This window comes from Tursiops truncatus, chromosome 5 (genome assembly GCF_011762595.2).
Source record: "Tursiops truncatus isolate mTurTru1 chromosome 5, mTurTru1.mat.Y, whole genome shotgun sequence".
NCBI classification, from domain to species: Eukaryota; Metazoa; Chordata; class Mammalia; order Artiodactyla; family Delphinidae; genus Tursiops; species Tursiops truncatus.
In genome coordinates, this window is record NC_047038.1 from 93,716,648 (window position 1) to 93,942,275 (window position 225,628).

Genomic DNA, 225,628 nt, shown 5'->3' on the forward strand with positions numbered 1-225,628 from the left:
CTTGCCCAGAGGAAGCTAATCTTAACAATTTACTCTGAATCCTTTCACAACTTTCTTTATCTGTATAGTCAGCTGGCTCCGGAAAGCTGAGTAGCAGTCTCCTGGTAGACAAAAAAAGGGAGCTTTTTTCTAGAAGTGGAGAAACAACATGAGCATGCATTGTCATGGGTATGATTGGCTCCCAGTCCACTACTCTTCTAAATTAAGTAGTTCCTTAAAAAACTAAAAATATAATTATCATATGATCCAGCAATCCCACTCCTGGGCGTATATCTGGAGAAAACTCTACTTCGAAAAGATACATGCACCCCAATGTTCATAGCAGCACTGTTCACAATAGCCAAGACATAGAAACAACCTAAATGTCCATTGACAGATGAAGGGACAAAGAAAATGTGGTACACATATACAATAGAATATTACTCAGCCATAAAAAAGAATGAAATAATGCTATTTGCAGCAGCATGAATGGACCTAGGGATTATCATACTAAGTGAAGTCGGTCAGACAAAGACAAATACCGTATGATATCACTTATATTTGGAATCTAAAATATGGCACAAATGAACTTATTTACAAAATAGAAATAGACGCACAGACTTAGAAAACAAACATATCGTTATCAAAGGGGAAAGGGAAGGGGAGGGATAAATTAGGAGGCTGGAGTTAACATTTACACACTACAATATATAAAATAGATAAACAACAAGGACCTACTCTATAGCACAGGGAACTATATTAAATATTTTGTAATGACCTATAATGGAAAAGAATCTGAAAAAGTGTATATATATATATATATATATGTGTGTGTGTGTGTGTGTGTGTGTGTGTGTGTGTGTATGCAGCTGAATCACTTTGCTGTACACCTGAAACTAACACAACATTGTATACTTCAATTAAAAAATTAATTAAGTATAATTTGGCCTGAGATCACCTTGGTAATCAGGCAAAATATTCCATAGTACTCATTTAAGTGACTTTCAGCAATTCATGGGTCTCACTTCGCTATACAGCAGAAACTAACACAACATTGTAAAGCAACTATACTCCAATAAAAATTAAAAAAAAAAAAAAGAAAGAAATCCATGGGTCAAAACAAACATCCCAGGAGTATGTTATCCAGAAAAAAATGGGGTTGAGGTGTGAATTTGTGTCTACTTACTACTTACTGCTCTTCAGCATTGGTCCCTGCCCTGTGTGCTATGCTCTGGGCAGGCTCAGTGGTCATCTCCACTGACCACAGGCTGGCCGTGCCTCCATCTATAGCATTCTCCCAGCAGGGTTCTCTTCCTACCATTTGCAAGCTTCAGCCTGAACCTAGGAAGGGCCTTGCCTTCATCCCCTCCCTATCTGGAAGATCCCACAATGCTGGCCTTTTATTTATTTTTTTTTTTGCGGTATGCGGGCCTCTCACCGCTCTGGCCTCTCCCGTTGCAGAGCACAGGCTCCAGACGCACAGGCTCAGCGGCCATGGCTCACGGGCCCAGCCACTCCGCAGCATGTGGGATCTTCCCGGACCGGGGCACGAACCCGCGTCCCCCGCATCAGCAGGCGGACTCCCAACCATTGTGCCACCAGGGAAGCCCGCTGGCCTTTTTTGAGGCAAGATGTTGGTGTGCTAGTCTTTTGTTTTTTAGATTCCTTCATAGTTCCCTTTTTATGAAAGGGAAGGCAAAGAGGCAGTAAACAACATCACCCACTGAGAAAACTAGTATTGCAGCGGGCAGAGGGCCCAATGAAGGATGGGAAGCCCAGAAGAGTATGGTTATGGGGGCAGGTGGGGACCTGATTAGAAGTGTCTGTACGGGGGACTTCCCTGGTGGTCCGGTGGGTAAGAATCCACGCTCCCAATGCAGGGGCCCGGGGTTCAATCCCTGATCAGGGAACTAGATCCCACATGCTGCAACTAAGAGTTGGCATGCTGCAACTATGAGTCCTCATGGCACACTGAAAGATCCCGCGTGCTGCAACGAAGACCCAGCGCAGCCAACGTAAATAAATAAATAAAATAAATATTAAGAAAACCACAAAATAAAGTTAAAAATGAAATAAAATTCCTTCATCCATTAAAAAAAAAGAAGTGTCTGTACGGTATTCTAATTTGTATTTGTATAGGCATTGTGGGGAGGGGATGATGGAAGGCTTTAAACAGAGCAGCAGCAGAAATCAGATTCCCCTTTGAAAAAACAGCTCTGGTGCGAGCAGGAACAGTGGGTTGGAGGGGAACAAGCCTGGAGGCAGTGATACCAGTTCGGGACCATGACAATAGTCAAGAAAAAGATGTTGTGGACACAGCATCTTAATCTCCTCAGGTATCTGAGGGAGTGTCCATTCTATTGGCCTACGATTTGGATCATAGGCCAGTCTCCCGTCATAAAAGACAAGAAAAGCCGGAGGCATGCATTTCTAGCCTTCCTAGAAGCTGGAGGTAGGGCTTCGACAATAATTCACCCTGGTAGTGCTGGTTGAAGAGGCGACAACAGTGATCAGGGCAGCAGTGATAATGGCCAACGTTAAGGCATCCAGCGGCTGCTGGTGGCGGCAGCAGCGTCTTAGCTACAGGGGTTCAGTATAATGATGCTTGGCTGTGGTTCTGGTTGCCTGAACTCCCTACGTTCCCGCCCCTTTTCCAAGCCTGAGATCTCTGAGCAATTTTCATTCGATTTTTAAAATAATCCTCTGAGGCGGTAAGGCAGATGTTATGATTCTCATTAAGGGGAGGAAACAAACTCTGAAAAGATAGGGGATTTGTTTAAGAGCGAAAGCTGGTAAGTGGCATACCGAGGCTCGGATCCAAGTCTTTGCGACGGGGCTCAGTGCTCTCTCCCTTATTTACCCCCTTGCTTATCACACTCGGCAGCTCATAATCCATGGCATATGTGGCAAAGCAAAGGGAAGTGCTAGAAGCTATAGCTTACTCATTGCACAGCTTTCTAGAGTTATGTAGAGGTCTTACTAAAAGTTAAGTTATTTAAGATCATCTATAATGGAGTAAAACGCAAAATCCAAGTACATTTAGCAAATTCAAATAAATTTTACTTTTGTAGGAAATGAGCATCTAGATCCCCCAGAAGTACAAAAGCATTCATCTCTGTGGTGTCTACTTTGGTAGGAATGTATGAGAACTTCTGAAATGAAACATCAGCCAATTCTCAGGCTAGTGTTGCAAATAGCTAAATGTCCCCATTTAACTTAGTAACCACCATATTTAACCCCGCATATCTGATCTATGTGTACATGTATAATATCCTTATTCATACATGTTCTTAAAGCCCAGAAGTCCAGAGCATCTTAATAAGTGTGTGATAAAATTTATTTGACTAAAGATTGGTAGAGATGCAAATGCTAACTAAGCTGCTAAAACTACATGAAACACTCTGGTAAATACCCTACTGAAAGAGAGAGAGAAAATGTCTTTTCCATATCTGCATGTTATACTGAAATGAGTATTTGTCATCTGGAGATAATTATGTGCGATGATTTCATAGTGAGGAAACAAATTCATGTTTCAATGAAAGGGTAAGGCAGATATGAATCATAATCATTCTAAATTATAGTTATTAAAATTCTATAAATTCAAAACATTTCAATTCTATGACTCGGGCAATGAGTCTAGTCCGAGCAGCAGTGACCAAATTTTCAGAAGTTCTAATATATATATATATATATATATATATATATATATATATATATATATATATATATGTTACAGCTGACCACAAAATGTTTCTCTAGATTACTATTACCTGTGCCCATTTACCCATTCTACTATTCATTCAGGCACTGCTATGTCTTAAGGCAAGATAAATCCCACATAAATAAGGAATTATAATATGATGTGATATATAGTAATAGAAGTACATTACAAGGCACAGCATAACCATCAAAGAATAAACTGCCTATTGGCTTCACTGAAGGGCTGACTCACCCTCAGGGTTGGGTCCTAGAGGAAGCATATGAGAACAGCAGTGGACAGCATGCTCAGAGGTGAGAAAGGTGAGCAGACGATAGGATTTCAGACAGAGGGAGTGGCATTCGCAGGGGCGTGGAGATATAAAATAGTTTAATGAGTTCAAAGAATTGCAAGTATTTTGTTGTTTATGGAACCTAACATTGAAAAGCAATGTTGGAAACATTGGCAAACAGGGGACAGCTCATATGAAGTAGCTTAAATAATCATGCTCTATGGGCTTTATTTAATGGACATGAGGCAGATGGTCAGAGTTTCCGGTAAGAGCAGAGCAAGAGAGTATTTACCCTTTGGAAAAATGACTTTGGAGGCACTGTGGAGAAGAGCTTGGAGAGGAAAGAGACAAAGGCAGAGAGTCCAGGTGAAAAGTTATAAAGACCTGTGCAAATACAGGTGAAGAAATGAGAAAATATGTGACAGATTTCTATATAACATCAACAGAAATTGATAATAAATTGGATGTGAAGGAAAAAGAGTGGTGAGGACTTAGACACATGGGTTATTATCAAGGCAAGAAACAAAATAGCAAATAGAGAAATAACAGATTTGGTGGATATAAAAAATAAGCTCAGTTTTGGCAAGAATGTGTTCAAGTTGTCTGTGAATTACACAGGTAGACCTACAGGACAGGCAATGGTATACAAGGAAGAGGTCAGGGCTGGTGATACTAATTTAAGTCATTGATCACAAAGGTAGTCATGACAACTATGGGAATGAGATTGCCCAATAGGAAAAAGATGTTCTAAAAAAATATTATGTGTATGCCTGAAGTGTCATTAATGGTTACCACATCTTTGTCAATAACAATTGTTGGAGTGTGTTTTTTCATTCATGCCTAGGAATGTGCACCATGATGTGGTAGAAAGAGTGCAGTACTGGTGAGCAGGAAACTTGGCTCCCAGTCGTGGCTCCCTCAGAAAGTCATTGCATGATGTTGGGCAAGTCACTTAACCATTTCTTTCCTTGGTTTCTTTATCTGTGAGATGAGGCTGAATTCCATGAGCTCTAACACTGTGTAATTCTTTAACCAGCCCTCCAAATCTTGTGATTTTCCCTGATGGGCTCTGATGAAGTTGCCAGTGAGACCTGAAATAACTAAATTATAGACATTGAGGGGGAAATGTGGCCTAGGAAGAGCCACAGACTTTATAATTTTCCCCTGAGTAATGAAAAGCTAACTTTGAAAAAATATTTTTGCTGTAATTTGGGGGCAGTTATTGTAGACTATTATGAAAATGTAGGGCTATTTATTGAAAGGGAATGATATGTGGCCACAGATATTTGGGTTTTGATTGAATGACCTTTTGAGTCCAAGTTTTTCGGAAAATAACTATATAAGATTGTCCCATTTAAAAGCTATCTACTTATAGTTTCATTGCATTAAAGATTGTGTAATAGGTCTGACAATATTTGTCCCTTCTGGCCAATTATGACTGCCTACACGAAATATAGGAATAGAAAACATTTATCATAATTATACTGCATTAAAATTGTATGTTCGTATGATGGCAGGTGATCGGGCAGAAAGAACTTACTGATAGATGGGCTCATAGGTGCTGAGCTGGCACCCAAACTAAATACATGAAAATCTTTCCCTTTGTGTTCCCCAAAATGTAAGGTACAGCGGATTACAAGCACCGAAGAAACATAGATTGTAGTTCAACTAACAAATCAAACATCTGTGAAGATATTCACTAGCTGTGTTGTGCTATGTGGGTGACAGAGTTTCTGTAAAGTTATTTGTGATTTTGATTGAACTGCAGTCTGGCAGTACCCTTATACTAAGCCTCTGAATTATAATTACTCTCGGAATAGTAGAGGATTATCTTGTATGGAGCCTTGTGCATGCTGTGACTTACAGAAATCATGACACCAAAAACCTCAGAACATAGAGCTTTGCATTGTAAGAGGAAAGTTTATTTGGCTTAATCAGAATTGTGAAAATGTTTAAAAATCAAAGTAGAAGAGTAAAGAGTTAACGAAAGAGGGCTTCCCTGGTGGCGCAGTGGTTGAGAGTCCGCCTGCCGATGCAGGGGACACGGGTTCGTGCCCTGGTCCGGGAGGATCCCACATGCTGCGGAGCGGCTGGGCCCGTGAGCTATGGCCGCTGAGCCTGTGCATCCGGAGCCTGTGCTCTGCAACGGGAGAGGCCACAGCGGTGAGAGGCCTGCGTACCGCAAAAAAAAAAAAAAGAGTTAATGAATGAAAATTAATATATTAAACAAACAAAAACCAGTTGAAAAATGGAAGAGAATACAAAACCAATCCCCAAAAGACATGATACCTAGGAATAAACCTAACAAGAAATGTGCAAGACCTATATGAAGGAAACTTTAAAACACTACTGCATGGTTAATCAACTATCCTCCAATATAAAATAAAAGTTAGGGGCTTCCCTGGTGGTGCAGTGGTTGGGAGTCCGCCTGCCGATGCAGGGGACGCGGGTTCGTGCCCCGGTCCGGGGGGATCCCACATGCTGCGGAGCGGCTGGGCCCGTGAGCCATGGCCGCTGAGCCTGCGCGTCCGGAGCCTGTGCTCTGCAACGGGAGAGGCCACAGCAGTGACAGGCCCGCGTACCGCAAAAAAAACAATTAAAACAAAACACTACTGCATGATGTCAGAGAAGACTTTGGACAAATGAAAGACTTCTATTTAGAAAGAGATCCCAGGTCCATTATTAGGTAAAATAAACAAGAAGCAGAACAGTAGGTCAAGAATCTTCCTTTTCATATAAAAAAGGAAAAATAAGAACTTACATTTTAATTTACTTGTATATAAAGAAACTCTGAAAAGAGTCATAAAAATGTACCTATGGAGGATATGGAAAATTAGTGGATAAGAGACAAGAGTGGAAGACAGGATTTTTTTATATCCATTACAGAGCACTTGTTCATTCAATTTTGCAGCTATATAACATTCCATTCTACATTTGTACTATAATTTGTTTTACAGACTTCTGTTGATATTTAAGTTGTTTCCGGTCATTTCCTATTATAATCAATTCTTCAATTCATCATACAAATGATTACTTTTTCAAAAAAATCAAATTTAAAACCATAAACAAAACTTTCAGCTAAAATATCCAGAAAGAAAAAGCAGACCCCTTCCAATGAAAGCTCTGACTTGAATATAAACAGGGAAGGTCAAAATGGCAGGTCTTAGAAGTGGCCAAGTACAGGATGAATAGCTAGGCGTCCTCACTCTCCTTTCCTTCTTCCCCTCCCACCACAGACCACACACCCAAACGACAGCAGCTCTCTAGCTTATGATGAAGCAGCGTCCCTGTGTCATCTGTGCATTGGAAAACCTGCTGTGCCCATGAGAAACAAGCCAAGTGATTTCATCCATGCAAGTTGGCACAGGGCTCAAAAAGTTGTTCTAGTTCATCAGCTGTCATTATTCTCACCGTGTCTCTTGCCATGGTGGCTACCTTACTAGACTGGTAGGTGTGGCAAGGTGATTTATTACAGTATTAACTTGTGTTGGTTCTCTCTTTAGTTTTCCATCCTGCATTTGAAATAGGTAGCTCAGTTTTTGTTCCCTTGTCTCAGAGGTGTTTTGTAGCTGAATGGAAAGCAGGAGCTTCATGAGAAAAGGCAGCTCCTTTATTTGTAAACACATCAACTCACAGAAGAGAGTATAATAGATGTCCTGAATTGAGGAAAGAGGAAGAGAAGTGCCTTTGACAGTGGCAAGAGGAGAAGAGGGTTAACTTGTCCATCCAGGGCAGGGATAGCAGTCTACAGGTTTGTAAAGTACTATCAGCTCCAGGCTCCCAGTCAGGGCCTCAGGAAGGAGGGCTTTCATGGCTTTGGAGCCCCAGGCACCAGGGTCCCAGCCCGGGTCATTTCCTATGTTCAGAGGCCCAGGAGCAGTTTGTCACTGAATTTCAAGGAACCGTTGGACAATAAATATACCAGCAGCAACCCATGATGGACCGGACAATAGAGATGTTTCCTCTTTGAAGCAGTTAGCAATACTTTAAGCTGCAAATAATGAAAAACTCACAATACAGTGGCTTAAACAAGGTGGGTGTTTCTTTTTTCTCTCACAACAAGAAGTTCTGGAAGAAAGTGGATCCTGGAATTGGTTCAGTGGTTCAGTGACATTGGGACCACCAAATCTGCAATTCTCCTGGCCTATTCTTCATGGTTACAAGATGGCTGCTACAATTCCAGATATCACATCCGTATTAACTCAGGAGAAAGAGAGGAAGAGGGAGCCCTAGGATGTTGCATCCATTTTATCAGGAAAGACAAATATATCCTATGCCCCAGCAGAAGTCCCCTTACCTCACATTGGTCAGTACTATCACTTGAATACTTGTCCACCCCTAGCATCAGGAAGGTGGCCCAAGCAGAAGGAGTTTGGAAACATCTGTTGGGTTAGCCAAAACCACACCCAAATCTCTGAGCATTACATAAGCATCCTTGAGTCCTGGGGAGATGAAACCCCAATAATGACAGAGATTCAATTTTCCACCACCCAGAGAATTAGGATGAATTTTAAAGAAACCAATTAAGAAAAAATAAACACATTTTTAAAACAATATCAATAAGAGGTAAAAGGTGATATTTTTTACACATCAGAGTTTGTAGTTGTACATTTATTACCTTTTATGCAGGCACCTGTGATCTTCTCTTTTGATGAGTCATCCTTAAACAAAGTAAAAAGAAAAACCAAAAAACAACCAGTAGTCATAGATGCTTCCTAGCAAGCAGTCACCAAACCTATTCACCATGGACCTGCAAACTCAGCCATGTACATTTGAACACTGGCAATGAATATAAACCTTGCTTATGAGGCACATTTGACTAAAGTTAACATTACTTAAACTTAGTCATAGAGCCTCTAACCTTGGGGGTGCAGGTGGCTGGATATGAACTCTTACCAAATCTCTTAATTGGATAATGCCTATATTTTTAAATGTCAGATACTAGTCTTTCTTTATTAAATGTGGTCAGTTTCACTAAAACCTTAATCTTTTTTGGCAGGTGCCCCATATTTCTAAATTTCTGTTCTGTTCTTGCTCTGTGTCCTTTTGGACTTGATTTTCACTTTTTTTTTTTTTTTCTTTTGCGGTACGCGGGCCTCTCACTGTTGTGGCCTCTCCCGTTGCGGAGCACAGGCTCCGGACGCGCAGGCTCAGCGACCATGGCTCACGGGCCCAGCCACTCCGTGGCATGTGGGATCTTCCCGGACCGGGGCACGAACCTGTTTCACCTGCATCGGCAAGCAGACTCCCAACCACTGCGCCACCAGAGAAGCCCTTTCACTTTGTTTTTAACTGACATTAGGCTAGTGAATTCTGTTGTCTCTTAACCCCGGTTCTGGATCCCTCTCTTCTTTCCCTTCTGCACTGTTTATGTTTTCTCTTCTAGTGCTATTCCAAGGAGTATTTGTGTCCTCATCGGCTGTCTTCTCTCCCCAGAGATAGCATAATGGCACTGGGACCAGGCAAACAAGCTGCTGCTTGTTACAGAGATAGATCATTAACTTCAGATCACTAAATGCAATTCTTCAGCTTATCTCTTGCAAACTTAATATAAGAAAGTCATTTCCCAATGGTAACCACTTGCCAGCTGGAACTTTTACTCATATGATCAGGCTAGATGAAATTGATGGGGACCTTTGAACTCTTCCCAAGGAATTGTCTCTATAATGCGATGGTTTTCTCCATATCACGATCATACTGTTAATATTAACAAGCAGTACTTATAATGGGCTTGGAGTTTCTAAGATGAAAGATGTCACATAAATAGAATGAATCCATCTGGGGAGATAGAATGGGAGTACAAGGAATATCACATACATCATTGAAGGCCTGTGGATTTATTCTCAATGACGTGTAGCTAAGGACAGTGGTCAACATTTGAATGTGGTTTCTCCCATAAGACACAACTTTCCATTTAAAATTTTTAGTTATATCCAGTATTTTGTTGAACATGAACAAGTATATTAGTGACATCATTTAAAATAAATCATTTTATTTGCTTCTCTGGCTTACGGTTAGTTTTGCAGTTAAATCTGGAGGCATTTTAAAATAACCCCTATTGAGGGCAATTCAGCAATAGCTTTAAAAATTATAAATGTATTTGTACAGTTATAAGTTGCCAAATCTACAAAACCATCCAATAGCCAAAGACTGAAAACACCCCAAAAGTTATCAATAAAAAAGACTAGTTAAATAAATTATGGTACATCCATCTGAACACTGTGCAGCTATAAAAAAAAATGAGGAAGTTCTCTATATGCAGATATGGAAAGAGTTCCAAAATATATTGTAAAATAAAGTGTATATATATATATATATATATATATATATATATATATATATTGCTGGTTCAGTTCCAGACCACCACAATAAAGCAAATATTGCAATAAAGTGAGTCATATGAATTTTTTGGTTCCCCAGTGCATATAAAAGTTATTTTTACACTATACTGTCATCTATTAAGTGTGCAATAGCATTATATCTAAAAATACAGTGTACATACTTTAATTAAAAATACTTTATTGCTAAAATAAAGCTAAAGCAATTACAATAGTAACATCAAAGATCACTGAGCACAGATCACCATAACCAATATAATAATAATAGAAAAGTTTGAAATATTGTGATAATAACAAAAATGTAACACAGAGACACAGTGAGCAAATGCTCTTGGAAAAATGGCACCAATAGACTTGCTTGTTGCAGGGTCGCTACAAACCTTCAATTTGTAAAATACACAGTATCTGAAAAGTGTAATAAAGCAAAGTGAAAAAAAATGAAGTATGCCTGTACATAGTATGCTATATAGTGCAGTAAAAGAGTGGAGGGGGGATAAGAATTTTTATTTACAATTACTTGTATCTGCATAAAGTAATTCTTGACTTTTATATGTTTAAAAATATATTAAAAAAAGAGATTGCCTATGGTAGTGTGAGGTTTGGGAATTGGATAGGTGAGAAATAAGAGTAGAAGTGAGGTATTTTACAGTTTTATGTATTCTATATATAATACCATAGGAATGTATTATTCATTCAAAAAGTAAAATCAAGAAAAGAACAAGAAAGTATTTGGATGCTCTGCTCCTGTCTCAGTGTATCTATATTCTTTTAGCCCTCCAGGTATAAGTATCATTATAATGATTTCATGAAGCTTCCCCTGTAGTGGGAATCTTGCCATTCTCTCAACTCCCATGGCACTGTTAGGACAGATCACTCTCCACCATGTGTGATTATCATTTATAGATGTCATTTTCAAGGCTATTCTCTACTTATGTCCTGCCATGCTTACCCCCACCTCTACATGACCTTCACGTTGTCCTTTTCTCGGTTTCTTGAACAGGCTCTGCTCCCTCCCACAGAGAAGCCTCTTCTAATCCCCTTGACTTGGTCAGGTTCCCTTGCTATTCTTTTCTATCCCTGTGCATTCCTTTTCAAAGTACCTGTCTCATTTGTTACTACTTGTCATATCGGTCCTCCCTACCCGAGTCTCGACCAAAAGCTCCATGCAGGACTGGGCTGTATTGTGTCGTTTGCTTCTGTGTCCCTAGTGCTTAATACAGTTCCTAGCAAGGGTTAGCAAATATTTGTTGATTGGAAGTGAATGTTATTCCTCCCTTACCAGACAGTGATTTCCTTATGGGTAAGACATGTCATCTTTCTAAAGCCCACATAATATAAAGGACAGCAGGGTGTAGTGGATAAGAGATGGGGGTTCAAATAAGAGCACTGTTATGCACTCACTCTGGGACCTTAACCTTTTAGCCTCTCTGGGCTTCAGAGTTCTCACCTGTATTAAGTTTTTCATTCATTCTGTCTTTCAATAATATTTACTGATTATCAACATGTGCCAGGCACAGTTCTAGTAACTGTGATACAGTGGTATGCAACACAGAAAAGTGCTGGCTGTCTGCAACACAAATTCTAATTAGGATAGGCAAGGACAGTATGGAGACAGGCACCAAAAACCCATAAAGCAAATAAAGCCAAATTCCAAGTAGTGACAAAGGCTACCATAGAGCAGCTGACGGTGGCTACTTCAGAGCAGCCAGGGAAGGGCTCTCTGAGCACATAATACTGGAACTGAGTTTTCAAGCAGATTAAATGAGATAGTGTCTGTCAATACCTTAAAATAATGTCTGGCATATAATAAACTTCAATAAATGATAACTCTTAGTATTATTAACAACTTGTCAAAAGAATGAACTGAAAATATGTGAAAATATAAACAGATTGTCTTTAGCATATAAAATACTATAATCACAACATTTATATGTGGATTTATATGTACTTATATAGGGTGTGTGTGTGTGTGTGTCAGCAAGATCTTTTATGACTGAAAGAATCTCCTTCTTTGATTCTGAATAGTTAATGCTTCCCCCAACCCCCAGAGCAGTACAGTTTATACCCTGGGAGTGATTTAATTACTCACAGCACCTGACTAACAAGGTACTCGGGGAGAAATCCCAGAAACACAAGTAACATTTGTTCTCATAAATGGATTCAATGTTCTCTAAGGTGCCATGAATCTATGACGTTTTCTTTTTTACAGATGTTCGTTACATCTGAGGTGATGAAAAACAATGGTTACAGGTAAAGGTCTGAGAGAGAGAGAGACTATGCATGTGTCAATACAATCCCACTCCAAACTCTCAAAATAATCGCTGACCATTCACATCTTCCTGAGGTGGAAGTAACATCACCGGAGTGTACTGGCTGGTGTGTATCATGGGGTGGCATTGAGAACCTCCTCTGTGTCAGGCGCTGCTCATTTAATCCCCCCAAAACATAGGAAGTTAGTAGCTATCTTAGGCTGGTTCTCAGAAGCTGACCCTTAGATATGGGAAGTGGAAGGGGCTGGGGGGAGTCAGGGTGTGATTTCTAGGTAAAGTCTACTTGGGCTGGAGGTCACAGGGTATTCAGGGGTATGAAATATGTGCCCACTGGAGTTAGGGAGTGGGTGTGTACATGCTCAGAAACAAAAAGTAAGACCCAGGGAATCTGGGTGGAGCTTTGACAGTGTCCTCTAAGGTATTCATATTCCTAATTTACCTAAGAGGAAATGTGGACATCTATGCACTCAGAGAGGTAAATAATTTGCTCAAGGTCACCTACCGGTTAAGTGGCAGAGCTTGGATACAAATTCAGACAGACTTGACCCCATGATTCATGCTTATTCTCCACTACCAAATGTGCTTCCCCTTCTGACCATCCATCAGCCATATATACAGAAACATATTCTGTATTTATATAAACAGATATCCTTACCCAGCTTCCTGAGGCAGAAGTTTATTAGAAATTACCATGAAACATTATATTTAGGAATCTCTAGAAGACCACCGTCCAACAGAAATAGAATGCAAGCCACAGATACAGTTTAAGATTTGCTAGTGTCCACAATAAAAAAGAAACAAGTGAAATGACATTAATAACATACTTTACTTAGCCCAGTATATTAAAAATATCATTATTTTAATATGTAATCAATGTAAAAAATAGATACTTTACATTCTTTTTTCATACAAATTCTTTTTGTATATTTTACACTAAGCTCATCTCAGTTCAGTTGTGAAATGTCATTCGGAAATACTTGATGTGAATTTAGATTTTATAAAATTTACAGTTGAAAAAAGTAGATTCTCGTAGCCAAGTTTAAAGTATTTAAACGTTTTCCACAACAGAATTGAGTATCACTTTTGAATTGAAATCAATTAAAATTCAATGCTAAAAATATTCAGTTCCTCAGTCACACTAGCCACATTTCAAAGGCTAGTAGTTTCATGTGGCTAGAGGCTATCATATTGAACTGGATGGAAAATTTGTCCTATGAGAAGGTACAAGGTCATGAGTCTGTACACCATCAGGAACGGAAACAAATATTGTGTCTGTCATGCTGCACATAGTAGATACAGTGGTAAACAAAACCCCCATGTCCAGGAAGAGTGAACTACAAGGACTTTGCAACTGGAGTTGCTCAAAAGGAGTGAGAATTAGCCCTGTTAATAGTTTGGGATCAGAGCAACTCAGGAAGAAGATGGTGATCTTTGCTAAACCACCTACATGCAACACTTTATTTTCATCTCCAGAGACCTGATTACCCAGTGTCAGTGCATTTTGTAATCTGGTAATCTTCTCTGTGGACAGAGAAGCTCTGCAACAAACCCAAGAGCCCTGACAGGTGGACATTTTGACCCCATAACCTCACCTGTACATGCCAGATGGTGCTGGAAGCACAGCCAGGTGCAAACACATGAAAGTACTAGAAAGACTCAAATCTTTAAATTTATGTGAAGATTTATGCTCAAAGGAAATTTCCAAAGGCATGTGCAAAAATGTTCATGGTGGCACTATTCTTAAGCTCCAAAAACTGGAAATTATTCAAACGTACAACAGTAGAATGATTTAATAGATAGTAGAATTTTCTGGAGTATTCATGCAATGAGATACCACATAGCAATGAGAATGAAAAACTTACAGTTATATCCAGTAACACTGATGAATCTTTCAAACATACTGAGTTTGTTTGAGCCAGATAGAAAAAAAGAAAAAAATGTAAGATTCCGTTTATACCAAGTTTAAAATTAGGCAAAAGTAATCTATGGTTTTAGAAGTCAGGATAATTATTAAATTTGCTGGAGTGGGGAGGCGGGAGGTTCTGATTAAAAAGTGGCATGAAGGGGGCTACTGGAATACTGGCAAAATTCTGTTTCTTAATTGTAAGCTGGTTATGCAGGTATGTTTGTTTAATGAAAAGACATGGTTGGTACACTTTTCTGTGTATATGTATGCTATAATTTAAATATATATATAATCAATAACTAAATTATTGAAGACCAACAGAGTTTCGTTGCCTACTCTGGAGCTCTAGAGACAAGTTGGGCATGTGTAAGAAAGTCAAAGTTATCATTCCACTCTGTGTTCTACCTTCTTAAAATCACAAATATCTTTCTTGGAGGTAAAGGAAAACCAAGCTGATCATAGGGCCAGGGGAATACAGGAGGATAGAAGGTAACAAAAAAAAGAGAATCTTAGTCCTCGTTGAAGTTCCTCTGCCTGGCATGTCCTTCCCTCACTTCTGCTTAATGAAAACCTAACCTCTTTCAAGTTCCATTTGTGACACCTCCTCCATGAAGGCATCCTTGATTGCCACAAACAAAAAATGATCTCTCTTTCTTCTAAATTTGTAGGGCACTTGTCAGTACTATTCATCATATATTATCATGCATCATAGCAATTTCTAGAAGGAATGCAGTGTAGTGCTTATGAGCTCGTGGGGTGAAGTCAACTAGGCTTCAGGGTCTTCCTCTACCACTTGCTGTGTGAGCTAGAGCAAACTGCCCAATCATCATGCATTTGTTTCCTCAGTTGTAAAATGAAGATGATAAAACTAGAGCCTCCCCAATAGGTTGTTGCGAAGATGAAATGAGATAACGGATGTATAGCTGCTGAAAATCAGTAAGATCTCAGAAAATGTTTATTATTATTATTGAGTATTATCTAATCTAGCGGATAATAGGTTCCTGAAGAATATGGAATATGACTTAGAATATGGAATATGATTTTACAAAGAATAAACTTATTACTCATGAAACCAAGCAGGACCCTGTGGGATCTTCCTGTGGACAGACCTCCACATGTCCCCTGCCTGCCTCTTGTTTGTAGCTTTAGCTTCCTAGTCCTTCCTGAAGTTCCAAAGAGCAAATTGAGTCAGAGAAGTGGGAAAATTCAGAAACAAAGGAAGAGAACCAAGCAAGATGAAATAATAATAGTTTAGCCATAAAACAAACTCAAGGACCTTTTGTTCCTCCTTAAGTGTGATAGATAATATCCTGAGACATATCCTTGTTTTGCAGATACTAAAACCCTCACCAGGAAGACAAAGTTAACTGCATGCTGACCCCAGACTGGTTGGAACCAGAAGGTTGATGACTGAGATTCCTGAAACATCATCCTGTTAACCTCACCACCAGCCAATCAGAAGGATGTACATGAGCTGATATGCACCCTATGACCCTCTCCCTCACCTTGCCTTAGAAAACCCTCTCCTGAAAGCCATCAGGGACTTAGAACATTTTGAGCATGAGCTGCCCGTTCTCCCTGCTTAGCCTCACGTTGGGCGCCTTGCAATAAATGTTATACTTCCCTTCACCACAATCGGTGTCAGTAGATGGGCATTACTGAGTATTGAGTGAGCAGACCCAACCTTGGTTCAGTAACTCACACAGCCCATGTGGGCTTGCCTTACATGCAGTCATGTTCTTTTCTATGTTTCCCATTAGCATAAGCTCCATAAGAACAGGAACTTATTAATGGTAATATCCTTCGCATTGTATAACTCTGGAATTTAGGCTTTATAGATGCTTGGTAATGGGTTGAATCATCATGCCCTTTCTCATGTGTCAATACTCAAAGCAATCAAAGGAGAATGTCCATAAACTCATACCACAAATCTTCCTATCTCAAGGGTGACCAACTCACTCCCGCTTGCCCTTGGCTGTGCCAGTTTGGGCCCTGAAAGGCTCATAATTGAGGAAACCCCTCAATCCCAGACAAACCAGGAAGGTAGATCCCCCTACCTGAATTTGTGCCCATACATTCGGGCCGGTAGTTGTTTTTATGGATGAACAATATCATGATCCTATCTAAAGCCAAGCCCTCGTTCAGGTCGGCATTTCCTCTGCCTGCTCGAGGACTGGGCTCTTGAAATTCTCCTCTCGCCTTCCTGCATCAGCAATCTTTTCCTCTCCACAGAGCCATTCCCATCAGCATACCAACATGCTGTAATTTTTCCTATTAAAAAAAGTGTTAAAAAATTTAAAAACAGTACCACCACCAACAAAAACCTCAAAACTACATCTCCATCAAGCTACTGCCCATTTCTTGGCTCCTGTTTACAACAAAACTTGAATGAATTGTTTATACACAGTGACCAATTCCAATTCCTCCTTTCCCCAAGGTTTCTGTCCCCAACTCTCCATAGATATATGTCTTATCACAGTTTGCCAACGATTTGAAACCTTCCTAGACCATTGAACTGTGAGAAAGAAACTTCTAGTACTGAGCCATTAAATTTTGTCATTTTTTTATTTTACTTTTTTTTTTAAATTGACGTAGAGTTGATAGTGTCATTTTTTGAAACAGAGGAGTTTATCCTAACTTAAGTAATAATAGAGATTAGAACTTCCATACATATCTTTGGTTTAATATATCTTTGTGTATATCTTCGGTTTAATATATCTTTGGTTTAATATATCTCCTCTGCCCTTCTCACTTGTATATCCAGCTGTCTACTCTGCAACCAACTGAATGCATAGTAAGCATCTCATACTTCATGAGTCAAAACTAGACTTGTAATTTTCCAACCCTAAGCACTCTCCCCCTCTTAGAAAATAACCCTCCGTTCTTCTTGCTCAGGCTCCAAACCATGAAGGCATCCCTGACACCTCTTCTTCTCTCCTATTCCACCTCCAGTCCACCAGGAAAGGCCATCATCATCTCTTGCCAGATGACTGCAATAGCTTCCTAACCTGTCTCACTGCTTCCTCCCTGGCCCTGACCCCTCTCAACACAGGAAGCAGAATAATCCTCTAAAAATATAGGGTCAGCGTTAGTCACTCTTCTGCTCAAAGCTTCCCCAAGAGACTTCTCAGCTCATTCAGAATAAAATCCAGGGTCCCCAGCTGGACCTGCAAAGCCAAACGATCTTGTTCGGTTCCCTGTCTGATCTCATCTCCCACCACTGTGTTCTCCATTCCTCTGGCCCACTCACTGGCCGCCTTGCTTTTCCCAAACACCACAGCCATTCCAGCCTCCTGGCTGGCCATGAACTTGCTGCTTCTCCTGTCCAGAAGGCTAGTCCCCCAAATAATGGCATGATTCACTCCCACACTTTCTCAGTCTCCCCTCAAATTTTATATTATTTTTTCATCATTTTTATTTTTTAGGCCACAACGTGCACATGTGAGATCTTAATTCCCCGACCAGGGGTCGAACCCGGGCCCCCTGCATTGGAAGCACAGAGTCTTAACCACTGGACTGCCGGGGAAGTCCCTCTCCTCAAATTTTAAACTCTTTCCTTTGCCTGTTAAATCATTCATTTACCAATTTAAGAAATATTTTCCATGCGATAGACACTGTGCTGGGAAGGTGAAGTTGAACATGACATGACCTCTGCCCTTAAGAAACTGCTAAATCAGACTAGAGACTGGGCTTTCCAGGAAGGTTTCCTAGAGGAGGTGGCCCTTAAGATGAATCTTGCAGGAAAAATAGGAGTTGGTGGAGGAAAAGGTGATCAGGCAAGTAAATGCCTTTCAGGGAGGGAGTGTAGCAATTGTTAGCGTGTGTGGGTTTGACATATGCCATATTCAGAGGCTACAGGATCAGCCAGCCTTACCTGTCCCAGAGTCTGGTCATGTGCTATTATGCGAGCATTAGAGATAGCTCAGTTAACTGCAGAGGACGGGAAAGAGAGAAGAAGACCAATACGACCAGCTACTAGGGTGGCCAAGAGCAACGACCAGACACGGGGACTGCAGAGGACTGCCAATGACAAGAGGGGATGTTCAGACGAGCAGTTAGAATGAGCAGAGAGAGGGAGGGATGGCCCAGCATATGGGCAGAATCGAAGAATAGGGATGCCTGCGGCAAGCAACGTTCCAAGATAGTAATAGTGGTGAGAGTCCTTTAAGCTGATGGCTCTCAATGGACCAGTCTCCTGCTATTCATGTCCTCCTCAGCCTCTCCCCTTGAATCTGGACTTGACCTGTGACTCACTGTTAAAGTCTCAACAGGTCTCAACCAGGGGAGATTTTGTTCTCCAGGGGACATCTAACAATGTTTGGAGACAATTTTGTTTGTCACCGGTTAGGGGAATTGGAGGTGCTACTAGCATCTAGTGGGTAGAGGCCAGGGAAGTGTTAAAGGACCAACAATGCACAGTACAGTCCCCACGACAAAGAATTCTCTGGCCCCAAATGTCAATGGTGCCAAGGTTGAAAATCCAATAGAATGCAAGCTAAGTCTTAAGACTTTATGCCTTAAGGACTTAAAGGCTTCCACTTTTGCACCTTTGGAAGCAGGGTAGTCAGCCTTCTTACATGGGCAGCTCAGAAACTCCACCGAGAGACCACGTGAGAGGCCACATGGAGAGGAAGCAGTCCTAACACTGAATGGAGAGCCGACAGCAAGAACCAAGGTCCCAGATATATGACCCCAGGCAAGCTCTTCCAGCCAGCCTCTGACCATCTGAGGAATGTTTGCTAAGATGCCAGACACGTGAGCCAAGATGCTACCGTGGATGTTCCAGCACCAGCAGACATCACAGGGAACAGAGACGAGTTGTCCCCTCCAAGCCCTGCCCAAACTACAGAATCATGAGCAAATAAATAAAATGTCGATTTAAATCACTAGGTTTGGGGAGAGTTTGTTACACAGCAATAGACGGATGAAACAGCCAACATAATAGGTACTGTGCTAAACGCATTCTGACTACAGCCCTATAAGATGAGACTTGTTATTATCGATACCGCTTTAACTAGGAGGACACCTAAGCACACAGGCATATGTAAGCTAAGTACCCACCCCAAGGTTAACACAACTAGGAGGTAAAAGAGTTGGGCTTTGAACCCAGGTAGCCTGACTCCACAGGCTATATCTTAACTGTCATGTCATACAGCGGGTCTGGTCATTCATTCATTCACTTCTTCAACAAAGACTCATAAAGAACCTACCCTGTGCCAGGCACTACTCTATGCACATAAAATACAACAGAGACCAAAAGAGAAACATGCTGGTCTCACGGAAATTACTTCTAGTAAAGTCTGAGCAGCCACAGAAGTATTGCTTTCAGGTCGTAAGACATTGATTTCTTTCTCGGCTGTCAGGCATCTATTCTAGCACCCCCCATTGCCACTGGAGGACTACCCTTCTTTCTGGATACAGTCTGTTAGGACTGTTACTCAAGGTGGCCAGCCCTTCCCTCACCAAGCGAGGCCACATGTTCCTGTCCTGGCATTTGAATCTTCAGAAAAGTAGCAAAAAGATTGAAACTAGTTGGAACTCATTCATTCCAGGCGTGGCTCTGAGACAGAACTACTGAGAAGCTCTTGGTCCTAGACCTCCAAATCTGCCCTGCGTCCTACCCATTTATGAGCCTTGTTCTAGAAACATCTTGCTGTTCTGTGAGCCATCTGATAACTTCCTAATAAATTCCTATGTTGAGTTAGGCAGAGGCTGGTCCTGATGCTTGTGGTTACAGGACTCTAATTACAAGCCTGGAGTCCAAGAGAAGGTCTCTGGGCCCAGCGGGGAGACTGGTAGGAATAAATAGTAATGATGTTCCCCAATAATCTCCATTAACTTTATCTCTGGTTTCTAGATATGGGCAACTGAGGCTTCCTCCATTTTATGTAAAGTGTTAAGCAAAAACAGTTTCAAGCCTCCTTCTTCAAATCAGATTGCTGTACTGAGACCTTTCTGCGTAGAAATTCTGAAAACACCATTGGAAATAGTTTTTAAGGCAAAGATTCACAGGATACTGGTTAATAGAGCTGTAATAAAGACACAAGACTATTTATAAGTACAACTGGCAGGATTAAGCCTGAGCTCAGAACCAGCGCAGCAGCACATGCCCAAGAAAAAGGAGAGTCCAAGCCCTTATCCCAGACGCCCTAAATCGAATCTCTGGCGTGGGCACTAGGAATTGTCATTTTTGTATCAATGATTCTGTCAACGATTCTGAGGCTTGCTAAGATTTGATAACCACATTGCTCTATGCTGGGCTAGAGCCCCTTAGATTAGTGCTCGTCAAACTTTCACAGGCAGACATGTGGTCTTGCTAAAATGCAGATTCTGATTCAGAAGGTTTGGGGTGGAGCCTGAGATTCTGCGTTTCTAACAGGTGGGCAGATGATGCCCTTGCTGCTCAGATGGGTCATAGTCTAGGTGGGGCAAGGCCTGAAGCTGGGAGGCAAAAGGCACAGACTCAGGAAAGAAGCTGAGAAGTAGACATCCTGGCAGCTTATTCCTTAGCAAACTGACATAAGGGGATCACAGAGCCTGCAAAACCGACTACTAGGTTCTTAGCCCCCGCAGGGCTGCCAATCTGGCTTAACCTGAGCAGCCCCTAAAGCAGCTAGGAGACTCAATCCGTTAATTCAGTCCCTAAACAGCTACTTGGCCTGACTCTTTCTCTCTGATTCCTTGTTCAGCATTACAAGATGAAACAAAAACAGAGATGTGATTCCAAAGTTCGATCTCATGTAATTGGGTGCTTTGTTCTTAGTTAGAGTGCAAAGTACTCCTTTTGCAGGCCACTGCATCTGGGTAAATAATAGTTGCATGTTTACTGTTCTAATAAATACTACTTCTCATTATGATAATAAAAGTGCCTACGCAGCCGACATAGACAGTTTCTAAATGATGGATGAGACAGAATCAAATTATTCTGAAGAGCCTGTGAATATTTAATTACTAGACATGGCCCTTCCCTTTGTTTCACTGATACACTCAACAGCAATCATGGCCCAGGTATTATGCTGAGCATTGACATTGTTATAAGGATTATGTGGTCCCAAAGGCCTGGCCCAAAACTCAGAAATTCAGCCTCTGTATCTTGTTTGATGAAACTCACAGGATCCACTCCATTGTTGGATTTATTTATTAAATGGAAAACTATGTGCAAATCCCTGCTCCACGTCCTCTGGAGGAAACCCAGAAATGAAGGTAGCGTTCCGAATGGTAGGGAATAAACAACAGGTGGTCTGGGCTTTGTTCGAAATGTGAGTCACACTAAAAATGAGTGTGGGGTTTTTTCTTTTAAGAGTCATTTCCACTCTAGATTTCGAAGTGTGATGCTCCACAACATGGGTATTTAGTAGCCACCACAGCAGCTGTCTATTAAGGCAAAGCTCTATGGAACTGATATTTTTTTTAAGTGCGAGTAGCATTTGCAGGGCTGAGCAGAGGATCTGAGAAAGGTACTTCTCTTAAAGTCTTTTCTCCCCTATGGACAGAAGGTCATCAAATCAAAAGTTTGAAAACTTCTGGTTTATACTAGAATTATTTCTCAAATAGCAATTTCAAGACAGATGAATAATATTAAAATCATTTAAAAGTAGGTATTAAGCACCCACATGCAAATTCTTTATGACAGGGCTATGCTGTTGAAGGAAACTCCTGGAAATGATTAGGGAGAGAACGTGAGACCGTAGGATGAAGTCCAGAGTGAGGGCAAGCAGAGAAAGCAGGACCATCGTGGGAAGGGCCGAAGGGAAGGATATGTTGACACAAGCTCTAGTTAAGAAGTGTGGTGTAGAGCTTCCCTCGTGGCGCAGTGGTTGAGAGTCCGCCTGCCGATGCAGGGGACACGGGTTCGTGCCCCGGTCCGGGAAGATCCCACATGCCGCGGAGCGGCTGGGCCCGTGAGCCATGGCCGCTGAGCCTGTGCGTCTGGAGCCTGTGCTCCGCAACGGGAGAGGCCACAACAGTGAGAGGCCCCTGTACCGCAAAAATAAATAAATAAAAATTAACAAAGAAGTGTGGTGTAGAATGAGAGGTACAGAAATGGATCACCAGCACCTCGAAAGACTGGAGAAGAAAGTAAAGGCATCACAAGGAGTGTCACCTTATTGGAGAGGCCTTCCGTGACCAATGTGCCCAAAATAAATACTCTCATCTTTATGCATCATTTTCCAACCATTCACACTGCTGTATCTTTTTCCCATGATACTTATTACTACATAACATTGTTTTATGTGCTATGAATATATATTGGTTTGTCTTCTGTTTTCAGTGGCAATGTAAGCCCCCATGATGCCAGGAACCTGGTCTTTTTCACTGCTATATCCCTAAACCTAGAGCAGTGCCTGGCAGTGGCAAGTACTCAACAAAATATGTGTTAAACGAACTAAATGAATGAAAGCAATAAAGGGAGTTGAGGAGGGGAAAAGGCAGAATGCTAGTACAAGTTTTAGAATAGAGATGCAGTGAATCAAGGATGGCAGGGGGAGAGAAAATAAAAGTAGAACAGTTTATTGAAAATTTTAAGATAATAAGATATAGGAGGTCCTAAACGCACCCAAACTCCAGTCTAAGCAGTCTAGAAGCATTGTAAAATAGCTGTGAGCTTTAGAATCGAAGCATCAAATAATTCTCAAGGAGAAAAACTGAGCCCTTGATTCTGGGTAAAATGGCTCATGGACAGCAAAGACCCTCCAACTGCTCCCATCCCAGCAACTTGACTTGCCCCAGGGGTTCAACAAACCCTCCTGGAAAGTCACACTGGAAGGATCATCAGATGTCACTTAGGTGCTGTTCAAGAAAAGAGGAAAGCACAGTTAGTAAGGGGGAGAAATTTTAAAAATCTAGTAACTAGTCAGAAAAGAGAACTCGACTAGCCATCCTCCTGTTCCCCGCAGACAGTGTCTCATTGTTGGGATTATGTTTACTTGAGAAAACACAAAGCCTCAGCTGTGAGTTTGTGGTTGTGCACGCCTAGTACTTATTTTACCAAATGTCTTTGTGCCCGGCAGGAGTGATGCTGAAGGGGCTGGTTCAGGCAAAGGACAAAGGAGCATCTTGTAACTCCACCAAGAAGAGAATGCATTCCAATGCACCTTCTCCATCAGAGCCTTGCATTAATTTGTTCTTGCCTTGTGTGTACTGATTCCCAGCTCTTAATCATCCTCAGACCAACAGGATATACACACAGCAGAATATCTATTCTGTGAAAACAAAATTCAAACACAGGTTGATCTGATAGTGGGGTTTACCTCTGAAGAGTGAAGGGGAAAAGTGAGGGACACTTTATTATTTTATGAAGTCTCAAAAAGTGGTGACATTTGTTGCTTCTTTCCTTGCTTTATTTGTTCCACTTGATATTTTTGAAACTGTAATTTTATTAAGTAAAAAGGGATACATTATGAGTACTTATTTTACTTTCTTTTTTTCCATTTGACATTCCTAATATACATATATTTTTAAGCAAATTAGGTTGTAGGAGAAGATTGTATTAAGAAAAGTTGATGGCCATTCAATTTTAAATGGTTTGAAAATATAACTACTACCACCTCACACCAGTCAGAAAGGCCATCATCAAAAAGTCTACAAATAGGGCTTCCCTGGTGGCGCAGTGGTTGAGAGTCTGCCTGCTAATGCAGGGGACATGGGTTCGAGCCCTGGTCTGGGAGGATCCCACATGCCACGGAGCAACTAGGCCCGTGAGCCACAAGTACTGAGCCTGAACGTCTGGAGCTTGTGCTCCGCAACAAGAGAGGCCGCGACAGTGAGAGGCCCGCGCACCGCGATGAAGAGTGGCCCCTGCTTGCCACAACTAGAGAAAGCCCTCGCACAGAAACGAAGACCCAACACAGCAAAAATAAATTAATTAATTAATAAACTCCTACCCCCAACATCTCTTAAAAAAAAAAAGTCTACAAATAGGGAATTCCCTGATGGTCCCATGGTTAGGACTCAGCGCTTTCACTGCTGGGGCCCAGGCGCAGCCAAAAAAAAAAAAAGTCAATAATAATAAATGCTGAAGAGGGTGTGGAGAAAAGGGAACCCTCCTACACTGTTGGTGGGAAAGTAAATTGGTGCAGCCACTATGGGGGACAGTATGGAGGTTCCCTAAAAATAGAGCTACCATATAATCCTGTGATCCCACTCCTGGACATACAAAACTCTAATTTGAAAAGATACATGCACCCCAATGTTCTTAGCAGCACTATTCACAGTAGCCAAGACATGGAAGCAACGTAAAAGTCCATGGACAGATGAATGGATAAAGATGTAGTATATATAATGTATACAATGGAATACTACTCAGCAGTAAATAAAGAATATAATAATGTCATTTGCAGCGACATGGATGGACCTAGAGATTATCACACTAAGTGAAGTAAGTCAGACAGACAAAGACAAATATCATGATAACACTTACATGTGGAATCTAAAAAATATGATACAAATGAACTTATTTAGAAAACACAGACAGACTCACTGACATAGAAAACAAACTTATGGTTACCAAAGGGGAGGGGAGGGACAAATTAGGAGTTTGAGATGAACATATATGCACTGCTCTATATAAAATAGATAATACCAAGGACCTACTGTATAGCACAGGGAACTATATGCATATCTTGAAATAACCTATAATGGAAGAGAATGTAAAGAAAGAACATATATATATATACACATACATACATATATATATAAATAATTGAATCACTTTGCTGTATACCTGAAACTAACAAACACAACGTTGTAAATCAACTATATTTCAATAAAAATTTTTTAAAAAATACTAAGAACATTGAAGGTATTTGTTTCAAAAAGCAAAGCTGATGTCATGCCTCCTAGTCCCTTTCTAATTTAAGGACCTCGGGAACACAGAGTTTAGTTGATTTTACTCTTTTTTTTTCCATTGCACACTATTTCCACAAGTCCTTGCTAGGCTCCTCTCTAATGAAAAAAATTTTAATGTTTTTCTCCTTTATCCCCCCATTTTCAATCACACTTCTCTTCCTCCTAATATACCTACCCTAGAATATTTAACTGTATAGCACAGGGAACTGTATTCAGTATCTTATATACTTATTTTGAGCTTCTTTCACTCAACATCATGTCTGAGAAAGTCATCTATGTTGTTGTGTGTATTAGTAATTCATTCCTTTTTATTGCTGTATGGTATTCTATTATATGAATATTCTACAATTATCTGTCTATTCTCCTGTTGATGGACTTCTGGGTTGTTTCCAGTTTTTAGTTATTATGAATAAAACTGCTATGAATATTCTTGTTTGTGTTTTTTAAAAATCAAATGCCCTTATTTCTCTTGGGTGTATACTTAAGAGAGCAATTGCTGGCTTATAGAACAGATGTATATTTAGAGTTCATAGATATCGCCAGTTTTCTAAAATGGTTATGCCAGCTTACACTCCCACTAGCAATGCATGAGAGTTCCAGTTGCTCTATATCCTTGCCAACTGTTTGTCATTCTATGGATAGTAGGTGTATAGCGGCATCTCATTGTGGTTTTAATTTGCATTTCCCTGTTAACTAAGAATGTCAAGTGGCTTTTAATATCCTTGTTAGCCATTTGGATATCCGCATATGTAAAGTGCCTTTTAAAATCTTTGCTTATGTTTTTTAATTAGGTGGTTTGTCTTTTTCTCATTGAATTTTAGGAGCTTTTAACACGTTCTTGTTAGGAATCCTTTGTCACATACATGTAATTGGGAATAAATTCTCACAGCCTGGCTTCTCTTTTCATGCTGTTAATGGTGTCTTTTAACACCAAGTCCTTTTCAGGAATTAGGTAATAAATATATTTTATATGACACATATAAAGGAGAGAGTTTATCTTATTAGGTTATCAACATGTACAGGGTAATAAAATTTATGTCAATAACATCAAATAAAATCTATTTTAAATGACCATTTTATTCATTCAAACATACATTTCAATATTCATCCCGAGTTAATTATGTACAAGGCACTGTGTCTTGGGAACACACATGCCTGAGACTCTTCTTGCCCTCAAGGAACTCCATGAGGTTGGCAGAGGATAAACTGCAATAGTGGAATGAGAGAAATGATAATAGATATGTGTACATTTCCATGAGATCAGGCTAGAGTGAATGAATGTACTATAAGGGAGCCCAGTGGGAGGGACATTTACCCAGAGCCTTTAATGAAGAGGAAGGAGAAAAACTTTCTGGAAGGGGTATGGAAGGCATGGAGGAGGGGTCAAATGCAAATACTCTGCTCTCGCTAAAGCACTTATTTCTAATATGTGGTTTTCAGACCACCTGAACCAGGTTGACCTGGAGTACTTGTGAAAATTGCAGATTATTTACTGCCTTTTACCCTAGAACTTCTTAATTCAAACCTTTGGATGTAGGACTTGATAATCTGCATTTTAAACACACCCCTTGAGTGGTTGTGGTCTTTTTTACACCCTTATTTTTGAGAACCACTGAACTAGAATGTAGGGGAACCAATATGACACAAGACATGGTGCCTAGAACCAAGTTATGAAGAGCCTTTCCTTGAAGTTCATGCTGAAAAGTTTAGATTAAATCCAAGTGGACAATATAAGGACATTAAAGGAGTTTTTAAAGAGAAGAAATTTAAAAAATCAAGATGAATGATGTTGATAAATTGAGTTCTTTCTACTCCAAGGAGACGGAGAAAATCATCATCAAGGAAATCTGTGTGACCTATCTGATAGTATTTGAACCATGCCTTGACTAAAAGTCAAAGGAGAAAGGAACACTTGTATTTCTTTTTCTAGATCAGGGATCGGCAAATTTATTCTGTAAAAGGCCAGACAGTAAACATTTTATACTTTGCAAGCCACATATTTTCTGTTATACCTACTCAACTCTGCTCTTAGCAGGAAAGCAGCCAAGCAGCCATAGAAAATACATACATGAATGGGCATGACTTGAGTCCCCACAAAACATTATTTACAAAATCAGGCAAGCAAGATTTGGCCCATGAGAATTAGTAGTTTGCCTTCTTTAGTTCTAAATACCTTCACTCGATCTAGTTAAAGGCTTAACATCAAGAAGTTTGACTCGTGGCTCTCTTCTCCCCCAAAATCATGTGCAATACCTGTCGTTTTAAATAAATATAAATCTAAAACAAATCACGATGAAAAAAATTAGCAAACGCTAGATTGTCATATATTTTACAAGAAAGTGCCCTAAATGCTGAAAATGTAATGAGAAATAAGGGGGAGAAGCAGGAAGACGGTTTTAGTCTAGATTAAATAAAAAAATTGAGACTTTACAACCAAATGTAATGCTTGAAGCTTGATAGGATTCTGGATCAAAAAAGGAAAAAAAAATCTGTAAAGAATATATATATATGACACCTGGGGAAGTTTGAATATGATCTACATATTAGATGGTATTAAATCAATGTTACATTTCTTAGATCAGATAATGATATTGCAGATATGTAGAGAATGTCTTTGTTCGTAGAGATACAGGCTTATATTTAGGGGTTAGCGTGTTGTGAAAATGGTTCAACAAAAACAGAGAGAGAGGGCTTCCCTGGTGGCGCAGTGGTTGCGAGTCCGCCTGCCGATGCAGGGAACACGGGTTCTGCACCGGTCCGGGAAGATTCCACATGCCGCGTGAGCGGCTGGGCCCATGAGCCATGGCCGCTGAGCCTGCGCGTCCGGAGCCTGTGCTCCGCAACGGGAGAGGCCACAACAGTGAGAGGCCCGCGTACCGCAAAAAAAAGAAACAAAAACAAAAAACAGAGAGAATATGGCAAAATCTTACCAATTGTTAAAGCTAGGTAAAGGGTATATAAATTTCACTGTACTATTATTTCAACTTTTCTGTGGCTTTGGCTTTTTCAAAAAATATAATTGGAGGAAATAAATATTGCAGAGTTCAATATCCAGTACGCTAGTTTCTCCTTTGGAAATGCGAAAGAGGACTGGGCCGCTTCAGAAAAAGTTAATTCCGTATTAGAATTCTATCATAAAGTAATGAAGTCCTCGTAGACACGCTCATTTTCAGGCCTGGAGGTGTCATTTAGAACTTTTGGCTCTGCCTCTCCGCAGACCCACCGCAACCCCATCCGCCGTTGTTTTCTCTTTTTCTTCCCCCAAGTTGCCTGAAGGAGGGATGTGAAAAAAAAATCCACATTCCACAAGTATATGACATGCCATAAAACTGTGGACTGTGGCCATGCTCAGAGCTCTGCCCCACATCCTTTCTGGCGAGGGTGTCCCATATTGTGGCCCCGACATTGTCGCTGTTGACATGTTGAGTCCCTTCTGTGTGGAGTGTGGGAAGTCGATCAGAAGGGGGTGACAGAGGCAGAGCTGCCAAGGGGACAGAATCATCTGTTTACACAGTTCTCTTCTGTCTCCGGTTTTGAGTCCTCGGCTCTTTTATCGCCCTCTGCTTTCTGGCACAGCCCCGACTCCTCTGGGGGTCATTTCCGGAGTGGAACCCTTGCTCTGTCACTGCGCCTTTCTGTTTCTGTTTCCTTCCCCTTCCCCTGGGCAGTTACAGATCCTTGTGCTTGAAAATCGCTCGAAGGGGGACGGGGTGGTAGGCAGTTGCAAATAACTAAATTTAAATCGTACCAAACATAGCTCTGATTTAGGCTGCAGTATAAATTTATCCTGAAAAAATATATATATATGTATAATATGAAAGGAAAGACAAGTAAGAGTGCTGTTTAAAAAGAACAGAGCTAACAATAACAACCACAAAAGCATCGTACATGTGAAAAAGCATGAGATTTGCTGTTAGGTAGACCTGGACCTGAATCTCTGCAATGCCACTGACTGGCAAATTACTTAACTTCTCTGAACCCCAATTTCCTTATGTCTAAAATGGAACAAGTAACACCTACTTCTTATTAGGATAAAATGTTGCAATATATTCTTTCTTCTTGGCTAAGAAGCTTCTAGATATCTGAACACTGATCTAGTATAACTGCTGGTTCCGCCTAAAGTAATCCTTTATATTCCACAAGGATGATTGAGTACACAGCCAACCTGGGAGAAAGGGGGCAGTTGGATACCTGCCCCCAGGGCAAAGTGGAAAGCCCTTCTTTGAAGTCTTTGCAATTCAAACGCATCCAGATATTATCAGTGTTTCTCAAACCTTTAATGTGAACACAATCACCTGGGGCTCAGGTTAAAATGCAGATTTTTATTCCAAAATCTGGAGTGGGGCCTGAGTTCTGAACTTTTATCACGCTCCCGGAATGCAGCTGCTGCCCTTCCCCAAACCACACGATGATGAGAAGACCCCAGGGTCTGTACTGAATAGGAGATCTCCCAGACTGGGAACTCCTAGGACTTCTTAGCCTCCTTTAATCCATCTTCATTCTCATTTTCATTCTGGGGCAGCAACTCATTTTAATGCCCATATTTTTAGTTTTCTTTCTATTAAATGTGATGTTCCTTCCACCATGTTTTAACGAAGTAAAACTCCTTTTCCAAAATAACTAAAACAGAGTGTGAGCTGCCAGTTGAAGCCTCACTAAGGAATTAAATAAACCATGAGCATCTCCACAAGCATGAAGGAATGAGTTTTGCTGTGGAAAGTTGGGAATGAGAAAGGAAACTTGGCAAACAGCTGCTCAGTGTGCAACCTTGACCCCCGGGGCCCCAAGGGTGGGCAGGAGACCTACAGTCTCTTGCAACTGTGAAAGTGAAAAAAAGGGGAAAGCAAAGCTTTAGAGAGGCGAACCCGTGAACCTGTGCTTTTAGGCTTCTTTCTTCACTTCCCTCTCCAGCCTACAAGTCAGTGCATGCATAGCCCTCCCTCCTGTGGGAGCGACTGGGAGCCCAGGACTTGCCCAGCAGGTTCTGGCCCGTTCAAGACCTCCCTTGGTGAGTCCTGGTGGCTCGCAGGGCCCAGAGATTTTTAAACAGCTTGACTTAGCATATGTTTAATGTCAGTGAGTTGTTAATGTGAAAGAGTTGGCTAAATTTCTCCTCTACAATCACCAAAAGAAGTTTTGAGGTTTTAAAAAAAAATCAACCAAAGCAACAAACACTTACGGAGAGTCCATTAAAAGCTAAGAATTAGGTTAAGGACTGTGGAAAATCAAGTTTAATGAGACACTCCACTGTCTTAAGGAGTTTTCATATTATTAAAGGAGATAGACAAGCATTTTAAAAGCCACAAGACATGAATAAATGCTGTAACAGTGAAACGAGTAAGAAGGTACAGCTAATCAGAGATGGAGTCCAGTAAAGTATAGTCTGTTTTTGCCCAGTGAGTGCCACAGGGCTTGTTACGTAAATGCACAACTATTCAGTATAAATGAACAGATGAGTGTGAATAAGTGAATGCAGAACAAGACCTTAATCTCTTAGAAAACTAAACCAGTTTTTTTCCTGTTTCTTTTCTTTTTCTGAACTATCATCTGCTAGCCTCACATGGCATGCAGCCCTCACACTGCGTTCCATCCTCTCCTCTGACAGCAGTTAGGCTTAGAGTACAAATCACCCCTCACTCTGCCTTTAATGGGCTTTGGGGGTGGGGTGCTACTTGTATATTGGTAGCTATATCTGTCAGTCATTTCCCCCGGCTATTAGCAGGTATCCTGAGAGCAGTCCTATAACCCTCGAAACAACTGTTGCCAATTTTCTCATTGAAGAAAACAGGACAAGGAGGAAGAAACAGGAGACAGCATGGGGAAGGTGAACTGACAGTAAAGGACTGAGCTTTTCTGGAAGGACAGTTACCCAGCAACCTGCAGGTGGTCAGTCATGCCTCAGAGCCATGTGGGGCTGAATGAGACCAAAGGCCTGTGCCCTGTTCAAGTGGGAAGGTGCCCTGTTGATTGTGTTTTATTGTGACACTATGTGTGATTAATAACCATCTTTGAGGAAAATTTGCAGAAGACTTTGAAATGGGCAAATTTAAAAAAAAGATTTAGATTTCCAGGTGTCCTTTTAATGCAATACTAGGTGTTGTCGCGTAAGCCCACCTTTCAGGGTTTATCTCATTCTGTAGGGTCTATGCCTTTCATTGTCTTTGAGCTATTTTACAACTCTGTAAGTTGTAGACAACTGACAGCAATGCCAATAATTCCTGTTCATAGAAATGCAACTTTATCAAGGTGAATGTGCTGTTAGTTCCACCATATGGAAGAGGCCAGTTTTGCCTCTATTGGCAAATTTATTTCAGTGCTCCTATTTGCCTGTATATGTATCTGTTCTCTGAAGTCTCCTTTGAACTGGTGTTTACATCTTACTGGTTTCCTCATTAATTGAGTTAAGTAAAATATTTGACACACATCCATTTTATATTTGTATGAAAGTCATGATAACAAGGCATCAGATATTCATACCTCAATGGCAATGGAGAAAATAGATCAGATGCAAGTTTGTAATTATGAAAGATAGTATTTTGTGTACAAAATGAGTATTAAAACTTTATCCACTGGAGCTGATAACTTTAAATACAGCATGTTCAAGTGTGGTAGTTCTAAGAGAATAATTTGACACCTTTACATCTTCTTTTTCTCATTGGTTATCAATGGGAACTCTTTGCAATATCATTGGTGTAGGGGAGGAAAAACTTTTCCTCTACCTTCTTATTGTAAGAGCCTGTGGCCTGCAAACTAAATTGACAAAAGCTAGATTAACCAGAGAAAAGGTTAATTCTGCATGTACACATGGGTTCTACAGAATGAAAAAGTGAAAACCAAAAGAAATGGTTAGGTGAGCAGAAACAGACTCGAAGACTAAGAAAACAAACTTATGATTACCAAAGAGGAAAGGTGTGGGGGACGGATAAATTAGGAGTTTGAGATTAACATGTACACACGACTATATAAAAAATAGATAATCAACAAGGACCTACAGTATAGCACAGGGAACTCTACTCAGTATTCTGTAATAACCTATAAGAGAAAAGAATCTGAAAAAAAATAGACATATGTATACGTATAACTGAATCACTTTGCTGTGCATCTGAAACTAACACAACACTGTAAATAAATTATATGCCAATACAAAATAAAAATTAAAAAAAAAGAAAAAGAAGAAATAGTTAGGCCTGGAAAGTTATATACCATATTAATAAAGGGTGTTAAGTTGTGGAGGACCGGTCAACACAAAGTAAAGGAGTTTGGGCTTCTAGGCATGGTAAATTATGGGAAGGTAAATATACGGGGGAGAAAACGAATGGAAGTTAAGGGTTATTTTAGTAAACTTTGTTTATGCAGACTCATCTCAGTTCAGACGTTTTATCTCCTGTGATAAGTGTTGTTTTCCTCCTCCTGGTGCTGGAGAGGGGAGAGGGCCCACCTTCACAAAGGGAATTTAATGCCTTGCTTTAAGTCACAAAGGGGGAGGGCGGAGAGTTCCTGCTGTGTCTATTTCTTAATTGTCATCAGCTCAAAATTATCCTTATGCTAAAGTGGCATATTTTGGCGTGGCGTATTCTGATCCCCCTTCATTGACACAAATTTAATTGCTTTATTTATGCCTGCTCCCTGATGTTGCTACAATATGTACATTATTTCTCCTGACGTAATCACTGAAGATCCCCTTTAAAGCTTTCAGAGCCAGGTCTGCACTTCTGCATGGCTGATCTGCCTTACATTATTTTCTCATCACAACTAGTTCCCAAGACTTCTTACCATTAGGGATCCACGAAAGAGAATCTAGATTGGATTGGAACTGTTGCTTTAGCCAAAATAATTAAAGTTATAACCAGTTCAATCTCCAGAGGATTTTGAGAATGATGTAACAACCAACCCTATTTCATTTTCGAAGTATATAGAGCAGTTCTAACATGTAGGTGCTTCACTACTCTTCTAGACTGCACCTTCACGTACTAATATGGAGTGACATATGATATATTAAATGAAAAAAAGCAAAGTGCAGAACAAGGTGTACAATATGCTACCTTTTGTGTAAAAAACGGAGAAAGATCAGAATCTATATTAGAATTTGCTTGTATAGAAAAGATGGGAACAAAACTGGGTATTTTGGAGGCAAAGATAGAAGGGAGATTTTTAGACTATATACCAGTTTATGCTTTATGCTTTTTGAACCTTGTGAGTGTATTATTTATTTTTTTAAAATTAACCATTTTTCAAAAAAATTTTAAGTATAATGTAGCTCATTAGGCTTTTCTTAAGTTCCAGTTTCAACAACATGTTAAAAAATAAAATAAATAGTGAAATAAAATGTGAACTGTAAGATTATGTGTGTATATATTTGCCTGTGCTCTATGTGCCCGAATGATCCATCAGAACAGACTGTGTGCTCCAAACAGATGACCCCTGGCACACCGTGAACACAGTCACTACCGATCAATAACGATATTATGCATAGCCTTTAATTTGCAAGCAAAAGAGGTTTAAAGAATGAGAGATTTGACATATACACACTACTATATATAAAATAGATAACTAATAAGGACCTACTGTATAGCACAGGGAACTCTACTCAATGCTCTATAATGGCCTATATGGGAAAAGAATCTAAAAAAGAGCAGATATATGTGTATGTATAACTGTTTCACTTTCTGTGCAGCAGAAACTAACACAACATTGTAAATCAACTCTACTCCAATAAAAATGTTTTAAAAATTAAAAAAAAAAAACGAATGAGGGAATTTGTGTTAGGAAAAAAAAAAAGAAAAATTGCAAACATAAGACTAACACCTGACATTCTTCTTCCCTGCTCCCCCATTCTAAATCTCCAAAAGAAAGACCTCAGTTTCCAGGGTACTCAAGCATTTTAGTTACAATTGCAGCTACAATTAAACTATGTTTTAAGATGCTTGGGAGCTTATCAAGTCTTTGGTCTGTATTGGAAGTGCATGGGTCAAATTATTTACACGGGGTTACATAAAGTCTTACAAAAAAGGATACCTCCCACTTTGTAATATTACTGAAATCTTCATTTCACACAGGGCTGGTTAGCACCCATAAAGGAAAGGCCCTAAGCATGGAGCTTCTGCTGACTCTAGGGTCCCTCTCCCACATCAATCCAAACAAAAGCAACGCAAATAGAAAATAAATATCAGAAAAGCTGGCAAGTGTTTTATTTTTCCCAAAGTGACCACTCTAGTGCATGTTAAAAATATAAAATGTCTCAAAGCCTTTTCTCTTCTATATTTTGAGGGGGGCGTGCCCTGTTTTGTGAATACCTTCAAGCATGGGCTTCCGTTGCCTGCTGGGTAATCCAACAATAGATTTGCTCTACATCGTTACAGTCAAAACAGTGTTTTCCAGATGTTAAAAGCAGATAAATTTGAATCTTAGCTCCACTATTTACTAATTACACAACCTTGGGCAAGTCAGTTGGCTTTTTTGAATCTCAAGTTCCTCATCTTTTGAAACGTTCAAAATAATACCCACCTCTCAGGCATCTGTGAGAAGTAAGAATAGTTAACACCTATGCTTGCTGTACACCAAGCCCTGCTCTGAGCACTTTAAGTATCACAAGTCATTTAATCATCAAAAAGACTTTAGGAGCTATGTACTCGTGTCAAACCTCAGAGGCCTGAGGGACATTGAATAATTCCCCAAAGTCACACACCTGGCAAGTGTCTGAGCCAGGATTTATACCAAGGCAAGTCTAGATCCAGAATTTATGCTCTTAACCACCACAGAATACTGATAGTGCTTCTGTGATGTGCTGACAGACTAAAGTAATAGTGGATTATATAAGAGAGAATTTCTTTTCTTTCTCAAGCAACAGTCTGTGTATCAGCATTCAAGTCAAGCACCCAGGCTCCTTCTATATTTGTGTTCTTCTGCCTCGACGGAATTGCCTTCATCCATCTGGTCCAGGATGACTCATCATTATACACACATTCCACTCAGTCAGAGGGCTGAAGGGGACAGGCAGGTATGCGTCTTCCCTGCAACAGCATCCCTCTGAAGTTGCACATCTCACCTTAGCAAACTTCCTGTTGCCTAGTATGTGGGCATACAGACACATCTAACTGCAAAAGAGCCTACAAACATAGCTTTCATTCTGAAACAGAGAGGGAGAGGGAAGGTGGTAGAGAGGGAGAGGAAGTAAATGGAGCAAAATGTTTAAAACTTAGACAATCTGGATAAAGGGTGTATGGGTGTTATCTATACTATTCTTGCAATTTTTCTTTTTTAAAACTGAACTGAAAAGTTCAGTTTTAAAGTTTTTAAAAAGTCTATTTATGACAGAGAAAAAAGGCTATATCTACTACTTAGTCAGAACTTAAATTCCAGGCCCTATGCTAAGTACTTGTGGCAAAAACTGCAGTTTTTCCAATCTATTCTTCTTTTCTTCAGAAAGTAATATAACCCTGATCTGGACGGGCGTGTGTGTGTGTGTGTGTGTGTGTGTGTGTGTGTGTGTGTGTGGCGGGGGGTGGGGGTGGGGGCGGGGTGGGGGCGGGGGGGGATTGGCGTATGGGCAAATCCTGCCACCTGTTTTTTAAATGATGTATTTTGGAGTACAGCCACTTGTTTATATATACATTTTTATGGCTGCTTTTGTGCTACAATGACAGTTAAATAATCTGGCCACAAGGCAGAAAATATTGGCTGTCGGGCCCTTTACAGAAACAGTTTGCTGACTTTTGCTCTAAACCAGTTGGCTTCAAACTTTAATGAGGGGGCTTCCCTCGTGGCACAATGGTTGAGAGTCCGCCTGCCGATGCAGGGGACGCGGGTTCGTGCCCCGGTCCGGGAAGATCCCACATGCCACGGAGTGGCTGGGCCCGTGAGCCATGGCCGCTGAGCCTGCGCGTCCGGAGCCTGTGCTAAAACTTTAATGAGGATTAGAAACACACACATGCATATACATTCAACAGGTATCTTTTCTGAGCCATTTATATCATACTCATTTACCCCTTAATATTTGAGTGTATTTCCCAAGAACATTTCTTGCATAACCACAGTACAGTAATCAAATGCAGGAAATTTAAAATAAATACAATACTTTTTCCAACCAACAGTCTACATTCTAATTTTGTTAATTGTCCCCATAGTGTCCTTTACAGCAAGGGTCCCCAACACCCTTGCCGCGGACCGGTAGCGGTCCCGCCTTTGAGGAACCGGGCCGCACAGCAGGAGGTGAGCGGCGGGCAAGGGAGCGAAGCTTCTCACCGCTTTCCATCGTTTCCCATTGCTTCCCATCGCTCGCATCAACCACCCCGTCCGTGGAAAAATTGTCTTCCACGAAACCGGTCCCTGGTGCCAAAAAGGTTGGGGACCTCTGCTTTACAGCATTTTTCCCCCCTTCCACTGCAGGATCTGATTCAGAATCACATACTGCAGTTTTAAATCTTTTTGGTGAGTTGTTTTTCATGTCTTTCCCCGATTTTCAATAGGCGTAAATTTTTTTCAAAATTCAAAAATTCTTTATTAGAGATATTAACCCTTCATTTCTGATATCCACTGCAAAAATTTTCTTATAATTTGCCATTTGATTTTTGACTCTGCTTATGGTATATTTCTGCCCATGCAACCATGCAAAAGTGTTTCTGTTTTTTAAATGTAATGAAACATCTTTTTGCATCTGGATTTTGAGTCATAGTTAGAAGCTTTTTCCTACACTGAAGTTGAAGGTGGAATTCACCTATGTTTTCTTCCAGTACCTGTATAATTTCAATTTTTACATTTTGATCTCTGATTCATTTGGAGTTCGTTTTCAGGTGAAGTGTGAGGAATGAATCTAATTTCATCTTTTTCCAAATGGCTACCCAGTTGTTTCAACAGCACTTATTAAAAGTCCATCTTTGCCCCAGGGATTTGAGATCCCATAGTTATCATATATGATAACATTCCACATGTAGTTGGGTCTATTTCTGGACTTTTCATTCTATTTCATTGGTCTGTTTGATTACGCATGTGCCGGTATCACACGGTTTTAATTATAGAGGCCTTGCAGTGTAATTCAATAGCAGGCACGCGAGTCCCTCCTTGTAGCTCTTTACTTTGCCATGTTTTCCTAAATATTCCAAAATGTTTATTTTTCCATATGAACTTTATTTCAAATCAACTTGTCTAGCTCCAGAAAAAAAGTGTTGGTGTTTTTGTTGGGATAACATTAAAATTCCGGATTAGGCACAAAACTGATATTTTGAGACTAGAGTAAGGGACTTTTTCCATTTATTTCAATTTTCTTTTGTGTCTTTCAAGAGTGTTTTATGGCTTTCTTTGTATGGGTGTTCAACATTTTTTGTAAAGTCTATTCTAAATATTTTATCTTTTTTGGGTGCCTCTGTAAATAGGCATTAAGAAATTTGAGGTTTAGGAGATTTAAATGTAACATGTTAATTTTATATCCTGTTACCTTACTGAATTACTTCATTGTTATCTAAGTTTTACAATTAATTATCTAGGGCAACACTGTCCAATTGAAATATAATGTAGTCATTCATATAATTTAAAATTTTCTAGTAGCTAAAGTAAAAATTGTTAAAAGAAACAGGTGAAATAAATGTTAAAAATATGCTGTATTTAACTCAAGATATCAAAAATTTAGAACATGTAATCAAGAGTAAAAATAAAATATTTAAAAAATTTTTATATAGGGTCTTCAAAATCCAGTGTGTATTTTATTTATTTACAGAATATTTCAACCTAGACCTTAAACTTTTATCAGAAATATTTTGTGAATTTAGATTTCATAAATTTTACAGTTGGAAGAGTATATTCACATACCCAAATTATTCCAAACATACTTAAAAGTTTTCTTGTGACTGAAGCAAGTACCAAAAAGATCATTTTCTTTTAATATTTGTGTCCACATTGACAAAACTTGTTCTTCTTTAGAAAAACTGACATGACTTTGTAGCAAAAGCATCTATCTGTTAAATAAATTCACTAATTCTTGTGTCAATTCTGTATTACTAACATCAAATTTTAAAAGGTATTTCATAAATTGAAATTCAGCCTTGAAGTGAGGAATTAAAATCTCCCAGGGGTAACTCTCAGCAAATGGGGATAAGAATCTGGATAAATACTCCAGCACACCGTTGTTCAGGTGGGCAATTCTGAAAGCCATTCTGTAGGCTTCGCAGGAGATTACGTGGACCTATCCTCAGGGGTGACCTTGATAATGCACCCTTGCGTCAGCTTTCCCTCCTTCCCCAGCTTATCCCCTCCTGTGTTCACTCTGGCTCCCTGGGACTAGCTTCTCCAAAAGCAGCCTGTACCTAAGTCTTTATCTCAGGCTCTTTTTTTTAAAAGGAAATTCAAGAAAAGACAGAGATCTACCAAGTTTGGAGCATGGGCATGTGTAAATGGTGGAATGCTTGCGGAAAAACAAATTAGAAATATCTGGTGAGTCCTTAAAATATTAATCTGGATTTTGATTGAAAGGTGAGACCTAGAAATATAGATTTAAATGTATTCGTTATTAAATTAAGTAAGGAGAAAGGCAATGTTAAAAACTGTAGTCTGTACTGTGGCTATGTAAGAGAATATTCTTATCTTTAGGCATATACAACTTATTCTTAAAAGTTCAGAAAAATATGTATATGCATATATATGTATCTCCTTATATACATATATGTATACATATATGAAAAGAGAGAGAGAGAGAGGGAAAGAGAGAGAATCTGGGGAAAGAGAGAGAATCTGGGTAAAGAGTATATGTGTGTTCCTTGTACTATTCATGGAGCTTTTCTGTAATAAAATTATTTCCAAATAAAAAGTTAAAAAAAAACTACTATAGAGTTTCTTTTCAAAAGCAGCAAACTTCAGTCATATAGCTTCAGGGTCAGCAGCCTTTTATCTTTTTACCACCTACCTATAAAAAAATTTCCTGAAATGCTGACAAGCTAATATTGTCAAAGGCTCCACATTTGGGTTCACTAAGAAAAACAAGGAAACATTCACTCGGAAATGATTATAAACAGTCACACTTTCCCCCACTTGAAAACAAAAGGTAACGTTGGCTATTGCCTTTAAAAACTTGGCTGGCCCTTTCCTTACTGTGATGACCTGGTTTGCAGAGGCACTGAGAAAATTCATTAAAAAATGGTAAAACAGCTGAGATGTTGGATTTGAAGGTCATGTGCTGATGTAATTTCTTCCCTGGATTTCTTGGAAACTTTGCTCAGGAAATCTCTTGCTGAGTTAGTAAATAAAGACAATACAGATATAATGGGGAGAAGGTCTGTTAATGAACCAACAGCACACTGGCCAGCAACTTGAACAAATGCCTGTGAGGCAGCTCTAACATGTCAAGGCTGAAGAACTTTTACAACTGATAGCACACAATTCCTTCACTTGCCAGAGTTTACTATTTGGCAGAGCTCACAACCGTCATCTGTTCTAACTGCTCATCTGCAGTTTTCTGCAGTCTCTAATGGTACCTGTCAGGTCATCATCCGGTCTATGCCTAAATATGTCCATTATGCTTGAAACCGCACTATTATTCTTTCTCCATGTATAAACAATGATGTTCATGGCATTATTTTTAATAGTAATTAACAAATTAGGAAGACCTTAATGTCAGTCAGTAGAAAAACTCATAATTCATTGAAATTCTGAGTATTATTAAAAAGGATCAGTTGGATTTATAGATACTTATTTGGAAGAAAAAAGTTTACAATATATCACTAAGCAAAAAAAAAAAAAGAGAGATTGTAAAATAGTTTACATAACATCATTCTGATTTTTTTACAAAAAGTTATAAACTTTATCTCCATCTGCCCAAAAAAGTCTGGAAAAATAAATTCCAAACAATTCCAAACCATTAACAATGGTTTCCTGTAGGGAGGATGGTGGAAACAACTTACTCCTACTTCTTGTGTTTCATTGTGGTGAGAGTTTCCCTTACACTTCTGACCTCTTGATTCTTGTTCCTATTCCACTCCTTGGAGGTGTGTGGGCAATATGATGGGATACGCTTATTCTCTCTGACTCTTATTTCCAGGTAAGGAGTAGGCATTAGAGAAATATCACTCCTGGGTGAAGGAGTAGATTGGCAGGTTTGAAGAAGAGCGTTGTCTCTTTCCCTCTGGAATCCGACTCTAGCAGAAACCACCCTTCTGCTCTTTCATCCCATGCTGTAAGTTATGGGGATGGACCCCCCTTAGGTGAGGAGGCCGTGGTTGTAACGGGTTCCCAATAATTCACTGACTTGGGGCAGATAAGTGCTATCCTGGGGTTTGGTATTAGCAAGCCCACTGCTGCCTTCTATCTAGACTGTAGATTATACAGTAGATCTAGCAGTAGCAAATCTGATGTTTTGCTATCTGCCTGATTCCTTATTTCTCATTGGTTCTAAACTTGGATGAGTCATAAGTATCATTCATTGGAAACCCTCAAATGCGAAAACACTATTTTCTTTTTCTTTTTTATGCTTATATATTGTCTGATTTTTTTGTAATGGTGAGCATGTATCAATACTACATAGAGAGATATTGATACCTCTAGATATAGAGGTATAAGATCATAAAATCTATATCCTCAGTTTTTACCTAATATCAGTATTCTTGTTTCCTCTCTGATTTGTATTGTCCTTCATACTTCAGTCGCTTAAAGCAACCACATTGCCTTCCAAGCTTAGGAGGGGTGCTTTTCCTTGATCTACTCTCTACTCCCTTGGTCACTGGACACTAATTCTCTTGTTCCATACATACTTTCCCCTATGATAGAAACCATCTAATTTGGCTTCTCTCAAGAAGATCATTGCCTCTCTATTCCATTAAGTCATTCCTATTCAGACTAGGGAAAAAGCTTTTCCTATTTTTCTAGACCCCCCAGAATAATTTTGCTCTGGTGACAGACTAAGAATGGTCTCCCAAGTATTTATGGAATGTCTCCTTCATTTTCCATATCAAGGACTTCAAATATATAAAATACTATGTCCTCTCAAATCTTTATTTTTCCAGGCAAAATATTTCCACTTTTTTCAGCTATACATCACATGACATGGTTTTGATTCCCTCTAATGTATTGGCCACTCTCCTCTAAATGGCCCCCAGTTTGCTGATAAGCCTCCTAAAAGGCGTTAAGGAATGATACCCACAGAGGAATATAGTTCTCTGGGTGTGATCTGAGCAGTGCTGAACAGAAAAGGGTCACAACCGACTTGTTACAAGGAAGGTACACTCTTAGCACAGTGGGAAGACTGGTGGTATACTTATTGTATGTGCGATATTGGTGATCATGTCAGAGGATCCACTCATATTGGGCTTACTGTAATATGAAACACATAAATCACGTTCAGCCATGCTGTTGGTAAAATAGATTCATTCCTCTCAACATACAAACATCTCACGTCACTTCCACACTAAATTATAAACGCCCCCATGTTTTCTACAGTGATCATCTCTTCACAACAAAATATCCTTCCTCCTTTACTGTCTATCACTGCTCAATCCAGGTGATTCTGATCTGAGTACTTTGAAGTTACTCTTATAAATAATGCTAATAAGAAAAATCCAATAGTCTCTTTTCAGGCCCAGTCCTGCCCTCTAGAATGTTGACATTGTTGGCCACTCCCTCATTCTTGGGTTCTAGATTCTACTGCCTTCCAACTCCCATAGCACTTTCAAGTTTCCCTTCCCATTTCAAACAGTTTCTCTTCAGGCTGTCCCACCCATATCTCTGTTATTATCCCACTTAAAACACATCAATGCCTCCTTATAGCAGTTGTTCACAAGCCATTTATATATTGGAACCATCTGGGGAGCTTTTAAACATAGCTAAGTCCAGGCCCCATCCCAGACAAATTGAATCAGAATTAATATAGAGACTCCTGGATTTAAAAACCGTCAGAGATGGCCCCTACTTTTTGGTCCAGCATCACCTCTCATCCCTTACCTAATGATCTAACCATATTAAATAGATTTCTTCAACATGGGCTGTTTTCTCTTTCTAGGTTGTGCACTGTCAGTTTAACTGTCACCTCCTCTGTGAAGCCTTCCCTAGGTCTACATCAACTACACACTATTTTTTCCTTACTATTTAATTCCTTTGACTTGATAGTGAGACAGGGTTTAGGTTGAGTCAAGTTGGTAAAGCTGTAGGTATGCCCAAATCAAGGAGCCAAGAGTAGGGAGGGGTAGAAGGTAGAGTATGAAGAAGGGGTGGTACTCATATCCCTTTCAAAACCTTCACACGCATGTACATAGACACACACACACAGACATACACACACACAGTGAATGAAAGTGGGGTCCTCTTCAAAGACCTTAGATTGCAAAGAAGTGAAAAGAAAGCATTTGGGGAAGAGATAAAGGATGTAGGAGGATTGTTTTATAATTAAAGGATCAAAAGAAAGTAGGATGTAGTCGGCTGGGGATAATAGTGAGGGAGAAGCGATTGTCTTTTGGCAAAGGGCCTTGGGTGACTGGAATGAGAAGTTTGGGGCAGACATGAGGGAGCTTGTGGGATTTACATAGCTGGTGGGGTGAGGGGTGTGTGGTCAGCAGCTGTGGGCAGCTGTCTGCAGCTTCTCAGAACCAGTTTTTGATTCTGAACTAGGATTGATGTAAAGGTCATTGGTCCGTTGTTTGTGGTCAAACTTCTTTCTAGTTTTGAATACTTGTTCTTCTGATTGTTTCAAAAGTTGCCGTCCTGTGATTTCCCTCTTAAACTATCTTAGTATCTTGAAATAGAGAATAATATTGATTGCCTACCCAACACCATTTCCCATTTACTCTTTAAATAACTTCTTTCCCATACAGCTATGTGCTTTAAAGAAACATGATTCCATTCCCACCTCCTTATTATGATTAGTCTAAAGTTTAGAGCAATCTGTGCATGGCGTTTCCCAGGCAACTGTAATTGGTTTGGGGGATGTACCTAACCCCAAATCTAATTGGTTAGGGGATAGGGTTTCTCTTCTTCTGGACACACAGAAGAACTTTTGTAGTCCAGTGACCACTGACAGCCATCTTCCAACAAAGAGAAAAACAAAGGGATAAACCCGCTCCTGAAGACAGCAAAGCAGAGGGATGCAAAGAATCTAAAGCTTTGATGATATCACTGAGCCACTGAATCAGCCAAACTTGGATCCTGCCCTGCCTCTGGACTCTTTGTTATATGAGAAAATAAATGTTATCAGTTAAGCCATTTCTGGTGATGATTTCTGTTATTGTAGCCAAAAGCATCTTAACCTTCATCTGGATATAATTTAAAAAGATTAAATGCCTTAAACTCACATAAATTAAATGATTATCTCCTCAAAATTTCTTCAACCTTCTTGAATCTTGGCCTTAGTTCTCTCTTTCCAATATTGGTTCTAGAACTCTGCATTCAAATATCACTGAGATGCACATACTGCTGCTACCACTCAGCTCATAGACCTTCCAGGAAAGCGAGGGAGGACTGAGATGAGAGCTCCTTCCCCTTCCCAAGGCTTGGAAAGGAGTCAGATTGATTTTAACTTACCTAGTACAGGAAGCAAGTTGTTAAAGCTTTTTAAAATTATTATTATAAAATAACATATGCATCTGAGATAGCTCTAGAATGGAATTCCCAAATGATAGGACTGTATGATTTGAAAGAGGAAGAAAAAGTTAATGTGTCATCTGGTGTGTGAATATTTTATTGTCATTGAAAAAAGTTGTAAGCCCATTCATCACACTTGGTTTGCTACTCTATATCCTTTGCTTGTTCTTCAGAGGAAAACAGAATAGTTTTTGTAGCTACAAGAGGCACATCTCTCAGTTCCTGAAAGTTTTGTAGAACAGCAGCAGGAAAGAATTATTTCCAATGATCTCACAATTGACACAAAGTTGTAATTTCATTTCTCTTCAAGAAGGCGGTCTTTCAGATATTGAAATTAGAAGGCTTTTTAAAAAATGATAATACAGTAGAGACAAATTGACACTTTGATGATGATTTTTTGTCTTTCCTGTCACTATTGGCAACACAAGTCACTACTAAGGTGACTTCCAAAAACACTTAACAACTGTAAAAATTACAAATTAATCAAATGAATTAAAACTTAGGAAAGAGAAAGTCCAAGCGATCCTTCTAATTAGGGAATATAGACCAAAAGTAGAATATTTCACAGTCAAATTTAGTATACAAACAATCAAGGAAACATATATTTTGAATTATTTGCATGTCTGCATTAAAAGTTTAAAATATCTTAAAAGTTTAAAATATCTTAAGTGAAAATGATAAAAATACATTCAGAAACTATGGCTTGTGGAATCATTACTTCTCCCTCTTCATAGCAAGAAGACTCTACAATAAGATTAGGCTGTCCCCATCTCCCTGTGTAAATTAAACCTCCCATAATCACTCTCTATCCAATTAACGTTTTATTTTCTTTAGAGCACTTATCGCTCTCCGAAATGTTCTTCTCTATTTGTTGTCTAATTCCACTAGAATGTAAACTCCGCAAAAGCAGAAACCTCATCTAGTGTATTGCTCCTGTGTTCTCAGCAAGGCACTTAGAACATCTAATGCCTTTTAGGGGCTTGGTAAATATCTGTTGCATACATAAATTATGGATAAATAAATCTTGGTGAAAATATGTTTTAATTTACAGGGGAAAAGAAAAGACTCTGTACAGTATATCCTAACTAATTCAATTAATTAAGAAAATTTTCCCCGAGAAGTATTAATAATGTGACATTGTTAACAGATAGGCATGGGCATTTAGAAGCTAGTTATGAAAAAAGAATGCAAATATGTACAGATCCTTTTTAATACAAAAAATATTTACGGAATGATTTGAATTATTTTAAACGTTTCTAAATTTAAATCTTCCCAAGTTGAAAGGTGTTTTACTAAGAAGGACAAATGCCATCTCGAGAATATTTATGATCAGAGATTTCTGACCCAGCCTGAGACCCGGGGCAACAATCACCAAAAGTAATTCTTCTAATTGCCCTAACTAACTAACTACTCTTTCACATGTAGCCAAAATCTCCAAAGATGGTGAAAACTTGCCAAACACAAACTATACTCATTTGTTCAGATTGCTATGACACAGCACCATAAACTGGCTAGCTTATAAACAACAAACATTTATTTTTCACGATTCTGGGAGGATTGGTGAGAGCCCACTTACGACATGGCTGCCCTTCTGCTGTAAACTCACAGCGTGGAAGGGGCGAGAGATCTCTCTGTGGCCTCCCAGATGAGATAAAGGTACCGAACCCATTTATGAGGGCTCTGATCTCATGACATAAGCACCTCTGAAAGACCCGCATCTCCTAATACCCTCACCTTGGTGGCGAGGATTTCAACATATGCATTTTGGGGAGACACAAACATTTGGACCATAGCACAGACAGACAAAAATGGCAGAGCCAAGAGTTGAAATTTCAGGTGTCTAACTTCAAAGCCTGTGCTTTTTTCAATATATAATATTTTCCAGTAAATCAGAGTTTGATGACATGTCAGACATGAAAATGAGATAGAGAGAAGGAACAGTTTAGAATCGTTTGGCATTTACAAAATACCTGCTTTTCATGATCTTAAAATTTTTGTGGTTAATCAAAAAGTGAAGGTCACATTAATAAGGTACTAGATGCGGTCAGACAAAAGTCAGTATCAGGTAATACATACAAACAGCATGTATGACGTTCCATCCAGGGAAGACCATTTCTATCATCATCACCATCAATTATTGAAGAACCTACTGGATGACAAAGCAGGTGTTATACTAAGGAATTAACCCAAGCATTTGAAACAGTAAATTTGATACTCCAAAGATCTTATTTCTTGAGTTAACTACAATTAACTGGAAAGCTCAAATGTGTTGACAGTATGTTAGTGTGAAACAATTAAGATATGCATCTTTGTCAAGCAAATTTCCTCCTCACTTCCATGCATTGGAAGCCAAATGCATGATTAGTACAGATTTGTTCAAAGGATATAAAGTGGCAAAAATGCTGAACTAGTAACTGTATATATTGAAATTAAATGACAAATACTTGCTCTTTCACCTTGAATATTTACAGTAATATTTTGTTTCCTCTATGAGAGTCTTACTGCATGTAATAGAAAAGAAAATAAAAATGTCTTGAAATACAAGAGAATCTGATAAGGTCATTTGTAACATTTCTGAAAAGCTTTGAAATGCGGTCTTTAAAAAAATGCAAGTTTTAAAAAATGTCATCTATCAACATTTATTTCAGATTTATTCCAGCACAGATCAATACCTGATATAACTAAAGCATTGTTTTTCTCAATGCAAATGAAAAAAGAAAAAAAAAAAAAGGAGCTTCAGTTAAAACAAGCCACATAGACCCAAATTTGAGATTCTCATAATTTTTGTCAAGTTCTACTAGAAAGTCTAAAAGTTTTGTTTGGACTTCTAGCTGGACTGGGAGTATAGAGAACTTTGCATTTAGGCACAATATTCCTAGTTACCTTTTTGCCCAAAGCTAAGGTTATCACTTTCGTAATGAGTATTAATACTTCCTGTAAAGCAATCTGCTTTACCACCTGTTGTTGAAAATATTCCATTTTCTTTCACAGTTGCTAGAAGATTCCTCTGCTTACATTTTGATTTCACACAGCTTCTGTGAGCCTTTCATTAGAAAGAAATCAATTCTGTAGCTCAATTAATAGAAAATGTTTGTTTATATTCTAAACAATCTGATCAGGAGTGGTTGAAAGGAGAGCTAAGTGATTCAAAAGAGGGAAATAGAATATGCAGTTTCGAAGCAACCACTGGCCGAAAGCCAAATATATTCCAGGGCTGCTCAGTGACCAGCAAGACACAAATTGATCTTGGTTGTAGTCATAGAGGGCAGGCAGGTGCTTTTGACCCCAAACAGTTGCATTTCTTGGCCTCCTCTGTTCTGGCAGTGTCATCTGTAAGGCCAGGTAGCAGAAGAGCCTGTAGGACTAAACTCTTTGCTGTAACTGACTTGATTCATCTGGTGGGGGAAGCCGGCCCTTTGCTGGATTTCAGCAAACAATTGCTGTGGCACCATCTTTTATAAGCATAACACTCAAGAGAAAATACATATTAAATTTCGAAAGGCTGTTCTTGGGTCTCTAATCTCCATACTTTTCTTTGAAGATCATGCTTTCCATGAATATAATGGAGCATCATGAGAAGTTAAATAATATAAATATTGAATTATAAATTCTTATTAGGAAATGAAATGATGTGACTAAATTTTTAGTTTTGGAGAAATATTTTCTGTTTTAACTGAAAAATAAAAAGTGTACATTTAGGAAAGAGGTATAGAATAGACCCCATCTCAAAATTCATACCAATTTTTAGGAGACACAGAGAAATTAAAACCCACGGCTAAGCCTACATAATTACAAATGCCCATTTAATCACATGAATTCAGCCAACAAAGTAAATTCCATAAAAATCAATAAAAGTCTCTTTAGTTTTCTTTTCAGTCACATAGATGAGATAAACAGTTGACTAGTTGAGGATATTTTTAAATGGCCTTTTAAATAAATATCTGTTGTTCTTTTATTTAATCACAAAAGTAATACATGCTTATTATGGAAATTTTATAAAATATGAAAAGATCCAAAGTACAAAATAAAATTATCCATAAAGCTATTGTTCAAGTATAATCATCATTATGTTTTTATTGTATGTCTTTTGGATTTTTCTATGCATAAATTATATGTATGTTTACAAAAATATCGGGTTAAAATTGTATGCATCATTTTGTGACTTGTTTTCCCCCTCAATATTATACACAGTTTTCCTTTATTCTACTACATTTAATCTCTTATGACTGATATGTAAATTGTTGTCAGTGTTTTGTTAATATAAATACAGCTGCAATAAATGTCTTTGCAAATAAATTTGTATATCTACTTTCCATTATCTCATTAGGGAAATATTAGCACTGGAATTCTAAGATAAACACTTAGCCTTGTAGAAACATTGAAATAAATTATACTCTTACAAATGTGATAATAAGGCTAGTTTGACGATGCCCTAGCTAACACTGGGTGTTATCAACCACCTGTCTTCATATGTAGACAGAGCATAATCTAACAAGTGCAGGAGATGGACAAGTAGATATATTTCCTTGTAAATGGTCCAGAGATTTCCCCTGAGTTTCCTTTATGCTCAATTATAATAAGAGTCAGAACCAAGTCTTCAAAAGCAGGACAAAGGGACTAAATTGACAAGAATTTGGGCCACCATGTCCATAACTTTCCTGTTGACTCATTTGTTCCTGCACACTCATGTGCCTTAGCTCTGAGGCTGCCTTTGTTTCAAGTTACTCAGTAAATCACAAAAGTCAAATCAGCAACAAAAGAAGTGAGTTGGAACACAGTACAGTGGTTGGCGCTTTTATCCCTGCAAGTTCAATGTTTTATTAAAGTATATTTGTCTATTTAACCATGAGACTAAAAAGCTGTGATTTGTTCCATCTTTTGTTACCCACAACAAAATCAGTATATTGAAAACAAACAAAACCAAATTAGTTTCCTAAGAAAATTCCAAAGGAATTACACTATCACAGGCATCAACAGTGTTTTCTATAAAGGACCAGATAGTAAATATTTTAGGCCTTGCCAGCCATATGGTCTCTGGCACAATTATTCAACTCTGCCCTTGTAGTATGAAAACAGTAATAGACAATATGTAAGCAGATGAGCGTGTTCCAATAAAACTTTATTTACAAAAATAGGCAGCTGGCTGGATTGGACCCTGAGGCTGTACCCTCAGGCAGACCCTCAGTCTGCCAACCCCTGCTCCATCTTACTATTTGATTGTAAAGAAAAAATACACCAAGGAATGTTTGTATAATTATCTTCCTGAAATGAAATCATTGTTTATATGAAGTGAAATCATTCTTTGCATTAAGATATAATTTTTATTAAACATCTGTTAAGTGTGAGGGATCACATGAGCCCCTGACATTCTAAGAAAGGGCCATAGAAGGGACAAGTCAAAGAAAAGGGCTGAAGGTGAAAGGGTCTCCACAGGGTGCCCTTTGCCTCACCCAAATAAAACTTAATACTGAAACTCTTCTAAAGTATCTTAGAGCTTATAAATCTTCATAGTTAGGAACAATGCTAGACCCCAAAGCAAAAACAGAGCTCTGCTCGGTGAAAAGGGACAGCTGTACCATCACCAGTGAAGAGCGACCATTATCATCTTGATCACTGAGTATTAGTATTGGCAGGTTTGTTGCACATTATCGATTATTTTGGTGCTTATTTGGAGATAATTTTCAAACATTAGCTATCATGGCTAGTAAGAGCAAATAACAAAGGAGTGACGGAACGGCTTGAAAGTGCTTGCGAGAGGCCTGAGATGACAAAAGAAATGTTCAAATGTAAAGTCAGAACTAATACACAGTTCTTTTATAAAACCACTTAATATAGCTGTCAGATTGTATACACTTTTATAGTGTCATTTGGCTCTATGAATAAAAGGACTTATGTATCAATGAGCTAACATGCTCAAAAGTTCAGAAGAGACTTTGTATTCTTTTCCTTCATGACACAAACCTTTCTGCCAAAGAATTTTGGCTTCTGTTGCAGATTAATTATGGCCACAAATCCTTTGACACTTTTACTGAGAGCTGGGCTCTATACTCTCTCAGATTCTCTGACTAAAAGAGTACAATGAAAGCCCCCTTTCTCAGTTTTCAGGCCTAGGTCTCAGGAGCCTACCATTTTCATTTTCTGTTTCTTGTAACACTACACTTGGAACCATGAATGGCTGAGTAAGAAGTCCAGTTACCCTGCTGGAGAGTAGGAAATCCAACTATCTTGGGACACAGAGAGGCCCCAAGACCACATGAAGAGGAATAGGGGCCCAGCTGAGCCCAGCCCTGCAGCCATCCCATCAAGGCATCAGCCATGTAGGCAAAGCCATCTTGGATGCTCAGGACCAATTCAGTGGCCAGAATGTTAGCAGAAGAATCACCCAGCTAAATCCTTTCCAAATTCCTGACTCACAAAATTGTGAGATATAATAAACGTTTTGTTGTTTTAATCCACTAAGTTTTGGTGTACTTTGTAATGCAGCAATAGGTAACTTGAGTAGCATACACGAATGACAAACAACAAGAGATACTTATATGCATCCTAGCAATTAATTACTTTGCGTTTCTCTCTTTTATTTTCCGGTTACTTTCAATAAAATACACATCCCCGGTTTTGCACCTCTGGGTGTCGTCATCTGAAAGTTCTGTTTCACTTCCTAAACAATGACCTTCACCAAGAAATATCTAAGATCACTGTTGACACATAATTACCAATAAAAAAATTACTTTTTAAAAATTTAAAATCTGGGGAGATTGGTTCAAGATGGTGGAGTAGAAGGACGTGCTCTCACTCCCTCTTGCAAGAACACTGGAATCACAGCTAACTGCTGAACAATCATTGACAGGAAGACACTGGAACTCACCAAAAAAGATACCCCATATCCAAAGACAAAGGAGAAGCCACAATGAGATGGTAGGAGGGGCGCAATGAAAATAAAATCAAATCCCATAACTGTTGGGTGGGAGACCCACAAACTGGAGAACACTTATACCACAGAAGTCCACCCACTGGAGTGAAGGTTCTGAGCCCCACATCAGGCTTCCCAACCTGGGGGTCCAGCAATGGGAGGAGGAATTCCTAGAGAATCAGATTTTGAAGGCTAGCGGGATTTGATTGCAGGACTTTGACAGGACTGGGGGAAACAGAGACTCCACTCTTGGATGGGCACACACAAAGTAATGTGCGCATCAGGACCCAGGGGAAGGAGCAGTGACCCCATAGAGACTGAACCAGACCTATTTGCTAGTGTTGGGGGGTCTCCTGCAGAGGCGGGGGGTGGCTCTGTCTCACCATGAGGACAAGGACACTGGCAGCAGAAGTTCTGGGAAGTACTCCTTGGCATGAGCCCTCCCAGAGTCCACCATTAGCCCCACCAAACAGCCCAGGTAGGCTCTAGTGTTGGGTTGACTCAGGCCAAACAACCAACAGGGCGGGGACACAGCCCCACCCATCAGCAGGCAAGCAGATTAAAGTTTTACTGAGCTCTGCCCACAAGAGCAAAACCAAGGTCTACCCACCACCAGTCCCTCCCATCAGGAAACTGGAACAAGCCTCTTAGATAACCTCACCCACCAGAAGGCAGACAGCAGAAGCAAGAAGAACTGCAATCCTGCAGCCTGTGGAACAAAAACCACATTCACAGAAACATAGACAAGATGAAGAGGCAGAGGGCCATGTACCAGATGAAGGAACAAGATAAAACCCCAGAAAAACAACTAAATGAAGTGGAGATAGGCAACCCTCCAGAAAAAGATTCAGAATAATTATAGTGAAGATGATACAGGAGCTCAGAAAAAGAATGGACGCAAAGGTCGAGAAGTTGCAAGAAATGTTTCACAAAGATCTAGAAGAATTAAAGAACAAACAAACAGAGATGAACAATACAATAATTGAAATGAAAAATGCACTAGACGGAATCAATAGCAGAAGAACTGAGGCAGTACAACGGATAAGTGGCCTGGAAGACAGAATGGTGGAATTCACTGCTGCAGAACAGAATAAAGAAAAAAGAATGAAAAGAAATGAAGGCAGTCGAAGAGACCTCTGGGACAACATTAAACAAAACAACATTTGCATTATAGGGGTCCCAGAAGGAGAAGAGAGATAGAAAGGACCTGAGAAAATATTTGAAGAGATTATAGTCGAAAACTTCCCTAATATGGGAAAGGAAATAGCCACCCAAGACCAGGAAGTGCAGAGTCCCATACAGGATAAACCCAAGGAGAAACATGCCTAGACACATAGTAATCAAATTGGTAAAAATTAAAGACGAAGAGAATTATTGAAAGCAGCAAGGGAAAAACGACAAATAACATACAAGGGAACTCTCATAAGGTTAACAGCTGATTTCTCAGCAGAAACTCTACAAGCCAGAATGGAGTGGCATGATATACTTATCGTGTTGTAAGGGAAAATCCTATAACCAAGATTACTCTACCCAGCAAGGATCTCATTCAGATTGGATGGAGAAATCAAAAGCTTTGCAGACAAGCAAAAGCTAAGAGAATTCAGCACCACAAAACCAGCTCTGCAACAAATGCTAAAGGAACTTCTCTAAGTCGGAAACACAAGAGAAGAAAAGGACTTACAAAAACAAACCCAAAACAATTAATAAAATGGTAATAGGAACATACATATAGATAATTACCTTAAACGTGAATGGATTAAATGCTCCAAACAAAAGGCACACGCTTGCTGAATGGATACAAAAACAAGACCCATATATATGCTGTCTACAAGAGACCCACTTCAGACCTAGGGACACATACAGACTGAAAGTGAGGGGATGGAAAAATATATTCCATGCAAATGGAAATCAAAAGAAAGCTGGAGTAGCAATTCTCATATCAGATAAAATAGACTTTAAAATAAAGAATGTTACAAGAGACAAGGAAGGACACTACATAATGATCAAGGGATCAATCCAAGAAGAAGACATAACAATTATAAATATATATGCACCCAACATAGGAGCAACTCAGTACATAAGGCAACTGCTAACAGCTATAAAATAGGAAATTGACAGTAACACAATAATAGTGGGGGACTTTAACACCTCACTTACACCAATGAACAGATCATCCAAACAGAAAATTAATAAGGAAACACAAGCTTTAAATGACACAATAGATCAAACAGATTTAATTGATGTTTATAGGACATTCCATCCAAAAACAGCAGATTACACTTCTCAAGTGCACACAGAACATTCTCTAGGATAGATCACATCTTGGATCACAAATCAAGCCTCAGTAAATTTAAGAAAATTGAAATCATATCAAGCATCTTTTCTGACCACAATGCTATGAGATAAGAAATCAATTACAGGGAAAAGAACGTAAAAAAAAACAAACACATGGAGGCTAAACAATATGTTACTAAATAACCAAGAGATACCTGAAGAAATCAAAGAGGAAATCAAAAAATACCTAGAGACAAATGACAATGAAAACATGACAATCCAAAACCTATGAGATGCAGCAAAAGCAGTTCTAAGAGGGAAGTTTATAGTTATACAAGCCTACCTCAAGAAACAAGAAAAATCTCAAATAAACAATCTAGCCTTACACCTAAAGGAACTAGAGAAAGGAGAACAAACAAAACCCAAAGTTAGCAGAAGGAAAGAAATCATAAAGATCAGAGCAGAAATAAATGAAATAGAAACAAAGGAAATGATAGCAAAGATCAATAAAACTAAAGGCTGATTCTTTGAGAAGATAAACAAAATTGATAAACCACTAGCAAGACTCATCAAGAAAAAGAGGGAGAGGACTCAAAATAAATAAAATTAGAAATGAAAAAGGAGAAGTTACAACAGACACTGCAGAAATACAAAGCATCCTAAGAGACTTCTACGAGCAACTCTATGCCAGTAAACTGGACAACCTGGAAGAAATGGACAAATTCTTAGAAAGGTATAACCTCCCAAGACTGAATCAGGAGGAAATAGAAAATATGAACAGACCAATCACATGTAATGAAATTGAAACTGTGATTAAAAATCTTCAAAGAAACAAAAGTCCAGGACCAGATGGCTTCATAGGTGAATTCTATCAAACATTTAGAGAAGAGCTAACACCCATCCTTCTCAAACTCTTCCAAAAAATTGCAGACGAAGGAACACTCCCAAACTCATTCTATGAGGCCACCATCACCCTGATACCAAAACCAGACAAAGATACTACAAAAAAAGAAAATTACAGACCAATATCACTGATGAATATAGATGCAAAAATCCTCAACAAAATACTAGCAAGCAGAAGCCAACAACACATTAAAAGGATCATACACCATGATCAAGTAGGATTCATCCCAGGAATGCAAGAATTCTTCAATATATGCAAATCAATCAATGTGATACACCATATTAACAAATTGAAGAATAAAAACCATGTGATCATCTCAATAGATGCAGAAAAAGCTTTTGACAAAATTCAACACCATTTATGATAAAAACTCTCCAGAAAGTGGTCATAGAGGGAACCGACCTCAAAATAATAACGGCCATTTATGACAAACCCACAGCAAACATCATTCTCAATGGTGAAAAACTGAAAGCATTTCCTCTAAGATCAGGAAATAGACAAGGATGTCCACTCTCACCACTATTATTCAACATAGTTTTGGAAGTCCTAGCCACGGCAATCAGAGAAGAAAAAGAAATAAAAGGAATACAAATTAGAAATGAAGAAGTAAAACTGTCACCGTTTGCAGATGACATGTTACTACACATAGAGAATCCTAAAGATGCCACCAGAAAACTACTAGAGTTAATCAATGAATTTGGTAAGGTTGCAGGATACAAAATTGATGCCCAGAAATCTCTTGCATTCCTATACACCAATGATGAAAAATCTGACAGAGAAATTAAGGAAACACTCCCATTTATCACTGCAACAAAAAGAATAAAATACCTAGGAATAAACCTACCTAGGGAAAAAAAAAAACCTGTATGCAGAAAACTATAAGACACTGATGAAAGAAATTAAAGATGATACCAACAGATAGAGAGATATACCATGTTCTTGGATTGGAAGAATCAATATTGTGAAAATGACTCTACTACCCAAAGCAATCTACAAATTCAATGCAATCCCTATCAAATTACCAATGGCATTTTTTACAGAACTAGAACAAAAAATCTTAAAATTTCTATGGAGACACAAAAGACACAGAATAGCCAAAGCCGTCTTGAGGGAAAAAAACAGAGCTGGAAGAATCAGGCTCCCTGACTTCAGACTATACTACAAAGCTACAGTAATCAAGACAATATGGTACTGGCAGAAAAACAGAAATGTAGATCAATGGAACAAGGTAGAAAGCCCAGAGATAAACCCACGCACATATGGTCAACTATTCTATGAGAAAGGAGGCAAGGATATACAGTGGAGAAAAGACAGTCTCTTCAATAAGTAGTGCTGGGAAAACTGGACAGCTACATGTTAAAGAATGAAATTAGAACACTCCCTAACACCATACACAAAAATAAACTCAAAATGGATTAAAGACCTAAATATAAGGCCAGACACTATCAAACTCTTAGAGGAAAACATAGGCAGGACACTCTATGACATAAATCACAGAAAGATCCTCTTTGACCCACCTCCTAGAGAAATAGAAATAAAAACAAAAATAAACAAATGGGACCTAATGAAACTTAAAAGCTTTTGCACAGCAAAGGAAAACATAAGCAAGACAAAAAGACAACCCTCAGAATGGGAGAAAATATTTGCAAACGAATCAAAGGACAAAGGATTAATCTCCAAAATATATAAACAGCTCATGCAGCGTAATATTATAAAAACAAATAACCCAATCCAAAAATGGGCAGAAGACCTAAATAGACATTTCTCCAAAGAAGACATAGAGAAGGCCAAGAAGCACATGAAAAGCTGCTCAACATCACTAATTATTAGAGAAATGCAAATCAAAACTACAATGAGGTATCACCTCACACCAGTCAGAATGGGCATCCTCAGAAAATCTACAAGCAACGAATGCTGGAGAGGGTGTGGAGAAAAGGGAACCCTCTTGCACTGTTGGTGGGAATATAAATTGATACATCCACTGTGGAGAACAGAATGGAGGTTCCTTAAAAAACTAAAAATAGAACTACCATATGACCCAGCAATCCCACTACTGGGCATATACCCAGAGAGGACCATAATTCAAAAAGACACATGCACCTCAGTGTTCATTGCAGCACTATTTACAATAGCCAGGTCATGGAAGCAACCTAAATGCCTGACTGATGAATGGGTAAAGAAGATGTGGTACATATACACAATGAAATATTACTCAGCCATAAAAAGGAATGAAATTGGTCATTTGTAGAGACGTGGATGGATCCAGAGACTGTCATACAGAGTGAAGTAAGTTAGAAAGAGAAAAACAAATATTGTATATTAATGCATATATGTGGAACCTAGAAAAATGGTACAGATGAACTGGTTTGCAGGGTAGAAATTGAGACGTAGATGTAGTGTCTTTCCCCCCTTGGTGTCCACAGATGTATGGACACCAAGGGTGGAAAGCGGCGGGGGGATGGGTGTGGTAGTGGGATGAATTGGGAGATTGGGATTGACATGTACACACTGATGTGTATAAAATGGATGACTAATAAGAACCTGCTGTATTAAAAAAATAAATAAAATTAAATTAAAAAAAATTTAAATCTGCCACAGAACCAGTGTGATTTGGCAGACAGATCTTAAAAATAAGCAATGGAGCAAACAGTTTAATATAGTAATTAATTTCATAGCCAAACCCAACTTAATCACCATAGCCAATGATTTCCAATCCTAGTTTTAAAGCATGCCAGCATCATTAATAGATTCAAACAATCACACAATTCTCTTTAATATCTCAAAAAAAATCATTTTCTTTCATTCCCTTTAGAATAAAAATATAAAACATGTCAAACAGCAGGAATCTGGGTAAAGGGTAAATGGTATGATTCATGCATAAATAAACTTCTTCAGAATGTAGAATATGTGCCATAAGAATATGTAAATACTTGTTTATATAAGATTTTTGTATCCCCATTTGGTATTGCCATCTATATAATTCTACAGCAACATTCTATTCTCTTAGGTAAAGAGTCAGGAAGTTTGTTGCATCTCTGTAACCACCTCTCTTATGGTCTCACAAGATGTACCAGTTAACTCATGGGAAAAAAAAAATTTTTTTATCATGAAGAGAAAGGATAGTTTATGAATGAGAATTCTTTTCTATAGAAATTACTTTCTAACATAGGCTGATGTGGTACGGTATTTCTCAAAGAGGTATATAGGATTTGAACACCTCATGATATTAACATGTATTAATTGAATTAAAAAGTGCCTTTGCAAATAAGGTCAGGAAAATTTAGGAAGGAAATTGTTAAACACGTTTCCTTTTCAGAATTTTCTGGGAAACTTTAATGTACTAAGCTCTATGAACCTCTAAGGGATCCCATGGTGTGCTGAATCAAACATAGATGACTGTGGCATCCTTTTTTGGAAAAGCATTTTGGGGAATGAGTGTGGACTGAAACACACTTTGGGAAATACTGGCAGAGTGGAAAGATCTGGAACTTGGAGCCCAAAGGCCTCGGTTATAATCTTGATCTTCTATTTACTGGCTGAGCAAGTCATTTACCCACTATTAGTGTCAATCTCATCTTATGTAAAAGGATCATTATGCATGCACTTACTGGTACTCCACAGAGTTCTTATGGGAAATAAATGAGAAATTTTAAGTAAAACTTACTAATTCAATGCCTGCCAAAGAGCAGGCCCTCCTGATCAAATGCTGGAGGATGATTGTCTTTGTATGACAACATCTTTAGGTTTTTTAAGGTACTGGTGAGAATTCTGGTGCTGATTTCTTATCAAGTTCAAACATTTACCCTACTTGGATGAGCCTAGATCCAGTTCTCCAAAAATGAACCCCTGCAGCCTCACAACATCTCATGGCAATGACCACAGAACATGATATATTGTCTGCTGAACTGAAGGTCAACTTGGTTTTGTTGTCAAACCCATCTGACAGATAGACAACTAAACTCAGAGATTCTAAGTTAATTTCTCAAGAAAATATAAAATGGAGATGAAACCTATCTTACAGCAGAGGGCTAGTATCAGAAATTCAGAACATGGTTCATCTCTTTGACCCTTTGTTTCCTCACTTACAAATAAAAACAATAATTGCCCCATAGGATTATTTTGAGAAATTTGATATTATGTATGGTAAGTACATTGTGTGGTATAGGATATAATATACAGTTAATAAACTGGCATCAAAAAGATTTTTCATAGAATTATATAATATTGAAATTAAAAGATCTCTTATAGACCACCTAATCCAATTCCTTCCTTTCTAGAATTTAAAAAAAAAAAAAGCTCAGAGGGATGAAGGAATTTAGCCAAGGTCATACTGTTCTTAATGGCAATGCCAGGCAGGAAGTAATAGCTTTCTCCAAATATTCAAAGAAGGAGAATAGATTGGTCCTGTATGACCCCAGGGGATAAAATCGTGTGAAAGCCAGTGCAACATGAAGAAGACATGTCTAAAAATCTCTGTTCCCCTGTTGAAATGGGTTGCCTCGGGCTGTGCTTCCCCCCTATTATGTACTGAAGCTAGCTCTAGGAAGATGAATCAGGCCAGATGTACAGTGATCACTCTCTGGGGTGTATGCATTGGAGATTAATCATATGCATTGTGGCTTGGCCACAATCGTGACTTGGCACATGGTTGACACATTACCTAAGATGGGCCCAGTCCTATGACAGAGCCAGCTCTGGAACTTCTACTTTACAAGAATATAGGAGCCACAATCTCATTGGAAGAAAGGACTCAAAGCTGTAATTTCTCAGCACTTTGCATAAGACTGAGACTATACCAAGTATCCATATCAAAGAGTAGGGTTTCAAGGAGATTAGAGGGAGACTAAATTCCTTTAACCCAGTTGGCATTGCCACTGGGTATATATAGAAGTCTGGTTCGACTCTGCTGGATGATTAACCACAATTTTAGAATCTGTAATTTTCTGTTATCTGTACCAACAGCCTTTTTATGTGGATAATTGAAAATTGGCTGCAATTATGAAATCTGACCACTCAAGACAAACTCGTTGAGCATCACTCTTGAGAAATAATGTGGATTGAGATATTCCACCCACTAGACAACCCAAGTAATGTTTGCTCATGATGAAAGAATGTGCTGTCAATCACAGTACCCCAAACCAAAAACAACAACAAAGAAAGTCCTCTCTTAGAAGCAATCTGAGTGAAACAGGACTGATAGCAGCAACAAAGGAGAAGTGAGAGGTGATTTGAGGAAGTAAGATAAAGTTCAAGTAAAGGCTGGGATATTTCAGTGGAACCTATTAAAAGGGGAACTCCAAGATATGCCTTGCATTTGCTCAGATCTGGACCTGAGTTTGCATATTTTATGATTTCAGAGTGTGTTCTGAATAAAACAGCAAATATACTTAGTATGAGTGATTAATGAGGCCAGCAGTAAAGTGGGCACATCCTGTTACAGTGCACATAATAATACAAAGCTAACATTAACCAAGCGCTTACCGTGGGCAGGCACTGTGCTAAAACGTTTCACATGAGTTAACTTGTTCAGTCCTCCTAACAGTCTTGTGATGTCAGTACTATTCTTAACCCATTTTCAGGAAACTGAAATTTAGAGAGATTAACTACTTTCCACAGCTGACAAGTGTCTAACCTCAGGTTTGAATCAATGTCTTCTGACCCCAGACCCATACTCTTCACTATTGTACTATAGTGCACTGTAGGCTATACTGTCATTTACCCCTATGACATCTGAAATGAAATCCAGTCTTGTTGCATTAGAGCTGCTGCTTTTGTTCCTGAAGAAGCCCATCATTTACCACCTCGAGTGGCCAGCCTTTGGGGAATGATGTGCCTCATTCATGTCAATCCTTGGAAAAAACCTACCCCAAATAAGTTCTTTTCGCATCAAGGTCATCAGAGATCAAAGATCTACTAAGGATGATAAGCTTGATCAGGAGAAGTGGCATAAATTGAAATATAATCAGGAAAACTTTCTGACCATTATTTCACTTACATTGATAGTTAAGGAGTGGCCCACAGGTGTTGCTGAGGAATCCACTCAAAGGCCCAGCCTATCTGTGGCAGCTCTAACTTTCCTCAACATAAAGAAGGTTGGGTACAAGACCAGCCATATACATGTATAAAGCAGGTGAACTTTCAGGATGCTGAAAAGGGCGCCTGCACCTACATTGTTTTCCTCCAGAATTGCCAACTGGTCTGAAATTCTCACCACTACTATCACTGATTTGGATAAAGCCCCCTGTCTTAGAACATAAATATGTTCTTGAAAAGGTGAATACATTTATACATCAGCATTCACTATAGACCAACCAGTGAGCTGTAGTGATAGGAAAGAGAACTGGGCTTCAAGGGAATGAGACCACGGTAGGTAAATTTTGATGAATAAGACAATTGGAAAGTCACCACGGTGGTTTCCAAACACAGGTCTGCAGATAGAAGTTGGTCCACGGTGAAGTTTTCATTAATTTATGGTGAAACATGAGCAACAAGGACAATGTAGTAACTTTTTAAATTAAAATTGTAAATTCTGAGATGATGTTCTTTTTGGATGGTACTATGTCGTTTCTTTTATAAAGTGATAGTGATAGTAGACGAAGGTTGTGTTGTTTTCCTTAATGTCTTTACTTAGCAAAATAAAAAGCTAGCAACTTTTCGTTCATCTTTAATGTGTACATGCACATGTGCTAAGTACTTCACATTCGATATTTTATTTATCTTCACAATGACCATATGAAGAATATCCTGTGATAATCCCTATTTTATGGATGAGGAATCTCAGGCCTGGAGGATAAATAACTTACCCAATGTAATATAGCTACTGAGTGGCAGAACTGTGATGTATCCTCCTTACTCTTCCAATTTAGGGTAGGGATATTGAGGCCTTTATGGGAGGTATGGGTGCTAAAAACAGAGAGAGAAATGTTAGAGGAACTGAAGTACAGAAGATAAATTTCACCTACTTAATTTTACCATAGGCTCCCTAGAACTTTGCTTCCAAAAATATTTCCCCTTATAGTCAACATTTATAAACTAACATCATAAAATCCTACAGGGCTAAGCAAAAAGAGCCTTAAGGTTTAACTTCTTATTTTTAATAAATGAGGAAACTTAGAGGTAGTGTCTGACTTAAAACTCTAAATACTTGCATTGCACTAGCACTCAGAAGTGTTTATTTAAAGCAAAAGATATAACATAGCTGTTATTGCTACATGTAGAAAGAGAAAATAAACAAAAGAAAATGCAGCCTGATCAAATCAGCAAGGTATCTGAATGTGATAAACTCTAGCTCAGCCAACTCAATCATCCATCCCAAATGAAGCGCAGTAAATAGGAAAAAAAGACTCCAAAATACAGCTAATTTCAACTCAGTGCTTTGTACATAGTAAGCACTCAGCAGACAGTCAAGTACTAAAAAGACTGAATGAGTCCCTGATTTTATATTACTCTTCATAACATGGGCAACATGCATCTTTTCTTGTTCTAGAAATGAACATTGAAGACCTGTGAAGACGCTTAACCATGAAATAACTCTTACAAGGCTACGTTTTAATCAACTAAGTCTTGCCACTGACTAGATGTGAAATGAAAATGTGCAAATATGTTAATATAGACATACATAATGCATGCAGTGATTAACTCTTAAGAATGAGTATCATTCATTTGGCATTTTTCCAAACTCTCAACATTTGAAAACATTTTACATTACTGTGCCTTTTTGCCACCAGGGAGCCCAGCTAAGTCCAGAATCCTGCTAACTTCAGGGAGGGAGGTGGAATTCTTAACAACCACAATAACCTTGGCAGGCAGCTCTCTTATGCATGCTCTGGAGCACACTACCAAGAATTAGAATAAAGAATAAAGGATATGCTCAGCATTTCCAAGTACTTATGTACCCCTAATTGGCATCTCCTGTTGACTATGGGACAAATGAGTGAGGAGTCATTTAAATTACTTTTTTGGAGGGTGAGGGTAACTGAAACAGAATAGTGTTTTGTGGACTCAGCCCTAAGCTTCAGGAATCCCATTATAACTCATATCTCTAAGCCAAATTGCTAAAGAAGTCCATGTAATGCTTTTGAAAGGCAGGCATTGAGGTGGGGACCCCTCGTCTACCCTGTAGATCAAGATACAACCTATTACAGTGGGAACTCAGGTACCACACTAAGGCACTTCCCACCATGGCTTGGGTTTGTATGAGAAACATGATCAAATGGAATTTGATTCCTGAAAATGTATAGAGACAGGTAATTTTCAAGATGCCTCTTCACTAGGGATGAAACTAGGACTTGGAATTGTGGGTGATGACCAGCATAGTTCACAGGCTCCTCTGAATATGGGGCCAAGGGATTCCTCACTTAAACCCCTGTCCCACATTTCACTCATCCCCTCAAATGGTTGAGGCATTTGGCATCATATTTATTTTTATTGGATTTTTTTTCCTCTTGAAAACTTCTAAGCCAAGATCTAATTACATAATCTCATGATACGTCTATCATATAGGGATATCAAGGCTAACACTGTTGGACTGTATGCTAATCAATAAAAACTAGATCTATTTTAAATAAATAAAAAAATAAAGACCTTGTCTTAATTCTCTCTTTGGCCTCCAGTGCACAGTACATGCTTATTCCATAGTGGACATTTCATAAACGTTTACTGCATTGAAAAGAATTCCTATGGTGAGGAATTTTTACCTTGGTCTTTGTTTGGCTGGATGTAATCATTTCTTGGTATTTTGTCATTTGAAATGTTTTGAACCAGTGAGTAGTAATACTGAGTAGCAACATAATAACAACTGATTTATTTAACTTTTAAGCCAGGAAAATTTGCCCACTCAGGGAGCAAAATTCAGTCATACAATCTACCGAGTATTTGCTTACTTTAATGTCAAATTTCAGCTTCTCTTGAAGTATTCATCAAGGGTGATCATCTGAAACTATTCTGAAACTATCGATTCTATAACTTTTGCCCTTTGATAACAATTGACAATTTGTCAATTAAATTTGTCAATTTAATAACAATTTGATACCAATTGATAACCTTGATAACTCAACTTCCCTGTTATCAATGCCTATTCCCTAGAAATAGGTAGAAGGTTTGTGAGCTACCAGTTAGATATTACTATATACATGCAATTACTATTACTCTCAATGGCAATGATTCAACATGCAAAAGTGTTGAAATAAGTTGTATATTGCAAGCAATAAATGACTCACTTTTAAAAGTGATATACTTTAAACATATTCAAATCTAAGACTATCCCAATAACATATATTCTCACTCATTCTCACTGCCATTTGAGTTGCTTTTCGTTAGTGAGAGAGAACAAGGTGGAATTATAGCCAGGTACCAGGAACTACACATAGCACACAAGGTCTCACTGGTCACTGGTTCACTTATGGGAGTGTGTGACACACGTGAATGCCATCAGCCACATGCATCACAGTGGAGAAAAAATTTGCAAATTCTTGTTCTATAGCCATAGTCTTTTTACGAACCCGTGTCCCCTGCATTGGCAGGTGGACTCTCAACCACTGCACCACCAGGGGAGCCTGCTATAGCCATAGTCTTTTACTGAGAATTAAAATTACCTTTGGAAAATTTACATTTACACATGTTACAGTGTGATTGTTCACCGTTATAAATAAGACAAGAGCTTCCCTGATGAAACTATTTAATAATGCACCTAACTACCTACATTCCTTAGTCTCCTTTTCTGCCTTTATTTTCCTCCATAGGATTTATCTCCATCTGATATACTATATATTTCAATTATCTGTTTCTACCTTCTTTCTAGAATATAAACACTCCTTGAGGACAGGGAGTTTTGTCTTGTTTTCTACTGCTTCTTCCACCTCTAGAATAGTCCATGAAATATAATTGACACTCAGTAAATATTTGTTGCTTTCATTAAAAGAAAATTTGGGAGTTTCCCTGGTGGCACAGTGGTTAAGAATCCACCTGCCAAAACAGGGGACACGGGTTCAATCCCTGGTCCTGGAAGATCCCACATGCCACGGAGCAATTAAGCCCCTGAGCCACAATTACTGAAGCCCGTGCACCTAGAGCCTGTGCTCCACAACAAGAGAAGCCACTGCAATGAGAAGTCCGTGCACCGCAACGAAGACCCAACGCAGCCAAAAATAAATAAATAAATTTAAATGTTTTTTTAAAAAAAAACAAAAAAGGAAATTCAGATGATGAATAAAGTAAAAACAGCCCTAACAGTCTAAAACACAATAGTTAGTCCAAAAGTAAAAGTAGAGCAGTGATGGAAGAGAAACCATCGAATATAGCGGTTCTTTTCTCTGCCTGACAAATTAGAGAAAGATACAACATTTTTCAAAGGCTTGAATAATATATAAATTCCAAGAGCTTGTGAAGAAAGGAATACTTCTCAAATCAACATCTTTTAAAGGAAAACTAACATTAATTGTCAGATTAGACAGTAATATTAGTAAACAATAGAATAGTAATTCTACTAAATGAAAGTAATAAAACATTCATCTGAACTATAGTGCTAAGAAGGATGAAACTAAGATGAATTCATTTTTATTTATCAGTTAGAAGGTAAAGGATTATAAAGTCTCATTTTATTTCACTAAAGAAAACCGTAAACTTGAATAATTCTAATGCTAAACATGAATTGGCTAATATGATATATTTGTTTATTTTTAATTAAACTATTTTGTGTAAGTGTGAATTCACATGCAATGGTAAGAAATAATACTGAGAGATCCCATATGGTAACATCTTACAAAACTATAGTACAATATCACTTACTGACATTGATACAGTCAATACATAAAACATTTTCATCACCACAAGGAATCCTCAGTAGCCGTATCTACTTCCATTCTGCCCCCAACCCTCCCCAACTCCTGGGAATCACTAGTACATTCTACATTTCTATAATTTTGTCATTTCAATACTGTTACACACACACACACATTTCTTTTTCCGGCCATGCTGTGTGGCTTGTAGGATCTCAGTTCCCCAACCAGGGCTTGAACCCAGACCGCGGCAGTGAAAGCCCGGAATCCTAACCACTAGGTTACCAAGTAACTCCCAATAATGTTACATAAATGGAATAATTTGTTCTAAGTTCACAGTATGTAATTTTGGGTATCGGCTTTTATTTTCACTCAGCATAATTCTCTGAAGGTTCATATAGGTTGTTGAGTGTATCAGTAGTACCTTCCTTTTTATTTATTTTTTTTAACATCTTTATTGGAGTATAATTGCTTCACAATGGTCTTCCTTTTTATTAAATAATATTCCATGCCATAGATGTACCATAATTTGTTTAACCTTTCACATGTTAAAGGACATCTTTAACATCTAGTTGTTTCCAGTTTTGGATATTATGTATAAAGCTGCTACAGATATTCATGTACAGGTTTTCATATGAACTTAAGTCTTCAATTCTCTGGGATAATTGCTCAGGAGTGCAAATGCTGGGTTGTATAGTAGCTGCATGTTTAGTTTTTAAAGAAATTGCCATACTGTTTTTCAGAGTGGCTATACCATTTCACATTCCCACCAGTAATGTATGAGTAATTTATTTTCCATGCATTCTTGCCACCATTTGGTGTTGTCACTATTTTTTAATTGTAGTCATTCTGATAGGTATGTATTGATATCTCATTGTGGTTTAAAATGTGCACTTCCCTGATGGCTCATAAAATTGTATATCTTTTCATGTGTATGCATTTTTACCATGAAATGTCTGTTTCTATCTTTTGCCCATTTTCCAATTAGACTGTTTTGTTTTTCACTATTGAATTTGTAAAGTTCTTTATGTATTCTAGATACTAGTTCTTTATCACATATGTGGTTTACAAATATTTTCTTCCAGTCTGGAGCTTATATTTTCATACTCTTAACAGGGCTTTCCACAAGCAAAAGTTTTTAATTTTGACAAAATCTGACTCATCAATTTTTCTTTGCTTGATCACGCTTTTGGTGTCAAATCTAAGATCTCTGTGTAGCCCTACATTCCAATTATTTTCTCCTACTTTTTTTCTAAAAGTTTTAGAGTTTTAAGTTTTACATTTGACTACAAGACCATTTTGAGTTAATTGTTGTATATTATGTGAGATTTACCTCCCTGTATGTTCCTTTACTATCCCTTGTTTACAATATAAATGTCTTCAATATTTCCTATGTAAAACCACAACAGACAGTGTTATAACTTTTGGCTTCCACCAACAATCTTAATTTAGAACCAAGAGGAGGAAAAAAAGCCTATTGTATTTACCTATATTTTTGTTTATCATGTTCTTCTGATGTTCTAAGTTTTCTTTTTTATCATTCCCTTTCTGTTTAGAGAACTTCCTTTAATTATTCTGATAGAGTTCGTTTGTTGATGACAAATTCTCTTAGTTTTCCTTCATCTGAGAATTTCTTGATTTCTCCTTAACTCCTGAAGGGCAATTTTTTGCTGGATATAGGATTCTGGACTGACAGTTCTTTTCTTTCAGCACTTGAAAGGTCTTATGCTACTTTCTTCTGGGCTCTTATTGTTTCTGATGAGAAATTTGCTGTCATTTGAATTATTTTTCCCTGTAGGTAAAATGTCATTTTCTCTGGCTGCCTTCAAAATTTTTTTGTTATTAGAAGTTTAATTTTACTGTGCTGTGGTGTGGGTTTCTTTGGGTTTATTTAGTTTGGGGTTTGCCAAGCTTCCGGAATCTATAGATTTCCAAATTTGGGAAGTTTTCATTAATTATTTCTTCAAGTCCTTTTTCAGTCTCACTTTCTCCTCTCCTAACGACACAAATGTTATCTTTTGTTTTGGTCCCACCAGTCCCTGAGACTCTGATCTTTTTTTTTTTAATTTAATTTTCCTGTGCTGTTCAGATTAGTAATTTCACTGTTCTATCTTCCAGATCACTAATTCTCTCCTCTGTACCTTACATTCTCCTGTTGAGCCCACCTACTGAGCTTTTTATTTTGGTTATCGTATTTTCCCACAATTTTCTAAAATTACCAATTGGTTCTTCTTTATATCTTCTATATAATTTCTGAGGCTTTGTACATTTTTTTGTTTGTTTCAAGTGTGTTTCTTTAAATTGCTCATTGATTGCTTTTTATCATGGTTGCTTCAAAATCTCTGACAGATAATTTTAACATCTGTGTCATCTTAGTGTTGGCATCTTTTGTCTTTTTTTTTCATATGAGTTTGAGATGCACTTATTCAACTGAGGTTCATTCATTGTGGAACCTCTGAAAGAACAATATCAGTTTCAGTGCTTCCCACTTCTTGGTGTGACAAATAATTTTTAAAAATGAAACCTGAATATTTTTGTATTCTGGAGCTTATTTAAATCTTCTGTGCTCAATAATAGCCACATGTGTCATAGTGGCTATTATATTGGATACAGAACATCTTGAACATCTCAGAACGTCTACTGGACAAGGGTGAACTAGACACTGAACAAAATGGCTCATGATACTACTAAATGTTGATGTAAAATACAGGGGAAGGAAGAAAAATATGAGGAAGATGGGTGAATAAATGACCCTATGAATTACAGGGATAGAAAAGATGTGGATTTATTCACAAGGCAAATCTGCAAAATGGACACCAAACTACTACCATACCATGGACTGAATTTTTAGTGATTCTAGCTGCATGGGTCTGTTCCTAAAAAAAAAAAAAAGGAATTCCCTTTTTCTATGAGTTGATGTAATTTGGAACAATAAAAGCTAATTGACGTGACAGCTGAGATTAGTGTGTATTTACCCTGACATTGCATGTTATGTTACATTGAGATATATCTGACTTTAGCAAATGTTGGACATATTCATTCAACATCATTTTATTTGATAGAGGAGATACAGCTACATTATAGAATTCAGTTTTTTTAAACAATAAATGAAATGATATAGAGATGGCTTTGGCAAGAGAGTACAATTTCAGGGCAGCAAAGCCCAAATAAAGATAAAATATATACAAATAAATGTAAAATGGCTAAAAATCATAAAGATTTCAGAACTAGAGCTTCTTGTTATTTAATTTATTCAACAACTATTTATAAAATGTATGTTATTACAGTTCAAGCATCAGTTTCTCAGCTGAGAAACTGAGCTACAGAGAAGTTGGCTTCATTACTTAATGGGAAAGTAAGGAAAAGAAACCTAGGCCATTTCATACTACATCTAGTTTCTTTCCTATTTATATCATATGGCCATCAAATGTCTTTCATAGTCATACCAGCCACACTGGAGAGTTTTGAAAAAAATATCTTGTACTTTCTGCCTCCATGATTAACTTATAATTTTCCCTCATTAATTCACTCCGCATATATTTACCAAGTGCCTACAATGAGCCAGGAAATTCTAGGCACCAAAGTTCATCAGTGAACCAAACAAAGATCTGTGTTTGAACACTTACATTCTAGTGGAGGTAAATAAATAATAAATTAGAAGATGAATATTATGAAAAAAAGAAAAAGTACTACAGGTTAAAGCGGGGTGAGATGGGAGGTATGAGGCAGATTAAGTCACTCTTGCAGGATCTATTATAACCATCTGATGGATCTCAGCTCTTCTCCAATATTCATCTCAAGTGCCACCTCCTCTATGAGGCCCTCCTTAATACCTTACTTAAAATTTATCTTTCCGCTCTGTTCCTTTAGCACTTCCTATCTCTATTCCAGCACTTAGCATTCTGCCTTGTGTAAGATATGAATGTATCTGTCTTTTCATTAGACTGTAATTCCTGAATAAAGAGAATGTGCCTTATTAATCATATTATCCCTTAAAGAGTCACACATGATGGTTGGCTTAATAAGCATTTGTTGAATAATGAAGTCTAAATTGAATGAACTGACAAAGACCTGGAATGTTTATAAAAGGTAATCCTGATATTAGAATTCAGGAATATAAATTCAGCATGCAGATTTTAGGGCCAGTTCTCTATCCATTCTAATCTTGTTCTGTTCTGCCCATACCTATGTGGCTAGAGAGATAGTATTTAGTTTTGTTGGAGACAGTCTTTATTTTCTGCTCTTGCTGATTTCTAGTAAAAAATACCACATATTCACAAATACCATTTGATTCACTTAACAAATCAAGCAAAATAGTGGCATCATGAGGAACTTAAATTTGTCTTCAGAGCTGTCATGCATTATCCACACAGCCTATTAAATTAACTGTTACACACCAGAATTTAGGCAACTTAACCAACACTATGACCCTTATATAATATCACACTTTTACCTGAGAAAGTAAGATTTATGTGAAATTGTCAATCTTAATTTCTCTTTTGCCAGTGAATAAAAAACACAGAAATCATCAAGCTATATTCTTCTCTATTTCTTTCATGAAATGTACTGCTTTACATGCTCAAGAACCAGTAGGACTTGTTGGTCAAGAAATGTATTTCTTACAACATAGTAGCATATTATCTTGAAAGTGCTGTTATAAACAATATTTACTACATTCACAGGTACTGAATAAAGCATAGCTATGAAACTGATTTTGGTTATACATTCTGTAGGTATTCTAATTGGTAGATATGAATAAAAGACTTCCCCTAAGCAATCATATAACTAAAAGTACACAAAGTTTTCGCATCTTAATTCTTTAAAAAAAATCAGTTTTAGAATTTAAAGATTTAGTTAGTGCATAATTATAAAGTATTTATAAATTCTTAGTAATTCCGATATATTGAATTGGTTGAATTAGTGATTAGTGTTGCTTTTTTGAATAGAGATGTGACGACATGAAATATTAATGAAGGTTCTACTGGAATTGCTAATGATGGATTCTTCTTTTGAAGAAGAACTTAAAACAATTCTCTTTGAAATAAGGGAATGTGTTTGTATTTTTGATATTTTTATTAAACTGAAACATTGATGTTTCCCTTAAAGGTACTTATTTTTATCCAAGATGCACATACAGTATACATTTCAATTAAATTTTATCCCTGTTGTGCAGGGCATTTACTATAAAGGATAATCATTAGAGTTCTCATTAGAGAAACAGGGATTGATTATACATTATGATTATTATAGGAAAGTTGATGGGTCATAAGTGAGAAAGGTAACAATGGTGAGTGGACAAGAAAATGTGCAGGCCAGAAGCAGAAGAAATGTAAAAAACGTACAGGATGAGCATGAACACAAGAAACCATGTCTATACCTGCTAAATTCAATGTTTGTTTGGCTTAAAGTTTGGATCTTAAGTCTTATTTCTATTTTCCCATGTGAGTAGTAAAAGGCTGCATGCATGTGTATGTATATATAGGCCTGCAATAAGTGCCTATTTAATTAGTTTATTTACACAGGGACAGCCAAGTTGCTAAAGTAACTCTTTGTCTTTGAGACTGTGTGTAAATGCTATCAGAACAAGTGATAAATTCAACAAAATTAAAATTGTTATGTAAAATTATTTCAGACAATTTTAATTGTTTAATTTTTTAAGGTTTTGATCATCTATTTGTTGTCATATCAATACTAAAAAGCTCAAAGTTTAAGTGGGCCAAATCTACAGTTGGTTAATCCTCTCTGGTAAAAATATGAGCATTATTATCTCTTATAAAAACTATTTTGCTTAAAATGTATTGTTAGACACATTTTCAAAGACCAAGTGTATTTATGTATTTGTGCAAAATTTGAATTTCGTATCTGTCAATACTGAATGAACATTTTAGTGCAAAGCTGCCTAAACACACACACACACATCAAATTTATAAGTTTAGAGTTTATAAAAATGTGCTTGTTTATAAAAAGGATATAACATGGGGACTCAACAAACGGTATTTCATTTAGATAAAAATGGCAAGAATTTTAATAAAATGTTAACAATGTATAAATTTCTTTTAGCTTTCCTTTTTTTTTTCACTCCTGAATTAAAGTTCTTACTCAGGAGTGCTAATTCCTCTTGCATCTTGTATATGTTCTGACTTGCTACTAGTTTATCAGTAAGCATTAGCTGGGTGTTGTCATGGTAAATGGGAAAAATGTTTTTAATCTGTCCCCATAAGTAGGTGCAGTGCTGTCAGCAGATAAGAGAGAGAACAGAAACAAGGTATCTGTTGAAGTATGAAAAATTAAAAGTTTAAAAAAAGCATACTTATGTTTAAGAATCATTTCCTTGAATATTATATTTAGAGCAACATGTAAATTATGTAATTGAATAAGGTCAACAAACAGCAACTTACAAATATTATAATTTAAGAAGTGGGTACATAAGTATAATTTTCATGTTAGCTTGAAATATGCACTAAGGTGGTGTTTGATCATCGCCATGATGAAAATAAATGATAAAAATCGCTATTATATAATATCTGGTCACATTTCATTAAGATTTTTCTGAGGAAAGATCTATAATAGGAAGCTCTCTTTTACTTTTAAACAAAAGTACATTCAAATTTATCTTTGTTTACCTAGACTCTGATCAATTGTAACTCTCCCCTCATAGCATCTGTCTTTTATTCCTTTCTGTGAATCCAAAATGCCATTAAAAAGCACATTTCAAAATATCAGTTCAAAGTAGCATTTATTTTCCAGGTACTTTGTTTAATTCCATAAGTATTTAACACCTATAATGTGCCCAATATTGGGCTATGTATGCAATGGAATTACTTTAAAATGATAACTATACATTGTGTATTTTGTTTCACAGTTAAGACTTATATACACTCAGCAATTAAAGGACACAATATGCTAGGCTTTGCATGCAGACAAGTGCTACAATGGTTCAGAGAAATGATGGATTACTATGAAGTGGGGAACTTGGGAAAAAACTTTCTGGAGGAGGTAAGTTGGGAAAGCTGTATATGTCTAAAATGGATGACAAGGAGGGACAGACAGTGCTCAGAGTCAGGGAAATAGCAAGTGCAAAAAGACAAAGGTGAGATTTTAGCCAGTGGAAAAGAAATCAGCCTCTTGGGGCAGATTTGTTTGTTTCAAGTGGCAGGAACCAGGCTTTCATTATAGCCTCAGGCTTTGCTTTCAGATTTACTTAAGGTTTCAGAGTTTTTACCTCTCATATGCATTTGTCTTACTGATGATATTACTTATGGCACTCTCTTGCTTAAGCTATCCTGATTTTACCCTTTTAAGTTTTCCATTCCAGAAGCAGAATTTCCTTTCTTATAGTTCCATAAACTGAGCAGTTTCCCACTTGTTGTTTTTGTTTTGTTTTCAACTACCGGCATTTCTTCTCTTTAAGACTGTCTGCAAAGATCCAGCAAGCCACCTAAGTTTAAGTTGGTCAATGTACCTGAGTTCCACAAATGTTTATTAAGCAATTATTAGGGACCAGGCATGTACGGAGATGAAGAAGCCATGGTTCCTACCCTCCTGAAACTTTCAGCCAGGTAAAGGCTGTTTCTTGCCCCAAGTCTGCCTATATTGTCCTATACTACAATTTGCAGTTTAAAGTCTGCCAAAATAGAAAAACATAAAATAAATGATAAATGCTAAGAAGCCTAAAACTCACTCCAAAGAAGAATCAATAGGTTATACCTGTGAAGCACCTGTGATGAAAGCACCTGTGATGAAACTACAGTAGAGTAGTTTGGGTCCTAGCTCTGTCACATTTAGTACAACTTTGAACAAGATGATATAGAGAAAGGAAAGGGGACATTTCTTCATTGCCTACTGTGTGCTGGCAGTGTGATTGGTATTGGTTGTTCATTATTTAATACTCATAGATCACATCACCTTCCAGCTCCCACTTCAAAAAACAACAGCAAAAAAATTCAACACCACCACAGAAAAACAAAATTTAAAAAACATATTCTTGGGAGTTCCTCGGCGGTCTACTGGTTAGGATTCAGCGCTTTCACTGATGTGGCCTGGGTTCAATCCCTGATCTGGGAACCAAGATTCCCCCAAGCTGCACAGCATGGCCAAAGCCCTCCCCAACAAAAAAAAAACAAACCCATATTCTTCCTATTTTTAAGACAAATGAAAGTCCGGTGTAGAAAAGCTATGAAGCTTGGGATTTCAGACACACCTGAGATTTGAGCCTGGTCTCAACCCCCAACTCTACCACTTACTAGATTTTTGGCAAAGTTATTCACTTATTTATTCAATATTCACTATATGTCAAGCATGTTGCTTGGCCCTGGGTTTTAAGAAAACGATGTGGCACAGTCCCTTTCCTTAAACCTCTTAAACTGCAGTCGAGGGAGACAGGCATGGAATGAAGCCCTTGTAATTAAGTGATAGGTGTAGTTCTGGAAGTTGTACAGAGTGGCATGGGGGGCAAATGAGTCCATTCTACCTGGCATTGGCAGATGGGAGAGGACAGGAAAGGTTTCCTGGCGGACGTGGCCCTGGAGTCCCACACAGGCACCCACTGATTCAGATGACTGTGGGAAAGAACAAGACATTCTACCTTGCGTGAGCAGTGGGGCCTGAAACAGCTTGGTAAGGAATGAAAATGGTTCAGGGTGGCTGGAGTGAGAGAGCTGTAAGTCAGAAGTAGTAATACCTACTTCCCTTGTAGAGGATTAAATATATACAGTGTTAAGCACAATGCCTGAGACATACTAGGTGCTCAAACAATGTTCCTGTTCCTCCTTCAGTTTCCCCAGTAATTATATTGCCTTCCAGCTTGAAATTCCATGACTTTATCACACCGTATGGGTTCTTGTTGTATATTGGTTCATACACTATTTAGCACATCATACAGTTTCAATAAATAGTCTCTACCACAGTTGGCAGAAGTCTGGATAAAACAAGATGTGAATTTTAATAAGGGACTGAAGGAAAAGCTGACTTTAGCTTCAACACTTTCTTTCTCTCTGTCCCTCTACAGTAACTTGAATAGAGTTTTGCTTGAGTATGTGTGAATATTGTGTAAGTAGAGAGATTCAGCGTCAGTTCAACACATGGGAACAGGATTCAATATCTTTCCATGGGAACTGCTCACCCGCTTCCAAACCCAGAAGAGCTGCTTTTCTGTTCCCAGAAGTTGTGACGATCATAACGTCAACCACACTGTCAGGAGATTTGAAGGCAACGTATCATCATTGCATAACCTTAGAGCTCATCATTTCTGGCCAGAGCTTACAGTCAACTCTATCTCCACTTTCAATCTTTCTTCCCTGCCTCTATTATATGGTTGTGTACATGTCTCCCCCACCCCACAAGAGTATAAACTCTGAAATCTTGTCTTATTCAACTTTGCATCTCCTAGTTACCCGCCCCCATCCACAGTGCTTTATCCATTGCAGACATTCAGCAAATATTTGTTAAATTTTAAATATACCTGGCTAATCAGAAATTAATCTCACTTATCACAGTAGGGTTCCCTGAACCCTAGCAGCACATTCACATTTGGTGAGTAATGTGACCAGAGAGCATAGGAAGGTACCTTTTCACCTTAAACTGCAGCAATCATATTGTTTATTGTGTGTTTTCAAGGAAAGTCTCCATGGTGTAGTGGGGTAAGAGCATGAGCTATAAAGTTATACTACCTGGTTTTGAAACCTGCTACAAGTCACAAGACAGACCTTGGGTATGTAACCTATCTCTCTGTGAATCAGTATTCTCATCTGCAAAGTGAGAGTAATGGTCTAAAATGTTATTTCATAGTTGTGGTCACGAAGATTTACTGAGTTAATAGCACTGGTACATTGCTATTTTTGAAGAGCACTGGTACATTGCAAGTGCCCAATAAGAATTAGTTCTTATTTTACGCTCTGCTAAGTTTTATATGAATGTAACTGGGAGCAGGGAGTAGCTCGGCCATAGCAGGGAGATGCAAAGGCTAACAAGAAGAGGGAGGGCAGGAACATATCCAGGGATGTGACGGTAATCCCCTTCTAGGAAACATGCTTCTTGAGGCAGGAAGATATTCCTGTCATGAGGTGTGAGGCTAAGGTGCTGTATACCTGGTGGACTCTCCCCCCACCACCAATTCAGCAGGGTAAGGGATCAAAGTACGTCTCTTGGTGGTGAAGTTGCCTACCTCTTGCAGTCTTTTTTTTTTTTTATATCAAAAGTAGTTTACTAGTTAAACATTGTTTATTATAATATAGCAATATAGACCATGGGTTAAGAATGTGGAGGCAAAAAAAGATCTAATCATGGTTTTGACCTTTATTATCTGATTGATCTTGGGCAGGATCCTTAATTTCTCTATGCTTCTATTTCTTTTTTTTTTTTAACATCTTTATTGGAGCATGATTGCTTTACAATGTTGTGTTAGTTTCTGTTGCATAACAAAGTGAATAAGCTATACATATACATATATCCCCATATCCCCTCCCTCTTGCATCTCCCTCCCACCCTCCCTATCCCACCCCTCTAGGTGGTCACAAAGCACCCAGCTGATCTCCCTGTGCTATGCAGCTGCTTCCCACTAGCTATTCTACATTTGGTAGTGTATATGTGTCAATGCTACTCTCTCACTTCATCCCAGCTTACCCTTCCCCCTCCCTGTGTCCTCAAGTCCATTTTCTACGTCTGCGTCTTTATTCCTGTCCTGCCCCTAGGTTCATCAGAACATTTTTTTTTTAAGATATATATGTGTTAGCATACGGTATTTGTTTTTCTCTTTCTGACTTCACTCAGTATGACAGTCTCTAGGTCCATCCACCTCACTACAAATAACTCAATTTCATTTCTTTTTATGGCTGAGTAATATTCCATTGTATATATGTGCCACATCTTCTTTATCCATTCATCTGTTGATGGACACTTAGGTTGCTTCCATGTCCTGGCTATTATAAGTAGAGCTGCAATGAACATTGTGGTACATGACTATTTTGAATTATGGTTTTCTCAGGGTATGTGCCCAGTAGTGGGATTGCTGGGTCATATGGTAGTTCTATTTTTTGTTTTTTAAGGAACCTCCATACTGTTCTCCATAGTGGTTGTATCAATTTACATTCCCACCAACAGTGCAAGAGGGTTCCCTTTTCTCCATACCCTCTCCAGCATTTATTGTTTGTAGATTTTTTAATGATGGCCATTCGTACAGTCTTTTTTTTTTTTTTAAAGATGTTGGGGGTAGGAGTTTATTAATTAATTTTTGCTGTGTTGGGTCTTCGTTTCTATGTGAGGGCTTTCTCTAGTTGTGGCAAGCGGGGGCCACTCTTCATCGCGGTGCGCAGGCCTCTCACTATCGCGGCCTCTCTTGTTGCGGAGCACAGGCTCCAGACGCGCAGGCTCAGTACTTGTGGCTCACGGGCCTAGTTGCTCCGCGGCATGTGGGATCCTCCCAGACCAGGGCTCGAACCCGTGTCCCCTGCATTAGCAGGCAGATTCTCAACCACTGCGCCACCAGGGAAGTCCCTTGCAGTCTTTTTTTAAAAGCATGGTCAAGTTACAGGAAAAATTCTATCACAGAAAAGTATTTTAAGTCAAATGAGTCATTTCTCTTATTAAGAGTATTTTTGAGCATCTTGGCATTTTAAACTATACTATCAGATTGATTTTTCTTTGATGTATATACATTTTTTACAGGCATAGTAATGATGTTGAGTAGTCTTAACAGAGGATTTAAATATCAGTGATGTTTTTTTAAAAAAACGCTTTTTAAATGGATATATATATATTCTTTTAATGGACTTCAGGACTTTTACTTTTTTGGAAAGCAAAGATATGGGCATTTAACTAGGTATAATGTAATTCTGTTAGGCAGGGAGGATATTTTTTCCTTCTAGTAAAACATATTGAGGCTAATAATGATTGAAGACACATCATCAAAGGAAAACATTGACTCCTGAGGAAAAGTGATCAATCAGGCATTGGAAGAGATGATTTATAAAGGTAATTATGGCACTGGAATAAGCTTTTGGGATAAGCATACTTTGATCCATGTCAGTCATTCTTACTTCACATATGTCTTTGAGAGCCACCTTAGTGCAAAAAAGATGAGGGTCAAAGTAACAAGAAGGTTTATAGCTTTCCAGTGGAAGACAAAAATACAACAATAATCCTCCCTCCTCCTCACCATTGTCAAATTCCTTCCTGTTTGAGGATCTCAGAATCATTTAGTTGGCTACAATGATCTGCTGACTTTATCAGTATATTGTAACATGAAACCTTGTAAACTGAAACAACCTGCTTTAAATAAAAGTATTATGTGGCTAGTTTCCAACTATTTTAATCACAGTACAGCTGTAAACATTAAAAGATTGACATTTATATTGAAAAAAAAACCCCTGAAATGTAATTTTAACTTTTTATCTCTATTAAACTATTCTATATCTGTGTTCTTACTGTAAGTCACCTCAATGACAGTGTTTAAGATAATCAGAATGTACATTATCCATACTTTTTCTTCTAGAGATTTTAATTTCCAACAGGAAACCAAAGTGAAATGAGTGCAAAACTAAAAGACTAGAATTCTCAATAGTTTTTCCACTGATTAGTATCTCATTTTCTGCCTACAAATCGGTTTATGGACACAATTTTGAAAGTTGCTAGGAGGACACAATCTGACAGTTAATATCAACATCTTTTGATAGTGTTTGTAAATGCTTGGCATTCTTCTTATTAGTAATACAATGTTTCTGCATTCTTATTAGTAACATGTTTGTCATAGAATATTGTGGATTTAACATTCTGAGAAGATCAAACAATATTCAAATTTTTGTTATATGCTTGATGAAAAATTAAAGAACACATTGCTTAGTGTTACCCATAATTTTTGAGAGAGGATCTATGCCTTAAATTAATTATCAACTTCCATATATCAGAAGTCAGGTTATTTGGGTACACAGAAGTTTTTTTTTTTTTAAACCACAGCAATTGTGGTAAATTGGCTCCCAGGAGACTTCATTTACTCTTGTGTTGTCATCAGATGAATATGTATTAGGCCTCAACTTTGTATGTTAGGCTGATTTGCAGTTTAGATTGTATGAAATGGCTAAATTTCTCAGTTATTTGGCTTGAAAAAATATAATTCAAATATTGTAGGAATGAGACTCCACAGTGAATCCCCACAGTAAGGAGAATGGTCCGCTTATTTCTGAATGGAAATCCCCAATTGTCACACCACATCAATGATCTGGCATATCTGACTTCCATTGAGCTGGACTTTTAAAGGTCAGGTCTCTGGACGAAGAATTTTAGCTTAGCGGGTTATGCAGCAAAGATGCCCAAATCCAGAGCACTGTTTTAATGTTGTCAGAAATAGGTTCTCTTGAAATAGCAGAGGGGAAGAAAAAAATGTAAGATTTTAAGCGCAAAGTCTTTTGCCTAAGCACATTTTCTAACGTTTCTGCCCGTATCTCATTAAAAAGCTGGATAAAGAAACAGGGATGGGGATAGAACCACATCATCTACTTTCATAGAAGGTTCAGACTGGAGTCCCGCAGGCACAATTTATTTGGCCTACATTTAAAAAATCTGGAAATGCCATATTAGAAAAAAATCCAGATTTTTGGCTTCTTTTAAGAAACGGAACCTTTGGCCACAGTGGGCCTGTATTCATACGAGGTGTGTGGGGGGAAAGCAGGCTGGATTTGAGAATCGGCTGCTTTCTGTACACATGCTCAATGATTTCCCATTCCCTGCCACCCCGAACGTCTTAACACCACGTTCACTTTGCCTGCCTCACCCCGCAGGCGTTGAGACTCCTGCAGTTTATGAAATGGATGCAAACGGGTCTTTTTTCTTTTTTTTTTTTAAATGGGCAAATCTCTTTGTTAAAGGAGGAAGGGGGAACCAATGGCTGGTTTTGCTTCCAAAGTCCTAAATCTGCCGTTTTTCAACCATCTGATCCTAACCTACTTTTCCCGGATGGCCCAAAGTATGAAACTAAGTATCAAAGGATGGCCCTTGTAGTCACAGTTCTATCACAAGCCAGCCATGTGACCTTGGGCGAGTCCGTTAAGCTCTCTTAGCCAAAGGTGATGAAAAGTCTCTAAACGGGCTTAATACCTGCTCTGAATACTTCACAGGGCTATTGCACAGCACACACGAGATTCTGAAAGTACTCCTAAATCATTTATAAACCGCAAAACGCTCCCTAGCACAAGCGTCTGTTAGAGTGCGATACCACGGCTTTAGAAGTTGGGTTCCTGGAATCCGCTCCAGTTCCGCGCTGCTCCCACCTCCCACGCTCGGGGTGGGCGGGCGGAAGAAGATTCTCAGGGGAGAAGCTCTGGAGAACCAGCTTAGAAATGCAGCGAGAAGTCCGTTAGCGGGGGTAAAGTTGTTGGCATTTTTAAGCCCCCAGAGTAACATACCAACTCCTGGCCGAGATGACAGACACCGCGCAGAGCCAGCGCGAAAACCGGTCCCCGGGCCACCTCCCTGCTCGAAGCCAGGACCCCAGGAGCCAGGCCTGAACCCTCCCGGCCAGGACCCCAGACCCGGGATTCCGGACCTCGTTCTCGTCCCCAACCCCCCCATCTCCTCCCCATCCCCCCTCCACGTGACAAGAGCCGGAACCGTCACTTCCGGCGGCGCAGGCCACGCGCCTGCGCGGGGCGCCTGGCCTCAGTGAACGGTCGGCAGGGGCGCCGCGCCGCCAACGGCCTCGAGTGGCGGGCGGCGCGGGTTCGACTGGGGCGGCAGCGGTGCCGCGGGATGCTGTCCAGAGAGTGTGCGGCCTGAGCGGACCAGCCCACTCCGCGGAGGGGCCGGTCGCCCCGCCCCCTTCGCCATCTCCCTCCATTGCGCCCTCCTCCGGGGCTCGCAGTCCGTCCTGGTGCGGCTGCTAGGGCGCCCGGGACACTGGCGGAGGCGGCCGCGTCGCCCTCGCACTCGGGCCCGCCCCCTCGCGCCCCGCCCTGTCCCCGCCCTCCTCGCCGCCCTCTGCGGGAGCCCGGCAGCTGCAGCGGAGCCGCGGAGCGGGCGGCGGGGCCGGGGCTGTGCGCTCGGCGCGCGCGGAATGTGAGGCTCGGCAGGCCGTAGCGCTCTCGGACGCTCGGACGAGCGAGGGGCGGCGACCCCTCGCGGACGCCCGGCCGCGTGCCGGACCGGGCACCTCACCCTCTCGCTCGCCCTTGCGCGCGCCCCGCGCCCTCCAGCGCGCCGGCGGGACCATGAAGAAGTTCTCTCGAATGCCCAAGTCGGAGGGCGGCGGCGGCGGCGGTGGAGCGGCGGGTGGCGGGGCCGGCGGGGCCGGGGCCGGCTCTGGTAGCTCGTCCATGGGGGTCCGGGTGTTTGCGGTCGGCCGTTACCAGGTCACCCTGGAGGAGTCACTGGCCGAAGGTACGGGCGCCCGGGGAGGCTCGGGCCGGCAGGTGAGGGAGGGCTGGGGTGTGGCGGTAGCTTCTCCAGGTCCTCGCCCGCTTGTCTCCTCGCCTTCCCGGCTCACTCTAACCCCTTCTGCCTCCTCTGCTGGGCCAGCGGGGGCTTTTAGAGTAGCTCGGGCTCTCGCTCGTAAGTCGGCTTTTCTCGCCGCCGGCAACTCTGACCTGTGCACAGTTCTTTCAGTACGAGTTTGTCATTTTCAGTGCTTCTTGACGCAAAGAAATAAATAGGAACCGTCTTAGCGAGTGCTGCGGTGTCATGATTAGACCAGTGACTCATTAAAGGGTCAGATCGAGCAGGATTGGGGCTCTTACCCGCTGTGGCTCAGGGGGGTGTCAAGCGTTGGCCTCACCACTCGCGACGCAGGGCACAGGACTCTGCAGCCCCGAGTGTTCAGCCTGGGTTTGCTGCTGCTCAGTCATCAGTTGAAAAACAATTTATTTCTGTGCGTGCGCGTGATGGAGGTGATACTTTGCCCCAAATTCAGTGAGTAGGTTGCTTTGGGGGAGCAGGTAAACTTGAAGTCCACTTATCTTTGTTTTTTAGAATCTTCTCTATCATGCAGGGTGCTAGTCACACCCTTTCGGTGTGTCTTGTTTGATAAGACTTTAAAAGACGATATGAAAGCAGGTTAACTTTCACTTGAGAAGTTTTGTGTTCGATCCTTCATTATCTTTATCAGACTATGTCAACAGTTGAGAGTCTGCTTACAAAAAAGTTTGCTCCATTGAAAAAAAAATCCTACACTTTTAGTTTTGTATTTCTTGTATAATTGGCTTGTAAGAAATACTCTTGTTTCATTGCATACTTCACTGACTTTTGAGTTTTTAACTGCAGAATGATATTACAAAAATACTTAAAAATTTCTCAAGAAATAATTTGTTGATAATTTGCCCTTCTAAGTTTCAAGATTAAGAGAGAAGAAATCAAAGACAGTAGTTTTGGTTCTCTGAGGGTCAGTTGATGTGGTTTGGAGACAGTAGACTGAGATTCCACTTGTGTTTTTTGAAATGCCATGAACAGTAGCAAATTAGTACAAAAGAAAAACCTGAAGATTTTTGTCTATACAATATTCTAAAGAGAAAGAAATCTTGAATTATTCAGGATGGATGTCATTGTTTTGCAAGCCATTGCCCCCAATAATGAGCCTAGCTGAACCTTAGGTGGGAGGAGGATCTTTAGCTTGTCAAATAATGAATGTATGTATGGTAATTGGTGTTGATAGACGGATTTACCATGCTGTAAAAGTTCCTAGTTCTTTATTATACGTTAACTTCAAGTGTTTGAGTCGTAGATTAAGCTATAGGTTTTAAGAAGACATGGCTGTTAACTCACATGCTGTACTTCTGTTTTTGAATTGTTGTAATAACTGCAGGGTGGCTTGAATAATATTACTCACTTCATTTCACTAAATCCCAGATGGGTGTTTTACTTAATAAGAAATCATTGACATTTCATCAAGTTAGACTTTGGTAGCTTCTACCGCTGCTCCATGCATGTCCTGTCATTACCCTGAGCAAACCATTTTCAATAAAAAAGAAGTAATTTTGGAAGATGCAAATACAAATGAATTTCAAAAGGGGAGTGCTCAAGCACACACACACACACAAATTAAAAAAATGTTTCAGTCCCTAATGTCACTGTTAGAGTGTTCCACTTACCTTTGCCATAAATTTGTCATTTCTCTTGGAAAAATCCGTAATCAAGTGCTAGGAGGAAGCAAGCGTTGAACAAACTCTTTTGGAAGATGGCGCTTCCCCAACCCAACACCCCAGAGGGAAGGCTGAGGCCTAGGCTTTGTTCCTTGTGTATTTCTTCTATTTCAGCACGCACACAACCGAAATTATCTATATTCGGTTTACTTTTTGATCCTGGCAACATATTGTTATTTCATATGCTTAATATCATCTCTTCTTTCCAAATAAGTAATGCTACAATTTAGATCAGATGTTTAAGCACAAACGTGGTTTACATTCAAGAATGATCATTCAGTAATTTACAGATACATTTGCCCAATTGTAAGATTAGGGCAAGTGCTTGTGAAAAGGCGTTACTGTAGAGTTTAGAGTACCTGCATTGGGGAGAGGTGTACCATTGAGTGGGAAAAGGGTAGAAGCAAAGACAGATCAAAAAACAAACTTAGTTGATTTTACATTTTTGTTTTGTGTCAGTGTTGTTTAAATAGAGGCAAGACCCTGTAGATGCTGTGTCCTGAGGTGTTTTTGCCATGCTACTGCAAATACAGGCAGCTTGCTCAGAATGACCTCTGCAGTGTCTTTGAGTCTTCAATAAACCTGGTGTGAGTGCTGCCGCCCCCCCTCTTCAAATACATACTTGATTCTCATTATTCACAGTAGTCACGTTCTATAAAGTCGCTGTGACCAGTGATTTAGCAAGTACTGAATCATTGTTCCTAGGGGAAATAGTGTCAGGGTACCGCAAGCCTGTGTTTACAGCATTTTTGTCAACCAGTCACTGTATAACCTTGTTTTATGTGTGTTTCTGTTTAAAGACACCTTGTTTAATATATATTGTTGACTTGTTAACATTGAACTAATGGTCAACAGTACTGTAACTCATGCCTAAATGAAGCTTAGTGAATATACAGATTTTCTCTGTAAGGGATATCATAGCCTTCTTGCACTAAGAAACGCTAGATGGACAACACTTTGGCTCTATGCTTGGGGGCTATTTTAAACAACAAAATCACCAATAAAAAACACAAAAATGAGAAAAACATGACACTACATAGACCTTGAAAAGGGCCCTTGTTTATAGCAGTGAGAGCTGAAACAAGGCAGAGCAATACCTTGTTGATTCCAGCTGGCTTACTCAAAATTTTCACCACTATGCGCATGTCTGCAAATAACTATGAAAGTGCCATTGTATTGATATTGGGATATTTTATTGATTTCGGGGATACAAATAAATTTTAGCAAGTAAGCAACTTCACAAATATGAACTCTCCAAATAATGAGGATCATCTGTATATGTATGTATGTATAGGTATGTGTATGTATGTATATATTTACATGCACATACATGTTTTATATATTATATATATTTAAAAAACCCACATCCTCAGGAGTATACTTACGTTGTATGTTATAACTAAACTATTGGTGTAGTTTCCTTTCTGAAATATACACTTTGTATCATAATCTCTTTCTAGTTAAGTATATAGATGTTTGAAAATGCTGACAACTTGCACCTTTTTAGTTCTTGCTCAAAGTTGAGAGGATATCACAATGGGCCATTTTTATGGTTTTCCTCGAAAACAATTTAGTTTCAGGAGTGGAATTTCAGCATCGGGCTGTAGAAATGAGGTAGAGCTATACGTGAATTTTAGCTTGAAACAGTGTCAAATTGTCAAGCACATATAATTCAATGTAACCGTCCAAGTTTTTACTAAAACGTAGGACTGCTTTTGGATCATATACCTCTGTATACCTTCAGTGCTAGTCAGAAGAATTTAATATTGATTGATAATGGGAAGAGTGGGTTGTCAAGTAGGAGAGTTTTTCCCCTAAGTGTCTTTGGTGAAAAGTGGACTTATGGGGAGCGTAGAGAGCAGGACACCATCCAAAATTTGTTAACATAGTCTAATCATGAGGTTATGGGACTGGATAGGAGTGGTATTTAAAAAAATTTTTTTTTTTTTTGCGGTACGCGGACCTCTTACCGCTGTGGCCTCTCCCGCTGCGAAACACAGGCTCCGGAAGCGCAGGCTCAGCGGCCATGGCGCACGGGCCCAGCCGCTCCGCGGCACGTGGGATCCTCCCGGACCGGGGCACGAACCCGCGTCCCCTGCATCGGCAGGTGGACTCTCAACCACTGCGCCGCCAGGGAAGCCCAGGAGTGGTATTTTGAATATGATTGGATGCATAGGACTTTCTGACATGGGCATGGGGGTTGTTGGCACTGTCAGTAATTGGAGGCCAGGAATTTACTAGAGTTCTGTAAAAGTAGCTCAGTAGCTCTCAGAGTTAACTGCTTAGAGTAGGGTGAATTTGGGCTAGGTGTCAATTCTTATTGTTAATTTTACAGGAAGGTAGTAAGGTACATCTGACCTTGCAGGATAAATCAGTAAGAATCTTTAAGCATGGTATCTCATTTGCAGGAATTATCTGTGGCTACCCAGTAACATGGAAGTAAAAGTTCTTGAGAGATAACAAAGCAGAGTGGAGGATTTAGTAAAGATATCAGCAACTGTTACTATTCCCTAACTATTAAATGCCTTTTTTTTTTAAATGCCAGGCTCTGTACTAGGTGCTATTTATACAGCAGAGAACAAAACAGGTGTTTCTCTGGCATTATGGAACTTACAGTCTAGTGTAGAAGATAAATATTAAACAGAATTAATCAGGTTAGTGTAGTTAACAATTTTGATAATTGTCATGAGAAGAAAGCATAGGGTTTCATGAGAGAATAACTGATTCAATTTGTATTGGAGGATGAAGGAAGGCTTGTTTTTTTTTTGACATTTTAGCAGAACTCTGAAGTATGACGAGAGTTAAGTAAAGGCAGAGGTATGAAGGTGGCGTGGTATGGAGTATGTCATGAAGAGAGAAATTCCTATGTGGGGAAGAGTTTCAGGAAGTGAATTGTGTCCAGAGCTATGGACTATCATGAATGAACCACATGGAAGAAGGACCCAAGGTGGTTTTGGAGAGGACCAGGATCCAGGTCTTTGTATGCCATGTTGGGGATTTTAGATTTTGTCTGAAAATGCAATGGGAAGCTACTGAAGGATTTAAATTAGGGCCGTGACATGCTCTGATTTGTATTTTCGTAAGATCATGGTGTTTGCTCTATAGAGACTGTTTAAGAGGTATACAAATTAGGTTAGTTAAGATGATGGCAGTGGGGATGGAGCCTAATGTTACTAATGCTTGAATGGGAAGACCTGGTTGTGGATTGGATGGAGGTGGGTGTTGTAGGAAGTGTGAAGAATGACTTGCTTATGTACTTCTTGGATGAAGGAGGTGCTATTTATTGAGATGGGGAAGAGTAGAGAAGGAACAGGTTTGGGGGTGTTGGGAGGATATCCAGTAATTCCAGACATGTTTAGTTGAGATATCTGAGAGGGGAAGTACATGTCAAGTGAGAAGTTGAATATATTGTCCAATACTCAGCAAAGGTGTTTGGACTTAGAGACACGTACTTCTGATTGGTGAGCATTTGGCTGTTATTTTAAGCCCGGGAGAGGATTGCTGTAGGGAGAGGGTGTAGAATGAGAAGGGGAAGGCTCTCATGAAGGACACCTGTGGAACATTGGTCTCAGACATTAGAGTTTACCAGAATCATTTATTTGGAGGGCTTGCTAGGGCTTGGCAAAACACAGATTGCAGAGCCTGACCTCCAAAGTTTGATTTTGTATTTCTGGGCGGAGCCCGTAATTTGCATTTTTACCAACTTGCTCATCAATGCAGATACTGCTGCTCCAGGAACAGTGCCTTGAGAACCCGCGATTTAGAGTAGGCAAAGACTGAAAAGACTAAAAAGGAGCTGCCAGAGAGGCAAAGGAATACCAGGAGAATCCGATGCCTTGAAACTCAGGAGTGAAGGGGAGGGAGGGAACAGTTGTGTTGCTGAGAAGTCATCTTACTTGGTCACTTTTTTTTTTTTTTGCGGTACACGGGCCTCTCACTGTTGTGGCCTCTCCCGTTGCAGAGCACAGGCTCCGGACGCGCAGGCTCAGCGGCCATGGCTCATGGGCCCAGCCGCTCCACGGCATGTGGGATCTTCCTGGACCGGGGCACGAACCCTTGTCCCCTGCATTGGCAGGCGGACTCTCAACGACTGCGCCACCAGGGAAGCCCCGGTCACATTTTTTTTGGTCAGGCATTCATGATTGTCCATGCTCAGTCGTTCACCTACCTTCTGAATCTTAGCTGTGGTTATTTCCTAGTAATGCTTTTTGCTCCAGCCACAGTGTGCTCCTCTCCTCCTTGCTCTGTGATTGAATCTTCTGTTTGCCTTTCACTCTGCTTGTGACTGTCTAATCCTAGCTTCCTAACTGCTGGCTATGATCACTCCCTTCTTCCTGTGGACATTTGTAGCTGTTTGCTTTTTTTCCCCTTATCACATTTAATCTTTTGTCTTGAGATACAATTATGTAAGCACTTGGAAACACTAGGGTGGTTAATTATTGTTCCTGTCTCAAGGCCCCTAGCAGATAGTAAAATTCTTGAGGCTGAAAGGACTCTGTATTAATTGCTTTTTGTGTCATAAAAATTGCCTCACTGTATGATGGACATTCAGATACTTTTCAAAGGAAATGATTTTTGACTTTTTTTTTTAACCAGAATTCTTTAATAGGATTTAAGACCTAATTTGCAAATTAAGAAGCACCAGTGGAGGGCTCTTTAGTTCTTGTCCCCTCAAAGGTCTTCTGCTTACGTCTGGGGACGCTGAATTTTCTACTTTGGTGAAGACAAAGTTTCAAGACAAAGTTTGTTTAAGGCAAAGTGTTGTTTAAATTAGCTTTCTTGAAACAACAAAGAAAGAATAATGTGGCTGCCCCCTTAAGTCATCTTTCTCTATTGACATTATATTTTTCTTTATTTAGCAAAGGTGGTGAGTTAAAAGAAAATTATTTTTACGTGCAGTTGTGAAATTGTTTTATATTCTACAGTTGATTTTGACAGCCTTTTTTGGATGGAGAGCTTTTTGAGGACAGGGTTTTATTTATTTATCTCTGTATCCTTACTTCCTGTCCAGGAATTTTTTGTTGTTGTTGAATTAAACTATCAGGAAACGTTGTTTCCTTTTCTGTAATGCGTAGTTAATACCTATTATGAAGATCAATAGGTAATGTGTGATATTGACAAGATAATTTGTGACAGTACCTAACAGTGCATGCCAAATCTCTCAATCAATATGGGTTAGTTTTAGGTTCAGACTTAGTTACAAGCTTTCAGTGAAATCTGATTCTGGCATTGTAGTAACATGCTTTTAGATTAGGTATTACATTTATCCTGAATTAAGTTTCACATTTGTGTTTGTAAAAAATCTGAATCATTTTGATTAGATAATTATTATATGGCATTCAGCCACATGTAATTTTTATGTTTCAATCAGCTGTATAGAATTTTGACCTTGATAGCAGCATATGCTTTCACAATAATATGAAAGTAATTTGCAGCAAAGGATATTACGTAGAATCTTATTAACAGATGCTTCTCTTTTGGGTTGTTTATGTTATCATTGTAGAGATAGCGCCTAAGATGTAAATTTGATTGTCTGCTGATATGTTTTCTCTAGAGGTGGCAGTTTTTTTTTTTTTTTTTTGCGATACGAGAGCCTCTCACTGCTGTGGCCGCTCCCGTTGCGGAGCACAGGCTCCGGACGCCCAAGCTCAGCGGCCATGGCTCACGGGCCCAGCCGCTCCGCGGCATGTGGGATCTTCCCGGACCGGGGCACGAACCCATGTCCCCTGCATCAGCAGGCGGACTCTCAACCACTGCGCCACCAGGGAAGCCCGAGGTGGCAGTTTTATTCAAGGACAAGATACTGACACTAAAATAATTCCCAATTTTCAACACTTCAAAAGTATGTAGTGGAAACTATACATTTATCTCCAATAAAGGGGCTAAATTGCACTGGTATGTCAAATTTCTTTGCTTTTAGCTGTGGTCAACCATGTGTGGTTAGTGCTGAGCAAATTGGAAAGGTTGTCTTTGGTTATTTTAAAAATAATGGAAATAAATTAATACTTGTTAGTATCTTTCCATTATGGAGTCTGCAGGAGGGATAAAAAGAAAATTGATGTTGTTAGTACTAAGGAACTAATCTTGTGTATTGTCTGGGGTTCTCTTTCACCCCTTATCTCCTTTTTTTTTTTTTCGTTTTGGTCAAAGCTTAAAGTAGAACATACACATTTATTAGAACACGTTTGGTAGCTATCAAAATGATTAAAACCTTGATCTGGAATTCTGACATTAAGAGTCTGAATGGCAATTTCAGTGCTGCATAAGGTTTCATCAGCAAAGGCTTGAGACTGCTCATTCCCTGATTTTTTATCCTGCATCCATCTGGTGAACCATTTATGTACCCACAAGCCACTATTTTTAGGGGACTCAGTTGGGACACTGAGTGGTTAATGACTGAGCCATTTTAAATAGTTGGGCACTTAGTTAATTTGGAGATTCTCTGTCTGTGTGTATCATCTTTACAAATGAGCTCAGTCAGCACATTTATGCTAAGTTTCAAAACTCTGGAGGAAAGTGGTTGTTGGGCCTTTCCACAGAGGGATTTTGTTTTTGGAATTTTGGGTTTGTCTTAGAATTCCAGTAACATTAAGGGCATAGTTTGGGACGTAACCTTTGGAGAGGCACTTTGCAATGGATATTATTTTAAAATGTGAAAAAATTGTCGCTACTAGTTTTCCTATTTTAACATTATATTAAATTTTGAAATGATGCCTTCTTGGAGGAAACTATTAAAAAAAAAAAGGCAAAACTTGGAGTCGGGCCAGCTGCTAATCCCAGTTAATGCCACTAACTCACATTGTGACATTTTTTTTAACTTTTTTGCATTTACTTTATTTTTTAATTAAATTTTTTTTTATTATTATTTTTTTTATGTTTTTTGGCTGCATTGGGTCTTTGTTGCTGTGTGTGGACTTCCTCTAGTTGCGGCGAGCGGGGGCTACTTTTGTTGTGCACAGGCTTCTCATTGTGGTGGCTTCTGGCTTCTCTTGTTGCCGAGCTCTAGGTGTGCAGGCTTCAGTAGTTGAGGGTGCGTGGGCTCAGTAGTTGTGGTGCATGGGCTTAGTTGCTCTGCTGCATGTGGGATCTTTTTTTTTTTTTTTTGTAGTATTGTGAACATTTACATATAATTAAAGTTCTTCAAAATCAGAATTTTTCAGAATCATCAATATACCATAGTCTACCGTTCCAATACAATTTTTTGTTGAACTTATTTCCAGTTTTTGACATTATAAATAGAAAGTAAAGAACATCCCTGTGCAAAAAGCATTGTCCACACATTGTGACATTTTGACCTCAGTTTCCTCAAGGAAAAAAAATGAAGTGGGTAAAGATGAACCTGTAACATCTTTTTCCATTTTAGCATTCTTTGATTCTGTCTATATAACTGAATTTTACTGCTCCTGCTGATAAGAGAGGAGCATGAGAAAGAAGGGATAATGATGAACAGTTTTAGGATTGAGACTGTAATGAAAGGATTGTGTTTGATTATCATGCATTTGAGTTTTTGGGCAAACTTCAATATAGGGTAGCAATTTATTTTTTATTCCACGGTATAAAATTATTTCTTAATCATTGGGAAAAAGTCTTTAATAAGAAGTTGCCTTATGTGGTAGCCTTAAGATAGGGGATGGGCGCTCAAATAAAATTGTGTGGCATTTCAGAGTACTATTTAATTTCAAAGGACGTACGGCCATAGTTGCTGCTTTTGTCATTTTAGTAACTTGTGTTCTCCAGGTGACTCATTTATAATATATGTATTTTAGGGTATCTGGAAGTAAAGAAACTTTCTTGTTTTTCAAGTTTTTATTTGTAAAGAATATATGAGGAAGGGTATGGTTATACTTTATCTGAGTGAGTTTACGGATAGAAAATTTAACCATGATATGTGTGAGGAACGTTACTTTTGTTTGTAGTGCCGTCAGCTCTAGTTTGGGTCCCTAATACTTCTTAAAGAAGTATGTTCTTGGGCTTCCCTGGTGGCGCAGTGGTTGAGAGTCCGCCTGCCGATGCAGGGGGCACGGGTTCGTGCCCCGGTCCGGGAAGATCCCACATGCTGTGGAGCTGCTGTGCCCGTGAGCCACGGCCGCTGAGCCTGCGCTTCCGGAGCCTGTGCTCCGCAACGGGAGAAAATAAACATAACATTGTAAATCAACTATTCTTCAATAAAATAAATGTTTAAAAAAACAAACAAACAAACAAAAAAAAGAAGTAAGTTCTTATGTGGACTATCCCTCCCTTTTTAGGCTCTTTACTCACCAAATCAACACTTGTATTCCTTCAAATTTATTCTCTCTGAAGTGGACTTCTGATTATGTCACCCTCTTATTTGCCTAACCAAGTGAAATGCAGACTCATTACTCTGGGATTCAAGGTCCTCTGTAATGTGACCCCCAAGCCCCTCTCCAGCCTTAATCTCTCACTCCAACCCTAGGTGTATATCACTATTGCATATGTACTTGATATCTTCTGCACTTCTCTGATGCTTTCTCATGCCTGTTTTTCAGCTTATGTTGTTACATTTGCTTAGAATGCAGACACCTGCCTCCCCAATCCTGTTGAAATCGGATCTTGCAGAATACATTTAAAATACAGTTAGTTATTTGCAATCTTTATTTTTCCATGAAACCCTGTTCGCAACCAAATGAGTGTAATTATGCCTTCCTTTGGTGCCCTGTGTAGCAACTCTTGCTCATATTGCACTTATTTTACACAGCTTTGTTCTATTTCAAGAAAATGTCTAATAAAAAGTTTCCTCTACTGCAAGATTAAAAGCTCCTTTAAGGTTTGGCTTATGTTCATCTTATATCTCTTGCAGTGCTGTACTCATGATAGGTATTCAGTACATTTGTAAGAGATTGAGTTTTTGAACTGAACAGCAGTCAGAAGGCCAGTAAAAATTTACTGTAGGGCTTCCCTGGTGGCGCAGTGGTTGAGAGTCCACCTGCTGATGCAGGGGACATGGGTTCGTGCCCTGGTCCGGGAAGATCCCACGTGCCGCGGAGTGGCTGGGCCCGTGAGCCGTGGCCGCTGAGCCTGCGCGTCTGGAGCCTGTGCTCCGCAACGGGAGAGGCCACAACAGTGAGAGGCCCGCGTAATGCAAAAAAAAAAAAAAAAAAAAAAAAATTTACTGTAAAACAATTGACATATTTGTCAATTGGATTTGACATATCCTGCTGTTCAGTTGATATTTAGGAGCAGATTGGCCCTGTTTTTCAAGTTGTGTCCCTTTATAGAAATTAAAATAAGTAGATATGTTTGATGATAATGTAGGTACAGTATTATCTAGATGGATGAAAAAAATACAACCAGATTTATTTTTGGATTTCTAGCTTGTTTTATTTTTGTTATGATTACAGGAACAGTACATCTTTGTTTTGTGCGTACTGCATTGCTCTTTTTATTAGGTATGACTCTCAGAAATATTCCAGCCTAAGTTCCCTTGACCCATGGCATCTTTAAGAAAGCTACTACTGTGGGACAGAGAGAGCAAGCTGAAGAGGCCTAAAGTATGTGCTCTGAGTAGCTAATCTTAAGAAAGTAATAATGTTGGAAATGATCAAGTGGCTATGGCTTTCTCTTGAGTGGCTGATAAGTACCAAGGTTTAATGTGACAGCCAGAATCTAAGAGAATGAGAGATTAGCAAGAAGGGAGGGGTCTCATCTCCTTAATGCTCTGTGTGAAGGAACATATGATCATTACTTTGGGAAACCCCTCTGACTAGTCTGTGATATCAGAAGTGATCATTTTCTAGGTAGAGAAACACTGAATTTTTTTTTTTTAGATTAGGAAATTTGTAGCCTTTAGTGTAACAGATCAGAGGGTAGCATGCTACCAAGTCTTTATGCTTTTCTTAGTAACTAATCATTATCACCCTCAGCATTCTTCTATTTCTTCTTTGGTTTCCTGGAAGAGAGGTTTTCAGCACACTCCTTTGCTTGCCTAATTGCTGTATTTACTTATTTTCCTTAATTTTTTTGTGGTTGGGCCATTGTTCAGGCTGGCTGGAGCTTTTTACATACTTAAGTATTGTCTTTTGAATGAGATGGTCAGTGGTTAGTCTAAATTTTAATATTCATTCTGGAATCATTAAGATATTAGTACGAAAATGACTTACACATAATACAGTAAAATATTTTACTTAATGAGTGTTGTCAGGACTATTTTTCTAGGGAGTGGGATTATGCATCACTGGTCATGATCCACTTCTTCATTCTCTGGCCTGCATAACAGAGTCTTTCCTACTGAATGTTAATGGCCTATCTATTCTTTGTGTACAAAAAAATGATGCCACTGAGTCATGATCAGTAGGACGTGTGTTTTGAGTTACTTTTCCAGAAGTAGGATGAGTATGTGCTTAGCTGTGCTTAGGCTTTTTTTTTAAAAAAAATTAATTATTTGATTTATGGCTGCGTTGGGTCTTCATTCTGTGCACGGGCTTTGGTTGCAGCGAGCGGGGGCTACTCTCCATTGTGGTGCACGGGCTTCTCATTGGGTGGCCTCTCTTGTTACGGAGTGTGAGCTCTAGGCATGGAGGCTTCAGTAGTTGTGGCATGCGGGCTCAGTAGTTGTGGCTTGCAGGCTCTAGAGCACAGGCCCAGTAGTTGTGGTGCATGGGCTTAGTTGCTCTGTGGCATGTGGGATCTTCTTGGACCAGGGCTCGATCCCATGTCCCCTGCATTGGCAGGCGGATCCTTAGCCACTGTGCCACCAGGGAAGTCCCTGTGCTTAGGCTTTTAATAGTCTCTTTTGTGATCAATGACAGAAGTTTGTAAGATAGTTAACTAGTGTTGTACTGCAGTAATATAGACCTAAAGAGGTTTTTGTTTGTTTGTTTACCAACTAGCCTAGTTCAAATCCTAGTGAAGAGTTAACCAGATTGTTAAATCTTTGTTAATTTTTCATCTTTTAGCAAAATATTATTTTTACAATTCTAAGGATCTCGATCCAAATTGATAGTTATATATTTTTAAAACCCGGTGAACTAGCTGTTACTGGTTTATGTTTTTCAGCTCACTGAAGTGGGAATTTAAGAAATGTTGCAAATACATGGATTGAACAAACATGTGTTTGTCATTTTGCGCATAGTATCCTGTCTGTAAGGAATGTTAGAAGTGAGTTTGCAAGGTGCTATATGAATCCATCATGTTCAAAGTTGGATGTAACCATTTTGTTGTCCTATAAATTTCTAGCATGAGAAACTCCTATTTACAGAGTTAAGGTTCAAATTTGTTCTCACTTTAGAATAGTGGCTGTCTTTCTTAATAAAGGCTACGTGTATTTTAAAAGGTTATGGTGGGCCATTATGTGTATTCTGGGACTTCCCTGGTGGCGCAGTGGTTGAGAGTCCGCCTGCTGATGCAGGGGACACGGGTTTGTGCCCCGGTCCGGGAGGATCCCACGTGCTGTGGAGCGGCTGGGCCCGTGAGCCATGGCTGCTGAGCCTGTGCGTCCGAAGCCTGTGCTCCGCAACGGGAGAGGCCACAACAGTGAGAGGGCCGCGTACCGCAAAAAAAACCCATAAAAAACCTGAGGTCAATTCTATTGAGTTTTGCTTTTTGGAGGACTAAATAAAGGGATAGGGATGGTGGGTGGTGTACAAGAATCTGAGTTAAGGCAAAGACCTTCTCAGCTTCCTTCAGAGAGGATCCCCAGTAGTCTATTAACTGGAGTTGGTGTTGCTGGACTAGCAGTCTTTCTTTTTAAATGCTGCTGCGCCGTTATATCTCCCGTAATTGTAGCAATTATCCAATTTCAGTGCCCTTATTTAACTATGAAAAAATAGAGTAAGGGATGAACCAAAGTTACACTGTTAGTGCTGGTTGTGGAGGGCAGAATTTAGGTCTCAGGACTTTAATTTAGCACTTTTTCTACCATGTGCCCTCCTTAATTGGCTCTTGCGCACATTCAAGCATTGGCCTTTGAGTGGAGTGGGACTTCAAGCAGGCTTAAGGGTCCAGGGGACTTTTAATATTCTGGAAGCAGCTGGAGTATTAATGGGTACCTGAGGAGTCTGAGGTGGACTCAAACATTTTTGAGTTAAAGTTTTTCCACTGTGCTCCTTGCTGAGGCCATCAAACTATGTGTTGCAGTTGTTTAAGATGTCAGGATTAATATGAAAAGGTTTAAAATTGCAACTTCCCCCAAATTAGTTTGTTGTCTCAGTCTAGAAAGATTCAGTCCTAAGTGAAATAATGTGTTTGTGAACTGTGAAGTAAGTAACATAAAATCACATTATTTTAGCTTCTTCATTTGAATCTAGCGTAGCAGTATCTGGGAACTCCTGGTAGGGAGGAAAGTGAAGAGAAGAGAAATAGCTGACTTCTTATCCCCTACTTCCTTCTGTTCCTAGTTCAAGGTTATGGGAACTTTAAAGCTTAGCGTATGATGTGCTGTAATATCAAATCCCCTTTTGTATTTCATTTAACCAGTTTGTGTTACATTTATTCAAAATAAAAAGACACCGGTTCTTTCAAGTTTTGTTTTAGATCATAGCACATATGCATCTGACTTAAGCCTGGAGTACTACACTTCTGAGTTTTTGCAGGAAATAAATTCATGTGACACCATAAAATTTTTCTTAAAAATGACACAACATTACTTCTGTGATATGTGTGGCATATTTTTATACACATGCAAGTGAAAAGTTAGAATGGAATGGTCCTTGATCTATGATTTAAAAATACCAAAAGAAAATTTCTTAATATTTTTTATTAAACTATGGGACTATCACCATCATTATCAAGAAGCATTTATTTAATGTCTATTTTTCTAAGTAGAGAGTTTTTTTTTAAATTGAGATATAGTTGACATATAAGATTATATTAGTTTCAGATATACAACATAATAAGTCCATATTTATATATACTGTGAAATGATCACCACAGTAAGTCTAGTTAACATCACTACACATAGTTACAGAATTTTTTTCTTCTGATGAGACCTTTCAAGATCTACTCTCTTGGCAACTTTCAAATATACATATAGTATTATTAACTGTAGTCACATTATATCCCCAGGACTTAGAGCTTTTTTATAAGCCAAAGTATAACCCCTCCCACCCCCCATCTACCTCTAGTATCTGTCTCTCCTTTACTTCCAACTTTAGAGACTACACCCCCTGATTATCTTTTCCCTCCTCTTTTTTTCTCCATTAGTTATCTGATTTTTCTTCTGTGTTCTACTTGTTCCTTATTACTTACTGTATCTATTCAGCATATCAACCTGTTTTTCTCATCTTAAAAGACAAACAAAAATGAAAATAAAGCTTTTTTTGTGGTCTTTTCATGTCTCTTTCTTTCTGTCATTGACTTTTCTGAAAAAATAGGCTTCAGTAATGGTTCTCAAAGTGTGGTTTGTGGGCACCAGGGGGAGTGATCCCTCAGACCCTTTGAGGGGGTCTATCAGGTCAAAATTATTTTTGTGGTACTTCTAAGACGTAATTGCCTTTTACACTGTACTGGCATTTGCACTGATGGTTCAAAAGCAGTGGTGGGGGTTAAAGCTGCTTTAAGACAAATCTACGCAGTTGGCACCAAAATGTATTAGTAGTCATTGTATTCTTCACTGTCACATGCACTCATTTTTTTTTGTTGTTGTTGTTTTAAAGCCAGTTTTTCTTAACGTCCTTGATGAAGCAGTAAAAAGTCTTTTCTCAATCTTGGCTCTTGAGTCCATGTCTTTTTTTTCCCCCTGCTTGTGGTAAAATACACATAACATAAAATTTACCATTTTAACCATTTTTAAGTTTACAGTTCAGTGGCATTAAGTACATTCACATTGTTATGCCACCATCACCACTATCCATCTCCAGAACTTCTTCATCTTCCCAAATTGAAACTCAGTATCCATTAATCACTAACTCCTCATTCCTCCTTTTCCCCAGCCCCTGGTAACCACTATTCTACTTTCTGTCCCTCTGAATTTGACTATTCTAAGTACCTCATATAATTGGAATCTTACAATATTTGTGCATTTGTGATTGGCTTATTTCATTTAGTATAATGTCTTCAAGATTCATCCATGTTGTAGCATGTATCAGAATTTCTTTTTTAAGTCTGAATAATAGTCCTTTGTATGTATATATTGCATTTTGTTTAGTCATCCATCGGTGGACACATTTCGGTTGTTTTTGGCTATTGTGAATAATGCTGCTATGAATGTAAGTGTACAAATATCTACTCAAGTCCTTTCTTTCATTTCTTTTTGGTATGTACCCAGAAGCAGAATTGCTGGATTAGTATGTGAAAAATTCTATGTTTAATTTTTTGAGGAAATGCCATACTGTTTTCATTGTGGCTACACCATTTTAAATTCCCACTAGCAGTGTACAAGGGTTCCGATTTCTCCTCATCCTCACCAACACTTGCTATTTTCTTTTTTAAATTTTATAATGGCCATCCAAATGGATGTGAAGTGGTGTATCATTGCAGTTTTGATTTGCATTTTCCTAAAGATAAGTGATGTTGAACATCTTTTCATGTGGTTATTACTGGTCATTCGTAAGTACGCATCTTTTTTTTTTTTTTTTTTTTGGCAGTACGCGGGCCTTTCACTGTCGTGGCCTCTCCCGTTGCGGAGCACAGGCTCCGGACGCTCAGGCTCAGCAGCCATGGCTCACGGGCCCAGCCGCTCCGGGGCATGTGGGATCTGCCCGGACCGGGGCACGAACCCGCGTCCCCTGCATCGGCAGGCGGACTCTCAACCACTGTGCCACCAGGGAAGCCCAGTACGCATCTTTTTAATATGTGAAAAAATGGGAAGTATACATAAAGCACTTGCTGTATAATGAAGTATAGTGGTGTAATTGAGAAAAGCACTTAGGTGATTGAGTTGTGTCCTGAACCTGCTGCTTTTTTCATGGAAGACTCTGTTTATTTGCAAGAATGACTGACAAACTATGGTTATTTATTTAGATTTGGGTATTTGGCAGACATTTTCTCAATTAAGTGAGCCTGTCACTACAAGGAAAACAACTGTTTTTAATGATAGAGTTTGAGCTTTCAAAAGAAAATTAGAATTTTGGAAAACTTATATCTGCCATTGTGAACTTGACAGCTTCCCGTCACTTAAAGGCTTTTCTGAGGAGATAGGTGATAATATTAACAAATATGATTTTTAAAAAAGGGTAATGGGAAATTTGGTGAACTGTTATTTTCCAAATACATGATGTTACAAATACAAGATCGACCACTGGCTTCTAATGTAACAGTGCAAAAAATTCAGTGATGTGGTTTTAGATACCACGTTGCAGTGACCTTTAAGAAACCACTAACTGTTATGTTTTGCTACAATAGCAGAGAAGAATATCCATAGTTATTGTAAAAGACTATCTTAATAGTCTTTTATCTTTTCCTCTTCATGTATGTGTGAGGCTAGATTTTCTTCATATGCTTCATTCAGCCAAAACCACATCACGGAAGATCTACCGCAGAAGCAGGTATGAGAATCCAGCAGTCTTCTATCAAGGCAAATATTAAAGAGCTTTGCCAAAATGTAAAGCATTGCCATTCTCCTTTCTAAATTTTTGTTTCGAAAAATACAGCTATTTTTAACAAAATGTCATGTATATTGATGTGTAATATTTTTATTATTATTTTAAATGAATTAATAAACATTAAAAAATTCTGTTTTAATTTCTAATCTGGTAAATGCAAATTGGTATAACTCACATAAACGAAAGCTGTCTGGGGTCTTCCATAATTTTTAAGACTGCAAAGGGATACTGAGCCCAGAGGGCTTGAGAATTGTTGGGTATACACTGTATGGTCTAGCAAAACTGTGTAATACAGTAGCCACGAGCCACATGTGACTGATACTTGAAATACGCCTAGTCTGAATTAAAATGTACCATAAATGTAAAATACACATGGGATTTCAGAGCCTGAATGTGGGAAAAAAAAGAATGCAAAAGATCTCATTAATTTTATGTTGATTGCATGTTGAAATAATCGTATTTTGGGTATTTTTGGTTAAATAAAATGTATCACTAAAATTCACTGGTTTTTACCTTTTTAATGAATGTAGCTACTAGAAAATTTAAAATTACATATGTGGCTCTCGCTATATTGGACATACATTGGACAGTACTGGTCTTTAATGATGTACAGTTCAATGTGTGGACCCTACACTTTGCAGTTGGGGTTCTTTACCTGGGGTTCACAGACATCCATGTGCGTTTTTCTTAGGAGAGGGCTTATGACTCTCATCATATTCTCAAATGGACATGTGACCAAAGAAAAGTTAGAAATGTGTTGTAGAATGTGTAGACAACTTGCTGAGTTACTGCTTGTAGTTACTTGGGCACTGCTTGTGGCTTGGATCTGGGGGAATCTCTTTCTCACACTTTGAATGGCTGGGTGAAACCTGTGGTGCTTGGGTTTTGGTGAGATGTAGTTTTGGCTGCTCAAGTTTGAACCTTGAATGAATGGTCCCACAGAAATTTTTTTTTTTTTAGCGAGACACTAGGTATTATATAGTACTATTAGTACTAGACTGCAGGTAGACCTGAGAAGTTAATTATCACATGTAGGAGTGTTGCTGTGGGAAAAATAGTTTGAAACTCAAAGAGTAGTCTTAGGAGCTGTCAGAACACAGTCCACTGCTAAGTCAGGGATTTCATACATTTGATGCTTGGAATCTGACCAAATGAGTGAATTTCTTAACTTGATCATTCATAGAGGTTGAAAATAAGATATTAAGCATGTGTTAAAGTGACAGTACATTCCAAAGATGAAGTTATGGGATGCTTGCAAACCATTAATCGCTAATCATAGGATTATATAAACAAGCCGCTGAATTGGAGGATATGTGAATTAAGTGGTTGCATGTTTAGTTTGAGTTAGGTCCATGATGCTGTTATGTAACAGATTCTTGGCTTATGTTGTTCTCATCAAGAAAGTCTTCCTGAAACAGTGAAATTTCAGGGCCTGCTTCAGTGAAAAGAGAATGCTGGATTGAGCGTATTCTAAACATAATTATTTCATTACAACTCTTTGTACGTTAGTTATATTGCCCATAGCATTCATCACAATATCCCATAATAACTTATTTTTGTCTTTCTCTCTCTGTAGACTTGTAAAATCATGTTTTCCAGAGGCTAGCCCAGCCACATACTAAAATTTGTTGAAAAAAAGAACATAGGAAGAACCCCCGTCTCATGGTTAGTTGATTGCAATTTGGGTGAGATGCATGAATATGGTAATTGGGTGAAGAGAGAGTTGAAGGTAGGCTAAGAAAGCAGATGATGGTTGTAGAAAGCAGATGATGGGTTGTAGAATTGTAGAATTTAACTACAATTAAATACTTAATTGTAGTATTAAGATGTTGAGGGAAACTGGGAAAAGTTGAAGGTGTAGGTTTTTTGTACTTAAGAGTTGTAAGGCCAAGGAGTCCCAAGGAGAGGTTAGCATAATGCTGAATTTGGGAAGAAAACACACATTTAACCACAATACATAAGAATTGGCTAAAATTTGATGCTTTTGAAGCCTGATATTCTGGTGAGCAGGAAGTTGTGAAATCAGTGAGAGAGGATTGAGACTTAATACCCAGGCTTCGGATTTGTGAATGGAGGAGTTTTGAGATGTAAGAAAGGGAGAAAACAGTAAGAGTAGTAGAAAACTAAGTTTATATGTAGTCTTTTTAAGTTCTACAAAGCAAAACAAAAAAACATTAATTCTAAAATCTGACTTTTCTGCTGTAGGAGCGAAAATAAGGATAAGGAAGGGGAAAAGATGTGACTAGAAATAACAGAAAGGGAAGTCAAAGATAGTGACTTCATTACAGTCTTACAAATGGGAGTTGTGATGAGGTGTCCTAGGGACTGGTGACAGAGCAGGGACGTTCGAGAGGAATATTCCTCTTTACTAGAATAGCTGGTTCATTTTAAATGTATTAATTTTTTAAAAGTAAGTTTGGGGAGTCATTCTCTAATATACTGCTTCTCAAACTCTAAAGTATGTGAATCACTTGGGGATCTATTAAAATACAGCTACTGACTCAGCACATCTGGGGTGGGGCCTGAGGTTCTGCATTACCAGCAAGCTTTTAGGTGATGCCAGTGCTGTTATTTCCACAGGTCACATTCTCCTTTAGCCAGTCTCCTAGGAGAGAGAGAAAAAATACCCTCCGAAGTGTTCAGAGCAGTTCATGATGAACGTCTGCTTTGTTGATGGCCTTCAGATTGATCATTAGTAGATAGCAGGACTAATGTAAGAGTTCTTAAACTTTACTTGGGGTGCTTATTGAACAGATTCCTGGACTTAAATCCCAGAGATTTAATCCTAGGTTTAGAGAACTGTCCAGAAAACTTCAGGTTTCATAAAGCACTCTGTATAATTCATCAGTGTTGGCATTTTGATTGGCATTACACAAAAACTGCATATTAATTTAGGATTTAGCATATTGACAGTATTGAGTATTCCTTTCCAGGAACATAGCATGTCTCTCCATTTTATTGAAGTCATATATGTGAGAATTACTAGAAATCTTGTAAGATTTTGGTTGAAAAACAAAGAAAAAAGGGACATAGTACCTGTTGGGTGCATGTGAGAAACTTGCCTAAACTGTTTCAAAGTCTCTCTCATCTTTATTATGAAGGTCCTTTAAGGTCAAAGGGGACAGTGCATTAAGTAATTTACAGTTTATGGGAAAAATTTTTAGAAATATTGAAATTTTTAGAAATATATATATATATACTCACTAGGGGAGGAAATAACTGGTTTTCTTTCTTTCCTTAGCTTTCTTTCTATACCATTTCTATAAATTATTTCACTCTGAAAAGAATTTGTTCTTAGAAAAGCTGTGATCGTGTACTTTCAAAGGTGTGACTTTCTAACAGTTGTCTCTGAACAGATTACTTCAGGTAGGCAGTATTTTTAGGGAAGTTGCAGTGGTTATCTGGAATCCTTTACTCAAGAGTTTCACTTTAGTCATTGTTAACCAAATGTACACATAATTACTATTATGCTCTGTCAAATAAAGTATATTCTAATGTAAACCTGCATGTCTTAGAGATCTGCAAGCTAAATGAGAGAACTAAAGTCTGGGTATCAGTGCTTTTAAGACAAAACTTGTTTTGATTTTTTAATGCTACTTGTTCTGTCTGAAATTTTAAATATCTTTATAGACCGTTCTAACAGATGAAAGTATCAATGATAAACATTATCAAATTACTACATATTGACATATTTTAATAGAGACTTCTAGTTGTCTAGAGAACTTTCTCCTGCGTTGCCAAATTTACTGTGTTCACCAGTTCTTAAGTGGACAGGACAACAGCACCCTTTCCATTTTTACAGAGAAGGAATGTGAGGCCAACAAAGGTCAGGTACCCTTAGAAGCCTGTTCATAGGGGATATATATAGGGCCAGAATTTGGAAAAAGTTATGCTTGCTGCATATGCCAGTAGAAGTAGTAAAAAATAACTTCTTTTGGATTGCATATTTCTTTGAGAATCTAATGAAAGTTATATAGATACTTTCCTCAGGAAAATTTACATACATACAAATCCTGCACAAGATTTCAGAGAGTGTATAGATAGGCAAATTACCGTGTAACATATTTCTTGATTTTCTGTGATTTTTACAATTTAAAAATGATATTCAAACTTTTGTGTTTTAGTAGCTTAGATAATAGTGGCTATAGGTACTTAAAATATACATGAAAATAATGGGAAGTAAAAGCATATAGAGAATTTATGTTTCTAACCTATACACAGATACTTAATTTTGGGGAGGAAATTCTGCTGCTGATTCAGATATGTGTGTGTGTGTGTGTGTGTGTGTGTGTGTGTGTGTTTGTATTTAAAGAGTTTTATGTACAATTTTTCTCTCAGTATGATTGGCTTTTCTATTAAATTTACATAAAATGTTTGTAAGGCTGTGTCTATTTTTTTAAAAAATTTATTTATTTTTGGCTGTGTTGGGTCTTGGTTGCTGCACACGGGCTTTCTCTAGTTGCGGCGAGCGGGGGCTACTCTTCGTTGTTCGTGGGCTTCTTATTGCGGTGGCTTCTCTTGTTGCGTAGCACGGGCTGTAGGTGCGTGGGCTTCAGTAGTTGTGGCACGTTGGTTCAGTAGTTGTGACTTGCAGGCTCTAGAGCGCAGGCTCAGTAGTTGTGGCGCACGGGCTTAGTTCCTCCACAACATGCGGGATCCTCCCGAACCAGGGCTCGAACCTGTGTCCCCTGCATTGGCAGGGGATTCTTAACCACTGTGCCACCAGGGAGGTGAAGTCCCTGTGTTTAGTCTTATCTCTGACTCTCAGAGAGTTTGACCAAATTCTTCCTTACTGATGTGCTGCGGTCATACTAGTATGCATAGATGGGTTGTAGGTGTGCCGAGATGGTTCCCCTTCAGCCCTGAAAGTGGCCCTGTTGTGGTTGGAGGTCCCTGCTGGTCAACTCAGGCCAAAATCAGACTGTCATTTACATCATTTACCCAGGGGGCTGGCCGAGTGGTTGGACAGCACTTAGTTGGGTAATAATACTGGATGGTTTTCTGTTAGTAGGATAAATGCAGATTTAGACATTGGAATATTAAGCCCAGGGGATGATAGAGGCTGGTGAGAAAAAATATGCTGTACTCTGCCTGACAGGCCTAATTAATCAGGAAATAGATTCAAGCTGTCTTTAAAAAGGAGGAATTAAACAAACTATTCTTTCAGTTTGAGTCTTGTGTTAGTAACATCAAGATAAACCAATTTGAAACTTGTAGAGTGGACTTACACAGAATGTTTAAATATGTATCTGTTTTCTGTGCCAAGGTTTTGCTATCAGGCCTTGAAGTAATAGATACCGGCTCTCTGCTGATACTTTGGCTCTGTGTGGCGATTTTTCTCAGTAGTCCCCTCCTCCCTTTCTGAAGTAATTACAGAAGGCACTGTGTTTACTTGGCACACTTGAGATTGTTAGACAAAGTGCTTGCATAAGCATCAACATGTTAGGGCTAGTGTAGTGATAAAGGATAGTGCCAGGAGGAGTTAACATATCCTGTTCAGTACACTCTATATCTTCTGTGACTTAAAAAAAATGTTTATCTTACTTGTATTGAATGAGGTGGAATTACCGTGCCTCCTAACTTCCTCATGCACATTCAGCAACAGTTTTTTGTGGTTTTAGTTTGCTAACCATAGACTGTAATGTATGATTTTAATTCTACTTTAATGAACCAAATTCTGGAATGTAGTTATGGGTGCAGGTTGTTTAATGTCAAGTTAGCTTAATTTAATTTCTAGGTGTCGAAAAAAATGGGTTTTCCTACTCCTCTGATCATTTCATGTTAATGTTTTAAATTGGAAAGGCTTGAACTACAGCTGTCTTCAGAACTTTGATATAGAGCTATTTTTATTTAATAAAAATATAATTTGTATTATAAAGTAAATATCTAAAATAAAAAATGGAAACAATTCATTTGCTAATGGACTTTAGATTGAATTGCCTTGCTTATATGTAAGAAATATCTAATACATACTAAAACTATAAACAAGATTTTGGAGGATGAATATATTTTAAAAACTTTGTAGACCTTTCATTGTATTTCAAAAGTTTTTAAAAAAGAATTTTCTTTTAGTATTTTTTTTCTAGTAGCAGTTGTCCAAAATATGTTAAGATGGAGTTAGAACATTCCATAGTGCTCAGCGAGCTCGTTTTCCTTTGCCTGGTGTTGATGTTTTATCTGTCCTTTATTCCCCCACAGTCTCTCTATGTGATGAATGTATTCACAAACATAAATTCCCCAAATCTCTATCTCTGTAGTACACACCTCCTTGCCTCTGTTGTAGACATGATATCAAACTATTAAAATATAAAATATCTGAACTTTTCACCAAATCAACTTCTCTGTCTTCATTGGAAGGGAAGGCCAGTCAGTCACCCAAGTGAGAAACTAGAGATGAGTCTGTCATCTCCTTTCTATGAATACAATACCTTTTATTATCTTTTGCCTGGACTCTTAAAGTAGCTGTGTGGGTGTGTGTATTAATATCTCACTAACCTCTTATTAATGGTCTTCCTGTATCCTTTTGAGACCTTCTTCTTCATACTGAAATACCTTTCTAATTTGTCTCCTGCTTCTGCCCTTGACTCCTCTTCAGTCTCTTCAAACAGTGCTTGCTAATTATTATCTTTTTTAAAAATTATTTTTTTGCTTTTTTTTGACTGATTAGGTTCTCTTTCCTTTATTTAATTTTTTCCCCTCTATTAATTGGAAGTTTTATATATATATATATATTCCCCCTGTTTTTTAGTGGTTGTTTAACACAAGACTAAAGTTAGTATCTATTTACTGCACAAATATGAGAACCATAGAATGCTCTAACTCCTATATAACATCACCATTCTCTCCTCCTGATTTGTGATATTATTGTCCAGGATTTTGCATCTCTCTTCACTTTTCTTCAATCTACAAATTAGACATTACACTTATTGTTTTATTAGTCAGTGTTTAATAGTTATCCTCTTTCTTGTATGTCAGGCTTTCCATCTAGGCTCAGCTGCCTTTACTCTGAAACATTCTTCCTTTAAAGTTCCTTTAATAAAGGTCATTTTGTTAGCCTGAAAAGTTTTTATTTCATCCTCATTCTAAAAAGACTTTTGCTTGATACAGAATTCTAGGCAGATAGTTATTTTCTTTCAGCATTTTGGAGATATCATTTCATTGCCTTGCTTTTATCGTTGAGAGGTTGGTAGTCACTCTAATTGCCTTTGTGGGTAATCTGCATTTTCTCACCGGTGGCTTTGATGTTTTCTCTTTGGTGCTGTATTCTTTTACTGTGATGGTATAGGTATGGTTTTCTGTTATTTTATTTTAGTATTTTTGGGTTTTCTGAATCTGCTGATTCGTGTCTTTCATCACTTATGGAGAATTCTCAACCATATCCTTTCTAATAATGCCTCTTAGGTGACAGACGTATATTGAATCTTTTCACCATATCCTCCGAGTCTCATAACCTCTCTTTCCCATAACCTCTCTTTGACCCTTTGTGCTACATTTTAGTATATATCAGCACTCTGTTGCATTTGGATATATCTTCCAGTTTTCCTCCTTCAGGTGTGCTTCATCTACTGTTTACCGTTTTCAGTTACTGTAATTTTCATATTAGAAATTCAATTTGTACAGTGTTATAAAATTGCCTGGCCAATTTTTTTGTCTCTGTCAATTTTGATAACTTCTTAATCCCTTTTTATACTTTCAGTTTCCTATTTTGTTTCTTTAAATATGTGGAACATAGTTATTTTATATTCTGTGTTTGGTAATTCCAGTATTTTTTAATCTTTTCAAGTCTCATTTTGTAGTTTGATTGTTCCTTCTAACTTTTGTTCATGGTGGCTGGTTTCTTGAGTGCTCAGTGATTTCCTTCTTTTAAAAAATATTTGTTGTGTGCTCATATTCCATAGAATCTCAGCGGTTGGAGTTTTTTGAGGTCTGAGTGCCTTCCTCTAGAGAAAATGTGAGTTTATCTCTACTAGACTTCTGGGTATACCCACCTGAGCTACTTTAAGTTGTTGGCTTAGAATTTTTTTGCTTGGAAAGTCTCAGGAGACTCTCCCACTTCATTCAGAGCTGAGGCTAAGGTCGAGGCATATAGCTCTTTAGCATCATTAGCAGGGTGGATTGGTTTCTATTTTACATTGAGGGTGAAGTGCTTTGTGGATCTAGGCTTTATGTGGTGGTCCCATTGTGGCCTTCTGCCTTTCTCAGTGTTGGCCTTTGGCTCCAATGCAGCTTATGGATTCATGCTTTCTTCTTGTTCCCTTTTGTTTCAAGGAATTCTCTTGATCTGCCTCCATGATTATTATATCCAGCATTTTAAGGACTACTGTACTAGGAAGGTAGTCTACCATGAATCTGTAGTCTCCCTCCCATGTTGCTAGAAACAAAAATTGTAATTTAAATTTTAATATGGTCAAATTTATTAGTTTTCATCTTTTTGAGTTTTTAAAATATCTAATGTAAGAAATTCTTCCCTACTTCAAAGACATACATACCTTTTCCTTTTAAAACTTTTAGTGTTTAATTTTTTAATATTTATATCTTTAAGTCATCAAATTTATGTTTGATGTGTTATGGGATAAAGATCTAATTGACTAATTTATCCTTTTCCCAGTGATATATATGCAGTGTTTCTGATGTCATTTATCAATTTTTAAAATAACTTTCATATATAAGTTGATTTGTTTCTGAGTTTTCTCTGTTATTCTGTGGTTCTTATGCCATTATATAATCTCATCAGAGTTTATAATCTTGAAAATTGGTAAAGTGACTAACCCCATTCCTTTATCTTATTTCTTTAAAAAATTGTTAGCTATTCTTATTAATTCTCTGTACTTCCATGTGAGCCTTAGAATCAGCATATCCAATTCCATGAAAAACTTAAGAAAAACTTAAGATATTAAGATTTTTATATAAATGACATTGAGTTTATCAAATAATCTATGAGAAATTGGAAACTTTGTAACATGGAGCCTTCTTTTTCATAAATATATAGATATAGAAAACTCCACTTATTTAAGTTTTCTTTGTCTTTTATTAATGTTTTATAATTTACCTTGTACATCTCTCATATATCTTCTGTTTGATTTATTCCTTGGTGCTTTTGTTGATGATATTGTTGCTATCATAAATGATATATTTATATTTTTTCCATTTTTCTCTTGGTTGCTCCTGTATAGGAATACAATTACTAGAGAATTACTTTCTAATGCAAATCTGATGAATATAAACCTTTGCTTAAAATTCTTCTATGGTTTCTTTATCTTACGCAGGACAGGGTTCACGCATCTTAGCACAATGATCTTAGCAGTGATCTTCCATGGTTAGAATTATTTCTGACTCTTTACCATGCCTCATCTCCCATAACTTCATAGTTTGGGACCTGTGCTTCAGCTATAAGGAGCTAATTGTAATTCCTTGGACATACTCTGATTTTTAAAATCTTTATTGAGATATAATTTACATGTCATAGAATTCAATTTAAAGTGTACAATTTAATGATTTTTAGTATATTTTAGTATACAGATCTTCCTCGACTTACAACAAGGCTGTGTCCCAGTAAATCCGTTGTAAGTTGAATATATCATAAGTTGAAAGCGCATTTAATACCCTAACCTACCAAACATCGTAGCTTAGCCTACCTTACCTTAAACATGCTCAGAACATTTATATTACATCTGCCCACTTACAGTTGGGCAGAAACATCTAACACAAAACCTATTTTATAATAAAGTGTTGAATGTCTCATGTAATTTATTGAATACTGTACAGAAAGTGAGAAACAGAATGGTTGGAAGTGTTTCAGTTGTTCACTTTCGTGATCATTGGGCTGACTGGGAGCTATGACTCGCTGCTGTTGCCCAACATCACAAAAGAATGTCCTACTGTATAACCTTAGCTCGGGAAAAGATCAAAGTTCAATATCTGAAGTATGGTTTTTACTGAATGCCTATTGCTTTTGCACCATCATAAAGTCATAAGTTGAACCATAGTAAGTCGGGGACTGTCTGCATTTAGCGTATTTGAACTACCACCACTGTCTAATTCTATAGACCGTTTTCATCAATCCAAAAGAAGCCCTGTACTCATTAGCAATCACTTCCCACTTTTCTTTTCTTGCCCCAAACCCTTGCAGTCAGCAGTCTGTTTCCTTTCTTTATGGATTTGCCTATTCTGGGCATTTCATGTAAATGGAATAATATGTGGCCTTTATGTCTGACTTCTCTCACTTAGTATATTTTCAAATTTCATCTGTGTTTTAGCATGTATCCTATGTCATTCATTTTTATGATTGAGTCATATTACATTATTTGGGTAATACTACATTTTATCTGTCCATCAGTTGATGGACGTATGGGTTGTTTCCACTTTTTGGCTATCATAAATAATGCTGTTATGAACATTTGTGTACAAGTTTTTTGTGAATGTTCTTCTGGGTGTATTTTCAGAAATAGAGTTACTGGGTCATACAGTAACTCCATGTTTAATTTCTTGAGGGACTGCCAAAGTTTTCCACAGTGGCTGTACCATTTTATATTCTCTTGAAATTTATGAGGGTTTCCAGTTTCTCTACATCCTCACCAATACATTGTCTGTCTTTTTGATTATAGCCATCCTAGTGGGTATGAAGAGGTATCTCATTATGGTTTTGATTTGCATTTCCCTAATGATTAATGATGCTGGACATCTTTTCATGTGTTTATTGGTCATTTATATATATTCTTTGGAGAAATTTCAATTAAAGTCTTTTGCTCTAGATTCTGGATACTTGATTTTTATCAGATAAATGATTTCTAAATATCTTTTCCTGTTCTTTGGATTATCTTTTCACTTTTTTTAGGGTTTCAAATTGAATATTTTAAACAGTGCAGCTGTCTTTGTCTTTTTACTTTCTTAATAGCATTCTTTGAAGCACAAAAGTTTAAAATTTTGGTAAATTCCAATTTTCTTTTTCTTTGGTTTATTGTACTTTTGGTGTCATGTGTTAAAAAAGCCATTGCCTAATGCAAGGTCATGATGATTTACACCTATATTTTCTTCTGAGTTATATAATTTTAGCTCTATGTTTAGGTCTTTCATCCATTTTGAGTTAACTTTTTTTTTTTTTTCGGTATGCGGGCCTCTCACTGCTGTGGCCTCTCCCGTTGCGGAGCACAGTCTCCGGACGCGCAGGCTCAGCGGCCATGGCTCACGGGCCCAGCCGCTCTGCGGCATGTGGGATCCTCCTGGACCAGGGCACGAACCTGTGTCCCCTGCATCGGCAGGTGGACTCTCAACCACTGCGCCACCAGAGAAGCCCTTGAGTTAACTTTTGTATATGGTGTGAGGTAGAGGCCCATCCAACTTCATTCATTTACATGTGAATATCCAGTTGTCCTAGCACCATTTGTTGAAAAGACTTCTTTTCTCATTGTGTTGTCATTCTTGTTGGATATCAATTGACCATAAATGTATGCGCTTATTTTGGACTCTCAATTCTGTTCCATTGATCTATATGTCTGTCCTTATATTGATTGCTCTAGCTTTGTAGGTAGTTTGAAATTGGAAAGTGTGAGTCCTCCAACTTTTTTCTTTTCAAGATTGTTTTGTTATTTTGAGTCCCTTGAGTTTCTATATAAATTTTAGGATCAGCTTGTCTAGTTCTGCAAAAAAAAAAAAAAAAAAAAAAAAAGAAATAAAAAAGGATTTGATAGAGATATTGGGAGTTTATTTATTTTTTTAAAGTGGGTATTTGGGGAGTACTTGGGGAATATTACTGTCTTAACAGTTCATTCTTCCAATCCATGAATGAGGGATGCTTTTATACTTACTTAGATCTTTAATTTCTTTCAGTGATGTTTTGGAGTTTTCAGTATACAAGTCCTTCATCTCTTTTGTTATATTTATGACTTTTTTTTAAGATTATTGATGCTTTTATCAATATAATTGTTTTCTTAATTTCTTTCGCAGATTGTTCATTGCTGGTGTATAGAAATACAATTGATTTTACAATAATGATCTTGTATTGTGTTACCTGCTGAACTTGTTTATTAGCTCCTTTTTGTGTGGATTTTTCAGGCTTTTCTATGTACAAGATTGTCATTTACAAATAGATATTTTTACTTCTTTTCAATTTGAATGTTCTTTTATTTATTTTTCTTAGCTAAATTACCCTTCGTAGACTCTCCTGCACAGTACCAAATAGAAGTGGAAAGAGCAGACATTCTTGTCTTGTTGCTGATTGCATGGGGAAAGTTTTCAGTCTTTCACCATTGAGTATGATGTTTTGGTACATGCCCTTTATCACACTGAGAAAGTTCCCTTCTATTCCTGGTTTGTTGAGCACTGTTACCATGAAAGTGGTGGATTTTTTCAAACGTTTTTCTGTTTTTATCGAGATGATCATGTGCTTTTTTATTCTATTAATATGTTTTATTATGTGATTGATTTTTATATGTTAAACCAACCTTGTGCACTCCTGGGGTAAATCCCACTTGGTCACAATGTATAATCTTTTTTTTTTTTTAAATATGTTCCTGGATTTGGTTTGCTATTATTTTGTTGAGAATTTTCACATTTGTAGTATAAGGGACATTGGCCTATAATTTCTCGCAATGTGATTGGTTTAATAGAATGCATTAAAAAGTGTTCCCTCCTCTTGCTTTTTAGAAGAGTTTGTGAAGGATTGGTGTTAATTCATCTTTAAACATTTGATACAATTCACTAGTGAAGTCATTTGGTCTTGGGCTTTTTTGGTTGGACATGTTTTGATTACTAATGCAATATCTTTACTTGCTATAGGTTTATTTAAATCTTCTATTTCTTCTTGAGTCAGTTTGGTAATTTGTATCTTTATAGAAATGTATTGATTTCATCTAGGTTATCTAATTTGCTGACATAAAATTGTTTCCCTTATAATTCTTTTTATTTATGTGATGTTGATAGTAGTATCTCTTCTTTATTCTTTTTTGTTTTTATTATTTTTTATTGGAGTATGGTAGCCTTACAGTGTGTTAATTTCTGCTGTATAGCAAAGTGAATCAGCTATATGTATACATATATCCCCTCTTTTTTGGGTTTCTTTGCCATTTAGGTCACCATAAAGCATTGAGTAGAGTTCCCTGTGCTATACAGTAGGTTCTCATAGTTATCTATTTTGTACATAGTAGCGTATATATGTCAATTCCAATGCTCCAACTCATCCTCGCCCCCCCCCCCGCCCCCATAGCCATACATCTGTGTCTCTATTTCTGCTTTGCAGATAGGTTCATCTGTACCATTTTTCTAGATTCCACATATAAGCGATATATGATATTTGTTTTTCTCTTTCTGACTTACTTCACTCTGTATGACAGTCTCTCGGTCCATCCACATCTCTGCAGATGACACAGTTTCATTCCATTTTATGGCTGAGTAATATTCCATTGTATATATGTACCACATTTTCTTTATCCATTCTTCTGTTGATGTACACTTAGGTTGCTTCCATGTCTGGCTGTTGTAAATAGTGTTGCAGTGAACATTGGGGTGCATGTCTCTTTATGAATTATGGTTTTCCCTGGTTATGTGTCCAGTAGTGGGATTGCTGGGTCATAAGATATTCTATTTTTAGTTTTTTAAGGAACCTCCATACTGTTCTATATAGTGGCTGTATTAGTTTACATTCCCACCAACAGTGCAAGAGGGTTCCCTTTTCTCCACACCCTCTCCAGCATTTATTGTTTGCAGATTTTTTTGATGATGGCCATTCTGACCAGTGTGAGGTGATACCTCATTGCAGTTTTGATTTCCATTTCTCTAATAATTAGTGATGTTGAGCATCTTTTCATGTGTTTGTTGGCCATCTGTATGTCTTTGCAAAAATGTCTATATAGGTCTTTTGCCCATTTTTGGATTGGGTTGTTCGTTTTTTTGATATTGAACTGCATGAGCTGTTTGTATATTTTGGAGATTAATCCCTTGTCAGTTGCTTCATTTGCAAATATTTTCTCCCATTCTGAGGGTTGTCTTTTTGTCTTGTTTATGGTTTCCTTTGCTGTGCAAAAGCTTTTAAGTTTCATTAGGTCCTATTCGTTTATTTTTATTTTCATTACTTTAGGAGGTGAGTCAAAAAAGATATTGCTGTGATTTATGTCAAAGAGTGTTCTACCTGTGTTTTCCTCCAAGAGTTTTCTCTGGCCTTACATTTAGGTCTTTAATCCATTTTGAGTTTATTTTTGTGTATGCTGTTAGGGAGTGTTCTAATTTCATTCTTTTACATGTAGCTGTCCAGTTTTCCCAGCACCACTTATCGCAGAGACTGTCTTTTCTCCATTGTATATTCTTGTCTCCTTTGTCATAGATTATGTGATCATAGGTGCATGGGTTTATCTCTGGGCTTTCTATCCTGTTCCAGTGATCTATATTCCTGTTTTTCTGCCAGTACCATATTGTCTTGATTACTGTAGCTTTGTAGTATAGTCTGAAGTCAGGGAGCCTGATTTCTCCAGCTCCGTTTTTCTTTCTTTTTTCTTCATTCTTAAAGAAAAAAAATTTGGTTTTGTTGATTTCCTCTATTAGTTTTTCTATTCTCTAGTTAATTTATTTTTACTCTAACTTTTATTATTTCCTTCTTTTTGGTTTGAGTATAACATGTCCACCTTTTCTAGATTTTAACCTGGGGAGTTAGGTTATTGATTTGAGATCTCTCATACTTTTTCAATGCAGTTGTTTACAGCTATAAGTTCTCCTCCAAGAATTACTTTAACTGCATTTCCTAAGTTTTGGTATGCTGTTTTTTTTCATTTTCATTCATCTTGAAGTATTTTCTCATTTCCCTTGTGATTCCTTCTTTGGTCCATTGGTTATTTATAAGTGAAATTTCTCAAATTTATTTTTGTATTTGATTTCCAGTTTTATTCCATTATGGTTGAAGAACATACTTGGTATGATTTCAATCTTTTAAAATGTATTAATTTTTTTTAATGCTCTAGAATATTTTCTATTCTGTAGAGTGTTCCATATGTACTTGGTAAATGTGCTTTCTGCTATTGCTGAGGGGAGTGTTCCATAAATGTCTTCTAGGTCCAGTTGGTGAATAGTGTTCAAGTCTTATTTTCTTGTTGACCTTCTGCCTACTTATTCTGTCCATTTTTGAATGTGGGATTTTTAATTCTCCAACTACTATCGTTTAAACATCTATTTCTTTCTTCATTTCTGTCAGATTTTGCTTCATGTGTTTTGGGGTTTCGTTTTAAAGTATATATATGTTTATAATTATTATATTTTTCTGATAAATTGACCCTTTTCTTGTTACAAAATGCCCTTCCTTGTCTCTGGTAACTATTTTTGTTTTAAAGCCTAATTTACCTAATGTTAGTATAACTATTCTGGTTCATTGTTTGGTTACAAACATTTGTATGGGGCTTCCCTGGTGGCGCAGTGGTTGAGAGTCTGCCTGCCGATGCAGGGGACACGGGTTTGTGCCCCGGTCCGGGAGGATCCCACATGCCGCAGAGCGGCTGGGCCCGTGAGCCATGGCCGCTGAGCCTGCGCGTCCGGAGCCTGTTGCTCCGCAACGGGAGAGGCCACAGCAGTGAGAGGCCCGCGTACTGCAAACAAAACAAAACAAAAAACAAAACAAAAAAACATTTGTATGGCATATATGTTACCATTCTTTCACTTTCAGCCTGTTTGTGTCTTTGAATCCAAAGTTGTTTTTTTTTTTAAAGTAATTTCTGACTGTTTATTGATAGCCTCTACTTGTAGACATGATTTTTGTACGTTTCTTTAGTTCTCTAGACATGGTTTTCATTAGTCCCTTCAATGTATTTGTAATAGCTGACTTAAAGTATTTATCTAGTATGTCCAACATCTGGATTTCCTCAGAGGTGGTTTCTCTTGACTGCTTTTTTTCCTCTTCTATATGGACCATAATTTTCTGTTTCTTTTCATGGCTGATAGATTTTTGTTGAAAACTGGGCATTTCAAATAACATTATATGGCAATTCTGGAAATCAGATTCCTCCACTCCTCAGGATTTATTGTTGTTGTTTTTTGTTTAGTGACTTTTCTGGAGTGATTCTGTAAAGTCTGAAATTTTTTTTTTTTAATGCCCCTGAAGTCTCTGCTTAGTTAGGTTAGTGGTCAGCTAGTGATAAGACATAGTTTGTTAAACACCTGAAATCAGTAAGTCTTCCAGCTTTTGCCAAGGGGCTTTATGTGTGTGTTGACAGGAATTCAGTTCTCCAACGCAGTTTACAACTGTGCTTATCCTGCCTTTCCTTCTTTTGCAGAACCTCAATGTCAGCCAGAGATGAGAGGCTAGGGCCTTCTCAGTTCTGCCCTGGGCATGCCATTTTACTCTGTATGTGTGTGTGGCCTTCTCAGTTCCCAGGACTGTGTCATAGCTTTTTTTTTTTTTGCGGTACGTGGGCCTCTCACTGTTGTGGCCTCTCCCGTTGGGGAGCACAGGCTCCGGATGCGCAGGCTCAGCAGCCATGGCTCACGGGCGCAGCCATTCCGCGGCATGTGGGATCTTCCCGGACCGGGGCACGAACCCGTGTCCCCTGCCTCAGAAGGCGGACTCTCAACCACTGCGCCACCAGGGAAGCCTTGTGTCATAGCTTTTCAAAGCTCCCTATAGATATCTTGTTTCCTATTTTTCTATGTAAATTATTTTGGTTAACTTCTTGTTATCCCCACCTTGTGTCACTGCCTAAGACAGCTGCAGTGTTACAGAATTGTTGCTGATTGTGTTCACCAAACACTTTAGTGATAGAGCTTTTTGCAGTGTGAGTTATGAGTTGGGTTAAATAAAGACAAACCCTGAGAATGGAGCTTTTCCAGGGAGCTTTCTGACAGATCTAATAGTGATGAGTCTTGGGCTTTTTGGTAAGTCTGAACCTGTTTTATTTCTTCCATTGTCTGCAGAGCTGCAGTTACTGTGGTTGTGAGCTTTATCTTTTCAAGACTACTGTGGAGCTGGGAGAGAACGATAATAGGACAAGTTAAGATGTCACAAAGCTCACTGTTTTTACTGAGATTGTTATTTTTCTTGAATAAAAGCTCCTTGAATTATTGCAAGTCTTTGTGTAATTTCCAGAGTTGTGAAAATAGAGGTTTTGACAATTTTTGCCAGTGTTCTTATTGCTTTTATGGAGGAACAGATTTTTGAAGGTCCTTAATTTTCTATTTTGGAAGTGTCCCACCTCTGATACTTTTACACTTGTTTTTTCCCCCATGCTTTACTTTACCTATTTGGGAACTACTATACATCTTCAACATTCAGCTCATATATTACTTCTTTAGTGACAGCCTTTCTGATTTTTCTCCATATACTACAACTTTTTTTGTTTTCATATGCTTTGAATATAGCTCTTTTATTCCACTTGTTATGATACTTTGTTTATCCATATTTCCTTTAAGATAGTGGGATATTTGAGACTGCTTTTAATCTCTAGTTCCTGAGAGTTGAAGAATCCCTGGAGATTATCTATAACTGTCAACATAATTTTACAAATGAGACAGGCCTAGAGAGAGTAAAATAGTAAATACTTGACTAAGTATGTTTCTAAAATCCACTTTCTGCTAATCATGTAGTACATAATCATTATGCACTTAATTATTAATATTATATAGAATTATAAAGCTGTGGTTATGTATTGCTATATATTTGCAGGTGAAAAACAAGTCTATTTTATTAGAATTTCATATATACATGTGAAATAAGATCAGGAGATGACAGATATAAAGCTAGTTAATTTTAAACACAATAGGAACTTTTTCCTTTTTGAACTTTATAAAAATAGTTTAAAAAATTGGCATATATGTATATAAGCAGTTTGATCTTTTTGAAAAAAATTACAAATAAATGAGTGTTTTTGCCAAGTAATCTCTATCAAGAAGCTTAATTTTTTCCATTGATAAAGGAATTTTTTTATAACATGTTTTAGAAGTCATTTAAGAAATTTTAGGACCATTTTATAAATTACACAGGTTAATTTATTGACCTTTCATGTACTGGCTTCCACATACTGTTTTTTTTCCCCCAAAACGTTGAAACCCATCAAAACCTTTATCTCAATTTAGTTGACTTGGTTAGGGACAACTTGTAATGCTTTTGAAATTCTGTCAGTCTCAAGAAGTGGGAAATTTCCCAAATTGTAGTTATCGAAAACAATTTATGATGGTCTCTGAAGTCTGTCTCAAACAGAAGTGTTAGAGAACTGTGTTAAATTTTAGCAATGATGTGGAAAATCAATGTCAGTAACTTTGGTGACAATATTTATATTTTGAGTCTCTGGGCATATAATGTCTATACATGTAAATATATAATTTCTTTTGCATAAGCTGGATCCTAAAGTGACATTTTAAGTATTATAGGGAACAATCTATATATATTAGCCCACTTTATCTTATTGTTACCTAATATCCAAAACATAGGAGTATCATAATTCTGAATTATTGATTTTTGTTTGTAAGCTTCTACCTTGGAAACATTTTATATGGTTCTCAGTTAATGAGAAATACATGATATTTGTATTCCTAAAGAAATAATCTTACAAATGAGGGCTAGCCTCTAAGACTTGATCCAGCTACTAATGTATGTGATGCCCGTCTAGGACTCTCTTAACTGCAAACAAAAGTTTGCAGTTGAATGCATCTCAGCTTAGTGTACTGAAAAAAGAATTGTATTAGTTGAAAGACAAGAGACTCTGTGTCCTGAATGAAGCTGTACCTGAAGTCAACTGAGATTGCTCTGTATATACAGTCGTCCTTTGGTATCCACAGGGGATTGTTTCCAGGACCCCTTGGGGACACCAAAATCTGAGGATGCTCAAGTCCCTTATATAAAATGAGGTAACATTTGCATATAACCTACGTACATCTTGTATACTTTGTCATCTCTAGATTACTTATACAATGTGAATGCTATGTGAATAGTTGTAAATACAATGTAAATGCTATGTAAATAGTTGCCAGCATGTGGCAAATTCAAGTTTTGCCTTTTGGAACTTTCTGGAATTTTTTTTGGAAGGGGGGAAATGCTTTCAGTCCGTGGTTGGTTGAATCTGCAAATGTGGAAGCCATGGATATGGAGGGCCCACTGTAGTCTATTATATGTTTAAAATTATATTAGCGTTTTTTAAAGCGTTTTTAATGCTTGCACAAAATGCCATCCTATGTGACATATTTACATAATTATTTGCATGTTGCTGGAAGTATAGGTTTCTGTATCTTCACTAGTAATTTCTTTATGGTAGAATTCTCTAAAATAAAATGAGAAGAAGAATATGGATATTTTAAGGCTCTTGATATATGATATGTAATCTTAAAGTATGGTTATGGTGGAAATATTTTACTAATTTCCACATCCACCAAGAGCATATAAAAATTGTTGATTTTAGAACATCCTTGATGACAAGTATAATGAGGCTTTACTTTTAAATAATCATTCTTTTTTCTGGGAAATTTTTTTTAGGATTCAGGCACACAACTACCCTCCTCATGGCTATAACTAATGATAGATGTATTAAAAATTCAGGTATAAATAAGCATAGCTCTTAAATATATCTCTTTCACTTTGATCACTTTTCTGGACTTTATACTTGGAAATCTAATTGCCATTTCCACATCTCCAACTGAATGTCCAACAGGCATCTCTAACTCAGCATGTCCCAAACTGTGCACTTGATATTCTGTTCCAAACTCTCCCTGTTGTCTGTCAAGAACTGTTAAGATTTTGGGATTTACCCTACTTGTTAAGCTGAGGAGTTAGCCTGCCATAGTTTCATAGATGGTGGCAGAAAACATGAGACAAAGGATTTTATTACAGTAATAGCTATAGCCAGAGTATCAGTGTTTGCTCCACTTCCCAGAGTCTCAGTTCCCAAAGGGCAACGTGAAAGGGCCAGGTGATGCCTGTACATGTAGTGGATTGTACTGTATTACAGGAGAGGAACCCTGAGTTTACGGAACCACAGTGTTTTATAATGGGCATTAAGTTTGCTCCAGGGGAGATGGGGGCAGATGTTATCTTTATTATGCTGGGCCGTAAACGAAACTTCCCTTTGCTCTTGAGGGATACACTGGCTCTGTCTTCTAAGGCTGTTCACTATGCAGACAGTCCTGAAAAGATAGTCCACAACGAAGGCAGTCAGTGCCCTGCTTGCAAGATGGACAGAAATGCGAGAGACCCATGTTAAATTGTTTTCCAGCACAGTCTTCTCCATCTCAGTTAATGGTGACTTCATCCTTCCGGTGTCTCAGACCAAAACCCTTGAAGTCATTTTTAGCTCCCATTTTTCTCACATGCAGTGTTGTCAAGAAATCCTGTCAGCTCTCTCTAAAAAATATATCTAGAATGTTTTAATTTCTCACTATTCCTACTGCCCTGGTCAAAACCACTGTCATCTTTCAACAGAATTATTGCAGTAGCCTACTAACTGACTTCCCTACCTCTAATGTTACCTGCCTTCACTCTGTTCCCCACACAGTGGACAGAGTGGTCATATTAAAATATGAATCCAGTTATGTCCCTCCTGCTCAGAACCATCCATTGGCTTTCCGTTTTACTTAGAGCAAAAGGCAAAGTCCTTACCCTTATCCATACGTAAGAGCCTGTCTGATCTGGCTCCCTTTTAACCATTTGCCCTCTTTTTGTATTATACTCTCCTTTGCTCATTCTGCTCCAGGCTTTCTGGTCCCTTTGCTATTCTTCAGACATATCAGCAGGCTCCTGCCTTAGGGCCTTTGCACACCCTCTTTTATCTACCTGGAATGCACTTGCCCTCACTCCCTCACTTTCCATCTTTACTCAGAGTCACCTCAGGCCTTCCCTAGGCATCTAGCATCCAGATTAAGCATTTCAACCTCATCCCTACACCCAACACAATTTTCCAGTCTACGATCCACCCCCACTTTAATTTTTTTCTCCTCAGAATGTATCATTATCTTCTGTATAGTGCATATTTTACTTGTATATCTTGTTTCAATCTTTCTAGGATGTAAGCTCACAAAGGGCAAGGGTTTCTCTGAATTCCATATAGTTAGTTTTGTTTCTAGCACCTAGAACAGTGCTTGGCACCTTGTGAACAGTTAATATATGTTGTCGAATGAATGAATGAATGATTTACGTGGTAAAGAAGTGAAATTCTGTTTTCCGAATTTGTATTGTGTGTTAAAATTATAGTCAGGGAGGGGATATGGGGATATATGTATACATATAGCTGATTCACTTTGTTATACAGCAGAAACTAACACAACATTGTAAAGCAATTATACTCCAATAAAGATGTTAAAAAAAATGGGGAAAAAAATAGAGTCAGCACCAAGGGAAAATGGTGAATCAGAGGTTAATTGCATTTTATTCACGGAAGATCAAAGTAGTAAGTAGTTTGTGAATTAAAGTACTACCAGCAGAACCAGTTTATTAATGTTAAGTCATTCACTCAATAAATATTTGAATGCCAGGCAAGGTGGTAGGCATTGATGATACTGGGATAAGTGAGGTGTTACATAGTCTCTGTTCTTATAGAGCTTACAACCCAGTTGAAGGGAGAGGCATTGAATAAGTATAATAGGTGCAAATACTGTGGTGGATAAATTTTTGGAAGTTCCTGTTGTAGGGTTGCAAACTCAGATGCCTACACAGGCCAGGCAGGTAATGTAAAAGAGTAAAGTGGGCCAGTGAATCACTGAAACTTCAAGAATAGAGGGAGCTGGGATGAACTGCAGAGCACATGCCCTGTGTAAAGGGGATGGCAGCTGACAGCTCCATCTGATTGATGTCATATAGGAATGAGGACCCTCTCTTTCCTTATTTCCAAGTTTTTCAAGAGAAACTGAAAAATCTAGATTGTCATCTGAAATATACCGATCTTCTGAGGCACTGTGCAGTCCAAATCAAACACGGTCTTGACCTACGAGCCTCTTCTGTATAAGGAATACTGCTTATAAAGTAAGGTTCTATCAAGAAGAAAACTCTGGGGGGTTGGGGGGGCATTGTTTTATCTTGATTATCCCAATTTTCTTTTGTTCTTTCTAAGATTTTATGTTATTCCCAGATCCTACATAGACTTTTCTTCTGGCATAACAAAGACAGGTGTGGATATAAAAATCAGTAGAATGTGAGATTTATGAGGAAAAAAAAAACCCTCTGGCTTCATCTTATCAGTGTTGTGTAATTGGACTAGCTGCTTACCTTCTTTCTCAGTGTTTAGTTTATTCCTCATCTGTAGAATGGGAATAACAGTTAAATTGCCTCATAATGTTATGAGAACTAAATAAGGTAATGTGCTTAGCAATGCTTTATGTATTGTCAGGGTTGTATGAATGTTGTGCTCTTGCCTTTTCACTTTTCAACTCCCTCTCCTTTTGTTCTCCACCCAATCAAATGTAACTGATTTATTCTTTCATTGCCTTGTAGTAGATAGAACAAACAGATAAAATAATTTTGGCATGAATTTAAGTTAGTAATTCTTTTTAGGGATATTTTCACTTTTAAAAAAGAAACTTCTGGAGTCATTGCCTTAACCTAGAGTAACGAAACTCTGCTGTATCACAGGCCAGTGGTCATTGGCTCAAATCCTACAGCCAAATAAGTGCCTGTTCCACTTAACTTGAAGATAGTTTCAAGTGACATTGTTTTCATTGGCAATGGTTGGAACCAGAAGTTGCTGAACAGCTTAGTATTTCTTCTATCTTGTTGACTAGCATGATGTCTGATGATATACACAATACAGAAAAACCATGTGTAATTTTATCCGTTCCTCTCATTTCCTTCCATTCCCTAGGGAAATAAACTTGATAGAAGTAAACACTACTAAAGCCCAGTCTTTCATAAACATGAAGTGCTTGTGTGTGTTGGGATATTGGAGCATAAGGTATCTAAGATACCATAAACTTTTTCTGTGGTAAGAGACTTATGGTGCCTTTGGGGAAGTTGTGAGTCTGGATAATCAGCAACATTGTTGTTCTTGTAAAATAATAATTCTCCGTGGTGCTGGTGGGGTTGTTGAATGGCAAGGGAGAGAAGAGTTATCTGGGGAAAAACATCCTAGGTCTTTTGTTCTTTTCTTACAACTTTATTATGAAAAATTTCAAAATATACAGAAAATTTGAAGGAGCAGTACAGTGAATAACCATATGTTCATCATCTAGATTCAACTATTAATAACATTTTACCACTTTTTTCTTAATACATTTAAATAAAAACACATGGATAATTTTGAGTCAGGACTGTGCATTAGAAGAATTATTGTTCATTTTCCTAGGTGGGACAGAGGTACTGTAGTTATATAGGTTAATGTATGCATTTTAAGAATGTATATGTGTTTAAATAGTCATGAATACTAATGAGTAAAATGACATGAATCTACAACTTAGTTTAAAATAATTCACTACCAACAAAAACATGTTTTATGGTTTTTTCAAAAGTAGAATTTAATAAAGAGTTATGTACTGAATTTGATTGTAATGTCATTTAAAATCTAGAATAACCCTACCCCCCTCATTAAAAAAAATTCAATTTATTTAAACTAAAAAAAAAAAAAGAAAGAAAAAGAACAAAAGCAGTTCACCCATTTCTTTCTATCCCCCACCCTTCACTTCTGGCAACCACCAATCTATTCTGCATATGAGCTTAGTTTTTTAAAATATTTATTTTAAAAATACTTTAAGATTCTACATAAAAGAGAGATCATATGGTATTTGTCTTTCTCTGTCTGACTTATTTCACTTAGCATCATGTCCTCGAGGTCCATCCATGTTGTTGCAAATGGCAAGATTTCCTTCTTGTTTTATGGCTGAATAATATTCCTGTGTGTGTGTGTCTGTGTGTGTGTGTATGTATGGCACAGTTTTAAAATCTTTTCATCCATCAATGGCCACTTACGTTGTTTCTATATCTTGGCTATTGTAAATAATGCTACAGTGAACATGGGGGTGCATATATCTTTTCAAATTACTGTTTTTATTTTCTGCTAGTAAGTACCCAGAACTGGAATTGCTGGATCAAATGGTAGTTCTATTTTTTTGTTTGTTTGGTTTTTGTTTTTACGGTACGCGGGCCCCTCACTGCTGTGGCCTCTTCCATTGCAGAGCACAGGCTCCGGACGCACAGGCTCAGCGGCCACGGCTCACGGGCCCAGCCGCTCCACGGCATATGGGATCTTCCCAGACTGGGGCACGAGCCCGTGTCCCCTGCATCGGCAGGCGGGCTTTTAACCACTGCGCCACCAGGGAAGCCCGGTAGTTCTATTTTTAATTTTTTAAGGAACCTCCATACTGTTTTCCATAGTGGCTGCCCCCAATTTTTATTCACACCAACAGTGCACAAGGGTTCCCTTTTATCTGCAACTTCTCCAACATTTGCTATTTTTAGTCTTTTTGATAATAGATGTTCTAACAAGTGTGAGCTGATATCTCATTGTGGTTTTTATTTTCATTTCCCTTAAAATTAATGATGTAGAGCATCTTTACATGCACCTGTTGGCCGTATGTGTGTCTTCATTAGAAAAATGTCTATTCAGATCTTCTGCCCATTTTAATATCAGATTTTTTTTTAAAAAAACTATTGAATTGTATGAGTTCTCTATTTTGGACATTAGCTTCTTATCAGATATATGATTTGCAAATATTTTCTCCTGTTCAGTAGGTTGCCTTTTCATTTCGTTGTTAGTTTCCTTTTTTGTGAGAACTTTTTAGTTTGACGTAGTCCCACTTGTTTAGTTTTGCTTTTGTTGTTTTTGCTTTTGGTGTCAGGTTCAAAAAAATCATTGTCAAGACCTATGTCAGGGAGCTTACTGCCTATGTTTTCTTCTAGGAATTTTATGGTTTCAGGTCTTACATTCAAGTCTTTAATCCAGTTTGAGTTAATTTTTGTGTATGGTGTAAGATAGTGGTCCAGTTTCATTCTTTTGCATGTGACTGTTCAATTTTCCCAACACCATTTGTTGAAGAGACTGTCTTTTCCCCATTGTATATTCTTGTTTCCTTTGTCATAAATTAATTGACCATACATATCTGGGCTCTCTATTCCATTGCTCCATTCGTCTTTTCATGCCAGTACCATACTGTTTTAGTTACCATAGCTTTGTAATATAGTTTGAAATCAGGGAGTGTGATGCTTACAGCTTTGTTCTTCTTTCTCAAGACTGCTTTGGCTATGTGGGGTCTTTTATGGTTCCATACAAATTTTGGAATTTTTGGTTCTACTTTTGTGAAAACTGCCATTGGAATCGATAGAGATTGCATTGAACCTGTAGATTGCTTTGGGTAGTATGAACATTTAAACTATATTAATTTTTCCAGTCTAGGAGCATGGATTACCTTTTCAGCAATTTGTGTCTTCTTCAATTACTTTCATTAATGTCTTGTAGTTTTCAATATGGGTCCTTCTCCTTCTTGGCTAAGTTTGTTCCTAGGTATTTTATTCTTTTTGTAAATGGGATTGTTCCCTTAATTTCTCAATTAATTAATTAATTCATTATTAGTATATAGAAATGCAGCATATTTTTTGTGTATTGATTTTATATCCTACAACTTTACTGAATTCATTTATTCTAACAGTTTTTGAATGGAGTCTTTAGGGTTTTCTATATATATATCATTTGTGAATAGTGACAGTTTTACTTCTTACTTTCCAATTTGTATGCCTATTATTTATTTTTTCTTGCCTAATTGTTCTATCTAGGACTTCCATAAGATGTTATGAAAAGACGTGAACAAAGTTTTTGGCCAACCCAATATTTTGCTGAATAAGTGTGGTGAGAGTGGGTATCCTTGTCTTATTCCTGATCTTCATGGAAGAGCTTTCAGCTTTTCATTTTTGAGTGCAGTGTTAACTGTGGGCTTATATGTCATATATGGCCTTTATTAGGTTGAGGTACGTTGCCTCTGTACCTGCTTTGTTGAGAGTTTCTACCATAAATGGATGTTAAAGTTTGTCAACTTTTTTTCTTCATCTACTGAAATGATCATATGATTTTTATCCTTCATGTTGTTATGGTATATCACATCGACTGTTGTGGATGTTGAACCATCCTTACATCCCTGGAATAAATCCTACTTGATCATGGTGTATAATCCTTTTAATGTATTGTTGAATTCAGTTTGCTAGTGTTTTGTTGGTTATTTTGCATCTGTGTTCATCAGGGATATTGGCCTGTAATTTTCTTGTGATACCCTTGTCTGGCTTTGGTATCAGGGTAATGCTGGCCTTATAAAATGAGTTTGGAAGAATTACCTCCTGTATTTTTTGAAGATTTTGAGAAGGATTTCTATTAACTTTTCTTTGAATGTTTGGTAGAATTCACCAGTGAAGCCATCTCATCTTGGACTTTTGTTTGTGGGGAGGTTTTTGATTACTGATTCAGTCTCCTTATTAGTAGTAATCAGTCTGTTCAGATTGTCTATTTTTTTTCTTTCTTCTTATTTATTTATTTTTGGCTATTTAGATGCTATTTTTAAAAAAATTTATTTTATATTGGAGCATAGTTGATTATCTATTTCATCATGATTCAGTCTTAGTAGGATTTGTATTTCTAGGAATTTATCCATTTCTCCTAGGTTGTTCAATTTGTTAGTAGTCTCTTACGATCCTTTGTGTTTCTGTGGTATCAGTTGTAAGATCTTCTCTTTCGTTTCTGATTTTATTTATTTGAGTCCTCTATCTTTTTTTCTTGGTGAGTCTTTCTAAAAGTTTGCCAATTTTATTTATCTTTTCAAAGAATCAGCTCTATGTGTCATTGATATTTTCTAGTGTCTTTTTAGTCTCTATTTCATTTATTTCTTCTCTAATCTTTGTTATTTCCTTCCTTCTACTAAATTTGGGCTTTGTTTGTTCTTTTTCTAGTTCCTTGAGGTGTAAAATTAGGTTGTTTATTTGAGACTTTTCCTGTTTCCTGAGGCAGGCATTTATCCCTATGAACTTTCCTCTTAGAAGTGTTTTTGCTGCATCCCATATATTTCGGTATGTTACATTTCATTTTCATTTGTCTCAAGGTTTTAATTTCTCTGTTGATTTCTCTTTAAGCCATTGGTTGCTCAGTAGCGTGTTCTTTAATCTCCATATTATTTGTGAATTTTTCAGTTTCCTTTGTGTAATTTCTAGTTTCATACTATTGTGTTCGGCAAAGATGCTTCCTGTGATTCCAGTCTTCTTAAATTTTTTTAGACTTGTTTTGTGGCCTAACATACGATCTGTCTCGGAAAATGTTCCATGTGCACTTGAGAAGAATGTGTATTCTGTCGCTTTTGGGTGAAATGTTCTGTACATATTTGTTAAGTCCATCTGGTCTATGTGTTATTTAAAGCTGATGTTTTCTTATTGATTTTCTGTCTGGGCATCTATCCATTAATGTAAGTAGGGTATAAAAGTCCCGTACTATTATTGTATTACTGTCTATTTCTCCTTTTAGGTCTGTTAATATTTGCTTTATATATTTAGGTTCTTCTATGTTGGGTGCATAAATGTTTACAAATGTAATATCTTCTTGTTGGATTGATCTCTTTATCATGTAACACCCATCTTTGTCTCTTTTTACAGTCTTTGTTTTGAAGTCTGTTTTGTCTAATATAAGTATAGCTACTCCAGCATTCTTTTGGTTTCCATTTACGTGGAATATTTTTTTAATCCCTTCACTTTCATTCTGGGTGTCCTTACATCTAAAGTGAGTCTTTTGTAGACAGTGTATAGATTAGTCTTTTAAAAAATTTATTCAGCCACTCTGTGTTTTTCGATTGGAGAATTTAGTCCATTTATATTTAAAGTAATTACAGTTAGGTATGTGATTATTGCCATTTTACTAATTTTTTTCTGCATGGTTTTGTTGTTTTCTTTCCTGTGTTCTTCTCTGGCTTCTTTTGTGGTTTGATGGTTTTCTTTAATGGTATGCTTATATTTCTCTTTATCTTTTGTATATTTACTACAGGTGTACCTTGTTTTATTGTGCTTTGTTTTATTGCACTTCCCTTTGTTGCACTTCACAGATATTGCATGTTTTACAAATGAAAGGTTTGTGGCAACTCTGAATTGAGCAAGTCTGTCAACACCATTTTTCCAACAGCATTTGCTCACTTGGTGTCTCTGTGTCACATCTTGGTAATTCTTGCAGTATTTTAAACTTTTTCATCATTATTATATTTTTCTTGGTGATTTGTGATCAGTGATCTTTGCTGTTATTGCTATGACTCTCTGAAGGTTCAGATGATAGTATATTTTTGCAATAAAGTATTTTTTAATTAAGGTATGCACATTTTTAAGACATAATGCTATTGTACCATTAATAGACTACAGTTTAGTGTAAACATAACTTTTTATATAATGGGAAGCCAGAAAAATTGTGTGACTAGGTTTATTGCCATATGCTTTATTGCAGTGGTCTGGAACTGAACCTACAATATCTCTGAGGTGTGCCTATATAGGTTTTTGCTTTGTGGTTACCGTGAGTCTTACATATAACAACTTGTATCTATAATAGTCTCTTTTAAGTTGAAAATTTCTCTAGTTTGATCCCATTGTAAAGCTCAACATTATTACTCCCTCCCGTCTACACTTTATATTATTGATATCACAATTTACCTTTTTTTATCTTGTGTATCCCTTAACAAATTATTGTAATCATAGTTATTTTTACTACTTTTGTCTTTGAACCTTCATACTATTTTATAGAAATATAAAACTCTGGCCTGCAAAGTTTCTCCTGAAAAATCTGCTTATAGGCTTATGGGAGTTCCCTTGTATGTAACAAGTTGTTTTTCTCTTGATGCTTTTAATGTTATTTCCTTGTCTTTATCTTTTGACATTTTAATTATAATGTGTCTCGATGTGGGTTTCTTTGGGTTCCTCTTATTTGGAACTCTGGACTTGCTGGAATTGGATGTCTCTTTCCTTCTCAGGTTAAGGAAACTTTCAGCCATTATTTCTTTAAATAAGATTTCTGCTCCTTTCTCTCTCTCTCCTCCTTCTGGGACCCTTATATTGTGAATGTTAGTTCATTTGATGTTGTCCCATAAGCCCCTTAAGCTATCTCTACTCATTTTCATTCTTTTTTCTTTCTGCTGCTCTGATTGGTTGAGTTCCACTGCCTTGTCTTTGAGTTGACTGATTCTTCTACTTCATCCAGTCTGCTGTTGAATCCCTCTAGTGTATTTTTTCGTTCAGTTATTTATTCTTCAGCTCTCTGACTTCTAGTTGTTATTTTTTTTATATTTTTAATCTCTTTTTTGAAGTTCTTACTGTTCATTTATTCTCAATTTGGTGAGCATCTTTATGATCATTACTCTTTATTAGGTAAATTACTTATCTCTCATTCATTAGGGATTTTTATTTTTTTTTCTGAGTTTTTATCTTGTTCTTTCATTTGGAACATATTCCTCTGTTTCTTCATTTTGCTTGACTCTCTGTGTTGGTTTCCATACAGTAGATGAAACAACCACCTCTCACAGTTTTGAAGGAGTGACCCCGTGTAAGAGATGAATCTTGTCATTCAGCCCTGCCTCAGCTTTTGGATGTCTCTTAAACATCTGTGCTTGCCCAAGCAGCCTATTACATTTTTAATACCTCTCAGTAGTTGTGGATGTGCCAAGACTTGTCATTATCCCAAAGGGACCACTTACTTTCAAATAGTTTATCAACAAAAATCATGTTTTACAGTTTCTTTCAAAACTAGTAATTAATCAAGGATTATGTATTACATTTTATTGTAATGTAGCCCTGCTCCCCTCATTTTTGTACTCCACATATGGAACACTGTACAAGAAAGCTAGCCAGAGTTAATCTCTCAGACCTTGAGTGTTTCTTTGTGTTATCATTTTCCATATTCTCCTAGCCCCTGTTTTCTGTAAACTGCAATTTAAGCCATAAGTTTTATTAGGTTAAAAGTTTTTAACAAAGGTACTTCACAGGTGATGCTATTTAATTACTTCATATTCCATCACATCAGGAAGCATATAATGTCAATATTAATGCCAAATTAGTGACCCCCAAATTTCTCCCACGAAAAGGAATGTTTTTCGTTTTGATACTTTGACACCATGCAACTATCCTATTTCTCATAAACCTTTCATCTAGGATTTTGTCATACAATGATGATCCTTGCTGAATCAGTTTCTTAATATCATATTTCTCAACTTTGAGACTTTTCTCCCAGTTCACTGACAGTCTCTATCATTTTGGGGAGTGAGTAGAGTCCTTCATGTTGGGCAAGAAAACGGGTTGAGAACCTCAGTTACAGGAAACATTTAATGGTATCTAATTTTATGTAACTTTTTCCAAGTTGGCTTTTCAGTTCTTTGGAAAGAAAATACTGATTAGGAACTGAGGGACATTCAGAATGCAAATTATGCCTGATGAAATTGATTTCTTGTAGTGATTGGGAAACTTTTTTGCTTATAGTCAGGTTATGTCAAAGAAATTAGTGTATGTTAGGTTTAACAAGGCAAACCTTGTTAAAAAAATACCTTTTTTTTTCTTTCCTCAGAGCAGTTTGGTTAATTCAAAAGTGACTTAACAGTTATGTTCTAAACACATTGATTATTTATTTTCCACTTAATATTGTGTGAGACCCTCATCAAGTTGCTTAACAACTAGTGGAAGAGACAGATTGATAAACAGGATCAAATATGCTATATGGTATGGAACAGAAAGCTGTGAGAATTTTAAAGAGGTGCTGTGCATACAATTAGGAAGCCTAATTGTATGAACAAATACTTATTAAGGACCCAATTTGTAGTGACCTTTTGGATCACTACAAATCCATTTTGAATTATGGTTACATTAAATGTTTCTTGACTGTTGTTTGATGACATACTTCTCATCTTCCTAAGTGGAAGATAAAATACATCCTTAAGTACAACTACTAGATAAGTGGTTGCATTCCAACAACAATTCTTTGACAGCAACTGGATGTCTGTCAATTCAGTTCAATTCTGACAGTACCTAGAGTAGGTGCAGACCCCACAAGTGGGCCCAGTCCTACAAGATTGCCCCCATTTCAGATGACAGGGAACCACTTCTGATGGACTCGGTTGACTGCATATTTGGGTGTTCCCATGACACCCTCTTCAGGTTTGATAATTTGGTAGAACTACTCACAGAACTTAGGGAAGTGCTGTAGTTATGACTACTATTTTATTATAAAGGATACAAATGAAAAACCCAGATGAACAGGTATAGGATGAGGTCTAGAAGTTTCTCTAGTGCAGGAGCTTTTGTTCCAATGGAGTCAGGATACACCACTCTCCTAGTATGTTAGTATGTTCACCAGCCATGAAGCTCTCTGTACCTTGTTACTTGTAGTTTTTATTGAAGTAGCTTAACATAGGTATGGTTGATTAAATCATTGGTCATGTGATTGAACTCAATCTCTAACCACTCTTTTCTCCTCAGAGATTGGGAGATGGGATAGGAAAAAGTCTGAAAAGTTTCAACCCTCTAATCATACACAGTAGTTGGTTTTTCTGGGACCAGCCTACAATCTGAAGCTATCTAGGGACATCACCAGTAATCACCTCTTTAACATAGCAAAGACCAAATCTGTCATCAATTCTTTTATTTTCATGGGATTTTGAGAACATTTGGAATGTTTTATAGTATTCTTGTAATCCAATATTTGGAAGTATAAATTTAGTATTAATTTAGCAGCCGTGCCTGGAACTGGGCTTGAATTGAACAATATGTTGAATTGGACATAGAAATATATAATAAGTGGAATTTGTGGTTACTGCCATAAATTCTTTTGATTTATGTATAAAATGAGTTAAAAATTGAAGTATGTGATAATATAGTCAAAACTCTATATAGAGGTGCTTGAGGGAGTGAGGAGCATGAATGGGTTCGTCCTGAAAGCCTTCTGTGAAGAATGTGTGTTGGAGAATTTGGTGGATATGGGTTGGTGGCAAGCAGATAATGGTCCTCTCTTGGATTACTATAATGTCTCAACTAGTTACCTCCCACTAAATGCATTCTTCAAACAGAAATAATATTAGCTAACTAATACTTAATCAGAAAATTTTGGAAAATATAGTATTTGGAGAAATATAAAGAAATTATTCCATTTCATTCTCAGAGCAGGCACTGCTGACGACCAGTACGGTGTTTACCATGTTTAGGTGTAAATCATAGTTGATGAACACATCATCTCTCTATGTAGAAAACTTAACATTTTGCCAGATCTATGTCTGATATAGGATTGGTGAAATTATCAAACTTTAATTTTTAGAAACAGGGGTTTTATGAACAAAACTTAGTTAACATTTTTCCCCTAATTTTCCTAATTCATAGGGATGAAATTACTTTGTTATATGTATGGTTGAGAATGGATGTATAGTAGGGGTCCCCAGTGCCCAGGCTGCAGACTGCTACTGGTCCGAGGCCTTTTAGGAACTGAGCTGCACAGCAGGAGGTGAGCAGTGGGTGAGGGCACAAAGCTTCCCATCTCTCCCCATCTCTCGCATTACTGCCTGAACCCCCCCACCCCCCACCAGCCCCGTCCATGGAAAGGTTGTCTTCCATGAAACCAGTCCCTGGTGTCAAAAAGGTTGGGGACCGCTGATGTATAGAATCCATGTTTCCTTCAGGAATTTTTTTACTGTGGTTCAGTGTGTACTTAACTAGGTTGTACATCAGAACCATCTGGGGGACTCCCACTGCCGCCTCAGTTAATACTCAGTTTATATTATTATATATTCATAAGAACATATACAAAAGTAGAATAATGAGTAAGGGATGGTTTAGCAAAATGTATGTATTTGGCCTGACTTGAGACCTTCTGATTCAGACTTGTCAGAACCTGGAAACTATTCAAGATAAACACACACACACCAGCTCACCAGGCAATTCTGATGCATAGTTATGCTTGGGAATCATTGCTCTAGGGGAATCTCTAAAATATCTCAAAACAAATGCTATATAAATGGTTTATCTTGACCTGTACCCATACTACTTCTGTATCTAGATATATTCTAAGTTTTAGCATTGTCTTTAATTTTTTAATCAAATAAAATTTGAGCAGTTTAAGTAGCACTTTATTAATGCTACTAATTCGTTAATGTTTGCATATGAAATTAATGTTAAATGAGCATCTTTTAAACAAATGCCCTGAATTGTTAGAGCTTTTACTTAAAGTACCTTTCCCAAACATCATCTTTTTCTCTCCTGGTAACAGCCTTGTGAGTGTTTGATTTGATTTCCCCTACATTATATACATGGAAATCCAGATCTATAAGGTGGGAGTTGTACAGTTCCTTATACGTGCAGTTAGAGGATATGGAGACTCCGGAATGAATCTGTACTGATTCTGGACTGTCATCCTAGGAGCTCTTTTCCCCTGTTGTTTATCCCCAATAGTTTACTTTTCCTTTGAGCATTTTGCACTGAACTGGAGTGCTAGTGCCTTATCATTGCTGAGATTGCTGTGTTAGAAGGACTAACAAATTGATAAAAGTGACATTTTTAAAAAAATTTGATCTTGAAACTTCACTGAATTTATTACTTCTAAATAATAGAAGTGTGTGTGTGTGTGTGTGTGTGTGTGTGTGTGTAGGTGCGCGTGTGTATGTGGAGTCTTTAGTGCTTTTTTTGTTTTTGGAATTTTTGAATTTTATTTTTCTATACAGCAGGTTCTTATTAGTAATCAATTTTACACACATCAGTGTGTACATGTCAATCCCAATCTCCCAGTTCATCACACCACCACCCCCAACCCCGCCGCCTTCCCCCTTTGATGTCCATATGTTTGTTCTCTACATCTGTGTCTCAATTTTTGCCCTGCAAACTGGTTCATCTGTACCATTTTTCTAGGTTCCACATATATGTGTTAATATACGATATATTTTTTTCTCTTTCTGACTTACTTCACTCCGTATGACAGTCTCTAGATCCATCCACGCCTCTACAAATGACCCAATACCGTTCCTTTTTATGGCTGAGTAATATTCCATTGTATATATGTACCACATCTTCTTTATCCATTCTTCTGTCAATGGGCATTTAGGTTGCTTCCATGACCTGGCCATGGTAAATAGAGCTGCAATGAACACTGGGGTGCATCTGTCTTTTTGAATTATGGTTTTCTCTGGGTATATGCCCAGTAGTGGGATTGCTGGGTCATATGGTAGTTCTATTTTTCGTGTTTTAAGGGACCTCCATACTGTTCTCCATAGTAGATGTATCAATTTACATTCCCACCAACAGTGCAAGAGGGTTCCCTTTTCTCCACACCCTCTCCAGCATTTGTTGTTTGTAGATTTTCTGATGATGCCCATTCTAATTGGTGTGAGGTGATACCTCATTGTAGTTTTGATTTGCATTTCTCTAATAATTAGTGATGTTGAGCAGCTTTTCATGTGCTTCTTGGCCATCTGTATATTGTCTTTGGAGAAATGTCTATTTAGGTTTTCTGCCCAGTTTTGGATTGGGTCTTTTGTTTTTATAATATTGAGCTGCATGAGCTGTTTATATATTTTGGAGATTAATCCTTTGTCCTTTGATTTGTTTGCAAATATTTTCTCCCATTCTGAGGGTTGTCTTTTTTTTTTTTTGCGGCACGTGGGCCTCTCACTGCCGTGGCCTCTCCCGCTGCGGAGCACAGGCTGTGAACGTGCAGGCTCAGCAGCCATGGCTCACGGGCCCAGCTGCTCCGCGGCACGTGGGATTACCCCAGAACGGGGCATGAATCCGCGTCCCCTGCATCGGCAGGTGGACTCCCAACCACTGCACCACCAGGGAAGCCCTGTCTTTTCGTCTTGTTTATGGTTTCCTTTGCTGTGTAAAAGCTTTTAAGTTTCACTAGGTCCCATTTGTTTATTTTTGTTTTTATTTCCATTACTCTAGGAGGTGGGTCACAAAAGATCTTGCTGTGATTTATGTCATAGAGTGTTCTGCCTATGTTTTCCTCTAAGAGTTTTATAGTATCTGGTCTTACATTTAGGTCTTTAATCCATTTTGAGTTTATTTTTGTGTATGCTGTTAGGGAGTGTTCTAATTTCATTCTTTTACATGTAGCTGTCTAGTTTTCCCAGCACCACTTATTGAAGAGACTGTCTTTTCTCCATTGTATATCCTTGCCTCCTTTGTCATAGATTAGTTGGCCATAGATCCCACTAGATCTATGTGTGTTTCTCCTTGGATTTATCCTGTATGGGACTCTTTGTGCTTCCTGGACTTGGGTGGCTATTTCCTTTCCCATGTTAGGGAAGTTTTCAAGTATAATCTCTTCAAATATTTTATCAGGTCTTTTCTCTCTCTCTTCTCCTTCTGGGGCCCCTGTAATGTGAATGTTGTTGCATTTAATGTTGTCCCAGAGGTCTCTTAGGTTGTCTTCATTTCTTTTCATTCTTTTTTCTTTATTCTGTTCTGCAGCACTGAATTCCACATTCTGTCTTCCAGGTCACTTATCCGTTCTTCTGCCTCAGTTATTCTGCTATTGATTCCTTCTAGTGTATTTTTCATTTCAATTATTGTATTGTTCATCTCTGTTTGTTTGTTCTTTAATTCTTCTAGATCTTTGTGAAACATTTCTTGCCATCTTGTCGACTTCTGCCTCCATCCTTTTTCTGAGGCCCTGCATCATCTTCACTATCACTATTCTGAATTCTTTTCCTGGAAGGTTGCCTATCTGCACTTCATTTAGTTGTTTTTCTGGGGTTGTATCTTGTTCCTTCATCTGGTACATAGCCCTCAGCCCTTTCATCTTGTCTACCTCTTTGTGATGTTGGTTTTTGTTCCACAGGCTGCAGGATTGTAGTTCTTGCTTCTGCTGTCTTCTTGCTTCTGTAGTTTTTCCTGCTTCTATTTTTCTTGCTTCTGCTGTCTTCCCTCTGGTGAATGAGGGTATCGGTAATTTTTTTTGTTTTAAAATTATAATTAAGCTACAAAATATCCTATGCTAAAATGAGTTTTAAAAACTTAAGGTGGAAATCTTTGTTTGTATGTGACAGAAGTAATTGTCCTTTAGAATACCTGGCTATTTGTTTCATATATGATGCTTTCTGGGGTACAGTTAACACATTGTGGCATAAATAATGAGGACATTTATAATCTCACGTGAGAGGTCTGGAAGGCTTGTGTAATTCAGTTGCCAAAGTAATTCAGTGTTTTGGGTCATTTTCTCTCTCATTCTTTTTTCCGTCATGACCACATATGGTTGCCATAGGTCTAAAGAGTATATTCTTATACAACAAAATCCAAAAGCCGGAAGGAAGAGCAGAGCCTCATCATATGAATCTTTTTTTTGTTTTGTTTTGTTTTTTCTGGTTGGAAAATCTTTCCTGCAACCCTCAGCATACTTTTCCTTATGTCCCATATAGCCAAAATTGGTTACATATTCAATCCTAAATCAGCTGCTGACAAGAGGAAATGAGATTCCCATTATTGCCTTAGAACAGTGTTGGTTGATCCCCTGGAACTTTAAGAGGGACCCACCCATCTGATCCCGTTGATGTCTCATATTAAATCACGTCAGTGTTTTGTCATCACTAAGACGGAGAGGCTGATGGGTAGGCAATCACTAGTATTTGCCAAACTATAGTGATATAGTTAAGTTGTTAACATTTTCCACGTCCTATATAAGAAATATTCCCACTCAAATGATATTTGTATATTTTAACTTGAGAAGCATGTTATCCTGTATGTGCTACTTCATGATTGGCATAGGAAGCCAATGATTGGGCTGTTAATTTAGTACAATGTGTTAGTTGTTTACTGTTCTTATTTTTGTCTTGTGTACAATCAGTTTATTTCCCTGTGAGATTAAGCTCCTCAGTGCTGTTACATGATTTTGGCAGGAGCTTCAAATTCTTCTTATTTAGTAGATTCTTGTTCTTCTAGGTGGATTCTCCACAGTTTTCCTGGTGCGGACTCACGGTGGACTCCGCTATGCATTGAAGCGAATGTATGTCAATAACGCGACAGACCTCAACATTTGTAAAAGGGAAATTACAATTATGGTAAGTGAAAGAGTAATTTCCTTTGAAAAATTTGGTGTATCTTCTTTCAGTTTTTCACATAACATTAACCAACCTGTAGGCAAGCTGCTTATTGGCTTGGGCACATCTAGATAACCTTTGAAGTGTACTCTTTATAGCCATACTTAGGGCTAAATAGAAACAACTCCTACCTTTCCTCCCTTCCCTATTACAGTTCAACAGGCAAGCTTCTCTGCTTTCTTTTTTCCTTTTTAAAATAAATTTAAATTATGGAATATTTTGAGAATAGAAGAATGTAGAAAATTAGTGAACACCAGTTTACCCCCTACCCAACTTAAGAATTAAAGGCTTACAGATACAGTTGAAGCCTTCTGTGTATTCCTCTGTAATGTTATCCTTATACTGTTATCCTCATCCAAAAGGAAACCCCTATCCTGAATTTGGTGCTTACGCTTCCCCTGGGTATTTAATACATTCACTTATATGTGTTAGTATTCACAGACCACAGTTAATTTTGCTTTTCATTTTTAAAATCATGCCGTAAAGTTGATTTGTGTGTGTGTGTGTGTGTGAACTCTGTAGTATTGGTAAGGTATGCTTCAGCAAGGAAAAAATTCTTCTTTAATATTAGGAAAAGTGAAAAATATTTTAATACGCCATTAAAGAAAATTTCAGTTACTCAGTTAACTAGATTAAACATTTCGAGAAAATTACAGAATAAAAATTTCCTTTTTTTCTAGAGTTGCTTATTGTCAGTGCTCTGGGTGGTTTCTTATTCTTGTTCTCCCCTCTTTCTCCTGGTCTTCTCTTCTTTTATTCTCTTCCTCTTCCTCCTCCTCATCTACTGTTTATCAAGTGCTAATATATATATTTAACATTTTTGTTTTATTTAGGTGAAATTCACATACTACACATTTTATAATTCACATTGTAAAATGAACAATTCAGTGGTTTTTAGTACATTCACAGTATTGTGCACAGACTGCCTCTACCTTGTTTTAAAACCTTTTCATCACTCCAAAAGGAAACCCCTGCCCATGAAGCAGTTGCTCCCCATTCCACTCTTGTTCCAGGCCCTGGCAACCACCCGTCTATGTTATGTCTCGATAGATTTACCTATTCTGGATATTTCATATACATGGGATCAAGCAATATATGACCTTTTGTGTCTGGCTTCTTTCACTTACCATATTTTTAAGGTTCATCCACATTGTAGTACTTATCAGTACTTCATTCCTTTTTATGAGTGAATAATATTCCATTATATATACTGTATATGTATCAAAATTTGTTTATGTGTTCATCTATTGATAGACTTTTTTAAAAAACCATGGATAGACATTTGGGCTATTTCTACCTTTTGGCTATTGTGAGTAGTGTTGCTATGAATATGTGTACATATGTATTGTTTATTTTCAGTTCTTTGGGGTATGTATCTAAGAGTGGAATTGCTGGGTCATATGGTAATTCCACATTTAACTTTTTAAGGAACCATTAATTCCACAGCAGTTGAACCATTTTCTGTTCACACCGGCAGTGTTAGGAGGGTTCTAGTTTATCTACTTCCTTGAAAACACTTGTTACTGTCAAGCTTCCCCAGCTGCTAAGAGGGAGATTTTCTTATTTTGTATCAACATCTTTATCAACACACATATTTTGATCCTTTTTGTTTGAAGATAGACACATTTATACAGTATGACTTATCAGAATTCTGCTTTTATTATCCCTATTCCTTAGCTAGACTAGAGTTGATTAGGCTTTGAGACTTGCTGTTTTTCAGGTAAGGCTGTTAGTCAAAAGGGTGAAAAGATTTACTCCAAGATAATAGGGAATCTTAGACTAAGTTTTCTAACTTAAGCCCAGATATGGTATTGTACTGTAATTCTTCCTTTCAATAGATTTTGTATAATTTTGAGATATATAAAACATAGCATCAACCTCAGCAAAACTCAGATCCTATGCTTTTAAATAAACTATTTTGGGGAGGTGAGCAGTTGTCTTCAAACTGTTTTTTGATGACTAATCCTTCACTATTTATGTTTATTTATGAATTATTCACATGTTCAGCTGCTGTTAGCTAATATCTCAAATTATATTACACACTTAAAACTAGGTTTATTTTAATGATAGTGGATGTAAATTATTTTAAACAGTATTCTTGATAAGAGTTTTTAATTTACAGACAGACCTTATTTAGATCATTATGATTTTTAACCTTATAAATGTTGATGATTGTCAACCTTATAAATGTTAATGATTGTCTTGTACTAGGAGCAAAAGTGTCAGATTTGCCATTTTCTTCTTAGTTTCTTGTACTTGTAATATTAGTGTTATCTTTATGGTTTCTTTACAGAAATCCTTTTTAGCTACTTGTTTATTTTTTTAGGTTATTTAGTTAAAAGTACATACATTCATAAATTCAATTGACTAGGTGGACATAAATTGCAATATGTTGCAGACAAAACAAACAAGCGCGAGTGTAATTGTTCATAAATATTAGAGCTTAATTTCTTTATCTTTTTAAGATAAAAATAAGTAAAAGTTCTGGTATTTTATTCTTGAGTCCCAAAGGACTATCTTGTACACTCACTTCTGGAAACTTTTTTTTTTTTAATTTATTTATTTTTGGCTGCGTTGGGTCTTTGTTACTGTGTGAGGGCTTTTCTCTAGTTGCGGAGAGCGGCGGCTACTCTTCGTTGCAGTGCGCAGGCTTCTCATTGCGGCTGCTTCTCTTGTTGTGGAGCATGGGCTCTAGGCACGTGGGCTTCAGTAGTTATGGCACTTGGGCTCAGTAGTTGTGGCTTGCGGGCTCTAGAGATCAGGCTCAGTGGTTGTGGCACATGGGCTTTGTTGCTCTGCGATGTGTGGGATCTTCTTGGACCAGGGCTCGAACCCATGTCCCCGCATTGGCAGGCAGGTTGTTAACAGCTGTGCCACCAGGGAAGCCCTGGAAACTGTTACTTTTGAATGAACCATCTCTTTCTTCCCCATTGAATTGAAAATAAGTATTCATTAACTATTTGCTTGTTAGGAAATGACAGTCACATATAAATAAACTTTCCATTGAAACTGTAGAAACCTTTTTGAAATGTGTTGGATTCCATACTTACACCTAAATCTTACTTTTTGAAATTCTTTAACTATATTAATTTAGACTTCAAATCATTGTTAATGATAGACCTTTAAAATATGTTTGCCAGTTTTTAAAATTTTGTTTATTTTTTACAGAAAGAGCTGTCTGGTCACAAAAATATCGTGGGTTATTTGGACTGTACTGTTAATTCAGTTAGTGATAATGTATGGGAAGTGCTTATCTTAATGGAATATTGTCGAGGTAAGTATTTTTCTGTGGTTGTTTTTTGCTAAAAAAATTTGCCTATAAAAATGGGTTAGTAGGTGTCTTGGTTTCTCTTAGGGCAGCTGTCATCTAATTCTGGGCATTCATTGCAATCTCAGCTTTAATTATTTGCCTAAATAAGGAATGCTGTTAAAAAGTATTTAAAACCTACTCATAGTTGATGCAATGATGATGTGAGCATATGTTAATGGACAATTAGAAAAGTGCTGTTGGGTTTTAAACAGAAAATCTAAAACGTAAAGAACAGTCACCTTTCCTGATGCCTATACATTTCTTTTATAATCCAACCAAGAAGAGCATACTGTGTCCATATTAGTGTTGCAAGATTTTTTTCCAGCATGCTACCATGTTATCTTTGAACATATTAAATATAATAAATTTCAAGGATGCATTTTGATCTATAATTTTTATAAACTTATATTATGTGGTCTTTTGAAAACATCAGAAGATAGAAAACCACATTTTATTTGGATATAATGTGGTGTTTTCAAAGAAATATTTACTTGTATAGTATGCCTAAATTATTATAATAATAATTTTTAGTCCCTGAAAAGTTTTTTGTTTTTTTTTTTTTTTACTTTAATGGGTGTAATGGGGGCAATTAATCCATTTCCTGCAAACTTGCTTTCCCCCCTCCCTCATCAGACTGTATCTGACAGTTTGGATTCTAGGGAGCCCTGGTTTATATATAAATTCTCTTAAGACAGTTATGATTGTTAATTATGGTACCAGGAACTCTTGTCACTTCCTGAAGGTTGGAGGAGAAGGAGGTTGGTGATGATAATGGAGAAAACGTGGTCTCATTTACTCCAGTCTTGTAAGAAGGGGGACGGACAGAGGAAAATGAAATGAATCAATATTATAATATCTATTGTGATATGTTTGTAACTTATTTCCATATATAATGTAAAAAATTAGATATTTTCTTGATTGTTTTTCCTTATTTATATCTCATCTTCTCTACTGTAAAGCATTTGTGATCTCTTTAAGGAGACGATATTGATTTTCTTTACCCTACTTTCCTGAATTCTAGCATTTAAGGTGCCAATTCTTAGCTGTATGAGAGTTGACTAATAGCCCTTCGCTACTTGTAACTTTTCAAAAGTAATTGAATTGAGCATAATCATAACCCTGGATGAGTTTCATTGTCATCCAGAAGACACTTTAAAAGGGGAACTACATGAGCTTCAGTTTTTAGGCAAGTGAGTATTTGGGAGCCAATGGTGCAGTCTACTGCAGATAAAATTAAGTATCTTGTTAAAAAAAAGTCATATCAAAATTTAAATGGGATGGTATAGCATTTTTTTTTTTTTTTTTTTTTTGTGGTACGCGGGCCTCTCACTGCCGTGGCCTCTCCCGTTGTGGAGCACAGGCTCCGGACGCGCAGGCCCAGTGGCCCTGGCTCATGGGACCAGCCGCTCTGCGGCATGCAGGAGGATCCTTCTGGACCGGGGCATGAACCTGTGTCCCCTACATCGACAGGCGGACTCTCAACCACTGCGCCACCAGGGAAGCCCAGTATAGCATTTTAAATTAAGTATAATTGTAATCTCAGAGAGATGAAGATTGTTGAGGCTAGAAAAATGTTGACTTTTTAAATTTTAATAATGAAATCGGGCAGCATATAAAACTTCTTGTTTAGGAGATGATAACTGTGAAAAATATGTAAAGATTCGGGAGTTACATGCACCTTATCTTAAAAGACCTTCAGTATACATTGTTTCCTTTCTGAATCTGATTTTAAAATTTTTCATTAGAATAATTTTACTTTAATTTTCAGAAGACTTTGATTTTGAATAATGAAATTTTGTTTGTCTCTGCATTTGAAATGCAGCTCAAATAGAGCTTTTTAGCCTTTTTGGGGGACTGGATTTTGTGTTTCAAGCCCAAAGATCTCTGAAGGGAAGAAAGAAGATCGACTTTTGTTTAAAATTTATTCTACTCATTACAACATTGAAAGTGTGGAAAAGATAGAATGAGTTCAAGGTTATGATTTCTTATCTGTGAAAAGATATTTTAAGAATGTGAATGAACACCAAGAAAGCACTTTTCTTACTGTTTAATTTTTGGATAACATGAGTCAGGGCATCTGACAAACGAGGATGGAGGAAATTGCTGCCTAGTCAGGTGCCTCAATCTTATATGAGACACTTTGAACAAATTACAACCAAATGGACCTGAGTTTTCTGAAAGTTGAGGATTGATAGGCAAAATAATTTTTTTTCCCCCTGCTTTAAAGTTCTAAGAAAAAACACCTATTTCAGAAAATATATGAGAATGCTGTTTAGACAGTAATAATAGAAGGAACAGGTGTGTATGCACCTTCTTACAGATTACACAGTAGCAGACATTCATTTATTCAGACTTGTTACAGGAAAGTTTCAAGTTAACATAAGCTTGCCTTTTTAAATTTCCAAACTTGATTTCTGTTAGAATGCTGTGAATGAATCATGTATTTACTTGCATTGTTAAAATATAATAATAGTAAACTTTCTCTTAGTAATTAAGAATTGTCATTATTAGATTATCAATTATTGTAGTACATTGTAATATTTAATAATTCTCTCGTGGCTCATTGTTGTGGCTATTTGATTTTAGTAAGTTACTCTGCCCACTATCTCTTAACCTGGTTTAGAGCCTTAGCCCCTTAACCTATCTCTCTTTTTCCACTCTTGTGATTCCTCTATCCCCCAATCAAGGAGATCTTCTAAAAGGTCAGATCAGGAAGTTTCCTTGGTTCTCAAGATAAAAATCTCAAGATAAAATCTTGATTTGTTTGTCTTGTCAGCATCATCTGACTTTACTCTCTTCTCTGCTTTCTAGACCATACCCACAGTGGTTCTCTTTTAGTTATTCAAAATCATTAAGCTCTTTCCCAAACTAGAGGCCTTTGTATATGTCACTTGCTATCACTAGTGTGTTCTCCCAGATCTCTACCAGGTTAATTCCTGATTAACCTTCAGTCTCAACATAAATAATCACTTCCTTAGGCCTTCTCTGGCACTCTCTTCTCCCCATCCTCCTTCACTAATTTAAATTTGGGTTTTTCTCATATTATCCTTATTGTACGTAATTATGATAAATATTTGTGTGATTGTTTATCTCTGCCTTTAGACTATAAATTCCATGATAATAGAGACTTTATCTTTGTTCACCACTGTTTACCCGTGCTAACCGTTTCTTCAAATCTGTGATGCCATCAGTTACAAGGTACACTCTGAATTTGGAGATGTTAAAATATGGCCAATAGCATTAGCAGAACGTCACTTATTTTACGATGTTTTCACTTCAGAGATGTAAAATGTGAAAAAAAATGTATGTCATTAAATCAACACAATATGGTATAATAAGCATCCTTACATGAAAATTACAAAAAAAGCCAATTCTCCATTACCTGAGACCATAGACATTTCTTAATCTCTTTGTTTGTGGTAGTCTTCATTTATTAAAAATATGTCTTCTCAAAATTACTTTTTTGGTTAGCTGGGCAGGTAGTGAATCAGATGAATAAGAAGCTGCAGACAGGTTTTACAGAACCAGAAGTGTTACAGATATTCTGTGATACCTGTGAAGCTGTTGCAAGGTTGCATCAGTGTAAGACTCCAATAATTCACCGGGATCTGAAGGTATGAACTTTAGTCTACGTATGGATTAATGCCTTTTAAACTTTGGAGTTAAAAATGTTCTTGGATTGTCTTCATATAAACCAGTTTTTATTACTAGCACTGAGATTGGTCTCTCTGTCCCCAGCTACATTCCCTGAGGCCATAAAAGACTGACTATAGAATTGAAATTGTGCTTTTCATGACCCTGAGGGTTGCTAGCACTACTGTAGAGGTAGATTTTGTGCTCCCTACTTTGCTTCTGTTTTACAGAGCAGGCTTCTTTAAAAGGTTTCATATGAACAAAAATATGAACATCACTGACACAGGTTAGATATCCCTCCACACTATTCTTCCCAGTTCAGCACTCCTCCTATTTCTTATAATTCATTTTAAGCATCAGGGTGTTTTCCAGAGATATTGGAGGTGACCGTAAATGGGTCTCTTTACTCATTTATTTATAATTTACTGTAGTTTTAGATAATTTACTATAATTTGGTGGTGATTGCCACTCAAAGGTCACTTTGTCTTACATTTTCATGGAATCTGACCTCTTGTATATGGTACCCACTTGTTAAATTGGAAAAAGTGCCCAAAGGGGATTGAACATTCCTGGTATCATATTGCTTGAGCTATCATTACACATATTGTTTAGAAGCATAGGGGTCCTCTTTGATACCTACAAACACTAAGATTACAAAAATTCCTCTTCCTGAAATGCTTTATGCCCAGATATCCCATGGCTAATCTTTCCCCCACTTCAAATCTGCTCAGATTCACTTTCTCAGTGAGTCCTGTCCTTGCACCACCTTATTTATAATTACAACCTAACCTTGCCATACTCTACTTGTTCTGCCTTTTATTATCACTTGTCACTTTCTCGGATACTATAAAATTTGCTTATGTATTATGTCTGTTGGTTATTTTCTGTCCTCTCCCACTACACTGTAAGCTTCCTGTGGGCAGGGATTTTTCTCTTTCGTACTGATGTATCCAAGCATTTAGAACAGTGCCTGGCACATAGCAGGGTCTCAATAAATATTTAATGAATGAATGAATCCCAATTCTGATTATACAATTCTGATTATACTTATTATACTTATATACTTTGTATACTTATACAAAGTATACAAAGTATACAAAGTATACTTTGTATACTTACTATACAAAATTTATGAAAAGTGATAATAAAATGCTCTTAAGATACAAGAGAATAGAAGATGTCACTTAGAATATAGGTTGTTAACCATGAAAGCATCATCCAGGGAAACCTGTGCTGAAAGGATACAAGTCAAGGCAAGATTGAAATACTTGACTACAGACCTCTGTCCCTTAAGTTTGATAACCAGTATAGTTCATTTCAGTTCTCTTGAATATGCAGCTTTTACATTTTCCCCAATAATTTGGTCTGACTTTTTTGCACTGTTATAGCTCATTAACTTCTTAAATGTAAAGGTGATGTTTTCAGCTGAGTCCTCTTGATTTTAAAACAAAAAAGACATTGAACTGCATAATTTTATATAGACCATATTTCATATACTTAGTTCTTTTTACATGTGTAAATTTATGCAATCCTGTTTGTTTTAAGTAAGTTTCTTTTTTTTAAGTAGATTTCTTATATAAATATTTTGTGCAAATATTGAATACTTTTAAAAGTAGAGTAAAATGAAATATAGAAGAAAAATTGTAAAGAAACTGTAATGTGAGTATTTTGGTAGAGTGGAGAGAAATTAAATTACTCATTTAAAACTGTATCATAAAAATAAAAAATATTGTGTAAAAATGTTAATAATAGTATCATTTATTGTGTGCTTACCTTATTTCAGTCACTATTCTAAGCCCTTTACATGTTTTAATTCTTTCAGTTTTTACAACAGTCCCCTGTAATAGATATTATTATTTTCCCCATTTTATAGATAAGGAGACTAAAGCACAAGAGTGGTTAAGCAAGTTGTCCAAGGGTACATATGCTAATAAGTAGCAGAGCTGGGCTGTGAACCCACATTCTCCTGTTTTAGAAACTGTGCGCATAATTTCATTTAAGTTACTACAACTCTGATCTCTAAGTTAAGGCATAAAGTAAAATCTGTGTTTTTCAGTGTAGTATTTTAGATAAAAATGGAATTAGGAGTCAATCAAAGGTAGAATTGTAATGTTTTTTGTTACCTTTCTATAGGTAAGCTAAGTGTCAGAAAAGGAGAAAAATGGAGGCATAGTATAGACTCTGACTGCTACTAGTTCTTCTCTTCCATAGAAGCAGTTTTTGAGAGGACTTAGGGTTCCTTGGCCCTTAGCAGAAATCATCCTGGGATGGGAGAAGCACTTTTCTGTTCTTAGTGAGAGAAGCAGTAGATAAAGTAAAGTATATTTTTGTTCTGAATCATTTGTCCTTGCTCACAATTTGAGGTATCCTCTCTCTCTCTCTCTCTCTTTCTTTCACTCTCTGTCTCTCTCTGTCTCTGTCTCTCTGTCTCTGTCTCTGTCTCTCTCTATATATTATATATCAGTGTTTAACTGTGTAAAAACATTGTTATAAAAATATAATTTTCACCTTGAAAATACTGTTAATTGCTTTTCTTTTCTGAAGGTGGAAAATATTTTGTTGAATGATGGTGGAAACTATGTACTTTGTGACTTTGGCAGTGCCACAAATAAATTTCTTAATCCTCAGAAAGATGGAGTTAATATAGTAGAAGAAGAAATTAAAAAGTAAGTGTTATCTTTATTGTGTTTTGTCTCATGGGAATTTTAGTTAACTTGAGTCTGTGACCAGCTCTGCTAATATAAATTTTAGGTATTCCATTAATAGATTTCTTGAAGATATTTCTGAGCCATAGACATTGATTAGTTTATGTCTCATCTAGTTCAATAGGAAATACATTTTATGATGGAAACAAAAGTTTCATCTGCATTGTAAACAAATTTATCAAGAAGTTTGTTAAATAAGCTATAGTAATTAGTGGAATCATTAAAGGGGGTTTGAAGTTATTGCTGAATTCAGTTAAACATCTTTGTTTTTATTGATACTGAGGATTTGTGCTTGTTAGGAAAAAATTAAGTTATTTGAAAACATTAAACTTTTACTTCATATTTAATGTTAAGAAGATTGACCTAGTAATGCATTGAAAACTATGTGGAAAACTTGTTACTTTATAATATTGTATTGGAAAACTTTCTGGTAGAAATGTAACTCGTATCTGCCTTACGTTTTCTTAATCTTGTACTTTCCATGGTTGCTAGAGTACTATTAGAAGGACCTTTCCCTGACTTCTGTTTTCTAGTTTTAGAAAATAGTACTGCTTGTAAATCTTAGGTTATCTTAATAAAATGATACAGAATGCAGAAAGATCTGTCAGAATAGAAATTTCTAAGTAGCTGCCTTTTCTAAGTTGCTTTTCTTCACTTCCTTACAAATTCTCAGTTGTTTAAGGCTGCCTGGGAGCTTTCGTTTGAACTGCAACATATATTTTGAGATAGCTCAAGTAGAGCTGATCTTACTCTGGACCATTTGTATAAAACTATGGTTTTCTAGACTTACATATTTCTACTCAGGAAACAGCCTATGATGATTATGTTAGATTCCATAAAAACAAACTCCTTAGTAAACATATAAATGTCCTGAAGAAACAGAACAATGAATTATTGAATTAGCTTCTTGTGGATATATGCATATACATATAATTTTAAAAGATTGGGTTGTGATGTATAATGACAGCTGCAGAATTCTGCTCAAGCATCTTTGACTTGCTGGAAGTTTCATTTCTTGCTGTTAAGATCTGAAGTATAGTTAAGGTTCAGCAGAATTGTACACTAGTGATGAATGTAATAAGCTCATGGGTTCTTGTGCTTTGTGGCTCAGTTGAGTTAATGATCTAACCATTTATTCAGTTAACAGGTAATTATTCAGGGCCTACAATGTAGTGGACACTGTTGTTGGTATACAGTATAGCAGTGAACAAAAAAAAAAAAAGTCCCGTCCTCATGTAGTTTATATTCTGGTTTCTTAGATCACTCCTCTGTAGTAGTATCATCAGAATGTATCACCCAGTCAGGGTAATTTGGAAAAAGTAACATGGTAGAATATTGAGCTTTAAGATAATTCATGTAAAATAAAACATAAAAACACTGAAAATGAATCTTAAATTATGCCATACTATAGGAATTCCTTTGATATTCTAATAATTTCTGCACTACTTTATTCTGTTCATTGAGTACTACTTTATTCTGTTCATAATGGATTTGGAGTTTTTATACTGGTAAATATTTATTCACAGTATCTTAATTCCAGATTGCTTATGCTGACAGTTTTAGAACTGTACTTAATTAGTATAAGTAATGATAGTTAATTATGGCAACGAGATTACTCTTAAAACAACAATTATAAAAACAAACCTAAAGGAGATTTACTACCATGTGCAAGGAATTATGTTAGAGTCCATAAAAACAAGCTGCTTAATAAACATAGAAATTAATTTTTTGAGAGGGTGGAAGCTTTACTTTTAAATTAATAGACTAAAATATTTTGATAAGGATATTTTCATAGTCAAATTGTATTATTTCCTATAAGAAATTCAAGGAAAACTATATTTCCCATACATCACCTTTATTTAAAATTTTTCTATTAAAAATTGTTTTTATCATTATAGATGCAATTGCACTTGTTGAATAAAAATGTGTATAGATGCTTTGTATTGTTTAATCCTTGATGGACTTTTAATGAGCTTTTAAAATAGTATTATTTCTTGATAATGTTATCGAACCTAAAAGTTTTTCGTAGTATTTTATGTAGAAACAATGTAGTATCTGTCTTTTTTTTTATATCTCCACTCCATTTTACTTATTTACTGCCAGGTATACAACTCTGTCATACAGAGCCCCTGAAATGATCAACCTTTATGGAGGGAAACCTATCACCACCAAGGCTGATATCTGGGTAAGGCCAAGAAAGGCTGACATTTTCACTAACCAAATTAACAAAATCTGATTATTTTCCCCCTGTCCTCCGCAAGGTATTTCCTAATAAGTAGCAGAGAGTGGTGGACAGTAAAGCTTCTTCTTCAGAAGAAAAATATTAGCACATATTACCTTCTTGATCCTGAGATGGAAAGCTTAGGTATAAAAAGGCAAATAAAGGATTTCCATATAATGTAACTTTTTATCACAGTATTTTTTAGAATTTAAATTATATGTGACTGTTAACAATTTTTTTTGATTTGAGTGCAATTTTGGTTGATCACAGTATGGAAAAGCTAGACCTAATTCTTACGTAATATTGTTGATAATTTTCTGGAGTATTTTAGGATCTTTTTAGTGGAAACTAACGAGTAAAACTTTTTAAAAATTATAAACATACCATTGACTAACCTGTATATATTTAGGTTCTTTATCATTTAGCATCTATATCTGGATTGAATTATTGAGATATATCATGTTTCTATAGAGTTGAACTTTATGTTAGAGTGCCCGCACTTCTTTAGAACTTATTTCAGAAGTAAAATATGTTTGGGCTATATTTAATAAACTAGCAGGAAATTCTATTTTAGATGTGAACTCATTTAAATTTATCACGTATTTAGCCACATCTACCACTAGTGGCTATGTTAGGGATGGAGGAAAAATACTCCTTTGGAAGTAGTTCTAGAATTTCCAAGAAAAGTCATATTTACTTTGTTTTAAAACGTAATGTTTAGAAAGTAGTCGAGTGTAACGTGTGAACCCAAATGAATATCTTCTTGGTGCCCCTCTCCTGGCCTTCTCTTATAGGGGTTGGGATACCAGATATTTTTGCAAGATAATAATAAAAAAAAGAGTATCTATGATTGGTTTTCCTTTGTCTACATAATATACACTCTTTGACCGGTGGTTCTTAAATCTCGTGGTAGTTGACTTTTTAACCATATACATAATTTAATCAAACCATGAATAGGTTTGATTTAGGTAATTTGATACTGCTTACAGATCACCAGCTTGTGTGACTCAAATTCCGTTGCTCTTCTCAGCGTTAACATTTGACTCATTAAATGGTTTATAGTAAATGGCTTGCAGTATAATGTAGAAAGCAAATTCAGCTGGATCTTAATTTATAAAATGAAAGTATTAATTAGAGGAGGTGATTGTGGAAGTCTTTCCTGGCCTAATTTTGTGACTGATGTTGAAATCCACATTACCTAAAAGCGTATTTCAACAGCAGAGGAAACAACAGACATTATAGCTTGACTGCTGTTTTGAAATCATCAAGGGTTGATTAAAAAAAAAAAAAAGTCTCTAAGAACTTGATTGCAGCCCAATATCTTAACAAAAAGGAGGGAATCTTTTTTTGTTGTTTTCATTTTTCACCAGGCTTCGAATGCATGCCAGGCAGCATACTAAATTGTCAGTGATAAGTTTAAAATTTATACCATTTACAGGTTAGTATATGGGACAGTATTTCTATAATGGATAACTTGGTATAGCTGTGGGATGACAAATAGATACTCAAAGATAAAAAAAAAGCCAGAAAAGTAATCAGAAAACAGAATCTGTGTTTATATGCTTGACAGAGTTTTAATTTCCGTGATGCCATTTTAATGCTTGTCTTAGCTCAGATGAAATGCTACACGTCTTAGGTGTGAATTCAAGAATATCCAGAAAAAAAATATTGCTGATTCAGAGGGTTATGATATTGAGGTTAAAGTATTCATTTAGCATATATATTTTGGGAAAAAAATTTTTGTTTTGAAGTTTTCATTGTAGGTTATTTTTATCCTGAGAACTAGGATGCTGATTTTATTGACCAGTAGGAAATTCAGTGACAGATGCTTCATGTTACCTTTTAACGAGGAAAATTAAAGACGGTGATACTCAGCCTTCAAAATAAGGTCATTCGTTCCCTCCTGTTTCTTCAACAGTTCTCATTGTATCAAATGGATAAAGAGGGAAATGCCTTTGGTGTGAAAAAAAATTAGGACACCTCACTGTGCTCACACTCTGTAAAGCAAGAGTGTTTTAGATTTATGTTTTTTAAGTACACTGGCATTGCTATCTAAAACTGTTATCTGGGAACTCCCACAACAAAAGATACGTTATTAAAGGTTTGATTGACAAGATAAAACTGGCTAAAATGCAGATCTTGTTGGCCTAACTATCATTTGGGCAGAAGAAATGTGTAATTTAATGCAGATATTACACAATAAATAATATACTTTTTAGTGCTTTTAAGGAAGGCTTACGCTCAATCTGTTGCATAAAAGCTGAAAATATCTTCCTTATAGAAAAAAAGCATTGTAAATTTTTTTAAAGCCACATTGAACTGGTTATTTCTATTCAGAATCTTAATACTTTTGTTAGTCATATGGTAAATAATCTAGTAATGTTTTTGTACTAATATATTGAAATTTCTAGAGTATTTAAACTTTTTTCATTGGAAGACTGTTATAGTATTGAAAATAATGTGTTGTAAGTTAATATTGTTGAACTCAGAAAGGTATTTCTGTATACTGTGATCTTCATAGTAGTTATAAAGCTAGTGTATTTGTTAATTGGGTTTGCTAAGTTGCTGCGTGGAGAAAATCCAACGAAGGAAAGCTGATTTGCTAATTTTTAGATAGGCCAAATTTCAGTCATTGCTGATGTAATTGTATAGTTACTACTGGGTAATTTTATGTAATCAATTTAGAATTAGAATCACCCCTTACACTCATAAGGCTTATAGGTGACACTCCCTGTGACAGCATAATGATTTATTGAGCAGAAAATCACATTTTATTACTGTGTCTCAGGTGTGAGCTGTTGGCAGTTTAGCTAAAAATTTCCTGTGCTACTTTTCCAGATGCAATTTGTGTTTTAGGGTGTTTTGTCTTCATTGTCAGCAAGTAGATTTATTGGTGCTATGATGTCTGTGAATCCATGCAAGTGAAGCAGACAGAGCCCTTCCTTTTTGAATTTTATATAGATTACCCAGGTGCAAATATGACTAGCTTAATATAGAATTAAAGTTGTAGGATTATATATAGAAGTAGAGAACGAATTTTTATATTATGTGCTCAGTGAATAATATATTATGAAATAATGACGTGCTCAGTGAAATCAGTGAAAATCAGGGAATAATCAGTATTGATGGTTGTATGCTAAGTTTAACTGTGCTGGTTAACTCGTACTTGGAATTTTAAAACAGATATTATAGTGAATTTTTAAAGAATTCTGCTCGGAGGAGCCTTGTGCTTACATCGTTGGTTGTTATATGCTAGTTATGTAGTAGCATATGTGTATTATGTATATGTATATGTAATATATGTTATGTATTATGTATACATAAATATATGTATATGTAATATATGTTATGTATTATGTATACAAAAATATATGTGTATGTAATATATGTTATGTATTATGTATACATAAATATATATTTTCCTTGTGAAAGAAATAAAAGTGTAATTTTTCTCCTGAAGGGAACCAGCCACTTATAATTTTAGTTATATCATTCATGATCTAGAGTTCCATGATAACATTAATTCAGCCAGTTAGCCACAGATGTGATAGAAAAATATGGTAATGATGCAGTTAAATGCCTTTTTAAAAATTAAGTGCATTAATTTGTTTAAGTTGTAATTTGTGAAAAGATTGATCCAGTATAGAAACATTAGGCTTTTATTTTTTTTAATAACATATTTAGTTCTTGGTTTGTGGCTACTTTTTTTTTGTCTTGTGGTTAAGTTGATACTTGAGCTCTGATGATATTCATGCTTCTTTGTTTTACAGGCCCTGGGATGTTTGCTGTATAAACTTTGTTTCTTCACTCTTCCTTTTGGTGAGAGTCAGGTTGCTATCTGTGATGGCAGCTTCACCATCCCAGACAATTCCCGTTACTCCCATAACATACATTGTTTAATAAGTAAGTACTTGGAAAATTTATTAAAAAAATTATAAGATAACCGTACTTAGGGCCTGCTGTTTCCATTCCTTTACCTAAACCTAGTCTTTTAATTTCATGTATTATAATTTTATGAAACTATAGTCAAGAAATACATTGAAAAAGATGTTTATAAGACTTCTATAGGAATGAAAGCAGATTAATTAATGATTAGTACATGGATATTTTTAAGCTCTAGATAAGGTTTTATAAAACATAGAGATTATATAATTAAGGAAACTGGAATTTCTGGAAAAACTTACAGCGTAACATTTAATTATTCAGTCTGAACTTTTGAAATCCAAATATCCAGACCTGTTGCTTCTTTAGATCACAGTATTGCCAATCTTAGATAGTAGTTTATTTGGCCACTCTTTTTAATATTCCTTATTGATTATAAAATTAGAAAGCAACCTAAGTGTATGTCAGAAGGAGAAATCCTGTGGGCCTTTGATTCCAAAAGAATACCTCAGTTTTCATTACAGCCTCTTTTAAGAATTTTTTCTTCCTTTTTGACAGGTACTGTAATTTAATATTTTATATACGCACATGGTACAATTTTCTGAAAAAGATGATTTGGGGGAGGAGGAGGATCATCAGATATAAAATATGTTAGGAAGTTGCAGTATTTAAACAGCACTGCCCTGCACTGTTTCGATTAAAGTGTTTCTAGCATTTCTACTCTGTTTTTTTCCATTTTAAACATCCTCTGTCATAGCCTCCAGCCACTGAGATCAGTGCAGTAGAAAAGAGGGTCAATGTAAATATATTTGAGGTTGTGTATAATAAAGATAGCAGTTCAACTCAGTGGGGAAAAACAGATGGAAATACAAAACTTTATTATCCACTTGTGGATGAAAAATCAGACTGGATCTCTACTTCAAACATTATGCTAAAATTTCAGATAAATCAAAGACTTAAATGCAAAAAATAAAACATAAATGTACTTGAAGAAAATAGGTCTGAATTTATTTATAACACTGGAGTAGATAATGTGTAAACTAGGCTTTTAATCTCAGGAAATAGAAAAGATGAATCCATTGACATATAAATTTAAACCATTAAAAATTCCCCCAAACCATGAACCCAAGCATAAAGTCAAATGGTAAACTGGAAAAAAAATTTATTACACACTTGACAATTGGCTAACTTTTGTAATTTATGTTACACATTTGACAATTGGCTAACTCATGTAACTCAAAAAGAAAAGGGCAAACACTCCAGAAGAAAAATAATCAAAAGAAAATGGAGGATAGGGAGGGTGGGAGGGAGGGAGACACAAGAGGGAAGAGACATGGGAACATATGTATATGTATAACTGATTCACTTTGTTATAAAGCAGAAACTAACACACCATTGTAAAGCAATTATACTCCAATAAAGATGTAAAAAAAAAAAAAGAACCTTACATTCTAGAGCAAGGGTCAGCAAACTTTTTCTGTAAAAGGCCAGACAGTCAGTAAATAGCTAAGCTTTGCAGACCATAGAGTCTCTGTTACAATGACTCAACTCTGCTGTTTTACTGAAAGCAGTCACAGACAATATGTAAATGAATGAGTGTGGTCATGTTCCAATGAAACTTTAATTACAAGAACAGGCAGCAGGAAGAGTGTAGGGTCTAATAGGCCATCAAAAGGACCATGGCTTTAATTATGAGATGAGGGGGCCACTGAGCTCTTTGGGTAGAAGAGTAACATTATTTTTGTGAAAAAGCATCATTATTAAAAAGGATCATTTCAGCTACTATGTGAAGAGTAGTCAGTAGAGGGGTAAGGAGGCAAGAAGATGGGAAAGGTATAAGCTCAGCGAGACGTTCAGAAGTTACTCCAAGAAAACAAGAGTGAGATGAATTTGTCTTGCACCAGGATAGTAGCAGTGATGGGGGCAAGATGTCGTCTAATTCTGATTATATTTACAAGATATAGTCATCATGATTTGCTAGTGGATTGGATGGGAGGGTGAAAGAGGAAGAGAGGCAAGGATGACTCCAAGGTTTTATGACCTGAGTGAGGAGAAGAATGGAGGTGCCTTTACCGTGATTGGGAAATACATGTGGGACGAGCCAGTTTTGGAAGGAAAATCAGTTTAGTTTTGGACATATTAAGCTCAAGGTGACCATTATATACTAAAGTGGAGATATTAAACAGGCTATCAGTTATATGACTCTGGAGTTCAGGAAAGAAGTTGTGGTTGATATAAATTTAGGTCTTAAGTTAGATAGTACTTAAAACCATGAGACAGGAAGAGGTCACCTTAAGTGCACGTATATAAACAAAAGAAGTTTATAATACAAACCCTGAGTTACTCCAATATTTGGAGGAACCAACAAAGGACACTCAGAAGTAGCAGAAAGAGAGGAAGAAAACCTAAAGAGAGTGGTATCCCCAAAACTAAGTGAAACCAGGCTTTAAGAACAACTGCTTCAAATACTAACAATAGGTCAAGTAAAACGAGGACTGAAAGCTGACCACTGGATCAACAACAGAGAAGTCATCAGTGACTCTTAACAAGAACTGTTTCAATGAAGTGCTGGGGACCAAAGTCTAAGTGGAATGAGTTCAAAAGAGAATATAAATTTCAGAGTCGAGTCATTAAGTATGCACGACTCTTTCCTATAGGAGGATGTGGTGCCAAAGGAGTTTGTTTGTTTAGATGGGAGATTTTATAGCATGTTTGTTTGCTGATAGGAACTTACTGTATTCCAAAATGACTAACTATATAGTTACACTATGGATTAAAATCACAGCCCTGAACTATCACACAATGTTATCCTGAGAAAGATAAAAAAAAAAAAAAGAAAAGAAAACGGAGCCTAAAAGGATATCTAGCTTTACTTTGCAAACTTATTTAAAGCATGATCTTTTTGTTTCTTTAATGTGGATTTGCTCATACATGTTGGAAATCAGAGAATTATGTCAGTTGAACACAAAAATTACATTGCTTCACGTGGAATGCTTTTCCTAGGCGAGGGGAGGCAGGGCAGCGGTGGGGGAGCTGGCGTTATAACTTGTAGGGGAAGGAAGTCGCCCTGAGCTTGGCTGCTGGACTGCCAGCTTGTAGACTTTCCACTACAACTGGAGAACATTAATAAGAATGCTTGTACCTGAGGTTTTCTTCCCAGAGAGGTCTACCTCTCAGCTTTTGTGTGACTCTCTACCAATGGATGGCCTCCTGACTAGCACACTCGCTGGCTCGGAACTGCACTTTTATCTTATTGGTTGAGAACCTCCTAGTCTTATTTTGATGTGTTTTTATGTCCTCGTGGCAGCCTTCAGCCAAATTAAGCTACCTGCCTGGTCAGCCCAAGTTACCTTCCCAGATACCAGTTAATGTTTTTGTCAGTGTTCTGGTGACAGAGCTGTATAGTTTTTTTTTTTCAGTGGTTTGTCCCAGCTCTCTTTTCCTCATTAGCCCTGTTATTTTTAGCCTGCCATTTTGCAGAATGTGAATTTTTTTTAGAGCGCAAACATACTTTAGAGTATATTTGAATAAACTTCATACCCATAAGCTGCTCTGTCTTATCCAGTTGCTTTCTTCCTTCATTGTCCAAAAATTAGGGCATCAAAAGCATGGAAAAAACTCATTAATTGGAATGCTCAAAAAATAGATTGAGGAATTTACTTTGGCAGTTGAGTGTTCTGGCTAATTGAAGTTTAACCTTTTGTTGAAGCCCTTGTTGTAAATCATTGTATCTGTGGCACTGTTTTGTTGTTAAGTATAATGCTTTAATCACAACTGGACTGAGGATTCTATTGAGGATCTTGCAGTGTCTTCGCAACTCAGTATTCTCATTGGACAAAACTGTATGAGAGGCTGGACAGTATATACCCTGATTCATGATTTAATTTGCTTATAGTGATGAAATCTTATTTTTTTTTGATAGCTACAAGAAATTTCTGGTTTATTTGCACAGCTATAAATGAGAGATTTTCAACATTTCATTCAGAATGCAACAGTGTAGATTCTAAGAGATCCAGTCGTTTCCAATCTTCCCTCTTGCCACAGCCAGTTTATATCTCAGGTTTACAAGTCCTGCTTAAACTTCAGACACAGGCTCCAGTACACTAACTCTGCAACCTAGGATTAGGTTCTCATTTGAGTAGACTGATAAATCACATACCAGCTACAGCTCCTACAGCCTGTAGGGATGGGATGGGATTCTGTTTCACATGTGAGGCTTCTTTCTATTTGAGATCTTATTTTCTTGTGTTAGGTTTGTTTGTTTTCCTTCTCTATGTATGTGTGTATGGGTATGTGTGTTTGTGTATAGTAGGAAGGTAGAAAAGCTAAACACTGCAGATAATTTTAGGATCTAATTGGACTCTAGTTCATTGATGCTTTACTGGGCATCATATGCTTGCTTTATTTTTCAATAAATGTACAGATTTTAGTTTTTATCAGTGTTAGTATAAATTTGGCCATGTATTAATTTCTTTGAACTGGTTTCTCAGAGCTAGGCAGAAATAAAAAAACAAGGTTGAATAAAATAAAAGCACTCAAGTAAATGTTGGTATTTTATCTCCCATCAAAGGGCTTTTGTGGACTTTACTTTTTAAATATTGTCTTGAGTAGTAAAAGCTTAATAACAAAGTAGGGATTTTTTAAAACCCGAACATACTTATCTATAATGCAGTGGTTTTTAGAAAACATTTAGATTCTTTGCAATTTTATTTTATTTATTTATTTATTTTGCGGTATATGGGCCTCTCACTGTTGTGGCCTCTCCTGCTGCGGAGCACAGCCACTCCCCGGCATGTGGGATCCTCCCGGACCGGGGCACGAACCCATGTCCCCTGCATCGGCAGGCGGACTCCCAACCACTGCGCCACCAGGGAAGCCCTGCAATTTTATTTTTTACGTTTTTCACATGTGACCATGCCTGTTTCTCACTATCCTATTTAGGTTCCTCTGTCTGCTTTTATAATAAACTAATTGGTGATTTACATTGCTTTCAAGTAAATTCTACCTTCAGAAACAAGAAACTACCTAGCTGTGCTCATAGTTTTTGAAAGTGAAGCTTTTTATTGCCAACTGTCTATTCATACAATGTAGTTGCCCCACATTTATTTATAAGATAAAACATTTAAAAAATATATCTTCTTAGTATGAATAGATTTACTAATGCTGTTTACATCTATTTTATATGATTCAAGATTTTTGAAAATGAAATAGCCATGCTTAATCTTTGTTAAAACTGTATGGTTTGTGGTTATATAAGTATTTGAATATACTTTTGATTATCACCAGTTTGGTCAAGGGTAGTTATTATTATATAGTAATATTTAATATATTAATGATAATAATTGTTAATTATATTAACTACTGTCCACAAAGCTCAGTTTATTAACTTTCTGCAGACTTTACTTCTTAAAAGTAGCAATTATTTAGAATTTTCCTTCTTAGCTTCTGTTAACTTTTCCAGTAGACAAGTAATGGAGATGGATTGCAGGCGGCAATGAGGAGAGAATCACTTTGCATTTTTGGATCTAAGAGTTGAAAAGAACTTAGAGAATATTTAGAGGAGAATGAGAAGCATAACTAACGGGATTACTGAATAGTTTTGATGAGTGAACAGAAGGCTGGTTGCTTCACCTTTCTTTTAGCTTCTGTTATGGTAGTTAAGGAAGTACATTGTGGAGATTAAGAGCAATTCGGCCTCCGGAGCCAAATGGCCTAGGCTTGCATCTGCTCTGTCACCTATTTGGTACAGGATACGGGGCAGCTCCATTTATTTCAGTTTGATTTCTAAAATGAGCATATTAAATGACCTACCTCTTAAGGTTATTGTGAAAATTAAATGAATTATGAGAAGTGCTTCTTAGTATGTGTGAGTACTCAGAAAGAGATGGCCTTTAATACTACTATCATTATTACTACTATAGCTCCCACTACCACTACTACTGACGTCATTATAATTCTTCCTGAGCTAACCTAATTTTTGATTTTCTGGGTGAGGGTCAGGGCATCTGCTGTCAGATACTAAGTAGGATGTACTTTCCCTGCAGAGATTTCTTTGGATGCTTTGAAGCCAAACTTGGTTTTTCAGGTTAAGGTTGGATATCAAACGTTTACCATAATTTATCATATATTCCAGAATATACTGTTAAATGTAACTACTAAGATTAATTTTCTTAACTCTTAACTTTGTGCATGAAATAGTGATATATAATATATAATGAACCAGTCTGTTCTCTGTATCTGTCTTTTTTTTTTTTTTAAGTGAGATCATATGGTATTTGTTGTCTGTCTGACCAATTTCACTTAGCATAATGCCCTCACGTTCATTCATGTTGTTGCAGATGGCAAGATTTCCTTCTCTTTTTTTAGTGACTGAGTAATATTTCCATGGTGTGTGTGTGTGTGTGTGTGTGTGTGTGTGTGTGTATGCCTCTCATTTTCTTTATCCATTCATCCATTGATGGATACTTAGGTTGCTTCCATATCTTGGCTTTTGTAAATAATGCTGCAGTGAACACGGGGGAGCAGATATCTTTTTGAGTTAGTGTTTTTGTTTCCTTCAGATACATACTCAGAAGGAGAATTGATGGATTATATGGTACTCTATTTTCAACTTTTTGAAAGACCTCTGTACTGTTTACCACAGTAGCTGTACCAATTTACATTCCCACCAGCATTGCACAAGGGTTCCCTTTTTTCCACATTCTACCAACACTTGTTATTTCTTGTTGTTTTGATAATAAATACATTTATTTTAATACCTGTTTTCTGTGGGAAACCAGGAACTTGCTTATTTAGATACACTTAAAATTCATTATGGAAGTTAAAAAATACATATAAATATAGGCAGAACAGTGCAGTGGTTTATCATGTACCTGCCACCCAGCTTCAGTGATTATCAACTCATGGCCAATCTTGCTTCATTTATGCTCTTCACCCACTGTCTTCCTATATATTTTTTTGTTGAAAAAAATCTCAGACATTTTAATGTACCTTTGAAAAGAAATCAGAGATTAAGATAGGGTTTCCTTGAAGGTTTTCAGTCATTGGCTCTGGGTTACCATTTGGGGAGATGTAAAGAGAGGGCTGTGATCAATAACTTTTAGGAACAGCTACCAGGGCTATCCCAAATATACTATCCTGGCATATTTATAGTGCCATTAGTCTTTACATTATGATTGAACACATTTATTTAATTAGCTGCTAAATTTGGTTTCATTTCAACAGTCCATAGAATAAGGTTTGTAGAACATCTTTGCCTAACATGTAAGTTTCTATAATACTTTCCATAGGTCAACAGACAAAAATAACAAGTTAATGCTTGAAGTATTTATGATTGCAAAATTAGAGTGGGTATTTCTCTTTTCAGGTAAATTACTATAAGTGTAATAGCTGGAAGTCTGTGGGAGAGAAAAAGTGTCTTGTGGAAGGAAAAAATATTAACAAATTTTAAGCAGGAACATTCTTTTGAGACCTCTGTCCAAAGTATTTTCCTGTTAAATTTGTTGAGCTGTTAGATTAGAGATGCTGGTTTAACTTTTACTTAGGACCCAGTATGGATCCATCATTTTAGGTAACTTGAATGGAAACTACTTCATTTAATTTTTGGTGTGCGTCCTCGATGTAACCGTAGGGTTAACTTGGCCACTGCTGTGCTGCAGCAGCCACTGCTCCTTTAGCTGCTCTTTTTGCTAGAATATGCATGGATGGTGTACTTTCCTTTGCAAAATTAGAATAAGCATAATTAATTCAGTTGCCTTCGGCAAGTGATTTTTATCAGATAGTCTGATACATCAGTTGGAAATACTGTGGTGGTTTAGTCATATAGTACCTTCAGTGCTGAGACTGTTTTGTGTTCTTAGGTTGAGTTAGTGATATTTGTGTCAATAGAAAGAGTCACACAAGTAAGAGGAGCAGAGAAATATCCTTACATTTCTATTATGGCTTACTTTTTAAAGGTCGATTTTATATTTACAGTAGAATCAAGGTTAATGGGAATGGTCTTGTGCTGACTCACATGATCATATTAAGTTGGGTAAACAAGGGTGTATTCTAGCTTCTCTGTCTTTTTTAAAAAACTTAATTACTAGGGGGCTTCCCTGGTGGCGCAGTGGTTGAGAGTCCGCCTGCCGATGCAGGGGACACGGGTTCGTGCCCCGGTCCGGGAAGATCCCACATGCTGCGGAGCAGCTGGGCCCGTGAGCCATGGCCGCTGAGCCTGCGCGTCTGGAGCCTGTGCTCCGCAACGGGAGAGGCCACAACAGTGAGAGGCCCGCGTACCGCAAAAAAACAAAAGCAAAAACAAAACTTAATTACTTGATTCACTTTTGGATGAATTAGACACATGTATTCCTTAATCCACTCCTTCTCCTCAGGAGCATATTTCTATAGATGAAATGGTTTTATTGTCATGAAGTAGGAGTTAATAAAACACTAGACTTGAGGTTTAATTATTGTGAGAGAAAATGACTTTGGATCAACTACTTAAAAATTGAAATTGTCATTTTTGGTAGATATGCTCCAGTGTTTAGCTGGATTAGAACTGAAACCTCTACACTCCAGATTACATCATTCAGTAATCTAGGAGTACATTTTGCAATCCATTCTTTTGGAGAGTTTGAAAAATTACATTATTAAGTGCTTTAACAGTGCCTTATTGAGATTTTTTTCTTTTTTTTTAAATGGCTGATAACCTTCAATATAAAAATATTCAGAGATAAAAATGTAACCATGGTCTACTGTGGGTTTCAGCCTCTTTATACTTTGAATTTAGAACCAAATTAGAGATGGGGCACAGGATCTCATTAGATAAAATGACAAAGCAGATTGCAGAAGGGACTCTGAAGCCAAATGGGCCTATTAATGCATATACAACCCCCAAATATACTCTCACAGAGTCATAGACAATGTTGGAAAACCATGGACTGCTTCCACAGAAGTAGGCCACTTGGCAAAACATGGTTCTGTAGAGAACATACATGTCCTGAGAATAAACTGTTGAAAGAAAGAGCAACAGAGATGGACACGTGTAGGTGCCTATTTCTTTTCTTCTAGTCTAAATTAGACAAATCACTGTCTTTCCCTTGGCGAGGACTGTATTATACTAATAGAGAGAGGTCACTAGCACAGTGGTTTTCAAACCGCTTGATGGTGATCCATGGTAAAAAATACATTTTACATATACATACACATAAAACAAGTTTCTTGAAACATTGCTTATACTTACAGTAATGCACTCTAATGTTTTCTATTCTACTTTACTAAAACAAATGCTAGTCATGACCTTTTAGGCTGATTTTATGTCACATAAATGGTATCAGTACAGTTCGGCAAGCAGAAGTGCCTCCAGAAGATGTATTCCCACATGGAAACATGAGCCAGGGGAGTTAGAGGTCCTTTTGTTTGCTTATGAGATGTTATCAGTTCTACCCACATTGGTAAAAGTCTGTTTAAATTTATCCCCATATCATGTACTGTTGTTACTTTTAAAACATGTAATATCTGTTGGTATCAAGATAAAATATAACTTTGGAGGATGAAATAAACCTTGTAGATTTTTCAGATCTTTTCTGGATTTGAATGAAGTTGAATATGCATTAATAAATATTAGACTTAAATGTTCTGAGTTATTTCTAACAATGGTGATACAATAGTAAAATATCAATTTTGTAAGTGATATCTGTTAGCCTTTTTAAATAAATAAAATCAAGTGATATGCAGAATATAATAAAACCGAGTCCAGAATCTCCCAAATAAATTTTTGTATGTGCTTAGTGTCACTTGCCAAACAACCATGTTTTTAGCAAATAAATTTATCATGCTGTTGGAGATGTATTACACATTGTTTGTTCAAATATTACTTAAGTTTGAAAGGTAGATTTAATTCATTTTGATTTATAATTTTAATTTAGCTGTTTATATACCTTGATATCTCTGTACATAATTTTGTTAGTACATTTTAGAATATTATCTAATTAACGCTGTAAATTTTACATTGCAGATAGGTTTAAAAATTATTTGAATAAGATGAGAACTTAGAGTTAATCAATGAAGCAGCGTTAGAATATGAAGACTGCTTTAACAAAATATGGATTTTTTACATATGTAATTGAGTATAAATGTCAGCCTTCTTGTGAAATTGTAAATTAACAAGTAGTTCAAGAAATTGACAAGTGGTAGTGGTCATTTTGGTTAGAAAAAAGGTCAGGCCTTCCAAGCAATGCTGTAGGGTTGGTGTGAAATCTGTTCATAATAGAACCACGAAATTATGCTTGTACTTCTGAACATGATGTGGATAGCATGTTGAAATACAGAACTATGATGAATATTGCTATCATCAGCGTGGGAAGAAAGCATGTTTTAGGAAAATTATAGTGCCAACCCTCTACTACTTTGTTAAACAGACTATAATGCATACAAATTCAGTCTTCTCTTAAATGATTTAGGAGCACTTAAAAATTAGTAGAGGTATTTTAGATAATAGTGAAAATAAGGACCCCTACTACAGCCCTGGAACTTTTTTGGATAATTCCCCAGTGTTCACTAAACTTACTTTTTCTTTTGCGTTAGGGTCCCAGAAAAATACTCATATTTGTCGTTCATACTTTCAGTACAGAACTGTTCTAGGACTGGTTTGTCTTTAGTTTGGGATATTGTATAAAATAGCAATTCTAATGTTTTCTATATACGTTAACAAAGTTTGGTGGAATCATCACTGCTCTTAGAATGGAAATATATATATATTTATTTTATCCTTTTAATGTACCCCTAATTGCTTCCGTGTTCAATGAAACGTCTTAACATTTTGATCTATTCTTGCAGGGTTCATGCTTGAACCAGATCCAGAACGTAGACCCGATATATTTCAAGTGTCATATTTTGCATTTAAATTTGCCAAAAAGGATTGTCCAGTCTCCAACATCAATGTAAGTAGTTTTGCAAGTAGGATATGAATTTAAAACACATTTTATCTGTGTGGATATATATACTTTCAGAGTTACTTGTTTCAAGACAAGTGGTCTCATGGTATGTTTGTGATTAGTATTTTTGATACAAAGCTACAGTTGCCAAACTATGTACTGTGGTGCTCTGGGGAGCTACAGTGGATTGAGGGCACTGCAGGATGTTTTGCATGTTTGAGGGAAACACAGTGACCTCTGTCTGATACAGCACAAACTACTATTATTAAGTTGTTTGGGCCTAACTGTTGAAAAAACAGGACTCTTAGATTTTTGGGGAGCAGGGTGGGGCCGGGTGTCATGAAAAATTACTGAGACACTAAGCACCCTAAAGTTTGGTTACCTTTGGCATAAAGAGCATAGGCGTTGTAAATGCAGAGAACTGGGTTCAATTCTGTCTTTATCAGTGACTGATTTTGTATATTTTGGGGAGTTACTTAATAGTTTGTTACTTTTTCTGTAAAACAGGGATAGTAATTATGAGGATTAGAAATAATAAATGTAAAACCCAGTGTCTAGTGCAGGGAAGCTGAGTTGGTAATAGCTATTACCATGCAAAGGCTTTGAATTGTATCTGGTGTCTGCATACTTAACTACATCAGATTAACGGTATATGGCGAGTCTGCTAATTTTAATAAAAGTCTAGAATCATCAGTGATTTTTAAGCTGTTCTCAACATTGTGAAGATCATTCTGGCCTGACTTGTTTTATAGGCTTCCTTTGTGTATAACTTAATCCACCCCACTGAGAAAAAAGAAGGAATTTGGTACCTTTTCCTTTTTGTTTTTTGAAGTTTTTACTATGTCAATATAATATATTCTTGGTTGAAGCTGAAAGTCATTACTAACATTCTTGTAATGAAAGTAGCTTTATTTGACATTTGCCTGGATTTTTAGCTTTTCACTCAGCAAACATTTATTGAGTACTTACTATAAGCCAAACATTATAGAGGATAAACAAATGAGTGAAGCCTCTCCTCTTGTTTTCTAGACTTGACAAGCAGTGTCATGAAAATTACCTGCAGTATGTAAAACAACACGGTGTTCATGTGCTTGGTGTTTTGCTTCTTCTTCCAAAGAGTGTGAAATAGTCATTGATTTACAAGTGTAATATAATCCTTTATACCCAAGATTTACCCATTTGTAAAGTGGATATAATGATGTTGTTCTGTTTATTTTCCAAGGGTTTCTGTGGAACACAAATATGAAAGTGACATTTGTTTAACATGCACTGATATTTGCAAATATATGTGAACAATTTTGTGGAACACAAATATGAAAATGACATTTGTATAACATGCACTGATATTTGCAAATATATGTGAACAATTTATAGATATCTGAGGTGAAGAGATTGTCTCACAGACAACACTTTTAAAATTTAAGAGTGTATCTGTAGTGTTTAAGTAAAGCTTTCTGCAATTGAAATAAAAACTAAAATGAAAAGTTTTATTTTTTCTTCCAAGAATTCTCCTATTCCTTCAGCTCTTCCTGAACCGATGACTGCTAGTGAAGCAGCTTCTAGGAAAAGCCAAATAAAAGCCAGGTAGGCAAAACTATGCTGAAATTTGAAAAGGCATTTAAGAAAAAAGAGGACAGTTCTTGTTTTTAATCCTAGCAAGTGTCATTCATTAAATATCATCTTCACCCACAAAAAGTGTCGTATTCCTTATTGGAAGTACAGAATAAGCTTTCTTATATAACAGGGTTTGACAGCAGTTGCACTTGAACTGCTACCTCTCAGCAATCACGAAGTGATTGTGTAACTGCTGATGTTACACTGGGTCCTTTTACAGGGGGAAGTTGTCATTTCGTCACATGGCAACTAATTTATGAGATTTTATGTTTTACTTAATAGCTAGTATGATTTTGTTTAATTTACTGAAAGAAAAAATAGCTATGTATATTTTATAATGAGTGGTTATAATGGTAATACTTTTAAGACTGATAAAGAAATATAATGTTTTAAATAATTTTTTTTTTTTTTTTTGCGGTACGCGGGCCTCTCACTGTTGTGGCCTCTCCCGTTGCGGAGCACAGGCTCCGGACGCGCAGGCCCAGCGGCTATGGCTCACGGGCCCACCCAGCCGCTCCGCGGCATGTGGGATCTTCCTGGACCGGGGCACGAACCCGTGTCCCCTGCATCGGCAGGCGGACTCTCAACCACTGCGCCACCAGGGAAGCCCTTAAATAATTTTTATAGTTCTTTACTACATTAATGTTTGATACGAATTACATAGGTTAAGACCTAAATCTGACTAATGATTGAATTAATGACTGATTTTTTTTTATTTTTCTCGTGCTTTCTTTTTTGAGTTTAAAAGTTAATAAGCAGGACTGTATTTTACATTATCAGACAGGCGTAATATTACATTTGGGGAGATTTCTTGGCCACAGTTTTTTGTATTGTATTTTACTTATGCAAAGTATTTTATTTGACATAAAATACATAAAAAATATTTGTCACGCACTTGTTACATTCAAGATACAGATACTGAGACCACAAAGAAAAAGCAGCAGTGTTTATTTCCAAGGAGCTCTGATCCAAATGAAGATAGACGGGTGAACAGTCACACCTTGATAGATATCGGGCAGCTCTGAGGGTGGAGGAAGGGAAAGAAGACAGGAGCACAGGAAGAATCCGGTGGGAGTTGCTGGACTCTTTTCTTGAAGGATGAATAGTCTAGTCACTTGGAATGATGGGCAGTGAAACCATAGCAGGCAAACATTGCCGATGAGGACAGCCTTTGTGAAACTACAAGGCTGGGGCATAATAAGGGCACATGTACAGGAGTGGTGGGAAATGAAGATGAGGAGGGGGTAGGTAAATATCAGTCATGAGCAACTTTATATGTCATGCTGAGAAATTTGGATTTTGGCCTTTAGACCGGTGAGTTTTCAACTTTGCAGTCAGTTCTACTATTTGGAACTTGGTTGTCAGGTGTGTTATAAATAATCTGTTATTTGTAAATTATTGAAATATCACTTGAGAATGACTTAGTTTTTTTAAAAAAATATGGCATCACTCTAAAAACATTATCTTCATTCACTTAAATTTAAAATACTCTTTTGAGTAAGAGACGAAGGAGTAATGTGATGTCTAACTTGCAGGAATCCAGCATGACTGACTGTCTTACCCATGACATAGCTGTAGTTAGCAACTGCTGTTATAGTTGAGTGGTCATTATGAATTATTGTAGGACTTGTCAGTTGAATTTTATTGTTACTTATATTTTAAAATAATTATTTTGTTAATGATTAAATCTTTAAGAAAGTAGATACAAATTTTTTAAAAAGCATGAGTCAGCTGAACAGTAATGCTTTGAATATCTTTTCACCATGACACGTTACAGCTATACAATTATAAGGAAATGAAATAGTTAATGAAACAGTTAACTAAAATTCACAGTGCTAGTCATAGTATGTTAAATCTATACATTATGTATATTAAAATAAATAGGGTTTATTGGTGCTTATTGGTCAATAATATGTTTATTTTTTATTGATAGTATCAGTAAAGAAGTTGAAAAATTCTAAATGTTAAAAAGTTGTAAATCATTTTTTTTTTCCATGTAAAAGGCATATTTCCAGAGAGGGGAGGAGGGGGAATCTTTAAATAGCCAGTATCATTATTTACATGTTTTAAAGCTTTTATGGATATTATCTGCCTGCCCTGCCTTCAGTCAGTGGCACTTTTTGTTTCACTTCTTAAAACCCCCCATCCACCTCCCCAAAATTTGCATCTGCTCTTGGGACTGTTACACATGTGAAACTTATATGATTTATATCTTAAAGATGGAAGGGTTGAGAATCACTGCCCTGGCAGATGGAAACACTGAGGGATTTTAAGAGAAGAGAGTGTATTTTAGGAAGATTGTTCAGGCTAGTCAGCAGAAAAGAAAAGAAAGGAAGCAAAAAACCAGCTCTTTGTCTGCTACAATAGTGCAAAGGAAGCTGCAGTAGCAGTGTTGATGTCAGTAATTACTCGTTCTTTCATTTTAGTTAAGTTTGTATTTTCACTTTGCTGAATCTGTCCAGGCATTCTCCTCCCATTTCTTCATAGACCGCTTACTTTCTTTTACTGTCTGATGAAATCACATTTATGTTTAACCTCCAGTTCTCACCTGCGCCTTCTCTAGCCAAGTTAGGTTAAAGGTAAAATTACTCCTCCATGAAACTCTTGACAGTATTAGCTTAGCGCTGGTTACTTTTTCTGTCTTATATTTTATTATATTTTCATGAACATGTGCCATATTTTCCTAGGTAGGCTGTAAATTCTTTGAAGACTGAGCCCTATTAGCTGGATATCAGTAATTGTATAATAGATATTGGTACATTAGTGAAATAAGTTAGGAAACACTAGACTAAACAAAGTCTGCAGAACTTTTAATATGCTTTTTAGAGGTTTGCCCTGCTCGTGTGTTGTGAATCCTTTATGGAGCTATTTAGAACAGGAACAAGGCAGGGTGAGGTCTGGCCTATATACTACCCACTTAATGAAGAATGGGTAGGCAAATAGAAAGATTGTATACAATATTTCCCCCAAATTACTTAAGTTTAGGGAGTACAGCATTGGTTTTAGTGCCATATCCATAATTTGAACTCAATAAATAATTAGATTAAATGAGATATAATTGGTTACATGTATACATGATCTTTTTATAGCCTTTTAGTTCTATTTTCGTATGACTTGTACCATCCCCATCCCGTGTAAAACATAAATGTTATTTTTAGAAAACAGCACACATACAGTGCATTTCTATGATTTTCCAAAATCTTTTGATTCAATTTCACATCCTTTCTTTCTGAGAAAGATAGTTGTTGAGAGGGCTCCCTCTTGTGGTATCTCCAGATAGAGGAAAGAACTGTAGAGTCCTGTGCAGTTATGATAGACTGGACTTCCTCTAAATGCCGCAGATGTGTACTTGATAAATCATAAGTATGCAAAACTTTTAAGCGTCAGATCATTTTGAAAATGTGCTAAGGGAACTTGATAAAGAGATTTTATTGCAATCCTTTTGAAAAGTGAGCATAGACCCTATTAAGAAGTATTCGAGTTTTTTGTTCTGAATTTATAGAAAGCAGAGTTGATAAATACGTAAGTTAAAGATTTTTCCTGGCTATTTTTGAAAGAGAAAAGCAAATGTCTGTGTCTTCTTGAATTATATTTAGTGTCTCTTGCTTTCAAAACTGCTTTCCACTTGACCACTCACATTTGTGGCCTGAACTAAGTCCTAGTGGGAAAACCTTTATATAATTTCCATTCAGTGTTTTAAGTAAAGCAAAGTTAAAGATTTAAGATGCTGAATGTGAGCTGATAGCTCCACCAGTTAAAAGTTTTGGCTTCTTTTGTTTTGCATGCCTTAGGCCCTATTCTTTTTTTTTTTCTTAAGCCAAGAGTCCAAGCTAAAGGAGCCTGTTGTTTGTTGTTTCTTATTTTTGTTTCTCTGACTGGTTTAGAGAGTTGGCTCTGTTTTGTCCAAAACCTTATTGAGAAGACTTCTGTTTGCTTCCTTTATTTTATCTCCTTAAGAGCGATTCTATACTCCTTTTTTGCCAGCTCCGGTGGCAGACTATAAGTGGTAGCAATCTGGCTTGAGGAAATTGGTTAGGTTTATTTTATTTACTCCCTTATCTTCATTAAACATTTAGTACTTGAAAATGAGACTTAGGAAGAAGCCAAGAGGACGAACATGACCATCAGTAATAATAAATATGCATCTGTTGAAATAGATCCTTTATAGAACAAATAGTAAGTTAGAAATGATCCCAGTATTTGGAATGACATGTGTTCTTCTGTTGTAGAATAACAGATACCATTGGACCAACAGAAACCTCAATTGCACCAAGACAGAGACCAAAGGCGAATTCTACTACTGCCACTCCTAGTGTGCTGACCATTCAAAGTTCAGCAATACCTGTTAAAGTCCCAGCTCCTGGTGAATTCAGTAACCACAGACCAAAAGGTGATACAGCTCTGCCAACCTCGTCCCCTTTTTAGTTAATTTACATAAACCTTTTATGGCTCGATTTCCTAGAAATGTAAATTATTGGCAGACTTACTGTTGTGAAGCAGATATGTCACATAGTGCTTTAAGAAACATAAAGCTACTAATGTCTAATAAACCCACCTAATTGTTTTCCTAATGTTGTCAGCAAAAGTAAGGTACGGGTAGTATAAAAGTATGGTATGAAAAGCTCACAACCTGCTTATCTCTAGAGTCATCGACTAGTAGGGTTCGAGGTTGATACTAAAGTTCAAGAGTATAGAAAATTCTATATTGTATTGGAAAGGAGGAATTTGAAACTCTAGGCTTACAAAGCTTTAATGTTAAAGTGTTTTCAACTAGTATGTTTTAAATTAGGATACTCTAATGGTTAAAAGCCTACATGTTGAGTCTTAAGAACCTGGATTTGAGTCCTATTTCTCCTATTTTTTAGTAATATGTGTTATGAAAATACTAGTACCTATCTTATGGGACTGTTGTGAAGACTAAATGACTGCATACTATAATGCCTGCCACATAATATGTCCTTAAGAAATGTTCACTATTAACTACTGTTACTACTATTAGGTAAAGTATATGCTCAAGGAAGACATTTATGTTATCTGATGTAACATAAGCCTGTGGTGATCAGGCATACCCGATGGAGGAATAGGGAAAGGGAAAAGGGAACAAAAGGGGAATTTGAAGTCTTTTATGTCCAATTCCCATTTTACCATTTCTTAGACTCACTGTTCTCTTCTGTAAAATGGGAAAACAGCCATTCTGCCTATTATAAAGAGTAAATAACAAGGTGTATGGTATCTAGGAAAATTCTGTTTCATGGTAAGCATTCAGTGTTTGGGTTGGAGATGCTATTCGGTTTTATTTTATTTTTTGCGGTACACGGGCCTCTCACTGTTGTGGCCTCTCCCGTTGCGGAGCACAGGCTCCGGACGCGCAGGCTCAGCGGCCATGGCTCACGGGCCCAGCCGCTCTGCGGCATGTGGGATCTTCCCGGACCGGGGCACGAACCCGCGTCCCCTGCATCGGCAGGCGGACTCTCAACCACTGCGCCACCAGGGAAGCCCTGTACATCTCTTAACATTGCTTTTCTCATTAAATCTTATATAAAAAGTACGGAATCTAAAAAAAAAAAAGTCATGAAGAACCTAGGGGCAAGATGGGAATAAAGACGCAGACCTACTAGAGAATGGACTTGAGGGTATGGGGAGGGCGAAGGGTAAGCTGTGACAAAGTGAGAGAGTGGCATGGACATATATACACTACCAAACGTAAAATAGATAGCTAGTGGGAAGCAGCCGCATAGCACAGGGAGATCAGCTCGGTGCTTTGTGACCACCTAGAGGGGTGGGATAGGGAGGGTGGGAGGGAGGGAGACGCAAGAGGAAGGAGATATGGGGATACATGTATATGTAGAGCTGATTCCCTTTGTTATAAAGCAGGAACTAACATACCATTGTAAAGCAATTATACTCCAATAAAGATGTTAAAAAAAAAAAGTAACACATGAATAAAATTTTAAAATATATTCATACAATACAATAGCATTCAGAACAATGTAGAAGTCCCCATTCTTTTTCTTTCCAGAGTAAACTAGCAGCAGTTAGGTATACACCCTCCTAGTCCTTTTTTATGTTCTTGCATGCATATACACAGATATAAATAATTCACGTTGGGTTAAACACAAATGGATTCGTACTATACATAGTTCTCTACAACTTGATTTTTTTTAAACCTAATATACTTTGGAGAGCTTTGCATATCAGTGCATATAGATCTACCATGTAGTTTTTAATAGGTATGTGATATTCCATCATATGAATGTACGATAGTTTATAAAACTTTTTTGGTTATTTCCAATGTTTGCTATTATTAATAGCGTTGTGGTAAACATCTATATAATGAACACTTGATTTCCATGTCAGCATTCTTCTGAGGAAGCTATTAAAGTACACTCATTTAAAATTATTCAGATACTGCCAAATTACCATCCAAAGAAGACTTCAGAAATTTATGCTACAACACCAACGAGGTGTGAGTGTCCTTTCACCTTGTCTTTACCAACACTTGATAGTATTGGTTTTTTAAAAATGTTTCCCTATTGACAGGTGAAACATTTTTGATTTTATTTTAATATTCCTGATTAACGGTACTGTTTCACGTTTACTGACCATTTGTTTTCTTCTGTGAATTGTCTTTTGCAATTTTCCATGAGATTGTTTGTTTTTTATTTACTTTTTATTGCTCTGAAGATTTTATCTTTATGTATTCTGAATATTCTTTGCCAAATATATTGTAAATATTTTCTTCCAGTTTATCATTTGTCTTTAACTCATGAACTTACTGAACTTCTCTGAGCCTTCATTTCATCATTTGCAAAATGGGGAATAATAGTATGAGGATTTAATGATGTACTCGGAAGCATGGTTTTCATGTAGGATTGTAGTGTTGTTTTTTGGGAGTTCTCCGGTGCTCTGTGGGCTTGGCTTGAGAAACAAGGAGCTCTATTCAGCTTGATAACACTAAAGAGAAGTCACAGTTTGTGAGGTGAGAGGTGAGTTCCATGAGTTATTGCATGATGCTCATTGGCTTGTGGTTGCGCTTCACCTGCAGCTGAAAGTGTTCTCCAGTTAGACATCAGGGCCTTAAAAGATGAATGTATAGCTCAGGAGCTGAACTTTTTAATACTCTTCCAACTGGAAATAAATACACTTAAAAGGCTAATCGTGGTTATGTCTGTGTGGCGGAATTATGGTTTTAATTTTCTTCCTGTACTTTTATAAACATTTTCAAGAATAATTAAAATGAACATGCCATTTTTTTGTAATTGGAAGAATTAGAAATAGTTATAAAACGATTTTCGTAGAGGTGTTGAATTTAAGGCCTGTGGAGTGTTTTTTTTTTTAACATTTTTATTGGAGTATAATTGCTTTACAATGGTATGTTAGTTTCTGCTTTATAACAAAGTGAATCAGTTATACATATACATATATCCCCATATCTCCTCCCTCTTGCATCTCCCTCCCTCCCACCCTCCCTATCCCACCCCTCTAGGTGGTCACAAAGCACCGAGCTGATCTCCCTGTGCTATGCGGCTGCTTTCCACTAGCTAACTATTTTACATTTGGTAGTGTATATATGTCCATATATACACTACCACTCTCTCACTTTGTCCCAGCTTACCCTTCCCCCTCCCCGTATCCTCAAGTCCATTCTCTAGTAGGTCTGTGTCTTTATTCCCATCTTGCCCCTAGGTTCTTCATGACCATTTTTTTTTTTTTTTTAGATTCCATATGTATGTGTTAGCATACGGTATTTTTTTTTCTCTTTCTGACTTACTTCACTCTGTATGACAGACTCTAGGTCCATCCACCTCACTACAAATAACTCAATTTCGTGTCTTTTTATGGCTGAGTAATATTCCATTGTATATATGTGCCACATCTTCTTTCTCCATTCATCTGTCGATGGACACTTAGGTTGCTTCCATGTCCTGGCTATTGTAAATAGAGCTGCAGTGAACATTGTGGTACATGACTCTTTTTGAATTATAGTTTTTTCAGGGTATATGCCCAGTAGTGGGATTGCTGGGTCGTATGGTAGTTCTATTTTTAGTTTTTTAAGGAACCTCCATACTGTTCTCCACAGTGGCTGTATCAATTTACATTCCCACCAACAGTGTATGAAGGTTCCCTTTTCTCCACACACTCTCCAGCATTTATTGTTTGTAGATCTGATGATGGCCATTCTGACTGGTGTGAGGTGATATCTCATATTGTAGTTTTGATTTGCATTTCTCTAATGATTAATGATGTTGAGCATTCTTTCATGTGTTTATTGGCAATCTGTATATCTTCTTTGGAGAAATGTCTATTTAGGTCTTCTGCCTGTTTTTGGATTGGATTTTTCGTTTTTTTGATATTGAGCTGCATGAGCTGCTTGTAAATTTTGGAGATTAATCCTTTGTCAGTTGCTTCATTTCCAAATATTTTCTCCCATTCTGAGGGTTGTCTTTTCTTCTTGTTTATGGTTTCCTTTGCTGTGCAAAAGTTTTTAAGTTTCATTAGGTCCATTTGTTTATTTTTGTTTTTATTTCCATTTCTCTAGGAGGTGGGTCAAAAAGGATTGTGCTGTGATTTATGTCATAGAGTGTTCTGCCTATGTTTTCCTCTAAGAGTTTGATAGTTTCTGGCCTTACATTTAGGTCTATGAATCCATTTTGAGTTTATTTTTGTGTATGGTGTTAGGGAGTGTTCTAATTTCATTCTTTTACATGTAGCTGTCCAGTTTTCCCAGCACCACTTATTGAAGAGACTGTCTTTTCTGCACTGTATATTCTTAAGGCCTGTGGAGGTTTGAAGACATTAACATTGATGAAAAAGAATCCTTCTCTCTCTCTTCTTGCACTCTCCGTCCTTTTCTCCCCTTAGGGTTAAAGAGTCATATTTGAATTTATGGTAACTTGTTGGAAGAGAATATAGAAATTATAGTATATTGAATTTCCTCTTTTTGAAGTTGTCTGTCTCATCCTTTTTCGGTTATTTCAAAAGTTTATTCATAGGATTTTCCTATGGTAAAATTTATAAAGCTTATAAAAAAATGCCTGTTTAGGAGACAGTGTTAGTAGATTCACTACAGCAGCATTTATTGAACATCTGTTATGTAAAAAGTTCTTTGGGGCACTAAAAGAAATAATAAATAAGTCTTCACCCCATCCTTCAGTTAGGAAATAACCATGTAAACAATTAATATGTGCAAGGCAAAAAGAAACTTTATAAACTGAGTGGAAGCACTAAAGGAAGGAAGAAGGAAGAGAGATTTGAGATAAACTTTAAAGGTAAGAAGAGTTGCAGTGGGTGGAAAGTGGCATTTTAGACAGAGAATCATGTCAGCAAAGATGCAGACTCGTGATGGTGCATGATACAGTTGAGAAATGTGGAGCATTTCAAATTGGCATGGTTGGTGTGTTCATGGAGAGATGAAGTGTGAAAGATTAAGTGTTTCTGAGATGTTGACTTGTTCACGAGTGGTAACTGACAAAATTAACTTTCATGGGTACTTTTATTATAGTAAATAATCCCTTTAGACTATACGCACATGGAAGTTTCTATAAGATGAGGATATGAATGCCTTGGTTAATGATTATTGGAATGCGTGTTTTGAAATGCAGCCATTTTATTGAAGTCATGAGTATGTTAATGTAAGTTTTCGGAAACCTCTTATAGGAGCGCTGAGACCTGGAAATGGCCCTGAGATTTTACTGGGTCAGGGGCCCACTCAGCAGCCTCCACAGCAGCATCGAGTACTTCAGCAGTTACAGCAGGGAGACTGGAGATTGCAGCAGCTTCATCTGCAGCATCGTCATCCTCAGCAGCAACAGCAGCTACTTCAGGATGCTTATATGCAGCAGGTGATTCTTTCGTTACTTGAGATACAGAAGTACTGTTGTGGAATTCATGCCGCTCTTGAATAGCAGTGAATTCCCTTTTGTATCATGGGTACTTTGAACTGTAGATTGGAGTAAACATTTTGCTCAGTTTCCTGATTATTAAAAGAATATGTAGTTTGGACTTCTGTAGTGGTGCAGTGGTTAAAAGTCAGCCTGCCAATGCAGGGGACACGGGTTCGAGTCCTGGTCCGGGAAGATCCCACATGCCAGGGAGCAACTAAGCCCGTGTGCCACAACTACTGAGCCCACATGCCACAGCTACTGAAGCCTGCATGCCTAGAGCTTACGCTCCACAACAAGAGAAGCCACTGCAGTGAGAAGCCTGAGCACCACAACGAAGAGCAGCCCCCACTCGACGCAGCTAGAGAAAGCCTTCTCACAGCAGTGAAGACCCAACGCAGCCAAAAATAAATAAATAAAAAATTTAAAAAAAAGAATATATATTTTATTTGCATTCTGTGAGATACTCAAGAATACTCCTGTTGTAATAGGTTGTATCGTGGCTTTTTGAAGCAAACGATGTTCACCCAGTCATGTGGCATTGCAAATAAGTACTGCAATTTATGATGAATATTATCTTTTTCAGGTTACATTTTGAGTTCATATATATAGCCTAATAATGTTATTGTTGGAAAGGTGATACTAAGACTTTCAGAAGTAATATTGTCTTGGGTTTTTGTTATTTTTTCTTTTTTTGCCTTTGTTGGGTGTGTGTGTGTGTGTGTGTGTGTGTGTAGGGTTGGCATTTACAGTTGGAAGGGACATAGAAAAATATGACCTGAAGTTCTAGTCTGTCCTTTGCCTCATCAGAACCTGCGCATCTCTAGTTAGCACTAAACTATTTTAAATTTAATGACTGTCATCATCATCCTTCCATCATTTTCTGAACTATTTTTGAGCCAGTTTATATGTATGCTACTTCTCATGGGTGTACCCCGTCCTCTGGTCTTGACTGATAGACCCAGAGTGGAGGATAGTTAAATAGGGGTGCCATTGGATGGCCAGAAGATATCATTGAAGGGGAGACAGAGGATCTTGGGAATTTACTGTAATGGTTCCTGGACACAAGTCACTTCAGGGGTCTTCATTAGCTGGTAAACGTGTTTAGGTTTAGGTTTCTTCCAGACATCCTTAAACTGTGCTGGAGATGGTTTTAGTTGAATCTGTTATGTTTCATTGATAATTTTGAAACCAATTCCAATAAGCTGATTTAAGTTATAGTCACTTACTGACTATAGGTATCTTACATTAGTGTTTGGACTATTGAGTACCCAAGTCATTGTTATGGTAAGATCAATACCTAAAAAAAAAGGTTCTCGCACAAAAAAGGCATGAGTAATACTGATGAGTTTGTTTTTCCAATTGTAGTATCAACATGCAGTGCAACAGCAACAGATACTTCAACAACAGTTTTTAATGCATTCAGTATATCAGCCGCAACCTTCTGCATCACAGTATCCTACAATGGTAAGCGTTACGTAATTTCTAGAGATTTCTCTCTGAGTATACATTCCAATGTTGGAATTCACAGTACGAATTGTATTATTCAGAATTTAATAATTCAGAATCAACTCCTTAGTTTATTAACATGTATTTTATCAAAGCCAGATATGTATTCTCAAGCAGCTTTACATTGGGCTGAACGTGGATCTGGCACATCTTATCTGATAGTATAAGGAGATGATTGGTTACCCAGGATCTCTTGTCATATGTCTCTCTCATTTGGCAAATGTCTGTTGAAGAAAAGAAAAGAAAAGAAACCCAAAGGAAAGTTGCATTTGCTTCAGAGAATAGTTTGACCTGTTTTTACAGCAACTGCTATACCAAGTGACTTTAAACTACCATATCATTTTTTATTAAACTATTTAAAGGAGAATTTTTGAATCCTGCCAGGTGACGCTAACTTTCCAGTTCCTTTTTTTTTTAATTGAGGTATAATTGACATAAGATTATATTCGTTTACCTGAAACTGTCTACCTGAGATAACGTAATATTTCGATATTTGGATATATTACAAAATGATCACCACAGTAAGTCCAGTTAAACAACTTCTTAAATAGATTTATTTCTGTTTTGGTTTTTTGGCCGCCAGGCATGTGGGATCTTAGTTCCCCCAGGGATCGAACCCGCTCTCCCTGCCCTGGAAGGCAAAGTCTTAACCACTGGACCACCAGGGGAGTCCTTTAGATTTATTTCACCTTGTAGTTTTCTAGTAGCGAGCCGCTCCTTCAGATAAAAATTGTTTTTCATGTTTCTGATTTTGTTGCCAGTGTGAAAAGGAAAGAGCATAGTAAATAGGGGCAATGCTAACAGTGCTTTAGTGACCTTGAGCATTGTTTTGTATAACGGCATTTTTTGTTTCAGATGCAGCAGTATCAGCAGGCTTTCTTGCAGCAGCAAATGCTAGCTCAACATCAGCAGTCTCAACAACAGGCATCACCAGAATATCTCACTTCCCCTCAAGAGTTCTCACCAGCCTTAGTGTCCTACACTTCATCACTTCCAGCTCAGGTTGGAACCATAATGGACTCCTCTTATAGTGCCAATAGGCAAGTATTTTTCCATTGAATACAAAGGAAATTATTGTGGCAGTGGGTGTTATCATGGAGTAGAGTCACTAAGTGGCTCCTGAATTAATTTAGAGCCCATCTTAGAGTTCCCTTTGTTCTCTTACTAGTCCTCTCTCCTGACCCCTTTGCATCTCCATCCTTCTTTCCATTTCCATCAGTTAATTCTGCTAACGGCTATTTGCAAATAAGGCTTAGCAACATCCAGCAGCATTTAAGGCTAAGAAAATTATTAGCTTATATGTTAAGACATTCTTTGTTTGACAAACTTAGTAGTTTAAAACGATGATAAACATTTATTATCTCACACACTTTCTTTGGATCAGGAATTTAGGAGTAGCTTACCTGTATGGTTATGACCAGGGAAGGGTCTCTCATGAGGTTACAGTTAAGATGTTGGCTGGGGCTGCAGTCCACTGAAGGCTTGCCTGGTACTGGTGGATCTGTTTGTAAGGTCACTCACATGGCTTTGGGCAGGAGGCCTCAGTTTTTTGTCACATGGATCTCTCTAAAAGGCTGCTTGAGTATTCTCTTTGGCAAAATCAAAGACTGTTTTGAACAAGGAATTGTTTATTCTGGTTTCTTTCAGAACACGTGGTCCAAAAGAGAGGGCAAGGAGGAACCTTTGATGCCTTTTATGATCTAGTCTCAGAAGTCACACGTTGGCACTTCCACCATATTTCATTTGTTATCTGAGTCACTAGATCTAGCCCACATTCAAGGGCAGGGGAATTTGGTTCCACCCTTTGAAGGGAGGAGTGTCAAAGAACTTGCAGACGTATTTTAACACGTGTTTGAAGTGTAGGTTAAGGTGACACCCTCCCTTGAGTTACAGTCTACGAAGAAGCATCCATAAATTCATTCCAGCAACAGGAGGAAGATGATTCAGATCGGGAATTCTAAAGTTGTAAAAGGATCATTGACAGGCAGGAGGGGCATGCCCATTTCTCTTTGAGTTTTAACCTCTCTTATCTGTGTTGCTAGAACTTGGAAAGTCCTTGAAGGTAGTTTTGGAATTAGAGATGGGATTCCTTCATACAGAGGCAGTTGATGCATTCCTAGAGTGGGTTCTAAACTGAATTACATTTATTATTAAGATACCTAAGTTATATTTACTAGAAAGACTATCTACTAGTTGGCCAATTCTAGCTTTCAGTGAGTGTTCAAACGTTCCATTCTTGGCTCAACTATACTGAAGGGGCTTGGGCTAGGGGATTAAATGGGCAACTTTTGCCCTTTCTTCCCTTTCAAGATCTGTGTGGTGGCAATGGAAGTGAGCTCCCAAGGGGAAGGTGAATTTAAGGGGATGAGTCAAGGCTTGCAAAATTGAGATACTTCTTTAGAAGCACATAGAGATTCTCCCTCCACTACTGGTGTTAGAAGGTCTGGATCTGAATTGTTAAATGAACTTGACAACTTTGTTATACTGCCTCGTGCCTATGCTGTATTTCCAGGCTGGGTTGAGGGAGAGGTACCCAGGTATTCTTAGGTTAAGAAGGCTTTAAACTCTCATCTTCTATTAAAAGCCAAGAGGCCTATTGGATAAATTTCATAGAACCAGTAGTCCTAGGCTCCAGACTATAGATTTTTTTGTTGTTGTTTGTTTGTTTGTTTGTTTTTGCGGTATGCGGGCCTCTCACTGTTGTGGCCTCTCCCGTTGCGGAGCACAGGCTCCGGACGCGCAGGCTCAGCGGCCATGGCTCACGGGCCCAGCCGCTCTGCGGCATGTGGGATCTTCCCGGACCGGGGCACGAACCCGTGTCCCCTGCATCCGCAGGCGGACTCTCAACCACTGCGCCACCAGGGAAGACTATAGATATTTTAAACACCACGAATAATTTATTATATAGAAAATAACCCTCCTCTAGTTTTAGGCAATTCATAAAGCAATTCTAGCAGCTCACCTTTTGTTGGTAGCTATGTAGAGAATGTCTTTGTCAAAAGGAAAATTATTGTGATGTCTCTCAGCATAAACAGGACATAAAATCACCTTATTCAGTAGTGATTTTAGAGTGATACTGTTTGATATGGGAACTGATTTTCACTTTAAGGTTTATTCACTATGATAAATAATAGTTAATATTTAATGAGTGCTTATTTATTTATTTATGTTCTCTCTGCTTTACATGTATTAAATCATTTAATCTTCCCAGTAACCCTATGAGGTGGATACTGCTACTCTTGTTTCACAGATAAGGAAGTTGAGACCTAGAGAAGTTAAGGAACTTGCCCAAGGGTACACAGCTAGTGACCTTTATGGAGGTGATTCAAATCCCATGTGGTCTCCTTTCCAATCCATGCCCTTACTGCCACCTCCATCATAATAAAATCATCTGCTTTTCCAAGTGTTTATAAAGTATGAACTAGGAAACTTTAAAATTTTCAATTATAATGTATTTTTTTCCTCTCTTAATTTTTACTCTAGGTCAGTTGCTGATAAAGAGGCAGTTGCAAATATTACAAATCAGAAGAACATCAGTAACCCACCTGATATGTCAGGGTGGAATCCTTTTGGAGAGGATAATTTCTCCAAGTTAACAGAAGAGGAACTGTTGGACAGAGAATTTGACCTTCTAAGATCAAGTAAGGGACACTTGAAGGCTTATTTTGCTTCACAGTAAAATAACAGCTCTATAATTATTCAGCAAGGCCAAAGACTGTTTTGGGATGGTAAAGAGAAAATTCTTTTTGTGCATTTGAGGGCAAAATTCAGGCCATCTTCTTTTACATATACTATCAAACTATATTGTGTGCTTTAGAAATCAATTGCTTGATAGTAGCTGTTAAACCCAAGATTGCTGATAATATGCTAATTCCGAGCACTTAAATACTGCATATCTTTGAATGTTAATTCAGAAATCTCCAAAAAATGGAAAATTAATGCTCAAATAAAAAGGGAGAGATTAGTATCTTGCCTTACTAATCATTTTGCAGCTCTGTTTTCTTGCACACTCAGTAGAAGATATTGTGGGTCTGAGATGCCCTTTGAAAGTGCCTGAAAGAAAACATGGCTACTACATTATGTTAATGTTTTGTAATGTCCCTTTAATGAGTGGTGACATAAACGGGCTGCCTTGTTGTCCTGGTATGGCAAAAGTGAAATAAATTCTTTTCCATTTTAAATCAGATATCTCAATGTTTTTACTTGCAGTCATTGCCTTATCTTAAACTACCTAATATATATGTCAAGTCTCGCTATACATATTTTAGAAGTTATTTTTTGGAAAAGGTATGTATGGAGTATTTTGGGGAGGTTGCAAAACAGTAGCAAAAAGCTCACTCCTGGAGAGTCTATAGATAATTGTCAGGTTTCTGAGTCTTGGGCGTGTGTGTGTGCATGTGTGTGTCCAGTGTGTTTCCCCATTTTGCATGTGAAAAGAGGGTCTTGATGGTCCCTAGGTATAGTTCCTAGTTTCTATTTTATTTTAGGTAACTGGCCTTATGAGAACATTAATTAGATGAAGTACTTTGTTCCAAATTGGTATATATTTTATATAAAGTTTGTAAATGCCCTGAATTCATGTAAGAATAGTTGTTTGGAATTTAAATTGGTATTTTACATATTGGTTATATGATTATGAAAAATTAAATTGATTAAATGCAGATATAAAAATGAGTTCTGAGCCTTTAATAAAGGTTTGTTGACTTTGGTAAAACCAATCTTACATTTTTTTTTTTATTAAAAAAATTTGTTTTAAACTACAACATTTTTGTTTGGCATTTTTCCTACAATTTATGTTGAGTGGTCCCCAAAGCAAGATATTTAAAAAAGGAAGTAAAATATCTCTTTCCTTTAGGGAGGTGATAGGGAGATACAGGGGGTAACCAATCATTGTAATTTACAGAATTATTTTTAAAGCAAAAGGGAAAATTAAGATATTCATTTTAATGTATTCTGACCAGGATAGTAACTAAGGTTTGCTAAATCAGTGTTTTCTACTCTTTGGGTGAACATTCCCCTCCCCACTGTTTTTAAAAAATAAATCAATTTATGGAATGGGTAAAGTATTCACATTTTTTTGTGCCTTATAAAAATGTTATTCTAAGCTCCCTAGAATTTGTAGTGACACCCAAGTGTTAGTTACTTTGCATAGGCAAGAATGGCATACAAATATTCATGTATACCTAACTTCATAAAAATTGGATTTAGCATGTAAAACTCTTAACCAGCTATTTGCTTTCAAACTTTAAAGTCTGATTACATGTGTAATTTGTGTATGTGTTTGTATACACATGTGTATGCCAAGAGAGTTCAGACTTCATTGCAGCATTAGATATGGAAAGATACTAAGTTCCAGATGTCAGTGCAGGAGGAACTTTATCTGGAGGTCAGACATGGAGCAACTCAGCCATTCGGGAAACTGCCTAGATGGTCCCCGAGCTATTGAAATCACTGTCACAAGGACAGTGTACTGAAATTGGCACATAGCACCAGAAAACGTGAATTCTGATACCTGGCCAAGTCATTTAACTAGGTTTACCTCTGTAAAGTCACCTAACTGCTGTTTCACTTACTTATTTATAAACTGGGTATAATGATGCTTGCTTCATAGGGTTGTCAAGAAGATTAAATAATGTCTTTAAAGAGTCTGGGCACTCCATAAATGTCACCTCTGCTTTTCTCACCTTCTGTATAAGTCTTTGGGCTCTGACTCCTGAGGTTATTGCTCTATAACCAGCATTTAAAAATTATATCTAAACTGTCAGGTTTCTCAGCTGGCAATTAAAAAAACCAAATAGACGGGGCTTTGTGGGCAAACACATCAACAGCAGAAGTGATGTATGACAGCATGGAAAGAGATGGAAAAATGTCTGGTTTTCCCTTAATAATTGATAGTTATAGTAATGGGGTTCAAAAAAGCTGAAATGTCTTTAATAAAGTTTATAAAGAAATCAATAAAGTATAGAATATAGTTTAGAAAGATTTCCTCCCAGATTTGACTTTATTGTAATATTGAGTCATCTTAGCACCCGTTTCACTCACAACCAATAAGGTATCTAATATTTGATCTACTTGATAAGGGTTTAAATTACACCGATGGGCAAAAGACCTCTTCTAGAACCTCAAGAGTTTCAGTAGACTAACGGTGTAATGAAAATTGATTGTTGGTCATTACTGGTTGGTTCCTCTGTCCCTATCAACTTTTTCCAAAATGAATAAATTATCAGTGTGTTTGGAATATCAAATTTATCTTTTTTCTCAGCACAGATATTTATCAACAATTTTTCAAAGTCCTTTCTGAGATTTTTTATATTTGGCTTATGAAAGCTTTCCAGAGAGAAGCTGAATACTTTTATGTATGGTCCTTAAAAATATAGGCATTGCCCATGTAATGATTGTTCAGAATAAAACATTGCCATTTGAGGTTTTAGTTTTTAAATGGTATGTGGTTATTTATTTAAAAAAAAAAGCAAAAAGATGTGCTGTCTAGGAAATATTTTACTTGTGTGTATTTTCCAGAAGGTAATTTAAAAATTATATTTTGAAATACTAAAATTCCAAGATACCAGTAACTGGTGATAAAAAAACCGGTTTTTTAGTGATCTTTAAGAGAACAGTTGAATCCAGCTGGCAAAGGGATTTAACATATAAAACATAAATCAAATTCTTCTTGCTTTTGCTTTCAGTGTAACAATATTTATGGTTTGGAATTTTTTACCTGTTCCTATTTAAGACTAAAACATTAAATCGAAATTAAGTGTTATTAATAAAGCTAGTCTCAGTATTTTTTACAGTTTAAGCTTGTATTTTTCATGGTCTTTTGTATCAAAGCATCCAGATTAGTACGTAAACTTCAGAAATCTAATTGTCATAATATTTAATACATTAAACACGAATTAGAATACAGGTTTTTGCATTGGGAAAATTTTTAAGTTGCATTTGTTTGAATAGTTGTGTAGCTCTACATGTTAATTAAAAGTAATACTTGATGGAATATTGTTTTCTTGTTGATAGTGGATTTATTGTTTATTTCTGTTTAAAATTGCATCAAAATAACTAAAAGGAAGAAACTAAAGACTGTGGCTGCTTTGCATATTCTACTGAATGTGTTGGGTGTTTTTTTCTGAAGCCACAGTATGAAATAGATATAAACATCTGTATATATAGTTAGTTTGTTGTAAAACAGTAACTCTCACCATTTTAAGCTGATTCAGACCTATCACTGTTCCTTTAGGGCAGAATAACAGAACTTTTCAGGTATATTAGAACAATGTCAAAAGTATCAGATGAAGACTGTACTTTTAAACCTTATTCTTTAACCTTTTGGCTATTCAAGCCATTATCCATATAAGCTGCTGAATTAACTTTTTAGAGTATATTAATTTTCTGATGATAGTATGAAATACAGTTTGATTTTAGGATTTTAAAATCCTGTATTTTTGCCATCTGTATCCATTATAATTCTTGAAAAGATACTGTCTTTATTCAGCACACAATTCTTTTGGGAAGGCAGGAAGAGGTAAGTTTCTTATATTGGACAAATCAAGCTCAAGTTTTGCTCTAATGAAAAGAAAACCAGTTCTTTGAAAATGGAGCTTAAATACATTTTAGGGGTGACTATGTATTTGAAACTCTACATACCATTTTGTTAGTTTTTATTTATAGGTAATTGATAATTAAAAAAATTAATATGTATGTTTATCTTTTATTTTGTGCCCTGGGACCCAGATTATCATGTAAACTTTAGAAATCTAAATGTTTTTTAAAAAATCTTCCATGGAAGAATTGATCCTGTGTTTTTTGGAACAATGAGAGCATGATTCATTTTATAGTGAGTTTATTCTGCTTCCTGTTGTGAAATAATTGGATAAATGAACTTTGTATGGAACAGTATCTTCATATTTTAACTCATGGGGACCCCATGTATAAAAAATATTTGTTTACCCCTACATGATAGTATTTGTACTCTTGTCATAACTACATGGTGCTGTTTATACATTTACCATGAATTTACCATAGATAGATGGAGATAATACATCACTGCGTGAGGATTCAAAGAACTTTAGTGGTAACTTTGCATTTTTATATGCTGGGAACCATTGGAACAGTAGTGGTTTATAAACCTGGAGAATATGTTAATATGTAGATTCCCAAGCTTCTACTCTCATAATCTGATTCATTAGGTCTGTGATAGGACCCAGGTTTTATACAGGAGTATAAATACATTTTGTACGGGAGTCCTGGCAATTATGATGCAGATGGTTTAGGAAGGAAATCTGGTCCTGATTTTGACCTAAGTACCTATAAACTATATACTTACATGCAAATATATATATATATATATATATATATATATAAGTATAATTTTATCAGGGCCTGATAAAATTGGTAACCCACAGGTATCCTCTGTGATTCAGTGAATCTTAGGCCTCTCCTTAAAGTTTGATTGTGGCTTCCCACCACAATAAATTAAAGACACCCTTGGTTATATAAGGTGTTCTCCAGCCTTATTTTTTCAGAAAGTTGCTATGAAAGTAACTTCTTTACAAGAAAATATGTTGGACAAGAAAATATGAAAAAGCTTTTTTTCATAGTACAATCAGCATTTGTTACTGATTTCCTGAATTAAGTATGCAGTGAACACCTTGAAAAAGAACATCTAAAATAAATTTTCATTGTTATCCATTTCTGTATTGGATTTGAAAATAACCTCTTAAGTTTTGGAAATTTTATTTGTGCATAAATCAGTTGTCAGATGTGTTGCCTTAAAATATTAACTAGTGCTTCAAACAAAATTTTAAGTAAAAATTTAAACAACCTAAAATTTCGTGTGGATATTGCAGAATTAGTTTTAGCCATAAAAGCTCATAAATGTGTCATAAAGGTGTTTAAAGAATCAGTTGTCCATAGCAATAATTGAGTATTTTCAGGATATTGTAGACTCTAGGGCCTTGCCTTCTCAAGCTTGTGCTCCCTGGACCAGCAGTATCATGTCATCTGGAAGCCTGTTGAACTGCAGAATTTCAGGATCCATTGCAGAACCATCCAGTCAGAATCTGCATTTTAACAACTCCCAGGTGATTAGAATGCACATTAAATTTGAGAAGCACTGTCCTAGGAGATTGCTGCTTTAACTTGGGGCTTTTTGTTTCACTCTGCAGTTACGAGTCATTTTTAAAGAATTCTAATTCTATTTGGATTCTCCCTCCCCATCCTGCCATCCCTTAGGACTCAAATGAAACTAGCATAGTTTACCCGTAGAATTCCTTAAACATGAAAAGTATAGTCCTGGGAATGTTTAAAATATCTGTAAGGGCAAAATGGGTCCCTAATAGCATATATTTGATTACCAAGAATCAGAGGATAGGCATTTTATAAAAATCCAGAAGTTCTCAACTGATAAAGTACCTGCGATGTGCAGAGTTTAAGAGCAGGGAAAAATAATCACTACTAGGGAATTAGGATATATTAAATCTTCTTCAGACATACCAGACCTGCTCCCACCCTCGAGCCTTTGCTCTAGTGCTTCCTCTGCCTGTTGTGTTCTTCCCCAGGTATCTACTCCTGCCTCCTTGGAGTCTTTTCTCACCTGGTACCTGTTAGAATCACTCTATTTCACTCTGTTTATTACTGCAACCTGTGTCTGCACCCTTAATTCCTTTTACCCTGCTCTACATTTTTCTCTCTAGCTTTAACAGTCTCTATTTCTCATGCTTGTTGCTTATCAGTCATTTTTCCATGCCAGCATATAAACTCCATGAGGGCAGGAGTCCTCGTTTTGTTTGCTATTGCATGCCCATTGTCTAGAACAGTGCCTGGCACATGCTAGATGCTCAACTATTTGTTGAATGAAAAAATGAATTCTGTTGTTAAGACTTTTAATTTAGTAGAGAAATATCTATATCTTTGCATTTGTATGTATGAGAATGGTTTAACCAAGTAATATGAGAAATGAACAATAATATAAAATGAAGTAACATATAGTGAATTACTTTTTATTGCTATTGAGAAATAGGATTTACCTATTTTATGAATGAATGACCATTTGCAATATTTTTTCCATATGTGCTTTCAGAGAAAGTTTGCCAAATATGTCTCTGTTTAATAATCTGGGTTTAACTTCAGATCCAATATGTCACAAGTTAAAGACAACTGGTATTTAAACAAACCAAATTAAGTTATTAGGTTAATTGTATTTAGTGAAATCTAGCACTGTGATTACATTGTTAAACTTGCCTTTGTAGCAACAAATATGTATTAAACTCAGGACTACCCACTAATACTTAAACAGATGAACTTTGAATCTCATATTTTTCAAGAAGGCTTTGTTTAATTTTCACTTTTATTTATACTGTATGCCACTTTTAAATTTAAAGATCGTTTTGTTTTTATATTATTTTTTGTTTTGTTTCATCTTATTTTTGCAGACAGGCTCGAGGAGAGAGCATCCTCAGATAAGAATGTAGAGCCACTTTCTGCTCCACATAACCATCCTCCAGAAGATCCTTTTGGTTCTGTTCCTTTCATTTCTCACTCAGGCAAGTTACATATGTAACATCATGACTATCAATAAAAAATACACACAAGAACAATAAGAGTAACAAGGGCAAAAACCCTTATTATAAAGCCAAAGTAGGAATCAGGTTTTAGTTACAGCAAATAGAACAGAAAATTATTTTAACCTTTAGCCATCCTAGTTTTCCTAATGTTCTTTCCATTGGGTTATTCAATTTGTGCCTTTTGCAAACACAGAAAAATGCTGATTTGCGTAGTAGAACCATAACTGGTTCTGTCTACCTCGACTGTTGGATAGTATTGAAAAATTTCATGCATGAAAATATCTCTCACTTTTACATACTTAAAATACATTTATAGACATTTTTATTCTTAGCTTTTGCTTAAAAATCCTGTTTTCCTAGTTTATACATGCTCTCTTGTAGCTGTGTTTAAAAAGTATTAGTGACTTTGTTACAACTTGTGACAAAGTACCTATTTTCTTCTTACTCCTTGCTTTGATTTCAATCCAGAATTTAATTATTCACCATTTAAGAATATTTGTGATAATATTTTCAAAGTAATTACCTAGTTAATGCTGTCGACTATACTAGGATGGAATAGGATCCCACTTTGGCATAAATGGATTTTTGAGTTTGTATAGTTAGAGTGGAAAAACTGAGTTTAATCTTAGAAAAGGGAAATGCATTGGAAGAAATTATGCTTTACTAGAAGGTAAAGGTTTTGTTTAATATATTCAAGGTAATTGTCAGCTATGTTCTTTGGTTCTGTTTCATTTATTTCTCACTCAGGCAAGTAAAATATGTGACATCATCACTACCATTTAAAAGAACTTCATACAAGAGAGAACAATAACAAAAGAAAAGCATTGTGAATGTAAAGCCAAAATAAGAAATAGGTGTTCAGGATTTCTGATAATACACTGAAGCAATGTTATAGCCTTTCAACATTCAGATTTGGTTATCAAGAACAATACAGTAACTAAGAGTGTTTCTATATACTTTGATGTTCCATATTTTTACTCTTTGCCGTTTATTGAATAAGCAATCCATATTTTTGTCATTTTCTGTTAGCTTCCTTCAGATTATCTTTTTCATGAATGATATGAAATCATTAACTGGGGAAGACAATTTAGTGTGTCAGTTTACTTAATATGTATAGATGCACTCCCTCACACCACCAGTACCCTAGGTCAAAAACTGTTACTGTTTTTTTGTTTTTTTTTTAAATAATAGCTCAAATGGTCTTTATAAATTCTCAAGAACATGGTACTCACTGACTTCAGATAGTGATCTGTTTGTGGCAGAAAGCAGTTTCAGTACTAGCTCTTTTTCATACTCTAGAAGGAATTACATAATCCCCTTCAGGTTTGTACATATCTATGCAACTTCTTGTCTGTTCTTTAATAGCTTCTGAAAGAACCCTGGGGAAATGAATAGGAGAATCAGGAACTAGAGTAAGCCTCAGTGATTTGCCCTTTCCTTGGGCACCCTTATTTTGGGGTTGGTCTAGGATTTCTGTAGTTAGAAATAATGCTCACAGATTTGAGCTTGATTGCTGCTGTTGCTATTTTGTTTTTCTTTTTTCCTTTGGGTATTTAACTTCTCTATTAGATTTTAAGCTTGCTGAGGGTTGAAAACATGAATTTTCTGTCTTTGAATCCTTCCCGGTAGCCAACCCAGTAAGTACCTATTAATATTCATTGGCTGTATGAAAAAATTATGACTATTCCTAAAAATTCATACTCCTTGGTGTTAGGACAATGACCATTAAAAATTCCCTTTGATATAAATGCTACTGCTCCAAAAAATATTTTTAGATTTAGTGTTAATAAGAACATTGGAATAGTTTGGTTATGAAAAATTGAGTACATAGACTAGAATAAAGGAGGGAATGGTCATAAGAGAAATGTGCCTCCAGAGAGAAGGCAGTCACTTTGCTATATTAGCTTTGTTAATTTATTTTTACCAGATTCAAAATACATAATCAAAATTTAAAAATCTGAAAATAACTTACTGCCACTGACCTATTCATCATCAAGATTAGAAATACTTTGTTATAAATAATTTTTAGGTAACAGTAAAGTATTTGAAGGCATTCATTTTCCTCTAAGAGTAAAATAATTGAATCTCTGAAGCAAAAACTTTCCTCATAAGCTGTATGAAGAAATTGGAAAAAGAAAAAGGAATTCTACCCATTGAAAATATATTCCACGTGGCACTGTGAGCATCTGGAGATCTATAGGACTAGGACAGAAGAAAGGCAAGAAACTACTTCTAAGTATTGTGTGTGCGCAATACAGGGTGATATGTATATGTGATAAGCCATCTTACTTGAATCTGAGAGTTGACAATTCTGGCGCAATTTAATTTTAGGTAAACCATATAGAGAGTGCTAGTTGAGAATAAAATGAATTCAGTCATGAGGCAGAACGCTATAAGAATTGTAGTGGCAAAGTGAATTTAAGAGACACACTGTCTTAAATCTAGTGTTCCTTACACTGGTTTTATTAGGAATTGTGTTCTTTTTATTTGGAAAGAAAAATTGCTGTTAAAACTTTTAATCTTAACTTTGAAATTATAATGAATTAGTTTTTACTTTGCTTTTCTTCAGTTTATCATAATTTTATAAAATTATTTTTAAACTACATTTTTAAGTTAAAATAACATGTGTATCTACTTTAAAAAGTTGGATTTAACAAGGTTTATAATGAAAAACAGTCACTTCTCTGCTTGCTCCCTCCCTATACCCTTTCCCTGTTCAGACTCCCTGGAGATAATTTTTCACTTCTGGCATTGTAATATGTCATGCTTATTCTTCTATTTCTTACTTTTTGTTTCAATTTTAGATGATGTGTATAGACTTCGTGTTTTGGAAAATGATGATTTAGATTAATTACACTGTTAGCACCCAGCCCCAATCACATGCACGTGTCCTTTCGCTAATTTCCAGTACAGTTTTGACACTGTTGTTGGTTGTCCATGTTGTTCAATGTGTACATTTTACGCATATGTAAGTATTTGTCACTGAGGTCCAGTATGCCATTTTTACATTTCCTTCTATAAGGTTTTATTTTTCCTGGAGTTAATTATAATGATGTTTATAAAAATGACTGTGTTTTGTTCCCTGGTTTTTTCTGTACCCTGTCATTGATTCATCTCCATTTGGAAACGTACATTTCCTCCCAATTTAAGGTGGCTGTCATTTTCATTTTTACTTGATTATGTCTCTGGCGGAGCTCCGCAGCCTGAGTCGGTTGCTTCCTGTGCCTGCCACGCACTTATCATCCTAGTATTTTCCTTTGCCCGTCGATCGTCCTGGGAATTCTTGGATCTCTTCTCTTCCTCTTTCTTGGTTAGTAGAGCAACTCCTCTACAAATTTCTTGAGAAAATATATATGCACGGGAGGAAAACTTTTAAACTTTGCTGCCTTTTTTGCCTAACCTGACACTTGACTGATAATTTGGCTGGGTAAATAATTCTTTGTTGGACATAATTTTTCCTTGTGAATCTTCAAGGTACTGCTTCATTGTATTCTAGCTTCAAAAAAAGGGATAGGGGGCTTTTACTAGAGGAATGGCTGCACTCTATGCCCCTAACCCTAGGTCCCATAGCCTCTACTATTTAGAGGCGAAAATACCTGTTTCTTCTCCTTGTTAGCTGCACGTATGGCAGATCCGGTACAGTCAGCAGCCCTAGTTTGTCTGTATGGATGCCTGTTGGTTGCCTTGGCTTATGATTATCACTTTTGGGCTTCTTAAGAAACTTAGCTGAAGGTAACATTTTGGTAGACCATGTCTTCAAATGAATCAAATCTAGCTTTCCTCCTTCTTAGCTTTAAACATTTCTTTATGGGCAAGATTAAATTTTGTAATTATTCTTTTACCCAGAAATCAAATAATTATATCAAGAATCTGTTTGGTGCTGTATAGAAAGGGAATATCTTATTCCATAAGCTGATATCTTAATTATAATGGAGTTATATATACCTTTTATGTCAGGTTACTAAGCTGATATTAGTAGTGTGGTGTGTCATAAAGAACATTGACTTTAGAATGATAAAGCCCTGGGTATGAATCTTAGTTCTGTCCCAGATTAACCATGTGATACCGGGTGTTGCCTAATTTCTTAGAGGGTTTCTGTATCTTAAATTGGGGATAATATTAGCTAGTTGATGAGATTGTTGAAAGGATTAAATGAGAGCATGTTATACAACACACGAACATCCTCAGTGTTGGTCGCTATTGTGGCTCTCGTAGGTAGTGTTATTAAATAGTAGTTTTACTACTTACCACTAAATTCCAAAATCTTAGTGTTAAATAAGTTTTGAAGCTGCCATCTAGCTTGTAGTAGTACAGAGTTCCAGTAATAATAAGCTAACTACCGAATTACATCTTTTAATGAAGTGTAGAACCTGTCTGTGAAGCTGTTCCCCACCAAGAACTGTTTTAACAGTGCCGTTTCTATTTTTATTAAAGCATTAACTCCCACTGTTCAGTACAGTGTACACACAAACATCCTGTTAAAAGCATGGTGCTTGTTCCCAGTCCTGAAACGCACCCAGCCTTCCTTCTCCCCGAGGCATCGTGTTGCAGTTAGTTGAATTACAGCGTGGACAACCTAATTTTAATAAACACTCTCAAATTCTGAAACATATAATATTTGAAGAATTTCATCACTGAAGTTTTAGATTTCTTGTATTGCATTTCATCTTTAATTAGGTTTGGTGAACTTCCCTTACTCTCCCCAACCCCAGACCTACCTCATGGGTCTCATTATCTCACAGGGAGTTAAATTGAATTTAGGGTTGGGAAGGTCACATCATATATAACGAATACTTGTTGGAACATAAATTATTACAGATTGTCAGTCCAATTGCTGGGTCATTTTATAAGCCATGATGAGTGTACTGTTTATAACTTTAGATTCTAGTAATTCTTGAAGATCAAGAATTTTCCTCTTCCAGAATGTCAGTAATAATGGTTACCTTACTGAATTGAATAGTTACCTTATTGAACTGAATGGTTACCTTATTGAATCCTACTGTACACGTACAGTGGAAACAGTCTCAGAGCAGGATCAGTGACTGGCTTAAGGTAAGATAGTTTATAAGCAGGAATCCAGCTCTGTCTGATGCTAAACTCTGTTCTATAAACAGTTGCAAAACAAAAGTGTTAAATGACTTGCTTTACCAGTGTTCAGTGGACGTTCTGTGTGAATTGTTCCACTTGTACATGTGTTTTTGATGTATCTGTGGGACAACGTGAGCTTCACGTCCAACTCCTCCGTCACCTTGATTCTTCAAGTATCAAGGGACTTGTTTTGAATGAAAACCTACAATAATATGAGTGACGTGATAGAAATGTCAGTTTTATGACATTTTTAATCAGAGTGGCAAATACTGCCTTGTCGCTTGGCCTGTCTTGAGAGAAATCGTACAGATTTTGATAAAACCTTCTAATCCAGTAATCCTTGGGTCTGGCATGGTAAATTGCTGAGAAATGATGGCAGGCAGTATGCTTCCAATTCAAAGTGAGCTTTAAAGTCTTACGTCCCCTCCCTTATACCCCAAACGATGAGACAACAGAAGGCACGTAATTACAATAGCAGTTTCAAGCCATTCATCCTCTATAATCCGATAGCAAGGAAAAGAACATCAAAACAAAATTTTCTTGAAACTGGAAGCTTCTTATGTGATTAAAAGTGTACCACCTGTTTTATAACTAAAAGAACTGTCCTCTAAAAGATGGAAACCTGATTAGAAGAATGGTAATATGAATAGTATGATGCAGATATGCCCCTCTCCCCACATTGTTTCGGATGTATTCTAAATATTTTGTGTTTTTTGGTATAGTTTATAAAGGTTCATTTATGTGGTTTAAGAACACATTTGCAGTATTTATTTAAAATAGTGTGGCGTTACCCAGGATCTCATTCTTTTCACAAAGTATTTGTTTAAAAGAATACTAAGTATATGAAAGTCTCTGAAAATTGATGATAAATTTTAGCTTTTGAGTTTGGAGTCATCTTTTGGACTGTGTAAAACTATGATGTCTTTGAACTTTTAGCATCTAGAAATAGCTTTTTATGAAAACCCGAGCTTGGAATAGATGAATTCTTGTTCTTAGGTTCTTCATTTGGTGGATTCATGTTCTTAAATTCATTTGGTTAGATAAGCTTGTTCTTCAGAACCTCCCAGTTGGTTGTACCTCTGTCAGTCATTTTCCAGATCACTAGAATCAGGATTAGTACATGGGTTTCACAACTGTTAAAGTGAATGATAAGTTTCTTGAAGTCAGGAATTGTCGTATCTTTGTATGCCCCGTACAGTACCTTGATGAATGAATTCATTATCAAAGTATACTTCGGTAAAATCTAATATAAACTTTCTCTCTCTCACACACCCTAATAGTTAATGAGCTTTCACTAGATAAGATGAATTTTATTAATGTTCAGCTCTATCAGGTAAGTTCCATGATTGTCCTTATTTTACAGATGAGGAAACTGAGGCTTTTTTGGATGTTGATCTTCTGCGGATTTTGTAAAGTTCTGTATGCTTTCATTTGTTGATAAAGCCTTATAGTATTTCCAGAACTTAACCCTACAGGGTTAAAGTATTTATCGTACCGTTCAACAAAACACTGTTTACTGAAATAGAAACAATACTGTGCTCATTCTATTAGTTTTTCGTTTTTTTGTTTTAGTTTTTAAAAATTTTCAGGCATAGCTTTTGTAAATTTTCAGGCAGGATACAAAACGAACACACGACAAGTCTGTGGTATTTTGCAGGGGGTTGGTGCTAAGCTATACTGAATGTTTGCTGGTGATGATATTCTACTGGTAGTTTAATTGTAGAATTTACAGATGAGAGTTGTAAAACTAGTGTCATCAGCAAAGAAGTCACTATGGCCTTAAACTTGGACAAGTCATTCAGCTTTTCCCTAGTTTCAAATTATTTATGTATATAAAGAGATTGGACTAGGTCTTTAAAAATCTCTTCTTGTTGTTTGCTTTCAAGATATAGTTGAAACTATGAAACAGGATTAAAGTCACTGAAAGAAAGAAATGAGAAGAGAAACCAGAAAGCCAGGGGATGAGCATTGGTTGGTAACACTGCGTATTTTGAAGTGGTAGGAAGTCATCATGATAGTGCTCTGCCATGGAAAGCAAGGGGAACATTTTTGAAGATGTGGTTTAATAAGACTGAAGGGGAAAGATCGTAGCAAACCTTACAGGACATTTTCACCCTAATGTTGTATGGGAGCCTAAATGGTGGGGAGTTAAGAGAGAATGTATGAAAACCCCTTGGCACTGCATTTCACTCAGGACAATATTAGTTACTATCTTCTCTGGTTCATTTCTCAGTACCATTAGAAATGTATAGTAGGTACTCCACAAATAATCATGAAATGATGGTATAATACATTGGCAATAGCAATAATATAGCCCTTGACTGAGTACCTACAATGTGCCAGCACTGTTACAAGCACTTTACCTGAATTCTCACTTTAATCCCCGCTGCATTTCTCTGAGGCAGATATAATTGCCGTGTCCCTACTTTACAGCCGAGGAAACTGAGACACTAAGTAATACCTGACTCCAAATGAGAACACAGGTCATCAAAGGACACTTTGATGAAGTAAGGGAAGTATACTATATATTTTGATATAGACAGTTACCAAGTGGTTAATTTGGTATTTCACTTATTTAGTAAATGCTTGTTATTTTATGGATGGTACTGAATAATTGAAGCACTACTTTGTTAGCTTTGAACTACTATCTTGAAATTCTATATCTGAGGTATATTAAGCCATAAAGCAGTGAGAATATGCAGAATTTATGTGTGTAAATAAGTACTAGTTCTCGAGAGAGGAATTTATATGCCACACGAGAATTTAAGACTTCATAACATCATTGCTGTTCTTAATAGTTTACCCAAATCTGCATTGTCTAACTTAGTCACTCACCTTATTCTCAGGGTTTGGCTCTGATTCGATTTTGGCTATTTCCTGCAATCAAACCCAACCTCAAAAGATGAGGATTACTCAAAAAGCTGAAATTTTTACAGTTTGTAGTTCCAAGGCACAAAACAGAAATAAAAATATCCTGACAAGAAGCCATCAAAGTATCATTCTACTGTATTTAGTTTAAGGAAAGAAGAATGCCCTACTTAGAGCCAAAAATAAAGATTGGTCAATATATGAAATTTTACAGGGTTTTACCAATATCATTTAATGGAGAAAAATGCAACTGAGGTATGATCCTGGGCACATTCTAGACATTTGTTTATGCTTTAAATACATGTTCCTGGTGCTTACTGTAAATATTACAGCTCCCCTTCTGCCTACCTGAAAACCAGCCATTTTTATGTTAATAACACAAATCTCAGTAGATATAGGGATTATTAGGATTTGGGATATATTGAATTATAAGGCAACATATTTAGGCTATACTTTTGGGAAATTAACTTAAGCAGTGAAATAATCCTGATTTAAATTTCGTGGTAAACCAAATGTGTAATATTTGCTCTAACGGTTTGGAAGAAGCAGTCTAGCACCAAGAGCAAACAGTAGGAATATCTGAATTTTTTTTTAATGACAGAAATATGTTTAGCCAAAGAAATAGGTTTTAAAAGTTGATGGCACTCAGCTATGAAGTCACATTTTAAAGCACTGTACATTGTACAGTTGGTAACCAACTTTCTAACTTGTAATACTTATTTTGACAGTCTTGTGCCTTTGGAACAGGACTAAAAGTCTTAGAATATATTGAAATAATTAAAAAAAATTTTTATTGGAGTATAGTTGATTTACAATGTTGTGTTAGTTACTGCTGTACAGCAAAGTGAATAGCTGTACATATACATATATCCACTCTTTATTAGATTCTCTTCCCATATAGGTCATTATGGAGTATTGAGTAGGGTTCCTTGTGCTATACAGTAGGTCCTTATTAGTTATCTGTTTTATATATAGTAGTATATGTTGACCCCAATCTCTCATTTATCCCTCCCCCCCTTTAATTTCCATTTCTTTCTCAGTTTTTTACAGCTTCATAGTGAAGAGAGGAAAATTAAGTGGATGGCTGTTGTCGCAGAAAGTGAGACTGTATCTAGGATGGTTGTAACTTGCAGCTTTGGAGCATAACTTTTCCCCAGCAGGAGGTGCTACAGAGAGATAACCACTTGTACTTCAGACTGTGCTTCATGGTGCTTCATATTTGAGCTGCTCTTAGTATGCTGGCAGAGAGGCCCATTGCTGCTCTTGATTCTATGTTAGGTTATGAAGGAGTGGAAGGATGGAGAAGTAGAGAAACATTTAAGCAGGGTCAGGGTGGGTAGGTTCTGAGAATATGGGAGAAAAAAGGAATTTGGATAAATATTTTTGATTGCTTGTTTTAGTTTTATGAAGGGGCGGCAATAAAAGAAATAAAACCAGTCTGTATACACCAACCAGAAATTTCCCCAGTTGCCCACAACCATTGGGTCCAGAAAGTAGGTAGGAAGTTGGAGTATGATGTATGAGATAATTGAGTTTGGCCTTGCTCTGGAGATGAGGACAGTTAACTTTACCAAGTGCTTTTGAGTCAGGCACTACTTTAAGTCCTTTCTTTACAACAGTCCTACAAAGTAGAACCTGTTATTATCATATTATTCTCTCATAATACTATATATTCCCTCACGTATGAGGGAGCAGAGTAGAGAGAGGATTTAGCTGTGGTCTTGGTAGAGATTGTTACTAGGTTAACTTGATTAGCTCTGTATTGATTTTGCATAAGGAAGGAATAACAGTAAATCGATAAATTATGATTAGAAAAGGGGTTTTCTTTCTCCTCTCAAAGAAAAAGTGCATGATCATGGTTCTGTTTAAAATACTGAAAAACTAGAAACAACCTAGATGTAAAACAACCTAGAGGTGAATACTTAAATGCTATACATACAATGTTTTATTATGTTTCTATCAGAATTACTAAATGGACTATGTTGATACCTGTAAAAGATGCGTTAAAAATGGTAAGTGAAACCCTACAAATTTATATCCACACTGACAATTTAAAAAGCAGATCTGTATAGCACCTTACAACAAAGAAATACATATCTGTATTAATACAACTTTGAGAAGCTGACAAAAGGCAGACAGAGCAGGGAGTAGAAAGTGACAGATGTGTTCTGGAAAGCAATGTTGACCATTTGGGTAAAGGAGACAGTTAATTTAGAAGACGAGGATTAATATAAGAATACCAAGAGAAGGTCAAGTGAAGGACTCTTGTCCTATGTTAAATGTTCCAGAAGATTTCTAGGAACAGAACTCTGTGCCCTAGAAATGGAACATTTTCCAGGGAAATTGTCGAGCGGCATTTTCCCTAAGTGCTTTTTGCAAAATTGTTTATAAAGGTTAATAGGTGTTACATGTAACAAATAAAAGTGTTTGTAGCGAAGCAAATTTGGGAAACCCTAGGCTTCATTCAGTCAGATTCTTCTGTGTACAATGTGTCAGCACCTTTAGTACGATGAGCATTTTCCAGGTGAGTGGTGGTGGTGAGGGGTACATTGTAAAGTGCAGCATTTCATAAACTCATGCGCCTGAGACCACAGAACTGTTTGGTTCTTGTTACGGGAATAGGCGTCCTGCAGAAGACACTTTAGGAAGCATACTGGAATGTTCCTGGAGGCGTCCATGAGCAGGCAGGAGGGGTGCCCATGTGGCTCTCTGTGGGTGGGTAAGTGCCTGAAGAGGTACTAAGTTAACGTGTATCTTAGAGGGACTGTCCTAAAGTCAGGGGTGATTGCAAGTCTTTGCCATCGCATTTTTTGCTTTTGGATAAAAATTCATGAAAATAAATGCTCTGCCTAATCTAAAAGTAATCTTTGTTTTTAATATCAGAAGTATGCTGTATGGAGAAGTCAAATGAAAATCTGCATTTGATTTGATTTTAATCTGTTAGGATTTAAGATAAGCTTATTATGAATATGTAAAGATACAGCATATAACTCTTGGCTGGTTTCAGGGAACTGGCAGATGAATAATGGATGAAGATTATATTTGTATTTAAGTATAACTGATAGAAATCTCCACATCTTCTCTCCCCCTCGCTCCTCAGCCCCACTAGATTTCCTCCCCACTCCCCGCTTCACGGTTGTCAACAACCTGCATGAGCTGACCGGAGCCAGTGGCCATTTCCGTCGTCAGTTCATTGGACTTCTTTGCATCACCCTGCGCAGTTGTCTACTCCCTCCCCCGGAAACACTCTCCTCTCTTGGCTTCGGCAACATTACACTCACCTGCATTTGGTCTTCCTCTCTGGCACTTCCCTGTTTGCTTTGCAGGTTCCTCTGTTGACTTCTAAATGGTTTATACCTGAGGGCTCAGTGGTGGATCCCCTTTTCCTCAGAGAGACGCTGAAGGGTTTTCAGCAGTAGCCACATGATTAGTGTGTCAGAAGGGTTATTCTGGTGACAGTGTAAAGGAGCAGTTTGAGGGATATGGTACTGGAGGCAGACAGGCAAGTTTAGAGGCTAAGGAGTTGCTGGATGAAGATGAGGGGATGGGATAGACAGCTGGCAGAGGGAGAGGAGGGACCCGATTCCAGAGTTTAAAAACACTATTTGGTGGGAAGAGGGAATATGATTTATAGATTTCTGCTAGTTTTCAGAACTTGGTAGGTAGATGGAAGTGTTGTTCACTAATTTAGAGGGACTGGTGAGGACACATTTTAAGAGAAAAGATGATCTCTTGAAATTACTGAGTTTGAAGTAATGGTAGGAGATACATATTTATGATAAGTATTAGATGAATAGGATATATGAGTATTCATGGTAAGAATCAGAGGTCCACTCATTACTGTGTAAATGCTGATTAACATACAAGTAGTTAGGACCCAGGGCAGGACATGCAGAGGGAGAAAGACAGCCAAGGATAGAACCCTGGGGAGCATACATGTGTAGGGAGATGTTTGTGAAAGAGAAGTCTCTACAAATATGACCAAGAGGGAATAGAGAGGTGGGAAAGACAACAGTGCTGACTTTCAAAGAGAAGGAAATAACTCAGAGGTGTCCTGTGCCATGGAGACCACTTTGTTAATAACGCAAAAGAAATGGTCCTTCCGTCATAAGGTATAATTAGTTTCCATGACTAAAGACTATACTTCCAACCCTAGCTAATTGTTTTGAAAATATCTGATCTTAGAGGGGAAGGGATAAATGGATATGTGGTTGGATCAATTCAAATTGTTTCCTACCTCTGGAAAATCAATTCAGTACACCAGTGTATTGGGAGGGCTGTATGTTTTCATGTAAACTAACATACTGTTTATCTTTACTGTATATCATACAGTGAAATTGTAGAGCACTGTATTTGATACAGTTTTATTACCTATCATACAGTGAACATACTGATAGTTAAGATTTTTATTAAAGTAGCATGCTTTTAATATCATGTCTATTAGTACAGGTATGACAGTTTACGGAAGATGTGGCATCTAGGGAAGGCAGCTATCCTTGGTACCGTCTCAGTTCAGTAGCTGGTCCTTAGTTTTGATCAGGCTCTGGGGATGCACTCATGTTAACCCAACTCATAAGATACTTGTTTACAAAAAAACACCAGAATGCCAATTTAAAAATTACACAGCAAAACATAACTAAGCAGATAAGCTATTCATGCTTGCTGATCTCTGTGGGAAAACTTCATAACAGAGTTGAAATATAAGCAGAAGGCTGTTGGGCAAACATGGGGTCTGAGCAGGGCAACTGACTGGATAATCTTATTTTGAAGGTGGAAGAAGAAAATGTGCTTGTTTACTGTATTCAGAGTCCTATTCTGGGTACTGTAAGTAAGACTTAGCTGTCAGTGAGCACCTATGGTGAGTAGGTGGTGTGTAGGGTAGAGAGACAAGTAAGTCTGTCTGCACTGAAGGACCTAACCATCGACTATGAGGCCAGGTGCATCCCCGCCCCCCTCAAGCCTAATGATAAAGAACTGCCGTTACATCTTCCTCTAAGGGAACTGCCATGAGTGATCTGTAATGCTTTGTGTTAGTACATAATGTTTACTGCAAATGGTTTTTGAAATGCATTGGAATGATATAATACTTTTTCTTTGAATTTGCAGGTTCTCCTGGAAAGAAAGTTGAACATTCATCCATGAATCAAGAAAATAGCACTGAAAACCCTATCAAGAATACAAAAGCAAGCCCAGTATCTAAAGACCACCGGACTGGAAAGAAAACCTCAGAGAATTCATCAGTACACGGTCAACTGCAAAAGGGGAACGATGAATCTGAGAGTGATTTTGAATCAGATCCCCCTTCTCCTAAGAGCAGCGAAGAGGAAGAGCAAGAGGATGAAGAAGTTCTTCAGGGAGAACAAGGAGATTTTAACGATGACGATACTGAGCCGGAAAATCTGGGTCACAGGCCTCTGCTTATGGATTCTGAAGATGAGGAAGAAGAAGAGAAACACAGCTCCGATTCGGATTACGAGCAGGCCAAAGCCAAGTATAGCGACGCCAGCGCGGTCTACAGAGACACATCTGGCAGCGGAGCGATCCAGGATCCTAGTGCAGCAGTCCTCACGCCCACCCAGTTACCCTCGGACGTCGGGGCGGGGACTCCCAGACCGGAGTTTGATGTCTTTGGCGCCGTCCCCTTCTTTGCTGCACGTGCTCAACAGCCCCGCCAAGGGGAGCCGGAGAAGGACCCCTCCCCCGAGAGCCGGCTTCCCGCCGTGGGGCTGGAGCCCGAGGAGTTCGATGTCTTCACCAAGGCGCCCTTCAGCAAGAAGGTGCCCGTGCCCGACGCGCCTGCGCTCCGCGCTCGTCCGCAGTGTGTGGATATATTTGGCTCCACTCCGTTCCAGCCCTTGCCCACATCAGCAAGTAAAAGCGACAGCAACGAGGACCTTTTTGGGCTGGTGCCCTTTGAGGAGATAACCGGCAGTCAGCAGCAAAAAGTCAAGCAGCGCAGCTTGCAGAAACTGTCCTCCCGCCAGAGGCGCACGAAGCAGGAGGCGGCCAAGAGTAACGGGAAGCGGCACCACGGCACGCCCACCGGTGCCAAAAAGCCGGCCAAACCCGCCTACCGCACCCCAGAGAGGGCCCGCAGGCACAAGAGGGTGGGCCGCCGGGACTCCCAGAGCAGCAATGAATTTCTGACCATCTCGGACTCCAAGGAGAACATCAGCGTTGCCCTGACCGACGGGAAGGACAGAGGGCACGTCCTGCAAGCCGATGAGGGTCTGTTGGACCCCTTTGGGGCCAAGCCGTTCCACCCTCCGGACCTGCCGTGGCACCCCCCGCATCAGGGCCTGAGCGACATCCGTGCCGACCACAACCCTGTCCTGCCCGGGCGGCCCAGGCCGAATTCACTCCACGGGTCGTTCCCCGGGGCAGATGCGTTGAAAATGGATGATTTTGGTGCCGTGCCCTTTACAGAACTCGTGGTGCAAAGCGTCACCTCACATCAGTCCCAACAGGCCCAGCCAGTCGAATTGGACCCATTCGGTGCTGCTCCGTTTCCTTCTAAACAGTAGATAACTTCTGACTCTTGTTATTAACTCCTGTTTCAAAGAAAAAAGTATGAATAGTTTTATGAATTTGAAAGAAAATTTATTTGTATAGCTCTTTATATCATTCATTCTTACAGGTCAATCAGAATAGGTGATTTTTAAATAAACCAAATAGAAAAAGGAAGTATCTGCACAGGGTAGCAACTCCACGTCTCTTCCACGCAGGAGCAAAGGGAGTGAAATGGCAAGCTCTAACCTGGGGTTTCAGCTGCAGACGTGAAGGCACAGAAATCCAGGGAAAGCGTGTGGGCCCTTTCCCGTCGTGTAGTCCCTTCTGAAAAGGGACTGGAAAGCTGCAGCTTTATTTTTATAACAGAATGTCACTTTTGTGTGTGTATCCGAGGCTCATTCCAGAATCCAGCATTTAAAACTAAGGTTGTTTGTACATACACAAGTTGCATTTGTGGATTTTTTTTTTTTAAGGTCTCTTCTAATTTCCACATTGGGGGAAAAAAATCCACTTCTCATAAAGAATGAGAAAGTTATTATCTGGAGAGTGCAGAGATTTTAGTCCTTACACCTTTCTCTACAAAGCGGAGCCAGAGGTCACTGACTGTTGTGCCTAAAACTGTTTCATTTAAAAAAACAAGTGCCATTAATATGGAATATCTATGTAGACACCTTGAACAAAAACTAAGGATAGATATCTGACAGGTGGAAAAATGTAGAGAAAAAAATGATACAAAGAAAAAACCACTCTACTTCAGGAACACTTTATGTTCTGGTGTTGAATGGCTTCTTGCTCAAAACTTATCATGTCCCTAGTAAAGCAGATTATTGGAAAAACTGGGAATGAGGACAAGGGTCATATAGAAATTTTATTTTAGGGAAAAATATGTAGCTAAAACCCTGAGTTTTTGAGACGTTTACAATGTAAAATCATGTTGCATTTAATAATGTGCTTTATTGAATTACCACCTTCGCCAACTATTCCCCAAGTCGTGAGCAGCAATTTCTGAGTTAGGTCTGGAGGGTGGAGTAGTTTTAATAAAGTGCACAGAACAGCGAAACCCACAAAGCCTTACCGGCAGGACTTGCGCATCCTGCCGCAAATACCTCTGCACTAGTAACACGAGATCTGAGAGTGGCTGTGAGGTGTCAGATGACCAGGGGCTAGCATCTCCACTCTGCTAGTTAGCTGATTGTGTCTTTAGTGAAAAGAACCCAGCTACCAAATTGCCTTTTTTTTTAACATCACAAATCCTAATTAGAAACTTGAGGTTTTATAGAAGTTGTTTAATAAGATAGAAATCACGTCTATGAATTAATGTGAATAGAGTATGTGTGCTTCCTGTGTCTCCAACTATTTTAAGTTATAATTAACTGTCCTTCCCTATCAAATTAACATTTAGAGGTTTCTAGAACCATTAAAGCTATTTACAAAAAAAGGGTGAAAACTCTTTTCAACTGGCACTCACTCTCCTCGATTGCTCTATTTTAAGTTAACTCTCTTTGAGCCCAATTAAAATGTATTTTATGAGTAATCTTAATAGAATCTCTTAATTATAGTGCCCCAGTTGGGTTGAGCTATTTGCCTGTTTTTTCACAGTTCTAAATTTGGGAAGAAGCAAAGTATATGTAACTAAACCATCTATTTTTTTTATTGCTTCTCTCTTTTTTATGTTTTAAATCAGATACAACTTTTGTGGACAAAGGGGGAAGCAGTATGTGAATCAGAGTGAAGCAGAGGCAGACCAAGCATGACATTCATTACTGCTTAAAAGCTGTACTTTTAGAGCCCAAGTGCACCAGTTACTTGTCCTTGTGCCAAAGGCAAATATTATGTTTGCACCTTTTTTTTTTTTTCTGATTCTCAGGTTGATTAATACTGCTAATGCAAATGCTCAAGTAGATGTGCTTGAAAACTTTACAAAGTAGATTCAAGTGATACTTTCTTTTAAAAGTGAAGAGTTGATGATTACACATAGTAAATTCATGAACTACAGTAGGTTTGTATCAAACAGAATCTGTTTTTTAATGAAATCTGTTGGTTGATGTATACACAGTATGCTTCTTTGACTATTTTAGTCCTTAGCCTTGGTCTCTGCTAGACCTCATGAGTTTCTTAATTTAGAAGGGGTAGAGATGAACTAGTATGGTTTCCTTGGGATGTAAACATGAAATACCTAGAGTCTGTCTGATACCAAGGCCTTGCTTACAGTTGTTTTTCAATACACTGAATAATTTTAAATGATTTAGATACTGATAGACACTTTGGCTTATAATGCTGGATAAATCCTAAGGAAACACTTTGACACTGTTTAAAATATTTACCTTCTTATGTTTATTATATCACAGCCCAGTGACTTTTCTCTTGAGATTATAGCTCAGAAGAGACATTTAGGACTTAATAGGGGACCCAATGGGAGAGAAATGGGGAGATTCCTTTGTGTTGAAGTAGAGGCATTTTCCCAAGGAGTACAGGATTAGGGTTGCTTTCCATTTCCCATCATGTTTTCCCACTACTGTTAGGATGTAAGTCACTCCACACAGCTGATGCCCAGGTAATTCCCTTATGAGAATTATGAGAATAAAGCTCACAAGACGTGTGAAAGAGCTTAACACATACTTGGTACACAGCACTCAGTAAAAGTTTGGCTCTATTGTGGGATGGTCCAATTCTTGCTTAAGGAAGGAAAGTTGAAAAGAAATCATGTTCCTATTAATCAGTTGTCTTCTGTGCTTCTTTAGCATGTAAAGTAGTCATAACTCTAAACCTGTAATACTTGAACATCACTAAGGGAAGTAAAATATTATGAAGCTAGCAAAAGTCTGAGGCCAAAGTTATTTCTGTCCTAACAGCTTTAATAATGCTTATTGATTTTGAATCATCTTTTTAAAAGTGGACCATTTGCTTATTTTAATATTATCACTTCAGCAAAATGTTAGTGTTAAAAAGATCAGTTTTTATGGCACTGAGGAATGTATCTGCTAAGACACAAAAGTTGCTTGGTATAGATATTAGGCAGAGGAGGAGAGGTTTAACTGACTAGAATGTTTATTCAAAAGTATACATCGGGAAAGTGTGATTCTTCCACTGACGCGCCCCATCCCTGTGTGTGTGTGTGTGTGTGTGTGTGTGTGTGTGTGTACGTGGACACAGTTACGACATTATTTGGAATTGTAGATAGAAGCAGCTTTTGATTCTACCCTGTTTATTGTTTGACAGTGATAGACTGCTGTCCTCATCTTGCTGGTGGGAAATACTAAGGTGGAGCCCCTCCTCTACTCTGGTGTTCATCAGGCAGAGTAGTCTTCCTACTATCCAGCCTCTCTGCTTGGTTTATTTTAGGTTGTGGTACTTCATATCAGCATTGCTAGAAGGTACACGTGTATTAGTATCACTAGTTCTGAGGAGTTTGGGTACATTTGTTTTAATATATATAGAATGTGCAGTAAACATTTTCTTCCTTTTTTTTTTCTTTTTTTTTTTAGCAAAATTACGCATCATTTTAGGTCCAATGTTGAGCTGACAGATCTACTGTGAGAATAACATAATGATAGTTTATTTGAAAACTTTTATACACAGTGCTGTTTATATATTAGGGTAAATATATAGACGCACACATGCTTGTACATGTTACACCTCTCTACTGTGGAGTTAATGTGAATTTTTAAATTTTAAATGGAATTGCAACCACAATCATTACTAAAGGAACATTCACTCCTGGTGAGGGTTTACAAAAGCCACTAAAAGAATAAGGTAGACAGATGAAAATGCAAACGGCCATCATTTGGGGTTATTTTTATTTAAAAATTTATTGTACTACTTTTAAAAGAGAATTGTTTTTATTCCTATGCTCTTTTTGTGATTGAAAAGTCATCTAATAGTAAGCAGAATAGTAATAGTAAGCTACTTTTTAATTGCTGGCAAACAGCTTTAAGTGCACTTTCTTTGATTACACTTCCATTTTTTGTTAAACTTGAATTTTCTGAAGCCTTTTATGTACCACTAAGCAAATAACTTTAACTTTTAATAAACCTGATTTACATCTTTATTATATTTCTAATTGTTGAAAACATACTTTCTAAAGTAAGTTAACTTCAGTCCTCCCATACAGCTGGAAAACTGTTATGAGACAGAATCAGTTGCTTTTTTTTTTTTCTTCCTATATCTAATTAAGCACTAACTGATTTTAGTACTATATTGCCTTTACATTGCTTATTCTTATTGACTGAATCCTGTCCCTCATTCACTTCGTTTTGTTTGAAATTTAAAGTTATTTTCTTACTGTATTTATCATACCTACTGTTTTAATAATCTGCTTTCTTTAAATGCAATAAATCCCAAATGGATTGCATATTCTTTATAATCAGTGACTTCAGAGTTTTTCATTATTTGTCATCTTATTAAAAGTTTTGGATGCAAACTTCTAGTCAGTTCTTTCATTTACACCACAGACATTAAGCACCTATTATGCAGCAGCTAATGGAATAGAAAAATGAGTAAGATTAGATCTCTCTTCTAAGGGGCTCACAGTTTTGGATTTAAGTAAGCAAACACATTTTGACCCAGCAGTTATACTAAAAAAACAATAACACAACTTGTTCAGGGATTACAATTACTGATACTTACAATGATGAAGGTATGGCAAAAACATAAGACTTTGAAGTACCTTTTGAATGTTTGGCATAGTTTTTGCATTACATATAATTTATTTTTTAAACTCTTTCTTTAAAAACTGGTGACATTTTAACTTGTTAAAAAATATTTAGTTTTAAATAAAATACTGTAGTCCTTGATTATGTCAGGAAAGAGGCTTTGGCATGTTAAAGAGAAAACTGTTTATTGGATTGATGGACTAAGTTTGGCGTCAAGATTGCAATATTATCTTATGTATTATTCCACAAACTGGAGTTTTAGATTGGTGGCTTGTGGAAAGATTCAACTTATTTGTTTGTTAGAAATGAACTTTTTTTTTTTCGGAAGTGGTAACATTTACCTAAAGTTATGTGGAAAAATAAGGGCTTTGTTTCTTTTTAATAAATGGTACAAAGGAGCAAAATATCGGATGATAAAGGTTATCTAAAAAGAACAGTGTGGGATGTGCCACTGTTCAGATTCAGTTATAGTTAACTTCTTTCTTTCGAGAAGAATATATGCTGCAGTTAGAGCTGTTTATTTTGCGTAAGCACATCCCTTTTTAAGGAAGTCCAGCTCCAGCATCATATGTAAGATGCAGATAATATTCTCCTGTTGAAAGCATGAGCTTTTGAAGTTCTATTTGTTGCACATTTAAAAAGATGATTGATAGTTCACTTTTGCTTTAGATAGTTGGCAGTACTGAATTTACACGTGTGTTCTGCAGTGTTTTTGATCCCGGGTTTGCGGAGCATGACTAGACCTCGGTGGCTATCATTCCTGTCCTCTTAAGGATGGCCGTTTCACTGTTCATAAGAGACCCCCCACTGTTGCTACCTCTCCTTTCTAAAAATGTTTTCTCAAAGGTAGTTTCAGTTTTGGATCATTCTCCCGCTATCCTACTAAGGAATTACGGTACAGAATTTCAGGGGATGTTAGTACCCAATAGCATCCGTAGCTCTTTTCAGTGTAAACACAGTTGTTATTGTGAAAATGCATGTAAAAGAAAGACACTTCTGCCCCTCCCCTAACAGCTGAGCTGATTCTTCACTGCACACGCTTCGGCAGGGGTAAAATTACCCGGAACGATGATTACAAGTGAATACAGACCTACTCAGCTCAGCAGGAATCCAGAAATGCAGGCTTTGCCCCTTGATATTTAATGCAGGGCAAAGGATATCTCTAGGTAGGTACCTGCCAAATGGAGAGTTGTACAGCTTTATGCCAGTCAATCACAATCTTCAAATCGGTTACTCTGTCCAGGCGGGATGCCTTTAAGATGTGACACACATTCCCTGAAGCTTCATTCCTGATTCTAAAATATGATTGTGAAGCTGTTATGTATTATAAAGAATGACAAGCAGCACTTAACATATTTAGTAAACCCAGTTTATTTACATAATACATATTTTGCCATGCAGCTCATGAACCGCACTCAGTGTAACAAGAAAGACAAGCACTGTCTTGCTATTTGAAAGTGGTTTTATATAGAAAGATAATTCTCTTAGATGAATTAACTACAACCTTACAAATCACTACAGACAATTTAAAACAGCCATGAATAATTTTAAAATGTAAATCTGTAGGTAAAGAGCTTTTATAGTTTACACACTGGTAAAATTAAAACCTGTCTTTTTTAGTACTGTAGCTGAATAGTGTACTTTTAATCTTATTTTAATAAATCTACAAAACAAAAATAAATATACATTATTACAAGGCTCAGATTCATAGGCAATTTTTAAATATTCTTTAATGTTAACAACGTCTTAAAAATTTTGCCAGTAGTGATGTGCACACAGTAGGTGGTCAATAAATGCTGATATACAGAAGTGTTTATAGTTGACAGCAATCCACATTCATTCATTCATTCCCTAATAAGTACATTATAGTAAAGATAAAAAGAACTTTCTTACAATATTTAATATTTTCATAAAAAGATGAAATGTTTACATGGTATAATTTAGTTCTCCTTTACAGTCAGACCTGTATGCTTTTCAAATTCAAGAACAGTCTTAAAGTATGGTCTTTTTATCGATTAATTCAGATGGCAAGTATTAAATAATTCATACACTATAACAAAAAATAAGACTATTTCTAAAAATGAAAAGAAAATGAAATTTAAAGTTCAATATGTTTTTATTTGGAGAAGATTTTATAATAAAAAAATGGCACCAGACCTAAAATAACTAGACTTCTCCTTCTTTTTTATATTAATTATAACTACGCAGTATATTCTGTTTGACCAAAATGACAAAATATCTGTTTAAAAGCAATAATACCATGTAAGCCAATAAGGGATGCTTTAGGGAAAATATATCCTATTATCATTTCACCAAAATCTTCTTTCACTTAACATATGAATCAAATTTCTGGCCCTATGAGGTAAAATGGCCATTTTCAAAGTGGCGTTCCATCATAATAAGGGGTATGATGTGGTGTGCCCTTAGCCTACTGGGGGAGAATTCTCCTTGCTGAGATACTAGAATGGGGAATTCATATTCCAAAAACACTACACTGAAAAGAAATACAAAATTTTACAGATGCATAAACTGAGGCACATTAACTTAACATTCCAAATATCAGATGTATAAATGACATTTTGGGAATAAGCTTCACCATCAGTCAACACCTCCTGATACTTAGAAATTCCAATGTTCTGAAGATACACCAGTATTTAAAGCAGTTCATGTCCACCCATTAAGAAACTTGGGTAATATTTTATATTCCAATAAACAACATGTTTTTATGAATCACTGCTTTATGGGATTTAACTTATGCATATGAAAAGACCAGAGAACAGGAGTGCTATGTTGTATGATGGGGCAGCGAGATCTATTTTTTAAGTATATACAATGCAGTTTCAGGCCCAAATATTAGATAGTGTATATCAATACTGTGAGTTATCAGTGCAATACTAACACATGCATAAACAGAGACAGACCAGAGCACAGGTGAATAATCATGTCATCAACTGGGGCATCTGCATGACTTTGTTCTAAGGCTTAAGGTTCATTTCAGGGTCAAGAACTGGGCCATCTGGATTCTATGCCCTTGAAAGTAGCACCCATGTACCTGGGAACCCCTATCACCAGGAACTTTAAGACTGCAAACTCAAGAGAAGTGAAAAGTCTTCTGTTATAGGAATTTTGGAACCCCAAATCTACCGTCTACTGCCAAGAGCTCAATTATTATATGGATTAAATAATATTTGAAATTGAAAAGCTTAAATGGCTAATAACTTGGTTATTAGACCACAGAATTTGTTGCCTGGTCATGTAATCGGTTCTTAACATGACTTTTACCTGATGGGAAATGACGATGCAAGTTCTTTTCCCTTTCTCAACGCCTCTCTCAACTTAAAGGAGAAGGTGTTTAAAGTTTTTGTTCTAGCAAACTAAAAAATCCAATGTTCCTAGGGAGAAGAGAACCTACAGCTGAAGGAAATACTATCTTAAGTGCCGGTTTCTCACAAACCATCCATTGACAGGCTAGTGATTACTCAAAGTCAATATCAGCTTGTGACAGGCTATCGCAAACCTTGCCTTGATTAGGCACTTAAACTTGATGATCTAGTCTAAGTATCTCCTATTAAAGGAATCACACAAGAGGACTCCATTTTATAATGGAGGTGAGCCCTTCCTAAGGAAGTTAAGCTGGTGTTCAGTAAAAGGAGTACTATTTCTACACTGGCTTCACATTCATTGTCATTCAGATGTTTGTTATGAATGCCAACTAATTTTCACTTTCTGTACAAGCATTAAATTAGTAGTCTTAAGGGCCCATAAAACAGTTACTCTTACAGATCCCCAAGTATATTTTTCCATTTTTATAAAGTATTACTCATGATATATCAAACCAGAGGGAAAAGGAAAAACTAATGGGAATCTTAGAAATAGTGGGGTATACAACTCCCCGTTATATATTGCTTAATAACTGAATACACCAGGTGGCCATACCTGAATTCACAAATGTGAAACATAGTCAGGACAAGGCTTGCTATGTCTGTACTGCATGACATATACTGTTGACTGATGCCACCAATATAACATCACTACTGCAAGGACATGCCATATTTGGTGGCTTGATCCGAGGTAGTTTAGTTGTCCTGGAAGGGAAGGTAGAGAGAAAAGAATATTGACTGTAATTATTTTGATATTAAAATAAAAATATATTTCCATCTCTGGCCCTGGAAATATGACTGAGCAGCAAAAAGATTTTGGCAGTCTCAGAGTATCTGGAGACCGACTGGAGATTAATTCAGACTGAAATGTTTTCTAAAAAAATGTTAATTCATATTTGAGTCTGACTGTAAGGTTTTAAATTCATTAAGTATACTGGTGAACTTTAGAAATACTATTCCAAATGTCTTTTCAAAATCAAGATGTGGTTAATTTTAGGAATTTGACCTTTTGTCTCCCATGTCTCACCTTATATACCTGGGGAAGAAAAGACATTACATGAGGGAAGCAAAGGATATTAGTGCTACAAATCATGGAGTTTATTAGGTATGAAGCAGATACACGGTTGTGTTTGGGTATAAGTCTACTTGAAGCACTTTTTATTTTAAGCAGGTGTGTAAGGAGAAAGCTCAGACCTGAATCTTGTGCTATCAGACTACTGGAACAATTTGCAAAACGTAATTAGTAATGAGTTAATTAACTAAGGCTGATTAGTTCATATACAACTTAGGAAAATTACTTCATTTCTCTTTGTGGTTACACAAGTTTAAATTCCAAGGAGATTAAATAACTAACATGTGGGAAGCATCTTGGAAAACAACAAAATAAATAACAAAATACAGAGCCATAGACATTTAAATGTAAATAATTTTTTCTTACTCATGGTGCTTCTATGGTCATGTAATGTACTGGGTTGGCCAAAAGGTTCGTTCGGGTTTTTCGTAATATTTTACGGGAAAACTCGAACGAACTTTTTGGCCAACCCTATAAATATTCTCTAACCTTCTCTGTCTTCTCTTACCAAGAATAATAATCAGTATAGTAAGTAGATTTTAAAGTATAAGTCAACAGGATCTTTTCTGTGGAGGTTCTTAGCCACTTTTTGGTGCCATGGAACACTTTGACAGCCTAGTGAAGCTCACAGACTCATTTTTAAAAGCACAAAACACTGAGGATTATAAATAAAACTGATTAGTTTGTAATACAAGTATTACAGATTCACTGAATTCTGTCCATGGACATCTTGGGGATCCCAGACCCCTTAAATACCACTGTGATGTTTATATACTAAAAAAAAAATTAACCTGAGCTGAAAGTAAGTTCTTAGGTTTAAATTTTTTGATTTCACAGTATTTACCCACCATCTCACCACCACTACAACATGTTTCTCTTTAGAGCCAGGTAATAAATGAGGACTGGCCAGACAAGGAATGTTTCATTTTTTATGATCTCTGTATCTCTGCTCAAATGTACCTGTACTTGCACACATTCAGCTACATGGGGCATGTTTTATGTCAAGCTCATCTTGAGAAAAGTTAAGTTACATAACGTTTGACCTTTTATAGATGCCCTATGTTAGACAACTGGGAACTTTAAAAAAAATTTTTTTATAAATTTATTTATTTATTTTTGGCTGCATTGGGTCTTCGTTGCTGCACGCGGGCTTCCTCTAGTTGCAGTGAGCGGGGGCTACTCTTCGCTGTGGTGCGCCAGCTTCTCATTGCGGTGGCTTCTCTTGTTGCGGAGCACAGGCTCTAGGCGCACAGGCTTCAGTAGCTGTAGTTGTGGCGCACGGGCTTAGTTGCTCCGTGGCATGTGGGATCTTCCTGGACCAGGGCTCGAATCTGTGTCCCCTGCATTGGCAGGCGGATTCTCAACCACCGCGCCACCAGGGAAGTCCCCAAGTAGGAACTTCTGATCTGAATATTTTAAGGCCTAAAAACACTATGGCCATAATCACAGAGTGCAGACAACTTTCATTGGTTAATTTTCTACATCTATGATGAATAAATTAATAATAAAATAATTATTAATAAAGTGATACAAAAATGTATTTTACCAAAACTGTTTTTTCTGAGGAGAATTCTGACCCTGCCTGGCAGATGGGTGGTCTTCAGTTCAAGGACATGTCCTAGTTATGTTCCCAAATCCTAATGTTTATATTCAGGTTCTTCGTTGTAGTCCGTCCTTATTTAAAATTCAGTGGAGAAAAGTCAAGTGCAGAGAGGAATGCCTGAGGTTCTGCAGTCTATTCATTCTCTAGTTCGGGGTTTCTCATCCTTTCTTCTTCCCCAACACACATGACGAGCTGCACAATCCTATCTTTGATTCACTGTGGAAGAGGTTCTTAACCCAGGAAGAAGGGAAGACAATTTGCAATTTGAATTTAAACTGCTCCCCTACTTCTAGCCCCCAAACCGAAAGACCACTGCCTTATGTCTCTTGTTATTCTTGACTTGAGCCAAAGGTCACCTGGACTTGCATCATTCTGTCCCTTCCTAAGCCACATATTTCATTTATGAAACTGGGGTTGAGGGGCATCGTAATAACAATTGCTAAGATTTACTGAGTGCTCACTACTCTCGAGGAACCGTGCTAAATGTTTCATGTGCACTTTCTCATCTAATCCGCACAATGACCCCAAGAGAGAAATGTATTATCTTCATGTTTCAGAAGAGAAAACCGGGCTGAGAAAGCTTATGTGACTTATTTAGCTCATGCAGCTAGAAAGTGGCTGACGGGGGATTTGAACCCAAGCAGTCTGACTCCAGAGCTGAAGCTCCTAAACAAGCAAATACATGTTGTGGAGAACATTATTCACTCTACCCAGTGTCCTCTTAGTTATTTTCTATCAGAAGACGTTTTCCTCTGGACTGAAGAAGCAGGGAAATCTGTCCTTCTCTTAAGTTCCTGGATTGTGTGTATCTTGGGGACATGAAGACCCTTAACTTAGATTACTTTCCTCTTACCACTGGGTGCCAGGAAGCTGAAAGCCAGACTGATGGGCTTTCTTTTATAGAAACTTACGATAGATACATTATGAAGTAATCCTAAACCTGGCTTCTTTTCATTATCCTGTTATTTTCCTTTGCCTCTTGTTTGTTTTATGGATCTCGCACGTATATTGATAAATTAATTTTTAAGCATAAGCTGGTATACAAAGAAGTAAATGGTAATTGCTAACTAGTGCTCCACAAAAAAGCAGTGGCTGGGAGTGCGTAATTGTGAAATGGTGGTGACCCTATCTACTGGACTCAACTCATATTGTGACGGTGAAAGACAAAGTTTGTGAAAGCCATTAGAAAGTTCAAGTTTTAGATAACATTTGAGAAGAGACGAGCCATTCTATAATCAATAATATTGGGGAAAAAAATCTAAGTTTTGATGCTCTGAAACATATACCTCCACTACATATTTAGAATAAAGTTAGACAACCATTATACAAGTGATACGTACCTGGAAAATACCTTTCTGGAACTTTGGAAATGTAGAATAGGAAAGCAAGAAGAGCAATCACATACATCACAATTACACGGGGTGCAAAGTCCTAAAAAGCAAAACATATTTTTTCACAGATCTTGCCTACTGTGATTGAATTCTCAATTTCTTATAAATCTAATTCATAGAATTAGACAACACACAGGAGTAGAATTCATAGGTGGGATTTAAGTGTGTTAAATCTGAATTGCTTTTGCAGACAGTCTCCAATGAGAAAAAGCTTGCTCTCAATACTTCAGGAAGCAGTCCAGAGGACTGGAACACAGAGACAGCCCTAAAGGTCAGGGCACCAGGGCAGCTAAAGCTTCAACATAGTTTAGGTCCTAAGGGCGTCCAACTCCATCTACAACATAGGGTGGAATACATATGGGAATGGAGTTGCCAGCTGAATAAGGAGAGACTAAACAGGGATTTGTGGCTGGAAAAGAGCCAAGAGGCTTGGCCCAACAGTGAAATCTGTTCCACATCCCAGATAAATGGCTCTCTTGAATACTACTCTACAAAGCAGTCCATCTCACAGCTCTCTTGGAAAGCTTTTCCTTGCTCTAAGAAAATCAGCCAGCTCTAATTTATACATGCTGTTCCTAATTCTGGTTATAAACCTAATTTACCAAGAAGCCATTTAAGAAATAAAGACAAATTATTTCTCTTCCCTCTAACAGATATTTGAGAATCGTCATGGGCCCCCTCCCCTAAATCCTATACCCTCAGACTAATCAACCTCAGATTTTGCAAACATTCTAGAACACAGCTTCACCCTGCCTCCCACGATTAGCTCTTTGGAACTTTTCATCTTTGGTTATGTGCCTCTCTTTCCAAATTTTTTTTGCTGAACACAGGATTGTTCCCTTTTTTTTTTTTTCCCCTTTTCTGAATTTCTTCAAAATCTACTGGCTTAATGGGTCTGGTTCTCTTTCTTTGTCACGATAAGCATAAAAGGATGTGTTTCCCTCATCCCAGAATTTCACTCACTTCTATGTCAGTAATTAGTTATTCATTTGTGGTTAGGATTAAATCTAGAGTGGCACTTCCCCATTCTATTTTCTGGGCATCGAAACTGTCAGAAAAACAATGTTTTCACAGATATCGGAATCACTGAAGTTATTCCTCACTACTATCTCACCTTTCTCCCAATTTCCTAATCTTATAAAGAAAGCATCACCGTCATCCTCAAGTTGGCAAGATAGCCAGATCATATCACTCAATTCACTACACCACAGACTTCCTTTCTTTTTAGTTTTATATGCAGATGCTTTCCACCATGCTGTTGCCAACAGTACGTAAGCCTACTTTTAGTCCCTCTCTTGTAAAAAAAAATATATAATTCCTTTGAATAAAACCTGCATTTAAATCCCTATATTCCAAAGGTCCCATTGCAACAAGTGTATGCGATTTCTTCTAGATTTCTTGGCACAATTAGTTATGTTAAAAATTCTCAAGTTTACTCTCTAGCACACACTTAAGGCATTTTTATATAAATCTCTAAGAACTTAAGTCTTACTTCTAATTCCCTTCTCAAGCATGCTGAGGAATTCTCACTGAGGTTCTTCCTAATGTACTCCAACTGTTCCCCCCATAATAACTAACTGTCTTTTATTTTTCAGTATATTTTCCTTGCTGGGTGGAATATGCTCCCATGGCTCTAGCTACCAAGACAGTAATGACTGTCAAATCTCCATCACTAGTCTCGAACTCCAAGCTAAATCCAGACCCTATCTCCACCTTTACATCCCACGGGAACCTCAAACTCAGGTCCAAGAAGAAATCCTTCCCAACTCCTTTTCCTCCACAAACAACAAACAAATCAACTGCTCCTACTGGCATTATCCCTGCCTCAGATGACAAAGCTGCAAACCTGGGAGTCCTCCTCTACAGTAAGGACTTGGATATTTACAACCTATGGGTAACAGAAAGAGAATTAAGAATGCATCATCTCATAGAAATACATCTCAGAAGAAAATAGTTAGACTTCTATCACTACAAGGTATGTTTATTTATTTATATAGATGTGAAAAATTATTGCATCATTATGCAATTAGAAATGTGCCCTCAAATGACAAAGGTCCACCTTCTTGGCCTGATTACATTACTTTACTGAAAGGAATAAAACTGAAAGGACAAAAAAAAAAAAAAGGGAAAAATATTGACCACACTCAACCTACCTGCACAATAGGAGCACCGATTCCTCCATTGAGCCAAACCCAGTGAAGAGTAGGGATCACTCCATATCCCGAAACAGAACAAAAGATGATAGAACGGAGCCTCTGCCACTGCTGTGTGAGGTAATTGGGATGAATCTGAGCAAAGAACACCGCCAGGATCATAGCAAGCACTGTGATCAAGTACACCTGACGCCAGTACTAGAATGAAAGGAAATCACATTTTAATTGTTATTAACAATAAGGGAAGGAAAAGAGTAATTTTCAGTTTGGGCTTCTACATTATACATTCCAAATTCTATTTATTTGGTATTTTCATTTCCAAACGTGATTGCCTTCCTTCCTTAAAACAATGCATGTTGCGTACGACTGCTAGGTTTCTTAGGATGATAAACCAGACCCCAAAGTGAGCTGGTGAAGAACACATTTATTCACACAAAAGCATCTCCTGAGTACCTATTATAGGCCGAGGCAATTTGAGTCTTGTGGAAACAAAGATGACTATGACAGGGGCTCTCTCAGTGGGTGAGCTCATAGGCTATGAGAGGGGCAGACATATAAACAAATGATTATAATCTAATGATAAGTACTGTAACATAGCTGTGAAGAGAATGTTGTAGAACTACAGAAGAGGGAGCAATTGATACCTGGATTAGCTAAAAAATGCTTCACAGAGGAAATGACATCTCAGCTGGGGCTTGAGGAATACATAAGATTTTCATGAGAAGAGGGAGCTCTCAAGGAAAAGGAACAGCACACAGAGCAAGGAAGTTTTACAAAGGGAGGCTGAAAGGCAGATGTACTGTCAGGCTAAGTATTTGTACTTTATCATGCGGGCACTGAGGAAATAGCAGAGTCCTTGAAGAATGAGATGACATGGTTGTTTTTCCAACTGACTTATTAGAATAACTCTGACATCAGTGAAAAATAGAGATGACAGGAAGCCAGCTAGCCGATATTATTATAGAATAATTGATTCAAGGAGAAAATAGGAGCATGGACTTTTGTTGAACAAGGTAGATGTTAGCACCAGATTCAGGAGACATCTTTGAAATAAACTAGTCTTAGTGGTTGACTGGATGCGTGAGAGGGCAGTAGAGGATGGCTCAACTGTTTCTAGTATGAAAGGCCATGCAAATGGCTTGTACTAATAAGCAAATGAACAAAGATGATCCAGAGTGTGTGTGTGTGTGTGTGTGTGTGTGTGTGTGTGTGTGTGTGTGTGTGTGTGTGTGTGTGTGTGTGTGTGTGTGTGTGTTGGGGGGAGAAAATGGGGAAGCATGAAAGAATGTTCATTTGAAAATATATCAAGTTTGAAGGACTTATAGAATATTTAGGTATCTAAATGAGCAGTTGAAAAGCTGCTCTTGATGCTCAAAAGTTAGCATCACCTAGGACAGAGTTCTTAACCTGGGCTCCAAGGACTTCTCTGGGACCATTACACTTCTTGCAATTCACACGTCAAAATGACTGGTCAGTCTGTGCCCAAACGCACATTATCCGGGATGGAGGGTCCATAGTTTTCAATCTCATTCTCAAAGCAGTCTGTGTTCCTTAAAAGGTAAAGAGCCACTATAGCAACTGAATATTTGGAAATGATAAGATACCAGAGGGAAGAAAACTTTTCCTTTTAAATGATCATGGACTGTATTAGCTCTAACAGTCTTTTTTTTCTCTTTAATCTACCTTGGACTTCTAGCTCTTCTGAAAAGAGATTTACAAAAAGTGTCCCACTAGTCTCTTTGATGATCGGATATATTTGGGAAGAGGTAAACAAAAAACAGGTTTCAGAGAAATACATAAGAAGCAAAACAATTCTAATATTACATGACTGTACTCACAAGCCTTTTTTTTTTAAAGATACAAATAGTTTCATGCAAAATGAATAAGTTGTGAAAGGTGAGTAGATATGAATAGTTTACTATTAAAACCAAATCAATTTACAAGGTAAATGGCATGTACACTTAATTTTAAGCTTATGTTCCAACGTAATCAGGCCTAAAAAGCAAATGGCTCACGTATAAGTGGCTACAATTAATAATGTTCTTACATTCAAACCAAATTATGATTTTTCGCTTTGCTAGTTTTACACTCCAGCAGTGTTGACAGTTTTCTATTATTGCGTAGCAACAAAGGTCCTACATAAGAATTCCCAACAGTCAGAGGACCCCTGCGCTGCAGCCAATCCTCCTAGAAAGTGAAGGCTGGGGATATGGCTTGGACCACCTGCTCCATGGGGAGGGCTCGGGCATGACAGGCTCTAGTCCTGTGACTAGTAGGCACACTGCACCTGGGAGAGCGGCTCAGTCTTGGCTCTGAAAGGGAAGGAACTAAAAGGATAAACAGAAAACAAAAAAAACGTATGGTAGGAGAGCAGGAGGAAAAGAGAGTAGGGTCAATGGGGACTTTCTGAATGGGAGGCCTTGAGATGTACTGAGCCCTCAGGAAGATTCAGTTTGCCTTCTTGGCTGGGACATGAGGAGAGGAGGTAGTTTGGTTGGCCAACATATTTAGATCAGTTGCTGTATAATTTGATCACAGTGTTTCAAATGCTGCTTTGCACAAGGCAAAACTGACTTTTGTAACTTTAGGGTCAGAAAGAAGAGTTGATCTAGAACTCACAATAGACACGTGTTTGTTAAAGACACTCACAACCCATCTGGCCTGTCTCTAGACCTGCCTCCAAACATAAGACTAAGGAAAGGAAAACATATTTCTTATATAAGAATATGGGTCAACACACTCGCAGATATACCTTTTGTTTTTTTCTCACTGAGAGAGGAGTAAAGGATAAGAAGGGAAAATGGAAAGCAGCAGCTAACTTCATAATTTTAACAAGTGCTAACTTTACCTTCAACTCTATAAACACAAAAATAAAAGATATATAATGAACATCTGAGGAACCATGTAGCTATATGGGTTTAGTGGGGAAACATTAATAATTTAATGTTTACGTTAAGTTTCAGAAAATAACAACATATATATATTATTTTCCATTCCTTTCCAGGTTAGTGAAGGGAATAGGAACTGATAATAGATGTTAGAAATCACAGGGCCCTTTTGAAAAAGGAGATTATGCCTCCACCAGACTTTCGTTTCTTCTATAAGTTAGTTAACTATGTGCTTATTCAGAAGTTCAAGGGAACCATGGCAAGAACACCCAAGACCTATATAAGAAACATAGAATGTAAAATGTTTTAAGTTACTTACGTTATTACAATAAAATGCATAAAATACGCCAGAGACATAGCAGCCCAGTATTCCAATAGAAATTCCTGCATAATCTAATGCCATCCATCTACGACAGGTTTTTTCTGATCGATGGCAGGAAAAAAGATGATAGCCCACAGAGCAAAGCATACAGACCTATGGAAAATAAAACAAATCTTAGCAAAGTGAAACAAACAAACAAAAAAACAAAAGCAACTCATGCATGATGTTCATGGAAGTGGTCAGGTCAAGTTCAGGCTTTTCAGCCAAAGAGACCTGGACATGGACCCTAGCTTTGTGCCTGACTATATGTCATTTCCCTAAGCCTCAGTTCCTCATGGGTAAAATGGGGACAACAATCATAAAGAAAGAAATCTATAATGGTAACTACTTTATAACATAAAAAATTTAATGAACAGTGCAGTAGAAGGAAATCTACTGAGGCTTATTTTGATCTATGAATAAGTTTCCTTTCAAAAACTACTTACTACAGAATACATGTCCTTAAAGAAAAATAAACCAAAGAATATGGAATTGTATGAAAGAATATACAATTGTATGAAAGAATATGGAATTGTATGACGTAAAAAAAAATAAATCCCTCCCAGTCAATCTATTCTCCAGTGGGAGCCACTGATAACATCTTTTTTGTGTCCTTTCAGATATTTTCAATAAACATATCAGACACCTATGATATAGAAGTCCACACGAACAAGAACACCATATATACTTCTTAATCAAACGGAATCATACAGCCTGTTCTGCTATTTGTTTTTTTCACTTAAGACATTTTATGTCTGTATGAGACTTCATTGTATAGAGTTTACTTCTAAGTTAAACATAGCTTTGCTGCGTTCAAGGAAAAATAATTATGACTTATGCTGATTTTATACGTTATCAGATTGAGAGCAAACCTAATGTAATTCTATCAGTTGCTCTGAAGATCGATCAGGTTTCTACAGCTGAACTCCCTCTAGCCATTAAATACCTACTGCGTGTCATACAGTGGGGATACAAAGATGAAACCTCTACTCTCAAAGAGATTTTTCAGAAACAAGTGAACAAATGGTGATATAGGAAGTCCTATAGGAAAAGTCGGTGCAGAGCACAGTTAGAAAATAGAGGAGGGAGAGTACCAGGTCTGTGGGTGCATGTGTGTACTTGTGGGTGGGAGTGGTGGGCAGAAAAGAGCTACATATTTCATAGAAGGGTTGCCACCAGACCTGCACCTTAAGTTGACCTGGCATTCATCAAGGACATAAATAAAGGTGTGCACAGGTTTACTGGAGGGCCCATAGGAAAAGCAGCATACTGAGAAACACAGCATCATTAAGGAATGCTATGTGGCCTTCTTCATGATATGATTATGACAGAGCCTATACATCAAGGAGTTTTAACTTCAGTATTATGGGCTCTGTGGGATACTTCTGAAAATTTTAAGTGCACCCTTACAGAAAGGCTGAGATGAGAGGTTACAGGCGTAGCCCTAGGAAGCAATGACTAGAGCCTACACTAAGCCAGGGACAGTGGGGGTAGGGAAAATGGGCCAGATAAATGGTCATCTAGCTATTCTGTAGTGTGACCATTAAACCAACCTAAGCCCCCATAGCCTCAGTATAAATATTCAAAACAAGGTTCCTAGCCACAATCTCATTTCTTCATCCACTATCTAAAATCCTTAACAGTCTGTGGCTTTGGCTACTACAAGTCAGAGTTTATTGACCCAATTAAACATAACTCTAAGAAGCTTGGTTATTTGTTTTATCTGATTATCCCTGAGATAAAACACAGTAAATTCAGAGAACATGAAGGTGTGTATTCTCACTGACAGGGAAAGATCTCATTATCACAGTGCTGAGTGACACAAAACAGCAAGCACAGAGATGACCACAGCTCAGAAGGAGGTAGATAGGAAAGGAAGGCAGGCAGGTGTGAAGCAGCTGTGATACACAAACATCTGGAGGAATCTGAACCCAAATGTCAAATGTGGAAGTGGAATTTCAAATGACTTTTACTTTCCTCCAAATACTTTTGTGTTTGCTTGAATTTCTACATGAGTACATGTTATAGTAATAATAACAACAATAAAGCTAATTTCATTGTGAAAACGTAAATAAAAGTGGAAAGAGAAAAACTACAGTATCAAGAGGAAAGTAAAATATACGGTATTCATAGAGAACATCTGAGTTTTAGAAAAGTTAACCTAGACTTAGTATGTTGTTTTAAAAGGGACATGTTGTTAGAGCTGCTTAAAAAACTGACTGAAAAATTATCTGACATTGAGTATGTCTCCGTTTTCTGGAAAGTTTCCTTCTGTGGAGTATCTCACTCCATCCAGGTGGACAGGTAATTACAGCATGACATCCTACATCTAAGCTCCTTGCCATGATAACCAAATGCCTCGGGATCTGGCTCCTGCCTATCTCTCCAGCCTTACCTTTCTCCATTTTCCTAGGGTTTAACCACAAAAACCAGCACCTACAGGTCCAGAAAGTGCTAAGCTGTCTCTTGCTTCTGGGCCTTTAGGCACTCTTTTTTCTGCTTCATTGCCCTGCCTCACTCTCCCTTCTGCTCACCTATCTGGGTGACTTGATCTTTATGACAGGCTGGTTTTGTTCAGCACTGTATTCCCGATGCCTAGCTTAGTGCCTGGATATAGATAAGAGGTATTAGAAAGATATTTCTTGAACTGAATGTTAATGAACTGAATCTAGGGAAAGGTGTTCTCAGATTCTATTCTTCTCTAAGATAGAAAGACTTCAAAGCCCCTAAAATTACATTCTACTATTCAGAATGTACTCTATTAAAAAAATCTGGTTGGTAGTAAGCACTGAGCACGTAAAAAGGGTAGAAGTAAAAAGAGTAAAAATGTTATATCTTTAAAAAATTAAATGTAAATCAATACTAATACATATATTTATGGTTTACCATGCTGCCTGCTAACTCTAAGAATTTGGGGAAATTGGGTGAACAAGTTATAATTTCATAAAAATAAAAATAATAAAAATGGTATCTGCAAGTAGGGAAAATGTGCTCATTTGTCTTTAGAAGCTGTACTGTGTGTAACAGAAAGATCAGTGCACTAGCAGTTAGGAGAAGAGGATTCTACTGCCCTGCTAAACAATCCAAGTCACTCTAACCACTTCGGGTGTTTCTTCACTGGCAGTTGTTTTAATTATTTCGTCTTCTCAGTTTTGCAATGCACTGCTTTCTTAAACCATTATGAAAATGAATGTGTGTTCCCTGAAATAACATCAGCTGTGGCTGGGTGGCTAAAGGGCAAGCCTGGGGTAGAGGAAAACATGTGGGATCCTCAAAGGAAATAATATCTGTATAACAGTAGAGTATAAACCAATTTTTCTTATATTAAGCACATCTTAGTCTATAACATACACCTAAAAATTAAGTATGGAGAAACTGATTCATTTCCATTTTAAAAATTGGGGTAGATTTTAAAGAGCTGTTTAGGCTCCGGTCAGGACAAAAATTAAACCTGAGAAAGAGTATACTTTAAAAAACACTTAAAGAAAAAATAATTTTCTAATAAGAACACAAAAATACAGAGTATTCTTTCCCTCAAAGAAATTTAAAATATGGTTCTAGGAGCTAGAATTAGAAGAAAAGGGGGAGAGAGATGTTCCCAGTGTGTTTCTTGATCATGTAAGTCCAAAGTTTTGAGTCAAATGATGAAGGCCTGAAACTGACTATTAAACAATGAAAGCAACACCTGTGCAGTTTACTTATCGATTCCCCTCTCAGAGTAGCAGCAAGTTAACTGCAGGGAGTGCTGGCCTGCGTTTGGAGGGAGAGGCATGATAGCTTTTTCTTTTCATTTTTATGATTTTTTTGTACTCTTCATTTTTTTTTTAAATTAAAAAAATATCAACTGGATTTTGGTCCACGTTAGTTTTCTTTTTCAGAATTACCTGTTTGAAAAATTATTAAACGTAACTTTTAAAGGCACTTTGTTACAGATCCTGGAAGAAAAATTAAAGTGCTGAGGAACACATACAAGAGGCCACAGAGGAGAAGAAACTGAAAGTATCTGAAATCAGGCACGTGCAAAAGGCCCAAAGGAAATTAACATTAAAGTGAGAGAAAAGATTAATACCAACAAAACAAGACATTAAAACTAAGACAGTATGGAAACAACAAATACAAAAGGCATAGACATATAAAAGATGAGAAATCTTCCCAAACAAGTTTTAAGCAGACAACAGAGTTCTACTTCAGTCGGCAAACACAGTACAGAGATTCCTATCTTTGTATTAATCTTAAAGCAGAGGTCTAAAAAAAGGAAGAGAAAAGAAAGAAATTTTCTTAATCTTTAAAACTTACTGGATTTCAAATATACTCTAATAACATCCAAATACACTCTCATAAAAACATACTCTGGATGCTTATATTATGAAAGTGAATAAGCTAAAATCTATATGCTATTTGGGGGCTCTTTAAAGCAAGTTGTGGGTGTGAAGTAAGGTCACCTGCCCAAGCTTGTCTGACTAAAGTTCTCTTTACCAATAATAGTGTTTGTGAAATGACTTACCTGGAAGCAGAAAAGGCAAATAGAACAAATTACAAAGTCTTCTCTGGATGCACTTGCTGAAGGTAACACAGATGTCATGTCATATATTCCCAGTGTGAAGAAGAGAAAGAAACCCAGCAAATGACTCCAGATGTTTACCGTCTCATTAGATAAAATAAACAAACTGGAAAAAACCAAACGTGCAGCTCAGATTCATATCTGTTCGCTCACTGTCAGCATTTAAAAGGTTATGGACAATTTTGGGGATTATCTAATACGTGCTACTTTAAGCCCTTAACCCCATCTTTACCTTTCTAAATTTGATATACCATCTCCATCAATCCTGGGATCTTACAGTTTTTTCTTGCTCACCTCTATTATACTTACCATTTCCTTCCTCAATTAGAGCTATTTATGTATAAATTCCACCTCATCCTCCAGCTTATCAACTCCCTGACGGCTGGCATGATTCATCTTTATGACACTACTGTTCCAAGCACAGTGTCTTGCTCAGATTAGATGCTAAATGTCTACAGAAATGAATGAGCAGATTAAAACTGGGTGCTAGCTACCATACTCTGACACTCAGTAATAGGTATCTGAAAACCCGCTAAGTATAAGGTTAGGCACGAACTTAAAATACCTTTTTAGTACTCATTACATGCAAGTGCAAAGTTAAATGGACTTGAGAGAAGCAGGATAAATGCAAATGGATCCACTGGAAATGTCCTTTAAGACAGGCATTCTGCAACAACTTTGCTGTGGTTGTTTTGAAACCAAACTAGTTTCCAGGTGGCATGAGTTTATTCCTTTTTTGGAACGACAAGAGGTTACTTTTACTATCAGTACTAATTGCCCTCTTTCAATACACCCTAACTGGTTTGAGTTTAAGTAGTCCTGGCAGTGCAGGCCGGTGCAGAGTGTTCCCCGCCGACCAGGAGTCAGGAGGCTCACTGTCCCTTCACTCCCACCCTGGGCAACAAATTAGCTCTGGGATCATGAGCAAGTCACTTAACGTCTCTGGCTTCAATTTCTCCATCTCTAAAACAAGGGAGCTGGATTAGATGCTGCTGCAAGTCCCTTCCAGCTCCTTCCTTAATTTTGTGAAATGTTTCTCCAGCTGTGGATAAGACTCATCAGATTATCAAAAGGTGATGTCATGACTAAAGGTTAAAATCCTCTTGCAAAATCTAATCTTTTGTTTAAACTAAAGTCTTTGATCTTCACTGATTCAGAATCCTTATTGGTAAGCACTAATGTATAACTCTAATACTGAATTTGCAGCAGTCACCATGGTTCATATTTTCCCATGTCATAAACATAGCAGGGTCTCACACAATCAGATGATCACCAAGGATAAAGTGGATCCTGTATCATGGATTTCAGGCTTTATACTGTATAAGCATCAAGTATAAAAACTACTTATACTGGGGAGTGGGGGAAGAGATGCAGGGATGTGAGGAGACACATCTAACCCCAGGACTGTTTGACAGCCAATACCACATTCTGCCTGTTGCCTCAGAACTTTTCATTTGGTGAAACCCAGTATAACCTGATTAACTGAGCAGAGAGGCATAATCTTGACATGTTCCTTCCAACTAACAGAGTATTGGCAGAACAGTTGTGACGTACAAAACCTCTCCTTATATCCAAAATGTGTCCTCGTCCCTCTAGACAAAGGGCAAAAGCTGAACCTGGAAAAGACCAAGCTGGTGGGAAGAGCACTTAGCAGAATATCCCCTGTAGGGGATCTACTCTTATTCTATGAGAAGTTAGACCTATACTCTGTTCTGCTTCAAAATCAACAATCAACTTCATCATCATCATCATCTATTTGGCTTCAAATTCAATGACCATGGTGATAACAAGTCACCATTTATTGAGTGCTTATTATGTACCAGGCTCTGTGTAGCATTTTACATACACAATCCCATTTCGTCCTTACTACTTTCTGAGGCACATACTGTAATTACCCTCACTTTTACAAATGGGGAAAATAAGGCTGGGAGAGGTTAACTTTTGTTCAAGGTCCCACAGCTGTTAAGTGGCACATCTGCACACCCAAGTCTTTTTTACTCAACAGCCCAAGATCTAAAGCACTATATTTCACTCCTTAATCCATGAAATTTGGACCCTAATATTAGAATGCAGAGGTGGGTATAAAACTATTTAAGGCAACTGACTACCTGCTCTATCCTTATGGAACTCTACATCCACAGCAGGGCCCAGCTCTGATTTCTTGTGTAATAACTTATGCCAAGGAGTCAATGGGGAGGAAAATGGCACTCAGGATTCAAATTGTGAAGTACTGTGGGCCATGCATCGAAGCCAAGTAGGGATGGACAGTGATGTCACCTTGTGACCCTGAGTTAGAGAAGCAATTTAAAGGCAAGCAGGGCAAAGGAACTGGGGTAAGACCATGCCAAAAACAAGATCAAGAATCAAACATGTGGTTGCTGCTTGAACAATTCAATGGCTCACATTCCAGCAGTGGGGTTTGTCACTACAGTGACCTGGAGCTAAGCAACATGGGTATCTTAATTCTCTTAAAGTGGGGTCCTGTAATTAAGTACATATAGGGAGTTTTAACAGAAAGCTAGTCGAAGAACTAGAACACTAATTTTTCAGTTTTGTTTTTTTAAACCCAGGCTTTCAAGGGACTCAATTTTAAGAGTTTAAATGATGACGGAATTCCTTTTTTAAAGACACTTCTATAGTGCTCTAGTGGAGGGCAGTGCCTGTTATAGGCTCTCTTTGCTATAGTGCTTTTCCCACACAGCGTTTTTTCACAATGGTTATTATGTAATAGTATAACTAGCTCTTTAATGTGTGTCACCCAGGCTAGACCTCAGTATTTTCAAGAGAACAGGGATCATACCTGCTGTTCTTTGCAGGACCTGGTAGGGTGCCTGGCACCTAGCAGGGGTTCCATACTATCTGCTGAATGAATAAACCAGGATTTCTAAATGTATGGCATTGTGAACTTGTTTCCTATTATACAGGCACTTATCTGGCCCCAAACATCTGAATTTCCATAGGGCTGCCTTAAAAATAAACAAAGCTTTGGTATACACAGGGGCAAGTATGGCTCAGTCATTGTCAGTGGGGTCGATTCCAACATGTATCCCAATAAGCACCAAATGGTATAAAGGATGTAAAAATTCCTTTGTAAAGAGCAAAGCCCCACAGGAGTTAGTGATTATGACCATTGTTACTATCATTAGTCCATGGATCAAATAGCCCGGTGCCGGAAGAAGGAAAGACAACGAGAAAGGAGAGGTGGCAGAAAGGGATGAAAAGGTTGGGACAGCTAGGAAATGATGGGCACGGAGAAACGCGGGGAAAGCAGCAGGCGGACCAGACAAAAAGGCTGTAGGTGAGGAGGAGGGGCCGCCGGCGCGCCCCCCAGGCGCACCCAGCGGAGGCGGCCAGACTGTACCTTTTGATACACAGCCTGGAGGGCAGGTAGGCCCGGTAGCCGTCGGTGATGTACGGGTTGTCCTTGAGGGACACGGGGATCTGCTCGTAGGTGTAGAGGCGGATGCCGCGGGGCACCAGGACGGGCCAGTATTGGTAGCTGCCCAGCTCGATATAATGTGCGCTCTTCAGCAGCTTCTGATGCATCCTTCCTGGCCGCCGCCGCTCCCCAAGCGGGGAGCTTGCCCAGGCCCCGCCTCCCCGGGGAGGGGGCTTCGCCCCCGCAGCCCCCGCCCCGGAGCCCGGACGTGGCGCGAGGTCCTACGGCCCTGCCTTTGCCCAGGCCGGGCTCCGCTCACAGGGCGTCCACCGCCGTCAGCACCCCGGCGGACCCGGCGGCGTCGCAGCCCTCCCTGACGTCAGCACGCCGCGGCGGGCCCCGCCCCTCGGACCTGGCTGGGGCCGGCGCGGCTGGGAAGGGGGCGGGGCCGCAGTCCGCGCGTGTGCGCCTGTAAGCAAGGACCTGAGGGATTCGCCCGGGGGGCAGCTCGAGCGCGTGTGAGCGGCGGCCGGCCTCCCCTCTTCCGTGAGAAGAGCGCGGTACTGTACAGCGAATTCAAGTGGTTTTTTTTTTCTTATTGTTTTTAATTAGAAGCAATATGTGTTACATTTTGAAAATCAAGGGGAAAGAGTAACTGGAAGAAAAATAGGAACTAGAGCTAACTCTTCACTGGTTACTTTTTATCGTGAAATCTCACACACTTGGGGTCAGAGGGGACCTTCGAGGTTTTCTGGGCTAAGGTCAGTCCTTGCAAGTGGTTGGAAATAGAGGAAAACTGGTGTAGATGGAACTATACCAAAACCGAGCATATGCTGAGTCATAAAGAAAGCCCCAGCACATTTAAAGCACCAAAAAGCATTCAGAGTATTTTCCCTGACCACAACAAACTAGGAATGAACAAGAAAGCCGAAAAGCCCCAAATGATTGGAATTGAAACAAAACCCTTCTAAGTATTTAATGAGTTGATGAAGAAATCACAATGGAAATGAGAAAGTATACCTAACTTAATGATAAAGATGAAATATATCAAAATTTGGGGGACAAGTGTTATAGCTTTGTCTCCGGCTACGAATTATGATGCAAATGATTATTCATAATGGCAACAGGGCAAAACATCAGTTTTGCATCCATATATGTAGAATCTTTAGCCCATTGTTTGGTTACATGCATGAT

At 37.4% G+C, this 225,628-nt stretch overlaps 2 protein-coding genes and 1 long non-coding RNA gene across 14 annotated transcripts; 1 reads left to right on the forward strand and 2 right to left on the reverse strand.

Annotated features, from left to right (window-relative positions):
• Nucleotides 1-5,874: 5,874 nt before the first annotated feature.
• LOC109549567 (uncharacterized) lies at nt 5,875-79,294 on the reverse strand. 3 transcript variants are annotated; one of them, XR_004526709.2, is made up of 5 exons: nt 79,136-79,294; nt 60,771-60,870; nt 45,956-46,025; nt 8,587-8,629; nt 5,875-6,140 (listed from the first exon to the last, which is right to left on the reverse strand). It is a non-coding gene; the product is annotated as an uncharacterized lncRNA (long non-coding RNA). The 3 variants fall into 3 exon arrangements; XR_004526710.2 differs by having other exon boundaries at nt 45,956-46,028; XR_012332085.1 differs by lacking the exon at nt 60,771-60,870 and having other exon boundaries at nt 45,956-46,028.
• Nucleotides 79,295-79,403: 109 nt separating this feature from the next.
• BMP2K (BMP2 inducible kinase) lies at nt 79,404-203,414 on the forward strand. 4 transcript variants are annotated; one of them, XM_019932781.3, is made up of 17 exons: nt 79,971-80,105; nt 98,933-99,021; nt 134,141-134,259; nt 137,467-137,572; nt 141,080-141,222; nt 143,786-143,907; nt 146,050-146,131; nt 149,938-150,070; nt 160,868-160,971; nt 162,470-162,549; nt 166,809-166,969; nt 172,237-172,421; nt 173,829-173,927; nt 174,825-175,009; nt 177,453-177,610; nt 184,397-184,507; nt 197,591-203,414. In XM_019932781.3, exons 3-17 carry the CDS (start codon nt 134,203-134,205, stop codon nt 199,006-199,008), a joined length of 3,144 nt encoding a protein of 1,047 aa, XP_019788340.2. In that variant the 5' UTR covers nt 79,971-80,105; nt 98,933-99,021; nt 134,141-134,202; the 3' UTR covers nt 199,009-203,414. The 4 variants fall into 4 exon arrangements, with proteins under 4 accessions (XP_019788338.2, XP_019788339.2, XP_019788340.2 ...); XM_019932779.3 differs by lacking the exon at nt 98,933-99,021 and having other exon boundaries at nt 79,404-80,105; XM_073805379.1 differs by lacking the exons at nt 79,971-80,105; nt 98,933-99,021 and adding an exon at nt 105,287-105,307.
• PAQR3 (progestin and adipoQ receptor family member 3) lies at nt 196,876-224,806 on the reverse strand. Of its 7 annotated transcripts, none has more exons than XR_002175917.3 (7): nt 224,417-224,806; nt 220,999-221,161; nt 216,453-216,608; nt 213,246-213,443; nt 211,042-211,132; nt 204,821-204,941; nt 196,876-199,035 (listed from the first exon to the last, which is right to left on the reverse strand). XR_002175917.3 is itself a non-coding variant. In XM_019932785.3 (7 exons), the coding sequence occupies exons 1-6, from the start codon at nt 224,599-224,601 to the stop codon at nt 207,589-207,591; spliced, it is 936 nt and encodes a 311-aa protein (XP_019788344.1). In that variant the 5' UTR covers nt 224,602-224,804; the 3' UTR covers nt 196,876-199,035; nt 207,583-207,588. The 7 variants fall into 7 exon arrangements, 6 of the variants coding, with proteins under 6 accessions (XP_019788344.1, XP_019788345.1, XP_073661481.1 ...); XM_019932785.3 differs by lacking the exon at nt 204,821-204,941 and adding an exon at nt 207,583-207,731 and having other exon boundaries at nt 224,417-224,804; XM_073805380.1 differs by lacking the exon at nt 196,876-199,035 and adding an exon at nt 207,583-207,731 and having other exon boundaries at nt 224,417-224,804.
• Nucleotides 224,807-225,628: the final 822 nt, after the last annotated feature.

Bases quoted from the DNA above. Each gene is read 5' to 3' on its own strand.
- BMP2K (XM_019932779.3), top strand. From the start codon at position 79,937: ATGAAGAAGTTCTCTCGAATGCCCAAGTCGGAGGGCGGCGGCGGCGGC. The intron at 150,071-160,867 runs GTAAGTACTTGG...CTATTCTTGCAG, and splicing joins TAACATACATTGTTTAATAA to GGTTCATGCTTGAACCAGAT. The intron at 172,422-173,828 runs GTGATTCTTTCG...TTCCAATTGTAG, and splicing joins AGGATGCTTATATGCAGCAG to TATCAACATGCAGTGCAACA.
- PAQR3 (XM_019932785.3), bottom strand. From the start codon at position 224,601: ATGCATCAGAAGCTGCTGAAGAGCGCACATTATATCGAGCTGGGCAGC. The intron at 221,162-224,416 runs GTACAGTCTGGC...GGTTTTTTCCAG, and splicing joins TCCAGGCTGTGTATCAAAAG to TTTGTTTATTTTATCTAATG. The intron at 211,133-213,245 runs GTAGGTTGAGTG...TTTGCTTTTTAG, and splicing joins TCGGTGCTCCTATTGTGCAG to GACTTTGCACCCCGTGTAAT.